The 286946-nt window shown below is 43.5% G+C and overlaps 1 protein-coding gene across 8 annotated transcripts; it reads right to left on the minus strand.

The window, feature by feature from the left end:
• Positions 1–22661: 22661 nt before the first annotated feature.
• On the minus strand, positions 22662–204104 carry r3hcc1l (R3H domain and coiled-coil containing 1-like). Of its 8 annotated transcripts, XM_068053114.1 has the most exons (10): positions 204057–204089; positions 124783–124847; positions 122416–122482; positions 112226–112389; positions 96782–98210; positions 81370–81545; positions 71741–71811; positions 60989–61084; positions 54183–54323; positions 22662–25785 (listed from the first exon to the last, which is right to left on the minus strand). In XM_068053114.1, exons 5-10 carry the CDS (start codon positions 98189–98191, stop codon positions 25733–25735), a joined length of 1947 nt encoding a protein of 648 aa, XP_067909215.1. In that variant the 5' UTR covers positions 98192–98210; positions 112226–112389; positions 122416–122482; positions 124783–124847; positions 204057–204089; the 3' UTR covers positions 22662–25732. The 8 variants fall into 8 exon arrangements, with proteins under 8 accessions (XP_067909215.1, XP_067909214.1, XP_067909216.1 ...); XM_068053113.1 differs by lacking the exon at positions 124783–124847 and having other exon boundaries at positions 204057–204102; XM_068053115.1 differs by lacking the exon at positions 112226–112389.
• Between the last annotated feature and the right edge of the window lie 82842 nt (positions 204105–286946).

A 286946-nucleotide genomic window follows, 5' to 3' on the forward strand; every position in this document is an offset into this window, starting at 1 on the left:
AGTGGATGTGGTTTATTTGGACTTTCAGAAGGCTTTCGACAAAGTCCCACATAAGAGATTAGCATGTAAAATTAAAGCACATGGGATTGGGGGTAGTGTATTGCGATGGATAGAAAATTGGTTGGCGGACAGGAAACAAAGAGTAGGGATAAATGGGTCTTATTCCAAATGGCAGGCAGTGACTAGTGGGGTACCGCAGGGATCGGTGCTAGGACCCCAGCTATTCACAATATACATTAATGATTTAGATGAGGGAACTAAATGTAATATCTCTAAATTTGCAGATGACACAAAACTGGGTGGGAGGGTGAGTTGTGAGGCGGATGCAGAGAGGCTACAGGGTGATTTGGACAAGTTGAGTGAGTGGGCAAATGCATGGCAGATGCAGTGTAATGTGGATAAATGTGAGGTTATCCACTTTGGTAGCAAAAACAGGAAGGCAGATTATTATCTGAACGGCTATAAACTGAGAGAGGGGAATATGCAGCGAGACCTGGGTGTTCTCGTACACCAGTCGCTGAAGGTAAGCATGCAGGTGCAACAGGCGGTAAAAAAGGCAAATGGTATGTTGGCCTTCATAGCGAAAGGATTCGAGTACAGGAGCAGGGATGTCTTGCTGCAATTATACAGGGCCTTGGTGAGGCCACACCTAGAATATTGTGTGCAGTTTTGGTCTCCTTATCGGAGGAAGGATGTTCTTGCCATAGAGGGAGTGCAGCGAAGGTTTACCAGACTGATTCCTGGGATGGCGGGACTGACGTATGAGGAGAGATTGAGTCGGTGAGGATTATATTCGCTGGAGTTCAGAAGAGTGAGGGGGGATCTCATAGAAACCTATAAAATTCTAACAGGACTAGACAGGGTAGATGCAGGAAGGATGTTCCCGATGGTGGGGGAGTCCAGAACCAGGGGTCATAGTCTAAGGATACGGGGTAAACCTTTCAGGACTGAGATGAGGAGAAATTTCTTTACCCTGAGTGGTGAGCCTGTGGAATTCACTACCACAGAAAGCAGTTGAGGCCAAAACATTGTATGTTTTCAAGAAGGAGTTAGATATAGCTCTTGGGGCGAAAGGGATCAAAGGATGGGGGGGAAAGTGGGAACAGGTTACTGAGTTGGATGATCAGCCATGATCATAATGAATGGCGGAGCAGGTTCGAAGGGCCGAATGGCCTACTCCTGCTCCTATTTTCTCTGTTTCTATGTTCTATGAAACACACATGAACAGCCTAGGTCGAATTTTAAGGTTCTGCCCTCCTGTTCTGGACTCCCCCACCAGAGGAAATAGTTTCTCTCCATCTGCTCTATTGAAAGCTTTAATCATTTGGTGGTCATCTTCATAAACACTTTGATTCAATCACCCCTTTATTCTTCTATACTCAGTTGATTTAAAATAGCTAATAGTTAAATGAGAACTTACAAATTTAACATATGAAATCTTTGTTCTCGTTAAAGTATTATCTCACAATTTCAGCCATTGTGAACCTTCAAAGAACAGTACAGCACAGGAACAGGCCATTCAGCCCTCCAATCCTGCGCCGATCTTGATGACTGCCGAAACTAACACCTTCTGCACTTCCGGGGCCCATATCCCTCTATTCCCTTCCTATTCATATATTTGTCAAGATGTCTCTTAAACGTCGCTATCGTATCTGCTTCCACCACCTCCCCTGGCAGCAAGTTCCAGGCACCCACCACCCTCTGTGTAAAAAACGTGCCTCGCACATCCCCTCTAAACTTTGCCCCTTGCACCTAAAACCTATGTCCCCGAGTAACTGACTCTTACACCCTGGGAAAAAGCTTCTGACTATCCACTCTGTCCATGACGCTCATAACTTTGTAAACCTCCGTCGTTCCAGTGAAAACAATCTGAGTTTTTCCAATCTCTCCTCATAGCTAATGCCCTCCAGACCAGGCAACATCCTGGTAAACCTCCTCTGTACCCTCTCCAAAGCCTCCACGTCCTTCTGGTAGTGTGGCGACCAGAATTGCATGCAATATTCTAAGTGTGGCCTAACTAAGGTTCTGTACAGCTGCAACATGACTTGCCAATTTTTATACTCTATGCCCCGATCGATGAAGGCAAGCATGCCGTATGCCTTCTTGACTACCTTATCCACCTGCGTTGCCACTTTCAGTGACCTGTGGACCTGTACGCCCAGATCTCTCTGCCTGTCAATACTCCTAAGGGTTCTGCCATTTACTGTATACCTCCCACCTGCATTATACCTTCCAAAATGCATTACCTCACATTTGTCCGGATTAAACTCCATCTGCCATTTCTCAGCCCAAGTCTCCAACCGATCTATATCCTGCTGTATCCTGATAATCCTCATCATTATCCGCAACTCCACCAACCTTTGTGTCGTCCGCAAACTTACTAATCAGACCAGCTACATTTTCCTCCAAATCATTTATATATACTGCAAACAGCAAAGGTCCCAGCACTGATCCCTGCGGAACACCACTAGTCACATCCCTCCATTCAGAAAAACACCCATCCACTGTTACCCTCTGTCTTCTGTGACTGAGCCAGTTCTGTATCCATCTTGCCAGCTCACCTCTGATCCCGTGTGACTTCACCTTTTGCACCAGTCTGCCATGCGGGACCTTGTCAAAGGCTTTACTAAAGTCCATATAGACAACATCCACCGCCCTTCCCTCATCAATCATCTTCGTCACTTCCTCAAAAAACTCAATCAAATTAGTAAGACACGACCTCCTCTCCACAAAACCATGCTGTCTCTCGCTAATAAGTTCGTTTGTTTCCAAATGCGAGTAAATCCTGTCCCGAGGAATCCTCTCTAATAGTTTCCCTACCACTGACGTAAGGCTCACCAGCCTATAATTTCCCGGATTATCCTTGCCACCCTTCTTAAACAAAGGAACAATATTGGCTATTCTCCAGTCCTCTGGGACCTCACCTGTAGCCAATGAGGGTGCAAAGATTTCTGTCAAGGCCCCAGCAATTTCTTCCCTTGCCTCCCTCAGTATTCTCGGGTAGATCCCATCAGGCCCTGGGGACTTATCTTCCTTAATGCTTTGCAAGACATCCAACACCTCCTCCTTTTTGATAATGAGATGACTGAGACTATCTGCACTCCCTTCCCTAGGCTCATCATCCACCAAGTCCTTCTCCTTGGTGAATACTGATGCAAAGTACTCATTTTATACCTCGCCCATTTCCTCTGGCTCCACGCATAGATTCCCATCTCTGTCCTTGAGTGGGCCAACCCTTTCCCTGGTTACCCTCTTGCTCTTTATATATGTATAAAAAGCCTTGGGATTTTCCTTAATCCTGTTTGCCAATGACTTTTCATGACCCCTTTTAGCCCTCCTAACTCCTTGCTTAAGTTCCTTCCTAACGTCTTTATATTCCTCAAGTGCTTCATCTGTTCCTAGCCTTCCAGCCCTTACAAATGCTTCCTTTTTCTTTTTGACTAGGCTCACAATATCCCGTGTTATCCAAGCTTCCCGAAACTTGCCAAACTTGTCTTTCTTCCTCACAGGAACATGCTGGTCCTGGATTCTAATCAGCTGACGTTTGAAAGACTCCCACATGTCAGATGTTGATTTACCCTCAAACAGCCGCCCCCAATCTAAATTCTTCAGTTCCTGCCTAATATTGTTATAATTAGCCTTCCCCCAATTTAGCACCTTCACCTGAGGACTACTCTTATCCTTATCCACAAGTACCTTAAAACTTATGGAATTATGGTCACTGCTCCCAAAATTCTCCCCCACTGAAACTTCGACCACCTGGCCGGGCTCATTTCCTAATACCAGGTCCAGAATGGCCCCATCCCTAGTTGGACTATCTACATACTGTTTCAAGAAGCCCTCCTGGATGCTCCTCACAAATTCTGCCCCATCCAAGCCCCTAGCACTAAGTGAGTCCCAGTCAATATTGGGGAAGTTAAAATCACCCACCACTACAACCCTGTTACCTTTACATCTTTCCAAAATCTGTCTACATATCTGCTCCTCTACCACCCGCTGGCTGTTGGGAGGCCTGTAGTAAACCCCCAACATCGTGACTGCATCCTTCCTATTCCTGAGCTCCACCCATATTGCCTTGCTGCATGACCCCTCTGAGGTGTCCTCCCCCAGTACAGCTGTGATATTCTCCTTAACCAGTAATGCAACTCCCCCACCCCTTTTACATCCCCCTCTATCCCGCCTGAAGCTTCTAAAGCCTGGAACATTTAGCTGCCAATCCTGCCCTTCCCTCAACCAAGTCTCTGTAATAGCAACAACATCATATTTCCAAGTACTAATCCAAGCTCTAAGTTCATCTGCCTTACCTGTTATACTTCTCGCATTGTAACAAATGCACTTCAGACCACCAGTCCCGCTGTGCTCAGCAACATCTCCCTGCCTGCTCTTCCTCTTAGTCCGACTGGCCTTATTTACTATGTCCTCCTCATTTACTTCACTAGCTGTCCTACTGCTCTGGTTCCCACCCCCCTGCCACACTAGTTTAAACCCTCCCGAGTGACGCGAGCAAACCTTGCAGCCAGGATATTAGTGCCCTTCCAGTTCAGATGCAACCCGTCCTTCTTGTACAGGTCCCATCTGTCCCTGAAGAGAGCCCAATGGTCCAGATATCTGAAACCCTCCCTTCTACACCAGCTGCTCAGCCATGTGTTTAGCTGCACTATCTTCCTATTTCTAGCCTCACTGGCACATGGCACAGGGAGTAATCCAGAGATTACTGCCCTAGAGGTCCTGTTTTTTTAATTTACTACCTAACTCCCTAAACTCCCTCTGCAGGACCTCATCACTCTTCCTGCAGGACCTCATCACTCTTCCTGCCTATGTCATTGGTACCGATGTGTACCACAACCTCTGGCTGTTCACCCTCCCCCTTCAGACTGCCCTCTGTCCGTTCAGAGACATCCTTGACCCTGGCACCAGGGAGGCAACATACCTTCCTGGAGTCTCTTTCATGTCCACAGAAGCGCCTATCTGTGCCCCTGACTATAGAGTCCCCTATAACTATTGCTCTTCTGCGCTTTGTCCCTCCCTGCTGACCAACAGTGCCAGCCATGGTGCCACTGCTCTGGCTGCTGCTGTTTTCCCCTGATAGGCCATCACCCCCAACAGTATCCAAAACGGTATACTTGTTAGAGAGGGGGATAGCCACAGGGGATTCCTGCACTGACTGCCTGCCCCTTCTAGCGGTCACCCATCTATCTGCCTGCAGTTTGGGTGTAACCACTTCTCAAACTCCTGTCTATGACGCTTTCCGCCACCTGCATGCTCCTAAGTGCATCCAGTTGCCGCTCCAACCGATCCATGCGGTCTGTGAGGAGCTGCAACTGGGTACACATCCTGCAGATGTAGTCGCCCGGAACGCTGGAAGCGTCACGGACTTCCCACATCTCACAGGTGAAGCACTTCACCCCTCTAACTGACATTTCTATCACTAATTCGTTAATTGATATAAAATAAATACTTATTAAATCGTTACTAAATTATGATACACTTCACTATGTGGTCCCTAGTGCTAGATTTCTACAATAAATATTAAATGCTGTCTCAATACAGTAATCTCCTCCCTCTGGAGGTTTATAATACTGTAATTCCAGCATTCTGTTGAAACATCTCAAAGCACTGTGCACAATAAACTACTCCAAAGTTCGGTATGTATTCCTTTCTCAGTGGCGACTGAAACAGGCTTACTCCACATTCTACCATATATACATTATCTATTATTGCATATACAAAAATGATGGATGGAATTTCTTGTGGGGATGCAATCATATTACATATGAAATTATGTTCATTCATGAACCCATTTTGCCGATGTTCGTTTAAATCCAAATTTCCCATCAATCTCATTCGCATACGTCGGTGTGTAAAAATGGGCGTCAATCAACAACTTGCATTTATATAGCGCCTAATAGTGACATGCCTAATGCATTTCACAGGAGTGTAACCAGACAAAATTTGACACAGAGCCACATAAAGCACAGGTCCTCAACAGCTGAAGGCAAGGCGACAACGGTGGAGCAAAGGAAATTAGAGAGGCAGAAGAGGCCAGCAGTGCACTCCCAGGCACCATCCCAGATTCTTTTACCCGGTGTGGAATTATATACTGGCAGTGAGGGAGTGCGACTAATCGGATAGCTAGGTCTGATGGGCTGAATGGCCTCCTTAAGTTTTTATCATTCTATAATTTTACGTAGCTCTGGGTGACTCACAGAGCGCGAGGGTGGGTGCTGGTCTTCCCAGCAGAAGCGAAGGAGAAGTCTTGTCAATGGTCTTGGAGACATGGAACACAGAAGTCGCGGGAACTTTCCTGAAAAGGATGTTTGAGGAACGGCATACCCACATGTAGGCTCCCAACATCTAGGGCAAGTGACAGGTGTAACTCCCGCCAAGACTCATTCACCCGTGCTCATTCACCTACATTGGTACCTGCTTAGGCAATTCTCACCTGGGTTTTCAAATCCCTCCATGGTCTCACCTCTCCCTATCTCTAAACTCCAGCCCCACAATTCTCTAAGATCTCTGCGCTCCTTCTATTTTGGCCTCTTGCACATCCCCAATTTTCTTCATTTGCCCCCATTGGCAGCCTTGCCATCAGCTGCATAGGCTCTCGGCTTCAGAATTCCCATCCTAAACATCTCCGTTCCTCTAGCTGTCCCCCCTCCTTTAAGAAGCTTCTTAAAACTTACCTCTTTGACCAAGATTTTTGGTGACCCATCCGAAATCACAGCTTAGTGTCAAATTTGGTCTGATAATGCTTCTGTGAAGTGCATTAGGTCATTTTACTATGTTAAAGGAGTTATAACAATGTTTCTCAAACTCAGGATCCGTAGAGACTTTCCAGCGGGTTCGCAAAATAGCTGAGCAGTACTCGAAAGAACAGTGACTGGCAGCGGGTTTGTTGCGAGCTGGCAGGCAGGAGTGGAGTGCCACATATGGAACACAGAGGGGACTGGCTGCGTCACCTCAGAAGGCAGCGTGCATGGAAGAGCGCTGACAATGGTAGGAAGATTGCCAGGTAGACTTGCAGTTACCAAGGCTGGTGGTGGGCAACAGGTGAGTTCCGCCTTGTGCAAGATGGGGAATTTAAAAAAAATGTAAATAATACATACTACTTCAATTCAAAAAAGGGTGTCAAATACAGGTCTGCCCAGGCACTAAGTATTATATAGTATAATTTAGTCGGGGAGGGGGCTGGGGTCCATGATTACTAATCCATTTCAGAATTGCAGAAGGGATCCTTTCACCAAATATTTTGACAACCACTGTGCTATGGAAATGCAAGTTGTTGTTGTGTAACTCAAGTCTACAGCTGGCCTTTTCAGTAGCATGGAGCCTTCACCTTTATTGCAGGCACCAATGGAGCAGCAGTTTCAGTGAAATCTGCAGGAGATCCCCAGCTAAGTAACAGCCAAGAACCAGTTGGTGTCTCCAGATACACTGACTGACGCGACAGGAGGCAATGGGGAGATGGATCAGAGCGTAGCATGAATAGCAGCTTCCAGGCTGTGGTGACCATTGCGTTTCAGGATCTGATTGCTTCCATTAGGCCAGCCATGTCATTGATCGTTCCTGGCACAGTTCCAGGGTCCTGGGGCGTCCACGTACCACATGGTACTCAGCATAGCGGCATTCTGCCTTCCTTCTCTGAGCACCAGCTCAGTAGAGTAAAGATGGTGGGACCAGTAATGCTCTTCTCAGCATCCAGTTCAGCTTTGTTTCCTGTACATTCAGTGTTCCTGATCACAACATTTAGATAGCTCCTTTAATGTAATAAAACATCACAAATTTGACACCAAGCCACAGAAGGAGATATTAGGACAGCTAACCAAAAGCTTGGTCAAAGTGGTGGGTTTCAAGGAACATCTTAAAGGAGGATAGCGAGATAGAGAGTTTTAGGGAGGGAATTCCAGAGTTTAGGACCTGGACAGTTAAAGGCATGGCCGCCAATGGTGGAGCGATGAAAATCGGGGATGGGTAAGAGGCCAGAATTGGAGGAGCATTTAATTTAAAAAATGTCCCAATCACCAAGTCGATACAAAAGCTAGTAAAGGAAATGGAAAATTGTTTACTGGTGCAATGAGGGTTGGTGCAACGAGGCAAATTGTTAGATCACAATCATTACTTTATGCATCTAACCAGGTTATAGCTGATTTTGGGAGTGTTTCAGGGGCATTTTCTGTCTGCACCCCCCAACCATAAGCCTCAGTAACCACGAACACATAATAAAATTCATCCATCAATGGTGTTTGATTCTCTAACTGTTAATAAAATGGGCAGAAAATTGTGGCATATTGGGGCCAAATTTTCAGTGTCCCTGGCCCCTGCTTACAAAAGCGTGAATTAGGCACATTGCCTATTAAGTGCCAGTAAGATGGAAGCAGATTCAATCATGACTTTCAAAAGGGAATTGGTTAAACACTTGAAGGGGGAAATTTCAGGGATATGGATGAAAAAAAAAAATCAGTTAAATTGGGACTAATTGGATAGCTTTTTCAAAAGCTAGCACAGTCATTGGGCATGTTCAGGACAGACATTGATAGCTATCTGGGTACTAATGACATCAAGGGATATGAGGATAGCAGGAAAAGTGGCATTGAGGTAGATGATCAGCCATGATCTGGTGGAATGGCGCAGCAGGCTTGATGGGCTGAATGGCCTACTCCTACTCCTATCCAGAGGACTGTGAAGCGTGTTCACAGACACAATGGGCCGAATGGTCATCTTCTGTGCTGTATTATGCTATGTAGAGTGTTCTTCTTCAAAGCAGGAACATTCATCCTTTCAAGCAGGAAATAAAAGGTATTCATTAAAAGTGGGAAAGCAGAGTACATATTTATGCATATATGACTTTTTTAACATTGGTTTTCAAATGAAAGAACATAGGAAGTGCAGCAAAAGTATTAAAAACAATCCTTTTATTTCCTTTTGCCTGTCTATTGCTTCAAGTGGTGTTGTTCAGGAAGCAGTTTTTGCACCAATAATAGACTTGGCACCTGATCTAATATAGATAGCAGCCAAGCCACATGCTCCGGAATGGGCATCGAGCACCTCCTATCGATGCACCAGCAGTGTTTATCACCACATGTTCTTGTGACTCAGGTTAAGTCAACCAGACCATTGAGTTTGCCTGTTTTTTCCCCATTTATTCCCGCCAGTAAAAAGGTGAATGCTTCATATATTTGAAATTCTACAGTCAAACCTGATTAAGCACAATGCTGGTTAAAAGTGGAATCGTCATCAGTTGAGGCAATGAGGGAGAACCGTGTGCCATGTTTGCCTTCCTTTATTTTGTTGCTATTACTTACACGGCCACTGCATCTCTGAAAGTACTGCTCTTATTTCCCTACAAACCCTCATGAAAGCTGTGCCTCTTGCACTTCAAGACAAGATACAAGAAAAAGCTAATCTCATGGATAATTCTTCTCACATCTTTAGTTTTCAGCATCCTTTTACCTCCCTCAGTCACAATCTACTTTGTCTATTTTATCAGCTTGGTCATTGCCCCTCTGAACACCTGTTCCTAGTCATTTCCAAAGTACACCATCCTGCATACTCTCCTTCACTGTGTCGAAATCAAAATTCATTGAACTGTCTCTAATGCTAAATCACTTATTCCCAGGACTTCATAACTTGGGAACTTTTTATTCCCTCGTCCTACAATCTAGTTGGTATTCCGCACAATGGGCCTTAGCTGTCATGCTGACTTCCTCAATGTAAACCATGAGTCAAATACCAGCCGTGAGTCAGTGGTAGCATTCTCACCTCTGAATCTGATGGTCATGGCTTCAAAACCCTCTCCAGAGATATGAGTACAAAATCAAGGCTGAGACACCAGCCTGGTGCTAAGGGAGTGCTGCACTGTTGGAAGTGCAAAGATTGTATTTTCAGCATATTAGAAAGGATACTGAATGTCAGAAGTCTCTGACAGGCCATTAACTGTGAGCTTGTGGGACAAATATTGGAGAATGAAAGAATAAAGCACAAAAAGAGCTTTAAAATAAGGTGAATAATTTCAGTGGTGGGGTCACGGTCCAAAGGGAGGTAGGAAGAAGTGTCTGTGAGTTGGCGTTGAGCTTCTGCAAGGTAGAGGGTCGGTACGCCAGACAACAACAGCACCACCCTTGTCTGCAGGTTTGATGCCCATATCGGGGTTAGACCTGAGAGAACGGAGTGCATTATATAAAAGTTTTTATTTAAAATAAGAAGTGTTTGTTCTAGTTATACTGTCCCTGAAAGGTGAACATTTTCTTCTATGACGATGTTCATGCTGCCTGAAGCTGACAAAATGTGAATTATTCAGTAATCTGTCTTGTTCATGAGTAATGGCCATTTTGAGAGGCTGATACACAAAGTGACTTTAGCTTTCTCCCGTTTCCATTTCCTACTCTCCCATGTACATTCCCTTTGGAGATTCTTGTCGTTCCACTTGATGGATTTTTACTGCCTGACCGAGTTGTTTTTACATCTTGTTTTTCTAAGAGCTTCTCACTGCCTGATTGAGATCATCTTTGGGCAACAGCCAGCAGTTTTTCACCTTCTTCCAGTTTTAGAAAAGAACTGGTTCTCAGGCGATTAAACCTGAAACTGCTTCTCTTTGTTAAGTGTCAGGATAAGTGACTCTTTAATCTAATATTCTCCTCTCAGTTTTGTTTAATCCCATAAAAGGGTTTGCTCACCTTCCAGTTTCCACAGTCTGAAAAAGGGTCTATGCCCAAAATTCTTTTTTGTATTCAGATGTTGAAGATTCTTGCGCATTTCCAGTATTTTCAGCTCTCTAATCTGCTGTTTTTAGACTTTGTTATAGAATTATAACTGACCTGTAATTGTTGCCAAATTCATGAAGCTAGAAACCTAGCATCTAATTCAGTCCCTTGTTTTTCCAAAAATATACTCTTTGTAAAAGTATTTATATAACAGTTCAAATTTGACATTATATAAAAGTGCAATACAGTTCAATTTCTTTCAATATAGTATGTGGCACACTGAGGTGCCTCACTATACTTACAAATTATATTTACAATATACCTTTCACATCAAACATACAACCTGAGGGGTTTTACACAGGTTCCAGAGCCCATCGGTGTACTATGGTGGAAGGGCCTTAGACAGTGATCTTTCCCCATTGAGCCTTTGCGGCAGCGGCCCCAAGCTTCAGTGCGTCCCTCAGCAGATAGTCCTTGAACCTGAATGCGCCAGTCTGCAGTCGGTTGTGAACAGCTCTTTACAATGGAAGACCAACAAGTTTTGGGCAGACAAAGAGCATCTTTCACTGAATCTTTAGATAAAGGCGGGGAACAACGTCACCTCATCCCAATGGCCACCTTTGTGTGTGGCTGCATCAAGCAGCGTGTAGACCCACGGTGCACAAACACCAAGTGTCACTACGTGCTGAGGTTCTATCTGTCCCTGGTGTTGCGAAGGATGGGTCTGGCCACGTTTCCGCGGAAAGATCCATTCAGTTGGACTGTGCCGTGCCACTTGTCCCTCATGGAAAGTTTTGTGCAGAAAAACACCTTTGACCACAAGTCTATCGGGCAGTGATCAGCACGAAACGTCCTCCAGGCCTTGCGGGAAAAGGAGATGGTGGGTACCGTCGGATGGTTCCCCGAGCAGACTGTCAAAGTCATTTGGCAGAATGCCTCATTTCCAGAACTTCCAAACAAGCACAAAGACAGCTTGGCTGGTGGTGAGACGAGCCCTCCCTATCAGATCCTTCATGCACACGAGTCTCAGTGCCACACATGCCACCTCGAGGTGGCTGTGGTGGGTAAGAGACGGTTGCCCACCTCCTTCTGAAATGCGTCTTTGCAAAAAGGTCTCAAAAGAGATGCCCAGTTTCTGTTTCACCTTGGCTATACGCTCCTCCCAGGTTTTGGTGCACGCCCGGCCCCTCTAAACCACATCTCCAGCACAAGGGTGATGGAAGCAGAGACAATGACTTCAAGAGGAAGTTAGATGTCCACTTAAGGGAAATGGTCTTGCAGGGCTATGGTGATCAAACGGGGGAGTGGGGCTGACTGGATAACTCCGTGGAGAATCAGCATGGACATGATGGGCTGAATGGCCTCCTTCTGTGCCATAAATGATTCAATGACCTTCAGGTCGACTGAGCAGATGGTGAAAAGGACAAAAGATCGGTCAGCCCAATCCCTAAAGAATACTGGCCTCGTTCTTGCTGCGATTTACTTTGGCTCCCGAACTGACAGCGGATCTGACCTGAAGACAGTGACATCATCCATGTACAGTGAGACCTGAATTCAGACCCTTGTTGCAGTGTGAAGTGATATAGCCCACTTTTTATAGCTGCAAATGACTTTGCCACATTGATTCCCCATGCACACACAGTATCCACATCATGTTGATTGTGGTCTTTGTTCTTTGTGGAATTGCAGCAACCCACGAAGAACAGATTGATTGCTCTGAGGTCATTCTTCACACAATATGCAATAAACAGACCTATGGCCAGCAATGTGTACCACAGTTATGCAATTCCATACAAACAGGAATGCGACAGTATTTTGCAATGACTAATTCAATTTAGTGGCTACTTTTACACAGCATCACCTAAATATTGAGAGATCCTTTAATTCCTTAAAAGGAATAAAGTAGTCCTCTACAAATGCATTCAGAGTTTAATCTTCTAGTGCTAGTCAGAAATATTATGAAACAGTAAAGCTATTCGTCTGCTTCTTAATTTAAACAGTTATTGACACAGCTGGACCAATAGCACAGTAAGGCCAGTGCTACAGTTGGGCCAATGGCATATTTTTACAATGGTACAGTAGGCAAAGTGTCAAGTGCTGGGTTATTATCCAATGGATTGAATTACAGCTTTATCATTTAATGTTTTTTTCCCCAGATACCAGAGTCAATTATGGCAAAAATACTGCCAGCACCCTCAGAATCCTGTTGTATAGGACTTTGGTTCGGCCACATTTGGAATACTGCGTACAGTTCTGGTCGCCACATTATCAAAAGGATGTGGATGCTTTGGAGAGGGTGCAGAGGAGGTTCACCAGGATGTTGCCTGGTATGGAGGGCGCTAGCTATGAAGAGAGGTTGAGCAGATTAGGATTATTTTCATTAGAAAGACGGAGGTTGAGGGGGGACCTGATTGAGGTGTACAAAATCATGAGAGGTATAGACAGGGTGGATAGCAAGAGGCTTTTTCCCAGAGTGGGGGTTTCAATTACTAGAGGACACGAGTTCAAAGTGAAAGGGGAAAAGTTTAGGGGGGATATGCGTGGAAAGTTCTTTACGCAGAGGGTGGTGGGCACCTGGAACGCATTGCCAGCGGAGGTGGTAGATGCGGGCACGATGGAGTCTTTTAAGATGTATCTAGACAGATACATGAATGGGCAGGAAGAAAAGAGATACAGAACCTTAGAAAATAGGCGACATGTTTAGAGAGAGGATCTGGATCGGCGCAGGCTTGGAGGGCCGAAGGGCCTGTTCCTGTGCTGTAATTATCTTTGTTCTTTGTTCTTAATCCCAAGTTATCCTACCATGTGATCATAGTCTGTATCAGTAAAGAGCAGAGAAAGTGATAGCAATGGAGACTTACACAGGTGAGGTGAGAGTGACTGCCCTTGACATCAAGGCAGCATTTGACCGAGTATTGCATCAAGCAGCCCGAGCAAAACTGGAGTCAATTGGAATCAGGGTGAAAACTCTCTGCTGGTTGGAGTTGTACCTAGCGCAAAGGAAGATGGTTGTGGTTGTTGGAGGTCAATCATCTCAGCTCCAGGACATCACTGCAGGAGTTCCTTAGGTTAGTGTCCTAGGCTCAATCATCTTCAGTTGCTTCATCAATGACCTTCCTTCAATCATAACATCAGAAGTGGGGATGCTCGCTGATGTTCAGTACCATTCGTGCCTCCTCAGAAACTGAAGTAGTCCGTGTAGGAATGCAGCAAGACCTGGACAATATCCAGGCTTGGGCTGATAAGTGGCAAATAACATTTGCACCATACAAGTGCCAGGCAATGACCATCTCCAACAAGAGAGAATCCAACCCCATCTGCCCTTGAAATTCAATGGCATTACCATCGCTGAATCCCCCACTATGAACATCCTAGGGGCTACCATTGACCAGAAACTGAACTGAAGTAGCCATGTAAGTACTGTGGCCACAAGAGCAGGTCAGAGGCTAGGAATCCTACGGCGAGTAACTCACCTCCTGACTCCCCAAAGCCTGTCCACCATCTACAAGGCACAAGTCAGGAGTGTGATGGAATACTCTCCACTTGCCTGGATGGGTGCAACTCCAACAACACTCAAGAAGCTTGACACCATCCAGGACAAAGCAGCCCGCTTGACTGGCACCCCATCCACAAACATTCATTCCCTCCACCACCGACGTAGTGGCAGCAGTGTGTACCATCTACAAGATGCACTGCAGCAACGCACCAAGGCTCCTTAGACAGCACCTTCCAAACCTGCAACCTCCACCTAGAAGGACAACGGCAGCAGATGCATGGGAACACCACCACCTGCAAGTTCCCCTCCAAGCTACACACCATCCTGACTTGGAACTATATCGCCGTTCCTTCACGGTCACTAGGTCAAAATCCTGGAACTCCCTTCCTAACAGCACTGTGGGTGTACCTACACCACATGGATTGAAGCGATTCAAGAAGGCAGCTCACCACCACCACCTTCTCAAGGGCAATGTGAGATGGGCAATAAATGCTGCCCTAGCCAGCGATGCCCACATGCCATAAGTGAATATATAAAAAAAAGACTCATGATTAAGAGTGCACAGTCTGATTTTAGTGCAGGCTGTCTGGAAATACATTAGCACTTGACTTTATAGACTGCCTTTCAAGACAGAAAACTGTAAAAAAAAACACTTCAGGTTTTGAATGATTTTTTGGTGTAAGTTACATATGCTGATGCTAAAAATTTAAGACACCAGAAGTCTCGTTTTATAATTGTAATCAGTTCCTTTTTGCAATAAATGCTGGCCTTAACCAGTGACACCCATATTCCAATAATTAATTTAAAAAAAAATTGGAATCTTGACAAATAAGTAGTTTAGAGAAAACACGTTTGATATTTCTAGGAAACAAAATGGTAAAGGATTTTCCTCATGGTGGTGTGGGAGGTTGAGGCGGGGGGGAATGGGGGCAGGAGCTGGAATGGACTTCCAGACTCACCCCGTGGTGGTCTGTTTTTCTGGGTCAGGATTACTAATGTATTCAGGACATTTCACTCAGTCACTGCTTGGAAGGGCCTGACCAAAAAGATCAGACTGTTGATGCCTTTCTAAATATAAACCAGCTTCAAACATTCCTCATGGAGGAGAGCGGTGCGGAAGCAGAAGAGCACCCGCAGCTAATGGAAATAGTTTAATTATTGGGATGTGGGCAGTGCTGGCAAGCCTGGCATTTATTGTCCATCCCTAGTTGCCCTTGAGAAGGTGGTGGTGAGCTGCCTTCTTGAACCGCTGCAGTCCTTGTGAAGATGCTCCCACAATGCTGTTAGGTAAGAAGTTCCAGGACTTTGCTCCAGCGACATTGAAGGAATGGCGGCAATATAGTCCCAAGTTGGGATGGTGTCTAAGACTGGGAAAGGAACTTGGGGGTGGTGACATTCCCATGCAGTGGCGTCCATTGTCCTTGTAGGTGGTGGAGGTTGTGAGTTTTGGGAGATAGACAAAGGTGAATTTGGAGAGCCCCTGTAATCATTTGCCACTTGTCTTTGGCTGAGGAGAAATTGGATGTCGGATCAAGCTATGCCCTCCTGTCAGCATTTAGTGGGGCAAGCAAAGAGCAGCCGAGTGCTCCATTCTCCAAAGGGAACACAATTCCAAGGCTTTTCTTTGGCTGTATAGAGCTTTAAGACCTCCTGAACTCATGAAAGGCACTATATGAATGCAAGTTCTTTCTTTCCTTTCTCAAAACATTGCCTGGACATAGATTGCTGGTCTGAAAACAAGCTAATTTCTCCTCTTCCTGTACATCACTTACTCTTTTCTAAATCTTACAATTGCGAATCTCAAACCCTGAAAATATCTTGTAGAATTTTATTAGTTTCTAAGATTCACAAATAGAAACAAAGCAAATCACAACATTACTATCGGGCCTTGCTCTATTTACTTTACTAAATATACCTTGGGGTTTACATGCTTGCATCTTAAAATTAGATCTGATTATACGCGATGAAAATAATACTGCTAGAAGACCAACAATAGCGCATCGGAGCACAAGATAGGTTTGGACTGAGTCGGCCCATTGACTTCATCCTCTCAGAATATCAACCCTTCCAATTGCAGTGTGTGGCTGTTTTCTAAATTAGTCCAGTGTCCTGTTCCAGATGTTGATCAACCATCACAGCCCAGGAATTACAAAGGAAAAAAAAAAACCCTCGCCGCTTGCCAGACAAACAATGGGGTAAATTTTCAACAATTGGTTAGCCACCTGATTGCCTGTTTTGGCAACAAAGAGGCTGGAGCCATTTTTAGGCCCAGGCCTCGCATAAATAGAATCAGCGAGCTACTCGGACTCAGACTGGCACAATATCTAGGGGCACAACAGTACCCGGCCAGCAGTAAGCTACACCAGAGGGCAGTGCTGTGATTTTAACAGGGGAGGCCAGAGGTGGCCGCGGTCTGGAATATCGTCGTAAAGCTTTGAGGAGCGCTAAAGTAATTTAAGGCTCACCCTTTTCAGAGCCTCTTCAGTTGCATTGCCAGTAAAACTGGAGAGTTTGTCTCCTAAAATGGCAATCGGTGTCCTTATTGTCATAGTTGACTTGATTTGCATATTCAAAGGGCGTGGTCACCTGAAACAGGTGGGGGCTTGGCCCATCCTGGGTGGGCCTCCCATCAAAATGGTGGCAGCTGGAGAATGACCGACCCCATTTTGAGGCCATCACCGCCCTGCCACCACCAATTTCGACAAGTTAAAATCAGCCACAATGAATGGGACCATTAAAACCAACTCAGAATCCCAAATACATCTCTCATTAGTAAGGAGTTAGAACGCACCTAACTTGCACTGCTGTTGAATCCAAAAAAAGAAAATTCCTGATATTGTCGCAAGGAAATCAGTAAATTCCCTGTTGAAAGTTACAATTGAATCTGCTTCCACTGCCCTATCAGGTAGTGCTTTCCAGATCTTAACAACTTGCTGTGTAATTTTTGTTACCCGTCATGTCGCTTCTGGCTCTTTTGCCAATTGCCTTAAAATCTGTTTCCTCTGGATACTGACCCATCTGCCACTGTTTCTCCTTATTTAATGCATTTTTAAGGGAATAAAAGTTGAAAAGTGCTTTGGCACTCACCATAAATCTGTTGTATTTTCTGGCACAGAGCTGGTGTCACACTGCCTGGTCTGAAGAGGTAGGTCAGATGCTTTTCCTCTTCCTCTATGGAAGTCGATGCTCTATTTATAACTTTCAGACTAATGGTTCCAAGGTCAAAGATATCAGCAACGGCAAAGAGGATCTGCTACCCATGAGAGAGATCTGGAATTTTAACCAGATGTTTGAATGTTCAAAATTCCTCCTCCAGAACCATTAAGTCCTTCCTGTCCCATTATGTTGAAAGTCTCTCTCAAATGTTAATTCATGGGTCATATGCATTGATGCGTGGAACATATCCCATCTATCAACACTGCAAGTTACTTCCACATTTTATTGCTACATATTCATTTTTCAATAACTGAAGCAGCTCCTGACTTCTGTCACCATCATCATCCACATTAGGGCGGCGCAGTGGTTAGCACCGCAGCCTCACAGCGCCAGCGACCTGGGTTCAATTCTGGGTACTGCCTGTGTGGAGTTTGCAAGTTCTCCCTGTGTCTGCGTGGGTTTTCTCCGGGTGCTCCGGTTTCCTCCCGCATGCCAAAAGACTTGCAGGTTGATAGGTAAATTGGCCATTATAAATTGCCCCTCGTATAGGTAGGTGGTAGGGAAATATATAGGGACAGGTGGGGATGTGGTAGGAATATGGGATTAGTGTAGGATTAGTATAAATGGGTGGTTGATGGTCGGCGTGACTCGGTGGGCCGAAGGGCCTGTTTCAGTGCTGTATCTCTAAACTAAACTAAACAAAACACATGCTGACTGCGTCTTCCTTTGATAGCTCACAGTGCCTTTTGGAAGTTAAGGGATCTGTGGCCGTGTGCTTATGTTTTCAGAGGTCTCCAAGTCAGTATTAAAATTTGCAGGAGCAGGCGTGTGGAATAGCTTACATATATATAGCACCTTTAACGTAGTGATGTGCCTTCGGTTGCTTTTACAGGAGGGTTATCAGACAAAACAAATTGACACTGAGCCACCAAGAGATTAAATCTGATGACAGGTAGATTTTATGGAACATCTTAAAAAGAAAGTGGAGAGATTTAGGGCGCAAAGCAGCTGAGAGGCTATTCCGTTGCACTGATTCTGCTTCTCACTGCTTGGACAGACGGACCAATTTTTAAAAATTCATTCATGGGATGTGGGCGTCGCTGGCCAGGCCAGCATTTATTGCCCTTGAGAAGGTGGTGGTGAACTGCTTTCTTGAACCGCTGCAGTCCATGTGGGGTAGGTACACCCACAGTGCTGGATTTTGACCCAGTGACAGTGAAGGAACAGTGATATGGTTCCAAGTCAGGATGGTGTGTGACTTGGACGGGAACCTGCAGGTGGTGATGTTCCCATACATTTGCTGCTCTTGTCCCTCAAGGTGGTAGAGGTCACGGGTTTGGAAGGTGCTGTCTAAACAGCCTTGGTGCGTTGCTGCAGTGCATCTTGTAGATGGTACACACTGGTGCCACTGTGCGTAGGTGGTGGAGGGAGCAAATGTTTGTGGATGGTGTGCTAATCAAGCGGGCTGCTTTGTCCTGGATGGTGTTGAGCTTCTTGGGAGTGTTGTTGGAGCTGTACCCATCCAGGCAAGTGGAGAGTATTACATCACACTCCTGATTTGTGCCTTGTAGATGGTGGACAGGCTTTGGGGAGTCAGGAGGTGAGTTACTTGCCACAGGATTCCTAGCCTCTGACCTGCTTTTGCAGCCACGGTATTTTATATGGCTACTCCAGTTCAGTTTCTGGTCAATGGTAGCCCCTAGGATGTTCATAGTGGGGGATTCAACAATGGTAATGCCATTGAATGTCAAGGGGAGATGGTTAGATTTTCTCTTGTTGGCGATGGTCCTTGCCTGGTACTTGTGAGGCGCAAATGTTACTTGCCACTTATCAGCCCAAGCCTGGATATTGTCCAAGTCTTGCTGCATTTCCACACGGACTGCTTCAGTATTTGAGTCGTCGCGAATGGTGCTGAACATTGTGCAATCATCAGTGAACCTCCCCACTTCTGACCTTCTGATTGAAGGAAGGTCATTGATGAAGCAACTGAAGATGGTTGGGCCTTGGACACGACCCTGAGGAACTCCTGCAGGACATACCTGGGCAATTTTCCACATTGCCGGGTAGATGCCAGTGTTGTAGCTATACGGGAACAGCTTGGCTAGGGGTGTGGCCAGTTCTGGAGCACAGGTCTTCAATACTGTTGCCGGAATATTGTCAGGACCCATAGCCTTTGCCGTATCTTGATATTACGTGGAGTGAATCGAATTGGCTGAAGTCTGACATCAGCAATGCTGGAGACTTCAGGAGGGGGCAGAGATGGATCATCAACTCAGCACTTCTGGCTGAAGATTGTTGCAAATGCTGCTGCCTTATCTTTCGCACTGATGTGCTGGGCCCCCCTATCATTGAGGATGGGGATATTTGTGGAGCCATCTCCTCCAGTTAGTTGTTTAATCGTCCACCAACATTCACGGCTGGATGTGGCAGGACTTCAGAGCTTAGATCTGATCCGTTGGTTATGGGATCGCTTAGCTCTGTGTATTGCATACTGCTTATGCAATCTGGCATGCAAGTAGTCCTGGGTTGTAGCTTCACCAGGCTGACACCTCATTTTGAGGTATGCCTGGTTCGGTTCCTGGCATGCCCTCCTGCACTCTTCATTGAACCAGGGTTGGTCTCCTGGCTTGATGGTAATGGTAGAGTGGGAGATATGCCGGGCCATGAGGTTACAGATTGTGGTGGAGTACAATTCTGCTGCCCACAGCACCTCATGGATGCCCAGTTTTGCATTGCTAGATCTGTTCGAAATCTATCCCATTTAGCATGGTGATAGTGCCACACAACACGATGGACAGTATCCTCAATGTGAGGGCGGGACTTTGTCTCCAAAAGGACTGTGCAGTGGTCACTCCTACCAATACAGCCATGGACAGAAGCATCTGCAAGAGGCAGATTGGTGAGGACAAGGTAAAGTATGTTTTTCCCTCGTGTTGGATCCCCCACCACCTGCCGCAGGCTCAGTCTAGCAGCTATGTCCTTTAGTACTCGGCCAGCTCGGTCAGTAGTGGTGCTATCGAGCCACTCTTGGTGATGGACATTGAAGTCCCCCACCCAGAGTACATTTTGTGCCCTTGCCACCCTCAGTGCTTCTTCCATGTGGTGTTCAACATGGAGGAGTACTGACTCATCAGCTGAGGCAGGGTGGTAGATGATAATCAGTAGGAGGTTACCTTGCCCACGTTTGACCTGATACCATGAGACATCATGGGGTCCGGAGTCAATGTTGAGGACTCCCAGGGCAACTCCCTCCCTACTGTATACCACTGTGCCGCCACCTCTGCTGGGTCTGTCCTGCCGGTGGGACAGGACATACCCTGGCATGGTGATGGCAGGGTCTGGGACATTGTCTGTAAGGTATGATTCCGTGAGTATGACTATGTCAGGCTGTTGCTTGACTAGTCTGTGGGACAGCTCTCCCAACTTTGGCACAAGCCCCCAGATGTTACTAAGGAGGACTTTGCAGGGTCGACAGGGCTGGGTTTGCTGTTGTCATTTCCGGTGCCTAGGTCGATGCCGGGTGGTCCATCCTGTTTCATTCCATCCTGTTTCATTTCTTTTTATAGGAATAGATACAACTGCGTGGCTTGCTAGGCCATTTCAGAAGGCATATAAGAGTTCACCACATTGCTGTGGGTCTGGAGTCACATGTAGGTCAGACCAGCTAAGGACAGCAGATTTCCTTCCTTAAAAGGACATTAGTGAACCAGATGGGTTTTTACAACAATCGACAATGGTTTCATGGCCATCATTAGACTAACTTTTAATTACTTCTTAATAAGTTTGCAGACCCTGAAAATGATCTTTTAGGTCGTCAACATTGCTGTATCTGGGGCCAAGCCATTTGCTGGGAATACAGCGTCTTGAGAATTCTGTATCCTGTATTTTTCTGCAATTGCTGGCTTCCTAGCAGGTTATTGCCGGTGCTGGACATTAATGATCACTTTCTGCACTGACAGCAGAGTGTTCCATGGACAGCTGGAATTATCTTTCCAGTCGTGGTGATGGGAGAGCCCAACAGTTTTGTTATTTGCTGGGGATGGAGGGTGGGGGCTCTTCAGGCAGGCAGGTGGAGGGACCACCAGGAGCATGTGAACATTGTCGGACAGATTGGATTGTGCTAACAATTAATGAGGAACTCTGCAATTATAAGGTAGCATCAAACAGAAGCTAAATCTTTTGTAACTAGATGGACTGTCAAAGAGCAGAATTCAATACGCTGAACAAGGTTTTTATGCCTCCAAACAGCACAAGGAGGGCAGGTTGATTCAGAGCAGATCACTCTTCTATTGCTCCTTCCATCGAGGGATGTTTTGTGGTTTGAGGGAAACAGGTTTAAAAAAGGGGCAATTTATTATTTTGCAAAGCTCAGTTTCCCTCACTGCACCCCAGCCCAACTCAGAGAAAGGTGAACACTAAACCAGCAACACATACTTTGTACCTCTTGGTCTCTGTGGAAGGGTAGAAGTAACAAGCATCCATAAAACTAAAGTGTAGACATGCATCAGCCGTTCAGTTTTGGGGTTGAATCCAGGTGGTGGCGGGGTGAAAGTTTCCTCCAACTGTGGGCTGCAAAGGTTTTTTGTAAAATGAACTTTGGCTGTCTCAATTTTCTGGTAGCCATGGACCCACAGACAGCACTGTCCTCCATCCTCACTAACTGGAAATCTCTCAGAGAAACTGCAGGAAGATTTTGAGACAATAAAAAGTGGTACTCGCTTAGTTGGGGTGCTCTGCTGAGCTGGGCTAAGCAACAGTGGTGAAAACATCGTTTGTGGGCCAGGGTTGATGATTCATAAACCTGTTCCTTATAAATGCATTTAGCAGACAGATAAAATCCTCCCCTATTGTTGGGCAAGAGCAGAGGTGGCTTTACTTTGCAGCTAACCATTTTGTAGCAGACCTGGATGTCCAGAACAAGGGGGCATAACCTTAAAATTAGAACTGCGCTGTTCAGGGAGTGATGTCAGGAAGCACTTCTTCACCTAAAGGGTAATTGAAATCTGGAACTCTATCCTCAAAAGTTGAGGCTGGGGAATTGAAAGTTTCAAAACTGAGATTGATGGGATTTTTTTTCGTTAAGCAAGGGTTACGGAACCAAGGTGGGTAGATGGAGTTAAGGTACAGATCAGCCGTGACCTAACTGAATAGAGGAATAGGTTTGAGTGCCTGAATGGCCGCCTCCTCTTCCTACCTTCCTTGATGCTGACACTGGGCCAATGAAATGGGAAATTGTCCGATTCTCCGCCACAAACATCCCTCAACAAAAGCAGAGGACGCAGCTGCCTGCAGAAATTCCTTGGCCTAAAACAGGACTATTTAATGAAAAGATCAAATAAAATGAAAAGACAAACACATTTGAAAAAGAGCACAAGATACAAAATAGTTGCCAAGGTAACTTAGAGTTGTACGATTAGCGCTGGCTTTGCTTCTGCTGCTCATTGTAAGTGAGGTCGATTTTGTAAAATTTTGTAAAAGCAGAGATCACTGCTGTAATTATTGCCTCATTTTTGCTTTACTTAAAAAGACAAACATTTACAAAGGTTTCTTTTAAAATTAAGAAAATTTACAAATCTCTGAAGTATTTGCACAAATCTCAGCTCCCTGTGACCATTATTCGAAAACCTGGTGTATGAGTTGCAGTTTCATTTATGCTTTTATAGGCTCTAGAGCCAAGTAAATTAATACATTACTTGTAAGTTTCATTTTATTTTGAAATGTCAATTCTGGGCAAATAGTTTAAATACAACAGGGACACATTAAAAATAAGTTAGCAAATGAAAGGAAATCAGATAGAACTTTAAATTAAACAAAGGATAATCGAATTGTAGAATGTGTTACCATGGAAGGTCACTGAAGCCAGATCGAGTAAATGGATTCAAGAGGAGCAATTAGATGTGCTTCCGAAGAGAGAGATAGTGAGAATGGAGGTAGATGGGAGTCAGAGCAATCAAAAATGGGTATGCTTGATTTCACTTGCACCCAGATGTAACTGAACAGCTCCGATTTTATAATCAGTAATTCAGAACTCATTTTACAAATAAGTGACTGAGCTTTTAAATTGAGCACCTGATGATTAAGTGAAGACTGTACATATACACAGCAACTCTCTTTGGGTCCTCACATTGCTGATTAACACAACTGGATTTGTCTGGAGCAACACACTGCGGCCTAGGCCATTTTTTTTTTAGGTTTCACTGTAAGACGTACAAAATCGCACAAGCAAAACGCTGATAAAACGCTACACAGCAATAACGATATGTGACTTATTCAGTCACTGTAAACTAGTGGCTTTGAGTGCGTACGACAAGTTCAAAGTATTACCATCTCAGGGGCTTCTGACCCCAGTTATGCAAGTTACTTCGGTGATTGCCTATAACATGACAAATAAACAGCACACTGCACCCCAGAGGAATCAAAAGGGAATAAGCTAGCTGCAGAGTTTGGGTGAAGTCAGCAAGAAGGATTTTGATTTCCTCTGAAAAAGTGCACTGGTTTGGGTAAAATCCCTTTATATGTTGTTAAAATTAATGGGTTAACAATTTGAGTTGTAAATTAAAGCCCCTAAATTGAAACTTAAGCAGCATGGACTAAAAGAAAGACTTGTATTTATAGAACATCTTTCATGACCACCAGATGTCCCAAAGTGTTTTATAGCCAATTAAGTATTTTTTGAAGCATGGTCACTATTGTAGGAAATGCAGCAGCTAATTTGTGCACAGCAAGCTCCCACAAACAGCAATGTGATAATGACCAGATAATTTTTTTGTGATTTTGATTGAGGGATAAATATTGGCTAGGACACTAGAGATAAATCCCCTGCCCCTCTTCGAAATAGTGCCACGGGGTCCTTTATGCCCACCTGAGAGGGCAGATGGGTCTCACGGTTTAACGTCTCATCTGAAAGATCATATCTCCAAAAGTGCAGCATTCCCTCGGTACCACATTGCAGCGTCAGCCTCAATTTTTGTGCTCAAGTTCTGGAGTGGGACTTGAACCCACAACTTTCTGACTTAGAGGCAAGAGGCCACTCACTGAGGCACTGTTGCCAGATTAAGTCAACCATATTCTGAAATCAAATGATGGCCTTGAAATCACCACTTCCCCCTTTGTATTCATTATTTTTATATTACTTTATATTGTTAAAGTTTGTAATTTGTTTTATTGGGGGGGGTGGTGAGGGGGAAGAAGAAAATGGCCAGGATCCCATATCGCACCAACTCCTTTGCTAGAAGTGTCTCAGTACTCATGGGACCAGCTGCTGTATAATGCTTTCATAAATGTTCAACACCTTTGCATGTCCACTGTTTTAACTTGGGTCATTTCTGAATTATTTGTGTTGGACCAAAAAATGGACTCCAATATTATTAAATTAATTCTCAAAAATAACCCAGCACTTTGCCTCTTTGGACGCTCCTGACCTTTTGTTGAAGTCAAACATTTACCCACAGGTGAAAGTGATATACATCAGAGATGGTTTCAAAGGTCTTGATTTCCTGACCAACTGCAATCAGACAAACTGGCTCTTGTGTTTATATATAAAAACTTAAACTACTGACTAAAGGCATATTAAAGGAGGTTGGCAGTGCGGATGTTTACAGGCAGTATATATAATAAATGTTAACTGACTGCCTCCCACAGAGATGGGATCATTCCATGTTGGGGATGGAGGGTAGATGAAGAGAAGAGAGAAAAACAAAACCATCCTAATTCTGGCATGCTCCCCTTGCTGCCCCAATAAAGTCATTCTGCTGAGACAAAGGTTGTATGCAGCAGTCACAATAGAAGACAAAGAAACAGGGAACACAGTGCAAAAGCTCCCAGGATTATCAGTGAGGAGGGCCAGTTGGTTCACATATCTACAAACAGCCTGCAATCCTCCCATCCAACTGGTCCTTAAATAATTCCAGCTGGCTGATTCAAAACAGCAGCCCACACTGACTAAATCTGTGCAGTGAAACACATGAGGAATTGGACAAAAGTTCCTGCTTAAAATACACAGGGAGTAACTGGGATCTCTTAGCTGGAATCCAACTGTTAAATGTCTACAGTGGTTGCTCAATAAATTAAAAAAGAAAGCCTTAAAAACAGTTTAAAAAGCATCTTCAAAACACAACAGTACAGTGACTTCACTAATAAATGCACACACCTTGCAGCTTTGCAAGTTCATTTTGTATGATATACTGTATGATTCTTCTCATGGTCTTCTCAGCCTCTCCCCTGTGCAGATAATGCTGTGTACATCTTAAAGCACACACTGCATTCAATCCTCCCCAGTGCTACAGACTGAGGCACTTTCACATTGAGGAGGTCAGAGTACAGAGAACACTTCGTTGATTTCTGCTGTCCACTTCAGTGTAAGTCTTCCTGATCTCTTGGGTTACCTTCCTTCCCAAGCATCCTCAACTTGTTGTGCTGCAAGCTGTTTCTGTTCTGCAAGTGAAAAGAAGAAATTGATTTACATCATTTCATATGGAATTATAAGCACAGGAGGTGGCCATTCAATCCACTGTGCCTGTGCTGGGTCTTTCAAAGAACGACCCAATTAGGCCCACTCTCTTGCTCTTTCACCATAGCCCTGCAAATGACTCCTTTTCAAGTATTTATCCAATTCCTTTTTGAAAGCTGCTAAGAGAGGAAAGTTGCCATTTGCTTCCACCCATCCTTTCAGGCAGAGCATACTAGATCATAACTGTGTCTTCTAGCTACTGACCCTATTGCCAGTGAAAACAGTTTCTCTTTATTTACTACATCAAACACGTCACGATTTTTAATACCTCTATTAAATCTCCCCTTTAACCTTCTCTGCTCGAAGAACAACCACCCTAGCTTCTCTAGTCTTGCCACATAATTGAAGTAGCTCATTCCTGGTATCATTCTGGCAAATCTCCTCTGAACCCTCTCCATGACCTTGACATCCTTCCTAAAGTGCAGTGTCCAGAATTGGACACAATATTTCAAATGAGACTTAACCAGTGATTTATAAAGGTTTACGGTTTATTATTTGTGCTTCATTATGAGACTTTTCCCTCCTCAGATCATATCTTTAGCAAAAGCGGTGAGACACAACTATTTAGCAGTCTTCCAATAATGTTAGCACCAGCCACTGGATGATGCGCAAGAGCATCTGTGAGGAGTTCCCCAGTGCATCTGTACATAATTACACCAGCTGGTGTGATGCTGAGACACACACAGCATCTTGAAGGTCCAAGGTTCCATCACTAGTCTGTGAGAAATTAGCCAGGGTGACAAAGTTAGAGAAGGTGGTGAGGGAAGTCAGTCAAGGTGTAGACACCTATTCACCACCCAGCGACTCCCTGTGTGGACATCAGCAGCTGTGGGCCGGATAGGAGTTCAGGTGTGAGAAGAGGGGAAGAACATTAGAATAGTAAAGAGAGATGTGGATTTGATCATCAATTTTCTCTCCTTGCATGTGGGGAACTGCCTCTTGCCACAACTTTGCATTGACAGTATCCAGGTTTGGGCTGATAAGTGACAAGTAACGTTCGTGCAACACAAGTGCCGGGTAATAACCATCTCCAACAAAAGAGAATCTAACCATCTCCCCTTGATATTCAATGGCATTACAATCACTGAATCCTCCACTAACATCCTGGGGGCTTACCATTGACCAGAAATATGGAGTAGCTATATAAATACTGTGGCTACAAGAGCAGGTCAGAGGCTAGGAATCCTGCAGCGATTAACGCATCTCCTGACTCCCCAAAGCCTGTCCACCATCTGCAAGGCACAAGTCAGGAGTGTGATGGAATACTCTCCACTTGCCTGGATGGGTGCAGCTCCAACAACAATCAAGAAGCTCGACACCATCCAGGACAAAGCAGCACGCTTGATTGACACCCCATCCACAAACATTCACTCCCTCCACCACTGATGCACAGTGGCAGCAGTGTGTACCATCTACAAGATGCACTGCAGCAAGGCTTCTTCGACAGCACCTTCCAAACCTGCGAACTCTACCACCTAAAAGGACAAGGGCAGCAATTGCATGGGAACACCAATACCTGCAAGTTCCCCTCCAAGCTACCGGACTTGGAACTATATTGCCGTTGCTTCACTGTTGCTGGATCAGATTCCTGGAATTCCCTTCCTAACGGCACTGTTGGTGTACCTACCCCACATGGACTGCAGCAGTTCAAGAAGGCAGCTCACCACCACCTTCTCAAGGGCAATTGGGGATGGGCAATAAACGCTGACCTTGTCAGCGACACCTAAATCTCATGAACAAATTTTAAAAATGCTGCGGACTGGCTATATTAGGAATCAAATGTGTAAACTATGTCCCAATTCTCTGTGGCGTACTAAACTGGTGAGCTATATATTTCAGAATCTATACATACTTTTTTTTTTTAAGAACTTAGTACTGATAATTTACATTTATATAGTACATTTAACAGTAAAACAGCCCAAGGCGCTTAACAAGGGCAATAATAAAAACATTTGAAGCAGAGTTAACGTTTCGGGTCACTGACCCGAAACGTTAACTCTGCTTCTCTTTCCACAGATGCTGCCAGACCTGCTGAGTGATTCCAGCGTTTCTAGTTTTTGTTTCAGATTTCCAGCATCCGCAGTATTTTGCTTTTATATAAAAACATTTGACTTTTTTTTTTTGACACTGAGCCTTTTAAGATGCTTCTGAAAACCTTTTTGATCAAATCATATGGAAACCAAATACTGTGTAGAACTACAGTAAATTCATCAATATGTACCAGCTACTCTTCTTTTATAAGACATTGAAAGCAGAAAATCTTTATTCCATCTAGCTTATGTTACAATGGACAAAATTCCAGGCAATTGCAGCAGAGTTTGAATTTCAACAGAGTGCAAAGTCTCAGGGTACTTCCTGGGCTGGGGGGGTGGGGGTGACAAGGAAAGAGATGAATTAAAGAGACACTAAGCAGGAGTTTGGGTGATCAAAGGTTGAAAAGGTAAGCTTTTGAAGTTGGGGACAGACGTAATGAGGGGGAGGAGTTTGGGAAGAGATATGAAGTCATCACCAAAGAGAGTAGAAATGGGTTCAATTGGATTTTGTTCTAGAGAGAAGGGTATGAGAGATATGGAAGGGTGGAAGTGGTTGATTTGTGAAAGCGAGATGGACGTCTTTCCTGTTGCTAAAAATTCTATTAGATCATGCACATGTAAGATAATATATTGTGAATTCAGTCTAAATTTTGGGGGAGGGGCTAGTCACAGCATTGTTCTGTAACCTCTGTATAGTCCTCCTTAGTTTGAAGTCAATTTATTGATTGGGGTTTCAGCATATATCGATACTTCTGATGAAAGGTCAGAGACCTAGAACATTAACTCTGTTTCTCTCTCCACAGATGCTGCCAGACCTGAGTATTTCCAGCACTTTGTTTTTATTCTAGATTTCCAGCATCCACAGTATTTTGCTTTTATATAAGAGCCATCCCCTGTTGGGTGCGAATTCAGTTATGAGGTTTCAGAAATACCATTCCCACCGCTGTACTGATTTCACAAACCTGATGGTTTTGAACTTTTTGTGATTCTGCATCTTCTTCGCCAGTCCAACCACATTCAACACCATGCAAAACTAGAGTAATACCCAGAAATGCTGAAGAATTAATAAAATGACCCCTCAGAATTGCTAATGCTTCAAGTGATAAATGTGCTGCTGCAAACTGTACAGACTAGGAGTAGAAGAAAAACAACCACTGCTGCTCAAGACTGGAAGGAGATATGGTCAGGTTTAAACAAACAAATTCTAAAGTCAAGCAACAGCCTGGCTTGGAACATTTTATAAAACCACCGAATTCTTTTTGAATGGTTACTCTGCCATAAATATCAAGTCTCTCTGATCAAGACCGTCAACAGCCACCACAAAACAGACTAAATGCAGGTGTTCAGTTCCCCCAGTGAACAAGTCAGTTTTGTGGATAGATGAATAATCTGAACAGAAGCCAACTGACTGGTTTCTGTCACAAGTGCAGTGATGTTCACTTAAAAGACCCTATGAGCTTACAAATCTACCAGCATGGATTAGAGTGCAGTCAGCTTGCCTGGAAGAGTGGTTGCCACACAGGTTAACTCAAGAGCCACATTTTTTCATGAGCAGGTTTTAAGCACCAACAGCAGCTTCAACAGATGAGCTTAAGCAGGGGTGGAGACAGACGATATTAAGGTGGTGTAATAAGGCCGTCTGGTGATGGAGTCTGAAAGTTCAGCTCAGGGTCAAATAGGATCCACAAAGAAAAAAATTACAACGGTGCCCAGAATGCTGGGGACCGCAATGACCTTCTACAGGTGTTAATTTGATATTCCTATTTATCCAACCCTAAACTCATTTGATTGCACCCTCTCATTTTTATATTGCCACATTAGTCTCTTCTTCTTACTTTAACAGCAAAACTTTCTTGGAAGAAAAGCTTGCATACATAAATGCAATATATAAATGCAAGCCTTTATTTTTCATTTTATAGCACCTTTCATGACCTCAGGATGTCCCAAAACACTTTACAATTAATTAAGTACTTCGGTAATGTAGTCACTATTGTAACGTAGGAAAGGTGACAGCCAATTTGCACACAAGATCCCACAAACATCAGCTGATCTATTTTATATATGTTGATCGAGGGATGAATGTTGGCCAGGACACCGAGCGAACAATCCTGCTGTTCTCTGAAATAGAGCCACAGGATCTCTTGTGCCCATCTAAGAGGGCAGACAGAGCCTCAGGATTAACATTTCACTTGAAAGTCAGCACCTGAGTAGTTCTCCCTCCCCAACTAGAAATCCACCCAGCTCCCCCTTTCATTGAGTTTAGGGCAATCTAGTCAAGCATATTAGTCAGGGTTAGGCATGTGACTCCAGGTTTGTTGAGTTGCAATCGAATGTTAATCAACACACAACTTAAATTTCCCCAAATCTTATACTTAGATACAGAGTAATAGCTCTTAAACGCAATCAGTTTGCAAATCTTTGGACCATTCATCTACTTAGTCTCAACACAGATCAAAAGCATACTTCATACACAGAACTGTAAGGTTTCTCAACTTAATTGCTTTCGGTTGGAAATTTGGCAATGGATTGAATACATTCAGCATGAACACTGAAAAGACAGAATATTGGAAGAACAGTGAATTAGTTATTTAATCAGAGCAAAGAATGCTTTGACTGAACTTTGAAAAAAATTGTTCATAAATTTTGATTAAACCAACTTAAACCAAAAAGTTGTGCCAAGCCCAAGCAGAATATTAGTAATTTCTCAATATTTTTGGTCCTTTGGGACATCTTTCTTCCATTACATGAGTTGAAATCTGAAGAAGGTGCAAGAACAGGAAGCATTTAAAAAAAGATTTAAGATTTAATCAACAGCAGTCAACAAGGATTCATAAGGTGGCAATCTTGACTGCACGATGTAATTGAACTCTTTGAAGAAGCAATGTCCCAATGGTGGGCTTTGGAAAGCCCCATGGACATCTAAAAGTTTCACACAAAGGACTACTTAGTTAAACATAAAGCTGTGGGCTTTAGGGTAAACCCCAAGAATAGTTAAGGAATTGACTGAAGGTTAGAAAACAATAGGTGTTTTGAGAGTTGTGTGAGCATTGGGTGAGGGGCTGGTGCTTCAGTTGGAAGTAATTATCTGCGGTGCCTGCTCCAGGGACCACTACTGGTCAACGTCAATCCAGTTGTTGAAATGTATTGCCAAATCAGTAGAGTAAAAGTCAAGGTTAAACTGCATCATGTTTAGGCCATATCACACTTCAAGTAGTATCCATATCTGGTCACTCAGATGCAAGTGTGACATTTAAGATAAAAGCAAAATACTGCAGATACTGGAAATCTGAAATAAAAACAAAGTGCTGGAAATAGTCAGCGGGTCTGGCAGCGTCTGTGGAGGGAGAAACAGCGTTAACGTTTCAGGTCAGTGATCGTTCATTAGAACTTCTGATGAAAGGTCACAGACCTGAAACGTTAACTCTGCCTCTCTCTCCACAGATGCTGCCGGACCTGCTGAGACATTTAAGCATTGGAGACAGTGCAAATATGAAGCTGAAACATTGTGTCAAAGGTTTCAGTTATGAGAACAGATAGGAGATGCTTGGGCTTTTCAGCCTTGAAAAGTGATCTTATTTTCTTGTATCCTAACGCACAAGAAGCTGGATATATAGACATTGGGTAGCACTATACAGGAGTGAGAATACTATATTTTGGAAGATGTGTGGAGGTCGAGTGCAAAGGGACCACTGACTTTTGCATCCATTTTAAGTGTAAGGATTCTCCACAATATGACTAAAAATAAGGCTCAAGATTGCTTAAAGAACAAGGAGAGCGGGCAGCGAGAGGGAGGGTGGACATGATGTGGGTGTGGCAGAGGATAACTGAACGAGGGCACGAAGATATAATTCAGTATCCATTTTAAAGCCATTCTGTCCTTAATTATATATTTTTCTGATTAATTCAAGGGATGTGGGCATCACTGGCAAAGCCAGCATTTAAGGCGCATCCCTAATTGCCCTCAACTGCCCTGTAAATGGCCAAGCCAGCCACTCAGTTAAGAGTCAACTGTTTTCCTGTGGGTCTGGTGTCCCATATAGGCCAGACTGGATAAGGACAGCAGATTTCCTTCCCTGAAAGGCATTACTGAACCAGAGGGGTTTTACGACAATCCAGTAATTCCATGGTTACCATTACTGATACTGGTTTTTTATTCCAGATTTATTTAATAACTGGATTTACATCCCCAGCTGCCATGGTAGGCTTTGAACTAATGTCTCCCAATCATTAGGCCAGGCCTCTGCATTACTAGTTCAGCAACATAACCAATATGCTACAGTTTCCTATTTCTAATATAAATTCCCACGTTCATATTTATAATGGCAACTGCCTATGTAAACGTCGTTACAATATAATTACACACTGTGCCACTGGTGGCGCTCTGCAGCGTTCAATTATAGCATGACAAGTCTACACAGTTTGCATTATAAATGTGGACCTTGGAAGTTATAACGGAAGCTGGTAGGAAGTTTTTTTTTTATATTCGTTCATGGGATGTGGGTGCGCTAGCTAGGCCAGCATTTATTGCCATCCTTAATTGCCCTTGAACTAAGTGGCCATTTCAGAGGGCAGTTAAAAGTCAACCACATTGCTGTGGGTCTGGAGTTACATGTAAGCCAAACCAGGTAAGGACAGCAGATTTCCATCCCTAAAGGACATTAGTGAACCAGATGAGTTTTTTTTTTACAACAATCGACAATGGTTTCATGGTCACCATTAGATTAGCTTTTTATAAATTCCAGATTTATTCATTGAATGCAAATTTCACCCTGTCCCCAGAGGACTAGCCAGGATCTTTGGATTACTAGTGACATTACCACTACGCCACTGCCTTCCCGAAGTGTGTGTGTGTGTGTGTGTGTGTGTGGGGGGGGGGGGGAAGAAGGGGGAGGTTAAATTTAAAAAATATATATTACAGACAGTATTGCCTTCATGTAAAAAAACAAGAAATATAACAAAAGCTAAACAGAAATAAAATTTTAACAGAAGAGAATCAGTCAAACATGGACTTGAAATGAACTCTCATTCCTAAAACCAAAAGTTTTTCACTGTGCAATATAAAGATTTATTTTACTTCAGGAAGAGGAAGTCAGATAAATACCTTTCTGATTCAGTTATACATAAATATAAAAAGTAAATTATCTTCAAAAGCTCCAAAGATTAATTTTGATTCAATTTTTTCAAAAAGTCTGTGCTATATTGCATAGACATTACCAGCACAGGTAAATCTTACAGCACAGCCTCATCTAGTGGCTGCAGCTGTAAATCAAGGTTGCAGTTTGCAGCAGATTTGCTCGAGAGAATGCGGTGGGGAAGTCGCATCTCACGCACAGAAGCGGAATCTGAATGAAGCTCTGCTGATCCCAGCAGAATAGGAGGTGTTCATCAAACTGGAGAGCGATAATGGGCATTTGCTTTTTTTTTTATTCGTTCATGGGATGTGGGCGTCGCTGGCTAGGACAGCATTTATTGCTCATCCCTAATTGCCCTTGAGAAGGTGGTGTTGTTGCTGTATATTATTCAGCAGAAACTTACATTTAAAGACAGGGTCAAATTCTCTTTTTGTATGCCAGCCATGGTTCAATGGTTGCAATCTCTCTGCAGATGCTGCCTGACTTGAGTATTTCCAGCATTTTCTGTTCATTTTTTGGGATTTCCAGCATCTGCAGTTTTTGTCTTTTGCCACACACACCTCCGAGTCAGAAGGTCGTGAGTTCAAGACCCAATCCATAAATTTGAGCACATAATCCAGGCTGAGATTCCAGAGCAGTACTAAGGCAGTACTATACTGTCAGGGATTCTATCTTTCAGAGCAGATATTAAGCAAGGCCCCATCTGCCCTCTCAGATGGATACAAAACATCCTATGGCAGTATTTAAAGAGCAGCAGGGTAATTCTTGTGTGTCCTGTTATCCCTCAACCAACAGCACTAAAACACATATTATCTGGTCATCATCACATTGCTGTTTGTGGGAGCTTGCTGTGTACAAACTGCCATGTTTCCGAAGTCACAACAGCGACTACACTCCCAAAGTACTTCATTAGCTGTGAAATGCTTTAGGATGCCCAGAGGTTGTGAAAGGAGCTATAGAAATGCAACTTCTTTCTGTCTTTAACATAATGTTTCTGTATTGATGACCTGCAATTGGTGGCAGGAAGGCAGTACTATTGCCACCAACACCTCATGACATAAAGGAGATGGACCTGGTGCCTCTGATGAGGTCTTGGGAGTTACCTACTCGCGACAAGTGGCAATCAGAGGCCGAAGTGAATGCCCGGCTCCTTCTACATGTCGCAAACTCCTCCCAAGTACACTTGCAAATTAAAATGTAGAACATGGTGCTTGGCGGTCACTGGCCCTGCTCGAGTTCTGCTCTCCTATATCTCAGCATCAATATCTGCTAAATTAAAATAAAAGCAAAATGCTGCAGATGCTGGAAATCTGAAATAAAAACAAGAAATGCTGGAACCACTCAGCAGGTCTGGCAGCATCTGTGGAAAGAGAAGCAGAGTTAACGTTTCGGGTCAGTGACCCTTCTTCGGAACTAGCAAATATTAGAAATGTCAAAGGTTATAAGCAAGTGAGGCGGGAGTGGGGCAAGCGATAACAAAGGAGAAGGTGTAGATTGGACAAGTCCACATAGCTGACCAAAAGGTCATGGAGCAAAGGCAAACAATATGTTAATGGTGTGTTGAAAGACAAAGCATTAGTACAGATAGGGTGTTAACAGACTGAAGATTGAATAGCAAGTAGAAACATGAAAAAAAAAACAGTGGGTAAGCAAACTAAACAAACTATGAAATGATATAAACAAAAAGAAGATTGTAAAAAATGTAAAAAATAAAAATAAAAAATGGGGGCCAGTCATGCTCTGAAATTATTAAACTCAATGTTCAGTCCAGCAGGCTGTAGTGTGCCCAATCGGTAAATGAGATGCTGTTCCTTGAACTTGCGTTGATGTTCACTGGAACACTGCAGCAAGCCTGAGCTCGAGAAACAGCATCTCATTTACCGATTAGGCACACTACAGCCGACCGGACTGAACATTGAGTTCAATAATTTCAGAGCATGACGGGCCCCCCATTTTACTTTTATTTTTAGTTATTTTTTCTTTTTATCTTTTTTATACTTTTTACAATTTAAAAAAAAAATTCATTTCATCTTAGTTTGTTCAGTTTGCTTACCCACTGTTTTTTTTCATGTTTGTACTTGCTGCTGTTCAATCTTCAGTCCGTTAACACCCTATCTGTACTAATGCTTTGTCTTTCAACACACCATCAACATATTGTTTGCCTTTGCTCAATGACCTTTTGGTCAGCTATGTGGCCGTGTCCAATCTACACCTTCTCCTTTGTTGTCTCTTGCCCCACCCCCATCTCACTTGCTTATAACCCTTTGACATTTCTAATATTTGCTAGTTCCGAAGAAGGGTCACTGACCCGAAACGTTAACTCTGCTTCTCTTTCCACAGATGCTGCCAGACCTGCTGAGTGGTTCCAGCATTTCTTGTTTTTATTTATGCTAAATTAAAGACTGTCAATACATTTGCAACTTCTTAAATGTACAAATTTTAAATACAGAAAATCCAATAAACTAACGAACAAACACTACTGCAGTACACATTTCAGATGCTGATTATTACAGAATCTTACAGTACAGGAGGAGGCCATTCAGTCCATTGTGCCTGTCCCAGCATTTGAAAATTTTTTCCAACAAGTGCCACTTCACTGCTCCTTCTCATTGCCCTGGAAATCTTGCCTTTTTAACTAAAAATCTAATTCCCTTTTCAAAGTTACTACTGAATCTGTTTCCACTACCCTCTCGGGCAGTGTATTTCATATAACAACGCACTGCATAAAAAAAATTCTCAGCTCCCTTCTGCTTCTTTTGCCAATTATCCTCTGGTTACTGACAGTCCTGCCAGTGCAATAGCTTCTCCTGATCAAATATCTACGTGAAGGCTGCAGGCAGCTAATCTATAGTGTAAAATCAAACATATTAGAGGAGTAGGATAAGAACCAAATCAATCCAGAAAGAAGCTGTGACTCCATATTGGAAACAAGACAGCCTAGAACTCTCAGAAGTCAAAAATGGGTATATTTTTGATCTATGTAAACCTGCCCAGTGGATTCATCCATGGCTGAGCAAAAAGCAAAGAGAGTTAATCGAGGTAACAAGGGGAACACCATACTGCAGGAAGGATGGTGCAGCTGGTATATCATAAACCTGTTACCAAAAATAAGCATTCTTTTATTAACTATATTGATTTGCTCTGTTGGATAGTGAACACCGATACCAAACCAATGGGGGTCTGGGATGGGGAGGAGGGAGTTGGCAGGGTAGTGTTTGTAAGGAGTTATTGAAATAGATTTCCAGCTAGCTGCCTGGGCAACATGGATCAGCTGCTGGTTAACAAAACTGCCCATTTTTCATCTCTTTCTTTTATGTATTTTTCGTTTTTTCACAACTTGCTTTGCTATGGAATTTACAAGCTTATATTTAATTTTTTTTTAAATTTGTTCATGGGATATGGGAATTGCTGGCTAAGCCAGCATTTATTGCCCATCCCTAATTGCTCTTGAACTAAGTGGCCTGCTAGGCCATTTCAGAGGGCATTTAAGAGTCAACCACATTGCTGGAGTCATATGTAGGCCAGACCAGGTAAGGACAGCAGACTTCCTTCCCTAAAGGACAATAATAGAGCTTTTGCTGCTATGAATGCCCTCAACTCCATAACTGTCCCTTTAAGTGTCATCTGTAGCTCAGTTGGCAATACTCTTGCTTGAGTCCCACTCCAGGACTTAAGCACAGAAAACAAGGCCGCCACTCCAGTACAGTGGGAGTGCTGCACTGTTGGTGGTGCCCTCTTTCAGATAAGACCTCTCAGGTGGGCATAAAAGATCTCATGACACTATCCAAACAGCAGCAGAGGAGGTATTCCTAGCGCCTGCCAATATTTATCTTAACACGTAGCGCTGAAATAAATGATCATACTACTGTTTGTGGGAGCTTGCTCTACGCAAATTGGCTGCCACGATTCTTACGTGACAGTACGACTATACTTCAAAAATACATCATTGACTGTAAAGTACTTCGAGATGTCAGGTGGGCAAACAAGGCAACGTATAAATGCAAGTATGTTTTTTTCTTTATCTTCCTCACCAGAGAGAGCGAGAGAAAGTGTGGGAATTATCGAGCAGAGACACAGGAGATGGCAATCCTCAGGCAGGAGTGAGTTAGCAGGCCTGTGTTAGGGCCTGCTATATAATAAATGTCTCAAAAGGAAGAGATGACTGCATAAGAGGAAAAAGTCCCATTCCCAGTGCGAAATACATATAATAACCTAGTATTCCCTCTCTTTAATCCCATCATTGACAGTATGCAAAATGAAGTCTACACAGCATTATTTCTAGGTTAAAAATAACCCACTGACATTCATACAGGCCATCAAACCTGCTCAATCGTGTTAGTTGCATTTCATCTGTTCAAGAAACTAATTTGCACTTATCACTAAGAGTCATGGTACTTAACTAAATGAACATTTGGCCCATCAAATGTGATGAATTTTTAGATCTCCTAACAGTTTTTACGTCACTTGGAGGGGTCCGAGTTAATTAAGGAGAGCCAGCAGAGATTTGTAAAAGGCAGATCGGGTTTGACTAATCCAATTGAATTACTTAATAAACTAACAGAAAGGGTGATGAAGGGAAAGCAATGGATGTTGTCTACATGAATTTTAAGAAAGTGTTTAACAAAGTATCACATAAAAGACTGGTTATCAAAACCGAGGCTCATGGAATACGAGGGTCAGTGTCAGTTTGGATTTTAAAAATTGGCTTAAAGACAGAGAACAGCGAGTTGTGGGAAATAAAAACAAAAGACGCTGGAAATACTCAGCAGGTCTGGCAGCATCTGTGGAGAGAGAAGCAGAGTTAACGTTTCAGGTCAGTGACCTTTCACTGGAACTGGCAACGGTTAGCAATGTAATAGGTTTTAAGCCGGGGGTGGGGCAAAAGATAACAAAAGGGAAGGTGTTGTTAGGACAGAGGGTCACAAAGAATAACTGACAAGGAGGTCATGGAGCAAAGGCAAAGGGTGTGTTAATGGTGTGCTAGAAGACAAAGCGTTAGGGCAGAGAGAGGGTGTTAAATGACAGATGAACAGCTCCAGCCAAAAGAACAAACTTGAAAAAAAAAGTGGGCAGGCACATGGCAAAAAAAAATGAATGATGAAACAAACTAAACTAAAAAATAAAACTAAAAATAAAAAATGGGGCCAGTCATGCTCTGAAATGATTGAACTCAATGTTCAGTCCGACAGGCTGTAGTGTGCCTAATTGATAAATGAGATGCTGTTCCTCGAGCTTGTGTTGATGTTCACTGGAACACTGCAGTAAGCCCAGGACAGCGATGTGGGCATGACAGCGGGGGGAGGTGTGTTGAAATGGCAAGTGACAGGAAGCTCGGGGTCATGTTTTCGGATTGAGCGAAGGTGTTCCGCAAAGCGGTCACCCAATCTGTGTTTGGTCTCTCCAATGTAGAGCAGACTGCATTGTGAGAAGTGAATACAGTATACTAAATTGAAAAAGGTACAAGTAAAGCACTGCTTCACATGAAAGGAGTGTTTGGGACATTGGATAGTGAGGAGAGAGGAGGCAAAAGGGCAGGTATTACACCGCCTGCAATTGCATGGGAAGGTGCCATGGGAAGGGGACGAGGTGTTGGAGTAATGGAGGAGTGGACCAGGGTGTTACGGAGGGAACGATCCCTTCGGAATGCTGACAGGGGAGGGGAAGATGCATTTGGTTGTGGCATCACGCTGGACATGGCGGAAATGGCAGAGGATGATCCTCTGGATGTGGAGGCTGGTAGGGTGGAAAGTGAGGACAAGGGGAACCATGTTGTGGTTCTGGAAGGGTGGGGAAGGGGTGAGGGTAGAAGTGCGGGAAATGGGCTGGACATGGTTGAAGGCCCTGTCAACTACAGTGGGGGGGGAATCCTCGGTTGAGGAAAAAGGAAGACATATCGGAAGCGATGTTGTGGAAGGTTGCATCATCAGAGCAGATGCGTTGGAGACGGAGAAACTGGGAGGATGGAATGGAGTCCTTACAGGAGGCAGGGTGTGAAGAAGTGCAGTCAAGGTAGCTGTGGGAGTCTGTGGGCTTATAATGAATATTAGTAGACAGCCTATCCCCAGAGATGGAGACAGAGAAGTCGAGGAAGGGAAGGGGAAGTGTCAGAGAGATGAGAGAAGGGTGGAAATTGGAAGCAAAATTGATAAAGTTTTCCAGTTCGGGGCGGGAGCAGAAAACGGCACTGATACAGTCATCAATGTACCGGAAAAAGAGTTGGGGGAGAGGGCCTGAGTAGGACTGGAATAAGGAATGTTTGACATATCCCACAAAAGGACAGGCATAACTAGGACCCATGCAGGTACCCACAGCAACACCTTTTACTTGAAGGAAGTGATTGGAGTTGAAGGAGAAGTTGTTCAATGTGAGAACGTTCAGTCAGGCGGAGGAGGGTGATGGTGGATGGGGATTGGTTGGGACTCTGTTCAAGGAAGAAGCGGAGAGCCCTCAAACCATCCTGGTGGGGGATGGAGGTGTAGAAAGATTGGACGTCCATAGTGAAGAGGCTGCGGTTAGGGCCAGGAAACTGGAAATTGCCAGAATGACGTAGGGTGTCAGAAGAGTCACGGATTTTGGTGGGAAGAGACTGGACCGGAGAGAAAAGATAGAGTCAAGATAGGAAGAAATAAGTTCAGTGGGGCAGGAACATGCTGAAATGATGGGTCTGCCTGGGCAGTCCTGTTTGTGGATCTTAGGAAGGAGGTAGTAGCGGCCCGTCCGGGGTTGCGGGACTATGAGGTTGGAAGCTGTAGAGGGAAGATCTCTGGAGGAGATGAGGTCAGTCACAGACCTGTGGACAGTAGCTTGATGTTCGGTGGTGGGGTCATGGTCCAGAGGGAGGTAGGAAGAAGTGTCTGAGAGTTGGCACTCAGCCTTTGCCAGGTAGAGGTCAGTACACCAGACAACAACAGCACCACCCTTGTCTGCAGGTTTGATCACAATGTTGGGGTTAGACCCGAGAGAACGGAGTGCAGCAAGTTTAGAGGGAGACAAATTAGAGTGAGTGAGGGGAGCGGAGAAATTGAAATGGCCGATGTCTCGCCGACAGTTTTCGATGAAAAGATCAAGAGCGGGTAAGAGGCCAGAGGGAGGGGTCCAGGTGGAGGGAGAATGCTGGAGGCAGGTGAATGGGTCTGCTGGTCAGGGGGAGAACTCCTGGTCAAAGAGTCCAGAGGCGAAGGAAGAAGAGCTCAACGTCATGCCGAGCACGAAATTCATTGAGGTCGGGGCGTAAGGGGATAAAACGGAATCCTTTGCAGAGTACAGAACGTTCTTTTTCCGGTACACTGATGACTGTATTGGTGCCATTTCCATCTCATTTACTAATTAGGCATGCTACAGCCTACCGGACTGAACATTGAGTTCAATAATTTCAGAGCATGACTGGCCCCCCTTTTTTATTTTTTGTTTTATTTTTCTTTTTTCTTATTTTACTTTAGTTGGTTTCATCATTCATTTTTTTTACCATGTGCCTGCCCATTGTTTTTTTTGATCATGTTTATATTTTTGGCTAAGGCTGTTCATTATTCTGTCATTTAACTCTGCACTAACGCTTTGTCTTTCACCACACCATAAACACACCCTTTGCCTTTGCTCCATGACCTTCTGGTCAGTTATTCTCTGTGACCCTCTGTCCTATCAACACCTTCCCTTTTGTTATCTTTTGCCCCACCCAGCTTTATTTGCTTAAAACCTTTTACATTTCTAACCTTTGCCAGTTTTGATAAAATGTCACTGACCTGAAACGTTAACTCTGCTTCTCTCTCCACAGATGCTGCCAGACCTGCTGAGTATTGCCAGCATTTTTGGTTTTTATTTCAGATTTTCAGCATCTGCAGTGTTTTCTTTTATTTTACAGTTGTGGGAAATAGTTGATTTTGAGACTGGAGTGTGGTAGACAATGGCGTTCCCCATGGTTCAGTGCTAGGGCCACTGCTTTTATATAAATTTGTGTTTTGGAATGAAGAGTAAAATTTCAAAATTTGCCAATGATACCAAACTTGGAGGTGTGGAAAAGAGTGAGGATGATACCAATCAACTGCAACAGGCCATAGTTAGGCTAGCAGAACGGGCAGACAAGCGGCAGATGGAATACAGAGGTAGACAAAGAAATACTGTTCCCATTAGCTTATGGTACAAAGACTATGAGACATAGATTATGGTTTTGCACAAGAGATGCGGGGCGAGATGTGAGGAAGAACTTAATGCAGCAAGTGGTAATGACCTGAAACACACTGCCTACGAGGGGGTGGAAACAGAAACGATCAATGATTTCAAAAGGGAACTGAATGGGCACTTGAGGGAAATATACTTACTAGAGGGGGAATGGGACTGACTGGAATCCTCTACAGAGAGCCGGCATGGACTCAATGGGCCGAATGGCTTCCTTCTGTTTGTTATAACTATGACCCCTTTTCTCTTCCCTTTATCTCAGCAACAACAGAAAATGCTGGAAATATGCAGCAAACCTGCCAGTATTCAAAGGGTGAAAAAAACAGATCAAAGCTTCAAGGGCGGCACAGTGGTGCAGTGGTTAGCACTGCAGCCTCACAGCTCCAGGGACCCGGGTTCGATTCCGGGTACTGCCTGTGTGGAGTTTGCAAGTTCTCCCTGTGTCTGCGTGGGCTTTCTCCGGGTGCTCCGGTTTCCTCCCACAAGCCAAAAGACTTGCAGGTTGATAGGTAAATTGGCCATTATAAATTGTCACCAGTATAGGTAGGTGGTAGGGAAATATAGGGACAGGTGGGGATGTTTGTTGGGAATATGGGATTAGTGTAGGATTAGTATAAATGGGTGGTTGATGTTCGGCACAGACTCGGTGGGCCGAAGGGCCTGTTTCAGTGCTGTATCCTCTAATCTAAGTATGGAATCTTCTTCAGATTTGATGATGTACCTTCATTTGAAGTATTACAAATTACAAAGTACTTATAACCCAGAAACAGCCCATTTGGCCCACCAGGTCCATTCCAGTGTTTATGGTCCCACCCCTCTTCATCTAACCCCATCACATCCTTCTATCCCTTTCTCCCTCTATCCAGCTTCCTCTTCAATGCATCTGTGCTGGTCACCTCAACTACATCTAGCCAGTTCCACATTCTAACTATTCTCTGGGTATACAAGGTTCTCTTGAATTTCCTATTGGATTTATTAGTGATTTTATATTTATGGCCCTTAGATCTGATCATCCATGTCTATCCTATCAAATCCTTTCATCAGATCACCCCATTTCTAAAGAAAAAAAAGCGCCAGCCTGTTTAATCTTACCTGATTGGTATAACTTCTCAGTTCTGGTTTCATTCTATTAAATTCTTTTTGCATCTTCTCCAGTGCCTCTATATCCTTTTCATAATATGACCAGAATCAAAGTTCCATACTAGTTTAAGATGATTTTCTGCTCTTCAATTCTATCTCTCTAGAAATGAACCCCAGTGCAGTGTTTGCTTTTTAAAATTCATTTATTAACCTGCGTTGCTACCTTTAGTGATCTGTGTGTCTGAATCCCCAGATCACACTGCTCCTCTACCTCATTTAGACACTTATTTTCCAAGGAGTATGTGGCCTCCTATTCTTCTGACCAAAATGTATTCCCTTGCACTGATCTATATTGAAATTCGTTTGCCAATCACATGCCCATTCTACAAGTTTGTTAATGTTTTCCTGTATTTTGTTGCAGTCTTCCTCTGTATTAACTACATGGTATTATTGGCAAATTTTGAAATTATACTTCTGAGCTCAGAATCCAAATTGTTTATGTAAATGAACAGTGGGTCAAGCACCAATCCTTGTGGAACACCACCTCCCACCACTTACCAATCTGAGTAACTTCCTTTAACCCCTACGCTCGGTTTTCTGTTTTGTAGCTCTACATTCTGCTACTTGTCTCCTGACTACATGTTCTGACCTTAGCATGAATCTACTATGCAGTATCCTATTGAAGGCTTTTTGGAAATCCAAATATATTCCAGCTACTGCATTATCTTTATTTACCTTTTCTGTTACTTCTTCAAAGAATTCAATAAAGTTGGTCAAGCATGATCTACTCTTTTGAAATCCATATTGACAATTCTTTATTATGTTTTCCATTTTTAGATGCTTTTCTGTTACATCTTTGATTATGGATTCCATTACCTTTCTTATCATGGATGTCAAGCTAATTGGTCTATAGTTCCCTGGGCTTCTTTTTCCTGTTATATGCAAAGGAATTATATTAGCTGTCCACCAATCCTTTGGCACTATTTCCTTTTCCAGTACATTTTTTGAATATGTAATAATTACCTTTGCCATCTCTTCCCATCTTCTTTTAATATGAGCAGATGCAATCATCTGGAAATTTTTCTTTTTTTTCCTTTTTTATCTGGACCAGGATTTTATTTTCTCCAAGTATGATTAGTTAATCAATTATGACTCCCCCTTTCTACCTTAAATGTCTTCATATCTTTTTTGATTTCTTCTAATGTCATTCCCACCATGTTAGTTTCTCTGGGAAATACCAAGGCAACATAAATATTTGATATTTCTGCTACTTTGCTGTCATTACCCATGATTTTATCGTGTGTATCCCTTAGTGGCTCTATTCCTATTCTGATTTTTCTGTCTGTAGAATGCTTTAATATTCCATTTATTCCTGGATAATTTAATTTTGTTATTTCTCTGCCTTCCTAATTATATCATTTTAGATAATTATCTAATTATTTAATTTTTGCACTCCCTTTCGTCACTCTCTCCTTTGCTGCTTTTGTACTTAGTATATGCTTTTTTCTTCAGTTTCAGTTTTGCCCTTATTTCCTTATTCGAGTGTGTCATTACTGGCTAGTTTCTACTTGCTTTTTAGTATGATATATTTCTCCTGGACTCTACTGATCACCGTTTTAAATGTTTCCCACTGCTGTTCTATTTCTTCATTTGTCAGTCAGTTTTTCCAGTTTCTTTTCCCTAGTCCTATTCTCATCCCCTTTAAAATCAACTTTGTTCTAATGTATTACTTCGTTTTGTCCCATGTCCTTTTCGACCTTTATTTAAATCTTATTATAAAGTGCACTTTTTTGGGTGCTTGTGACCTATGCATTTCCAAACTTTTCTCCCTTTGTATCAGATTTTTTTTCTTTTTACCGGAGCATCAACTCCCTTTTCCTTTCCTCCTAGTCAAATCAATAATCTGTCTTCTCTTTTGATTGTAACAGAGTAGGCACTGACAACACCTATTCACAGTCTAATCCAGAAGTTGCAAGTGTGAAGTAGTTACCCCTTCCTTAAAATACATATAGTCCTTGGCTTAAAATTACAGCCCCATCACTTTGCAAAACATCACTCCCATTTGCTAATTATCTGCCTAGTTCACTCTTCTTTATAGCGTTTCAGCGCTTTCCCCAAAATATTCTGTCCTTCAATACCTTTGCAAATTCAGACATTTTACTTAGAATAGTCTCCGAGATAGTTTATAAAAATTATGAGCAGGATCCCAGGACCTTCTCTTCATTTTAGGCAGTCCCTTGGGAACGAGAATGACTTTCTTCCACTCCAGGGTTGTGGGTCCTCAGGTGACTGAATAGTCCAATTCTGGATCCATATACATCAGCCACAGGTGGGGCAGGTGATGTTTGGTGAGGCGAGTGAATGGGATGCTTGAATTTCTGAACGCTCCTTCTGCTGCATGTCAACGTTGTTCGAACTTGCTGGCACCTTCATGGATGCTTCTGCTCCATTTTGGGCAGTCTCAGGCAAGAGATTCCCCCGAATCAGTGGAGATGTCACATTTTTTTCAGGGAGGCTTTAAGGACATCCTTGTAAGGTTTCCTCTGCCCTCCTGGTAGTCTCTTGCCGTGATGCAGCTCGGAGTAGAAAGCTTGTTTTGGGAGTCTTGTGTCAGGCTTGCAGAAGATGTGGCCCATCCAACGTAACTAACTAGTCATGACCAGTGTCTTGCTACTGGGGACGTTGGCCTGAGGGAGGATACAGATATTGGAGTGCCTGTCCTGTCACTGAATTTGCAGGATGTTGCGGAGGCACTGCTGGTGATGTCTCTCCAGGGCTTTGAGATGTCTGCTGTACAGCATCCATGTTTCTGACGCATACAGGAAGGCAGGTAACACTGCGGCCCTGCAGACCATGAGCTTGGTGCCAGGTTTGAGGTCTTTGTCGTCAAACACTCTCTTTTCCTCAGACGACCGAAGGCTGTGGTGGCACACTGGAGACGATGCGGAGTTTCATCTTCAATATCTGTCCTTGCTGAGAGGAGGCTCCCAAGGTATGAGAAGTGAACCACATTGTCCAGTGGTTGGCTGTGGATCTTAATAGTCGGGAGAGCAGTGTTGTGCTGTGGGAGCAGGCTGGTAGAGGACCTTCGTCTTCTGGATGTTTAGCTTAAGGCCCATTCTTTCATAAGCCTCTGTGAATACATCGGCAACGGTTTGAAGCTCGCCCTCTGATTGTGCACATATGCAAGCATTGCCAGCATACTGCAGCTCGATGACAGAGGTTGGAGTGGCTTTGGTTCTGGACTGGAGGTGACGTAGGTTAAATAGTTTGCCGCTCATCCTGCAGAGTAGATCTACTACCACATGGAGCTTCAAGGAGATGAGGTGGAGTATTGTGACGAGGAAGATGGAAAAGAACCTTGGTGCGATGACACAGCCTTGCTTGACCCTAGTTTGCACTTGGATTGGGTCAGAGGCAGATCTGTTAGCAAGGAATACAACTGGCATGTTGTCATGCAGCAGGCGGAGGATGGTGACGAATTTCTCCAGGTAGCCAAATTTGAGGAGGATGTTCCATAATCCCTCCTGGTTGATTGAGTCGACAGCCTTTGTGAGGTCGAAGAAGGCCATGTGTAAAGGTTGCTGCTGCTCCCTACATTTTCCTTGGAGTTGTCTTGCTGTGAAGCTCATTTCCCGGCGGAGCAGCAGGAGAAGGTAGCGACTCTTCGGTGGGTGAGTGAAGGCATCAGGAGCTGTGTTTTAAAAGTAAGTACTTACTGTTTTACTTACTGTTTTCCTTGTCTTTGAGTTTCTTTTGGCGCCGGAGGAACCGGAAGCTGGTCGGCAGCGAGGACTCCTGGGTAGGTATTTTCCTTAAAGGTGCGGAGCTGAGTAAACCCGAGCCACTACACATGTAGTGTCTCCCACCCATCCTCCTCCTCTAACCTAATAATAAGACCCTTTTTACCCTCCTCCTCTAACCAAAAAGGACTGAGCAGGTAAGCTATTTACTGTTTTTGTTAATATCTATAGTTGTACTTAACTAAGGGGTAATTGAATAAAAGAAATGGCAGCCAGTGTAGTGTATTGCTCCTCCTGCAGAATGTTCGAGGTGAGGGAAACCTCCGGTGGCCCTGCCGACTTCACCTGCTGGAAGTGCATCCGTCTCCAGCTCCTATCAGACCGTGTTAGGGAATTGGAGCTGGAGCTGGATGAACTGAGGATCATTCGGGAAGCTGAGGGGTTGATAGATAGAAGCTACACGGAGGTCGTTACTCCACAAATCAAAGGCAGCTGGGTAACAGTTAGAGGTGGGAAGAGGTCAGTGCAGGGATCTCCTGTGGTCGTTCCCCTCAACAACAAGTATACAGTTTTAGATACTGTTGGGGGGGACGGCCTATCGGGGGCAGGCTGCAGTGACCGGGCCTCTGGCACGGGGTCCTGCACTGTGGCTCAGAAGGGAAGGAGGGAGAATGGGAGAGCACTAGTCATCGGGGACTCGATGGTGAGGAGTACGGACAGGCGGTTCTGTGGGCGCAGGCGAGACGCACGGATGGTTTGTTGCCTCCCTGGTGCCAGGGTCCGTGATGTTTGTGATCGCGTCTTCAGGATCCTTAAAGGGGAGGGGGAGCAGCCAGAGGTCGTGGTGCACATTGGCACCAACGACGTAGGAAGGAAGGGTGGCACAGATGTTAGAAGTGAGTTTAGGGAGTTAGGCTGGAAGCTGAAAGCTCGGACGGACAGAGTTGTTATCTCTGGTTTGTTGCCGGCGCCACGTGATAGTGAGGCTAGGAATAGGGAGAGAGCACAGCTGAACACGTGGCTGCAGGAATGGTGTAGGAGGGAGGGCTTCCAGTTCTTGGATAATTGGACTGCATTCTGGGGAAGATGGGACCTGTTCAAACAGGACGGGCTGCATCTGAACCAGAGGGGCACCAATATCCTGGGAGGGAGGTTTGCTAGTACTGTTCGGGAGGGTTTAAACTAGTTTGGGAGGGGGATGGGAACCGGACTTGTAATCCAGGGACCAGTGGGTCCACTCAGAAAGACAAAGAGTGTAGTGAGGTATTGGGGAAGGTAGCACTGTCACAGAGGACAGATGGGCACGGAGAAGGGTTAAAGTGCGTATACTTCAACGCAAGAAGCATCAGGAATAAGGTGAGTGAATTGAAGGCGTGGATGGGCACTTGGGACTACGATGTTGTGGCCATCACTGAAACGTGGATAGGTGAGGGGGAGGAATGGTTTTTGGAGGTACCTGGTTATAGATGTTTTCATAAGATTAGGAATGGTGGTAAAAGAGGTGGGGGGGTGGCATTGTTAGTTAGAAATAGTGTAACAACTGCTGAAAGAATTTTCGAGGAGGATCTGCCGACTGAGGCACTGTGGGTTGAGGTCAGGAACAGGAAAGGAGCAGTCACCTTGATGGGAGTTTTCTATAGGCCCCCCAATAGCAGCAGGGAGGTGGAAGAGCAGATTGGGAAACAGATTTTGGAAAGGAGCAGAAGTCACAGGGTAGTAATTATGGGGGATTTCAACTTCCCAAATATTGATTGGCAACTCTTTAGATCGAATAGTTTGGATGGGGTAGTGTTTGTGCAGTATGTCCAGGAAGCTTTTCTGACTCAGTATGTAGACTGCCCGACCAGAGGGGAGGCAATATTGGATTTGGTACTAGGTAATGAACCAGGGCAAGTGATAGAGCTGTTGGTGGGCGAGCACTTTGGAGATAGTGATCACAATTCTGTAGCATTCACTGTGGTAATGGAGAGGGATAGGTATGTGCAACAGGGCAAGGTTTACAATTGGGGGAAGGGTAGATATGATGCTGTCAGGCAGGAACTGAGGAGCATAAGTTGGGAGCATATGCTGGCAGGGAAGGGCACGGTCGAAATGTGGAACTTTTTCAAGGAGCAGATAGTAGGGGCCATTGATAAGCATGTCCCTGTCAGACAGGGAAGGGATGGTCATGTGAGGGAACCGTGGTTGACAAGAGAGGTTGAGAGTCTTGTTAGGAAGAAGAAGGATGCGTATATAAAGTTGAGGAAAAAGGGCACAGGCATAGCTCTGGAGGGATACAAGATGGCCAGGAAGGATCTGAAGAAAGGGATTAGGAGAGCTAAGAGAGGGCATGAAAAATGCTTGGCGGGTAGGATAAAAGAAAACCCCAAGGCCTTTTACGCGTATGTCAGAAATATGAGGATGACTAGGGGGACCATAGGTCCGGTCAAGGACAATAGCGGGAGACTGTGTGTTGAGCCGGAAGAGATAAGTGAGGTTTTGAATGAGTACTTCTCTTCGGTATTTACGAATGAGAAGGGGTGTATTACTGAAGAGGACGGTGTGAAACAGACTGGTAAGCTCGAGGAAGTGCTCGTTAGGAGGGAAGATGTGTTGGGGTTTTTGAATAACTTGAAGATAGACAAGTCTCCCGGGCCTGACGGGGTATATCCAAGGATGTTATGGGAAGCAAGGGATGAAATTGCAGAGCCGCTGGCAATGATCTTTTCATCTTCTCTGCTGACGGGGGTGGTACCAGGTGATTGGAGGGTGGCAAATGTTGTGCCCCTGTTCAAGAAAGGGAATAGGAACAACCCTGGGAATTACAGGCCAGTTAGTCTTACTTCGGTGGTAGGCAAGTTGATGGAAAAGGTGCTGAGGGATAGGATTTCTGAGCATCTGGAAAGACACTGCTTGATTCGGGACAGTCAGCACGGTTTTGTGAGGGGTAGGTCTTGCCTCACAAGCCTGATTGAATTCTTTGAGCAGGTGACCAAGCAAGTGGATGAGGGTAAACCAGTGGATGTGGTGTACATGGATTTTAGTAAGGCATTTGATAAGGTCCCCCATGGTAGACTTATGGAGAAAGTCAGGAGGCATGGGATAGTGGGGAATGTGGCCAGTTGGATTAAGAATTGGCTAACTGATAGAAGGCAGAGAGTGGTCTTAGATGGTAAATACTCAGCCTGGAGCCCAGTTACCAGTGGCGTGCCGCAGGGATCAGTTCTGGGTCCTCTCCTCTTTGTGATTTTTATTAACGACTTGGATGAGGACGTCGAAGGGTGGGTCAGTAAATTTGCAGATGATACAAAGGTTGGTGGAGTTGTGGATACCGAGGAGGGCTATTGTCGTCTGCAAAGGGACTTGGATAGGTTGCAGTGCTGGGCTGAAAAGTGGCAGATGGAGTTTAACCCTGAAAAGTGTGAGGTCGTCCATTTTGGAAGGACAAACATGAATGCAAAATACTGGGTTAACGGTAGGGTTCTTGGGCATGTGGAGGAGCAGAGAGACCTTGGGGTCTATGTGCATAGATCATTGAAAGTTGCAACTCAAGTGGATAGGGCTGTGAAGAAGGCATATGGGGTGTTAGCGTTCATTAGCAGAGGGATTGAATTTAAGAGCCGTGAGGTGATGATGCAGCTGTACAGGACCTTGGTAAGGCCTCATTTGGAGTACTGTGTGCAGTTCTGGTCGCCTCATTTTAGGAAGGATGTGGAAGCCTTGGAGAGGGTGCAGAGGAGATTTACCAGGATGTTGCCTGGAATGGAGAATAAGTCTTACGAGGAAAGGCTGAACATTCTAGGCCTCTTCTCATTAGAAAGGAGAAGGATGAGGGGTGACATGATAGAGGTTTATAAGATGATCAGGGGAATAGATAGGGTAGACAGTCAGAAACTTTTTCCCCGGGTGGAGCAAAGCGTTACAAGGGGTCATAAATTTAAGGTGAAGGGTGGGAGATATAAGGGGGATGTCAGGGGAAGGTTCTTTACCCAGAGAGTGGTCGAGGCATGGAATGCCTTGCCCGGGGAAGTTGTTGAGTCAGAAACTTTAGGGACTTTCAAAAGGCTTTTGGATAGGTATATGGATAAAGGAGAATGATGGGGTATAGATTAAATTGTCCTTGACAGAGGACAAAGGATCGGCACAACATTGTGGGCCGAAGGGCCTGTTCTGTGCTGTATGTTCTATGTTCTATGTTCTATGTCCGTTGTGCCTCTTGATGGACGGAATCTGCACTGTGATTCCGGTAGGAGCTCTTTAGCCACGGGGAGGAGGCGGTTGAGAAGGACTCTTGTGATGACCTTTCCTGTGGCGGACAGCAAGGATACCCTTCTGTAGTTACCACAGTTGTCGCCTTTTTTGAAGATGGTCACAAATATGACGCCTTGGAGATCCCATCATGCTCTTCTTCCAGATGAGGGAGATGAGACCATCTGTGCGTGTCCAGAGTGACTCTCCACCGTATTTTAGTATTTCGGCGGGAATTCCGTCTGCGACGACGACCTTATTATTTTTTAGCTGTCAGATGGCCTTTTTGATCTCATGTCAGGCTGGGGTTGTGCGGAGGTCGTGGTGGGTAGCATGCAGTGGAATGTGTTCGAAGGCATTCATATCGAGGTCTGAGTCGCGATTGAGATCTTCGAAGTGCTTCTTCCAACGAGCGCTGACTGCTTCTCTGTCCTTGATCAGAGCCACTCCATTCTTTGCTCTGTGGGGTAGGTCCTTGGGTACTTGGGCTGTAAAATGGTCTTGACCGCGCTGAAAAATCCACGCATGCCATGGCTGGCAGCGAGTTGCTGTCATTTCTGCACTCTCAGCCCACCAATCCTGTAACAACACGTACCCAACTAGAACTATCACTAAAGACTATTGCTTATTTCTTGTTCTCCACTCAATTTGTTACTTCTTTCTCCTCCCATCCTCCAAATGAGCTTTCAGTCAGCTCACAATCCTCTTGGTAAGGATCTTATTGAATGCTTTTTGAAGGTCAAGGTATCCAATATCAAAATCCAGCATCACCACCACCATCTCTGACATGCCTCAATACATTTGGGCCCCTCTTAAATCCATGAGTGGCTTGGAATTATTGCCTTCGCTAACATTCAACACATTTAATAGACTCCAGTCTTTCCTTCTCCATCATATAGATTTACAAGGTAACAAGCACACAGTTCACAAGATCATCCCTTTAACCTTTCTTCAAAACTGGAATCAGTGACTATGCTGTCCCCATGCCTAATGAGCTATAAAAATTCCCTTCACAGTATCCCATGCCTCTATCCTCATTTATTTAAGTATTCTTGGACGCATTCCATCTGGTACTGTTCTATTTGGTTTCAATAAGGCATTTATTTTAAAAAACAAACCTGTTATTTCTAACCTCTAAACCAAAATGAATCCCCTACTCCACCTTTTACCAGAAGAATGCTACAGACATCTTCTACTAGAGAAAGACATTCTTGTAAAAAGGCGAGGACACAAATTTGAGCAGCAGTGCAGTTGAGAGAAACTTTATAAGTATTTGTTTTGCCCTTGGCAACTTGATGGAAAATTTCTGAGAGTTTGTATATAAAAGGATATAAATTAGCTCAAATGCATTTATATGCACATGGCATATAAATATGCGTCACCTTTTCTGAAAGCACATGTACATCATGCATTCAATATCAAGATCTAAATTTAAAATACCCCAGTCCAACAAAATGCATGTTAATAAATAACATGAAATTGATTTTTTTTCTAAAAAGATTTGATTTTTGTCTTCAGTTATCAGCATTGAAATTTTTAGCAAATATTGTTTGTAACTCTATGGAATAATGGATACTAGGATAGTGATTACATGCAGTAATCTCACAAGAGAGCTTAAGACAATATAATAAACCACAAAAGCAATCAAGTGGTTTATTACTGTTATATGAACTGTGAGATGAGATTACAGTCGAGAAGACACTCCCTAGTATGGAGAGTTGGATTATTTAGATAGGCAGTGCAATTGTTGGGATATTCTCCCGGTCCCTCCCCACCCCTGGGATCTCAGTGTGGACGTTAGTAGCTGGGAGACTCTCACATTGATGTGTGAACACCTCTACTGAAAGATTAAATCAGAATAGTCCAGCACAGATGGAGGCCATTCAGCTGATCAAGTCTGCACCTGCTCTTTCGAAGAACAATCTAGTTGGTCCCACTCCCCCACTTTTTCTCCTTCATCCAATTCCTTTTTGAAGACTCCTATTGAATCTGTTACCACCACATCAGGGAGTGCATTCCAAATTCTAACCACTTGTTGCGCAAAAAAGGTTGATCCTTGTATCGCCTCTGGTTCTTTTGCCAATCACCTTAAAAGTGGACCCTCTGGTTACTGACCCTTCAGCCAATTCACAACTGCAATGGTGATCACTACAAATTGAACACAATTGTATTTACACAGATCATCAATAAACAATGCAGCAAGGAGCACTAAGGTTGTTACAGGTTGCCAACATCAGGGAACTATGAGGAATAAGACTTCATTTAAACATTTGGAGGTTAAATTAATGAGAATTACTGGGTTTAGCTGTCAAGCCATACCAACCAGGTTTTGCTCAGTGTCAATCATTGAACTGTGTTGATTTCACTGATCTCAGCCAGGTCACCAGTGGGAGGTTACAACTCGTCTTAGCAGCTCTGTACTAGGAAGGTGGGACATAAATTCCAGGGACCAAGCCCATTGGGGCAAGTTGCACGTTTGTGGGCAGGGGAATGATGAACCTGTACAATTGAGGGAAACGCATCTGCTATGTTTCCTGTTGTTTGTGCTTTTAGAACACTGTAGGCTACCTGTTGGTCCCCAGCATCCAGTGTTCAAAGATTGGCAGAGGGGGCAAAGAGTCCAGAGTGTGGGTGTGCACCGGCCTCTTCAGTGAAGTGAACGTTACAACCAAAATTACCAGTCATCTCTTTCTCTTGTTGCAGCACCCACAACCTCCCTCCGTGATATTTTATATTCTGAACCCAAGTTGGGCTCCCCTCTATGTCGCCTCTCTCTACTTAGCTCGGGCTAGTCCTAAAAAGGGTCCACTTCCCTATCCCACTTCTGAGAAAGGGTCACTTACAACTACTTGCATTTACATAGTGCCATTAACGTTGTGGAAATGTCTCAAGGTGCTTCAGAGATGTATTATCAAACTAAATTTGACAGAGCCACAGGAGGAGATATTAGGACAGGTGTCCAAAAACTTGATTAAAGAGGTAGATTTTAAGGAGGGTCTTAAAAGTAGAGATAGGCCGAGAGATTTAGGGAGGGAGTTCCAGAGCTTTTGGCCTAGGCAGCTGAAGACACATACACCAATGGAGGGGCAAAGAATGTGGGAGATGCACAAGCAACAATCGTGTTTTTTCTTTTCGAATGCCTACCGACTGGCTGTATATCTCCCGTGCACTGGGTGCCCAAATGGCTATTCTTCATATGTAAGATGAGAGAGTGAGGATTGTCATAATGCAACCGCATGATCTAGGATGTATGTATTTTTGTTTATTATATATGGTTTTTTTTGCAGGCTCAAGGTTTTGCTCTTGGCACTCTGCTATCGTCCATTAATATCAGTTGTCTTACTTATGACATTATAATGCCACTTGAGCTTGGCATAGAAAGATTAATTAAAAAACAAGATATGGCATTTGGCAAAGTTTTTTTCCTAACAAATAAAATGTACAATCTTATTGTGCAGCAGTGATAGGCCTTACGCTAAATTATAACACTCCTATATATATTATACTGAGGGCATGAAATATCTGTCATAGCATTCACAGGGCAGTAAATTCACAGACAGCCATTTAACATAGTACACAAAGATTAATGAATTTAACAATACCAGCACTCGTATTGGTAATAACTTTTTCAGCATTTTGATCACTAGACGAGACAACAGCACTAGCTCACAGGAAGTATGGTTTGTGGAATTGAAGCTGACAAGACAATGGGTTATTTTACACAGCGAATAGAGAAATCATCAGCTTTATGTAACATGATTCAACACTAACTGATCTGATATCTAGTGGAATATCTACCTAGATCAATAGACCTCGCCTCTCTCTCGTACACACACATGCGCACTCCCCTCCTCACCACCACCCCACCCCAGAAGGTACAGAGGGCATCCTACAATGATGAAAACCCCCAATAGTCTTGAAATAGTCAACTTACCCCTAGCTTCCTTCAGCTTTTTGCGCTCAGCCTCTCGTTCCGCTTTGGTTTGATTGCTTCTTACGCCCAGTGCTCCAATGACCAGTCTTCTAGCGAGCATGGCACTTGTTTGAGGGCGTTCCTTTGCAGGTAGAAGAAATTCTAAACAAACAAAAAGAGGTGGAAAAAGAAAGATTTCTTTTTTCAACAAAAACATATGGTATATGTCATGCTGAGAATCAGATGAGCCAAATGAATTTTTCTCCCGACTGACAACACAAGCAGAATATTGATGGTGAACAAACAGTAACTTCATAGATAACAGCTCGTTTAATACTGATATACACATCAGTTATGACCACATTAAAACAATTACTTTCCTTTTCAATTATATGGTTTTTATAAATCACTTCATAAAAGCTCCAAGAGAATTACTTTGGAAAATGCAATCGTACAATCTCTTTGTAGCAGGACAATATTTTATTGTTTAGAGGTCACTAAATCGGTCATGTTAATAGGCTAGAACATATTTGAAAAAGCATAGGGCTTATCTTTGTCCATTTTTTCTGCTGTCTTTTTTTAAATCATGGTTTTGCTTACTTGATGCTATGTTGCATCACACAGTCTGCTCTTGCATGTCTCGCACAGTTCTGCTGAAGGTTGCAAAATAAAGATGCCCTCCCCTTTTAAATAACCACTCACCTTTCTGAGAGAAGTAAAACACACACATGCACATACAAATTTATTCTCACCTGCCCCGGATAATTACGTCTGCCATGTATTATTCAATTAACCAGGTACAAATTGCCAAATCATAAACAATCTTTGAATGCAAAATCGTGGAAACATTGCAACACTTCTCTTCTCAAAGACCAGCCACAAATAATACAGGATTGGAGCAATTATCTGTGAACCTACACTTTACAAAATAAAACTCAAATGGACCAGACTATGGCTGTGCACCTCTATGAGTGGGATGTGGCGTCGGAATTAAAATTTAATGTCACATTCAAACAGCAGTTCCAATAAGGCATTATAATCAGTTACTAATTGTCATTTTCTGCTGTAGTTTGCAATAGCGCAAATTTAATATCCATCTCCACACCTGTGCACTCTGGCTGCTTTATGCATTTATTATCTAAAGGATGTACTGCAGCACCTTAAAAGCTTACTCTGACAGCAAATCCCAGCTTTGTCACCTCAATCATCCGACAATTGCAAGATAGCACTTTTGCAGGAACACAAACTCACACGCCATCCTGGTGTGGGCATATATGGGCATCCCCTCATCCTTGCTGGGTCAAGATTCTGTTCTGCCCTACCTAAACTCACCGTGGGAGCACAAGGAACAGAACAAGGATAAACCAGGTAATTACAGGCCGGTGAGTCTAACATCAGTGGTAGGGAAATTATTGGAAAAAATTCTGAGACACAGGATTAAACTCCACTTGGAGAGGCAGGGATTAAAGAGGGATAGTCAGCATGGTTTTGTCAAGGGGAGATAGTGTCTAACGAATCTGATTGAATTTTTCAAGGAGGTGACTAGAGGTGTAGATGAGAGGAAAGCAGTTGATGTAGTCTACATGGACTTCAGTCAGACTTTTGATAAGGTCCCGCATGGGAGATTGGTTAAGAAAGTAAAGGCCCATGGGGTGCAGGGTAATTTGGCAAATTGGATTCAAAATTGGCTTACTGGCAGGAGGCAGAGGGTGATGGTCGAGGGTTGTTTCTGTGAGTGGAAGCCTGTGACCAGTGGTGTTTTGCAGGGATTGGTGCTGGGACCCTTACTGTTTTTAGTGTACATTAATGACTTAGATGTGAATATAGGAGGTATGATCAGTAAGTTCGCAGACGACACGAAAATTGGTGGTGTTGTAAATAGTGAGGAGGAAAGCCTTCGACTACAGGATGATATAGATGGGCTGGTAAGATGGATGGAGCAGTGGCAAATGGAGTTTAATCCTGAGAAGTGTGAGGTGATGCACTTTGGGAGGTCTAACAAGGCAATGGAATATAAAATGGATGGTAGGACCCTAGGAAGTACAGAGGGTCAGAGGGACCTTGGGGTGCTTGTCCATAGATCACTGAAGGCAGCAACACAGGCAGATAAGGTGGTTACGAAGGCATACGGGATACTTGCCTTTATTAGCCGAGGCATAGAATATAACAGCAGGGAGGTTATGATGGAGCTGTATAAAACGCTGGTTAGGCCACAGTTGGAGTACTGTGTGCAGTTCTGGTCGCCACACTATAGGAAGGATGTGACTGCAATGGAGAGGGTGCAGAGGAGATTCACCAGGATGTTGCCTGGGCTGGTGCATTTCAGTTATGAAGACAGACTAGATAGGCTAGGGTTGTTTTCCTTGGAGCGAGAAGGCTGAGGGGGGACCTGATTGAGGTATACAAAACTATGAGGGACATTGATAGAAAGAAACATATTCCCCTTAGCGGAGAGGTCAATAACTAGGGGGCATAGATTTAAGGTAAGGGGCAGGAAGTTCAGAGGGGAGTTGAGGAGGAATTTTTTCACCCAGTGGGTGGTTGGAGTCTGGAACACACTGCCTGAAGGCGTGGTAGGGGCAGGAACACTCACGACATTCAAGAAATATTTAGATGAGCACCTGAAATGCCATTACAGGGCTACGGGCCAAGTGCAGGGAAATGGGATTAGTTAGGACGGGTGCTTGATTGTTGGTGCAGGCGCGTTGGGCCAAAGGGCCTGTTTCTGTGCTGTAAAACTTTATGACTATGACTAACAGTTCAAAGCAGCCCACCACCACCTTCTCGGAACCTCTAAGGATTGGTTGTGCCAGCAGTTCCCACACCCTCAGAACAAATGGAAAAATAAAATTTGCAACTGCGAAATTTTAACCAGGCAGTAATGCGGATGTTACATTAAAGCCGAGGGTTCATGACAGCCATGAGCACTTTAACTACAAAATTCTATTTTTGTTAATGCCTCAAATGAATGTGAACTGCTGATTTGGGAGCAGCGGAATTGTGGAGAAATAATTCAACTCCTGACACTGAGCAACACGTAAGCTACCTGTCTTTCAGGATCAACTGTTGCCTTGCAGTTCCAGTATGCTGGAGAATCCCAACATATCGCTCAATGATAGGATTATTATAGCATGACCCACAAAATGAAATCATAGCAGCTATGATTTTAACTGTGTCTCGAAAAGTGCAGTTATCCTGATTATGAAACTATTCTTTCTAGCTGTTAACATATCAGGTTTTCTTAAGAAAGGAAAATCTCAAATGCTGCAAATCTGAAATAAATTCATCATGCATGAAATGCGCATCCGATCTAACGGCATTCAGAAAGGAAAAGATGAGGTTAACTTTGTGACTCTTTAGCAGTAATGTTAATCTATCTTTCTGGTGTTCCTGCTGTGAATGTTTAGTTTTGACTAATTTCAGGGCAATGAGAGGTGGGTCTATCAGTGAAAAACACTGCAGCTGCACAGAGACTTGCAGTCTCTGGGGCGTGGGGCTTGGGCTCCACAGAGCTTTCCTTATAATTAGATACAGGAATGATCAGATAAGGAAACAGGCAAGATATTTCCCCAATTATTTTATTTCCAGCTCATTGCTTCTGTCAGATCCAAATTCAAACAGTTAATCCAGCAAATTCTCTTATCTATTGATATGTCAGTTGTGGCTCACCACTTGCCTCTGAATCAGAAGGTAGTGGGTTCACGCCCCACTTCAGAGACTTTAGCATAAAAATCTACACTGACACTCTAGTGTAGTACTGAGGGAGTGCAGTACTGTTGGAGGTGCCGTATTTCAGATGAGACGTTAAATCGAGGCCCCCCTCTGCTTCTCAGGTGGACGCAGAAGGCTCCACGGCACTATTGTGAAGAGTATTAGGGGAGTTATCAATGTTATGGCCAATTTTTATCCCTTAACCAACATCACTAAAGAGAGATAATCCAATCATCATCACGTGCTCATGAGAGCTTGCTGTGTGCAAAATGGCTGCCCCGTTTCTGACATTACAACAGTGACTACATTTCAAAAGTACTTTGTTAGCAGTAAAGCACTTTGGGACATCCTGAGGTCATAAAGGGGCTACAGAAATGCAAGTTCTTTCTTTATTGGACACATTTTAATGCAATTTTACACTCAGTATTGTGATGGTAGAGAAGCAATAGAGGGATTTATGCACGATAGTCATTACAATGTTTCATATTCACTTGCAATACCAACTTTGCCAATTACTTAAGCACAAGACTGGTAGTATACCTTTTACTCTAATATACTGCATACTGTTCCTGCTCAGTTTTCATACGGATTGGCTTGTAAATTAGCAGTATGTTTTGCAATGGGCATTATGCAATGCTGTGACAAGAGCATGAGAGGCACCTCTTGAAAAGTGACAGAAATGTTATTACAAGAGATTATCTGCCAAAACGTATTCCGTTTCTGAACGCAAAGTTTTAGCACAGTTGTTCTGCATCACAAGGTGTCAATGCTTAGGCTGAATACAGTTTTTAGCACTTCTATCCCAAATCACTAGATGTCACTGTGCATAGCAACATCCGTCTCCATGGAGCAAAATACTGTAGATGCTTGAAATCTGAAATAAAAAACAGGAAATATTGGCTATTCCAATGCTCTCCTGGCTAGCCTCTCACCCTGCACTCTTTATAAAGCTCGAGCTCATCTAAAACTCTGCTGACCATATCCTAGCTCGCACTGTTCATGCATCATTCCTGTGCTCACTGACCTACAATGGCTCCTGGTCTGGCAACGCATCAATTTTAAAATTCTCAGTGTTGTTTTCAAATTCCTCCATGGCCTCACTCCTCTTTATGTCAGTAACCTCCTCCAACCCTACAACTCATATCTGCACTCCTCCTATTTTAGCCTCTTGCGCATACCCAATTTCGATTACTCCATGATTTGTGGCTGTACCTTCAGTTGCCTGGCTGTAAGCTCTGAAATTCCTTCCCCTAAACCTTTCTGCCGCTCTTTCATCCTTTAAGATGCTCCTTAAAATCTCTTTGACCAAGCTTTTGGTTGCCTGTCCTAATAACTCCTTATGTGGCTTGGTGCCAAAATGTGCTTGATAACACTCCTGTGAAGCACTTTGGAACGTTTTACTACATTAAAAGGTGCTATCTATATAAATTCAAGTTGAAACACTCAGCAGGTTCTAACAAAAGGTCATCGACTTGAAACATTATCCCCACCTCCCTCTCTCCATAGTTGCTGACCAACGTGTTGAGCGTTTCCAGCATTTTATGATTTTGTTTTGCTCTACGTGCGCACTGAGTGAACTGCCAGTTTCTAAAATATAGCACCCATTTGAGAAGATAACAGTCTTTTCCCCACCGGAATGTCAATGTATGCCATCATTAACATTGTTTTAATGAATAAACACAGACTAGACAGTCAGTCATCGAGGTTTGTTTAAACGTTCTGGACCCCTGTAAAGGGACTGTCGACTCTGGTAGCAGAAGGGAGCCGGACTAACGCGTACAATTCAAGGTTAACAACCTCAATAAGAATCATAGAAACTCCAGCACAGAAGGGGGCCATTCAGCCCATTGAACCTATTCTGACTCTTTGGTAGAGCTATCCAATTAATTTCGCTCCCTTGCTCTCGCGCCTCAGTCTAATTTTTTTTTCCTTTGTGATTATATTGATAATGTGAGATGGCAGGAGGCTTTTGTGGTGCATAAACATTGGCAGAGATCTATGTGGATGAATGGCCAACTTTTTTGTGCTACAAAATTCTATATAACTCCATCCCTTTTTATTTGTTTTTGTTCCTTTTTCTGAAGGCACTGACTCTGATGGCGTTCTATTCAGCGGTGTTCCTATACCTCAGCCTTACTGAGATGCCACAGCCTATTGTACAGGATATCAGAAAGATTGCAAAAAAAGTGAGCGAGAAGGCTAGGTATAGCAGGACCTAGTTATTCTGCATTTATAAAAACTAAAGGTTGCCAGAGGAAGGAAGGACTGGAGAAGGTAAGGAGTTCTGCAGTTTTAAGGTCCTGGGAATAAATGTGTTAAGACTTGGAGTCTTTATGATGAATCTTGATGTCAATACATAGGAACATAGAACAGGAAGAGCAGCTTTTAGGGCAGTGTAGCTGCAGTTTTGAAAAAGCATGGCAGGAATATTTCAAAAGACTACTGCAAATAGTAGCATTGATAAAATACAGAAAGAGAGTGAGTGAGTGAGTGATAGATAGATAGATAGATAGATAGGAGAGTAGCAGCTGGGGCAGAGAGCACAATCACCAATTAGTAAGAACAGGAACCCTAGGTGAGACTTTGTAACCTCTTGTCCCTAAGCCTGGTGTACTGAGGCCAATTTAGCCTCACAACTGAAAACCATTTGCCCTTGCTGGTATTCCTTTTTCTTTTGTTGTTTGGGTCATGGTGACCCAATGATGACATGCGACATAATTTCGTTAAAAATTGAAAACGTGTTTGTGGGAGGCCAGAAGAACCATCCTTGTCCTGTAACAGGGGTCCCAATATAAAATGTAAAATCAAGAGCCTAAGCAGCTGGTGTGTGGAGTGGGGGTGACCACAAATTTGGGTTCTTTAGTGACTGTCCAAAAAATGCAGACAAGCAGTAGAAACAGAATCGCCTATATGATAATTGCTGAACCTGACTTGTAACTACAGCCTGATCAGCTATGACTAACTCCCACTGCAGGGACCAAGCAGACCTGTACCAGGGGAATGCATGCTTCGCTTTACATGCTTTTTTGACAAATGTGGGTCAGATTATTAAATTGTCTCTTTAATCAGCAAACTGTGAAGGCCTTAATTGACTGCAATTATGGTCCTTTCCTCACCTGCACAGCTTCTAGCCTTAACCTTCGATGATCTAGATGCCTGTGACAAAGGTCGAGTCTTCAGCATGGGATGCTTGGTACTGATCGCGTCACGTGCTACAGAGATGCAAGAAAATAGCCATGATTAATTGCGTCTCAATGAGCAGCAGTAAATACAGCTAAGCAAAGCATTTCTATCCTAATTAACTTTATTGAGCATCCCGAGCAGAGTAGATTCACAAGGTCAACAAATGCATGGAGCAAAATATCAACAAAGGGTGATGCTCTATTTTCAGAACACTGTAGTCTGGGAGTAGCCCTCTGACCACAGCAAAGGAAACAGAGAGAGTGGGACCGAGTGGCATCAATTCCCAGGAAGAAGCCCTCTTTTCACCACTTGAAGCTGGGTTAAATGCAACCAAAAAGGGGAAAACTCTCTGCATGTTTTACCTGTTTAAAGAATAATTTTTGCATTAAAGGGAAAGCATTAGTAGAAATAAAGTGGAGAGGCAAGGCGAGAAAGAATTCCTCTGATAGAAAAGTGAATGAACTTGGTTGGGTGGAGGCGAGGGAGTTAAAGAGAGACACAGCTTGAAATGTGGAACATTGCTTAAAGATAGATAACTAGAGAGATTCTATACTTTGAGTTTACAAATCTTCGAACTCAATAGTAATTGACTAGACCTGAACGGATTTATGCTTTTTTTTAAACAAATGACTGTTTCAAGAGGAAATGCAGCTTGACAATTTTTTTCCAAGAGAGCCAAGTAAAATCAAAACCAGAGTTTATCATAGAGCAAAACAATATTACAACAGTCTGCTTCATATTGTTATCAGTGCATATATACATCAGATATTGAAGCTGTACCATTACTGCTCACATTAGCTCAGAGGATACGAAGTTCTATAAAACAATAGAAATTATTCCATACAATGCTAAATGAGATATTTTGTTGCCAAAATGAAGCACTCTCTCTCTCAAGACCACAAAGTCTAGTATTAAATATGGGCGAGTTCAAAGGCCAATTTAGAGACTGCAGAAATTCTGGTACGAGTATAGGAGTTTAGGTATGTCTGAAAGACTGTCTCAGGTGACTAGGTACGATGATCCTTCTGGGTACACAGCATGTATGCTTCAGTGCCACATGATCTTGTTTGCAATGTAAGCAGACATACCCAAAACCCAGCATGCTAGCATAAAACCTTTCCGATAAAAAAAAGCAAGTCACTATAAAAATTGATATCTTATTGTTTGAACAGTTGTGTTTAAATAAAGGATGTGGATGCCATTAGGGCAACTGGCTGGGAGGAGTCATTGAATCAGACACTGTGAAGAAGCTAAATTAACATTAGCAGATATGGCGATTAAACCTACAGTGCTATAGTTTCAGCTGTTGTCAATTTGTATTGTCTGACTAACTCCTCCCAGCTCCTTCTCCAATGTCACCCATACACACTGCTTTAAACATTGTAAAACAGAAATTTTACAGTTTACTAATTACAATCTCTTCAATTCAACATGAATGTAAAGTGGAATATGCTAATATAATGCATACACAGCCAGTATGTAGTAGTAATTGTACTGTTCTAGTAACCCAGAAGCCATGACTTCAGCTTGTGAATGGTACAATATAACAAGGAAAGCTGTCAGATTCTTGTAAAAACGTATTGGCTCATTAACACCATTCTAGGGAGGAAACCTGCCACCCCTCCCTGGTCTGGCTCACATACAATTTCATTCCCACACATAATGATACATTTTTAATAGCCTAGCAAACCCCTCAAAAAAAACCACAGCTACCCCTTCAAGAAGGCAGCCTGCCACCACCTTCTCACGGTAACCAGAGATCAGTATCACCCATATCTCGAACAAAATCTGCAGTCAGTTCATGCCAAACTTACTTTCCACCTTGGCAATAAATGATCTGATCTGTACAATGCAGTGCTGGGTTCCCTTCCCCTATCCGGTGAACAACACCGGCAACTTTCTTGATATTACCTTTTTTTCCTCACTTACTAATAGTATTTTAGATGAGATGAGTTTCAACCTTCACTAGATGTCAGGACATTTTCCTCGAGAGATGTTGATCACCTATACTCTCGAGCATTGTACACTGCAGATGCTGATCATCAAACCCTGCTGGCTGGGAGACAAATCCATTTGCTGAGTGTGCAAAGGCGTTTCATTATCCATATTTAATTCAGTCTTTAAAATGATTTACTACTGAAAAGTGCATCATGCACAGCAGTACCAGATATGGAGTTCTAATAAATCATGCTACAGCGCAGAACTGCTTCCACAATTCCTTATGGTTAGCTTCTGATCCCCAACTATAGCAAGGGACAGGTACTCCACCACCCTCACCCATTCACACCCCACAAAGGAGAAATGTCAAAGGGAACAAAAATAAGAGGGCCTGGTCCACTCAGAACTTCTTACAAATGTACCAAATTGACAGGCAGAAAAATACCAGCTGGTCCAACAAGCCTTTCCTACCTCTTAGTATGAAGGTTTTAGGGCTTCTCTGAGAGGGGCTCAGAACCCTGTCTGCAGCCAGCTCATGGACGGAGGTGTCCAGATTACAAAGAGGGAAAGAGCGTGAATAACCCAAGATAAAAGAACTGAGGGCAGAACTTCCATGGCAGCTTTCCAACCTTCCACTGCTGAATCCCCAGAGAAACTCAGTTTTCCTGGGATTTCCACCAATCCTCCACTGAAGTTACAGGGCATGGTTTAGAGAACACTTCACCCTCCATTAATTGTATACTAATTGTGTTTAATTGTATGCAGGTGGAGGGCATTAACTGGAGTTTCACTTGAGCACATAAGAGATATTGATTGAAACTGTAGTGTGGTTGAGTTAGGAAGTGTACGCTTGTAATGTTTAACTCTGTAAATAAATATTAGACTGAATAAAGACTGGCTCTGGTACTATCCTTCACCAACTAACTGTCCAGAGATTAACACTCCCAAGGAAATTCTACCTATGATCTTAGCTTTTAACACTAAAAATGGCTATGGTATCCCTAGGTTAGGTAGGGGAAAAAATGATCAGATTCTCATTCCAGATCACTATCTAGTCACACATTATGGTAAGTGCATATGTTGGGTTGGGCTCAGCTGTGACAACTTCATGGAAAAATAAGCTGCAGATGCACACTGCCAGGTTCGCAAATAGAGAATGCCTATTTTGATACAGAAGGCCTGCCAACACTTGTAGGACACAAACCTGGTTAGAGTTGTCTGCTTCAGGAGGAGGAATATAAACCATAAAATGCAGCTTGAGTACTCGTGTCACAGGAAGGATACATGATGTGTAAAATGTTTACTGTGACTAAAGGTACTGAGTATCACTTCAGGAATAAAGCTCTGGACATCTTCCTGTGATACACTAGCATATGACCCACATGTTTGGTTCCAGCACACAACGAGGTGGCTCATAGCAGCCAACTGAAAATGGAAGTCAAAGACCAAAAGATTATCATTACAAACTCAGGTTCTAGGTCTCTTTAGAGAAGCAAGCCAAGAATGTACTGCTAGTGGTATTAGCAGACATGCGTTTAACATATTTGTTTGATATATCTTTGTGCAGGCATTATCTCATTCATTTTTAATGGGCTAGTACTCCTGCTACCTTGGGAAGAAGGTCAAGGTCATGGAAAGGATGCAAAAGAGATTCCCAACAGTGAATTCAGGGATGAGAAAGTAGAGAAACATGGAGTCTTTTTTATTGTAATGAAAAGACAAAGAGTTGTTCCAAATTCATTTCATGGAGGACTTTTATAACCAATGGACAAAAGATACTTCTGTCCCACCAGTCTAGCCTGAACTTGCAACCCTGCCCTACCGGCAAAAAGTGCATCATCTTAGTGTCTTTCGTAATCTACGCGCTCAGCCTCCAAAACTTTTCTTAACTTTCTTTTACTGTTCATTCCAATGGAGCATCCCCCGACTACGAGAAACTCTGTAACCACTTGATCACACACACCACCTCTCGCCAGAAACAACCATTGTAAAAAATCCCTTGAACAGAGTGCAATTAAAGTCAGCCATGGCTCAGTTGGTAGCATACTCGCCTGAGTCAGAAAGTCATGGATTCAAGTCCCACTCCAGAGACCTGAGCACAAAATCTATGCTGGTGCAATATTGAGGGATGCAGCACTGTTGGAGGTGCCGCCTTTCAGGAAAGATGTTAAACCAAGACCCCATCTGCCCTCTCGGGTGTACATACAGGATCCCATGGCACTATTTCAAAGACCGGGTGAGTTCTCCCTGATGCCCTGGGCAATATTTATCCCTCAACTAACACCACTACAACAGAGTATCTGGTCATTACCGCATTGCTGTTTGTGGGAGCTAGTTGTGTGCAAATTGGCTACCACGTTTCCAACATTACAACAGAGACTATACTTCAAAAAGTACGTAATTGGTTGTAAAGCACTTTGGAAAGCTCTGAGGTTGTGAAAGACGCCATATAAATACAAATTTATACCACATCTGGGGACATCACTATTAATACCTTTATTTATGAAGAAACTGATTGGGTGTGTGGTGATTTTGGAAAAGGAAATACTTGTAATTATGTTGCTTAGCACTTCATCAAAACATCTCAAAACAATTCACAGAATGAATTACTATTCTCGACTTTTGACAAATCCAGCAGCCAATACTGCACCACTGACTGCCTGCAAACAACAATACCTATTTAATCTGTTTTACTAAAGAAGGAATGTTGGCTAGGTCACTGGATGAACCATGCGTTGTTTTTCAAATAGGATTTTTAACATCTGACTCAAATAGGTTGAAGCTCAATTGTGATGGACAGGGGAATTCATTATTTCAGATAATAAAGACTGCATTTCAATATCTTTTTCTGGAATGTTGGTAGTCACTTTAAAATGATTGTTGCGAGATAGTCTGACATGTTAGAGTATACAAGCATCACCGGGCACCATTCATGGCCTTTCATGCTCACTGGACCCAGGAGACTGCCACTGAGAGAGTCGAGTTTACGGAGACATAACACGCTTCTTGTACAAATACATTTTGTTTGCAAAGCTCACGAAAAGGGGATGTACCTAAAGTTGAAACCAGCTGCTTGGTTTGTTCTGCGAATAGGAACATAGGACTTAGGAGCAGGAGTAGGCCATTCAGCCCTTCGAGCCTGCTCCGTTATTCAATAAGATCATGGCTAATCTGGTTGTGGTCTCAAGTCCACTTTCCTGTCTGCCCCCCATAACCCTCGACTCCCTTATCTATCAAAAATCTATCTAACTTAGCCTTGAATAAATTCAATGACCCAGCCTCCACTGCTTTCACACTTGGGTCAATAATGGGATTTGTGCCTAGCATCTAATGTGTGCTCAAGCCAGGGGAAGACAGGAGTTGGACTGGCTGCCACAGATATTGGTGAGGACTGAATTTGATTTTGACTGATGCGGAGCAATTTGAAAGCAACTCTCACTGAGGCAAGGGGTGTCCCGCAGGTTTTACCTGCTGGGAGGAGTGAATGGACAGTTCCATGTTCAGATGAAAATATATTCTGCAGCCTGTGCTCAAGGTTTCCATACTGTTACGAACGAGACTGGAGGAGTGCACTGCCTTTTCTAGTTCCACTTCTCCACAGGTCACGACATATAATTTAAATGTTTACCCAGTTACCGATTCTGTCAATCATATACTCTACTCTTTATTTCAGAATAAAATACACCAAGTAGATTTCTTTAACAAAATTATCAGGTTTATTATGAAACACTTATCCAGTAACGAAGCAAAAGATTAACACAGATTGAAATATGAAAGTTCCCTTTAAATTCCACCCCCAGCCCCACGCGCACACAGAAAAAAACAGAAATTCTCTTTGCAGAGGTCTGTTACAAGAAAAAGACAAAAAAAAACTTTGGCCAAATACTTGCTAATTCTTGAAGGAAAAAAAAAAGATATGGAAGGACATCAGTTGTCTCTTTTGGTCTGGCGTCCGGGTAAATGTTGACGGGTCACTGGGATCTTTTCCAGAGCAGTTCTTTTGAGGCAGCGACAAGAATTAATCTGGTCAGTTTTTTCCAGGAGAAATGTGGCATCAAGGATTTCAACCAGCACAAACTTGAATCGCAGGGTTTTTCCAAAGACCCGAAGAAGAGCTGTCACACCGGACTTCTCAGGGTCTCAAAGGTGCAGGGAAGATGAGCTCTGGTGGTTTTAGTCCTTGGCAGGTTGATCTTCAACTGCTTTTCAAAACAGTTCACACCCCAACTGAACTGAAAACAATCCTAACTGCAAACAGAAAGTCAACCTCTTGACCTCCATAAACCTTGACATGTGGCTTCTCTGTAAACATCTCCCCTTAGTCCAAGGTTCCTGTTGTTTATTTATCTTAAGGCAGGCGACCTCCAGTCGAGGTTGTTTTTAGCACTCCAGGATTCTTCCAGTAAGTGTTTTCAGTCAAGTGTCCTTCCAATGACCCCAGTGAAAAAAACAAAGTCCAGCATTTCTTCATGCTTCTAAATGAATCCATTTCTACAATTTAAACGAGTCCTTAAAAACATATTTTAAAAAAAGCCTCTCATAACGATATTCCATAAATTAGAGAGCAATTGAAAGCTTCATAGGGCTGGATACAATCTCATGTATAAATTATATGGTGAACACTGATCCAGATTCAGTTTTATTAGGAGTGTTAACGAAGCATTGAGTCTTATTATTTTGTGAACCAGAAGTTGAAAGTTAAATCTGCTATTTTGATCTTTTGCTACTGTTTGCTTTTTACTTTTGATAAACCTGCTTTAGCTTTAGGCCTGGAGAATTCAAGAGGGCTCACGACTTTTCTAGTAAGGAAATTACAGCAACAGGAATATTCTGTTTGATCCTGGAAAATGTTGCAGCGCTAGATATTGTGCATACAAAGTAATACTTTGGATTATAGAGGCAAGTGTTCGCTTACAGGAGGGATTCTTGCTGTTGAGCCTGAACAATATCTGACAACCATAAATTGCAGCAAGCAGTTTAACTTCTCACCAATGAACTGAAGAGTGCACAATGATCATTGTAAGCAGGGCACAATCTCCACATCAATACAGGTCACATTTAAAATTAACATTTACAGCAAACTTAATATTTTAATTATTTAGCCAATGTGCTGTATAAGCAGAATAGATGAGGAGACATGGGATATGACTTTTTCTCATCTTACTAAAGGCACTGACCGTTATTCTCCCTCAGGTCATCCCACTTGTGAGCTTATATAAATCACATACTGTAGCTCCTCACCACAGCTTCTGCACTCTGAGTGCCTCAGACCCAAACGTTAACTTATGTCAGCACAAGTCTGGGAACATGTATTTTTCAACTCGCAGACTTGACATAATCATCCTATAATTACAAGCTCTTTAATTTGTTGCCCACTATATGGCAAGAGAATATCTCTCACTGATCAAAAGGAAGACAAGTGACTGCTGAAAATCTTAGGCAGTTGCAGGGGTGGGGTGGGGGGATATACTGCGCTGGAAGAGGTCAGTCAGTGTCTAACGGAGAGGTTACTGTTTTGTATGGGGTCTTTACATAGATTGTACAGCACAGAAACAAGCCACTGAGTCCAACTGGGTTAATTACTGATAATTATGCTCCACACAAGTTTCCTCCCATCCTATTCATCTCATCCATCAGCATATCTTTCTAATTCTTTCTCCCTCATATGTTTCGCTAACTTCTCCTAAAATGCATCTATACTACTCGCTTCGACTACTTCCTGTAATAGCGAGTTCCACATTCTCATCACGCTCTGGGTAAAGAAGTTACTCCTGAATTCTTCTTTGGATTTATTAGTAACTGTCTTATATCTATGGCCTCTAGTTTTGGACTTTCCAACAACTGGAAATATCTTTTCTACATCTATTTTATCAAACTCTTACATAATTTTTAAAGATCTCAATTAGGTCACCCTTCAGCGTTCTTTTTCTAGAGAAAATAGACCCAGTCCTTTCAGTTATAGAGTTTAGAATCCAGCCACATTGACAAATCTTTCTCTTTCATATGCTGACTGATCTACTGTACATTTCCACATTGACTGCTGTGGCTTTAATCCTACTGCCATGGTGGAAGTGATCTCAGACAGAAAGGTGGCTCAGTGCATCTCCACTTATTATTCAAGCCATCCTGTGGGGAAGGAGCAAAGGCATGTCAGTCTGAACACAAAGCCTTCAGTTTGCTCCTGTTGGTTAACCACACGAACACAGCATTGTCACAATTTAAGTCACTGAGGAGCCACCCGATTGAAATATGGTTTTTGAAGATCCCTGACAGCCATCTATTATCCTATATTCATAGTCATAATATTGCAAATTGGAGCAATGGTTCTCTGGAGGATGGGCAGGAGCCCGGGTGCCTTAGCCCTCATTGAGTTCTGAAGCCTGACTTTGTAGCCAGCACACGAACTGAGGTTTCTGCTCTCTCTATGTTGTATGAGTATTGCACAGAGCAGGCAGTCTCGATCCACTTCAGTTCAGCACAATATGATAAGGATGACTGGTGTGGAAATTGGTAAATTATGACTGGCACAGGTGAAGGGAACTTGAAGGTTGGGATTTCAGCACATGGGTGGGTGTGGGAGAGGAAACGCAGAAAGCTTTATTTTGTCAACAATGAGCTGTAGCTGATCCAACTGAGGTGTTTATGATTATTAAAGGAGTTGTTACTGCAGATAGAGCAAAACTATTTCCTCTGGTGGGGGGAGTACAAAACAAGGGGACATAACCTTAAAATTAGATCTAGGCCATTCGGGGTGATATCAGGAAGTACTTCTTCACACAAAGAGTAGTGGAAATCTAGAACTCTTGCCCAAAAAGCAGTTGAGGCTAGGGGTGTTAATTAAAAATGTAAAAATTTTGTTAGGCTAGGTTATTAAAGGGATTAAGAACCAAGATAGGTAAATAGAGCTAAGACCTAGAATTAGCCATGACCTAAGTGAATGGAGGAAGAGGTTCATGATCTAAATGATATACTTCTATTCATGTGTTCCTAGAAACACTTCTTACATAAGAATGGCCTGAAGGAGAAGTGTTCAAACAACCTCCGCATGCTCTCTATTTATTTCCCTTTCTGTCGCTATTCTAATCAAGGCTCAAGACTCCTGATTCCAGTTTCTAGAAGGGAAGGAATCCAAATCCTGGCTTTTAGGTTCATCTAAAGGACCCAACTATAATGCATAAGACCCATGAAAATGTGGATCAGTTGCTTAGGGGCTATATATACTAATAAGTGCTGCTGAATGAAGGAGTACTGTGCATCTACTGCTTATGTTACTCCATTAATGCAAATTCACCTTTGATAGAACAAAAAAGGGAAGTGTGTTCTATTTTTGAGCGCCACTCATTGTGACAAGTGCAAAACAATTCTCTGAAGGAAACATGATAAAATGAAGACTTGTTAGTTACTTTACACATGTTGCTTGCAAAAACAGAGCAAAAATAAATGACAAGAATCAAACATTTATTTAAACATCAGGCACAGGCACATTCTAGTTATCAGTAAACAGCTGCCTGTACCTAATCCAATGCTCAAATAATCTTCCGTGAAATTAGCAGTGCTTCCAAATTAAGATTAGACATTTATGGAGATTGAAATTTTTTTTTTCTATTTCCTGGTATTTGGACTGCATACAATTAACGTGCACACAAACTTACACATACAGATGTAATGCACCAAGAATGAGACAAACAAGTGAATGGTCTTAAAAAAAATTTTTTAAAAATGTAATCCAAAAAGGAAAACCATTAAGAGAATCTAGGAAAATATTTATAACTTCACTGTTCTTTTATGTGCGACCTTTGATTTAACCTTAGTTTCATGCTTTTCCTTCTGTCTTTCAAGAAATGATGCCTGACCCTCCTCTATTTCTTTTCATATCTTAAAGGCTCGGATGTTTTTCCCTGCAATTTCAAGCCTCTCCTTTTGCTCATTCCATATGGCCTCTGACAAACTCAGTGTCCTGGTCCCATTCTCCTTCCAGTGACTGGCAACGTACTGGAAGTTAGGATATGGCAAAGGTCCTGGTGTTTGCATGACACAAGCCTGCAAAGTCTCGCTCTTTCTATCTCTCCTTGGGCAGGAGAAGGGGGGTTGGGGAGAAAGAGTAGGAAACAGAGCTGATCAGAAGTAAGGGTCACGTGTTGATGCAAAGGAAATGGAAACAAAAAGATAATGAAGCTGCAGCTACATAAGGTCGGCAAAGCAACAGCAATAGGAGATCGTGGTAGCCATTTCTAAGTGGATCACCACCCAAAGTTCTTAAAATAAATGGGATTTGTCACTCTGCCGCTTTGAATTAGAGTTGGGGCTCTCCCATAGAACTGGAAGAACTAAACAAAATGTAATGGCCAACATGTCATTGACCTCATCTACAAGGGTCACCCTTTTAGGTCAGAGATGAGAATTTTTTTTCTGAGGGTTGTACGACTTTGGAACTCTGCCTCAGAAGGTGGTGGAGGCGGGACGATTGAATATTTTTAAGGCGAACGTAGATAGATTCTTGTTAGGCAAGGGAATCAAAGGTTATCGAGGGTAGAGTGTGGAATTCGAGACACAAATTGATTAGCCATGATCTTATTGAATGGTGGAGCAGGTTCGAGGGACCGGATGGCCTATTTCTGCTCCTAATTTGTATGTTTTATATTTGTAATATTTTTAAGATACCAACTTTGAAAGAGGATTGTTGGGTGCTGTAGAAAAAGTAACTTTTGGCTAAGTCTAAAATAATTCAATGCAGAGTCAAAACATACCTGCAATCGCACTTGAAAACAAGCCTAATGCATGCGTGTCATCCACCCATTTGATATCGAATCCTTTTTTCCTACCAAAAAAGCACTCAGTTAACAGAGTCCGATCATTTGCAAAAAATAATGCGACAGCTGTTAAAATAAAAAATGTTGAGATATACAAATCCATGAAAACAAAAAGCCCAAGCTCTCCAGTGGCGCAGTTAGCAACGGCAGCATGCAGTTGAACCATACGGATTAGGAAGTGCCTAGTTTTAGTCTCTGGTTATATTAAGTTACTTACTTCAAGTAATCTAGCAGTTAATTGGCCTCAATGGTCTGGGTTAGGGAAAAGGAAATCAGTCCGGAGTGTGTACAATCTGTACAGGTTCTGAATAATTGCCAACACCGACTCTCTAGCCTTATACGAGGAGAAACCAGTTAGAAAAGGTATCGAAAGGCCAATGGGGTCAGTGGAACTGTACCCCAGAAAGTGAGGGGAGGACAAGAAAAGAGAGGGAGGGAGAAAAATTGGAGACAAAAATAGTGAGCCAAATTGGAATTTAGATATAATTCTCCATACAGCAAGTTCCCTATGGGGAGACACACTGCGGGGAGGTTGGAAACTGCTCAGATGTATCTTCGGAGCAATACAGCAGAGCTTTGTGAACTGATCACCTACCTATCTGCCTCAACAGCAAATAATGTACTTCACAAGATGGAAAACAAACAAAAAAAGAGAGCGGGAAAGACACAATTAGGACAAAAGAAATCACAACTAATAAGCCTTGAAGATGTGAATAGAAGCAATTAGCAACAGATAGATACGATACTTCACAGGCACGGCAATACAGCTGAAATTGTCAAATCTGATTACTTCCTCCTAGCACAAATATAACAAAGTGATACACTGCGACAGCAATGAATCTGATTATTGAAGTAATGGCATAATTACAAGGCGTTTAGAAATTAATTTTGCACAACTGAATGCTGAACTTGTAACCCCCACCATAATGGCATGCAATTCTGTGCAATACACAATACAGCTTGATTAGAAAGTCAGACTTACATTTATATAGCACCTTATCAGCACTCAAAAGTACTTCACAATGAATTACTTTGCAGGTGGCAACTGTTGATGGAAGCAGCTGTTTTGTGCACAGCAATGTTTCACAAAACAGCAATGAAGCAACTATTTTTGGTTTAAACTGGCTGATGGACGCATGTTGGCCAGGATATCAAGAGAATTCCCTGCTCTTCTTTGAATGGCAAAGGGCTCTTTTAACATTGCCTGTACAAGGAATTGAGGTCTTGGATTCCACGCCTCATTCTGAGAACAGGACCTTGGACAGTGCAGGTTTCCCTTCGCACTGTACTGGAGTGTCAGCTTAAATTCAGTCAGAGCTGTGAACAGGGGCCACTTTACTGTGTTGCGAAAGTCCTTCCCTTTCAAAACAAATTTCTTTTGAGGACTTGCGTTAAAACTTAAAAGATTCCATGGATTTTGTTTCAAAACCAGATTCATCGGGGCGTGGGGGGGACACTTGACATGTTGTTTGAAAGCCACCTGTGCTGGAAGTCATGTGCTTTGGGCTCAGTAAACAACAGAACCCTTGGTGACTTGGGGAAAAATGGTTACAGAGAAGCCACATGTCAGGTTTTATGGAGGTCAGGAGGTTGACTCTCTGTTTGGGGTTTGGACATTGTTTTCAGTTTTAGTTGGGTGTGAACTGCTTGCAAACAGTTGGTGTTTTCCAGCCAAGGGAAAAAAAAAACACTCAGCTCACCACCTTCGCTACCTCTTTGAAGAAATCCTGCAAAGATCCAATGTGAGAGCGCTAAAATCCCTGATGCTGCATAGCTCCTGAGAAGTTGAAAAAAAATCCTGCCATTCAAGTGTGTGCTGGCAGAAAACCCTGATGCCACATTTCTCCTGGAAAGCCTACTAGAATAATTTTTGACAGCTTCAAACAGGCTGCTTCTGAACCAATCCCAGTGACTCGTCTTCATATATCCAGACGCCAGACCAAAAAAGGAACAACTGACATCCTTCTATATCTTTTTTTTCCATCAAGAATTAGCAAGTATTTGGCCAAAGTATTCTTTTTTTGTTGTTTTTGTAACAGACCTCTGCAGAGAGAATTTCTGTATTTTTTCCAGTGTGTCTGAATGTAATTAGGGATTTTAAAAAGGGAACTTTCATATTTCAATCTGTGTGTTAATGCTTTTCTTAATTACTGGCTATATCACTTTTTATAATAAACTGATAATTTTGTTGTTTATTAAAGAAACTTGGTTTCTGTATTTTATTCTGGGATATAAAAAAATAGGGTATATGATTGGCTGTATCGGTAACTGGGTAAACATTTAAATATATGCTGTGATCTGTGGAGAAGTGGAACTAGAAAAGACAGTGCACTCCTCCCACCTCGTTCGTAACAACTGCATTTACTGGGATCTAAATCCCAAATACCAAGACAACCTTTTTAAGCTCTACTGCATAACCAAGCTTGTGTGCAAAGTTTAACAATCTTTGTAGGTCACAAAAGGTGAGTAGTGATTACTGATAAGGGACCCAAGCGACCCATATACGTTCTTCTTGCATTGAAACTTATGCTCCCCTCTCCATAATTGCAGCTAACAAGTTCTTGCATGTTTTGAAAGCTTTTGCTTCTAGTACCCAACCAAGCATTCCATGTATTGATCATGATTTGTGCTTGCTGGCATTCGTACTGTTGCTTTTTACTAGTTTAGCTTCATATCCCCTTGTAAAACATTTGCGATTTAACTTGAAATACGAGCTCTAGATTAACACATATAGATTCCTATAATGCCTCTATTACCTTCCACCTTGAGTTTTTTTGCTAATTTTCTCTAACATAGGGAACAGCCTCATTAAGTTCACCCCACTGAATTAAAAGCCAATCAAACTTCTATGGAGTAAGGGAAAAGGGAATCAAGGAAGGGGAGGGCAGATGAGACGTGATCACCTTTAGCCTAGAACAAGAGTGCAAGTCATCAGCTACACCATGTACCCTCTGATGTTTGACAGACAAAAACCGAAATGGTACAACAATTGTGACCACAGTGTTCCTATCAAAGTAGTACATTGGCACTTTTACAAATATTTATAGTAATCACACTGGAACAAAACGAGTATTGAAATTATTGTACATCAGGAAAAAGCAGTAAAAAGGACATGAAGGGGATACATTTTGTTTCGTGTATAAAATTGAAGAAAAATTCTTCCACTAAACTGGGGAGCCTTCTGCTGACAGTTTAATGAAACAATTTCTTTAATTTTGTACACCTCTCTTTGCCCTGTGCATAGGCAATACAAAAGGTAATTTTAAGCCACAAGGGATTTGCTCCCATGTAAATATCCTGTAGTGCTATATGTTGGCAACAAAATACACCGTAGCTATTGTATCTCAATGCTAACTTTAAAATGTGAAGTTTTACTTAATTCCAAGAAACTGGATATTTTTAGCCTTGTACATAGAATAATTTAAAGGGTATTTAAGCTGTATGAAAATTCAGGGTATATTTTTGTGAGGGAGCAACAATTTAGTAGTTCAAGTAAGGTTTATCTGCCCTAACATGCCTAATATGGGGCACAGTAATGTAACAGTTATGATAATTGACTAGCAAACCAGACAGTGAGAGTTGAATTCAAGAAATTAGTACTTTGTGGATACATATCAGGAAAATAATCAAGAAAGTAGCCAGATTATTGTAAAAACTCAACTGGTTTACTATGCCCTTCAGGGTAGGGAACTTGTTACCTCTACCTGTTCTGACCTATACCTGACTCCAGTCCCATATTACATGGTTGATTCTTAATGCCTAATCCCAAGAAAAAAATATCCACTCTTGTATCAGTACCATATGGGCACTTCTTCACTGCTCATCCCTGTGACTTTGTTGAGGAGAAACTGCCAATTTAATGGCAACTTCGTGGTTTTTTTTGCACTTGCATTCAAGCGCACGGGGAACTCACTTGAGAGTTTAAACAGCTGGCAGATCTATTCCTCCTGGATCAATTGGCTGTACATTTGAGCCCCTATTCAGGTTTGAACTCAACCTAGGCTGACACTCCAATGTAGTACTGAGGGTGGGCTGCATTGTACTTTAAGGTGTTAAACCAAGGAACTGTCTCCCTGCTCCTCAGTTCAGGTGGACATTAAAGATCTCATGACAGTATTTGAAGAGGAGCGAAGAGTTATCACCCTGGCAATATTCCTCTAACCAATGCCACCTAAAAAGAGTAACTGCTCATTTAGAGATCTAACAAAAAACCACAGCTGAATGTTAATATTTATTTTGTTTTCAAATCCCTCCATGCCCTCTCTTCCTTCCTATCTCTAATCTCCTCCAGGCCTACACCCTCTAAGATATCAGTGCTCCTCTAATTCTGGCCTAGAGTATGCCTGATTTTAATTGCTCTACCATTGGTAGTCATGCCTTCAGTTTCAGTTGCCTGGGTCCTAAGCTCTAGAATTCTCACCCGAAACCTCTCTGCCTTGCTTTCTTTCTTTAAGACATTCATTAAAACCCACTTCTTTTGGTCATCAGCACTAATATCTCATTTTTTTCCTTTCACAGGATGTCCTAGATGGTGTTGAGCTTCTTGAGTGCTGTAGGAACTGCACTCATTCAGGCAAGCAGAGAATATTTCATCACACTCCTGACTTGTGCCTTGTAGATGGTGGACAGACTTTAGGGAGTCAGGAGGGGAGTTACTTGCTGCAGAATTCCCAGCCTTTGACCTGTACTTATAGCTACAGTATTTATATGGCTGGTCCAGTTAGGTTTTGGTCAAAGGTAACTTCCAGGATGTTGATGGTGGGGGTTTCAGCAATGGTAATGCCTTTGAATGTCAAGGGGAGATGGTTAGATTCTCAGCCCAAGCCTGGAAACTGTCCAGGTCTTGCTGCAATTCTACACGGACTGCTTCAGTATCTGAGGAGTCTCGAATGGTGCTGAACATTGCACAAATCAGCAGCGAACATCCCCACTTCTGACCTTATGATGGAGGTAAGGTCATTGATGAAGCAGCTGAATACGGTTGGGTCTAGGACACTACCCTAAGGAATTCCTGCAGCGATGTCCTAATGTGGCTCCATATTCTATTTTGTTTTATAATGCTCCTATGAAGCTTTTTGGAGGGACTTTGTTTATGTTAAAGGTGCTATATTAATACATGTTGCTGTTATTGTCCCAACAGATGTCCACTAAACTGCAGTCCTAGCATTTTCTGCCTTTGTTTCAACTGCCCACACATCTGTAACAAGCTCCTGGCCTAGAATGGTTGCTGCGTTTGTCCATGTAACATTTGCTGCATCCCAGTAATAATTCATCGTGTGGAGTGTTTTGAAAAGTTTTGATATGAAAAGGAAATCAATAAATGTAAACGCCCAAAAGAATACCACCTCTTGCAGGAGAGTTCATAGGTGAAAATCTGATGTGATTTTTTTTTTTACTCCTTAAAGTTGCTGATGCAAAACTCATTTTTTCACATGGATAGGTCTAAAAGTGGCAAGTTTCAAAGGGAACTTTCCAACAGATTCAAATAAATATATATCCATGTGTACACAATGTGCTCAGCAACCCATCAGCATCATCTCACAGGTTAGTTGATAGATCTACCAGTCAACGGAGTTCAGTTGGGAACACCCAGATATCAGAGGCTGCTGGCTTCTAAATTCCACCAAGTCCAATTCTGTCCACACCCCAGGTGCACATTTGCACAATTCCAGCTGGGGCTGCTGGAATGCCATCAAAAACAGGAGTGCCATTCAGGAGAAAGGTTAGGAAACATTTCTTCACGCAGAAGTGTGGAAATCTCTCCCTCATGATCTTTGAATAGCGCAACAGGCTCAAGGGGCTGCTGCTCCTAACACCCTTCCTGAACCAGTGGCCATTGAGACCAATGCTGGCTCCCCTACCACCACCCTCTCTGGGATCAGTTAGCTCCGAGCTATCAAAGTGCAAGAATATGAACTATGTTCTGATTCATTTATCCATGCATGCATGTCAATCAAGTGTATTTTGAAATCTTTTGAATATTTTATACACCATATTTTTATTCATTAGTATTTTATACACTCTAGTTATATATTTATATATATTGTTATAAATCCTAGTTGTTACATGTTATATTTAGTTGTATTAGTTTTGAGATTATGTAATGCATCCTCTTGTGTTATGGTTAAAAACATTATTTGCCCTTAATAATCTCCTTTCTAAATCAATATAAGAAGTGGAAACAATATGACTCCCCCAGAGTTCAGACTCTTGGAAATCACGTTCTCCAAGATGTGCAGTGATAAGACAGAATTCTTGGAAACCACATGACCCCAATTCCTGTAAAAGACATGGTCCCTTAACTCGAGAGAATAAAAGGACTGTGTAATGGATAGTGCTGCCCTAGGTATTGGTCACTTTAAAAAACCAATAAGAAAGTGATCACATGCACCTGAGACCATGGGGCGCATCATTCGGTTAGGGGTGTAAACCTCCAAGAAAGGATTAGAAGTCAATGCACAGTAGCCTTGGACACAGCTTTACTGGAGAAAGAAAAGAAAGAAGAGGCCAGAACTTGTGTCACTCTGTGTCCAAGCGCTGCAAGGAGTAAAGACAGTGTGACTTGTAAACGATCGCCTGGTTAAGCATAATTTTGTTACTTAATAAATCTTCTAATTTGTTGCACCGAAATTATTGTCTGCAATTGTTTAGTCTTGTTCAGAACCCCAAATAAGGTACAGAACGGCCCAGAACATTTACAAAAGATGGAAGCATTTTGGCCTGTAATAACGCAGCTGCTCGCAGGATAATTTACTGAGCCACTGGGGAAGCTTTTAACAAAAAAATAAAAAGACAAAGAAAATATTTATAGGACAAAAAATTAAATGAAAGAAGCTGCCAAGTTAGCGTAGACAAAGTATTCCTGACTCTCATTATTTTCACCAGTTAAAAAAAATGACGTCATCTCAACTGGTCGAGTGGGCTGAGGATAGTCTTATTTATGGCTTGTCAGAAATTCTAGAAATGAAGATTCCCAAGTAAATAAATCAGCAAAACTATGAACAATTTCCAAGTGATTTTTTTGCCACGTACATAAATTCAAATGGCTGAATGCACCATATATATGTTCTTAATGAAAAATGACCGAGGGAGAGAAATTTTCAAATTCAAAATGGTTTTTGAGCATGGACTTTCACTGCAAAAACCCCAAACTATTAAAGTGAACAGCCAACATTCAAGTTTACATATATAAAAACAATTGCAGACGATAATTATGGTGTAACAAATAAGATTTATTAACAAAATTATACTTAACCAGGCGATAGTCACACACAGTCTTTACTCCGTGCAGCGCTTGGACACAGAGTGACACAAGTTCTGGCCTCCTCTTACTTCTTTTTGTTCTCCAGTAAAGCAGTGTGCCAAGGATACTGTGCATTGACTTTACATATGTCCATCTTGCTCTTTTCTGTCTTCCTCTGTTTTGACTTTAATTTTACTCTTGCTCTTCCATTATATCAACTCTAAACTTAATTTTTTTTCCACCTTTTATTTCCAACTTGCTGCTACCACTGCAGAGAGGAAATCAACCTACATTGGCTGCAATAGAAGTTTCAAAAACTTGAATATTACCAATATCACGGATATGACTGCCAACCTATAATGCCTTTTCAATTGTCAACCAAGATAGTTGAACCTATTGCTGCTTGAAAGACACGAGTTAATTTTTTTTTAGGATAGGAGGGAGAAGAATCGAATCCAAGTTTCTCGTTACATCTTTTGTTGCCCTAATTATATGGAGTTGCTGCTTATTTGGCCAGGCAAGGGTTAGGACTCCAATATATTGGTCAGAAATACTTGTGTTGCTTTGGATGCATGTTAATGAGCCTAGCATTTCAGATTTTTCTCCTCACAGCAACAAGCCCAGTCAAACATGGAATAATAAATCATCTTCAGGAGATGAATGGTAGATTTATGAAGAGTCAATATCAGTTTTTTTAATGTAAAATACACTATACCTACTCTGCCAAACATTAAGTTCAAATATTAACAATGTTAGACATTTAATATCTGAACTCTACATTAATGTAGAATTGCAATGAGAAGACCATTCCTCCAAGATCAATTATCTAGACCTTCAAAAGAACCCACCTCCCAATCTAAACTGCATTCATTAAAACAAACTACCATACTGAGTTTCAAGTGTGCACTGATGAAAGGTTTTGCCTTCTGGTCCTGAAGGCTACAGTCTAAATGCAAATCAGATTCACAAAAAAATAGTTGGTGCAAATTACTAACTATACCATTCAATTATTTCAGATCGGATGTCTATGCTGCACCTTGAATGCACTCAATTAGACTAGTGAGTGACTGATGGGGTAAGAGCAAGAAAATCACATCTATTAGCCAAAAGTGAAATGCAAGGTGTTGATCCTTCAAATTGTCACACCAGGGAGATGAAAGTCAGGGTTTGAACTCTCAGCTCCCCACAAGACAGATCACAGTTGTGCCACAAGGGGCTCGGGGCGGAGGGGGCTAGATGCTGAATGATTATCGGGGGTTTTCAGAGAAGGCAGGGTCAAAATTGAGTGATGCCAGAGCACAAGGTACCTCTCAACATCTCAGCTCAGTACTGAGAAGGGCTCCACTGGGACTGAAGACTAAGGTTTCAGCAGATTTTTGACAGTAGTGAGAGAGATCATTGATGTTTAAGGAGCGAGAAATCAAGGTGGAGGAGAATGGTAGATGAAATTCTGCGACCATTAATGGATGTGAAGACGGCGAATATTGACCGGAATCAGAACAGAAGATATGTACTTGAATGAAGAGGTGGAGAAGACTGCAGAGGACTGCAAACATGACCGGCCTTTTTCTACAGTACAAGCAATGGCACCATTGCAATTCTATTGGAAAGGATTTTGTACTTTATTTTCCAATTACATTTTGATATAGATAATTATTATGCAGTCACAGATCGAAAAGACAATGTCAACTTGTTCACTCCTATTTAACTTATTACTCTTTCCCCACGCCCTTCCACCAACTCCCACTTCATTTTGTCCCTCATCTCTCCTGAAAATGTCAAGTTCTACTGGAGTATAGCATTATTGGCCCCAGCAGTCTTCCAGCACCTCACCTATGTAGCAATCCTTCTTATGTGAGCCGACACAGTGAGCATTTTCTAGAATGGCATCACAGCTGAGTCTAATACTGTCCTTGTCCAACACCATATGCAGGCTATCAAGAGTGATCAACTCTGCCTGCCTTTCCCATTCATACCCTGGGGACACCATGGCCAATTATAGTGTTCCAAGTGCTCCCCATGCTGAGATCAGCTGACTCCATCTATGTCATGAATTGAACTTAGGAACTTCTGGTCTGTATGTCTCAGCATCAGAGTGGGCAATTCTCTTCCGTAAACAGGCTACTGGAGGCTGTTGTCACAGTGCACTGCAACATGTTTAGTGATCGGCATGAAATGTGGAAGCACCCTGGTAAATATCATGTGGACACTATACAATGAAGGCATGAGTCAAGTAAATAATTGAGGGTTTTTTTGGGTTAACTCAGCAGTCATCCAAGGACTCCAAACCATTGCCACCCTATTAATAAGATTGGATACATACTGATAACTGGAGAAAGCCCGTAGCAAATCTTCAGTTTTAAATCCTGAAGGAAAATCATAGATCTCAACAATGTGGGAAAATTCAGAATCATCTATGTCCGGCTCTGCAGGCTGGTAGTTGTAGTAGTTGAAGCAAGGATCCTGAATATTTTTCTTCGGCTTGCTATTAGCGGTTAGCTGAAAGAGGAAAGGAATGAAAGTTCAAGGAGCAAGATAACAAAAGTTTGATTCAATACTCCATACATTTTTGATTCATTCCACACTTCCAAAATCCCAATTTCTAACCCTTACTAGTTTGCTTCTTTCTTCAGTTGGTCCAGACCTGAAGACTTCTCCAAGGATATAGCCTATCCTGTTATGAAAAATCAACACAAGAATTTTTTTTTTTTAGCTAGCCAGCCAAGCACCGTCAGTTCCCAACCACCCACAACACCACCTTTCATCCATCATGCCCCCCGCCAAAAAAGAGTTGCCAAGTTCAAAATGCCAGCTGAAGAGGCGATCTGAAATCTGACTCTCTGTTGGGAAACTAGCTTTGCCTTAAGAAACACAACCGTAAAAGATATACCACAAACAAAATAATAAATGCTATTGAAAAACAGCCTGTGGCAATTAAAGCCCGGATCTTGCAAGTCCATTTAGAGTAAAGCCTACTTGGCACTGCCTTCCCAGTTAGCCAGCTGCATCCAGACTTCATCAATAGAACTGTCACACATGTTAGAACAAAATTATATCACCAAGAGATTATTCACATAACAGCAAGCAACTGTAATTACAAAAGAAAATGCCCCAAATCAAGAGGGGGGCTGTTTATTTTAACTACTGTACTTCATATCCTTTGGAAAAAACAGACCATGGCATGTTACCATTTGTACTAATTGGATTTCTTTACTGTCCGTGTCACATTGAGGTGCTACATTATTCTCCTGTCAAAAAACAAATAGCACCAGTGTTTGTAGCGGCACAATAATGGATAGTCAAGAGCAGCGTGGCTGAGATTTAAATCGACAAGTTTCGAGGCTGTTGTAAACCACGGAGCCAAAAAGCACGAGTGGCTTTTAAAGATGCAAATTGAGTCTTAAAAATAAATTATAGCCTTTTCCTCACTTTCTATCATTTTTTATTATTATGGTCTCAATAAAAGGAAAACAGTCGAAAGCTAATTTGAGAACACTTCAGTAATAGGCAAGTATTTGATGTACTAAATGTATTAGAGATGTCCTATATGGCCACTTAGACAAAGAAGGCCTTCTAAAGGACATCCAAAACAGTCTGCAAAAGAAGGTTGTGTCTTCGGAATTTGATGGAATCTTTTGTTGAAGAAATCACCAGGTTAGAGGATGAAGGTAACCCAGTGGGCATCGTCTACCAGGAATTTCAAAAAGCTAACTATTCATGCACCCTTGAGGAACAGAATTGTAGCCAACATGAATGAAAAGACCTGGGTGTTGCACTGCACCATGTTCTAAAAGGTTCATGACCAAAGGTGTGAAACTACAGCTAAAGCAGTTCGGGTTCTAGGCTGTATTTACAGAATAATTCACAACAAAATAAAACATACCATTTTGCCCTTGTACAAGACCTTGGTTAGAAGACTGTACCCAGTTTTGGTGTCCCCCACATGGCAGGAGCTATTGAAGCTTTGGTGAGAATGCAGAAGAGGGTCACAAGATTAATGCCCAGTTTATAACACCTTAGTTACCCAGATAGGTTCAAAGGTTTATATACTTTTGCGATTATAGACACAGGGGCAATCTGATCGAGGTTTATAAATAATGAAAGGATTAGACTGTGTTTACGTGGACCAATTATTTCAATCAAATCTGTTAGGGAGTGCCAGGGTTCAGGCTTACAAGTTATGTAAGGGTAGAACTAGATGGTTCTCCTTTACACCAGAGAACAGTGGGCCTGTGGAGTTGGCTTCTGGCTTATGCAGTGAATGCTCATTCACTAAATTCCTTCGGGAGAGATCTGGACCTGTTTCCGGTTGGGGCATAGAGCATCTCATACAAGGTAGATATCCTGTAATACAAGTCATGGTAGTATGATATCCTGGACTAGCTTCAATCGCCCAAGGGGGCTCAGACAGAAATTTTAATTCATCACTCTGCTCCCATGCCATCATTTTTGTCATTGGCCTGCTGCAGTGTTGCAGTGAATCTCAACGCATGCTCAAGGAACTGCACCTCATCTTCCAATTAGGCACTCTACACCCTTCTGGACTCTCAACACGGAGTTCAACAATTTCAGAGCATAATTGCCTTTTTAAAAATATATATATTTTTAAATTATGGGCCTGTCTTAAACTGGTTTTTCAAGTTTTTGCTTTTGGACTGAGCTGTTCATTATTCTGCCATTAATTTGTCTTTTCATACTATTAGCACTCCCTTTGCCTTTGTTCCATGACATCTTTGTCATTTAATCTTTCCTGCCCTTTGCCCCATCACACATCTCCCCTTTGCTGTTCTTCCCCCCCCTCCCCCTTTTCACTTGCTCAAAACCTATTACATTTCAAACCTTTGCCAGTTCTGATGAAAGGTCACTGACCTGAAATGTTAACTCTGTTTTTCTCTTCACAGATACTGCCAGACCTGCTGAGTATTTCAAGCACTTTCTATTTTTATTTATGAGAAATTTTCCAGATTGATTTTCCCCCAATTAGCCTGGGCTTTTACATCGTTTTTCGGCTCTCCTAGGAGATTCCATGACTCTGGTTGGGTCGGGAGTATTTGTGTCGCGATGCATAATGCATCGCAATTATATGGAACAAAATTAGATGAACCAAAGGGTCTTTTCCTATCTATTATTTTCATATGTTTCATATGAGGGTTTCTCCAATGGCTCAGTTGGAGGTGATGCTGGCATAGATTTAATTGTAGACTGTATTAAGTCAGTTGCATAAGAACATAAGAAATAGGAGCAGGAGTAGGCCATTCGGCCCCTCAAGCCTGCCCCGCCATTCAATAAGATCATGGCTGATCTGCCCCAGACCTCAACTCCTCTTTCGTGCCAGCTCCTCATAGCCCTCAATTCCACGATATTTCAAAAATCTATCTAACTCCTCTTTAAATACTTTCAGTGATCTAGCCTCCACAACTCTCTGGGGTGGAGAATTCCAGACATTCACTACACTCTGAAAGAAGTAACTCCTTGGCATCTCAGTTTTAAATGAGTGTCCCTTTATTCTGTAATTATGTCCCCTAGTTCGAGATCCCCACACTAGTGGAAACATCTTCTCAACATCTACCCTGTCAAGCCCTTGCAGAATCTTGTACGTTTCAATAAGATTACCCCTCAGTCTTCTAAACTCTAATGAATAAAGGCCTAACCTGTTTAGCCGTTCTTGATAAGTCAACCCCTGCATCCCTGGAATCAGCCGAGTGAATCTCTTTTGAACTGCCTCCAATGCCAGTATATCCTTTCTTAAATACAGAGACCAAAACTGTACACAGTACTCCAGGTGCAGCCTCACCAACGCCCTATTGTACCAAGACTTCCCTATTTTTAAACTCCAACCTCCGAGCAATAAAGGCCAAAATTCCATTTGCCTTAATTACTTGCTGCACCTCCATGATAACTTTGTGTTTCATGCACAAGAGCACCCAGATCCCTCTGTGCTGCACTTTTCTGGAGTCTCTCGCCATTTAAATAATAGTCTGCCTTTTGATTCTTCCTACCAAAGTGCATGACCTCACACTTTCCTACATTAAGTTCCATCTGCCAAGTTTTTTCCCACTCACTCAACCTATCTATACCCCCTTGCAGATTCCTTAGGTCCTCATAACAACATGCCCTCCCACCTATCTTTGTATCGTCAGCAAATCTGGATATAAGACACTCTACCCCCTCCTCCAAGTCATTAATATAGATTAAATAATTGAGGCCCGAGGACTGATCTTTGTGGCCCTCCACCAGTTACGTCATTCCAACCTGAAAAAGACCCATTATTCCCAACTCTAGTCTTCTGTGAGTTAACCAATCCTCAATCCATGCTAATATATTACCCCCAATACCATGAGCTCCTTTTTTGTGCAATAATCTTTTATGTGGCACCTTATCAAATGCCTTCTGGAAATCCAAATATCTACCAGACCCCCTTTAACAACTCTGCTTGTTATATCCTCAAAAGAACTCTAGCAAATTTGTCAAACATGATTTCCCTTTCACAAAACGATGTTGACACTGTTTGATTGCGTTAAGCTTTTCTAAATGTCCTGCTATTTCTTCCAACGATTGATGTTAGTCTGTCTCCCTCCCTTCTTGAACAGGGGCGTCACATTAGCGGTTTTCCAATCCGCTGGGACCCTCCCAGAATCCAGTGAGTTCTGGAATATTTCGACCAATGCCTCCACTATCTCTGCAGCCACTTCCTTTAGAACCCTTGGATGCAGGCCATTAGGGCCTGGTGACTTGTCTGCCTTTTGTCCCATTAATTTATCAAATGCTTTGTCCCTCGTGATAGAGACTGTTATAAGATCTTTCCTCCCATTAGCTCCTTGCTTATCTGATATCTGTGGGATATTTATAGTGTCCTCCACCCGGAAGACGGATGCAAAATAATGGTTTAAATTATCTGTCATTTCCCTGTTCCCGTCATCAATTCTCCAGTCACATCCTCCAAGGGCCCCACACTCACTTTAGCTACTCTTTTTATATAACGTAGAAGCTCTTGCTGTTTGTTTTTATATTTCTTGCCAATTTACTTTCATAATCAATTTCCTCCCTTTTTATTATCTTTCCAGTCATCCGCTGCTGGTTCCTTCTCAATCCTCTGGCCTACCACTAGTTTTCGTCACTTTGTATGCCTTATTATTTGATTGGATACTCTACTTGACTTCCTTTGTTAACCATGGGTGGCTCATCCTTCTCTTCGAGTCCTTCTTTTTGACCTGGCTAAATTTTTGCTGCGTGATATGAAATATCTGCTTAAATGTCTGCCACTGCTCACCCACTGACCTTCCCCTTAGTCTATTTGCCCAGCCCGCTTCAGACAACTCTTTCTTCATACCTCCATAATTGCCCTTATTTAAGTTGAGGACACTGGTTTGGAGACCAGAGTTGCTCGCTCTCAAAGTGAATTTGAAATTCTACCATGTTGTGATCGCTACCCCCTAGAGGTACCTTAACTAAGATATCTCTTATTAATCCTACCTCATTACACATTACTAGATCTGTTCCCAGGTAGGTTCTGCAACGTATTGCTCCAAGTAACAATCCCTGATGCACTCTACAAATTTGTCTTCCATGTTATCTCTGCCAATCTGATTTGCCCAGTCAATACGCAGATTAAAATCACCCATGACAATTGTAGCACCCTTCTTAGACACCTCCGTTATTTCCCGATTTATACTTTGTCTTAGTGAGGCAACTCTTCGGGGGCCTATAGACGACTCCCACCCGTGACTTCTTCCCCTTACTATTCCTTATTTCCACCCAAACCAATTCCACATCACAATCTTTGCACCTATATCACTACTCGCCACCGCACTGATACCTTCATTTATTAACAAAGCTACCCCACCTCCTTTTTGCCTATTTTTCTGGATTGTTGAGTACCCTTGAATATTGAGTTCCCAGTCTTGGTCACCCTGCAACTCTGTAATAGCTATCAAGTCATATTCATTATTTTCTATTTGTGCCATCAACTCATCTATATTGTTACAAATATGCGTGCATTCAGAGAAAGAGCCTTAAGCTTTGACTTTTGACCATTATTAGTCATTCTGGTTCTAATTTCTGCTGCACTCTTCTGCTTATATTTTCTGCCCCTTCCTGTCATACTTTGATAACCGTTCGCCTCTTGACTACCCTGCACCTCTGCTCTCTCGTTTCTTTTTGCTTTTTTAAACTTGCCTTCAATTGAACCCTCCTCCCTACTAATTAGTTTCAAGTCCTATCCACAACCCTATATATTATATGATTCGCCAGGACACTGGTCCCAGCATGGTTGAAATGAAGCCCGTCCCAACGGAACAGCTCTCTCTTTCCCCAGTACTGATGTCAGTGCCCCGTGAATCAGAACCCATTTCTCCCACACCAATCTTTGAGCCACACGTTTACCTCTCTAATCTTATTTACACTATGCCAATTTGCACGTGGATCAGGTAGTAATCCGGAGATTACCACCTTTGAGGTTCTGCTTTTTAATTTAGCCCCGAGCTGCTCATAGTCCCTCAGCAGAACCTCCTTCCTAGTCCTACCTATGTTGTTGGTACCTAGATGGACCATGACATCTTGCCCAGAAGAGATGTCCTTAACCTTGGCACCAGGTAGGCAACACAGCCTTCGGGACGCCCTATCTTTGCTGCATAAACAGTATCTATTCCCCTATCTATGCTATCCCCTACTACAACTACATTTCTCTTTTCTCCCTCCCCACTTGAATGGCAGTCTCAACCATTTGTGGTCAGTTCGCTCATCCTCCCTGCAGTCTGTTCCCTCATCCACACTGGCAGCACGAACCTCGTACTTACTGGATAAGAGCACTGGCTGAGGCTTCTCCAAAGTTAAATTCTGGATCCCCATACCTGCCTCACTCACAGTCACACCCTTCTGCCCCTGACCATGATCTAAATTTGATGTAATTAATCTAACGGGGGGGGTGGAGGTGACAGCCAACACTTGCTGCAGATGTGGCCACCGTGGATCACACCAGCGTCCACCAGCTCCCACATACTACAGCTGCAACACATCGCCTGCCCAGCCATCTCAATTCTATTTAATTAATTAGGATGTTAAATATTTGGATGTTTGATTTAATTTAAAGTAAAAATGCCTGTTTAAACAAATCAGTTGTAATTAATACTTCTAGTCCTGTTGTGTGTTTATTGTCTAACACTTACTGTTACACTACCACGATTAAAAAAATTTTAATTACCCAGCTCCTAATTTGAATCAATATCAAAATCAGAGACCTGCTGGTCTCTCTCGCTCCCTCTCTACAGGGAGAAACAGAGAAGAAAACTTTTTTAGGGGGTTTTAGGAAAGGCAGAAACTGTGCTGAAACCGCATCAACTGAAGCTTGCAAGAGACAACATTGATGCCATTGCTACATAAGATGATCGGTTCCAGAGGCCAACGTTCTGTGAAAATGTCCAACAACTGCTGATCCTTAGCCAAAATGTATGAAGGCCTGAATAGCTATTCAGATGGCATGCTACTCTAATAACACTTGGGATCAAAGACTGGGCCTGAAACAGATCATTGAAACTTTATCAAATAAAACACTAAACAACGGCTTCTTTAAATTCTACATTACAACAGTGATCTCACTTTAAAAGTACTTAATTGGCTATGCAGTGCTTTGGGACATCCTACGGTCGTGAAAGGCTCTATTTTTTTTTTAGAAATACAGCACTGAAACAGGGCCTTCGGCCCACCGAGTCTGTGCTGACCAACAACCACCCATTTATACTAACCCTATAGTAATCCCATATTCCCCACCACCTACCTACACTAGGGGCAATTTACAGTGGCCAATTTACCTATCACCTGCAGGTCTTTGGCTGTGGGAGGAAACCTCTTTCTCCAATAGTTTCTTCAGAACTAGAATTCTGACTGTGTGAACTGCACCAAAGTTCCTTCCTAAATACCAAATTCTCTCATGGATGCAACTGCTCATCCATTATGACCATCCCTGTGCATATGTCCAGTAAAAAAAAAGGTTGTATTTACATAGTGCTTTCCATCATGACCAGACTTTTCAAAGCATTTACAGCCATTTAAGTACTTTTGAAGTGGAGTCACTGCTATAACATAATACCTAATCTTCAGATTGAAACACACCCCTCCGTGTGTCTTCAAGAAGCAAGGCATATCTGCTTCACAAAACGCCCTTGCAACCATGAGTTTGGTGAATACACAGAGAGATAGCACTTTCTGAATCACCAGAAAAAGAAATTGACATTGCCCAATCTGATCAACAACTTGCACTTCACTTCAGAAAGATGCAGCGGGTGGTAATGACCTGGAACCCGCTGCTCACAAGGGTGGTCAAAGCGGAGACCATCAACGACTTCAAGAGGAAGTTGGATGGTCACTTGAGGGCAATAGGGCTATGGGGATCGAGCAGGCAAGTGGGACTGGCTGGATAGCTCCGTGGAGAGTTGGCATGAACTCGATGGGCCGAATGGCCTCCTTCTGCACCGTAAATGACTCCATGACACAAACTTTTATCTTGTGCTTTGGCTTTGAATATGTACATCAGAATGCAAATTATAGCCAGAAAAAGCTTGAAAGGATCCTAATATGTATCTATCATATTGACACATGGCAGAACTAATTCCAGCTTAGAGCCATATGAATGAAAGTTGCTGATTGAGTGTGCTGCTAACATCACAGCAAAAATACACAATCCAATATTGTCACCAGTGTTCCCGCTAAGCTGCACAACTGCACAGGCCTTGTTCCGTGGTAAATAACGTGCATGCGCACCCTACCTCTCTCCTCTGGCTTGTAATGCATTCAAGAGCACTGTCTTAGGGTTGTCAATTCTGGATGTCCCCACTTCTCTCCAGCCATTGGTCGCCCAACACCTCCATCCTCATGGCACACTAACTCCCTACGCCAATTAGTACGCAAACAGACTTTTCCGAACACAATTGGATGCTTCTTGACCGTCAGCCCTTTTCCCCCCAACTCCTATATTTTATAACTAATAAACAAAGTGTGCAAAGAAAATTAAAAAACATACAATTATTTTCAATGCCTCTATGATTTTTCACCTGAGTTGCTCACAGCAGTGTCTTGGGATTGATCTTCAATTCCTGGAGAGTTGGAAACCCTAACTATTCACTATAACTATTAACTATATACACAGAAAAGGTACACTCTTGTATTTGAATTATGCAGTTACCTCTTAAGAGAACCAGAATGTTTTGCTTCAATAAAAGATCAGTGGTTAGCACCGCAGCCTCACAGCTCCAGCGACCCGGGTTCAAATCTGGGTACTGCCTGCGTGGAGTTTGCATGTTCTCCCTGTGTCTGCGTGGGTTTCCTCCCACATGCCAAAGACTTGCAGGGTGATAGGTAAATTGGCCATTATAAATTGCCCCTAGTATAGGTAGGTGGTAGGGAAATATAGGAACAGGTGGGGATGTGGTAGGAATATGGAATTAGGGTAGGATTAGTATAAGTGGGTGGTTGACGGTCAGCACAGACTCGGTGGGCCGAAGGGCCTGTTTCAGTGCTGTATCACTAAAAAAAAAAAATTACTCCATCCTATCATTCCTATTAGTTTAAAAAAGTCTGCATACTCAGTGCAGCTGGATGGGACTATAGAGGGGGTAACTAATTGGATTAGTTGAGCATTAACAGAATTATAGACTGAGCACTATCACTTTGCATTGTAAAGAACTTTAATAGGATCAGGGCAGAAGGATGATGTATGAAAATCCTAGTTTTAGAAATTATAAGAAAGCTTGAGCAAGCATAGGCTATTCAGCCTATAAGCCTCTGCTTTCCATAGATCATTTAATTCCCAGTGAGGACTTTCTGCAAAAATAGTTATCCTTAAAACAAACAGCAACAAAATCTACAGAATAGTCATCTATTCCCAAAAATGTTATTCAAGATTCCCCAGCCTCAGCAGTGGAATCATTGTGTCATAACAGCATAAGTAGAAGGAGCAGGAGTAGGCCATTCAGCCCTTTGAGGCTGCTCCACCATTCAATACAATCATGGCTGATCTTCTACTTCAACTCCACCTTCCCACACTAACCCCATAACCCAAAATCTAGCAATCTGTGTCTTGAACATACTCAATGACTAGGAATCCACAGTTCACTGGAGTAGAGATTTCCAAAGATTCACAACCCTTCAAGTGTCCGATATGTCAATTATCCCTTGAGTCATGCTGATAAGGCCTTGAGAAAGTTGGTGTGTTCTCTGGGGAATCTCTAAGGTGGCTAGATGTAAGAGTTCTGAAAGCCACCAGTCTAGGAATCAGTTACAATGACAAACGTTTCATTTCCAAAGGGCCTGCGAAATCAATGAAGTCAGAAAGGCATCAGGCACATCTGGATGCCTTGGGAGTTGTGCTTCATTTAAATGTGGTAACCTGACTGCAGTGGCCTGATGCACAAGGTCAAATGACAGACAAGCTGGGGTACACAGAATATGCCGCATATATCTGGGCAGCACCTTCTTTTGCAATGTAGACTGGGTTCTCAGGGTTTAGATTATGCTGGAACATGGATTTAGACTAAGCCCGGCCATATGAAATGAAAATCTCCTCTTGCTCTTGTTTGCAAAGGTTCTACATTCAATGAATTTGGGCAAAAACAAAGTGCTGGAAATACTCAGCAGGTCTGATGAAAGGTCAAGACCTGAAACATTAACTTTGCTTCTCTCCACACATGCTGCCAGACCTGCTGAGTATTTCCAGCACTTTTTGCTTTTGTTTCAGATTTCCAGCATCTGCAGTATTTTGCTTTTATTTTAATGAATTTGGGCAGTTTGATCCAAGTGGATATGGACCCCCATACATAAACTTGAGAGTGTGGTACAAAACGGCAAATTCCAAAAGGTAGCTTGTAATAGTGGTGTGCAAAATGGAAGCAAGAAAATTGATTTGTTCAGATGATGGTTTGGGGCAGTGGGGGGGGGGGGGGGGGAAACATCCCCAAAGTTGGAGTCAAAACACATCAGCAGCAATGATCAGCAGGATCGTTATTCCGTATCCAGCCTATTTTACTTTTGAACTGAGAAAGCTTGCTGCTCAAACTAAAGGCAAAACTGAGGGAAAGATAACTTAAAATGGGCATCCTTGCTACAATGCGCATAGATATCAAATTAGCTTGAGGAAAAAAATTCAGTGGGTTAATTTAAGGATTATTTTTTTTTATAAAAATGGATGGAACAGTGCATTGTGATTGGCCATCTCCTGGAGGTACATGAGCTCCATCTGCTGACATTCTACATGCTTCCCCCGAGTTCATTGCTCATCAAGGATATTGTTACGAACAGGTGAGAAAGAGGTCTAAGGGTCCCTTTCACCTGGTCTTCTTGAACAGGGTTTTTTTTTTTAAAAAACACTTTATTTTTAGCTCCCCCTTGGTGAATCCTTGTTCACCGCTTTCCAATTATAAGGCAAAGAAACAAGCACAAACCGACTTTCTTAGGTTTAAAGGAGAAAGGTGAAATTTATTTAAACTTAAATTCTTAATTCGGTTGACGCCTACGGATACACGATGCGCCCACGTTAGCATGCATAAGCTATACACACATGCAAATAGAGACAGAAAAGAGAAATAAAATTCAAGTGGAAAGGTTTGAGGCAATATCTGAAGAGTTGTTGTACGGTTCTTTGAGATCATTGTAGAGTCCTTCTGTAGGTGGATCCTTGCTTTTTGTTGGGGTCCAGTATTCTTTTTAAACTTTGTTCACTGCAGGGCACTTTTCTCTCTTGGGATTCATGTGTCTTCAGTTGTTTTTTGAGTTCCGTGAAAAAGAGATGGGAGCAGACAGGAGAGACTGTGGCGAGCCAGCCAGGAGAGGTCTTTTCAATCCAGGAGCAAAGAGCTTTCTGCCAGTTCAAACAGGAGTTCAAAACTGTACAATAGCCAGTTAGTCATGTGACTAACTGGTCTGACCACATCTGTTTGTGGATTGAATTGGAGCAGGGAATAGTTCCTTTGTCTACAAGCACTGTCTGTTATTATGCAAAAATGTCTTTCCAGCCAGGGGCCTGGCAACCCCTTGTAACAGGCCTTCTCTTCTTCCCAGCAACAATTTGAAATTCAAAGTGATTCTTGACAATGCAGCCGGCCGCTGACGTCATCCGATTGCGCCAACTTGCGCAAACGGGATCCTGCTCTCTGCGCGTTTGCTGCATTCTGCATTGCCAGCAGCAGTTGGTGCATGCACAGATGACATCATCGCGTAAATTGCCAGGACTGGTTCGCGCATGCACAGATGACATCGTTGCATAACTCAGGAGAGCCAGTGAAGAAGCGGGAAGAGAGCGGGGGAGGGGTGGGGAAGCGGGGAAAAAGCGCGGCCAAAGACCTTGGTGACGGTGGGTGCGCTCTCCTCCTCCACCCCCACTCTCCCGTGCCCTCTCTGGCAATTCCCCCCCCACCTGGTCTCTCTGGCAATTCCCAACCACCCCCACCCGATCTCTCTGGCCTTTCCTCCGCTGCTTGATCTCTCCAGCAATTCCCCCGCCGCCCGATCTCTCCGGCCATTGTGTGCTGCCATGTGTTTATGTTGCCTTTGTGTGATTATTTAAGCAGCGCCATCTTTAGTCCTGGCAACTGCCTGAATGTCACTGACTGTGATGTTTTAGTTGAACAGGCTGCATTTGCACATGTGCCAGTGCAGCGCCACCTAGTGATTGTGTTGCCAGCAAACGCAGCCATTGAAATTTCATGTCCATTGTGGCAAAATTAATATGACCCATTCTTGGCAGGTGGGGGCCTGCATGACAATATTCTGATCATTCTACTTGGTCATCCTTCTATGAAAAAAATAGTTCTTCTGATATCTCCCCATTTTAGATCACGTGTGAATTAATTTTCTGCTAGATGGCACTTAATATTCTGAGATTGGTGATGGTATGAAGGGCTAGAATTTATCAGTTTAACCCGTTTCACAGTGCATCGCAGCTATAAAGGAAATATTTAAAAACTTGGGTCCTTTTGCCTCAAAAGGAGGTTTCTGGAGGGATACAAGATAGTACATGGCATGGAAAAGGTAAATCGGTTCAAATTAAATTGCAATAGGACATGGAGCAACAGGTTCAAACAGGTTGAAGGTAAATGGAGAATTAATATTGGGAAGTTCCTCACAAAGAGTGATCAAAGCATGGAGCAGATTCATAAGAGCAGTGAAAGCAAAAAGCCTAAATTCATTTAAGTACCAATTAGAGGCTGAAATAGAGACACTTTAGGGTCACTATGAATTGGTGAACTAAGATGTACTAAATGACCTTCCTCATCTGCAATTATCTTGCGCTTCCTACTTATGGACTCTCTGAAGCCCTTTGTTTTGAGCACTGACCTGAGCAATTCCACACCAGGTTCGCAACTATTTCTCCCATCTTTCTCACCTTTCATTTATTCCTTCCTATTATGGAGTTCTAAAAATATCCTCTGCCTTTTCCTCGTCTTACTGAACTATTTGTTTGTCCTTTTTAAAAAATTCATTCATGGGATGTGGGCGTCACTGGCTATGCCAGCATTGATTGCCAATCCCTAATTGCCCTCGAGAAGGTGGTGGTGAGCTGCCTTCTTGAACCGCTGCAGTCCATGTGGGGTAGGTACACCCACATTGCTGTTAGGAAGGGAGTTCCAGGATTTTGATCCAGCGACAGTGAAGGAACAGCGATATAGTTCCAAGTCAGGATGGTGTGTGGCTTGGAGGGGAACTTGCAGGCAGTGGTGTTCCCACGCATTTGCTGCCTTTGTCCTTCTAGTTGGTAGAGGTCGCGGGTTTGTAAGGTGCTGTCGAAGGAGCCTTGGTGCGTTGTTGCAGTGCATCTTGTAGATGGTACACACTGCTGCCACTGTGCATTGGTGGTGGAGGGAGTGAATGTTTGTGGATGGTGTGCCAATTAAGCAGGTTGCTTTGTCCTGGATGGTGTCAAGCTTCTTGAGTGTTGTTGGAGCTGCACCCATCCAGGCAAGTGGAGTATTCCATCACACTCCTGACTTCTGCCTTGTAGATGGTGGACAGGCTCTGGGGAGTCAGGAGGTGGGTTACTCATTGCAGGAATCCTAGCCTGTGACCTGCTCTTGTAGTCATGGTATTTATATGGCTACTCCAGTTCAGTTTCTGGTCAATGGTAACCCCCAGGATGTTGATAGTGGAAAATTCAACAATCGTAATACCATTAAATGTCAAGGGGAGATGATTAGATTGTCTCTTGTTGGAGATGGTCATTGCCTGGCATTTGTGTGGCGCGAATGTTACTTACCACTTATCAGCCCAAGCCTGGGAATTGTCCAAGTTTTGCTGCATTTCTACACGGACTGCTTCAGTACCTGAGGAGTTGCGAATAGTGCTGAACATCGCTGCTGACTGCACAAACATCCCCACTTCTGATGTTATGATTGAAGGAAGGTCATTGATGAAGCAGCTGAAGATGGTTTGGCCTAGGACACTACCCTGAGGAACACCTGCAGTGATCTCTTGGAGCAGAGATGATTGACCTCCAACAACCACAACCATCTTCCTTTGTACTAGGTATGACTCCAACCAGTGGAGAGTTTACCAGATTCCCACCGACTTCAGTTTTCCCAGTACTCCTTGATGCCATACTCTGTCAAATGCTGCCTTGATGTCAAGAGCAGTCTCTACCTCACCTCGAGTTCAGCTCTTTTGTCTTGGATACCTTTTCACTGCCTCACTGAGATCATCTTTGCCTATGATCTAAATTTTTTTTTTTTATTCCCAGTTTCAAAGAAAAATTGTTCATAATTTGAAGCAGCCAATGCCAGCCTAGAGGGGGAACTGGACAACCTCCAGGTTTGGGCTGACAAATGGCCGATACTTTCCCATCTCACAGGCTTCACTTCAGATAATGACCATCTTGAACAAGAAACAGCCCAACCAACCTTCTCCTGCCCTTCAATGACACCATCACCTGATGGCTCACCCCATCAATATCCTGGAGGATAACTATGGCTAGAAGCTCAACTGGACCAGCCACATCAGCAGTTTGGCTACAACAGCAGGGCAGAGGTTGAGTACACTGCAAAGTGTGCTACTTCTGGACATCACAAAGCCACTCCACCTTCTCCAAGGCTAAACTCAGAAGCGTGATGGAATACTCACCACTCACCTGGGTATGTGGAATCGCAACAACACTCAAGACAAAGCAGTTTGCTCCTGCCACAGGATTCAATATTCACTTTCTCTTCCATGACTAAACAGTGTCTGCAGTATGTACTGTCTACTGGATGCTCAGAAACCCCCCAAGCTTACTTCCAACAGTACCTTCCAGCTCTATCACCTCCACTACCAAGAAAGGCAAGAGCAACGGGATCATGGGAACATGATTAACTTCTAGTGCCTCTGCATGTCACACATACACACATACTAATGTTCCTTCATAGTCAAAAGGCCATAACCTATTGTTCGCTAAAATTCCCTACCTACCACCATCGTGGACACAATCTCAGCACAGGATCTGCAACAGTTCACAGAAGCCCACCATTTCCCTTTCAGGGCAACCACACATGGACAATAAATGTGGTCTTGCCAACATTACCCACATCCCAACAACAAATATTTTTTAAAAATCATGTACATAATTTTGATGTAAGGCCATATAATACTAAGATTTCTAGAAGTGCAAATGGAAATATAATCAAAAATCCTTGTAAGAAATACAACTAGGAAATTATTTTACTAATCACCAGGCAATCATATTGCAGAAAAATCTTTTTTTTTTTAAAAAAAGTTTCCTTTACCTCTTCCAGGAGGTGAGGGTTCAAGCAATCGCCATCATCATTGAAAAGGGAATCCCAAGAGCCATCCTCAAGTTCTTCGGGAATTGATGTTTCAACACATTCAGATTCTTCTGCACCAGTGGTTAGTTGGCCCAAAGCCATGGAGACTTTGTTAACACTTTGCAAAACAGCACCAGTTTCAGCATCCATCTCTGTGCTGACTGGTTTACTGTCTGTCAGTTCTATTGTAATGTTGCTTTCATCTTTTAAGGGCCCACCCTCTTCTATTCCTTGCTGCACTTCTTGCATGGCTGAAAGGACAACAAAGTTGGAACTTGGGGAATCTGAACAAACTACATTTCCAGATAAACTGGTGGGTACAGTAACACTGTTCTCCTTTAGAGACGTACTCGTAGTTCCTTCTGAGAAAGTGTCATTATCTATGCTAGTTTCATGCTCTGTTGCATTGTTCACTTCAGCAAAGGTCTTGTAAGAACTGTTTACTTCAGCTGCTTCAGTGCATGTATATTGTGTACTGTTTCTTTCCATCTGCTGTGCCTCATTTACACCTTTAGAGCAGTCTAATACAGTATGGCTCACAACACCTGAACACTTACAGATGGCTAATTTAGATACTAGCTCATTTGGCTGAAGAAAACTGTCAGAATCATAACTCTCTTTCAACAGAGAGACAGCATCTGGAGGGAGATATTTGTTTACATCAGTGTAATGTTCTCTCACTATTGAATCTATGTTATAGGGTCTTCCATTATTTCTGTCTTGTGACTGTTCATTAGATGTATTTGGTGTAATCTGTTGTGCGCGGTCTTGGATTTCGACGCAACTGGATTTCATATCTTCTCCATTACTCTCAGCTATCGAACTGGTAACTTCAAGTAAATCATTTGCTACTACATCAATATTATTACATTTTTCTGACATTGCCTCTTCATGCATTAGTTCTCCACTATGCAATTTACTACTCTTTGATCCTTCCCTATATTTCCGCTGGGTCGCTTTCTTTTCTTTTAAGTGCTTTGATTCCAATCTGCTTCCTTCACCTGACGACCTCTCTTGTACAGAGTTCATGGTTTGCCTCCTTTTATCCAAATTCAATCTTCTTTCCAAATCTTTGTTGTTGTGCTCTCTTTTACTTTCTTGCTGTTGAGGCAAGTTGGTTTCTGCATGCATCGGCTCATGGCGCCCTCCCATGTCCTTGCAAGAAAATACCTTTAGAGCAGCACTTGGCTCACTCTTTTCCACTGCATCTACTGTGAGCACCTTCTGGGCTACTGGAGTAACTTCTCCCTCTTGTTTGGGGCCACAATTTAGCTGCTGTTCCATTCTCATATGCCGTCGAGCTCTGGGAACATACAGAGCTTTGTCTGGCCTCTTTGACCGTGGTTTGTTCTTGTCATGTTCCTGCTCCATAGAGTTTTTCTTTTCTTATCTGAAACACAATCAGATAACAGTCAAATGTTCAATCCACTTTACTGCTGTCCATTAACAATATACTGCAAGAGCTATCAAAAATAAGAGTTGCCAGTGCAAATGAATCAGTTTTGTCAAGTTGAAAAGAGGATGCAATCACTCCTCACGCAGCAGTTAAATACAGCAACCTTTGCCTGAATCAAAGTAGTTCCTTTCAGTAATGCAATTATTTTCCTCTAATATTTTCACGTTGGTCTCTCTCGAGGACCATCACATTCAATTGAACACCTTCAGCTCGAAAGGCAGGTGTTGTTAAAAAAAAAATGTTTTCAGAAATTCATGGGCAGTGCTGAACAAAATGATTAAAAGACAGAAAAAATAACTAAGTCTACCTTTCCCATTGTCAGGAAATCAGACAAACTACCACAAAGACACATCTTAGCATTGCCATTGGGAGTTCAGTAAAATGCAACATGAAATTCTCAAACAGCAATCACTTGAACCGAAAAAACAACTAGAAGGACTGAAAGTTCTGTTCTGCCAAACCCCGAAGGGGGTAGGCGGTGGCGTAGTGGTATTATCACTGGACTAGTAACCCAGAGACCCAGGGTATTTCTCTGGGACATGTGTTCGAATCCCACCACAGCAGAAGGTGGAATTTGAATTTAATCAATAAATCTGGAATTAAAAGCTAGTCTAATGATGGCCATGAAACCATTGTCGATTGTTGTAAAAACCCATCTGGTTCACTAATGGAAGGAAATCGGCTGTCCTTACCTGGTCTGGCCTACATGTGACTCCAGACCCACAGCAATGTGGTTGACTCTTGCATGCCCTCTGAAATGGCCTAGCAAGCCACTCAGTTGTATCTAACCGCTACAAAGTCTATAAAAAGAAATGAAACTGGACGGACCACCCGGCATCGACCTAGGCACCGGAAACGACAACGGCAAACCCAGCCCTGTCGACCCTGCAAAGTCCTCCTTAGTAACATCTGGGGGCTTGTGCCAAAGTTGGGAGAGCTGTCTCACAGACTAGTCAAGCAACAGCCTGACATAGTCATACTCACAGAATCATACCTTACAATGTCCCAGACACTGCCATCACCATCCCCGGGTATGTCCTGTCCCACCGGCAGGACAGACCCAACAGAGGTGGTGGCACAGTGGTATACAGTAGGGAGGGAGTTGCCCTGGGAGTCCTCAACATTGACTCTGGACCCCATGAAGTCTCATGGCATCAGGTCAAACATGGGCAAGGTAACCTCCTACTGATTACCACCTACTGCCCTCCCTCAGCTGATGAGTCAGTACTCCTCCATGTTGAACACCACTTGGAGGAAGCACTGAGGGTGGCAAGGGCACAAAATGTACTCTGGGTGGGTGACTTCAATGTCCATCACCAAGAGTGGCTCGACAGCACCACTACTGACCGAGCCCTAATGGACATAGCTGCGAGACTGGGTCTGTGGCAGGTGGTGGGGGAACCAACATGAGGGAGAAACATACTTGACCTCGTCCTCAACAATCTGCCTGCCGCAGATGCTTCTGCCCATGATAGTATTGGTAGGAGTGACCACCGCACAGTACTTGTGGAGACTAAGTCCCACCTTCACATTGAGGATACAGTACATCGTGCTGTGTGGCACTATCACCGTGCTAAATGGGATAGATTTCAAACAGATCTAGCAATGCAAAACTGGGCATCCATGAGGAGCTGTGGGCCATCAGCAGCAGCAGAATTGTACTCATCCACAATCTGTAACCTCATGGCCCGGCATATCCCCCACTCTACCATTACCGTCAAGCCAGCAGACCAACCCTGGTTCAATGAAAAGTGCAGGAGGGCATGCCAGGAGCAGCATCAGGCACACCTCAAAATGAGGTGTCAGCCTGGTGAAGCTACAATCCAGGACTACTTGCATGCCAAACTGCATAATCAGCATGCGATAGACAGAGCTAAGTGAACCCATAACCAAAGGATCAGATCTAAGCTCTGCAGTCCTGCCACATCCAGCCATGAACTGGAGGAGGTGGCTCCACAAATATCCCCATCCTCAATGATAGGGGGGAGCCCAGCACATCAGTGCGAAAGATAAGGCTGAAGCATTTGCAACAATCTTCAGCCAGAAGTGCCGAGTTGATGATCCATCTCGGCCTCCTCCTGAAGTCCCCAGCATCACAGATGCCAGACTTCAGCCAATTCGATTCACTCCGCGTGATATCAAGAAACAACTGAAGGCACTGGATACTGCAAAAGCTATGGGCCCTGACAATATTCCAGCAATAGTACTGAAGACCTGTGCACCAGAACTTGCCACGCCCCTAGCCAAGCTGTTCCAGTACAGCTACAACGCTGGCATCTACCCTGCAATGTGGAAAATTGCCCAGGTACGTCCTGTACACAAAAACCAGGACAAATCCAACCCGGCCAATTACCGCCCCATCAGTTTACTCTCAATCAGTAAAGTGATGGAAGGGATCATCAACAGTGCCATCAAGTGGCACTTGCTTAGCAATAACCTGCTCAGTGACGCTCAGTTTGGGTTCTGCCAGGGCCACTCAGTTCCTGACCTCATTACAGCCTTGGTTCAAACATGGACAAAAAGAGCTGAACTCAAGAGGTGAGGTGAGAGTGACTGCCCTTGACATCAAGGCAGCATTTGACCGAGTATGGCATCAAGGAGCCCTAGCAAAACTGAAGTCAATGGGGATCAGGGGGAAAACCCTCTGCTGGCTGGAGTCATACCTAGCACAAAGGAAGATGGTTGTGGTTGTTGGAGGTCAATCAGCTGAGCTCCAGGACCTCACTGCAGGAGTTCCTCAGGGTAGTGTCCGAGGCCCAACCATCTTCAGCTGCTTCATCAATGACCTTCCTTCAATCATAAGGTCAGAAGTGGATGTCCGTGGATGATTGCACAATGTTCAGCACCATTCGTGACTCCTCAAATACTGAAGCAGTCTGTGTAGAAATGCAGCAAGACCTGGACAATATCCAGGCTTGGGCTGATAAGTGGCAAGCAACATTCGCGCCACACAAGTGCCAGGCAATGACCATCTCCAACAAGAGGGAATCTAACCATCTCCTCTTGACATTCAACGGCATTACCATCGCTGAATTCCCCACCATCAACATCCTAGGGGCTACCATTGACCATAAACTGAACTAGAGTAGCCATAGAAATACCGTGGCTACAAGAGCAGGTCAGAGGCTAGGAATCCTGAGGCGAGTAACTCACCTCCTGACTCCCCAAAGCCTGTCCACCATCTACAAGGCACAAGTCAGGAGTGTGATGGAATACTCTCCACTTGCCTGGATGAGTGCAACTCCAACAACACTCAAGAAGCTCGACACCATCCAGGACAAAGCAGCCCGCTTGATTGGCACCCCAGCTACAAACATTCACTCCCTCCACCACCGACGCACAGTAGCAGCAGTATGCACCATCTACAAGATGCACTGCAGCAATGCACCAAGGTTCCTTAGACAGCACCTTCTAAACCCACGACCTCTACCAACTAGAAGGACAAAGGCAGCAAATACATGGGGACACCACCACCTGCAAGTTCCCCTCCAAGCCACACACCATCCTGACTTGGAACTATATCGCCGTTCCTTCACTGTCACTGGGTCAAAATCCTGGAACTTCCTTCCTTACAGCACTGTGGGTATACAAACCCCAAATGGACTGCAGCGGTTCAAGAAGGCAGCTCACCACCACCTCCTCAAGGGCAATAAATGCTGGCATAGCTAGTGACGCCCACATCCCATGAATGAATTAAAAAAAAAATTTCAGAGTGAAGTAATGATGGGGGCAGATGGTCGAATAGTTGATAGAGTCATTGAGTTTTACAGTACAGAAACAGGCCCTTCGTCCCAACAAGCCTGCGCCGACCATCAAGCACCTGCCCTAACAAATCCCATTTCCCCGCACTTGGCCCGTAGCCTTGTATGTTACGGCATTTCAGGTGCTCATCGAAATATTTCTTGAATGTCGTGAGTGTTCCTGCCTCTACCACCCCTTCAGGCAGTGTGTTCCAGATTCCAACCACACTCCGGGTGAAATAATTCCTCAACTCCCCTCCAAACCTAGCCCCTTACCTTAAATCTATGCCCCCTAGTTATTGACTTCTCCACTAAGGGAAAAAGTTTCTTCCTCTCTATCCTATCAATGCCCCTCATAATTTTGTATACCTCACTCAGGTTCCCCCTCAGCCTTCTCTGCTCCAAGGAAAACAACCCCAGCCTATCTAGTCTGTCTCCATAACTGAAATGCTCCAGCCCAGTCAACATCCTGGTGAATCTACCAGTCGCATCTTCCCCTCCCTTCCCCCGTCAGCATTCCGAAGGGATCGTTCCCTCCGTGACACCCTGGTCCACTCCTCCATTACCCCCACCACCTCGTCCCCGTCCCAGGGCACCTTCCCCTGCAATCGCAGGAGGTGTAATACCTGCCCATTTACCTCCTCTTTCCTCACTATCCCAGGCCCCAAACACTCCTTTCAGGTGAGGCAGCGATTTACTTGTACTTCTTTCAATGTAGTATACTGTATTCGCTGCTCACAGTGTGGTCTACTCTACATTGGGGAGACTAAGCGCAGACTGGGTGACCGCTTTGCGGAACACCTCCGCTCAGTCCGCAAGCAGGACCCTGAGCTTCCGGTTGCTTGCCATTTCAACACTCCCCCCTGCTCTCATGCTCACATCTCTGTCCTGGGATTGCTGCAGTGTTCCAGTGAACATCAACACAAGCTCGAGAAACAGCATCTCATCTACCGATTAGGCACACTACAGCCTGCCGGACTGAACATTGAGTTCAATAATTTCAGAGCATGACAGCCCCCCATTTTACTTTCATTTTTAGTTATTTTTTCTTCCTTTTTTTTTTACATTCTTTTTTACATTTTTTACAATTTTTTTTGCATTTATTTCATTTCATCTTAGTTTGTTCAGTTTGCTTACCCACTGTTTTTTTCAGGTTTGCACTTGCTGCTGTTCAATATTCAGTGTATTCACACCTAATCTGTACTAATGCTTTGTCTTTCAACACACCATTAACATATTGTTTGCCTTTGCTCCGTGACCTTTTGGTCAGCTATGTGGCCTGGTCCAATCTGCACCTTCTCCTTTGTTATCTCTTGCCCCAGCCCCACCTCACTTGTTTATAATCTGTGACTTTTCTAATATTTGTCAGTTCCGAAGAAGGGTCACTGACCCGAAACGTTAACTCTGCTTCTCTTTCCACATATGCTGCCAGACCTGCTGAGTGGTTCCAGCATTTCTTGTTTTTGTTTCAGATTTCCAGCATCCGCAGTATTTTGCTTTTATTATCCTGGTGAATCTCCTCTGCACCCTCTCCACTGCAATCACATCATTCCTATAGTGTGGGAGGAATTGTGATGAATTAAGAGCATCACACACAATTAGAAAGTGTGCTTGTTTAAGTGTGATTTTTTTTCCCCAATAGTAATCAATACCAATATGCTAAATAAACCTTGAGACAACAGGTCAATAGGGGTCATATAGTAATTGGGACTGTGAGGCTTGTGCAATGGAGAGGGCCCTTTTGAGGTAATTTTTTTGGCAGCATGGAGGGAACTTCATTCTTCAAACCTTTGCTTAATTCTTACCAGAACAAGATGTTTCTACTCGTGGGAAGTCCAAAACAAAGGGGGCATAAGATCATAAGAACTAGGAGCAGGAGTAGGCCGTCCGGCCCCTCGAGCCTGCTCCGCCATTCAATAAGATCATGGCTGATCTTTTCATGGACTCAGATCCACTTACCCGCGCTCTCACCGTATCCCTTAATTCCTTTGTTGTTCAAAAATATATCTACCTTAACTTTAAAAACGTTTACTGAAGTAGCGTCAACTACTTCACTGGGCAAGGAATTCCATAGATTAACAACCCTCTGGGTGAAGAAGTTCCTTCTCAATTCAGTCCTAAATCTGCTCCCTCTAATCTTGAGGCTATGCCCTCTTGTCCTAGCTTCACCTGCTGGTGGAAACATCCTCTCTACTTGTATCTTATCTATTCCTTTCATAATTTTATGTGTTTCTATAAGATCCCCCCTCATTCTTCTGAATTCCAATGAATATAATCCCAATCTACTCAGTCTCTCCTCATAAGCCAACCCCCACAACTCCGGAATCAACCTAGTGAACCTCCTCTGCACCCCCTCCAGTGCCCGTACATCCTTTCTCAAGTACGGAGACCAAAACTGCACACAGTACTCCAGGTGCGGCCTCACCAGTACCTTATACAGCTGCAACATAACACCTCTGCTTTTAAACTCAATCCCTTTAGCAATGAAGGACAACATTCCATTTGCCTTCCTAATTACTTGCTGTACCTGCAGACCAACCTTCTGCGATTCCCTCTGCATAGCAGCATGCTGCAACTTTTTACCATTCAAGTAATAATCCTTTTTACCGTTACTCCTACCGAAATGAATGACTTCACATTTATTAACATTGTATTCCATCTGCCAGACCTTTGCCCACTCACTCAATGTATCTATGTTCCTCTGCAAAGTTTCACAGTCATCTGCACTTTGCTCTGCCACTCATCTTCGTGTCATCTGCAAACTTTGACAACCTACACGTGGTTCCCAACTCCAAATCATCGATATAAATTGTAAATAATTGCGGTCCCAACACCGATCCCTGAGGCACACCACTAGTGACTGATTGCCAGCCAGAATAGCACTCATTTATCCCCACTCTCTGCTTCCTGTTAGTCAACCAATCCTCTATCCATGCTAATACTTTATCCCTAACGCCATGCATCCTTATCTTATGCAGCAGCCTCTTGTGCGGCACCTTGTCGAAGGCCTTCTGGAAATCTAGGTACACCACATCCACTGGGTCCCCATTGTCCACCTTGCTCGTAATGTCATCATAGAATTCCAAAAGATTTGTCAAGCATGACCTGCCCTTCATGAACCCATGCTGCGTCTGCCCAACGGGACAATTTCTATCGAGATGCTCTGCTATTTCTTCCTTGATAATAGACTCAAGCATCTTCCCCACTACAGAGGTTAAGCTAACCGGTCTATAATTCCCTATCTTTTGTCTACCTCCCTTTTTAAACAGTGGTGTCACATCTGCTGTTTTCCAATCTGCTGGGACTACCCCAGAGTCCAGCGAATTTGGAAAATTACCGCCAGTGCACCTGCTATTTCTCCCGCCATCTCTTTTAGTACCCTGGGATGCATTCCATCAGGGCCAGGAGACTTATCAATCCTGAGCTCCATTAGCTTGCCCAACACTACCTCTTCCGTAATAATGATTGTTTCCAGGTCCTCAACTACGTTCGTCTCTTTGTCAATTACTGGCATGTTATTAGTGTCCTCCACTATGAAGACCGATACAAAATACCTGCTCAATGCCTCGGCCATTTCATCATATCCCATAACTAAATTCCCCTTCTCATCTTCTACAAGACAGTTAACTAATAAATCTAAAGAAAAAACTCCTTTACCCAGAGTGTGGTTAGAATGTAGAATTCGCTACCACATGGAGTAGTTGAAGTGCATAGCATAGATTGCTTTAAGGGAAAGTTAGACAAGTACGAGGAAGAAAGGAATAGAAGGATATGCTGATAGGGTTAGATGAAGTAGGATGGGAGGAGACTCACGTGGAGCATAAACACCAGCATAGGCCAGTTGGGCCAAATGGCCTGTTTCTATGCCATAAATTCTACTCAAGATGTAAATGTGTGTTAGTACCCAAGATCATTGAAAACCAAAGTACACAATCCTTTTTACCATCTTCAAGTCCCTCCGGGCCTCACCTCTCCTACGCTTGCAATCTCCTTGAGCCTTATGTCCTTGTTCGCATCCTCTGTTCTTCCTTCACTCCATTCATCACACTTTGGAAATTCCTCCTTAAGCACTTTCAAAATCTTCCTTAAATCCCATCTTTTTGACAGTGCCTTCAGCACCTTGCCTAGTATTATACCTACTACTTAAGCTCAACCCCAATCTATAATGTGCCTTAGGGCGTTTTGCTACATTAAAAGTGCTCTAAAAATGGAAGATGACGCTGTTGAAGCTATCCAAACCCTGTTTCAACCTGGGACGCTTATGAATCAATTATGGGGAACAAAGGAGAGAACAGTGAGCAAGAAAGCAAAACAGCACTCCTGTTCCCCATCTTATCTCTAAATTTCTACTGGCTACAACTGCTTCAGAGATTTAAAACATCGGTTGCACTGTAAAAGCACATCTCTTCTCTGTCGAACTCTCAATCTGCTCTGAAACATGTGGCAGCTTTCTTAGAAGAAAACACTGTTTCAAGACTTCAAATAGAGTTAAGCACATTCCTCAAGACCTCAACAGTGGCCCAAAATTCATTCTGTATCATACTTCGTAGGAAAAAAAGGTGAGACTTTAAATTCTTTATAGAATTCAATATTTGAACATTGCTTTCATAGCTGGGAAAGTTTTTCTAGCATCTCTCCTGCACCGGACACAAAAATGTCTCTCATTCTTTCTAGTCTCACTACTTTTGATACCATGGCAGTGCTCCTTTGCTCCTCCTAAAATTCAAGTTCATTGTCATTCTTATCCTTCCCCCTCTAAATCCTCAGGCTACATTGAAATCAAAATTCAAAGCAACATTCAAAACAATTGTTTTTATTTTTATTTTTTATTTAGAGATACAGCACTGAAACAGGCCCTTCGGCACACCGAGTCTGTGCCGACCAACAACCACCCATTTATACCCTACAGTAATCCCATATTCCCCATCACCTCCCTACACTAGGGGCAATTTACAATGGTCAATTTACCCATCACCTGCAAGCTTTTGGATGTGGGAGGAAACCGGAGCACCCGGCGAAAACCCACGCAGACACAGGGAGAACTTGCAAACTACGCACAGGCAGTACCCAGAATCGAACCCGGGTCCCTGGAGCTGTGAGGCTGCGGTGCTAACCACTGCGCCACCAATTGCTTGCCAGGAATTCAGTAAAGTACAATGCTGGGGTGAAGTTTTCCACAATATGCAGTCAGTACGACTTTACCAGCACATTAATTTTTTTAAATTCAGTCATGGGATGTTGGCACCACTGACAAAGCCAGCATTTATTGCCAATCCCTATATGCCCTTGAGAAGATGGTGGTGAGCTGCCACCTTGAACCACTGAAGTCCATCTGGTGTAGGTACACCCACAGTGCTGTGAGGGAGGGAGTTGCATGATTTTGACCCAGCAACAGTGAAGGAACAGCGAAATATTTCCAAGTTAGGATAGGATGGTGCGTGAGTTGGGGGGGGGGGAAACTTTCATGTGGTGGTGTTTCTTGTTCTTCGAGGTGGTAGAGGTCACGGGTTTGGAAGGTGCTAGCAAATGAGCCATGGTGAGTTGCCGCAGTGCATCTTGTAGATGGTACACTAATGCCACAGTGTGCCAGTGGTGGAGAGAGTGATGTTTATGGTGGTGGATGGGGTGCCAATCAATTTGTCCTGGCCGGTGTCAAACTTCTTGTGTTGTTGGAGCCACACTCACCCAGGCAAGTGGGGAGTTTTCCATCTTAACTTGTGCCTTGTAGCTGGAGGACAGGCTTTGGTGAGTCAGAAGATGAGTTACTCGCCGCAGAATTCCCAGTCTCTGACCTGCTCTTGTAGCCACAGTATTTATATGGCTGATCTAGTTAGGTTTCTGGTCAATGGTGACCCCTCCCGCAGGATGTTGATGGTGGGGAATTCACCATGGTAATGCCATTGAAGGTCAAGGGGAGATGGTTAGTTCTCTTTTGCTGGAGATGGCCATTGCCTCGTACTTGTGTGGTGCGACTGTTACTTGCCACTTATCAGCCCGTCTAAATGCTGTCCAGGTCTAGCTGCATGCAGACATGGACGACTTCATTATCTAAGGAGTTGTGAACGTAACTTAACACTGTGCAATCATCAATGAACATCCCTATGATTCCCCACAAAAGTAAAGTATAATGGCACTATGACTTAGCCCTGGCTAGCCCAAAGCAGTTGGTTTCCAGCTTGATATGTCATCTTTCTTCTTTGGCCACCTTGTCTCGAGAGACAATGGGTATGCGCCTGGAGGTAGTCAGTGGTTTGTGAAGCAGTGCCTGGAGAGGCTATAAAGGCCAATTCTAGAGTGACAGACTATTCCACAGGTGCTGCAGATAAAATTGGTTGTCAGGGCTGTTACACAGTTGGCTCTCCCCTTGCGCTTCTGGTCTTTTTTCCTGCCAGCTAAGTCTCTTCGACTCGACACTTTTTAGCTCCATCTTTATGGCTATCCGCCAGCTCTGGCGATCACTGGCAACTGACTCCCACGACGTGATCAATGTCACAGGACCTCATGTCGCATTTGCAGACGTCTTTAAAGCAGATATGGATGGCCGGTAGGTCTGATACCAGTGACGAGCTTGCTGTACAATGCGTCCTTGGGATCCTGCCATCTTCCATGCGGCTCACATGGCTGAGCCATCTCAAGTGCCGCTGGCTCAGTAGGGTGTATATGCTGGGGATGTTGGCCGCCTCCAGGACTTCTGCGTTGGAGATACGGTCCTGCCACCTGATGCCAAGGATTCTCCGGAGGCAGCGAAGATGGAATGAATTGAGACGTCGCTCTTGGCTGACATACGTTGTCCAGGCCTCGCTGCCGTAGAGCAAGGTACTGAGGACACAGGCTGAATATACTTGGACTTTTGTTGTGTGTGTCAGTGCGCCATTTTCCCACACTCTCTTGGTCAGTCTGGACATAGCAGAGGAAGCCTTTCCCATGCACTTGTTTAATTCTGCATCGAGAGACAGGTTACTGGTGATAGTTAAGCCTAGGTAGGCGAACTCTTGAACCACTTCCAGAGCGTGGTCACCGATATTGATGGATGGAGAATTTCTGACGTCCTGTCCCATGATGTTCGTTTTCTTGAGGCTGATGGTTAGGCCAAATTCGTTGCGATCCTGTCGACGAGTCTCTGCAAACACTCTTCTGTGTGGGATGTTAATGCAGCATTGTCAGCAAAGAGGAGTTCCCTGATGAGGACCTTCCGTACTTTGGTCTTTGCTCTTAGACGGGCAAGGTTGAACAACCTGTCATCTGATCTTGTGTGGAGGAAAATTCCTTCTTCTGAAGACTTGAATGCATGTGAGAACAGCAGGTAGAAGATGATCCCAAACAGTGTAGGTGTGAGAACACAGCTCTGTTTCACACCACTCAGGATAGGAAAAGGATCTGATGAGGCGCTGCTATGCTGAATTGTGCCTTTCATATGGTCATGGAATGAGGTGATGATACTTAGTAGCTTTGGTGGAGAACAGATCTTTGCTAGTAGTCTGAAGAGACCACGTCTGCTGACGAGGTCAAAGGCTTTGGTGAAAGCAATGTAGAGGGGCATCTGTTGTTTGCGGCATTTCTCCAGTAGCTGGCGAAGGGAGAACAGCATGTCAATGGTGGATCTCTGCTCAAAAACCACACTGTGCCTCAGAGTAGATACGCTCAGCCAGCTTCTGCAGCCTGTTTAAAACGACTCGAGCGAAGACTTTCCCCACTATGCTGAGCAGGGAGATTCCACGGTGGTTGTTGCAGTCACCAGTCACCCTTGTTCTTTACAGGGTGATGATATTGGCATCGCGCATGTCCTGTGGCACTGCTCCCTCATCCCAGGACAGGCAAAGCAGTTCATGGTGTGCTGAAAGTATAGTAGGCTTGGCACTCTTGATTATTTCAGGGGTAATGCCATCCTCCCCAGGGGCTTTTCTGCTGGCTGGAGAATCAATGCATCACTGAGTTCCGATTTTGTTGGCTGTTCGTCCAGCTCATCCATGACTGGCAGAAACTAGGCTGCATTGAGGGCTGTATCAGTGACATTTTCCCTGGAGTAGAGTTCTAGGTAGTGCCCCACCCAGAAGTTCATTTTCTTGCATTAGTCAGTGATCGTGTTCCCTGATTTAGACTGGAGGGGGACGATCTTCCTGATGGTTGGCCCAAAAGCTCTCTTAATGCCATCATACATTCCTCTGATGTTTCCGGTGTCAGAGGCCAGCTGAATACGACTGCATAGGTGTTGCCAGTAGTCATTTGCGCAGCGCCTGGCTGTTCTTTGTGCAGCACTCCTGGCTACTTTAAGTGCTACGGATGTTAGCTCGCTGGGGGCTTTCTTGTAGTTCAACAGTGCAATGCGCTTAGCAGCTATGACAGGTTCCAGCTCTTCAAAGCGAGATTAAAACCAGTCTGCATTCTGCTTCACACGTTTGCCATAGGTGGTCATTGCTGAGTTATAGATGGCGTCTCTGATGTGGGCCAACTTGGTCTCTGCATCCCCTGTAGGAGTGTTTTAAAGGGCTTTTTCCAAGTGAATTTAGAAACTTATGTAGCAGCTTTGGATAAGAAATTCTGATATGTCATAGATGCAGGAAATAATCAGATCAACACATGGGTTAACTGTAGCAAGCCACTTCCTTTCCCCCACTGCTCGCACCATCGTCATGGTTCAAGTTCAATTGCACTTCTTTTGCTTTTTCATTTTTTTCAAAGTCAATCTCAACTGAATGGCATATGCTACATGTGCTTTTTACTTACTTAATTTCACATAGTTGGAAAGAGTTCTTGATTGCTCAAAAACAGCAAACAGTAATGTGGACCCAAATATTGGTTTTGAATGCGACCATGAAAGTACTTTGTTCAACCTGTGCACAGGTTTAGCTTAGTGAAAGATGTAATGGAGCGATGCAAATTCAATTCCTTAACTGGTTTTCACACACTTGCTTCTTAATTAACTTACCATTTATCTAAGTCATTGCTCTGATGGATCACTTAATTCAGGATCTGCATGACTTTCCTGACTCAAAATGTCAGTTAACATACTATCAGAAATACCTCTCTTCTCCCAGCACTTGCATGCTATAATTTTCTCCCAGTTTTCGACTGAGGGTTGTGGATTAAAACCCAATTCCAGGAGAGCAAAACAAATTAAAACTGACACTTCAGTATAAGTATTAAGGGAGTGCTACATTGTCAGAGGTGCCATCATTCCGATGAGACCTTAAATCAAGGACCTGACTGTTCAAGAGTATCAAAGATTCCTGCGGCAAGTAACTCACCTCCAGACTCCCCAAAGCCTGTCTACACAAGTCAAGAGTGTGATCGAATACTCTCCACTTGCCTGGAAGGGTGCAGCTCCAACAACACTCAAGAAGCTCGACACCAACCAGGACAAAGCAGCCCACTTGATTGGCACCCCTTCCACAAACATTCACTCCCTTCACCACCAACGTACAGTGGTAACAGTGTGTACCAGCTACAAGATGCATTGCAGCAATGCACCAAGGCTCCTTAAAGAGCACCTTCCAAACCCATGACCTCTACCACCTGGAAGGACAAGGGCAGCAGCTGTATGGGAACACCACCACCTGCAATTTTTCTCCATCCTGACTTGGAACTATATCGCTGTTCCTTCACTGTCGCTGGGTCAAAATCCTGGAACTTCCTTCCGAACAGCACTGTGGGTGTCCCTACCCCACATGGACTGCAGCAGTTCAAGAAGTCAGCTCACCACCACCGTCTCAAGGGCAATTAGGGATGGGCAATAAATTGGCCAAGCTAGCGACCCCACATGGACTGCAGCAGTTCAAGAAGTCAGCTCACCACCACCTTCTCAGGGGCAATTAGGGATGGGCAATAAATTGGCCAAGCCAGCGACGCCCACATCTCAGGAATGAATAAAAGGGGCTCCCCCTTTCGCCACTTCTCTAGTTTGACCGCAACAGGGTGTATCATTTTAACATGGTGATTTATTTTATCACTTCAGTGAGTACTTGCTGGTGTTCTCCTAATATAATTTGCAAATGAACCAGACAGGTTTTCTTGAGTTTAAACAAGAAAGATGCAAGTTTATTAACCTTAACACTCTAACCCGATTAAAGATTACTAACATATGCTACGCATCCACGCCCCACATTCACACAAGAGCCACACAAACACACACGTTAGAGGGGAAAAACAAAGTTGGGAGGTCGGACTAAAGACCGTAATAAATGGAATTTAAATACTAAAGTTTAGACCCACAGTCCTTAGTTGAAATTGTAGTCTTGAGGTCCTCGCTGGGCCATGAGCATGGTTCAGGCTTGGTTCTCAGGTTCCATAAGGTAGAAGAGGGGCTTTATCCATGTCCCCTAGCTGCTGGCAGTGCTGGGCTGTAGGCTTTCAGCTGAGGCTTCTCTGGGTCTTTGCTGGAGAGAGGGAGAGAGAAGATGTTCCTTCCCTGGATTTCAGTTATTTTATTTATTTATTTAGGAGATACAGCACTGAAACAGGCCCTTCGGCCCACCGAGTCTGTGCCGACCATCAAGCACCCATTTATACTAATCCTACACTAATTCCATATTCCTACCACATCCCCACCTGTCCCTATATTTCCCTACCACCTACCTATACTAGGGGCAATTTATAATGGACAATTTACCTATCAACCTGCAAGTCTTTGGCATGTGGAGTTACTGTCTGCCTTCTGAGGCACAATTCACAAACTCCCAGAGTTGCACAGTCATGTAATGTGTCCACCTCTGTGTTTGAATCAAAGTCTCCCAGGATGGTCTTTGAAATTCAACGCTTTCCTCAAACTGTTCAAACATAGTTGGTGGGGGAGAGGGGGGGGGGGGGGTTTGGCTCTTTCAAAGTCAATGGGTGTCGATGGCTTTTGACAACCAACATTGATAAAGCTATTTCAGATAAGCGAATCAGAAAGCATCCCATCGTTCTAGCTAGGCTAGGTAGTCACCTCTGTCTTCAGTCGGATTCTTTAGTTTCTAGTGCAAATTCATGTCCGTCTTGGCTGCTAGTAGTTCTGTTTTCTTTTAAAAGCTATTTGTTACACTGTCCAGTAAAAAGTCTCAGGCAAAGTTCCATACGATGAAATTAATATTTCCAGTTGGCATGTGGGGCTTCTATTACAACTCTCTCGAGTGCAATCACATCTTTCCCGTATAATGGCAACAACCAGAACTGTGTATAGTACTCCAGCTATGGTCCAACTAGTGTTTTATACAGTTCTAGCATAACTTTTCTGCGCTTATACTCTGGGCCTGGACCAATAAAGTCATGTATCCCATATACCTTCTTGACCACCTTATCTACCTGTCCTGCTACATTCAACGGTCTGTGGATATGGACTCCAAGGTTCCACTATTCCTCTACACTTCTCATTTATTACCATTTATTGGTTATTCCCTTACCTTGTTTGTCTTCCCCAAATACATGACATCTCACTTCTCCGGACTGAATTCTATTTGCCATTTTTCTGCCCACCTGACCAATCCCAGAGACGATCAATGACTTCAAGAGGAAGTTGGATGGCCACCTGAGAGAAATAAATAGACTTGAGGGGCTACAGGGATCGAGGGAGTGGGGCTGACTGCATAGCTCTGTGGAGCGCCGGCCTGGACTAGATGGGCCGAATGGCCTTCTGTGCTGTAAATGACTCTGTGACTATCTTTCTGAGTCTACAGCTTTCTTCCTCACTATCAACCACATGGCTAATTTTCACATCATTTGAAAACTTCTTAATCATGGCCCCTACATTAAGTCTAAATTATTGATATACATAGCAAACAGCAAGGGACCCAGTACTGAGTCTGTGGAATGCGACTGGAAACAGCCTTCCAGTCACAAAAACATCTGTTGACCATAACCCTTTGCTTCCTGCCACTGAGCCAATTCTGGATGCAACTTGCTACTTTCCCTTGGATCCTATGAGCTTTTACTTTTCTGACCAGTCTGCCATGTGGGACCTTGTCAAAAGTCTTGCTAAAATCCATATAGACCACATCAAAAGCACTACCCTCATCAATCCTCCTGGTTACCGCCTCAAAAAATTCATTGAAGCTAGTAAGGCACCACCTTCTCTTAACAAATCCATGCTGACTGTCCTTAATTAATCCATGCCTTTCTAAATGATTTATACGGTCTCAGAAATCTTTCCAATAATGTGCCCACCATCAAGGTTAGGCTGATTGGCTTGTAGTTACCTATCCCTTCCTCCCTTTTTAAACAATGTACAAAATTAGCAGTCCGCCAATCCTCCGGCACCACGCCTGTACTCAAAGAGAATCGGAAAATGATGGTCAGAGCTTCTGCTATTTCTTCTCTTGCTTCCCTTAACATCCTGGCATACAGTTCACCTGATCCTGGTGACTGATCCACTTAAGGATGCTAAACACCTTAATATTTCTTCCTTCACCGTGTTTATCTCATCCAATATTTCACATTCCTCCTGCTTAACCACAATGCCCCTTTCTTTTAAGAAAACAGGCGCAAAGTATTCATCAAGAACCAAGGCCACGTCTTCTGCCTCCACACACATTTTTTTGGTCCCGAATAAACTGTTCTTTTCTTAGTTATCCTTTTGCTCTTTAGTATTTATAAAACATCTTTAGATTTTCCTTGCCAATATTTTTTCACACCCTCTCTTTGCTTTCCTAATTTCCTTTTTGATTTTATTCCTGCACTTCCTATACTCCTCTTGGCTTTCAGCATCTGACATAAGCTTTCTTTGCCTTCTTACTCTGTAGGCTCTTAGATATCCAAGGGGTCTAGATTTGGGACGACACCAGGTAAAATTCCCCTACTCTTCTTCAAATAGTATCTCCGTATCTATTAGGTCCTGAAAAAGCAGATGAAGCCTTGGATTTAATGGTTTCACGTGTAAGAAAGCACCTCCGACAGTACAGCGCTCCCTCAGCACTGCACTGGGAGTGTCAGCCGAGAGTTTGTGCTCAAGTCTGAGTGGGACTTGAACCCACAACCTTCTGACTTAGAGATGAGAGTGCTTGACATATGAATGTTGAAAAGAATGATATACATCTCTCTCCATTAAATTTACTTGAACTTAATACTATTCTCTGTAAATAACACACACAGCAAGTGACAATTAGGTGCACAAGAACAATCCAAATACCATGCCCAAATTTCCTTTTGTCATCCTGTATGGGGAAGGCGAGTGGCAGGGAGGGCAAGAGAACAGCATCTTTGCTCTTCTAAAAATTCTCTCGCCTGGTCTTCTGAAGAGTCTCAGTTCTTCATGTGCGAGCTTAGGCAATAATTCGCAGGCTAATCAGGAAGCAGCACCACAATTGAGCCTGACCGCGTCTTCGTATGAAATCCAACAACTCACTTTCGTGTTAGCAGCGACTCGGGCAGAAACCGTGGCTGAAGTTCTCCTTCCTAACAGTGTGAACAGTGAATCAAATTTGTGTGGCTCAGTAACACAGCAGATTGTGCAATTAGTGCAAGAGTGTCTGAAGCTGAACTCCTCTCCACCTGCTCCCAACTCACTGTAAACGTGTCCCAAATATAATCATGACTGTGGACCCAATCTCTTACCATTTGTGATACAGTATTTGGGACTGTTAAGAAACCACACATCGTTTGAACATCTACGGTTGACAGGCAGATTTATATTCCCATTCCTAGACTGCATGTTTTAAATGAGGACCAAAGGTTCAGTGGTACACTGGCCGATGAGGTACCATGTTCACAGAACTGTTAAATCACACTTCCGAGGTCAAGTTTCCCTGCCTCCCCCCCCCCACCCCCTTTCCTTTTAGGATAGTTTGTTTTTTTTAAGTTTGCCTGTGCAATTTACAATAGTTAGTTTAGCACTGGCATATCTTCCTGCCGCTTCACACTGTTGCATGGAACAATGCATTTCCTTTTGTAAATGACTTAGCTGCTGTTCATCTTCCTGACCACCTGCTACATGGATTCCCTTGCTATCATTATAGATTGTGCAGATTGCTTCCTTTCACTACTCCTAAATTTACTGTGTTTCAAATGCTTTTCTTGTCACCACTATTTCTTTGCCATTTTCTTAGTACAAGTGAAATATATACCTGTCTCCACCTTAGCGTGTTGAATGGTTTTCACAGTTTGTGCTGTTGGGTGTAATAAGTGAGTAGAGTTAGCTCGGTGGTCAATAGATCATCAATAATCCATTAGACGGATGGTTTTGTGCTCATAGAACAAGGAATTAAAGATAGTAAACCTATCTCCTTCAATTCTAAATGAATCATCTACTGAAGCATTAATAACTTAATACAAATACAAAAACTTGCACTTGCATAGCTCCTTTAAAATAGTACAATGACCCAAGGCACTTCACAGGAGCCTCAAACGGAGATATTAGGACAGGTGCTATCAGCTTGGTCAGAGAGGTAGAGTTTTAAGATGTATCTTGAGGAGCAAGAGGTATAGAGGTTTAGGGAAGGAATTCCAGAGCTCAGGGCCAGGCAGCTGAAGATAAGACTGCCAGTGGGGAAGCAATTCTCCCCCCTCAGCTATTTGCTCCCTGCTTCACACTCCCCCAGCCTGACCTGTCGGCTGCTCGCTCCCCGCTTCACCCACTACCAACACCCCCAACCCTGATCTGTCAGCCGCACTCTCCCCTCTTCACCAAACCACCCCGACCTGTTGGCCACTCGCTCCCCGCCTTGCCACTTCACCCCCCTGCAATCGCCGTCTCTCTTTCCCGCAAGGAGGAAGTGGGGGGGGCGAAAAGAGAGCACGAGAGAGCGAAGATAGGCAAGGGAGGGGAGGGAGACTGCAAGCGGGAGCGGGGAGCAGAAGCAGGAGGGAGTGGGGGGCAGAGCAGAGGGGAGAAAGCGGCGAAGCAAGTGGGGGAGAAACGGCGAGGCAGGGAGCGAGCAGTGAGCAGACAGGCGCGGGAGGCAGCTGCAAAGAGGAGTGGGGTACTTTTGGGGGTGGGATGGAGGCGGCGGTTCGCAGCCACTGGGGATTTGAGTTTAATTTGATTTTGTGATAAATTGAGCAGTGCCATTTTTACTACTGGCAGCTGCCAAAAATGTTGCAGACAGTGACGTTTCAGTGCATGAGGCTGCATTTGCACATGTGCAAGTACTGCGCCACCTAGTGGGTTGCATGGTCAGCAAACGCAGCCAGGAAGAAATAGCTCTCACTAATGGACTGAAACTAATGAGGGAAATGCCTTTTCTCACCTATCAGAACAAGGCTTTTACCAACCATTTAGGACCAAATCATTTCAAATACTGCAACAAAATACCCGAGAGGTTTTCAAGATTATGAAAGAGTTTGCTAGGGTAGACAGAGAATATAGTTTCCACTTGCGGGAAAGACCAGAACTAGGCGTCATAAAAATAAGAGAGTCACTAATAAATGCATAGAGAATTCAGGAAAAACTGCTTCACCCAGAGTGGTGAGAATGTGGAATTCACTGCCATGTGGAGTATTTGAAGTAGATAGCATAGATGCATTTAAGGGGAAGCTAGGTAAACACATGAGGGAGAAAGAAATGGAAGCATATCAGGTTCATGAGGAAGTGCAGGAGCAGGCCCATGTGAAACAATCACCTGCATGGACCTGTTGGGCTGAATGGCCTGTTTGTGCTGTAAATACTTTGTAACTTGCAAAACAAAAAGTGCCATCTGCAGACAGAAAACTGTAAAAATAAGATTGTGGAGGGCAGTGGCAAGCAGATCAGGAGGCAGGGAAAAAGATTGATTGGACTTGTTCAGTTTCCTGTCCCTTCCTAACCAAGCATGCTGAGACCAGTTGCAGTTCTATAACCGTTGTTCTGGCTGATCTGTTAGCGTTGCCATGCAGACAGTAGAGCAGAGGAGACCAGGGAACTGTGGACAATGGAGTAGACAAGACTGGGGTAGTCCAGGAAATAGAGAGCAGCAGCTGAAGTGTGAGGAGCATCAACAAGCCAGAAGTCTAAGTGAGGAGCCAGCCAGCCAATTTTTGTGTATAGTTGTTGGAAATTTCTTTTGGAAAAAGATTGGTGTTGAATTTTTTATATCCGGGTGTCAATGGGAAACAGTGCAAAAGGTGTTGCCAACACTCAATCCTGTGATACATTTTGCTTAAATGCTCGGTGAGTCATATGAGAAATTTAAAATTCAGTGCATGTGAGACAAACTAAGAGGGGCACATGGATCTGCCTCTCTTCCCCAAAATGTTAGACATCACTTGACTGTGCATATCTCAGTAGAACAGGAATAAAATCAGCACCCACAGATTTACTAAGGCAGCATCAAGCATTAAAAAAAAACTATGAAAATCAGTTATTTATTGGTTACGAGGGTAATTTTTATAATTCATTCTCAGGATGTGGGTGTTGCTGGCTAGGCCAGCTTTTACTGTCCATCCCCAAAAGCCCTCAAGAAGTAGTGGTCAGCTGCCTTCTCAAAGCGTTGCAATGCTTGGTACAACTGAGTGGCTTGTTAGACCATTACAGAGGGTAATAAAGAGTCGACCACATTGCTGTGGTTCTGCAGTAACATAGGCCAGACTGGGCAAGAATGGCTGACTTCCTTCTTTAAAGGACATTAGTGAACCAGATTGGTTTTTACAATAATCCAGTAGTTTCATGGTTAACATTACTGTTCTTAGCTTTATATTCCAGATTTAACTGCCGTGGTGGAATTTGAACTCGTGTCTTCAGATCAATAGTCCAGGCCTCTGGATTACTAGACCACTAACATAACCGCTATGCTACCATAACCAAGTTAAACCTTTGGGATACAGGTAATCAAGGCTTTTCCCATATTTCTGAGTAATCTCACTCAGTGTATATCTGCGCATTATCTGCTCCTGTAATGTAGGACTGGGAAAGGAAAGCATGATACATGTCTACATCTTTATTACCTCTTTACCAATAGTAGTTCCATCATACCTGCAGTTTAAAACCTGTAGTTTAGTCTGCTGGTGCAGACTTTGGCCATCTGAAGTAATGAGTGTTTGAAGATCGCAACATCAAAACTGAAACCAAGCTCATGGTTTACCATGCAGTCATGATCCCTACCTTGCAGTACAGGGCTGAAGCATGGACAATGTATAGAAGGCACCTCAAAGCACAGGAGTCATCAACGCTGCCAGTGGAAGATCCTACATATTAAATGGGAGGACAAGTGCACTATCAGTGCCCTCTCACAAGCAGATATCACAAGGTTCAAGGCCATAATTATCCACCATCAGTTTCAGTGGGTTGGAGAGACAGTTCAGATGTCAGATACTAGGCTCCCAAAGCAGGTCATCTTCTCCCAGCTCAGTCAGGGCAGACGCACCAGAGGAGGACAGAAGCAGCGCTTCAAGAATGTGCTGAAAGCCAACATGAAGAATTGCAACATTGACATCAACTCCTGGGAGACCATCGCCCTGGACCAAACCAGATGGAGGCAGAGTCGGTGGGAAGGAACCCAGCATTTTGAGATCCAACAATGAAGAGGAAAAGCGAGAGTGGTGGAAAGAACAAGTCATGACCCAAACTAATAATACACGACCAGACATCCTACATGACAACAAATGCCCTACGTGCCAAAGTCCGTAGATCCTGAATCAGCCTCATTGGCCATATTTGGACTCACAGAAGGCAATCATCTTTGCCTGTGAGGGACAGCCAATAATAGCTTAAAACAGTTAAATCTGTAGCTGAAAGGAAACTGTATATTCTGAGTAACAAGCATTTGGCAGAAAACTTAAGGCAGTTAAAGCTTCACTACTGGTTTATGACTTCAGTAACATCTGACTGAATTACTACCATAGAACTCCATGCTGGCTATCAGTTGTCCTCAATTGCCCTCTATTCAGTAATGACTGTTCTAAAAGACAGGTTGAACTTTCCCCCTCTTCTTCAGCCTTCTTCTGGGTGACTAATAGCCCTATACTGACGAGTATTTCTGATTCCCCTACACGCATACTTCAAAAATTCTGGGTACTGCCCGTGTGGAGTTTGCAAGTTCTCCCTGTGTCTGCGTGGGTTTCCTCCGGGTGCTCTGGTTTCCTCCCACATGCCAAAGAATTGCAGGTTGATAGGTAAATTGGCCATTAGCAATTGCCCCTAGTATAGGTAGGTGGTAAGGGAATATAGGGACAGGTGGGGATGTGGTAGGAATATGGAATTAGTGTAGGATTAGTATAAATGGGTGGTTGATGGTCGGCACAGACTCGGTGGGCCGAAGGGCCTGTTTCAGTGCTGTATCTCTAAACTAAAACGAAACGAGACTAAAAAATAAGGGTTTATCAACCATTTTTTAAAAATTCAATATTTCATTTATTTCAATACTTAATTGCATAAATTTAGCTTGTCTTATTTTGAATATATCAATTAATCATTATCTAATTGAATGGCAGTGCAGGCTCAAGGAGCTGAATAACAAACTCCTGTTCCCATGTTCCTAATATTTGGGATTTAATATTTGCAACAAATGATACAACATTGAATTAATCCCTCGTTCAAATACATATCTGGCACTTGCACAAACATCAGAACTCTAATGAAAGTACTTGCCTGAAGCATGAACCTGTTTTTTTTACCTTTCAGACACAGATGCTGTTCTCCAATTTCAGATATCAGTTTTTGAGTTTGAATTTATTTGCTGTCATCAATATTTTGCTATGGAGAAGGAACATGGCAGCACAGCGCAGCACAGGAGAGGCCGAGCTGAGATTCACTGCTGCGAGGATTGGCACTTAGGGGCAAAATTCAAACAAGGAAAAGCGTGGGCTACTGGAGTAATGGCAGACCATTGGCATCAATTAAGCGCAGAGGGATTTTCAATAGCATGGTGGCAGGAGGGATGAGATTGTACTCATCTTTATGGTATGTCAACAATAGGATAATACATTGTTTTGTAGCTTCCTAATTTGGGAAAAGTTTTGATACAGTTTTTATTTCCACTGTACTTTTGAAAAAGAATCATGACCAATGTTGTGACTAGATGTTCAATAAAGCCAAACACTGGGCTTGTGAAATTTTTATACCATCCTCACTTGAGAAGTACCCAGGAGTGCAATTATACTTCAGTTGTGTCTGGAGATCACATTCTGAACTAACACTAGGGTGAAGTACTGGCAGTTACAGGTTTGGCACGTGCAGTGGCAGCAACTGAAGCAATTCGAGGTGATGAACTAAAAGCATCATAATAGAACTGCATTTCACTTTAACATGTACTGGCTTAACATTTTTCTATATTGGATATTGGTAGCAATGCTCTAAACAAACCTAGTGACAGTATTAGTGATAATACTTGCACTGTCTAAATTAACATTTCATTTTTCACACCATTACATTCAGCATGCAGTTCCCTGCTGCTATTCTGCCTGTCTTCACCCACATTTCTCCAATATAGAAACTATAACAGTATGCGCGATTCTTGTTCTTCAAACTCCATCATCATTCTGCCTGGGCAACTGTAGGCAACAAATTCTGCTACCATTTTGGCTAAAAGAGTAATAGGAAGATGATGGTGGATAGATGTGGTAGTGATGGAAAGATCTTTTTTGGCTATGCTGGGAGCCAGAAGGTAATTAACGGAATATATAGGGCCATTGAGGGATCGGACATCCATAAAGGCGGGGCTAAAGTGTGGCGAGTCGAAGAGACTTAGTAGTTGGCAGGAAAAAAGACAGAGGCGCAAGGGGAGAGCCAACTGTGTAACAGCCCAGACAACCAATTTTATCTGCAGCACCTGTGGAAGAGCCTGTCACTCTAGAATTGGCCTTTATAGCCACTCCAGGCGCTGCTCCACACACCACTGACCACCTCCAGGCGCTTACCCATTGTCTCTCGAGGTAAGGAGGCCAAAGAACATGAGGGATCGGGCAAGGCCGATTTGAGCAGAGTACCAAGATATGGCTGGCATTTTCAACAGCCACTTTTCATTACCCTTCACTTATCTTGTTACTGGTAACGGCATCAAGTTAATGTTGAAACTAAACATGAGAGAGTGTATGCATAAATAGTCTTTTCTCCAATTAGAGCTCCAAGCAGGTCACACTACTGGCCCTGTGAAAGTATTCAACCTTAAGGTGCTTAAAGAAATGGGATCTGTGTTATATGTGCAGTAGGCTCATATATTTAGTTGCTCATTGATGGTTTAAGATTGTCCTATTGGATTGGAGAGTCGCATGTAGTGCCTATATTTCAAAAAGGCAAAAGTCAGAATTAGAAATCAGTTATAGGCAATTCGCTAGAAGGGATTAGTGGTGTGTTGCATGATCATCTTGAAAGAGTAGGGAGCTATTAGGGAATTACAGCTTGGATCCAGTTGCACAAATTTGACTGAAGCTTTTGTGGAAGATATGAAGTTGGTAGATGATGGAAGCAGGGTTTCCAGATGTATCTCAACTTTCAAAAAGTCTTTTATAAAGTGATGCACAAAAGATTCAGTCTTGTGGAATCGGTTACATTCGTGTAGACAAAAGGCATGGTAGCAGCTCACCCTGGGGGATTATATGCCCTTGTTCTTGATTTTCCTCATCGGAGGAAATAGTTTCTGCATATCGACCCTACAAAATAAAAGCAAAATATTGCAGATGCTGGAAATCTGAAATAAAAACAAAGTGCTGGAAATACTCAACAGGCATCTGTGGAGAAAGAAACTCGAGTTAATGTTTCAGGTCGAGGACTTGGTTTCTCTCGACCCTATCAAATCATTTTAACATTTTGAACACCTCAATCAGATCTCCCTGAATCTTCTATACTCAAGGGAGTACAAGTCAAATTTATGCAACCTGTCCTCATAATTTAACCCTTTAAACTCTGATATCATTCCAGTGGATCTGTACTGTATCCCCTCCAAGGGCATAATATACTTCCGGAGGTGCAGTGCCCAAATCTGAATGCATTATTCCAGATGGGACTGACCAATGCTCTATAAAACTGTACCATGATCTCCTCTGCATTGTCTTCCCACCCCCTTGAGATAAAGGGGTACAGCTCCATTAGCCTTTTTGAACTGGTCTAATTCACTTCTAACGATTTGAATACTTCCAATACTCTTTGGACATGTACAGTTCCTCATTTCTGAGTAGTTAAAAAAAAAACAACAACTTTTTTTGGGTTCCAAGTTAATGGACCTCACACTTGTCCACACTGAACTCCATTTGCCAAAGTTTTGCCCACTTGTTTAATCTGTTTATGTCCCTTTGTTTTCTGCTTACTGCCCTGCTTAATTTACTGTCATCTGCAATCTAGGCTGTCGGAGGATCTATACATGATGGTGCAATAGGCCTGTGTCTGGCAGATGTCTTTTAATGTGGACAAGTGCAACATGATGCCTTTGGGCTAGGACAATTACAAGTACGCATATACCATGTAGAGTCACCCATTCAAGGGTGCAGAGTGGGAAAAGAACCTGGGAATTGTTACTCATGAATGACTGAAGGTTCAGGACCAGTGCTGCAAAGCTGCTGAGAAAAGCAAATGCAAGCCAGACCAAGGCCTTGTACATCTAGACTACTAGGTCCAGCTTTGATGACCTCCCATGGTAGGCGAGGTTGAGACTGTGGAAAAGATTCAGAGGAGGACCACCTAATTGATATGTAATTTAATTGTTAGGACAGGCCAAGGAAACTTGTTTTTTTTTACTTTGAAAAAGCGTAGTCTCTAAAGGGATATGACTGAGCTTGTATAAAATAATGGAGAGATTTGATTCTGCCCACATGGATGTCATTTAAACTAGACAGTCAGAGGAGGACTACAGGGTCAGTACAACTTACGAAAGCATTGAGTTAAGTAGATGGTAGGAAGAACTTTCTTTTTGCAGGAAGGCATGGACCTTTGGAATAAGTGGACCTCTGGAATAAGCTGCCAGCACATGTGGCGAGTGGGGATTCACTCCAAATGTTCAAAAGAGGGCTTGACAAATTCCTGCAAGTGAATGCGTCAAGTTATAACAGATTTGGGGGAGTGTGTGTGGGGTGGGGGGGGGTTTAAATGGAGAATGAAGCACCTTTCACAGTGATCGCCTGATGCTTGCTTGATTGCCTGGATAGCGGTGGGGGTGGGTGGGAGGTGGATTATTGAAGAGTGACCAATTTAGGAAGAAAACTCTAGTAAATTGAAAGGTTTTTTTTTCTCTTCCCCACCTCCCAAGGGATTGCATGACTGTGGGGGATGCAATGGGCTTTGCGGCATGTGTAAGTTACAATGTGTTGGGACGGCACAGCCTCGATTGTCCAGCTGGTCTTTCCCTGTCCTTTTACATAGGTATCCCATTTTTGTTCTGTCTTGTCTGCAATTAACTTTCTAATTTTAAGGGCTCGAGAACTTGTAAAATAACTTTTTCTACATTTTTGTATCATGAACTAGAGTGCCTCAGTGCATCACTATTTAAAAAAATTTTTTTTTTTTAAATAGCCTAATTTTTCGATACAAATCAGGGCATCATTCCCACAGTGGTAGCAAGGCTAATCAACCTAGGCAGCGACAGCTTCTGTTAAAAATCTATTGCAGCGACTGAGATACATACATTTTGAGAGGTAGCAGATTTTTAGATTTAATTAAATGTGACAGAAAGGACCTGGGGACTTGAAGATATGAACCAGTGACGGGACCTTTAATCAGATAATCGGTATTACTACCCTCTAGAGCTGCTGATACAGGCAGCATTGTGGTGCCCCAACATACTACCTCAGTGTGGTAGGAAATGAGTTTGCACTTGTAATTTAGGAAGAGAAAGGTTTGCCATATAAAAAGAAACAACTGGATTTCTGTTTTCAAGGAGAAACACAGAAATGCAGAACGCAATTCCCAAATCAGACGTTAAAAAACTGGCATCCACATCAAAGAAACTTAGTTGACTCACCAAAAATCAGCGGCCCTGATTATAGGTAATAAGCAGTCCACTGCATAGCATGGATGCTGGCTGTGCTATTGGAAGGGGAATGAAAGATGGAATAGATCAATAAACTGGCCAGATGGATTAAAGAAAGTGATCAATTGAGTTTGAGCTGTCCCAGGTGCTCTTGCACACATCCTAAAGTGCAACCAATGGAAGCCTGTCAACATGTTGCATGACCTCCATCAAGAAATGGGAGAAAGAATTATTTTTAAGATCAGGAGATGTTGAAACCGTGTTTTGTTTTTCTCAGCTGGTGGAATTTAAGTTGAATTAATAAATTCAATTTTTAATTAATAAAAAAAATCGTGAATTAAATGCTAGTCTTAGTAATGGTGCCATGAACTATCAATTGTCGTTAAAAACCCATCTAGTTCACTAATCACCTTTGGGAAGGAAATCTGCCATCCTTACCTGGTCTGGCCTACATGTGACTCCAGACCCTCAGCAAATGTGGTTGACTCTTAACTGTCCTCTGAAATGGCCTAGCAAGCAAGTTGTCAAGGGCAATTAGGGATGGGCAACAAATGGTGGCCTTGCCAGCAACATCCACATCCCATGCAAGTATAAACAAAAATTATCTTTCATTATTTTAAAGACCTGTACTATGCCTCCTCAGTGCTCTCTCCAGCAAAAGTAAATTTCACTTGAACCTTTCTTCATAACTAGTCTCCAAAGCCTAGAATCATCCTGATCACACTTTTTTAAAAAATCATTGACATTCAGAGGTGGTCATTTGGCCCATCACCACGTGCTTACTCTCCGAAAAACCTATACGATTCCCTGCCCTTTTACCAAAGCTTAAGTTTTTCTTTTTCAAATATTCATCCAATTGCCCTTTAAAAACTATACGGATTCTTTTGATCATCTTAAACTTATGCCTTCTAATTACTGACTCACTGACCAGTGAAAATAGCTTATTCCTCTTTACCTCAATGACCCTTTATATCAGACCTCCTCTTAACCAACTATGCTCTAGTGAAAAAAGCCCCAGTTTCTCTTGCCTATTTTCATAGCTGAAGTCTCTCATCCTTGGTATCACATTTATGAATCTATCCTCGCAATAGCCTTGGCATCGTTCTTAAAATAGGGCGTTCAAAGCTGGGCACATTATTCTAACTGGCCTAATCAATGATTTGTATAGGTTTAGCATTACCTCTTTGCTTTTGCATTCAATATCCTCTTCTGTAAAACTTATTTTTGGTCCTTGGTGTCAAATCCTGTTTGGCAAAGCTCCTCGGAAGCACCTTGGGACATTTTACTATGTTAAAGGTACTATATGAATGCAAGTTGCTTTTATAATTCCACTTTTGTTTTAATCATTCATGGGATGTGGATGTCACCAGCAAGGCCAACATTTATTTCCCATCCCTAATTGCCCTCGAGAACATGGTGGAGACCCACCTTCTTGAACCGCTGCAGTCCTTGTGCTGTAGGTGCACCCATAATGCTGTTAGGTAGACTTTATCATAGTGGTTAGATATAACTTGCTGGGCCATTTCAGAGGGCAGTTAAAGAGTTAACCTTTGCTGTGGATCTGAGGTCACATATAGACCAGATCAGGTAAGGACAGTAGATTTCCTTCTCTAAAGGACATTAGTGAACCAGATGGATTTTTATGACAATCTGGTAGTTTCACAGTCACTATTACCAATACCTGGTTTACTTAATTAACAGAATTTAAATTCCCCAGCTGTTATGGTGGGATTTGAACTAATGTCTCTGAATCATTAGTCCAAGTCTCTGGATTACTAGTCCAGCAACATAGCCACTATGCTGCCGTACCCAGTATATAGGCTCTCCACCCCCTTTCCAATATTCCCCCTCCCCAGCATTAAAGATTTGAATAGCTGAACCCCTAAACCTCTCTGCTGCTTTAATCCTTTTAAGTTTTGCTATTTAGTACATACATTCTCTCATTCTTCTTACCAAAATTTATCACCTCACATTCTTCTATAATCAAAACTTGTGGTCAGAGCCATCATCTTTCCAAATTTTCTTGGCATTCTACAGCTTGATGACCTTTCCAGACTTCCACCATTTTATTTTCAGTACTATTCCCTAATGCAACACAACATACTTCCTGTTACTCCTTAATCCTCCATGAAGATCACCTTTTTAACCCCTAATCAGTTTTATCCTTTGCTTGACTATTAACTTCTCTGGAATCAACCTAGCAAAAATTTACTGTTGTGGTTGAGAGCGCTTCTCGGGCTGCAATGCCAGCTTCATTTTATTTCTCTTTACCTATGGTTGCCACAGAGTTTCTCTCCCCACTTTCAGTCCCACTAACAAGTAGAAGATGGTTGGGTGTAACTCTACCATTAGCAATATTCACTTTCATTTGGAGAGCTAGGTGGCAGAGCAAGGCCAAGAGTGCAAGCCAGAATCAGGGGTGATTCATGAGACAACAGGAGGTGAATCACAAGGTAGTAATTAGCTTTTGCGAACCATGGGTTTTTGAAAGCCTATACAGAAGGTTGCAGGATGGAAAAGGAGGGAAGTACAAGGTTCAACAGTTTTGAGGTTCTGGGAAAGAAGTTATGAGTAGGAGTCAATGTGCCAAGTCTTAATTTCAATAGAGAGGATACCAAGAAGATGCAGGGAGGAGGAACTGGATAATGTGCTTGCAGCTTACTCGCATCAGCTGGCTCCCAATATCAATCCAGTGCAAAAGGAAACAGTTTAATTTTGTTTTTAAATTGTATGAAACTTGAATCCATCCTGCCCATCAGGGAGGACATACTGAAATTAATTGAACAGAAATTAATAATCTGGCCTGCAATCATGCACCAATTTCATCGCTCGTTGGCTTTGGGCGTAGATGTTGAATGGAGTAAAAGAATTTTCGATCAATAGGACTGGATTAAAAGGGAAAAAATAAATAAAATGGAAAAAAAAAAGGTAAGGCATTTTGTCCTTGCAGATGATAAATCATCAATAACATTGCCTCTGCTTTCTGAGGAGATTAATTACCTGCAACTGTGAAAACAAACAAGACCAGGGCAAGTCAATTATTCTGCTTCAGCGCTGCGGAACCAATGTGGTAAGGAATTCACAGAAATAAAGTATAACCACTGTGATCTTCTACAAACTCTTAAAAATACATTGATACCAACATCATGGAAAAGTTTAAAGCAGGATTTATGATCAAAAACAGCAAGACCCATTATAAACCCTTTTGAGCATATGGAATTCTATAGAGTGAAATATACCAAAACTCATTTGAACCAAAATGAGTGAGTTAATAGAGAGTATATTTTTATATACATCAGCACAATTTAAGGTTAGAGTTCCAGCCAGGTGGGGAAATCCATCAAAAAAAAAGAGATGTTTCTGTTGAATAGAACAGCCTTTTCCCATTCCTAAAAATTCTGATGTTCCTTTCATGTATCAATAATTGTGTTGGGCAGGGGGAGAAGAGGTGGGACAGAGGGATTTCTTCTGATCCCTTCTGCCTTCTTCACGATGATACAGTAAAAGGTTACACAATGGTAATATCTCAGGATGCTCAATAATCTTCAGACTGTTGTGGCAGATTTACAGTTATCTACTGCTGCACTTTTTCTCTGCTCCATTTTGTCAGGTGAAGATAAAAACTGCTCTTATTTACTCCTATCCTTTCTATCCCTGACCTGCTTTAGTACTATTAGCTGCTTGGTTTATCATACCAACATACGAATTAGGAGCAGGAGTAGGTCGCTCGACCCCTCGAGCCTGCTCCGCCATTCAGCAAGTTCATGGCTGAACTGATTATTCCACAGTTCCACCTACTCCTGATAACCTTCCACCCTCTTGCTTATCAAGAATCTATCTATCTCTGCCTTAAAAATATTCAAAGACTCTGCTTCTATTGCCTTTTGAGGAAGAGAATTCCAAAGACTCACGACCCACGAAAGAAAAAAATTCTCATAGCTGTCTTGATTGGCCGACCCCTTATTTTTAAACAGTTCGAGATTGTCCAAGGGGAAACATCATTTCCACATCCACTCTGTCAATACCAGTTCAGCACGCGATTGTCATATCGTTTTTGAGCAAAATTCTAAAATTCAAAAGGAGATCAGAGTGAAAGTAGTGACTAAACTATTTGGTCAACTATCTGCATTTTTAAAAAAATGTCATTTTACCACATCTACCAGCAGTTTATTACAGCAGAATTCAGTTATGCTTATTAATTTGGTCAACACATCAAAAGATGCGCACTTGACTCAGGGACACGGAGTGCAAAATCCTCAGCACCCTTTAAACCATCTTCATTCTGGTCCCATATTAGTTCAGACGCTGGGAGATTGGCATGGTAAACCATCTTCCAGTATTTACACTGTTAAATCTTGCTTCTTTATCCTGGCAGCAGAATAATTGGGCCTATGAACCCCCTAAGGAAGCCAGACACATCCGAGGATATGAGCAAACCTAAAATCTCCAAGATATGAAATTGATTGAGAAAGTAAGAATGATGGTGAGATTTCCAGTATGTCAATATACACAATGCATAAGAATACACCTCAGTAGAGAGCAGTTTCCAAGTTTTAACACCAAGAGGTTCCAAGAACATCAGACTATGCGAGCTCCAAAAGTGTCTTGAGTGTTGAACATTTTCTATAGCTTAGTCATGCTAGATTTAAATCATTTGATGAGTCATGGTAACTGCATAAGCACTGTAACTTATATATTTCCACTTATGGGACTTTGCAGTTGTTAATTTGCCAGTGGAATTCATGTCTTCTTGGGCAGTCTCTTGGGGACAAGGATGACTTTCTTCCACAGCAGGGTTGTGGGCCCTCACGTGACTGAATAGTCCATATACTCTGCCAGCCACAGGTGGGGCAGGTGATGTTTGGTGAGGCGAGTAAATGGGATGCTCGAATTTCCAAATGCTTCTTCCGCTGTTTGTACTTGGTCACTGCCTGAGCATGTCAATGTTGTTCGAACTGGCTGGCACCTTCGCGGATGCTTCTTCTCCATTTTGGGCGGACTCGGGCAAGAGATTCCCATGAATCAGATGAGAGGTCACATTTTTTCAGGGAGGCTTTAAGGATATCCTTGTAGCGTTTCCTCTTGTCGTGACGGAGCTCGGAGTAGAAAGCTTGTTTTGGGAGTCTTGTGTCAGGCAGGGGGACGATGTGGCCCGCCCAACGTAACTGACTAGCCATGATCAGTGCCTTGATACTGGGGATGTTGGCTGAGAGAGAACACGGATATTGGAGCGCCTGTCCTACCACTGAATTTGCAGGATCTTGCGGAGGCACCACTGGTGATATCTCTCCAAGGCTTCGAGATGTCTGCTGTACAGTGTCCATGTTTCTGACGCATACAGGAGGGCAGGTAACACTGCAGCCTTGTAGACCATGAGCTTGGTGCCAGGTCTGAGGTCCTTGTCGTCAAACACTCTTTTCCACAGACGACCGAAGGCTGCACTGGAGGCGATGCTGAGTTTCATCGTCGATGTCTGCCTTTGCTGAGAGGAGGCTCCCAAGGTATGAGAAGTGATTTACTTTATCCAGTAATTTGCCGTGGATCTTGATAGTCAGGGGGCAGTATTGCACTGCAGGAGCAGGCAGGTGGAGAACCTTTGTCTTCCGGATGTTTAGCTTAAGGCCCATTCTTTCATACGCCTCTGTGAATACATCGGCAAGGGTTTGAAGCTCGGCCTCAGAGTGTGCGCGTACGCAGGTGTTGTCAGCGTTCTTTTTCTTTTGGGCCTCCTTATCTCGAGAGACAATGGATACGCGCCTGGAGGTGGTCAGTGGTTTGTGAAGCAGCGCCTGGAGTGGCTATAAAGGCCAATTCTGGAGTGACAGGCTCTTCCACAGGTGCTGCAGAGAAATTTGTTTGTTGGGGCTGTTGCACAGTTGGCTCTCCCCTTGCGCCTCTGTCTTTTTTCCTGCCAACTACTAAGTCTCTTCGACTCGCCACAATTTAGCCCTGTCTTTATGGCTGCCCGCCAGCTCTGGCGAATGCTGGCAACTGACTCCCACGACTTGTGATCAATGTCACACGATTTCATGTCGCGTTTGCAGACGTCTTTATAACGGAGACATGGACGGCCGGTGGGTCTGATACCAGTGGCGAGCTCGCTGTACAATGTGTCTTTGGGGATCCTGCCATCTTCCATGCGGCTCACATGGCCAAGCCATCTCAAGCGCCGCTGACTCAGTAGTGTGTATAAGCTGGGGATGTTGGCCGCTTCAAGGACTTCTGTGTTGGAGATATAGTCCTGCCACCTGATGCCAAGTATTCTCCGAAGGCAGCGAAGATGGAATGAATTGAGACGTCGCTCTTGGCTGGCATACGTTGTCCAGGCCTCGCTGCCGTAGAGCAAGGTACTGAGGACACAGGCCTGATACACTCGGACTTTTGTGTTCCGTGTCAGTGCGCCATTTTCCCACACTCTCTTGGCCAGTCTGAACATAGCAGTGGAAGCCTTACCCATGCGCTTGTTGATTTCTGCATCTAGAGACAGGTTACTGGTGATAGTTGAGCCTAGGTAGCCTTGTCAGCGTACTGCAGCTCAATGACAGAGGTTGGAGTGGCCTTGGTTCTGGACTGGAGGTGACATAGGTTAAAAAATTTGCTGCTCATCCTGTACAGTAGATCAACTGCCGCGTGCAGCTTCAAGATGAAGGTGGTGTGTTGCGGCGAGGAAGATGGAAAAAAAAAAAAAGAGTGTTGGTGTGATAACACAGCCTTGCTTGACCTCAGTTTGCACTCAGATTGGGTCAGTAGCAGATCCATTGGCAAGGATTACAGCTGGCGGAGGATGGGTGACGAGTTTCTTGGTTTTTATTTATTTTTTATTCACTATTTAAAAAAGGGAAATAGAAAGAAAACAGGGAATTATAGACCAGCCAGCCGGACGTTGGTAGTGGGGAAAATTCTAGAGTCCATTATCAAAGATTATATAGCAGAGCACTTGGAGAACAGTGGTAGAATCGGTCAGAGTCAGGATTTACGAAAGGGAAATCATACTTGACAAATTTAATAAAATTCTTCGAGGATGTAACTAGTAGAGTTGATGAGGGGAGCCAGTGGATCAGGTTTATTTGGACTTTCGGAAGGCTTTTGACAAAGTCCCACATAAGAGATTAGCATGTAAAATTAAAGTGCATGGGATTGGGGGTAGTGTATTGTGATGGTGAGAAAATTGGTTGGCAGACAGGAAACAAAGAGTAGGAATAAACAGGTCTTTTTCAGAATGGCAGGCAGTGACTAGTGGGGTACTGCAGGGATTGGTGCTAGGACCCCAGCTATTCACAATATATATTAATGATTTGGATGAGGAAACTAAATGCAATATCTCCAAATTTGCAGATGACACAAAACTGGGTGGGAGGGTGAGTTGTGAGGAGGATGCAGAGAGGCTTCAGGATGATTTGGATTAATTGAGTGAGTAGGCAAATGCATGGCAGATGCAGTATAATGTGGATAAATGTGAGGGTATCCACTTTGGTAGCAAAAACAGGAAGGCAGATTATCTGAACGGCTATAAACTGAGAGAGGGGAATATGCAACGAGACCTGGGTGTTCTCGTACACCAGTCGCTGAAGGTAAGCATGCAGGTGCAAAAGGCAGTAAAAAAGGCAAATGGTATGTTGGCCTTCATAGCGAGAGGATTAGAGTACAGAAGCAGGGATGTCTTGCTGCAATTATACAGGGCCTTGGTGAGGCCACACCTGGAATATTGTGCGCAGTTTTGGTCTCCTTATCTGAGCAAGGATGTTCTTGTTATAGAGGGAGTGCAGCGAAGGTTTACCAGACTGATTCCTGGGATGGCGGGACTGACGTATGAGGAGAGATTGAGTCGGTGAGGATTATATTCGCTGGAGTTCAGAAGAGTGAGGGGAGATCTCATAAAAACCTACAAAATTCTAACAGGACTTGACAGGGTAGATGCAGGAAGGATGTTCCGATGGTGGAAGAGTCCAGAACCAGGGGTCATAGTCTAAGGATACGGGGTAAACCTTTCAGGACTGAGATCAGGAGAAACTTCTTCACCCAGAGAGTGGTGAACCTGTGGAATTTGCTACCACAGAAAGCAGTTGAGGCCAAAACATTGTATGTTTTCAAGAAAGAGTTAGATATATCTCTTGGGGCGAAAGGGATCAAAGGATATGGGGATAAAGTGGGAACAGGTTACTGAGTTGGATGATCAGCCATGATCATAATGAATGGCGGAATAGGCTCGAAGGGCCGAATGGCCTACTCTTGCTCCTTTTTCTATGTTTCTCCGGGCAGCCAAATTTGAGGAAGATGTTCCATTATCCCTCCCTGTTGACAGAGTCAAAGGCGGCCATGTATAAATGTATAAACTTTGATCAGTTTACTGTCCTTCCCCCACCACTGCTGTGATAGAGACTCTTCAATCTCCTGCTGAGCCTGTGACTGGCTACTGGTTATACTGGTTTTTCTGCTTCAGCCTATTCCCGACAGCTCCTCGAGGGGTCCTGGGGTGCCCTCGGAGCAGGTTTTCAGCTACCCCTTCAAGAACAACCTGACGCAGATCTGCACGGCCGGCATCCAGGCTCGCCAGCTGGACATGCTGGCCATGTGTGTGTATTAGTCCCTGTCCATGGTAGCTGAGCCTGGTCTCCAATCCCCTCGGCCATCCAGGCCATTGGACAAAGACCTTGCTTCGCATGGACAGTGTGGTAGTCGGTGTGCAATAGCCACCCCACGTTAAAAGAACCCACGCACAGGCATCTTGCACCCCTTCAAAATGAACTTCGGGACCTGGAATATCAGGACTCTGATAGACAACTCCAGCAGCAATAGACCTGAACTGCTATCATAGCCTGAGAACTCCACCGCTACAGCATTCATATCGCTGCCTTGAGCGAGACACAGCAGGCAGCAGAAGGCCAGATCAAGGTGACTATATCATCGTCCGAGTGAAGGGCCACAAGGATGCACGCATCATCCGTGCCATAACAGGAGCCAATGACTGCTGGACCAACCATTGCCTAATCTGAGCTACTATCTCCATAAACCCAGTCCAAAAACGGCAGCAGCAGCAGCAGAAGTGCTGCCGCAGGAAAGTCAATGTCGATGGCATCAAGGACTCTGTGAAGAAAGAACTCAGGCAGTGTCTTATAAGCAACTTGGCGACGCGCAACGAACAGGAACCACAGAATGTCCACAATGCCTGGTCTGCCCTCAAAACTACCACAATCTGCAGTTGCAAAGATACTCTTGGTTTCTCGACGAGGAAACATCAAGACTGGTTTGAAGAGAACCACCAGGAGATTCAGGTGCTACTAAATCGCAAGGCATTCCTGAATTGGAAGCATCAACAAAATTCAAGGAAAAAGAAAGCAGGTATACAGATAACTGAAGGGCGAGGTTCAACAAAAACCCGCTACCTGAAGAACAGCTGGTGGGGTTGAAAGAGCGCAGGAAATACAGCAACTCGTTGACAGCCACGACATGCATGAATTCTTCAGCGGAGTCAAGACCATTTACTGCCCAAGTACCCAAGGACCTACCCCACTGAGAGCAAAGAATGGAATGGTGCTGATCAAGGACAGAGAGGCAAATCAGCGCTCGTTGGAAGGAGCACTTCGAAGATCTCCTCAATCACGACTCAGTCCACAATGAGAGTTCCCTCGACCACATTCCACAGCATGCTACACGACCTCAGCACAACCCCAGCCCGACATGAGATTCAAAAGGCCATCCAACAGCTAAAAAATAATAAGGCTGCCAGTGTAGGCAGAATTCCTGCCGAAATTCTAAAATACGGCGGAGAGGCACTCTTGACACAAATACATGGACTCATCTCCCTCATCTGGAAGGAACAAAGCATGTGAGGGGATCGCCGAGATGCCATAATTGTGACCATCTTCAAAAAAGGCGACAAGACCAACTGGTAACTTTAGAGGAATATCCCTGCTGTCCACCACAGGGAGGGTCATCGCAAGAGTCCTTCTCAACCACCTCCTCCCCATGGCTGAAGAGCTCCTACCGGAATCACAATGTGGATTCCGTCCATCAAGAGGCACAGTGGATATGATCTTCACAGCAAAACAACTCCAAGAAAAATGTAGGGAGCAGCAGCAACCTTTATACATGGAATTCATATATTCCATAAGCAAAGGCAGTTTTATTCTCCTATGGCCAATAACCACCAGTTGTTTAGCTGTTCACCTTCCCATCCAAAGGAAGAGGGGATTTTTTGTGTGGGCTTACAGGACCAGAGAAAGCCGAGTCAACACGAGAAGAGTTTCGTGGAAATTTAAATCAATATAAATGTTACACAAATTTCTTAAGCTTGGAGCCAACTTTCAATTGATTTCCTGTAACATTTTAGATATTAGAGAAAAACAAGGTTACAATTCGTTTACAATTTATTCTGAAAGCTTCAACAAAAACGTCTTGCAATTCCATAAATCTTTCCAGGTCTGGAATCGTCCTGGGAAGAAAGTTTTAAACTTAGCTGAGCCAAATCAAATATCAAACAGTATCTAACTGAGTAAGAGGTTAATAAAGGTGGTCTTAATATCCACCTTTCCTGTGTTAAGATCCCTTGCAAATGTTGATGTCTACAATGGAGAGATGAGAAAACCTCAGAGTCTCATCAACATGAATATTCTGATCACAAGTTTTCCCACTGAATTGCTGGAGGGTCATAAGGTCAGAGTTTTCCTCATCTGGGATTGGGCGTACCACACACTCATTGTAATCAAGTATTGTATAGTTTTTCTGTATTAGTGTTTATTGACTAAGTAGCAAGTTACTTCTATTGCTGAATTCAAATAAGGATACTTCATTTTTGCAATACCACCACTATTTTCCTTGGAGTAGCTGATTCAGTTTTTCAGAATTAGGACAGGGGGTCCCTGGGAGCGTGTAAGCATTTGCGAGGGTTTCGGAAGCACCAATGGATCCCTGGGACACCAGTGTGTTACTATCTGGAGGGGGTCCTTGGGAATGTGTCAATATTTACCGGGGGGGGGGGGGGGGGGGTGGTGGGGAGCAGCGTAACCTGGAGTGTATAAAAATTTGCAGGGCTTCCCTTGGAATGTGTCAATATTAGCAGGGGGACCCCATGATTGTGTTAATATTTGCAGAACATTCTTGGTAACGTCAATATTTTGAGAGTTTCCCCTCACAGGCAAGTTTGACACCACTAATATATCGCTGGCTAAAATGAATGTACATTACAAGCATATGCATACCATTTCAACTGAAAACACAATAGAATATGCAATATGAAAGGAAAGAAATGACCAAAAAGACAGTTAAAAGTAAATTAAAGCGAAAGTGCAGATTTAGAAATAGTTTCAATTAATTTTCACATAGATACATTAAAGTGCAGTCAACTGTACAGGGAAATGAAAAGGATGAGGCAAGGTGGGGGGGAAATCAGTCAGAATTCTGATTCCTAATCACCAGCCTCTAATCCCTAGTGGAAAATGCATGTTTGTTTAGATGTCAAGTGGAGATAGGATAGACTCGACTCTTCTCCCTCCCATGGTCGAATATCTTCCAATTTATCCATGAAAAACATCATGAGGTACTGCAGCATCTCATCCATACCTATCCTTACCCGCACGCTTTTCAGGAAAGAGGAAAACAAAATCTAAAAGATATTTACCACAAACTTACTCTGGCAGGATTCAGTAGAAATTGGTACTTTTGATTTATTTAAAAGCCCAAGAAATGAAACTAGTATCAGTTAACCACAGACACAGCCTGACAGCCATATTTATATACCACAAAACAATAATGATTATTGATTAAATGAGCAATGGATTCACTTTATGTCGCTCACAACAAAACCTCATTTCATTTTTTTTCTGAAGCATTGTTTCTTGTCAAAGTACCGGAATTACATGGCTATAATTGGACAACAGTCAGAATCTGTAACACTAGGAGCAATGATCAGACTTGATGCATTGGCTGCCACAACCTTGCTCAAACCAGTTATTGATCCAAGTTTCATTACAGAGGTCAATAAAGGAGGGGAAATATTAAAAAAAAAAATTTCCCGTGCTGACAGTCTCAGATACCAGATTCCAGAAAAACTATTTCTCACTGACAAGCAACTGACAAAATATATTTCAGCTCTTCTCTAAGTAATACGTCACATCAGCAGTTTGGAAAGCTTTGTTCAAGTTTTTTTTGTGCATTATTGAAAGGAACAGCAAACTAGGGGAAAGTTGATCCAATCACGGAAATAAAAGCAAAAAAAAAAAAATCACCTTAAGAGCTCATCATTCCCAAAACTATGTTTAAAAAAGAAATAACCAATTAATTTTCCTCATTTGTTCAATTCAATTGTTTCATGACCTTCCCAGCATTATCACTAGTGCAATGGCATGCAATGTGTGCAATTGGACATTTGAGCCCATAGGTTTTAATGTTCACTGGGCTGTGCTCTTAATTCATCACCTGAAGTCTCTTCTGCCAAGAGTGAGAAACCTGAAATCTTTCACCGTTTTGCAGCTCAAAATGTTCTCTCCAGGCACAACAAAGTTTGAAAGTGGGGAGGTGATGGGGGGCAGGGGAGTTATGTCTGCATTGCTGGGCATTTGTGGCAGTTTAAAATTACAAGAAAATGTTTACATATAACCCACTAAGCTTTACTAAAACTGGAAGACAACAACATTGTGATGAATGGAGAGAACTACTGATACATAAATATACAATAGTCAATAATACATCCAACAGGAAATTCAGGAGAAACTTCTTCACACAGAGAGTGGTAAGAATGTTGAACTTACCTTCCGGGAGAGCAGCAGACAGGAGCGGACCTGCAGGAGGAACATGGCGCAGCGGCAGCTAAATAAAGCCAGAGGATCGCGGCCTACAGTACTTACCTTCCAGGAGAGCAACGGACCTGCGGGAGCAACACGGAGCAGTCAAATAATGCCCGAGGACCGTGGCCTACAGCACTTACCTTCCAGGACAGAATCACGTAATTTACAATGCAGAAGGAGGCCATTCAGCCCATCGTGTCGGCACCGGATCTCAAAGAGAAATGCACTCAGTTCCTTTCCCCGTCTTCTCCCCGTAACCCTGCACATTCTTCCTTTACAAATAACAGTCTAATTCTGTTTTGAATACTTCAAAACAGCAGCAGACAGGAGTCCAGGCGTGCCAGAGTTTGAAAACAAGTGAACAGTGACATCATACGAAAGCAGGTAGGCGATTGGCTGGGTGAGGCTTCAGATCCGCAAACAACGCGAGATGGGAGAGAGAGCGCAGCAAGGCACAGGGAGCTAGTCAAAGAGTATCTGGTGGGTATTTTCTTACATTATTTTCTTTTTACTCTAACATTTAAAGTCTATCTACTAAATGGAAGCTGAAATACTAGGTGGTTACCAGTTTGTTTATTTTATTTATAACCATTTTGTGTTTATTTAACTTCCAATTTTAGTGCAGTAAATAAATAATTTGAGGTATGGCAGGGTTGCTCACACCCTTTGAATGCACATCCTGTGCCATGTGGGGACTCCAGGGCTCTATCCATATCCTGGGCAACTACATGCGCAGAAAGTGCCACCAAATGCAAAAACACAAGCGCCGAATCTTGGAACTCGAGGAGCAGCTGGAGTCAGAGGTGCATTTACAAGGATGAGAGATACATGGATAGCACGTTTCAGGAGGTGGTCACCGTGCAGCTTGAGAGCGCAGGCAGACAGGGACTGGGTGGCTGCCAGACAGACAAGGAGGACAAGGCAGATAGTGCAGGAGACAGTGGAGGGCATCCCACTTTCTAACCAGTATTCAGTTCTGAGTACCGATGGGAGGGAGGGTTCCTCTGAGGAATGCAGCGACCAGAGCACCATGGGTGGCTCAGCTTTGTGGAGAGGGAAGAGAAAAGACAGGAGAGCAATAGTGATAGGAGATTCTATAGAGGAACAGACAGGCATTTCTGTGGCCGCAGATGTGATTCCAGGATGGTATGTTACCTCCCTGGTGCAAGGGTCGTGGATATCACCGAGCGGCTATAGAGCATTCTGGAGGGTAAGGGTGCACAGCCAGAGGTCGTGGTCCATATTGGTCCAAATGTTTGGGTAGTAAAAGGGATGAGGTCCTGTAGGCTGTTTAGGGAGTCAGGAAAGAGCAAGACCTCAAAGCTAGTAATCTCCAGATTACTCCCAAGAACACGTGCTAGTGAGTATAGAAATAGGAGAATACAGCAGATGAATGCGTGGCTGCAGAGATGGTGCAGGAAGGAGGGCTTCAGATTTCTGGGGCATTGGGACCGGGTCTGGGGAAGATGGTCCCTGTACAAGCCAGACGGTCTACAACTGAACAGGAATGGGACGAATATCCTTGCAGGAAGGTTTGCTGGTGCTGTTGGGGACGGTTTAAACTAGACTGGCAGGAGGATGGGAACCGGAGGGCAGTTTCAGATAGTACAAATTCAGGGCAGGGAACAGGAGGCAGAAAATTAGTGAGCGACTCTGAAAGACAGAAGAAGCAAAAGGTGAAAAAGTGTGCAGCACAGGAATTTGGCAGTGTTAAAAAGGTATTTATTTAAATGCAAGGAGTATAGCAAATAAAGCCGATGAGCTGAGGGCACAGATAGACACATGGCAGCATGATATCATCGCTGTAATGGAAACTTGGCTTCAAGAGGATCAAAACTGGCAGCTCAACATTCTGGATACAGAGTTTTCAGGTAGGATAGAGGGGAGGGGGATAAAAAAAATGGAGGGTTGTAGCATTATTGGTTAAAGAATCAATTGCAGCTGTGAGGAGGGATGATATGCCAAATGAATCATTAAATGAGACCATATGGGTGGAGCTCAGAAATAAAAAAAGAGCAGCCACACTACTAGGAGTGTACTATAGACCCCCAAATAGCGAGAGGGAGATAGAAGAACAAATATGTAGGTAAATTTCTGTGTGCAAAAACAATAGGGCAATAATAGTTGGGGATTTCAACTACCCGAATATCAACTGGGATACAGACAGGGTGAAGGGGACAGAGGGCACAAAATTCTTAAACTACATTCAATGGAACTATTTTAGCCAGCATGTAACAAGCCAGAGAGGGGGTGCAATTCTAGATTTAGTCTCAGGAAATGAAGCAGGGCAAGTGGAAGTAGCAGCAGTGGGTGACCATTTTGGAGATAGTGACCATAATACAGTTAGCTTTAGCATTATTATGGAAAAGGACAAGGATAGAACAGGAGCAAAAGTTCTAAATTGGGAGAAGGCAAATTTTACAAAGCTGAGAGGTGATCTGGCGAAAGTGGACTGGATACAGCGACTTGAAGGAAAATCAGTGGCAAACAAGTGGGAGGCATTCAAAAGCAAGATTCTACGGACACAGTTCAGACATAACCCCACAAAGAAAAAGGGTTGTATTGCCAAATCTAGAGCCCCCATTCATCTAGAAGCATTCAGGGTAAGACAAAGCAGAAAAAGAAAGCTTTTGACAGTCACAAAAACATTAATACTTCAGAATACCTAGAGGAGTATAGAAAGTGCAGGGGTGAAGCATAAAATGAAATTAGGAAAGCAAAGAGAGGACATGAAAAATATTGGCAGGTAAAATCAAGGAAAACCCAAAGATGTTTTATCAGTACATTAAGAGCAAGCGGATAACTAAGGCAAGGGTAGGGCCCATCAGAGATGTACAAGGTAGCATGCGTGGATGCAGAAGATATGGGTTAATGAGAACTCTGTCTCCCTCTTCACAAAGAAGAGGGATGATGCAGACATTGTAGTTAAAGAGGAAGAGTGTGAAATACTAGATACGATAAACATAATGAGAGAGGAAGTACGACAGAGTCTGACATCCTTGAAAGTGGAGAAATCACCAGGGCCGGATGGATTGCATCCTAGGCTATTAAAGGAAGCCAGAGAGGAAAGAGCAGATGCTCTGATGATCATCTTCAAATCCTCACTAGATACAGGCGAGGTACCAGAGGTTTGGAGGTCTGCAAATGTTGTACCACTGTTTAAAAAGGGTGCGAGGGATAGGCCAAATAATTGTAGACTGGTTGGTCTGATCTCGGTGGTGGGAAAATTATTAGAATCAATTGAGAGAGACAGGATAAACAGTCACTTAGAAAAGCACAGATTAATCAGGGATAGTTAGCATGGATTTGTTAAGGGAAGATCGTGTCTTACTAACTTAATTACATTTTTTTTTTTTGAGGACAAGGAGGATTGATGAGGATAGTGGAGTGGACGTTGCCCACATGGATTTTAGTAAGGCATTTGACAAGGTCCCACATAGCAGACTGGTTAGAAAAATAAATGCACATGGGATACAGGGGAAGGTGGAGAGGACCCAAAATTGGTTCAGTGACAGGAAATAAAGAGTAATGGTCGACGGATGTTTTTGCGAATGGAAGGCGGTTTCCAGTGGCGTTCCAAAGGGCTCAGTGTTGGGTCCCTTGCTGATATATAATAATGATTTGGACTTAAATATGGGAGGCATGATTGGGAAATTTGCAGATGACACTAAAATTGGTTGATAGTGAAGAGGGTTGCTGTAGGCTCCAGAATGATAGGATTTGGTTGGGCGGAAAAGTGGTAAATGGAATTAAATCTGGAGAAGTGAGAGGCAATACATTTGGGGAGGGCAAACAAAGCAAGGGAATAAAAAATAAACGGGAGGATATTGAGAGGGGTAGAGGAAGTGAGACACCTTGGAGTGCATGTCCACAGATCTCTGAAGGTGGCAGAACAGGTAGATAAAGTGAAGGCAGCACATGGAATGCTTTCCTTTACTGGCTGAGTTATAGAATACAAAAGCATGGATGTAATGTTGGAACTGTATAAAAAGCTGGTTAGGCCACAGCTGGAGTATTGCGTACAGTTCTGGTCACATCACAGGAAGGAAATAATTGCTCTGGAGAGAATACAGAGGAGATTTACAAAAATGTTGCCAGGCCTTGAAAACTGCAGCTGTAAGGAAAGATTGGATCGGCCAGGATTGTTTTCCTGAGAACAGAAGAGGCTGAGGGGTGATTTAATTGAGGTGCACAAAATTATGAGGGGCCGAGATAGAACAGACAGGAAGGACTTGTTTCCGCTAGCGGAGAGGTCAATTACCGGGGGCACAGATTGGTAGATGGGTTAGAAGAACATGAGGAATCTTTTTCACCCAGAGGGTAATGGATGTCTGGAATTCACTGCCTAGATTGGTGACACAAACAAAGAAACACAGAATAAGAGGAGTAGGCCATTCGGCCCTTCGAGCCTATTCCGCCATTCATTATGACCTTGGCTGATCATCCAACTCAGTAACCTGTTGCCGCTTTCGCTCCATATCCTTTGATCCCTTTGAACCCAAGAGCTATATCTAACTCCTTCTTGAAAACATACAATGTTTTGGCCTCAAATGCTTTCTGTGGTAGTGAATTCCACAGGTTCACCACTCTCTGGGTGAAGTAATTTCTCCTCATCTCAGTCCTGAATGGTTTACCCCGTATCCTTAGATTATGACCTCTAGTTCTGGACTCCTCCACAATCAGGAACATCCTTCCTGCATCTACCCTGTCAACTCCTGTTAGAATTTTATAGGTTTTTATGAGATCCCTCTCACTCTTCTGAACTCCAGCGAATATAATCCTAACCGACTCAATCTCTCCTCATACGTCAGTCTCGCCATCCCAGGAATCAGTCTGGTAAACCTTCGCTGCACTCCCTCTATAGCAAGAACATCCTTCCTCAGATAAGGAGACCAAAATTGCACACAATATTCCAGGTGTGGCCTGACCAAGGCCCTGTATAATTGCAGCAAGACATCCCTGCTTCTGTATTCAAATCCTCTTGCTATGAAGGCCAACATAGCATTTGCCTTTTTTACCACCTGTTGCACCTGCACGTTTACCTTCAGTGACTTGTGTACGTGAACACCCAGGTCTCGTTGCATATTCCCCTCTCTCAGTTTATAGCCATTCAGATAATAATCTGCCTTCCTGTTTTTGCTACCAAAGTGGATAACCTCACATTTATCCACATTATACTGCATCTGCCATGCAATTGCCCACTCACTCTTGTCCAAATCACCCTGAAGCCTCTCTGCAACCTCCTCACAACTCACCCTCCCACCCAGTTTTGTGTCATCCGCACATTTGGAGATATTACATTTAGTTCCCTCTTCTAAATCATTGATATATATTGTGAATAGCTGGGGTCCCAGCACCGATCCCTGCAGTACCTGACTAGTCACTGCCTGCCATTTGGAAAAAGGGCCATTTATCCCTACTCTTTGTTTCCTGTCTGCCAACTAATTTTCTATCCATCGCAATACACTACCCCCAATCCCATGCGCTTTAATTTTACATGCTAATCTCTTATGTGGGCCTTTGTCGAAAGCCTTCTGAAAGTCCAAATAAACCACATCCACTGGCTCCCTCTCATCAACTCTACTAGTTACATCCTCGAAGAATTCTAGTAGATTTGTCAAGCATGATTTCCCTTTCGTAAATCCATGCTGCCTCTGTCTGATTCTACCACTGTTCTCCAAGTGCTCTGCCACAAAATCTTTGATAATGAACTCTAGAATTTTCCCACTACTGATGTTAGGCTGACTGGTCTATAATTCCCTGCTTTCTCCCTACCTCCTTTTTTAAATAGTGGGGTTACATTAGCTACCCTCCAATCTGTAGGAACTGTTCCAGAGTCTATAGAATCTTGGAAGATGACCAATGCATCCACTATTTCTAGGGCCACTTCCTTAAATACTCTGGGATGCAGACCATCAGACGCTGGGGATTTATCGGCCTTCAATCCCATCAATTGTCCCAACACCATTTCTCTACGAATACTGATTTCCTTCAGTTCTTCTCGCTCACTAAATCCTGTGTTCCCCAACATTTCTGGTATAATATTTGTGTCTTCCTTTGTGAAGACAGAACCAAAGTATGCATTTAGCTGGTCAGCCATTTCTTTGTTCCCCATAATAAATTCCCCTGTTTCTGACTGTAAGGAACCCACATTTGTCTTCACTAATCTTTTCTCTTCACATACCTATAGAAACTTTTACAGTCAGTTTTTATGTTCCCGCAAGCTTGCTCTCGTACTCTATTTTCCCCTTCTTAATCAATCCCTTGGTCCAGCTTTGCTGAATTCTAAACTGCTCCCAATCCTCAGGTCTGTTGTTTTTTCTGGTGAATTTATATGCCTCTTCCTTGGATCTAATGCTATCTCTAATTTCCCTTGTAAGCCATGGTTTGGTTACCTTTCCCGTTTTACTTTTGCGCCAGACAGGATTAAACAATTGTTGCAATTCATCCATGCGCTCTTTAAATGTTTGCCATTGCCTTTCCACCGTCATCCCTTTAAGTAACATTTCCCAATCCATCATAGCCAACTCGCGCCTCATACCTTCGTAGTTTCCTTGATAAGATGCAGGACCCCAGTCTCAGAATCAACTACGTCATTCTCCATCTTGAAGAGGAATTCTATAATATTATGGTCGCTCATCCCCAAGGGGTCTCACACAACTAGATTGTCAATTATTCCTCTCTCATTACACAATACCCAGTCTAGGATGGCCTGTTTTCTTGCTGGTTCCTCAACATATTGGTCCAGAAAACCATCCTGTATGCACTGCAAGAATTCCTCCTCTATGGTATTGTGACTAATTTGATGGAGGCAGAAACCCTCAACTCAATTGAAAGATACCTAGACCTGCAACTGAGGTGTTGTAACCTGCAAGGCTATGACCAGGTGCTGGTAGGTGGGATTAGATTGGTTGGCTAGTTTTTTCAGCCAGCGCAGAAATGGCCTCTTTCTGTGCCATAGCTTTTCTATGGTTTCTGTGGTTCTAACTCGCTACCACAGGGAGTTGTTGTGATGAATAGTATAGATGCATTTAAAGGAAAGCTTGATAAATACATGAGGGAAAATGAAATTGAAGGATATGCTGGTAGGGTTATAGATGAAGAGGGTGGGAGGAGGCTTGTGTCGAGCATAAACATCAGCTTAGGCATGGTGGGCCAAATGGCCTGTTCCTGTGCGGAACAATCTATGTAAGGCAGCTCTCCCAAATTATGTTACCGTGTCCTAAGATACGGCATATGAAGAGGTCAAACACAGCAGTGATTCAAATATCTTCTGTACCATCAGGAGGTTCTCGGCTCAAATGCTTAATTCAGAATTTATTGGTGTAGATTACACTGGATTCAAACATGAACCAGGAATACATACATTATGCACACTCAATGGTGTCGTCAATTGCTTAGCTTCGAGACTCAGTGGGGCTTGAAATCAAAGCTGCAAAAGCACTAGACAGCAAGGCCAACAGCTGGCAAAAACCTAATCACCAATAAAAACTACTGGTCCACCAGGATAATAGAAACTGAAAATACAGTTACTATACCCAATAGCTGCATAGAACTGCTGAAGGCAATTTTAAAATAAAAAAGCCTCTAAAGAAAGTTTCCTGTGTGCAGGAGGAAATGAGTGCAAATTGTGATGAGATCATGCACTGGTTTATTGATGAATGCCCTGGTCCACAAAAGTGAATGAGGTCACTTAGTACTACACCAACTGCATACGAGCCAGCATAATTGCGACACAAAAGCTCCAAAAACATCAAATCTTGTAATACTGTGGCAGCTGGGATGAATGCTGATTACTGAGCAATGTTGTGCTATGGACAAGCATTTGAGATAAGCTCTGCACATTTCTGTTCAGCTCCTGTTCCCAAGGTGGTAACTCATGCTGGGGTACGACCACTCTCATCTAAGTGGCCATTCTTCATGTGTGAGCTCAGAGTGTGAATAGCAGTCGGCACATTCACTATAAGAGGCACCTGATTGGGGTTAGGGGGTGGCAGGATGTGTGTGTGGGAGGCGAGAAAGAGCGAAGGTGCGTCACAGCTAAGCTCGATACTTGACCTTGCCCTATTCCACACACTTACTTTCTAGTAGAAATCACTGATTCTGATCAGAACTGGAACCCTGGCTAATTTTTATCTATCTTTCGCCCAGGAATATTGAGTGCGATTATAGCCTCCACCTACTACGATCCTGGCTGAGATCAGCTAACTCAGCACAGGTTGGGCTGTGTACTCAGGACTTTCTATGGGTCAATGTATTTACCAACTGACCCATTGGAAAAACGCCACTGCACAATTTTTCAGATCTCTATTCCTCCACTTCTGGCCTCTTGCGCATCCCTGATTTCCATTGCTCCACCACTGGTGCCCACGCCTCCAGCTGCTTAGGCCCCAAGTTCTGGAATTCCCTCATTAAACCTCTCTGCTTCTTTCTCCCCTTTACAATGCTCCTTAAAATCTACCTCTTTGACCAAGCTTTTGGTCAACTATCCCAATATCTCCTTATGTGACTCGGTGTCAAATTTTCTCAATGCTACCCTGAAGCACTTTGGGATGCTGCATTACATTAAAGGCACTATACATATTGTAGCTCGACCAGCAACATTATTAAGACTGAAATAGGCTTTTGCCTTTTGCATTAAGCCTCCCCAGTCAGCATAATGTAAAGTAGACACAGGGTAATGTGCCATCTAAACAGCCCCAAATAATGTGTCATCACTATAGTCTCATTACAAGCGTCAGTTATTGCTCCAGCATGATATTTCAACTTCCTACACCTGACATCTTTATGACTATCTTGGAGCGAAATTGTCAATTTAATGTCAATTAACTGTGAATTATGGGCAGTATTGTGCTGTGGACTCATGCTTAGTAGGAAGTGAGTTGAGACTGCCCCAGACTCATTATCAGAAAGAGGAGACAGTCATCCCATCAGTCTGGGTCAGATTCAAACCAAAGTCCCCAAGGTGAAAGGACAGCAAGCTATAAACTCCAGTAATTGATTGAGAAAAGAGATGAACAACATTACTGGGAAACTGGACTTTTTTTTGCACTTTGCATCCACCACATGTAGCAACAGCATTAAGAATACAGAATTAATCCTCTATGTCCCAAGCAATATCTGAACTACAAAAGAACTAGTGCATATATCGATAAAGACATGCCATTAGGACAGCATGATAACGCTTTCACACAGAATATGCAATTCTTCTTGCTTGTACTACCTGACACCCCTCTCCAAATCAATGAGACCATTACATTATAGGAATATGATCCTCAATTATCTTCACCCTCATTTATTGGGTAGGGGGCACAATGAGCACTTCAAAATAAACCACCCTTGAATATTCTACACTCCCATCATCTACACCTAATTATCTCTGTTTTACTTCATCTTCCCTCCTATGCTTTCATATCTTGGTATTACCCTGCACTGTGGGCCTTGGCCCTTCACCAAGGTTTGTGAAAAATACATGGCTGCAAGTTGCCGCATACCAGCATTGTCACAGCAGTTACTGCCTCATTACAACTTGTGTGCAGATGGCAGGCCATCTTATCAGGCAACAAATGCACACATCATGCAGGATTCGCAATACAATAGGATATCTTTAAATTAATCTCAGTTTGAATTCCATTGTTGTATCTGAATCAGTCCATGTAGATCCTGAAGTGTTCATTATAGTCGGGATGACGTCCATTTAATTTAAACAAAAAATTGGGTCACCTTTGGCAGTGAAACTACACTGCATTTTGATTTTAAAAATTGAATAATTGCACAACTAGCAGATTTACACCATGATAGATTCCACATACATTGCAACACATATTTACATAATAAGTTACATTTACAGAGGCTTACCATACTGAAGCATCTCAAGTGCTTTATACAATGAATTTTTTTTAAAAAGTAGAGTGACTGTTTTGTAGACAATGGCCGTGGGTTTCAAAAAGGTAACTTGACAGCAGTGTTTACAATTCAAATTACTCCAGGAAGTAAGCCTGATTTGAGGAAAATAGATCCCTTTCTGCAGATTATGGCACTTCTTCGAAACCTGTCACACGACCGAAATTGCTCTCATTAAAATCACAAATGAAACGGAAGCCAAAGAAGATGCCCTGTTGTGAATTCTACACTTGAACTCGGGCAGCAGAGAACTGAAACTGATAGCCCCCACCCGTCTCTAGATTGAAATCTCAACTACCAGAGAAATGTACAAACAACCCAGGCCTACAACTGTAAAAGAGATATTGACTTCCGAGAAAATTCAACAGGTTTACCATGAAGCCCGAAAACCCCTCTCACTTCAAACCACTTACCCTTTTCCTCTCTACCTATCTGTGTGTGTGTGTGTGTGTGTGTATGTATGTATGTATGTGGACGCGCACAAGCGATTGTGTGTATGGGTGCGGTTGTGACCATTATGAGAATGAATATTGCTCAATAAATAATTAATCTTCTGTTTTAAACCTACAAGAAACCTGCTGTTTATTCGACAAAGAAAACAAAAAGGGTGAAAACCCTAGTCACAAAAACACTTGCTGGGGTCAGTTAGGAGTTGAACAGTGGGAACCACCCACACCCCTTACCACCTGGCTGTAATAACGTCCTATCATAGAATCATAGAAAGTTTATGGCATAGAAAGAGGCCACATGGCCCATTGTGTGCACGCCAGCCAAAAAACTTTCCACCCATTCTAATCACACCTTCCAGCACTTAGTCCATAGCCCAGCAGATTACGGCACTTGAGATGCATATCAAGACTTCTTTTGAATGAGTTGAGGGTTTCTGTTTCACCTGCCCTTTCAGGCAGTGAGTTGCAGACTCTCACCACCCTCTGGGTGAAAAACATTTTCCTATCTCCTCTCTAATCCTTCTACCAACCACTTTAAAAATCTATGCCCCCTAGTCACTGACCTCTCTGCTAAGGTAAATAGGTCCTTCACATCAACTCTATCAAAGCCCCTGACAATTTTGTACATCTCAATCAAATCTTCCCTCAGCCTTCTCTGTTCCAAGGAGAACAACCCCAACCTATCCAATCTTTCCAGTCCTGGCAACATCCTCGTAAATCTCCTCTGTACCCTCTCTAGTACACTTACATCCCTTCTGTAAAATGAGGTGACCAGAACTGCACACAGTACTCAAGTTGTGCCTTAATCAATGATTTATACAGTTCCAGCATAACCTCCCTGCTTTTATATTCTATACCTCAGCTAATAAAAAGGAAAGGTTTACAAAGTTATGAGTGGCATGGACAGAGTGGATAGTCAGAAGTTTTTTTCCCCAGGGTGGAAGAGTCAGTTACTAGGGACATAGGTTTAAGGTGCGAGGGGCAAAGTTTAGAGGGGATGTGCGAGGCAAGTTTTCTTTACACAGAGGGTGGTGAGTGCCTGGAACATGCTGCCGGGGGAGGTGGTGGAAGCAGGTATGATAGCGACGTTTAAGAGGCATCTTGACAAATACATGAATAGGATGGGAATAGAGGGATACGTACCCCGGAAGTGCAGAAGGTTTTAGTTTAGACAGGTATCATGGTCGGCACAGGCTTGGAGGGCCGAATGGCCTGTTCCTGTGCTGTACTGTTCTTTGTTCTTTATTCCATATGCCTTCTTAACCACCTTATCGACCTGCTACCTTCAGGGATCTGTGGACATTTCTTCCCAAGTCCCTTACTTCCTCTACACCTCAATATTTTCCCATTAATTGTGTATTCCTTTGCCTTGTTTGACCTCCCCAAATGCATCACCTCACACTTATCCAAATTAAATTCCATTTGTCGCTTTTCTACCCATCTGACCAGACCATCAATATCTTCCTGCAGTCTACAGCTATCCTCCTCACTAACTACCACACGGCCAATCTTTGAGTCCTCTGCAAACTTCTTGATCATGCCCCCCATGTTTACATCCAAATCATTAATACACACCATAAAAAGCAGGGGACCCAGTACTGAGCCCTGCGGAACGCCACTGGAAACAGCCCTCCAGTCGCAAAAAACACCTGTCAACAATTACCCTTTGTTTCTTGCCACTGAGCCAATTTTGTATCCACCTTGCTGCATTTCCCTGGATCCCATGGGATTTTTTTTTAAACCAGTCTGCCATGTGGGACCTTGTCAAAAGCCTTGCTAAAATCCATGTAGACCATATCAACCCTCATCTATCTTCCTCGTTCTCTGTGTTGGGCATACACTTTCCTTTTCTGCCTTATCTTACCCTGTAAAGCTCCTCGACATCCACGGAGCTCTCAATTTGGCCTTCCCACCCTTTTTCTTTGTGGGAATATGTTGACTCTGAACCCCTCGAATCTTCCCTTTGAATGCCTCCCACTGCTCGGACACTGATTTACCTCCAAGTAGTTGTTTCCAGTCCACTTTCACTAACTCACTCCTCAGTTTAGTAAAATTGTCCTTGCCCCAGTTGAGAACTCTAACTCCTGTTCTATCATTGTCCTTTTCCACAATTATGTTAAAACTGACTAAATTATGATCACTACCACCAAAATGCTCTCCCACTGCCACTCCTTCTACATGCCCATCTTCATTTCCTAAAATGACGTCTAAAACTGCACCCTCTCTTGTTGAACCTGCTACATACTGGCCAAAAAGGTTCTCCTGAATGCACCTCAAGAATTCTGCTCCCTCAATTTCCCTCACACCAGAACTATCCCAGTTAATATTTGGGGTAGTTAAAATCCCCTATTACTGCTCTATTGTTCTTGCACTCCTCATAGATTTGCCTACATATCTGCTCTTCTATCTCTCTCCGACTGTTTGGGGGTCTATAGTATACTCCCAGCAGTGTGTGATTGCCTCTTTTTTGTTCCTTAGCTCAATCCATATGGCTCCATTTGATGAAACTTTTAACATATCATCCCTTCTCACAACTCAGTTTCTTTGATCAAATTTGTCACTACCCCTCCTTTCTTATCCCCTTCCCTATCGCATCTGAAAACCCTGCAACTAGGAACGTTGAGCTGCCATCCCTGTCCCTCCTCAAGCCTCATTTCTGTAAAAGCTATATCATATTGCCACGTGTCTATCTGTGCCCTCAGCTCATCTGCTTTAGTTGCTATACTCCTTGCATTGAAACGGATACCCTTGAGCACTGCAAAACTCTATTTTCTAACCGGTGTTTCCTCTGTCTTCCAGATTCATCCATTAATTTTCTGCCTTCCATTTTCATTTCTGATATTGTCCAAACTGGGTCTACTCTCAGGTCCCCATCCCCCTGCCGAACTACTTTAAACCCTCCCCAACAGCTCTAGCAAATCGTCCTGCAAGGAACTCAGTCAGTCCTGGCTCTGTTCAGATACAACCAGTCCGGCCTGTACATGCCCCATCTCCCCCAGAGCCAGTCCCAATGTCCCAAGAATCTAAAGCCCTCCTTCTTGCACCATTTTTCCAGCCACAAATTCGTCTGCCTTATCCTTCTATCCCTGTATTCACTTGCGCGTGGCACTGGGAGCAATCTGGAGATTACTATTTTTGAGGTCCTGCTTCCTAATTTCTTACCGAGCTCCCTAAATTCTGACTGCAGGGCCACATCCCTCTTTCTGCCTATGTCGTTGTTTCTGATGTGGACTGCAACTACTAGCTGTTTATCCTCTCCCTTCAGGATGCTCTGCAGCTGCTAAATGACATCCTTGACCCTGGCACCAGGGAGGCAACGCACCATCCTGGATTTACGTCTGTGGTCGCAGAAATGCCTGTCTGTTCCCCCAACTATTGAATCAGATACCACTATGGCTCTTCCAGTCTTTCCTGTACCCTGCTGTGCAGCTGAGCCACCCATGGTGCCATGGATTTGGCTCTGGCTGCACTCCCCAGATGAACCATCACTCTCAACAGCATTCAGAACTGAATACCTGTTGGAGAGTGAGATACAATCAGGGGTCTCATGCATTACTTGCATGTTTCTTTTTGACTGCCTGGTGGTCACCCATTCCCTCTCTCCCTGCATAATCTTAAGCTGTGGGGTGACCACATCTATAAATGTGTTATCCACATAGCTCTCATCCTCATGAAGGCACCACAGTGTCACCAGCTGCCACTCAAGTTCTAAAATCCAGAGCTCAAGCTGCTTCAATTGACGACACATCCTGCACAAGTGGTTCTCCAGGATACGGGAAGCATCCTGGAGCTCCCACATAGCACAGGAGGTGCATTCATGAGGTTGAAGCAACCCTGCCATTCCTTTATTAGTTGATCCTTTGCTACTGCTAAAAAAAAGTTGCCAATACTAAAACACCTTAGAACTATTAATAAAACCTTACTAGTACTGATAAATCCTACTACTAATCAATACAGTTCACTAGTTAAAGTAAAGTAAACTCAAAAAAGATACTCACCAGCTACTCACTTGTTCCTTACAAATACTTTTTCACATTTTTAGTCTGCCAGCTGTTGAGACGCAGTCCCTGAGCTGTAATACTCACCAGCCAATCACCTTCCTGTTTCCATGTGATGTCACACCATTTTTCTCTTTCCGAATGCGGGCTCCAACTGGTTACTGGCGGCAGCGAGCCCCGCTGATTCACGCTGTTTATAGCCCTTCTGGTGTCAATGATTCGCGTTGCTCCAACTGAGCTCTCTTTCGTTCTCCTCACGGTTTATAGCCCCACCGATCTCGCTGATTCACATCACTCCAACTGAGTGGAGTCAAATTTACTTTTTCTTATAGTTCCCCTCCGTACCAAACTCCCTTCTTCACACTCTATGCCCTCCAGCAGCACTCTGCTGCTTTTCTGCACTGAGAGTCCCCTGAATTTATACTCTGAAAACAAAGCTGCGCGTGCTCTGCTAGAGTTCAGAAACCAGTTTAAGCTAGCTACCTAATTAACTAGCTACAGCTACTCTCAGACCTTGCATACCCATTTAAACCTAACTTACCTCTTAACTTAAAGAATTTCAATTAATTGCTAAATGTAAACAAAACAAAAACTAGATTTGAGAGATTAACTCTTAAAATCCACTCACTTACCAAACTCCCTTCTTCACACACTGTGTCCTCCAACAGCACTCAGATCCTATGTGACTGTGACAAAGGTAAACTATCCTCCTTGCCCTTCTTGAACTATCTGCAACCATTGACACGGTTGACCACACTATCTTCTTCCAACACCTCTCCACTGTCACCCAGCTGGGTGTGACTGCACTTGCCTGGCTCCATTCTTATCTAATCGTAGCCAAAGAATCATTAAAAATGGATTAATTTCCCTTGTGCACTATTACCTCTAGTACCCCCAAGGATCTATCCTTGGTCCCCTCATACTTAGAACATAGAACATTACAGCGCAGTACAGGCCCTTCGGCCCTCGATGTTGCGCCGACCTGTGAAACCATCTGACCTACACTATTCCATTTTCATCCATATGTCTATCCAATGACCACTTAAATGCCCTTAAAGTTGGCGAGTCTACTACTGTTGCAGGCAGGGCGTTCCACGCCCCTACTACTCTCTGAGTAAAGAAACTACCTCTGACATCTGTCCTATATCTATCACCCCTCAACTTAAAGCTATGTCCCCTCGTGTTTGCCATCACCATCCGCCCTATCTAACCCTCTGATTATCTTATATGTCTCTATTAAGTCACCTCCCCTCCTCTAACGAAAACAACCTCAAGTCCCTCAGCCTTTCCTCGTAAGACCTTCCCTCCATACCAGGCAACATCCTAGTAAATCGCCTCTGCACCCTTTCCAAAGCTTCCACATCCTTCCTATAATGCTGTGACCAGAACTGCACGCAATACTCCAGGTGCGGCCGCACCAGAGTTTTGTACAGCTGCAGCATGACCTCGTGGCTCCGAAACTCTATCCCCCTACTAATAAAAGCTAACACACCATATGCCTTAACAGCCCTATTAACCTGGGTGGCAACTTTCAGGGATTTATGTACCTGGACACCAAGATCTCTCTGCTCATCTACACTACCAAGAATCTTCCCATTAGCCCAGTACTCTGCATTCCTGTTACTCCTTCCAAAGTGAATCACCTCACACTTTTCCACATTAAACTCCATTTGCCATCTCTCAGCCCAGCTCTGCAGCCTATCTATGTCCCTCTGTAACCTACAACATCCTTCGGCACTATCCACAACTCCACCGACCTTAGTGTCATCCGCAAATTTACTAACCCACCCTTCTACACCCTCATTCAGGTCATTTATAAAAATGACCAACAGCAGTGGCCCCAAAATAGATCCTTGCGGTACACCACTAGTAACTAAACTCCAGGATGAACATTTGCCATCAACCACCACCCTCTGTCTTCTTTCAGCTAGCCAATTTCTGATCCAAAGCACTAAATCACCTTCAATCCCATACTTCCGTATTTTCTGCAATAGCCTACCGTAGGGAACCTTATCAAACGCCATACTGAAATCCATATACACCACATCCACGGCTTTACCCTCATCCACCTGTTTGGTCACCTTCTCATCTACTTGCTGCCTCTCAGCCAAGTCATCTGAAAACATCGCTAGTTTTCACAACTATGCTGATGACTCACCACCACCTCACTCAACTCCTCCACTGTCACTAAATTATCAGACTGCTTATCCGACATTCAGTACTGGATGAGCAGAAATTTCCTCTAATTAAATAGTGGCAAAACCAAACCCATCATCTTCAGTCCCCGCTATAACCTCTTGTTTCCTAGCTACCGATTCCATCCCTCTATCTGGCAACTGTCCAAGGCTGAACCAGACGGTTTGTAACCTTGGTGTCGCAATTGATTGAGATGGGCTACCAATTGCCAGCATTGTCTATTTTCACCACCACAACATCGCACAACTCCACCTCTGCCTTGGCTTATTCGCTCATTCATACCTTTATTACCACTAAACTGGACTACTCCAACACACTCCTGGCTGGCCTCACTACCCCCAAACCCCCTCCACCCCCGTAAACTTGAGATCATCCGAACTCTGCTCCCCCTGTCCTTACTCACATCAAGTCCCTCCCATCACCCCTGGGCTCGCTGGCCTATGCTAGCCCCCAGTCAAGCAATGTTTTGATTTTAAAATTCTCATCTTTGTTTTCAAATCTCTCCAGGGCCTCACCCCTCCCTATCTCTATAATCTCTTCCAGATCCACACTCAAGATATCTGTGCTCATTTAATTCTGGCCTCTTGTGCATCCCCAATTTTAATTGCTCCACCATTGGCGGCCGTCTCTTTAACTGCCTGGGCCCCAAGCTCTGGAATTCCCTCCCTAAACCTCTCCACCTCTCTATCCTGCTTTAAGACATGCCTTTTGACAAAGCTTTTGGCCATCTACCCTAATATTGCCTTATGTGGTACAATGTTAAATTTTGCTTTATATCATTCCTGTGCAGCACCTTGGAATGTTTTATTACGTTTAGATGATATGTAACTGCAAATTGTTGCTGTAACAAAAAGATTTGAATTTTGTGTTTATCTAGGTGAGGCATGTTATTGCTGGACAACACTTTTCTATTCAGGCAGTGTCAACATCAAGCATTCCCAAGTGAGGTATACAACAGCAAGTGCCATATAGGTTTCCCTCACTCTGCCCCAATCTCATTTCAGCACTAAGTTAAGAACACTCCCTACTACACGGTTTATTTTGTCGTTTCCTACGTGACCACTCAGATTAAGATTATCAATTTAAAATCTGCTTTGTGCGAGGCCCCATGCTCATCAGGAACTGGATATCATAGTCCCATTAAAAATTAGGCAAACTGTTCCAATATAGAAATTCAGATTTTTACTTTCCTGTACTTTGCTCAGTCCGAAAGCATGAGCCCGAGCTTCTGGTTGCTTGCCATTTCAACACTCCCCCTGCTCTCATGCTAACATTTCTGTCTTTGGCCTGCTCCAGTGTTCCAGTGAAAATCGCGCAAGCTCGAGGAGCAGCACCTGATCTTTCGATTAGGCACTCTACAGCCTTGCAGACTGAACATTGAGTTCAATAACTTGAGCATGACTGGCTTTTTTTTTTATATTTTATTTTTTAATCACATGCCTGCTTTTCATGTAGTCAGAGCTGCTCATTATTCTGCTATTAACACTCTCTCTGGACTAATGCTTTGTCTTTCACCTCAAACATTAGCACACTCTCTGCCTTTGTCCCAGGACAGCTTTGTTATTTAATCTCTCCTGCCCTCTGCTTTATCAAACACCTTCCTCCTTTGTTCTCTCCCCCACCCCCTCCCCTTCTCTTGCTTAAAACCCAATTCTTTTCTAACCTTTGCCAGTTCTGATGAAAGGTCACAGACCTGAAACATTAACTTTGCTTCTCTCTCCACTGGTGCTGCCAGACCTGAATATTTCCAGCACTTTGTTTTTATTTCAGATTTCCAGCATCTGCAGTATTTTGCTTTTATCCAATACAAATGTCTTCAGTTGTCCCTCCCTAAAACTCTCCACCTCCCTTACCTCCTTTCAGATGCTCCTTAAAATTCACCGTTTCAACAAAGCTGTTACTTACAATTCTAACATCTCCTCCTTTGGCTCAGGTGTCTTGGGAAGTTTTTCTACATTAAAGGTAGTATGCTGTTATACACTGGAACACTACAATTGGCTTCAGTAGTGAATCAGAGAATGGAAAGGGTCAGCACTCCCCTTCCTCACTCTTACCCAGTGTTAGGAGCGAGCTTGCACACTGACATACGATATGCAGAGAACCCAACCCTGGCTGTGATGGTCCCATTGAAGAACAGTCTGCCGACAATCCCCGACTATGCCTAAACATAAGGATAGCCACCTGGCCAAGGTACCAAAGGTAACCAATGGCTATGGAAGCATAACATAGCACGAGGGGAGAGCAGAAAATTGATTGAGAAGTGGTGGGGTGTGGAGGGGGGGGGGCTGAGTGTTGCTCTTTCTAATTTTGTTATAGGAATCTAAATCAATGGCTTATGCACAAGCCAAAAACTAATAAGACACCCATAAATGCAATAATTCAAGATGGTTTTGCTTTTGTTTGCGGCAAAAAAAAAGGATGGTCACATCAGCAATAGCAACCTGTATAGGTGAGCAGCTGAAACATCACAAGGAAGAGGTGTACAGTTACAGCAACACAATCTGCAAGTTCTGATATTAGAATATGCAGCTTTAAAAAGGATAGAATTTGCAGAATGTATTAACAAGAGGCAAAACCACATTGCATACAATATGAAAAATCTATACATTTTATTGGATTTCTTATGATGATGATGATGGGTAATTTAAGGATAATCATAAACATGATACTACCAGGGAAAATAGATTAATGATGTCTGTATTTACAATTAGGAAGGTGGGCCAAGTTTTATGGGAGTGATAATGTTATGTAATATTTTGTATTATCAGGAGGACCACAGCTTTCAAACTCTTCATAGGTTTTTACAGTAATGCACGATACTGTATTTGGGCACCTGGTTCAGCATACAGCACTTTGATAAGTTAGCCATTTGCTGTAACAAAAAGCATTTTAGTGGCAGAGATAAAATTGTTAGATAGCCTTGCAGTCGTTGACAGTGACTTTTTTTAAAATTCGTTCTTGAGATGAGTGTATCCTTGGCAAGGCCAGCATTTATTGCCCATCCGTAATTGCCCTTAAGGTGGTGGTGGTGAGTTGTCTTCTTGAACCGCTCCAATCCATGTGGTATAGGTACACCCACCGTGCTTTTTTGCTGTAATGGTTTGATACACCGAGTGGCTCACCAGGCCATTCAGAGGGCATTTAAAAGTCAACCACATTGCTATGGGTCTGGAGTCATGCGTCGGCCAGACCGGGGAAAGATGGCCGATTTCCTTCCCTAAAGGACGTTAGTGAACCAGATGGGTTTTTACAACAATCTGGTAGTTTCATTATGAGAAAATTTACTAATTAATTGAATTTAAATTCCCCCAGCTGCCATGGTGGGATTTTGAACTCATCTCTCCAAAGCATTTGTCCGGGCCATCTAGTCCAGTAACATTACCACTATGCTATTGTACAAGTTACAGACAAGTGCTCACAGCTACTCCTAACTCCTCTTTGATAGAAGATGTGGAAAGAGACACATTGCTAAATGTTTATTAGGGAATACATTACAACTTAATGCCAATAGATAGTCCTGGTGTAAAACTGAACAAAAATAGTATTATCCATGCTCCTATAGAAACAGCCAGAAAATTGAGATGGTGGGGCTGGGGGAGGTGTTCAACCACATTTGCTCATACCAAACCATCTTTTAGGCAAGCTGTTAAACCAACGTCTTCTCCTCTCTGATTAGCTGGGTGCTAATGATCCCATGGTACTATATGAAGGGCAAGGAATTCAGTACAAGAACACAGTAAAAACTGGTCAATCATCGCCTTACTCTCTATGGGATGTTTCTGCCACAGAATGGCCATGTGCTTGCCTACACAATAGCTACTACACTCCAAGAAATATTTCACCGAAGCACTGAGGGGTTTTAAAAATGCAAAAGAAAAGGCTGAAGCATTTTCATCCATCTTCAGCCAGAAGTGCTGAATGAATGATCCATCTCAGCCTCCTCCAAAGGTCTCCAACATCACAGATGCCAGTCTTTAGCCAATTTGATTCACTCCACATGATAAAGAAACTGCTGAAGGCACTGGATATTGCAAATGCTCTGGGCCCTGACAACATACCAGCAATAGTACTGAAGACTTGTGCTCCAGAACTAGCTGTGCCCCTAGCCAAACTGTTCCAGTACAGCTACAACACTGGCATCTACCCAGCAGTGTGGAAAATTGCCCAGGTAGGTCCTGTCCACAAAAAGCAGGACAAATCCAACCCGGCCAATTACCGCCCTATCAGTTTACTCTCAATCATCAGCAAAAGGATGGAAAGGGTCGTTGACAGTGCTATCAAGTGGCAATTGCTCAGCAATAACCTGATCACTGGCCCTGGCGGAGCCCAAACTTAGCGTCACTCAGTCCTGACCTCATTACAGCCTTGGTCCAAACATGGATAAAAGAATTCAACTCCAGAGGTAAAGTGAGTGTGACTGCCCTTGACATCAAGGCAGTGTTTGACCAAGTATGGCATCAAGGAGCCTTAGCAAATGTGGAGTCAATGGGAATGGGGGGGGGGGGGGGGGGGGGGGAACTCTGATGGTTGGAGTCACACCTAGCAGAAAGGCAGATGGTGGCTGTTGTTGGAGGTCAATTATCTCAGTCTCGGGAGTTCCTCAGGGTGGTCTCTTAGGCCCAAATATCTTCAGCTGCTTCATCAATGACCTTCCTTCCATAAGCTCAGAAGTGGGGATGTTCACCGATAGTTGCACAATGTCCAGCACCATTCGTGACTCCTCAGATACTGTAGCAGTCCATGCCCAGATGCAGCAAGACCTGGACAACATCCAGGTTTGGGCTGATATGTCAACTTAGATTCATGCCACACAAGTGCCAGGTAATAACCATCACAAATGAGAGAGAATCTAACCATCTTCCCTTGATGTTCAATGGCATTACCATCGCTGAATCACCCATTAACCTGGGGGGGGGTGGGGGGTTACCACTGACCAGAAATGAACAGGATTAGCCACAAAATTGCTACAAGAGCAGGTCAGAGGCTAGGAATTCTGCAGCGAGTAACTTACTTCCTGTCTCCCCAATGCCTGTCCACTGCCTACAAGGCACAAGTCAGGAGTGTGATGGAATACGCTCCACTTACCTGGATAGGTGCAGCTCCTACAACACAAGAAGCTAAACACCATCCAGGACAAAGCAGCCTACTTGACTGGCATCCCATCCACCACCTTCAACATTCATTCCCTTTACCACCGATGAACAGTGGCAGCAGTGTGTACCATCTACAAGATGCACTGCAGCAACTCACCAAGGCTCCTTCGACAGCATCTTCCAAACCAGTGATCTCTACCACCTAGAAGGACAAAGGCAGCAGATGTATGGGATCACCACCTGCAAGTTGCCCTCCAAGCCACACACCATCCTGCAGCGGAGCTGTATCACCATTCCTTCACTGTCGCAGGGTCAAATTCCTGGAACCCCCTACCTAACAGCACTGTTGGTGTTCCTACATCACAAGGACTCAGCAGTTCAAGAAGACAGCTCACAATCACCTTCTCAAGGGCAATTAGGGATGGGCAATAAATGCTGACCTAGCCAGCGATGCCCACATCCCTTGAACAAATTAAAAAAAAGATGCAAAATGCCAAATAGTAATATTTATTTTAAAAATAAAAATTTTGACAATAACCCTCAACAGAAATAAGGAAGTACACAACACAAGCAAAAGCCAATTAAGTGGACAAAGGAAAACAGAGAAGAATGGAAGACAAGGATCCAAGAGGTGTGCTGTAGAGAGGACAGGGGCCTTTTAGAACACTAGCTCCCCCTAGAGACCTATTATAAGTATCAGGTTTTTGCAAATCGAAAAATGTTAAATTGCTTCATGGTCTCTGCTGTCTTCTTCCTGCTTATGCCCTAGTACATCCTTTCATCCCACTTCACCATTTAGTGGAAGAGCCTTGAACCAGCATTTCGGGAACTCTCTATTTAACCCCTCTGCCATGCCACTTCTCTCCACACCATCCTCAAAACCTACCCGTTTAAATCAAACTCCAGTCACCTCCCTTAACTTCTCTCCCACTTGCTGACCTTTGATCACCTATTCAGGGTCTTGGGAGGTTTGTTACATGAAAGATACTATATCAGTTGGGAAGCTTTCCCAAATAGAAAGGACTACAGGCTACTGTATGGTGCAAATAGGTTTACATTGGTTAATAAGGACAGACACTGAACTGTCACAGATAGGATAAACATTTTGTTCAATGTGTTTGGAGAATAAGCTGCAGTTCTGACTGTTTAGCACTTTTCCAGCTCGCTTAAACTTTTATTAATAATCTAGCTCTCTAATTTACTCGATAGGATGAACAGAAGCTCAGTAAGGGCCCGCATTCAATATTGTATGGAGGCAACAGACAGCCAAAGGAAGACAGAAGAACAAAAAAACTTTATGACACAGCACTGCAAATACATGAACTTAAACAGCCATCCTGAAGCTTACTAATATACTTAGCAGTCATATAGCCATTTGGAAATGAGACATGTTGGTCCTCTAACATCCTAAATACATAATTTACAAAGTTTACTGTGGTTATCCTGGCTGGATCAGTGTTGACCACAGCAAAATATTAGTGGGTAAAAGTTGCGTTTCTGATTATTTTGGGTTCATTCAGAGAAAGGCGATGAATTGTAGTCTGTTCTCTGCAACCCTCAACTCCCAACTAGTACTGAACACTTTAGAGTTAACTGTTTCGGTAGAAAGACATTAACAGTAGATCACCGTTATTGTCAGGACCACTCGGAGGGGCGTATGAAACAGGTGAATGTTCATGCAGCAGAGAGAGAATGAGAAAAATAATTATACTCCATTTTAAATTCTTTATCCACATTTTTCAATTTCTCCTCAACATTCATCCTTTAAATGAAGACTAAACTGTTCAGTGATAAATCAATAAAATAATCAGTAGTGGCATTGATTAGACTAATAATCAAAACACACCACTCTGCTTTAAAGGTATTGGCAGTACTACAGTCAGTCTAATTTATGAGCACAATGCCTAACTTTTTACTGCTCCTTAATCTACTTTAAGGCAGCAGTGAAGCAGAGATTTAGTGTTCTCCCCTTTTGTCAACTTACCAGTGTGTGGCGAGCCCAGGAAGGTGGTGTGTATTTCCTGCTGCTTCCGACACACAAGCAAAGCCAAGTTTCAGATCCTTTGGTGATGCAGAGTTCACCTTTATATTGTTGGGTGCAGTCAATGAAGAGAATACTGTGAGCATTGATAAAAGTGCCTTTAAACAAATGGAAAGAGCCCCTGGAGAGTCAACGGAAATGTGTAGTGCAAAGTCAAGGTGCAATGCAGTAACATATGAAACATTCCTTCATGGACACCATCTGCAGATTATGCCCTCAAGTGTGGCTTACCCAGATATGGCAGGTCAGTGAATACACCACCTGCTGCACTACTAAAACATACAGACCCAGGATGATTTGGTCCTTGGCCTGCCTGATGTAACACATGTAATGCATGAAGACTGGTCACTTGAGGGAGACATCAAAATCTACTCATCTGTAAGCATGCCCAAGATGTGTCTTTGTCTTCAGAACACAGAAGGAAATTGAGGGGGGGAGAAAAACAAGGCTTAAACAAAAAAAAACAGTATTAGTACATCTGGCCAAGAACTGAGGCAACAGTCATGATGCTCATGCATATGAAAGTTGATGCTCATTATGTCTCCAGGCTGTCAGTACCATGGGAATGCTGGGGCTCAATAATGTAGATTATGTTCAGGACCACTTTTAAGATAACTGATCAAATCAAATTCTGTTTTTATTAAATTGATATCTGAGATGTTTGACCAATGTTCTAGGATCCCACACCAACACCACCTCATTATGTCCATTTATAATTAGGCCTAAAGGTTTATGGTGATTTATTCAATCAAATTCTGTTTTTACCACATGGGATCATTGGATTTTTACCATAATTTGGGGATTGTGTTCACGATTCAATCCATTTTTGTGTGAAAATTGTAAATCAGCGGATTTGGTTATGTTGGATTAACAATCTTAGATTTGCATTCAATTACATTCGGAGATTGAAAGAAAATTCTACTTGCATGTTTTTTCTGGAGTTATTCACTTGGGTCAGAAGATAAAATAAGAATCTATGTAGTGTACCAGTAAAATGCCCTTGGAATTGCCCAGTTAGTTGAAGAAAATAGATTTTTTTTGCAAGACACCATGTGATGGAGTTAGATTTCAGAAATTCGCTTCACATACCCACTTAATGTCCAGAGCCACAGCATGACAGTTGGGATCGCAAAATTGAACTGGATATGTTGACATATCAATTTACAATGCAAATATCTGCAGAAAAGTAACCAAAAATTATGAAAACAAGTAGTAGCATTGGCAGACCGAGGTTCATGCTGTACAGAAAATGTTTAATAAATGGATGGTCTGCTGGCAGAAAACAACTTGATGGGTCAAATGAAACATACGATCCGTACTAATAATTTCCACCTCAACCACTAATGGCGAAGAACATCTCAAACAGATTTTTAAAAAAATACAAGCTGGGAGGGGGGTGGATGAAAGGCAATCACGGCTGTCACATTTTATGACAAATTCAGTTACTCCTGGCAACACACCCACATGAAGAGAATGTTTGTTGTAAGCCAGCATCAAATTGAATGATCAAACAGCCTGACAACATCTATTATTACGCAATGAATGACCATTTGGTGAAGTATGATACCGGAGAAGCCATCCCCAGCATGTCAGTCCCTTCAGGAGTGCAGGGTACATATGGGTACAATTGTGTAATGGCTATCACTGGATTAATAATCCAGAGAACAAGAGTTCAAATCCCAACTGAGCAAATTGAGAATTTAAATTTAGTTTAAAATCTGGAGATAAAAAGCTGCTCCCAGCAAAACCAAAGTTGTTGGGTTGTAAAAACCCAAGGGGTTCATTAATGTCCTTTAGGAAAGGAAAGCTGTTATACTTAGCTGGTCTGGCCTATATCTGTAGTGGTTTACTCAGTTGTATCCAAGGCAACTAGGGATGAGCAATAAATGCCTTCTTTGCCAGCATTGCCCAATGAATAAAAAATGTTTATGGCATATATTAATATATTCAAAAGGATCTTTTAAGTCAGCTAGAATCTTATCTTGGGGTTCAGATCACTGTCATCTGAACCCCTTGATAAGATTACCAGTTGTAATCAATCCTAGCTATTTTTTATTTAAGGAAGGAGCTAATTCTACTGAATTTTCCAATGAGAAAAACAAATTTTAACAATGAGAATTTTGCAGCTTTTCATAGATTACACTACTTCTTTAACATTACAAATATGTTCCAAGTTTAACATGGTTTATGGCTCTTTACAGCTCTCCACTAGCCTATCTTCAACTGGCAAGAGCGCGGTCATAAAGGCTCCCTCTTTGGAATTGATGGGGCTCTTACAAATTGTAAGATGATAACTTGTAGGAAAGCAATGTAAGCAAATGCTAACAATCTTAGAAGCTATTCTGATCACGCAGTCAGAATTCTTTGAAACTTGAACATTTTATCTGTATTTATCTAAAAATTCACAGAATTTTATCCACGTAAGGGAGACATTATGACTGTTATCGGTTTCAGTTACAGCTACAGGCATACATTAGTGCTCTCTGGGGAGCCATACACAAAGCATGCTGTAGGTATTACAGCCTGTTTGACAGGGATCCATAACCGGATGTGCAATTCAGAGTCTGTGAAAGAGTTGTGTACATTGTGCACAGTGAAGTCAGTGCTTTTAATTAAACCTCCAGCTGAAAGCTAGGAGCTTCACTGCATTGATAAAAGTGATCCTTTTTGAAAAGGTTCACATTTCAATTATTGTTGATTTAGAATTTAGTTTAAATATCTATCTGGTGTCAGACACACGATCATCCCTGCCCAATCCATGGCTATGTGCTGTGTCTAGGCACGCCAATAGACAGAAACAAGAAAACCTGCCCCATGCACTCTACTCCCATCAACACAAAGTTGCTTTTCGTTCGTTCAAAATGATTCAAGTTATACATTAGTTTGAATTAGAAAACTTTAATAATTCAACAAAGGTGTTCAAATGGACAATTCGAATTAAGTTAAACAACTTTTAATCAAGACGAGTATATTGCATTTGTAGAGCGCTTGGAAAAAATTTGACTCATTGCACTTAACACAAAGAAAATCACCAAACATCAAGTAGGAAAAGGAAGAAATCGGACAGGCATGGTCAAAGAGTAGAGTTTCTAAGGAGGGTTATATATAGACTTTCTTTGATCTTGTTCAGTTCCAGCCATGTCAGTCAAAGAGCAAGTGAATAGCCCATGGGTAAATGTGTTTAGAGTCAGGTTCGGCACAACAACTAATACAAAGGTGAAACACTGCGCTGGAAATATGAAATATGAATAGAATGTGTGTAAATACTCCAGGTTGAGCAGCATCCATGGAGAGAAAAACAGAGTTAACATTTTAGGTCAATGAGAGGCAGGGAAAGGAGGGAGGGCAGCAAAGACCAAAGGGTTATGGTCTCTGATAGTGTTGAAGGTACAAGTGATTAAATGACAAAAAAGGATGAAGGTTTAAGGCGGCAAAGTGGTTAGCACTGCAGCCTCACAGCTCCAGCGACCCGGGTTCAATTCTGGGTACTGCCTGTGTGGAGTTTGCAAGTTCTCCCTGTGTCTGCGTGGGTTTTCTCCGGGTGCTCCGGTTTCCTCCCACAAGCCAAATGACTTGCAGGTTGGTAGGTAAATTGGCCATTATAAATTGCCCCTAGTATAGGTAGGTGGTAGGGAAATATAGGGACAGGTGGGGATGTGGTAGGAATATGGGATTAGTGTAGGATTAGTATATATGGGTGGTTGATGGTCGGCCGAAGGGCCTGTTTCAGTGCTGTATCTCTAAAAAAAAAGGCAAAAAGAGGTGGTAATGGGATGAGCAACAAAACAAAAAGGTGGGTCTAGTGGAGATGTAAATGGCAATAGCAGAATCATTACCAGACTGTATACAATATTTGCTGCTCACAATGGGGAACTAACTAACTTGGGAAAACCAAATGCAGCGTGGGCAATATGGGTGATTTGCTGAACACCCCCATTCAATCCTACAGTGACTGAGTTTCCGATTGCTTTCCCACTTTAATTCTTTAGCCCACTCTCACTGTGACCTCTTTGTCCTCGAATGTTCAAATGAAGCTTAACTAAAGCTCAAGAAACAGCACCTCATCTTCTGATTAGACACTTTATAGAATTCCAGACTCAACATTAAGTTCAACAATTTCAGATCATAACCATTGCTCCCATTTTTCCGGCCAGCAGTCGCTTGTAATAATTCTTGCTATTGCCATTCACAACTCCTTTAGACTCAGCTTTTGTTTCTTTACTTGTCCTATTACCAGCCAATCTCCCCACCCCTTTGCCTTGCATTATTGCTGCTTTTGGCATTTAATCATTCCTACCTTTCACCTATTACAAACCTTCCCTTTTGTTCTTTCCTCCCTTCACCCTCTTTCCCTGACTCTGTACTTACTTAAAACCTATTACATCTCTAACATTTTCTAGTTCTGATGAAAGGTCATCAACCTGAAATACTAACTCTGGTTCTCTCTCCACAATTGCTGCCTGAACTGCTAAGTGCTTCCAGCATTTTGTGTTTATATTTCAGAACAACAACTCTGGGGCAAGCCGAGCACTGATGAAAAATGGAGGAGCCTGCTAGAGACAAAGAAGGAGAAATAGCACACGAGGCCTGACACTAAGGCAGGAGAATAGGAATCTGACAGAGAAAGCAAACAGTAGGTAGGACTGTCTGAGAAGATATAACTTGGGATTGGATCAATTTTTTAAAAATGCAGGGTAATAATGAGATTGCTGTGTGCACATTGCTGCGATTGCAACAATAGAATAGTGATCACAATTCAAAGGTACTTGATTGGCTGTAAAGCACTTTGGGATATCCTGAGAACTCATTGGGAGCTTGTAAGATGATCTTTAGACCACCAACCGATTGCTCTTGTCGCTTTGGCGTAGTAATACTCCACCCTTTCAAATTTAATAGTGCTCAGGATTTGGGGAACTTTTACAATAGCTGTACGGCTGTAACACAGAAATTTATGATAACCAATTAGAAATAACACTACAGACATCATCGCAATTTCCTATGTTATGTAAGTGATAAAAACACAAAGTACTTCATTGGCTGTAAAGAGCTTTGGAATGTCCTGAGGTTGTGAAAAGGTGCTATATAAATGCAAGTTCATTCCTTCACAAACAGTAAAATTACTGAACCAATGTTCTGAATTAGAATTCAGAAAAACAAGACCTACCTTATGCCACACTCATTCATAAAAGCTCCTCAATAAATGGTTGCAAACATTTACATACCAACCAATTTTTTGTGGGCAGTCTATTCCAGTGCCCATGTACCCGTAGAGTCTGCTGATAATTCACTTTGCAGCAGTAAAGAAATTGAATGATCCAAAAATTTGAATTAAGCATAGTAAGTAGCAAGGTTGGAATTAAATGCTGAAATAAAATATTGAATTATCAGAATTTGAATGAAGTGACTTAGAACTCAAGAGTAGACTAGACTCTTCAGTTCAGCAGCCATTAGTTCCCATAGCTGGAGGCAATTGGACATGGAGTTAGAATCTCAAATCCTTGTGCTAAAAATGAGAGAGAGACTGAAAATATGCAGTTTTCAGTTCGTATCTGACTCCTGGAAGGTGCCACCTTTGTGCTTTATAATTGGATGGGAAGTTATCAGGCTCTGGACCCACAAGGATTCTGTATGGAGAAGATTTCTTTAAAAAAAATAACTACGATGCTTAATAGCGAGCTCAAGGTGTTGTCAGAGAGTAGCAGGACAACAGTGGCACCTCAAAACCTTACAGTCGAGGCATGGGTCTTGCATGCCTAACAATGGCAAAGTGTCGCCTGCTGGACAGGGAATTCCCCACAGGGCATGAAGGATCTCAGTAATTTGTTCAGTAATTCGTCAGCTGTTTATGCATACTTCCTCATTTACAGCAACACTTGGTTGAAGCCTGGTGCATAGCACAGACAGAAAGTACAAGTTTAGGTTGGTTCAATGCACAATTTGCTGCACATGTAAAATTAAAAATGCTTACAACACAATTTGACATTATATACCACACTCCTTTAGATCAAAAAATGATTCCCAAAATACCATTGTTTAATTATGGTTGTGGTTATGTGGTTTATTATGTGGTTATGGCTCTTCTGAAATTTTCTCCCTTGCCCTAACTTTCAAATACACTCTCTTCCCTCTACTTGTATGCCCTTTTGTGTTATATTATATTTATTTAGAGATACAACACTGAAACAGGCCCTTCAGCCCACCGAGTCTGTGCCGACCAACAGCCACCCATTTATACTAACCCTACAGTAATCCCATATTCCCTACCACCTACCTACACTAGGGGCAATTTACAATGGCCAATTTACCTATCACCTGCAAGTCTTTGTCTGTGGGAGGAAACCGGAGCACCCAGCGAAAACCCACGCGGTCACAGGGAGAACTTGCAAACTCCGCACAGGCAGCACCCAGAATTGAACCCGGGGCCCTGGAGCTGTGAGGCTGCAGTGCTAACCATTGCGCCGCCTGTTGCGATCAAGATTCAACATGCCATTTCCTACTCTTAACTTCTTTCTTCCCAGGATCTCAAAACTGTGCAATTATTTATCTCAGCATTAAATGCTGAAATAAAATATTGAATTATCAGAATTTGAATGAAGTGACTTTCAGCTTGAGAAGACAAGCCTCTTTTCAGTTCAGCGGCCATTAGTTCCCACTTAACATCTCCCCACCACCCCCCCACCCGCCCGCCCCCCATCTAGAGTCTACAGATTTTGAATGTGGGATTTTTATTGCACTCAGTTCAGTCCAATGTGAAACACCCCTCAAAGTTGGTTTCACATCTCAGGGGTTTAGTGCACTTTTGATAGTGTTGAATGCAAAAGTGACTATAAATGCAGCCTAAAATCCGAGCACAGAATAACTTGATTTATCTCATCTTTTCTATTTGTTACCTTGCTCGCATGCTCCACTGTGAGCCTTGACCTGGGTTTCTCAATAACAAATGCACGCAGAATTAAAAAAAGTAGCAGAGTCAATAATTACTACATACATATATAAAAAAGTAATTCTTCTGAAATTTGATATTAGTTAACGAGAAAATTAAACTCCATTTAGCTTTCTGTTGCACACCAGCTGTATGTTACCAAAGGACTGCTGCTACCTGAAAATGTGGGATACAACAACTTAAAAGGGAGGATTCAATATGTTGCAAAACCTTCCAGCCAGGAGGATTTGCATTATTGGGTTTGCAGTTTATAGGAAGAGGATCATAAAAATCCTATCACATTAAGGTCCTGACTGATTATATAATTAAAACCATTCAGCTCTAAAAAGTGCAGAGATTTTGTATTCCTATTTCACTTTCTTTCAAAGTTGATGTCAGTGTTGGAAGATTTGTTACTGTATCACCGGACATCAGCCCAGAAACGCCAGTCCAGCTTTCTGCAAGTACACGCAAAAACTGCAGCGAGTCTGCCAATAATACAATCCCCCTAAAGGGGCAGGGGGTATCACGGTGTTCAGTATGTCCTGATTATTTAACTAATGGTGTCTAACAATTATGTACAAACAAGGCTGACCCTGCCAGCAACTTCTTTGATGTCATGTCATTTCTCCAAAGATGGTCCTAACTTTAGGAGATTGGTTCAATAACTATGATGAGTTTTGAAAAATACTCAAAAACAATCCACTGAGGACGGAGCTCATTCCACCAATGAATAATATGCTGACTTGTTTCAGAAACGACTATTTGCAAAAACAGTGTGCTGATTGCAAGCTGAGTGTGGAGATTCGAGTTTGGTGAGTGGAGATTTTAAGTGTTATCTTTACAAAAGTCAGGTCTGCAGTTAGCATTTAACTGGGATTTACCCTCTAGTTTAAAGTAGGGTTAAGAAAGTAAAGTAAGTTTCTTACAGTCTTAGGCAGGGATCAACAAGCTCTACTGTACAGTAGCTGATTAGTTAAGTAGCTGACCAGTCTAATCTGGTTGCTGCAGTTTCAGCTTTAAAAAGGTATAAATACAGAGGTCTGGGTGCAGCCTGCAAAGGGTGTGCAGATTGCAAGCTGAATATGGAGATTAGAGTTTGATGAGTAGCACATTTGGTGAAGGGTGGTGGGGGGGAAAGAGAGAGGAGGTGCTCCATTTCCTTTGGTTTCTTCCACTTTTTTTTTTTAAACCCTTCAGTATTTGGTTCTTGCTTCAGTGTAGTGGAAGGAGCTGTTTGCTGAGTACTTGGTAAGCTATTCTACTTATAAATAGAATGTAAAGTTAAAGTCTGGCAGGGGAGCTCTGTCGAGTGGAATGTACAGCCTGTAGCACGTGGGAAGTCATGGACGCACCATGTGTCCGAGACAGATACATCTGCAGGAAGTGTCACCGGCTGCAGAAGCTTGAGCTCCGGGTTTTGGAACTCAATCGGCGGCTGGATTCACTGTTGTGCATCCGCGAGGCGGAGGATTATGTGGATAGCACATTTAGGGAGGTGGTCACTCCACAGATTAGGAGCATGCAGACAGATAGGTTGCCTGGCAGTCACCCATTCCCTAAGAGAATGGGGCAGGTGGGGCAGTAGTCCCCTGCTATGATCTCACTTGCTAATCTGTTTCCCATTTTGGACACTGGTGAGGGTGATGGTTCCTCAGAGGACTGCAGTCAGAGCAAAGTTTGTGGCACCACATTTGGCTCAGCTGCACAGGAGGGGAGAAAGAAAAGTGGAAGAGCAGTTGTGATAAGAGATTCACTAGTTAGGGGAACAGATAGGCGTTTCTGTGGCAGTAAACGAGACTCCAGGATGGTGTGTTGCCTCCCCGGTGCCTTGGTCAAGGATGTCACAGAGCGGCTGCAGGACATTCTTCGGGGGACAGGGAGCAGCCAGAGGTCATGGTCCACATTGGTACCAATGACATAGGTATGAGGTCCTGAAAGCAAATTTTAGGGAGCTAGGAAGATTAAAAAGCAGGACCTCAAAAGCAGTAATCTCAGGATTACTCCCAGTCCCACATGCAAGAGAGCAAAGGAATAGGAGAATTCAGCAATTGAACACGTGGCCGGAGAACTAGTGTAGAAGGGAGGGCATCAGATTTCTAAGACATTGGGACCTGTTCTGGGGCAGGTCAGACCTGTAAAAGATGGACAGGTTGCATCTTAGCAGGACTGGGACGAATATCCTCGCAGGCAGATTCGCTAGTGCTGTTGGGGAGGGTTTAAACTAAATTGTCAGGAGGATGGGAACCTGAAAGGGAGCTCAGATTGGAGGGAAGCAAAACCAGTAACTTGTCAGAGGTGTGGGAACCAGGAGCAAGTATTAGAGAGAAATACCCAGCTGTGCAGAATTCTGGGGGATATAGATAGCACGAGAGTAGGGAATAGTATTAGGTGGGGTCAGAGTAAGGGAGAAAGTAATAAAGTCTGAATCAAGGTTAATGTGCATGTATGTGAATGCAGAGAGTGTGGTTAATAAGACTGATGAGGTGCAGATTGCTCAAAGAAGTGCAGGACTGGGTGTTAAATATTCCTGGATACAAGGTGTTCAGGAAAGATAGGAAAGGGAAAAAAGGGGGAGGGATGGCGATATGGTTTAAGGAGAGCGTTGTAGTGCTGGAGGAAAAGGATGTACCAGAGGCAGAGAGAATCAATTTGGCTAGGGCTAAGGAACAAAAAAGGTGTAGTTACATTGCTCTGTGTTGTCTATAGGCCACCAGCTACTTGGAAGGGCATGGAGAAACAAATTTGCAAGGAAATTACAGACAGGTGAAAAAAATTATAGGGTAATTATAATGGGGGACTTTAATTATCCAAGCATAGACTGAGATAGTAATAGTGTAAAGGGCAGTGAGGGGCAAGAGTTCCTAGAGTGCATTCAGGAAAATTTTCTACAACAGTGCATTGCTAGTACAATGAGAAAGGAGGCACTGCTAGACCTGGTTCTTGGGCCAAGTGGATCAAGTATCAGTAGGAGAGCATTTTGGGGATAGTGATCAATGCATCATAATGTTTAGGCTGACTATGGAAAGGACAAAGAACAATCCAGAGTAAAAATAATTAACTGGGGGGGGAGGAGGGGGGGGGGGGGGGGGGGAAAGGCCAAATTCAACGGGGTAAGAATGGAGCTGGGGTGAATAAATTGGAGTCAAAAGCTGGCAGGAAAACTGGTAGGTGAACAATGGACTTCCTTCATGAAGAGATAGTTCAGGCACAGTTGAAATATGTTCCCTCAAAGGGGAAAGGTGGGGCAAACAAATCCAGAGCTCCCTGAATGACATAAGAGGTAGCAATTAAGATAAAGAAGAAAAAAATGTGCTTATGACAGATGCCAGATAGAAAATACTATTGAGAACCAGGCTAAATATAGAAGGTCCAGAGGGGAAGTGAAAAAGAAAATAAGAGAAGCAAAGAGAGAACACAAAAAGAGACTGGCAGCTAACATTGAAGGAAATCCCAAAGTTTTCTATAGACATATAAATAGTAAAAGGAAGAGTGGAGCCGATTATGCACCAGAAAGGGGATTTACACATGGAGACAGAGGGCATAGCCGAGGTATTAAATGAATACTTTGCATCTGTCTTTACCAAGGAAGATGCAATCCTGGGAATGTTGAAGGGGTGGTAAGTCAGACACTAGAGGGGTTTAAAATTGATAAAGAGGAAGTATTAGATAGGCTATCTGTACTTAAAGTGGATAAAGCACCAGGACCGGATGAGATGCATCCAAGGATACTGATGGAAGTGAGAGTGGAAATTGCAGAGGCACTGGCCATAATTTTTCAGTCTTCCTTCGACCCGGGGGTGGTGCCAGAGGACTGGAGGATTGCAAACGTCACACCCTTCTTCAAAAAAGGATGTAAAAATAAGCTCAGCATTTACAGGCCAGTCAGTTTAATTTCGGTGGTGGAAAAACTTCTAGAAAAAATAATTCAGGACAAAATCAACAGTCACATGGACAAATGCAAGTTAATTAAGGAAAGCCAGCATGGATTTAAGGGAAAATCATGTTTAATTAACTTGCTGGATTTCTTTGAGGAGGTAACAGAAAGGGTTTATCAGGGTAATGCTGTTGGTGTGGTGTACATGGACTTTCAAAAGCATTTGATATAGTGCCACACAACAACCTTGTGGACAAAGTTATAGCTTGTGGAAGAAAAGGGACGATAGCAACATGGATACAAAATTGGCTGAGTGACAGGAAACAAAGAATAATGGTTAATGGATGTTTTCTGAGCTGGAGGAAGGTTTGTAGTGGAGTTCCCCAGGGATCAGTGTTGGGACCCTTGCTTTTCCTGATACATATTAATCACCTAGACCTTGGTGTACAAGGCACAATTTCAAAGTTTGCGGATGATACAAAACTTGGAAGCATTGTGAACTGTGAGGAGGATAGTGTAGAAGTTCAAAAGGGACATAGACAAGTTGGTGGAATGGGCGGACAAGTGGCAGATGACGGTCATTGCAGAGAAGTGAGTTGTGATTCATTTTGGTAGGAAGAACATGGAGAGATGATATAGAATAAAGGATGCAAGAGCAAAGTGACCTGGGTGTATATGTGCATAAGTCATTGAAGGTGGAAGGACAGGTTGAGAGAGGGGTCAATAAAGCATAGAGTGCCCTGGGCTTTATTAATAGGGAACAAGAGCAAGGAAGTTATGTTGAACTTGTATAAGACACTAGTTCGGCCTCAGCTGCAGTATTGCGTCCAGTTCTGGGCATCACACTTGAGGAAAGATGTGAGGGCATTGGAGAGAGTTCAGAAAAGATTCACGAGAATGGTTCCAGGATTGAAGAAATTCTGTTATGAAGATAGATTGGAGAAGTTAGAAATGTTTTCCTTGGAGAAGAGAAGGCTGAGAGGTGATTTGATAGAGGTATTCAAAATCATGAGGAGTCTGGACAGAGTAGATAGAGAGAAACTGTTCTCACTCGTGAAAGGATCAAGAATGAGAGGGCACAGATTTAATGCATTTGGTAAGAGAAGCAAGTGACATGATGAAAAACTTTTTCACACAGCGAGTGTTTAACGTCTGGAATGCGCTGCCTGAGAACGTGGTGGAGGCAGCTTCAATTGAAGCATTCAAAAGGGAATTAGACAGTTATATGAAAAGGAAGAATGTGCAGGATAATAGGGAGCAGGCAGGGGAATGGAAATAAGGGAATTGCTCTTTCGGAAAGCTAGTGCGGACATGATGGGCAGAATGCCCTCCTTCGGCATTAACGATTCTGTGATTCTGCATGAGAAAATCAAGGTTTGTAGAATGAGCTGTACAGGCCTGTGAAAGATCAGGAAGAGACCATTAAATCTACAGTGCAGTAAAATCATTATCAAAAGCACCAAACTGATAGGAAAGGAACTGGACTAATTACAGGTCAGTAATAGGAAGACCTTCCTGCATTGATGCAAATCCTGAGCCCAAAATAAAGTAAGATTCTCTTCTTTGAATGGAAGCATCTCCCACACACCCATTAGAAGAGTTGTGCTTAAGTTCCCCATCACTCAGTTTAAAGTTGCTCAAGTGTAAACTGATATTTGCCCCAACTAAATGGCATATCTAGTCTTAAGTCCCCATCCAAACAACCTGGAAGGTTTCTATAAGATAGAATTTCATTTTTCCCCACAGCTGAACTCCCAGTAAAGCCCAAAGTGCAGTGGCCAAGTGCCCCAAGGGCACTAAACGTCCAAAGTCCAGGTTATTAACAATCATGAGATAAGCACTGCCTCGGCCCAAAGCTGCAGGTCTGGCTTAGCTTCCACCACACCAGCTGTTAAGAAAAAAAAAATCTAACTGGTGCAACACCAGGGTGCAGTCTGAACACCAGTCATAGAAATAATATGACATGGAGAAGCATGAGGAAACAAAATGCAAAATGTCCAATAATATAAAAGCAAAATACTGCAGATGCAGGAAATCTGAAACACAAAGAAATAATGCTGGAAATACTCAGGTCTGGCAGCATCTGTGGAGAGAGAAGCAGAGTTAACGTTTCAGGTCAGTGACCCTTCATCAGACCCTTAACTCTGCTTCTCTCTCCACAGATGCTGCCAGACCTGCTGAGTATTTCCAACATTTCTTGTTTGTGTTGCAAAATGTCCAATGGTGTACCCAAGGAAGCATTACATAGGTCCAGTGATGGACATTAGGAGCAATGGGTTAGCAAACTGCCCCTCAATCCCGATGGTCACAGGCGGTAGCTAAAAACAACACCCACAAGCCGACATTAAATTCACAACCACATTTAAAGAGGGCTGCGAAGGAAGCGAGATGGCTGATGTAGGAAAAATAGACCTGTCACATGCCTTTATGAAGTTAGAATCCAGCATACTGTCGGTCAGAGATTTACTCTTCATCTGGTAGAAGGATGCGCTAAGTGGAAAGGGGTTCCACTCCTAGTGGTGACATAGTTTACCTTGATTAGCAGAAAAGCTCACAGTATAGAAAACTGTCTCTACGCAAGGTTATCAACTGCATGGTTTAACCTGTGCTTTGTGGAAAATGGAGAAAGAATATATCGGAATCAGGTTCTATCCCTGGTTTGTGTAGAGTCATCTCATCTGGACTGAATTAACTAGCCTCAGTGCCCTCAACTAACGGAAGGGACAATCACGCAGGATTCCTGCTCCTGATCATCATCTATGAAGCCTGCTTAAATACTTACGCGCAGACATCAGTTGAGGACAACTTGCAACGCAGCGATGAAGTCTCCCATTATCAAACTAATTACTAATACTCTCTGGCAAGGCTTGCACAAGAACAATGTCAACATGAACAAAGCAGCCTGCTTGATTGGCACACCATCCACAAACATTCACCCCCTCCACCACCGGTGCACAGTGGCAGCAGTGTGTACCATCTACCACCTCGAAGGACAAGGGCAGCAGATGTATGGGAACATCACCACCTGCAAGTTCCCATCCAAGTCACACACCATCCTAACTTGGAACTACATCGCCGTTCCTTCACTGTCGCTGGGTCAAAATCCTGGAACTCCCTTCCTACAACACTGTGGGTGTACCTACCTCACGTGGACTGCAGCAGTTCAAGAAGGCAGCTCACCACCACCTTCTCAAGGGCAATTAGGGATGGGAAATAAATGCTGACATAACCAGTGACGCCCACATCCCACGAATGAATAAAAAAAGTTAAGGTACCAGATGCTGATGAGTACTTGTAGAACTGCATCCCAGTAAGGACACAACGCATTCAGGAATGGTGGGAAAAAATGGCAAATAAAATAGGGATTTGGTCCTGTCCAGATCATGTTTTATTCAAGGTCTACTCCTGTAAAAATAAGGTCACCATATTCCAACTTTTGCATAATGCTTCACGTACATCAGTTTCTTGACAAATTTCGTTTAATGTTGCAATACAATTTTTATGGGCTCATAAATAATTCTGACAGCCATGTACTGCAGTCCTGCTGCAGTTACCTTTCTCCAGCAAGTTTGCAGGTAATGTGAAAAAGATGAATGAATGATAACATTTGAGAGAGTATGGATAGAAATACACCTGACCCTTGCATTTGCAACAACTATCTTTAAAGTTTTGGCAAGAATTAGGGGATAAAAATACACAAATCTTTGAATGCGATTTACAGCCTTTTAGTACTGTGCCAGTAAAATAATTTCCCACAAGTTACTGGTTTCCTAGCAATAGGGAATAATTTTAGTCTCAAATGTTTCCTTAAATTACTACTAATCTATAGTTCTATCGATAAAAATGAATTAACCTTGCACCTAGAAAGTAAAGCAGCAGATGATCAAGGCAAAACACTTTCAACCTCCACTTACTGCATTGCTGGGACATGGCCTCTGTCCTTGAATGACTGAATTTCTAACACATCCTGGAACAAACACTGCAGCTTCCCATTAAACAGAGACTTTTGCTCAAAGGACCTATTACCGTAAAGTCTGAAGATGACCGCTGGAGCAATCTTGAGGGCTGACACTAGGCATATTTAGTATAATGATAACAATACACCATAAGGGGGGGAAAAAAACACACCTAGGCACATGGACTTCAACAGTTACCTTTATATTGTTGTATTAGTGCCGCCGACTCCCGACGCACTGCCCTTGTATAACTCAGAAACATAGCAAACTTGCCAGATTTACCAACTAAATCTTGCTGGTGGTCAGTTTTGGCAAATCTGCCAAGGCTGCTTTAATGTGGTCACTGGCTGCACGAGACACCTGCACATCAGCAGCAGATGCCAGTAGCTATTGCACTACCTGCTTACAGTTTATTGCCTCCAGCCACTACCAGTGGCAAGCCCAAACAATTACACCAAAGCTTCACCCTTGTGATTGGAACTCAAAAGGTTCTCTTCAAGCACAAACCAAATTTGGAAAGACAAAAACTAGAATTGTGCCGCTAGGCATTTGTGGCTCCCCACCCCCATAACTCAACAGGATATTGTATGAAAATTTCACATACAGACCATTCCTGAAGTCCTGACAATACTGGCACGTTAGTTGGTAATGGTCAGACATTAAACGCACAGCAGCCAATCTATAAAATCTGCAGCCATGCACAATACAAACGACAAAAAGTTAGTGGTGTCGGTGACATCTACTGGGACAGGTCCAGCAAGACAGATTGATTGCAGAAATGGCTCTTATGTAGATTTAACATGGAATTCCCTCTCCCCATATTTCTGCAGAGATTTTACAATAGCTAGCAGTTGGCTTTCCTAGAGTAATGGTGCCTTTTACTGGCCATGTTAACTTCAGGTTCTTTTTGGAAAACCCCTAGAGTTAGTAGAATTCAGAACTCAAAGTTAAAATGGCAAAAAATAAATGCAGTTTGCTCTCTGCTCAGAAGCACTAGTTTCCAAAATACCCTCTTTGCAAAACTATAAAAGGTGCTTTTTGTTTGTACTTCCCAACTTGGGAACCGTTCTTCACAAACCGGGCAGAAGCACAGTTAATGAATCCAGCAACAGTTCACAAAACACAAGAAATGTCTGTGCTGCCTTCAGACCAAGTCTGCTGGACAAGGGTGTAAAAAGATATGGAGCCACAGCAAGTGGATGGAGTTATGTTACAGACCAGCCATGATCTAACTGAACGACTGAACAGGCTCAAGGAGCTAAATGGCCTATCCATGTTCTTATGCTCCTACGTCGTCCCAATAGACAGATGAACCATTGTATGGCGTTGGCTGCAGGTATATATTGTCTCTTTAATCCAGCTGCTGGCCAAACATGCAACAGAATTTACACCCTGCAATAATCGAACACCATTCACCTACCACATACTGTGCAATTCTTGGAGCTGAACTCAGATTTTTTCTAAATTTTAAAACCAGGTTTTCTCCAGAAACTGAGTGAGTTTATTGACTTGCCATAAGATAAAGGTGAAAATCTCAATGAAAAACATTAAAATAAAATTCCTGCAAATCCACTGCAATTTCCAAATGATCAGAAGGCATTACATTTACCAATGCATTAAAACAATGCTGGAAGCAGCCTAGTGCAGTAATACTGTCCTGCTACTAGTAATACTAGTCCAGTAATAGTGCATTCGTATTGTGCACAAAAAATTGTGCGTTCATCAGTGCCAAAGTTTGCCGGAGTTATAAATGGGACTGGAAGCACATATATACCTTCAGCATTTCAATATGTACCACGGGTTAAAAAACATTTGGCTGAAACATGAGTGTTAAATGGTAACTTCAGCAAAATCTTCCTTAAAAAGCCATTCTAAAAAGTCTTAAGTGAGATCTCATGATTTGATATGGGGAAATCTGGCTTAGAGAAGGTACTAAGTTGGATGCTGTGTCAGAGTTGAATATAGTTATTAGCCCCAAGCTATTTTGCTTCAAGTACTTGTTAAAAGAATGCTCTAAAAATAAGGCCCTGCAGTGCTCAACTTGCCCCTATATCAAAGGTCAAGAATTCAAGCTGCGCCCTACGCTGACACTCCAGTTCAGTATGGAGGGGGTGCTGCATTGATGAAGATGCTATCCTGAGGCTGAAACCACAAGGCCAGCTCCTTAGTGGCTCAGGGTGGGGAACAACAAAAGCTTACATTTATATAGCGCCTTTAATGCTGCCAGCACAGAACTGCCACATTTCTGTGCACAAATTACTTCACTTCAAAAGTAATTCATCTTGAAATGAATATTTCAATATTAGATGCTACATAAATGACTCCTTTACCCTCTCAGTATCTAAATATATATAGGGCTTTATCTCATTAAATAAAAATTAAAATTTGGGTGTTGGTGAACAATCATAATTGCAACCCTATTGCTAAAAAGCTAAATAAAGCACAGCAATCTAATCTCAAAATAGCATGAGATAAATACAATTTAATGAATCTAATCATTTGCAATGTCTAAAGCTTGTTTAAGAAGAACTTTTGATTTAAGGCCCACAGGACAGAGATGAGACAAATATTCTAGATTGTGCGCAAAGTGAAAACATCTAATCTGTGTTATCTGGACAGAAGTTCAGATATCCTGAATTTACTGAAGAGCAAATTTCAATGTCAATGCCCAGAAACCTCGCAGCCAGTTGGCTAGGTGCCCTTCTCGAGAAAGCTGAAGTGAAGAGCAAAGCTCGTGGTGTAGGATATTATCAGGGCTGAAAATAGTAAGAAAAGGCAAGATAAATCAACAAGTAGTTAGGAGACATCAGGCTTGGGTTTTTACAGCTACAAGTTGCAGTAAGAGTGAGGAGAGTAGGAGCTGTGTAGTGTTAATGTATTTTTTTTTATTGATTCATGGGATGTGGGCGTCGCTAGCTAGGCCAGCATTTATTGCCCATCCCTGATTGCCCTCGAGAAGGTGGTGGTGAGCAGCCTTCTTGAACCGATGCAGTCCATGTGAGGTAGGTACACCCACAGTGCTGTTAGGAAGGGAGTTCCAGGATTTTGACCCAGCGACAGTGAAGAAACGGCGATATAGTTCCAAGTCAGGATGGTGTGCGACTTGGAGGGGAACTTGCAGGTGGTGGTGTTCCCATGCATTTGCTGCCCTTGTCCTTCTAGTTGGTAGAGGTCATGGGTTTGGAAGGTGCAGTGTGAGGAGCCTTGGTGCTTTGCTGCAATGCATCTTGTAGATGGTACACACTGCTGCCACTGTGCGTCAGTGGTGGAGGGAGCAAATGTTTGTGGACGGGGTGCTAATCAAGCGGGCTGCTTTGTCCTGGATGGTGTCGAGCTTCTCGAGTGTTGTTGGAGCTGCACCCATAATGTTGTGGCAATGGTGCTTTATTTAAACAAAGTAAGGATCTAGGGAGGAGAATGAGAATTTCGGAGAGCATATTGAGAACTTAGGAAGAACAAAGGTCACCCTAGCCCTGACCATGGCATCGTAAGATAACAAAAAACAAAAGTTTGCAATGGAAAAGAGGTAGGATGCTGGAGTTGAGCAAATTATTGCCTCCCAGCCAATGTTCTCCAGGGGAGAGAGATCCTAAATGAAACCTTCTTCCAGTGATGATTGGTGTGGTAAGACCAAGAAAATGGAACAGAAAAATTCCTTAAAAAAGGGGCTCCAACCAACATTACATTTTGATACAACACATCATTCCTGTCACCTTTCATAAGCAATGGACCACAGGGCCAATACTTGGGCCACCAATATTCTTTATATATAAAAATGTATAACTGTGGTAATTATAATTATCTTTGGAACAGAGATAGTTAAGAGGTGGCCTAATAGAGGTTTTCACAATAACAGGTTTTGAAGGAGAAAAACAATTCACCTGGCAAGTGGATCAATAACCATAGATTGGAAATCACTGGCAAAAGATCTAGAGGGGAGATGAGGGGAAATTCTCTCAGTTGTTGGGATTTGGAACATTACCTGAAAAGGTGGAGGCTGAATCCATAAATAATCTTAAAAGGAAGTTGGACAGGTACTTGAGGATGAGGAACTTACAAGGTTAGACAAAAAGCCAGAGGCGGGGGAAGGCGGCATGGTGGAACTAAGCACATCTGCTCCTTCGAAGAGCCAGCACAGGCACGATGGGTCAAGTGGCCTCCTTCTGTGCTGTACATTTCTATGTTCTAATTTCTGTACTGATAATCTTAATGAAATTATACAGTGGCTTTCACATCCTCAGACATTCCAAAGCGCTGTAAACCACTTTTTTTTTTAAATACACGTACTGTTATATAGGCAAACTTTACAGCCAATATGTGCACATCGGAATCCCATAAACAACAGTTAAGTGAATGACCAGTTAATTGTTTTGGTGGTGTTGGTTGAGGTTGAATACTGACAAACATCAGGAGAACCCTGTACCTCATCAAAAGAAAAAAAAAACTGTATTTTCCATTCACTTGAACAAACAGATAGGGCCCTCAGTTTAACATCTCATCCAGATGATGATAGAGAGCTTAAACTCAAGAAACACAGAAACCCTTTATTTTTCTTAAAAGGGTATATTTTCCTGACTCTGCCAAGTACCAGAAAGCAAAAACTAATGTGCATTCAGCCAGATAAGATCCTGAATCTGGAAAGCACGTAACTATTGGGACAGATTTTGTTGCCAAAAAAACAGCAAGGCTAATGGCACTTGCTGTTATTTATGCATAATTGCTACATAAATATCAGGCAAGTCGCTGATGAGATTTTAAAGCCCATATCCAAAAGCTACTGTCCAAGTTGTGCCGCTCCGTTGTTAGCTTCGAGAAGACAGCGTCTCACTATCTGTCTCACCATTGAGTGGCATTGAATATCATGAAGTTGCTGTATTTGTGCAGTAGATACAAACTAAACCGGCCGCAGATATTTAGGGCTAGTAATTACAAGGGAAAATATCTTAACGACATGCTAAGTGTTAGTGACTGTCAATCAACTTTTCTGGCAACGAAAATTAACTATAAGTGTCGAGTCACATTCCTTCAGGTTGAATTATTGTAGATTTTAAAAATCAAATTCATAATTTTAAAATGTCTTACTTTTACTCCATCTTTTTATCTCTCTTAATCTAATTTTTCTTCCCCTCTTTGTTTCTCTGACTGTACCTGATTTGGCATCGAATTGACTGCCTTTAATTCACCCTTCTTCTCAGTCGTTTTGCTGTTTATGTCCCAATCTTTAAAAATCTCATTGGTGAAGTAGATACACAGGTGATTTCCCTATTCACTCAAGTCCCAGGTGCCGTATGTCGCTTGCTGCACTGTTCTCAGCTCAAATTTTCAGCAAATTAGTGGGCAAAATTCTTTTGAAATAAAGGGTGCAGGGACAATTCTAACTAATGGCAGATGCTGTCAGATATCCTTCTACAGCAAAATCTGATCCATTATTTTTCAGAACTGAATTCAAAGAGACAGATGTGGCTATTTCAAAATGAATTATTCATGGTTTACATGGCAGGCCAGGTCAAGAAAATTTGACATTCCTTGACTGGCATCCTGCTTGAGAAAGGAGTGGGTGGAGGAGAAAGTGGAGAAAAGGTTTTACTCAACGAATACTGCTACTGTCAGGGAGGAAGAATCAGAATCCAGACGTCATTTTCATTGCAAAAGACATTTTTGCAACACGAGCTTTCAACATAAATTACGTCACTGTCTCACGTGTTCGGGAAACCTTCCTTTCTCCACCTTTGCAAACACCATTCCACAACTAATGCTGACATGAACAAGACTCGCACAGAATATGCCATTACTAAAGGCTGTGCTTCATTATAGGTACTGGCCGAAGAGCAGCTTTTAAACTAGGTTTGTCACCACACTGGTCTTGCGCTCCACGGGACATCAAACGCCTCAGATCACTTGCCTTGTGTTCAGTGTCATTGCGAAGCGAGGCAGACCTGGTTGCAAGAAAATGGCAAAACACAACTGCACTGTAATGAAAACCTAACAGAACAGGATCTGTTCAACACCCTTAAAGAATTTTCAGTTAAACGAGTTATTACTTCAGCAGAAAAGGTTAATTAAGGTGTTAGTAAAAAGCAACAAGAAGGAAATTAATCTAACAGCAGCAATTTTCTTCTGTACAATTCCAAAATAATTGGGAATTTTTCAAAAAATAAGTTTAGCATCCAGTTACATTTTTAGGGGTCAAAATGTCAGCAATGTAATAAATAAGTGAAAAGACCAATTCAAGATAAATCTAATAACTGAACGAATATGCCTGAGGGTTACAAGTGATATCTCACAAAGATTCCAGGCCATCAAATATTTAAAGTATATATTTTAATACGTAAAGTTAATTTACCCTCAGTTCTACCTCCAACAAAGGTTTTATAAATCTTAAACAAACTGTTGCAGTAGAAGACCTGTTACAATGTTTCTACCTGATTAGGGTTTCAGCAGAATGAAGCAGAGACACAGAACTGCAACATTTTGGAGGTGAAAGTCAATGTTTCTCTCCACACCACTCAGTTGCCTCCAGGCCATTGATGCTATATTTCTGCATCCACACCACTGCTCAGTCGGAGACCATGAAGAAAGACTTGCATTAATATAGCACCTTTCACAACCTCAGGCCATTCCAAAGCACTTTACAGCAAATGTATTTTTGCTATGCAATCATTATTGTAATTAAGAAACTCACCTCCCATAAACAGCAATGTGATAATGACCAGATAATCTGTTTTTAGTGATGTTGATTGAGAGAGAAATATTGGGCAGACACTAGGAATAACTCCCTTGCCCTTATAAGATATTGAATCTGGGATTGTCTTGTATACAACAACTTGTAATTATACAGTGTCTTTAACATAGCACTTTGGAATGCTTTACTAAGAAAATTTGACACAAAACCACATAAGGAGATATTAGGACAGATGGCCAAAAGTTTGGCCAAAGAGACAGGTTTTAATGAGTGTCTTAAAGCAGGGGAGAGACATAAGGAATGAGGGGGGTTTAGGTAAGGAATTCCACACCTTAAGGCCCAGGCAGCTGAAAGTGGAGCGATTAAAACTGAGGATATGCAAAAGGCCAGAATTAGAGGAGCACAGAGATCTCAAAGGGTTGTGGGATGAAGGAAGATACAGAGATAGTGGTGGAGAGACCAAGGAGGGATTTGAAAGCAAGGCTATCTCTGCCATTTCACATGATACATTCACTCATTGAAGCATCAAGCAAGCAAGCCTAAATTCTACTCTTTGCCCAGATGCTTAGAAACATTCCAGACTCACTTTCACTTCAATTTATCCCTCATTCATCTGAAGAGGGATGCTTCATCACTAGTCCACATCTGCAAACAAATGACTATGATCAACTGACCACAGCCATAAAGCTGCTTGCTGTATTTGTACTGCTCTGTGCTAGGATTTCCAACTCTGGACATTTTTCTTCCAAATTATGCAGGGCAAATTTTTACAGCAACAATGGGATCCAAATACATTGCGCTTCAGCTTACCTGGATCATCAATCAATAGTGCAAAAGCCTGTCAAGAACCTTTTATTAAAGGCCCTATAAAGAGACTCCATCTCACCCCAAATGATAAATGAGCTCTGCAGTTAATAGCATCTCATTTAGCCACAAGCTGCACCCAATATTAGCCATACCTGGCCAGATACAAAATTAATCTTCTGATTACTGCAGCCTCAGAAACAAGTCTGGATTGAAAAGACTGCAGCAGCTAATTAAGCTTTATTTCCCCCATGAAAAACTACCGGTGTGCGGTAAAGACTGAGTCTTCAGGGTACACTGGAAACATTCTCCAATGTTTTTGACAGTATTCAGCATATCAGCACCAATATACTACTGTTAACACAAGGCGCTTTAAGGTTGCGTGATACATTTAATTGATCACCTTAAAATTGCTTCCACCACTGGTAGCAACAGTGACAAGCATGTAATTATTGGTAATTCATTCCAGTGTTATAAAGATCAATATTCTCTCCCAAATGCAGGTTTGGGAGAACAAGATCCAGCATTATGTCTGTTTTTACACAGTTCCAATGAACACTGATGCGACCAGGTGAGGAAGGGTTCTCAGGATCCCCTCTTGCCCCTTCTCTGATTTGGCCGTAACAGGGTTTATCTTTTAAAACACAGTGCTTTTAACTTACCACTTCAGTGAGCCCTTGCTCACTGCACTCTAATTGCAATTGCAAACGAACCAGACAGGTTCTCTGGAGTTTAAACAAGAAAGATGCAAGTTTATTAGCATCACTCTAACCCGGTTAAAATTACTAAAATATGTGACATATCCACGTTCACAGACATACGAGAGGGACACACACAAATAGATACAGAGGGGAAGAAAGAGTTAGGGGGTTGAAGTAGAGTTTGTAATAAATGGAATATAGATAAGAGTCTTAATGTCCTTGGTATAATGCCCTCAATTGAAGTTAAGGTCTTGGAGTCCTTGCTGGAGCCACGTGCACTATTCCAGGCTTGCTTCTCTGGTACCAGAAGGCCGACGAGAGGCTTTATCTGTAGTCTTGAAGTGTAGAAGCTGCCACCGTAGGTTTCCTGGGACTTTGCTGGAGAGAGAGACAGAGAGTGATGTCTTCCTCTTGAGATTCAGAATTGCAGTCTGTTTCCTTTCTGTTAGGCACAATTCAAAAGTCCCAGTTTTACCAGCAGGTAGGTCATGTGACCTCTGTTTGAAACAGCAACTTCTTGGAAGGTTGTTGGATTTCAAAGTCTTTCAGACATACTCGGTGAGGGGTGGAGTCTGACTCCTACAAAGTCAAAGGGTGTTGATCACCACTATTGCCAAGACCAATCTTGCTAATTGAATCAAGGAGCACTCCCATTGTCTCTCTATTCAACAGTCTCTCAACTAGTCCTTGTCTTCTCAGAATGCAAATATGCAACCATGTTTTCAGCTGTTCAGTTCTACTTTTTAAAAAAAGTTTCAAGCAGTGTCCCAAATGGCGAAAATAATATGTTTCCATTTGGCAGGTATGATTTCGGTCACAACATCTATAATTACTAAAATACTGCAGATGCTGAAAATCAAATAAAAACAAAAATGTTGGTAATACTCAAAACGAAAGTCATCGACCTGAAACGTCAACTCTGTTTCTCTCTCTACAAATGCTGTCAGACCTGGAGTATTTCCAGCATTTTCCACCTATAATCAGCCTACGTGTGGCACTCAGCCATCATATCACACCTTTCAAAAGTGTGACACCTACAATGTCCCAGAACAGATGCCACATGGTTTAACTTGCATCAGCACACCTGCAGTTAATGCTAACCAGCCCCAACATGGCGTCATTTCTGACCTTCACAATCCAACCCACCCAAGTTATTCTAAACACATGGCCTCCACCCCCAACCCCACCATGTCTTTCCCCACCCACGGCTCTATCAGCTGTTTTTGATTCTTCTGCTTGTACCTGCCAACTGTATATTTAAAAACACTAATAGTATGTACATATCCAGATTGGGTTTGAACCAATCAGAAAACATTGCCACTGTGCACTTATTGCATTACCTTTCACAAGCTTCCACCACATCCTCTGACTCACCAGGAATATACCACGCGAGGTCCACAAGTAGTGTGTAAATTTCATTCCACCACATTTTACTCAAGTGCTAACAACATTGCCTGAGGAATTCTATAAAGGTGATGGGTACCCATCTCATCCAGACAATACCCACTGGTATAAAAATAAAACCAATTCAGGACATCGGTTTCTACAAGAGGGTGAAAATTTTGTGGCAGTTCAGAAGTGATTCCATGCGTGCTTACACCATCTCCATTATCTGTATGATTCTGTGTTATGGTTATAGGTTCACAGAATCCAGTTTTCCCTAAAGATACGATCCATTCAGACCATCCAGAGAACACAAGATGCAACTAAAACCTCATTACCAGTTGGAACTCAACTTTAGCTCATACTGAGCAGCTATGTTGTGTTCAAATAACCGGGTTGACATCCAGACAAAAATCTCCATTTGTCTCAATTCCAACCAGGCCTGGTTGGATTTCGCATTCAAGCCATCCAAAAGATTGCTTTCAGTTGGGAGGACTTAGCAGGACAGATCTCCATGAGGCTGCTTTAAAATTGAGACTTTCTCTTCAGATGTTTCAGAATGTCAAATTTGATATTACCTATTAAGAGGCTCTGAGCTCAAGACTCTGGAGTTGAAGTATTTCAATGCTTTGAGGCACTTCTATCACAATTCAGATTTCACATATGCAAATTCCTTCCACATACAATGCAGAAGAAAGGCAGCCTGCCCTCTAATTAACCTGAGGATATGCTAAGATCAATCAGCTTCTAATCAGCCAAAAGAAGGAAGAGCAATTATACTGTGTGGTCTTAAATCAGTTTACACATAGCTACGCTTCAGCAGAAGAATAATACAGTGTGTAACTTGGTAAAATGCTTTTTCCTGATCATGCTTTGTATTCTCTGACCTACAGTGAGCAGCGTCAGAGGCGATCAATTAGTATTTAACGTTTTAAACAGCAACAGTTTAAGACTTGGAGGGCCATATATAATGAGTAGTTTTATTTATTATCTAGTTCCTTTGTGATTCAACTTTATGATCTCATCCTCTATATATCAATTAACCATTCTCTAGCAACTTTGCTACATCTTCAAATAATCACAAGTTTGATAGACATAATTACCTTTCATAAACAAATGTTAGCTCACCATTGTTTTTACTCTTTGGATAGGCTGGGGTTGTTCTCCTTGGAGTAGAGAAGGCTGAGGAGAGACCTGATTGAAATGTACAAAATTTTGAGGGGCCTGGATAGAGTGGAGATGAAGGGTTTATTCACCTTAGCAGAGAGGTCAGTGACTAGGGGGCATAGATTTAAAGTAATTGGTAGAAAAATTAGAGGGGAGATGAGGAAAAACCTTTTCACCCAGAGGGTGGTGGGGGTCTGGAACTCACTGCCTGAAAGGGCAATTGAGGCAGAAACCTTCAACTCATTCAAAAAGAGTCTGTATATGCGCCTCAAGTGACGTAAACTGCAGGACTACGGACCAAATGCTGGAAGGTGGAATTAGAATGGGTGGATCGTTTTTCGGCCGACGCAGACAAACTTTCTATGATTCTATAAGTATCTTTGAATTGATAAAAAAGATCAGTATTTTCTGTCTCTATACAAAACAAACCATTACAATTCTAGCCTCCAAGCTTCTGACCTTTACTCAAATATTAGGTGTTTCTAAATGATGTGGTTCCACTCCATGCCTAATGAACTGTGAATAATTTCTGCGATTAATTCAAACTTTACTAGTACTCAGGTGCTCTATTTATATTATTGTGCTGCAACTGAACACAAGAACATAAGAAATAGGAGGAGTAGGCCATTCAGCCCTTCAGGCCCGCTCTGCCATTCAATGCGATCATGGTGATCTTCTACTTCAACACCATTTTCCTGCACTATCCCCGTAACCCTTGAAGTTTTTAATATGTAGCAATCTATTGATTTCAGTCTTGAACATACTCAACGAATGAACCTCCACAGCCCTCTGAGTGAAGAAACTCCTCCTCACCTCAGTCCTAAATGGCCTGTCCCTTATTCTGAGACTGTGTCCCCTGGCTCTAGACTCCCCACGAAGGGAAAGCATCCTTTTGAAAGCAGCCACAAGCATATTACAACTGCAGCCTTTTACACAGTTAACCATACCATCATCCTCCATTATTCAGCCGAGCAGAATTACCCACGCCTGCTTCCATTCTTACCTAACAACATAATTATTTAACAACTTAATATCCAGTTGTAGCCAGGGAATCTCCTAAAATAACTTCTCTTCCCACCCCCACACCCTTACCTCTCAAGTCCCTCAAGGATCTATCCTTGTCTACCTCGTATTCCTCAACTACATTATCTAAAGACATACTGCCAGGCTCCACATCTATGCTGATGACACCCAACTGGGCCTCAGGGCCACATCTCGATCCCTCCACTACCTCTGTATTGTCAGACAGTTTGCTCAACATCCAGTCCTCTATTAAACACAAAAGGAAGGCTGAAGCCATTGTCTTCAGCCCCTGCATAAATTCTGTTCTCTCACCAATTCATCATTCTCCCTGCTGTCACAGGTTGAACCGATTATTCACAATCTCAGCATCCTATTTGAACTACAGCCAATCTCCTGACCCCATATCCTCTCCATTTGTCTGTCTCCATCCCTGCCTCCGCTTAACTTACCCTTGTTCATGCAGTTGTTACTCCAGTCTTAGCTATTCCAATATTTTTGGCCAGCCTCTTATTTAGTTAGGAAGTTGAGTATAACGAGCAGGTATAATGCACCACAGCCACAGAGAACATAGTTTGTTTTTTTTTCCATCACCTTCTGGGTGATTTTCCCTTGACTTGGTGGTACACCTTTTTCTTGAGTTTCCTTTTTTTTCTCCTGTGAATTTTTTTACCCAGCCTCCTGGGACTGCAGGTCTTCTTGTTGGGTTCTCCCAGCACCAACTCCAGCTGCCTGTGGTTGGTGGTGAGGCCAATGTCTAGTCTGGTCTGTGGCTGCAGTGTCCCTGGCACCTGTCCCATCGACCTTGCTGACAATCTTTTCCCGCGCACCCTCCCCTCCCTCCCTCCACCCCAGACCCCTGCAGCCCTCTCCTACCCCCCCGCAAGAGTACAGTTTGCGACCTTGATTAAGGCTGTTTCAGTGCTGTAAGAGGCAAAGGGACCTTACTGGAGAATTTCAAAAGACAGTACGAGAAATCTGGCATGGGTTTGAAAGACGACCACATGGCCAAGGGCTTTAGAAAGGGAGGTTGGAGATGGGATAATAGTTTTCAAAGACCAGAGGGTTCAAGGGCATTTTTTTGAGGTCCTGATGGTAGTTTTGAAATGGAGGGAATAGTGTATGAGGAAAAGAAACCAGTTACAATGGAGAAGTTGGGCTGCTCTCCTTAGAGCAGAAAAGGCAAAGAGGATATTTGATAGAGGTGTCTAAAATCATGAAGGATTTAAATGGAGTAAATAAAGACAACTGTTTTCAGTAGCTGAAGGGTCAATAACCAAACGGCAAGATTGGCAAAAGAACCGGAGGCGACATAGAGAAAGTGTTTTTATGCAATGAGTGGTTAGGATTTGGAATGCACTGCTGGGTAGGGTGGTGGGTACAGATTCAATTGCAGCTTTCAACAGGAAATTGGATAAGTACTTCAAGGAGAAGAAAATTGCAGGGATATGGTGAAAAAGCAGGACTAACTGCTGTTTGAAAGGGCTGCGCAGACTTGATGGGTTGAATGGTCTCCTTCTGTGCTGTACTAAATCTATGATTCTACGAATGTCAGGTAGCTTGAAGGTCAACAAGAAACTTACCTTCTGGGAGAGCAGTGGAGAGGAGCGGACCTGCGGGAAGAACGCTGAACGAGAAGTGGATAAATAGAGCCCAAGGATCACAACCTACAGCACTTACCTTCTGGAAGAGCAGCGGAGAGGAGTCCAGGCGCACTGGAGTTTGAAAACAAAGTGAGCAGTGACGTCACAGGAAGTTGCAAGGTGATTGGTTGGTGAGTAACTGCTATTAGGGCATAACTCTAAATAGCTGGGTTGGTACACTACTGTTAAGCTATTTACACACACATCCTAATAAGGAACAAGTGAGTAACTTTTTTTTTCAGTAATGCTTATTTTAACTAGTGAACTGTATTGATTTTAGCAGGATTTATCAGTACTTGTGAAGTTTTATCAATAATTCTAAGCTGTTGTAGTATTGGTAAGTTTTTTTTTTAAAAGCAGTAGCAAAGGGTCAACAAACAAATAAAGGAATGGCAGGGTTGCTTCAACCTCGAAAGTGCACCTCCTGTGCTATGTGGGAACTCCAGGATACTTCCCGTATCCTGGAGAACCATTTGTGCAGGAAGTGTCATCAATTGAAGCAGCTTCAGCTCCGGGTTTAGGAACTTGAGCAGCAGCTAGCGACACTGCAGTGTATACAGGAGGATGAGAGCTACGTGGAAAGCACGTTTATAGATGTGGTCACCCCACAGCTTAAGAGTATGCAGGAAGAGGGGGAATGGGTGACAACCAGACAGTCAAAAAGAATCAGGCAGGTACTGCAGGGGACTTAAATGCATATCACTCTCCAACAGGTATTCAGTTCTGAAAAATGAGGAAAATGATGCTTCACTTGGGGAGTGCAGCCAGAGCCAAATCCATGGCACCACAGGTGGCTCAGCTGCACGGGGGGTACAGAGAAGACCGGAAGAGCCACAGTGATGTGATTCAGTAGACAGGAGAACAGACAGGTGTTTCTGTGGCCGTAGACTGGAATCCAGGATGGTGCGTGGCCTCCCTGGTGCCAGGGTCAAGGATGTCATTTAGTGGCTGCAGAGCATCCTGAAAAGGTGGGGGATGGCAAACAGCCAGCAGTTGTGGTCCATATCAGAACCAACGACATAGGTAGAAACAGGGATTATGGTCTTACAGTCAGAATTAAGGGAGCTTGGTAAGAAATTAGCAAGCAGAACCTCAAAAGTAGTAATCTCTGGATTACTCCCAATGCCATGCACAAGTGAGTATAGAAATAGAAGGATAAGACTGATGGTTGCGTGGCTGGAAAGATGGTGCAGGAGGGAGAGCTTCAGATTCCTGGGACATTGGAACTGGCTCTGGGGGAGATGGGACCTGTACAGGCCAGACAGGTTGCACCTGAACAGAGCCAGGACTGAGTTCCTTGTGGGACATTTTGCTAGTGCTGTTGGGGAGGGTTTAAACTAGTTTGGCAGGGAGATGGAGACCAGAGGGTAGACTCAGCAGGGACAAAATCAGAAATTAAAATGGAAGACGGAAAATTAATGGACGAGTCTGGAAGACAGAAGAAACGAAGGCTAGAAAATAAAAAAAGTTTCACAGTGCTCAAGGGTATCTATTTCAATGCAAGGAGTATAGCAAATAAAGCAGATGAGCTGAGGGCACAGATAGCCATGATATCATACTGCCACATGAATATTACAGAAACATGGCTAAAGGAGGGACAGGAATGGCAGCTCAACGTTCCTGGTTACATGGTTTTCAGACGCGATAGAGAGGGCGATAAGAAAGGATGGGGGTGTGGCAATTTTGGTCAAGGAAACTATTACAACTGTGAGGGGGTATAATATGTTGGAAGGTTCATCAAATGAGGCCATATGGATTGAGCTAAGGAACAAAAAAGGGGCAATCACACTGTGAGTGTACTATAGACCCCCAAACAGTCAGATAAGATAGAACAGCAGATATGTAGGAAAATTTGAGAAATGCAAGAACAATAGGACAGTAATAGTAGGGATTTCAATTGCCCCAGTATTAACTGGGATAGTTTTAGTGTGAAAGGAATTGAGGGAGCAGAATTCTTGAGGTGCATTCAGAACTTTTTTGCCCAGTATGCAGCAAGTCCAACAAGAGAGGGCGCAGTTTTAGGCTTAGTTTTAGGAAATGAAGATGGGCAGGTGGAAGGAGTAGCAGTGGGAGAGCATTTTGGTGGTAGTGATCATAATTCAGTCAGTTTTAACATAATTATGGAAAAGGACAGAGATAGAACAGGAGTTAGAGTTCTCAACTGGGGCAAGGACAATTTTACTAAACTGAGGAGTGAGTTAGCGAAAGTGGACTGGAAACACCTACTTGAAGGTAAATCAGTGTCAGAACAGTGGGAGACATACAAAGGGGAGATTCAAGGGCGTTCAGGGTAAACATGCTCCCAAGAAAAAGGGTGAGGCGGCCAACTCTAGAGCTGCGGTTAGATTCACTGTGGAGCATCCGCGATGCTGAGGACGTCATGGATAGTACGTTTAGCGAGGTGGTCACACCGCAGGTAATGGCTGCACAGGCAGAAAAGGGATGGGTGACCACCAGGCGGAGTAGAAGGCACAGGCAGGTTGTGCAGGAGTCCCTGTGGCCATCCCCCTCTCAAACAGATATACTGCTTTGGATACTGTTGTGGGGGGTGGGGGGGTGGTCTCCCAGGGGAAAGCAGCAAAAGCCAAGTTCATGGCACCACAGATGGCTCTGCTGCACAGCAGGGCAGGAAAAGGGGTAGGAGCGCTATAGTGATAGGGGATTCTATCGTAAGGGGTACATGTAGGCGTTTCTGTGGCTGCAAACGTGACTCCAGGATGGTATGTTGCCTCCCTGGTGCTTGGGTCAAGGATGTCACGGAGCAGATGCAGGACATTCTGAAGAGGGAGGGTGAGCAGTCAGAGGTCGTGGTACACATTGGTACCAATGACATAGGTAGAAAGAGGGATGAGGTCCTGTAACAACAATTTAGGGAGCTAGGTAGCAGATTAAAAAGCAGGACCTCAAAGGTTGTAATCTCTGGATTACTCCCGGTGCCACGTGCTAGTGAGTATAGGAATAGGAGGATAGAGCAGATGAATGCGTGGCTGAGGAGATGGTGCAGGAGGGAGGGCTTTAGTTTCCTGGAGTACTGGGTCTGTTTCTGGCAAAGGTAGGACCTGTACAAGTTGGATGGTTTGCACCTGAACCAGAATGGGACCAACATCTTTGCTGCAAGGTTTGCTAGTGCTGTGGGGGGCGGGGGGTTGGTGGTTAAACTAATTTGGCAGGGGAATGGGATACAGAGTGGCGGTACAATAGGGGGTGATGCACAGTCAAATATAGAAGAGAAACTGAGTCATTCTGGAAGGCAGAGCAAATATAGACCTGTTAAAGCACAAGTGAAAAATGCAAGGCTGGTTTGAATTTATTTTACTGCAAGGAGTCTTACTAGTAAGACAGATGAATTAAGGGCATTGATTAGCACATGGGATGATGATATTATTACTATCACACAGACATGGTTGAGGGAGGGGCAAGACTGGCAACTCAATATTCCAGGGTATAGAATCTGTAGGCGTGACAGGGTAGGGAATAAAAGAGGTGGCATTACACTGTTGATCATGGAGTCAATTACTGAAGTAAGGAGGGATGATATCTAAGAAAGTTCCTCAAATGAGGCCATATGGGTAGAACTTAAAAACATAAAGGGGGCAATCACTTGGCTGAGCGTGTACTACAGGCCTCCAAACGGTCAGGGAGAGACAGAGGAGCAGATATGTCGGCAAATCTCAGAAGAGGTTTAAAAATAATAGGACAATAATAGCATGGGATTTCAACTTACCTAATATCAACTGGGATAGTCTTAGTGCAAAAGGCTTCAAGGGGGCGGAATTCTTAAAATGCATACAGGAGAGCTTTTTGAGCCAGTACGTAGAAAGTACAAGAGAAGTGGCAGTACCAGACCCAATCCTAGGGAATCAAACTGGACGAGTGGTAGAAGTATCAGTGGGGGAGCATTTTGGGGATAGTGACCATAACTCTAAGATTTAAGGTAGTTATGGAAAAGGACAAAGACGGGCCAGAAATAAAGGTACTGAATTGGGGGAAGACTAATTTCAATCTGATAAAACAGGATCTGGCCAAAGTGGACTGGGAGCAGCTACTTGTAGGAAAGTCTACATCAGATCAGTGGGAGTCAAAGAGGAAATAGTGAGGGTTCAGAACCAACATGTATCCGTTAAGGTGATGGGTAGGACCAACAAGTCCAGGGAACCCTGGATGTCAAGGGATATAGAGTATTGGATCAGGAAAAAAAAGAGGCTTATGGCAGATTCAGAGCGCTGAAAACAGCAGAGGCACTAGAGGAGTATAGAAAGTGTGGGGGGTACTTAAAGTAATTAGGAGAGCAAAGAGGGGACATGAAAAAACACTGGCGGGCAAGATAAAGAAAAATCCTAAGGTGTTTTATAAATATATTAAAGGGCAAGAGGATAACCAGGGAAAGAGTAGGGCCCATTAGGGACCAAAGTGGCAATGTGTGTGTGGAGCTGGAGGACATAGGTGAGGTTTTAAATGATTACTTTTCACCTGTGTTCACTATAGAGAAGGACGATGTAGGTGTAGAGATCAGGGAGGAGACTGCGAAATACTTGAACATATTAGCATTTTATTAACATATAACCACCTCCAGGCTCTTACCCATTGTCTCTTGAGACAAAAAGGCCGAAGACAGAGACAGAGAGATTAGCATTGAAAGGGAGGAAGTATTAGATGTTTTAGCAAGCTTAAAAGTGGATAAATCCCCAGGCCCAGATGAGATGTATCCCATGCTGTTATGTGAGGCAAGGGAAGAGATAGCAGGGCCTCGGACACAAATTTTCAGATCCTCTCTGGCCACAGGACAGGTGCCAATGGACTGAGAATGTGGTAGCATTATTCAAGAAGGGTAACAGGGATAGACCAGGTAATTACAGGCCGGTGAGTCTAACATCAGTGATTGGGAAACTACTGGAAAAAATTCTGAGGGACAGGATTAATCTCCACTTGGAGAGGCAGGGATTAATCAGGGATAGTCAGCACAGCTTTGTCAGGGGGAGATCGTGTCTAACTAACGATTGAATTTTTCGAGGAGGTGACTAGATGTGTAGATGAGGGTAAAGCAGTTGACGTAGTCTACATGGACTTCAGTAAGGCTTTTGATAAGGTCCCACATGGGAGATTGGTTAAGAAGGTAAGAACCCATGGGATCCAGGGCAATTTGGCAAATTGGATCCAAAATTGGCTTAGCGGCAGGAAACAGAGGGTAATGGTCGAGGGTTGTTTTGCGAGTGGAAGCCTGTGACCAGTGGTGTACCACAGGGATTGGTGCTGGGACCCTTGCTGTTTGTAGTGTACATTAATGATTTAGACGTGAATATAGGAGGTATGATAAGTACGTTCACAGATGACACGAAAATTGGTGGTGTCGTAAATAGTGAGGAGGAAATCCTTAGATTACAGGATGACATAGATGGGCTAGTAAGATGGGTGGAGCAGTGGCAAATGGAATTTAATCCCGATAAGTGTGAGGTGATGCATTTTGGGAGGACTAACAAGACAAGGGAATATACAATGGATGGTAGGGCCGTAGGAAGTACAGAAGATCAGAGGGACCTTGGTGTACTTGTCCATAGATCACTGAAGGCAGCAGCACAGGTAGATAAGGTGGTTAGGAAGGCATATAGGATACTTGCCTTGATTAGCCAAGACATAGAATATAAGAGCAGGGAGGTTATGATGGAGCTGTATAAAACACTAGTTAAGCCACAGCTGGAGTACTGTGTACAGTTCTGGGCACCACACTATAGGAAGGATGTGATTGCCCTGGACATAGTGCAAAAGGAGATTCACCAGGATGTTGCCTGGGCTACAGCATTTGAGCAATGAAGAGAGACTGAAAAAGCTAGGGTTGTTTTCCTTAGAGCAGAGAAGGCTGAGGGGGGACATGATTGAGGTATTCAAAATTATGAGGGGCATTGATAGGTTAGATAGGAAAAGACTTTTTCCCTTATTGGAGAGGTCAATAACCAGGGGGCTTAGATTTAAGGAAAGGGGAAAGAGGTTTAGAGGAAAAAAATTTTCACCCGGAGGGTGGTTGGAATCTGGAAAGCACTGCCTGAAGGTGTGGTAGAGGCAGGAACCCTCACAACATTTAAGAAGTATTTAGATGAGTACTTGAAACATCATAGCATACAAGGCTACGGGCCAAGTGATGGAAAAAGGGATTGGAATACTTAGGTGGTTGATGGCTGGCACAGACACGATGGTTCGAAGGGCTTGTTTCTGTGCTGTATAACTCTATGACTGATGGATGTCAAGGAGCCTACAGGGTAAGATAAGGCAGAAAAGGAAAGCTTTTGTCCGACACAGAGAACTCAATACTACTGAAAGCTGAGTGTATACAAAGTGGAGGGGTGAAATCAAAAAGGAGATTAAGAAAGCAAAGAGAGGGCCTGAAAGAATATTGGCAAGCAAAAGGTGAACCCAAAGATGTTTTATCAATACATCAAGAGTAAGAGGATAACTAGGAAGAGAGGAGGTCCCATAAAAGACCAAAAAGGTAACCTATGTGTAGGAGTGGAAGATATTGGTACTGTTCTTAATGAATACTTTGTGTCTGTCTTCACAAAAGATGGGGACGATAGAGATATTGTAGTTAAGGAGGAAGAGTGTGAAGTATTGGATGTGATAAACATAGGGAGAGAGGAAGTATTGATGGGATTAGCATCCTTGAAAGTTGATAAATCACCAGGGCCAGATGAAATGTATCCTCGGCTGGTAAAAAAAAAGAGAGAAAGAAAATAGCAGAGGGTCTGACCATCATTTTCCAATCCTCACTGGATACAGGAGTGGTGCTGGAGGATTGGAGAATTGCTACCATTGTACCTCTGTTTAAAAAGGGAGCGAAGGACAGACTTAATAATTACAGGCCGGTCAGTCTAACTTCAGTAGTGGGCAAATTGGAATCTATTCTGAGAGATAAACTGTCACTTAGAAAGGCACAGGTTAACCAAGGATAGTCAGCATGGATTTGTTAAGGGAAGATCTTGTTTGACCAACATGAACGAATTTTCTAATGAAGTAACAAGGAAGATAGATGAGGGTAGTGCAGTTGATGTGGTCTACATGGATTTTAGCAAGGCTTTTGACAAGGTCCCACATGGCAGACTGGGTAAAAAATAAAATCCCATGGAACCCAAGGAAATGCAGCAAGGTGGATACAAAATTGGCTCAGTGGCAGGAGACAAAAGGTAATTGGTGACGGGTGTTTTAGCGACTGGAGGGCTGTTTCCAGTGGTGTTCCGCAGGGCTCAGTACTGGGTCCCCTGCTTTTTGTGGTGTATCTTAACAATTTAGACGTAAATGTGGGGGGCATGATCAAGAAGTTTGTGAGCGACACAAAGATTGGCCATGTGGTAGATAGCGAGGAGGATAGCTGTAGGAAGATACTGATGGTCTGGTCAGATTGGCAGAAAAGTTTCAAATGGAATTCAACCTGGAGAAGTGTGAGGTGGTGCATTTGGGGAGATCAAACAAGGCAAAGGAATACACGATTAATGAGAAAATACTGAGAGGTGTAGAAGAAGTAAGAGACCTTGGAGTGAATGTCCACAGATCCCCGAAGGTAGCAGGACAGATCGTTAAGGTGGTTAGGAAGGCATATGGAATCCTTTCCTTTATTAGCCAGGAGGTTATGCTGGAACTGTATAACTCATTGGTCAGGCCACAACTTGAGTACTGTGTGCAGTTCTGGTCACCTCATTACAAAAAGGATGTAATTGCACTCGAGAGGGTAGAGGAGATTTACGAGGATGTTGCCAGGACTGGAAAAATGCAGCTATGAGGAAAGATTGGATAGGCTGGGATTGTTCTCCTTGGAACAGAGAAGGCCGAGGGGAGATCTGATTGAAATGTAAAAAATTTTGAGGGGCCTGGATAGAGGAGGTGAAGGGTCTATTCACCTTAGCAGAGCGGTCAGTGATGAGGGAGCATAGATTTAAAGTGAGTGGTAGAAAAATTAGAGGGCAGATGAGGAAAACCTTTTTCACCCAGAGGGTGGTGAGGGTCTGGAACTCACTACCTGAAAGAGTAGTTGAGGTAGAGACCCTCAACTCATTCAAAAGGAGTCTGGATATGCACCTCAAGTGCCATAAGCTGCAGGGCTACGGACCAAATGCTAGAAGGTGGGATTAGAATGGGTGGATCGTTTTTTGGCCATCACAGGCACAATGGGCCAAGTGGCTTGTTTCTGTGTCTTAAATTTTTTATGATTCTATGATTCTAAGAAATGTTAGGTAGTCAGCAGTTTAGTGGGAATGAGGCCAATACAGCAGGAGGCGAGTTTCAGATGAGAAGAGCTCAAAGAGCAAAAACTTGAGAGACACTATGGCACTTTCAATAGGTTTACTAGACTCAAAACAACTCAAAAGTTTGCATGCAAAGATTTGCTTTTCACCAAGAAGCGAGGAATATAGTAAGTGAGGTGGCAAAACAATCTGAAAGTTAAAGGCCTGATCTCAACAGGTTTTAACTGAATGTGAACACCATCTGTATTCCATCATTTCCAGAAGAAAAGAGCAGGAGTAGGAGTAGGTCAAAATGCCCCCTTGGGCCTGCTCCGCTATTCCATAAAATCATGGCTGATCTTTCCCACCTGATCCCATATCCCTTGATTCCCTTAAAGTCCAAAATCTATCGATCTCAGCCTTGAATATACTCAACAACTGCACATCCACAGTCCTCTGGGATACAGAATTTCAAAGAATCGCAACTCTATTAACGAAGAAATTTCTCATTTCAGTGCTAAACAACCAAGTCCGTATCCTGAGACTATGACCCCTAGTTCTAGACTCTCCAGCCAGGGTATACAACTTCTCAGCATCTACCCCATCAAGCCCCCTCAGAATCTTATGTTTCAATGATATTATTAAAATCCGTTTATTAAAGTTGTCTGCTGGCATGTCAGAGTGAGGGACCTGCACAGGTGAATAAGCTGTGATAATGAATCCCTACGAAGTGCCAAAGGCTCAAAAGAAAAATGCACATGATAAGAGGTTAAAATATAGGCAAACATGAACTACATGTTACTTTTTCCCTGCAGTCCCCTTCCCACTCAAAAAAAAATGTCTCCCTCCATTCCATAAGATTCTGACTCAACCTATGTTGGTACCTCAATTGAACCATTCCACATGTGTGAACAGTGAATGCTTCAAAGCTGTGCAATTGTGGACCATCAAGGCTGAGCCTAGTCCTGTCCTCACTTGAACAATTTCAAACAGGACTCACTGGATAGTAATCAGAACTCAGAAACCTTGCTGCTTTTTCCAGTTACATGTTAGGACACCGAGGCCAATTGCCTAATACCAACCAGATTCGGAGCAGCTAACAGCACAGTTAGAGAAGGTAGTTGGGGTCTTTCTGGTTTCCATCACTCAATTCAACACTGAACAGCGCATTCACCATCTGAGCTTTCAAGCAGGTAAAACTACATGTTCCGATAGATGAATCTGTCATATTCAGGAATCAGACGGTCAGCAACTAGACAAATACTGGTCTATAATGTATTGAATCAACATAACTAATTTCTGCCATACATATAGCATCAACTAGGAATGGGGCCGCGAGATAACAATCACCTCAAGCTCAACAGAGGAAAACAACCAATCCTTCAAGACTCACACTACACAAATCTTTAAGATCCCAAACCAACCACTTGAAGCTATCACCAAATTTGACCTTGAAACAACACATTATATGTGAGATCTCTCGAATGTGCTGTTTTCTCTTGCACCATGTAACAAAACTGCACAGTAACTACATAGAAATAATGTTTTATTTTTCTGAAATTTCATATAAAAATATGCTCCAATGCTGCCCAGGTAACAGCAGCAAATCTGCCACAGGCTGGATATTTCTGCATTAGAGACTGGCCCACTACAACTGGACCATGAAAAATTCCTTAATGGACGTGGCACTTTCTAGGGCTACAGGAGTATAATATATTTCAGACATTATGAATATATGATTTTTCTCAGATTGCAAGGTCTGAGCTTCATTAAGCTATTGATTTGGAAGGGTCTGGTCCAAGCATACCTGTAAATGGGAAAGCACTGTGCAGCACTGGGACAACCTTTAGATTAGTCACTTTCAAAACAACCTCAAATGAGAGTTTTATATTTAATGTCTGCAACCTGAAATTTACAAGCAGCTGCAACTGCCTTATTGACCATGGGAGTTTAGAAGAATCTGTGATTATCTGGATTTGCCCAGTACCTTTCAGCTGCCCCTCAAAATATCCCTTCATTTCACCATCTTACCACATCTCTCTCAAACTTTTACCATATCCTCCAACTCAGCATGACCACTGTCATGGGACATCAATTAGTATGAAATGTATGAGGTTGAAATAATGTAACAATTCAGTTGCATCAAAAAGTCTTACACCAATTCTGTAACCTTCCAATTTCTTCTAACCTCATGAAAAGAAGGAATTTGCATTCACACATAAATCAGCAAGAATGGCATTCCATTTAGTGTGCTGAATTACTGTATTCAAATCCATGAGAAAAGATGGGTCATTACACATACTCTGCACTTTTCCAAACGATATGCACTGTGCAGTAGTCAATTCACAGCAACTCACCTTTCTGTTGCATAATTTCTAAATATAGCTCAGTGATATTCCAACTATATTCTTTTCTCTGTTTTGGTAGATGTGGTGAAAATTTCAGCTCGAGGTGAATCAACATGAAGATCATGTCTCAGGATTAAACACTATTATTTCCATGACTGTGTATGCCTGGTGTGTGTTTTACTCCTATTTTGTTTGCAAAAAAATGAAACTAGTGATATAAATTCCAGCAGTTTGAGTATTTGAAATCAATGGCCATAACTGGAACATGGAACAACTTTTCAAGCACTCCCTTCTTCCCAAACGCAGAGGTTTGTGAAACAAAAAATAATGAAGCTGGTTCCCCAAACAAACTCCTGACTACTCAAAGCCTTTCCACTAACTAGAGTCAGGAGTGTGATGGAATACTTGCACTCAGCTGCACAAGTGCAGCTCCAACATTCAAGAAGCTCGACACCATCCAAGACAAAACAGCCCACTTGATCGGCACCCCATCCACCACCGCTCAGTGGTTGCAGTGTGTACGAACTACAAGATGCACTGCAGCAACTTGCCAAGGCTTCCTTGACAGCACCTCATAAACCAACGATCTCTACTGTCTAGAAAGACCAGGGCAGCAGGAACACAGGAACACCACTACCTGCAAGTCACACACCACTCTGTCCTGGAAATATATTGCTATTCCTTCATTGTCGCAGGGTCAAAATTCTGGAACTCCCTCAAACAGCGTTGCGGGTGTACCTACACTAAAGGCCTGCTACCTGACGGGACACGACGACATGTGTCGGGTTCGGGTCGGATTGCACTTCCGCATTCGGCATTCGGGCTCGGGTCAGGTCGGACACGCTCAATCACAGATAAGTGGCTCCACTGTTAATGTAATTTTTTGACTAGAAAGGTGTTTTTTTTAAAAACAGTTATTTTAAGCTTGGGCAGATCAATAACAAAGGGAAAAACGTAACGTAACTGATGGTCCGGTCGGGCGCGGGGAAAAAATGGAAGGGCTGGGTAGGACTCGGGTTGGATGGGGTCCTGTCGGGCTCGAGTCAGGTTTTTGTTTGCAGACCCGAGCAGGCCTTTAATCTACACCACACAGACTGCCACAGTTCAAAGCAGTGGTTCACCACCACCTTCTCAAGGGCAATTCTGGATGGCCAACAAATGCTGGCCTTGCCAGAGATGCTCACATCCCATGAATGAATTAAAAAAAACAAACATAACAAATCCAGGATTTGTATGGTTGATGATGGAAACAATTACATACATAGGATTATATAGGATATATGACACAGAAAGAGGCCATTTGGCCCAACCAATTCATGCTGGCGTTTATGCTCCATTCGAGCCTCCTCCCATCTTTCCTCATCTAAAATATACGTGCACATATTGCAGAATAAACTAAGGGTGCATCTGTACTACAAATCTAACATACATGCAGAATGATTTCTGCTTAATTGCTTGCGTAGCACAATTCTTACCCTAATTTGATTCCAACCGATCCTGCAGTTGAAGTTTAAATGCCCCCGACTATAAGCCAGTTACATTTGCTACATGAATGCATCCTGAGATAGGCAAGTTACAGTTGTGTATAAATGCATTCTGAAGTAGGTAAGCTACACTGCAGTGTAAATGTAATCTACAGTTAGCTAGTTATAATGCAGTGCAAATTCATCCCATGATAAACTATTTGCCCTTTTAAGAATTGAGTAATTAGCCTCGGAATGGCCTCCTTCTGTGCTGTAAATTTCTGATTCTATGAGGCCGGATCATTTACCTCAACAGACCTTCAGCAACAAATCGTGTCACACCAGTCATTAAGAGACCAGATCCTTCCACTTTAATACAAAAAAAATCCCAGAGGTGAGAAAAGTTGCCCATTATTCAGTGCTGAAAAACTTTACTTGAAGTCACTGGCTTGTTTCAAAAAATAACTGCAAACATCTTGAAGAACAGGTGTTAGAAAGGTCAGAATCAAGTAATGTGACGGACACAATTCGCCATTGCTTTATATATTGATCAAGAGAACGAGGGAAAAAAGCTTCATCACAAAAACATTACACTTTAACCACTTATTTTGATGCAGTATATGAGAGAGAGATCAGGACCACAATCTCGTTCTTGTTACTATGCTTAGAACACATTCTTTTTTCTTTTTTTCTTTTGGGCCTCCTTATCTCGAGAGACAATGGATACGCGCCTGGAGGTGGTCAGTGGTTTGTGAAGCAGCGCCTGGAGTGGCTATAAAGGCCAATTTTGGAGTGACAGGCTCTTCCACAGGTGCTGCAGAGAAATTTGTTTGTTGGGGCTGTTGCACAGTTGGCTCTCCCCTTGCGCCTCTGTCTTTTTTCCTGCCAACTACTAAGTCTCTTCGACTCGCCACAATTTAGCCCTGTCTTTATGGCTGCCCGCATTGAACACATTGGCACCCCACTTAATACTAATAAGCTTTAAAGTCTGCCAGTACACTCATTGTACGATATTCTTAACATAAATCGCTCAAATTGTTCTCACCGGTACTTCACTGTAATAAATTGCTCTCTTCAGACACAACTCAAGTGTGCAAAGATAAAATCTATCATACTGCTGGGAGTATTTTCACAATCTCACACACACATTACACTTAACTGAAAGCCAAATGACAACAATTAAGGTTAAAAAGTACAAAATCCTGTAAAGGCTCTATATGAAAAAAAGAAACCGCTGGAAATACAGCAGGTCCATTTGAAACTGTAGGGAAAAGGTGGATTTTTTTCCCCAGATAGAGCTCCTTAGTCAAGTTCTGATGTAGTCTCTGTATAAAACATCAACATTTCTTTGCAGATGCTGACAGGGCTACATTCAGTATTTTTGATTTCAATGACAAACATGACACTCTCATAAAAAACAAGTTTCCCCAATTCTTATATTGCAAACCTAGTTGATCTTTAATCTGACACCAAAAAGGGGCAATTCCCCTGAGCTGTCTTATCACCATCCACCAGCAACCCAGGCTGCACTACGCTGACCAATCCCAGGGACTGATCATGCCAATCATACAGGATACACACTGTAGGGTTTCCATTTTCAATCTGCAAAGAGCAACTACTTCCCACTTAAAGAGTTCTAGAATGTTTAGGTGTGGGTTGCCAAGATTTAGAATCCCTAATTGTGGTCAAAGGTACTGCTGGTCCAAGCCTGTCCCAGATATTCTTCCATCCTCAAACAAAAGTCCCATGCACTCCTTCTCTCCCAAAGAAGTTGCCCTAGTACATCCCATGCAATACTCTGACCCCCATCCAGACTGCCCATTGGCTGCCTCAGACTCTGAAATCCCCATCCCCAAGGAAGCCCCAGACAACAAACACCACCTGGCCAGGGTGCTTCAAGCACTGCCCTCACCCTATCCTCAAGGTGCTCGAGTACTGCCCCCACCCCTGACCCTCAGGTGTTCCAAGTACTGCCCCTCACCCCCTGGCCCCTACATACTGCCCCTCACCCCTGGAACACACATACTCCAAGTACTGCCCCTCATCCCGGCCCACAGGTACTCCAAGTACTGCCCCTCATCCCGGCCCACAGGTACTCCAAATACTGACCCTCACCCCTGGCCCCCAGGTACTCCAAGTACTGCCCCTCATCCCGGCCCACAGGTACTCCAAGTACTGCCCCTCATCCCGGCCCACAGGTACTCCAAATACTGACCCTCACCCCTGGCCCCCAGGTACTCCAAGTACTGCCCCTCATCCCGGCCCACAGGTACTCCAAGTACTGCCCCTCATCCCGGCCCACAGGTACTCCAAATACTGACCCTCACCCCTGGCCCCCAGGTACTCCAAGTACTGCCCCTCATCCCGGCCCACAGGTACTCCAAGTACTGCCCCTCATCCCGGCCCACAGGTACTCCAAGTACTGCCCCTCATCCCGGCCCACAGGTACTCCAAATACTGACCCTCACCCCTGGCCCCCAGGTACTCCAAGTACTGCCCCTCACTCTTCCCCCGTCCCCAGGATGCTGATGTCTCCCCACCCCCACCCAGGGCCGGGCTTTTCACACCGCCACACAGTGACAAATAACAAGGCAGGGAGGAGGCCTTTACCCCACCGGCTTTCCCATTACCTTCACCCTCAGGCTCCGTCCGGCCTCCGTTTCCAGGCAGCAGCTCGAGCAGAATGACAAGCCAACGTCAACACGCCGCCACTCATAACCGCCTCCTCTGTGACGTCAGCGCGTCCTGCGTGTCGGTGCCATGGCATTCTGGGAGTTGTAGTTCAGCTCTGCTTCTCTAACACTTAGGACTCAAGTGGAGCAAACACATAGCATGGCACTATTTTTTATTTATTTAGAGATACAGCACTGAAACAGGCCCTTCGGCCCACCGAGTCTGTGCTGACCAACAACCACCCATATATACTAACCCTACAGTGATCCCATATTCCCTACCACCTACCTACACTAGGGGCAATTTACAATGGCCAATTTACCTATCACCTGCAAGTCTTTGGCTGTGGGAGGAAACCGGAGCACCCGGCGAAAACCCACGCAGTCACAGGGAGAACTTGCAAACTCTGCACAGGCAGTACCCAGAATTGAACCAGGGTCACTGGAGCTGTGAGGCTGCGGTGCTAACGACTGCGCCACTGTGCCATTTGAAGAAGAGTAGGTGGCGTTCACCTCAGTGTCGTGGCCAATATTTATCCCTCAACTGACATCACTAACACATTATCTGGTCTTTATCGCATTTATGTTTGTGGGAGTTTTCTGTGCACAAATTGGCTGCTGCATTTCCTACATTAATTTCTACAGCGTCATTCATGACCTGTGGACGTCCCAAAGCCCTTTACAGCCAATGAATTACTTTCGAAGTGTAGAAACTGTTGTACTACACAGAACATGGCCAATTTACACACAGCAAGCTGCCACAGACAGCAATGTGATAAGGACCAGATCATGTTTCACTGATGAAGGGTCACTGACCTGAAATGTTAACTCTGCTTCTCTCTCCACAGATGCTGCCAGACCTGTTGAATATTTCCAGCATTTCTTGCTTTAATTTCAGATTTCTAGCATCTGCAGTATATTGCTTTTATTTTAATGTTTCACTGATGTTGGTTGAGGGATAAAAATTGGCCCCAGGACACCGGTGAGGACATAGGAACATATAACATAGAATAGTGCCATGGGATCTTTTACATCTATCCAAGAGGGCACAGGAGTTTGGTTTAACATTTCATCCGAATGATGTTACCCTTGTTGTAACAGTGACTAACTACACTTCAAAAGTACTTTATTGACTGTAAAGTGCTTTGGCACATCCAGTGGTGGTGAAAGGTGCTATATAAATGCAAGTCTTTCATTCTTTCATCTCTGACAGTGCTGTACTAGAGTATCAGCCTAGGTTATATGTGTAACTCATGGTAAATGTAAACTAAAATATTGAATAATAGTGAATTGGTGATTCGACCTACAACCTACTGATCAGAGACAATTATCTGATGAGCATCTCTCATGGCAAGAATGAGTGTGGAGACTCGAGCTCCCATTTATTAAACTTATTTATTTGACAATACATTTTATTGAATAAAAATGAATGCGAAATTTTCTTTTGAAATGTACAATTGACCTAAGTATGCATTAGAGAGTGTATAGCAGATGATTTTTTGGATAATGAACAAAAAAATCCATGCATATTCCCCCCACCCCACATGTATGAACAAGTCAATCTCCATGCCATTGGAGATGGAGCTACAAGATCTTGAGGGAATGTGGGATTAAAGGCGAGTATAATTCCACCAACACGCATAATTTAGTCCCTCCTTTAAAGGCATAGGGGGAATTTTAACCTATTCCTGCCAGGAATAGGAAACTGACGGGATTGGGTGCAATGTTGGTTTCACACCTTGCCCAATTTCACTCTCCATTGAAATCAAGTAATAGTGGGCAGGATGTAAAATCAGCATTCCACCTGATCCCATGCTAGGGTAAAATTGCCCCATACATTCTGTCATTATTATATAACATATCTATTTAATATTTTAAATTATATTTACAAAACCAATTCATACCTATGTATTACCTTTAAAGTAGAAAAATGCCCCGAAGTGCTTCCTAGTGAATGAAGTGCCACATAAAAGGCTTGTTGGCAAAGTTAGAGCCCTTGGAATAAAAGGGACAGTAGCTGCATGCATAAGAAGTTGACTGAGTGACAGGAAACAGAGAGGAGCGGTGAACAGCTGTTTTTTGGTCTGGATGGAGGTATACATTGGGGTTCCCCAGGGTCAGTGTTAGGAACCCTGCTTTTCCTGATACATATTAATGACCTAGACTTGGGTGTACAGAGTACAATTTCAAAATTTGCAGATGACACAACATTTGGAAGTATTGTGAACTATGAGGGGGATACTGATAGACTTCAAGAGGACATAGACAAGCTGGTGGAATGGGCAGACAAATGACAGATGAAATTTAATGCAGAGAAGCATTAAATGCAGAGATTCATTTTGGTAGGAAGAATGAAGAGAGGAAATATAAAATAAAGGATACAATTCTAAAGGGGGAGCAGAGGGACCTGGGGGTATATGTGCACAAATTATTGAAGGTAGCAAGGCAGGTTGAGAAAGTGGTGAATAAAACATATGGGATCCTGGGCTTTATAAGTATGGGCATAGAGTACAAAAACAAGGAAGTTATAATGAACACTAGAGTATTACGTTCGGCTCTGGCCACCACACATTAGAGAATGTGCAGAAAAGTTTCACAAGAAGGGTTCTAGGGATGAGGAACTTCAGTTACGTAGATAGATTGGAGAAGCTGGGGCTGTTCTCCTTGGAGGAGAAGGTTGAGAGGAGATTTGATAGAAGTGTTCAAAATCATGAGGGGTCTAGACAGAGTAAATAGGGAGAAACTGTTCCCATTGGTCGAAGAATCCAGAACCAAAGAACACCAATTTAAGGTGATTGGCAAAAGAAGCAACAGCGACAGGAAGAAAAACATTTTCCGTCGTGAGTGTTTAGGATCTGGAATGCACTGCCGGAAATCACATCTGCCAAAATGAGACATATTAATTTCATCATATGGAACATTATTATTTAAACATTTATTGGACATTGAAATAACTTGTTTAAAAAGACCACAGAACAGTGGCTGAAAACATGGCTGCACATTTGCATTCTGAAGAACAGTTGCATGAAGAGACAATGAGAGCACTCCCTGATCCAATTAGCCAAATGGGTTTTGTCAATAGTGATCTTTGACCTCGTCAGCAGAAGTGGTCTCTTCAGACTACTAGAAAAGATTGGATGCCCACCAAAGCTACTAAGTATCATCACCTCATTCCATGACCATATGAAAGGCACAATTCAGCATAGCGGCACCTCATCAGACCCCTTTCCAATCCTGAGTGGCATGAAACAGGGCTGTGTTCTCACACCTACACGGTTTGGGATTTTCTTCTCCCTGCTGCTCTCACATGCATTCAAGTTCTCAGGAGAAGGAATTTTCCTCCACACAATATCAGGTGGCAGGTTGTTCAACCTTGTCCCGTCTAAAAGCGAAAACCAAAGTACGGAAAGTCCTCATCAGCGAATTCCTCTTTGCTGACGATGCTGCATTAACATCTCACACTGAAGAGTGTCTGCAGAGACTCATCGACAGGTTTGCGGCTGCCTGAAATGAATTTGGCCTAACCATCAGCCTCAAGAAAACAAACATCATGGGACAGGACGTCAGAAATGCCCCATCTATCAATATCGGCGACCACACTCTGGAAGTGGTTCAAGAGTTCACCTACCTAGGCTCAACTATCACCAGTAACCTGTCTCTCGATGCAGAATTAAACAAGCGCATGGGAAAGGCTTCCACTGCTATGTCCAGACTGGCCAAGAGAGTGTGGGAAAATGGCGCACTGACACGGAACACAAAAGTCCAAGTGTATCAAGCCTGTGTGCTCAGTACCTTGCTCTACGGCAGCGAGGCCTGGACAACGTACATCAGCCAAGAGCGACGTCTCAATTCATTCCATCTTTGCTGCCTCCGGAAAATCCTTGGCATCAGGTGGCACGACCGTATCTCCAATGCAGAAGTCCTGGAGGCAGCCAACATCCCCAGCATATACACCCTACTAAGCCAGCAGCGCTTGAGATGGCTTGGCCATGTGAGCCGCTTGGAAGATGGCAGGATCCCCAAGGACAAATTGTACAGCGAGCCCGTCACTGGTACCAGACCCACCGGCCGTCCATGGCTCCGCTTTAAAGACGTCTGCAAACGCGACATGAAGTCCTGTGACATTGATCACAAGTCGTGGCAGTCAGTTGCCAGCGATCGCCAGAGCTGGCGAGCAACCATAAAGGCGGGGCTAAGGTGTGGCGAGTCGAAGAGACTTAGCAGTTGGCAGGAAAAAAGACAGAAGCGCAAGGAGAAAGCCAACTGTGTAACAGCCCCGAAAACCAATTTTATCTGCAGCACCTGTGGAAGAGTCTGTCACTCTAGAATTGGCCTTTATAGCCACTCCAGGCGCTGCTGCACAAACCACTGACCACCTCCAGGCACTTACCCATTGTCTCCCGAGACAAGGAGGCCAAAGAAAGAAAGAAAGAAGATGATTAAGAGACATTGAGGGTCATTGAATGTGTAAGAGCCAGCATTCCACCCCCACCCCCACTGAGAGTGTCTGATCAGCTGTGAGGAATCCACAAACCTCGCAGGCAAGGCTGTCCCAAGAAAAAAGCTAGTCACATGACTAACCTGCTGGCCAACCTGGAGTTAATTGAATTGTGCTCACAGAACAGGTTTTGGAAGAGACTGCAATTGAACTTCAAGAAGCGAGCACACCCTCTCTCTGTCTCTCTCTCTCTCATGCAAAGTTCCAGGGACCAACAGAATTCTCAAGACAGAAGACTCCTGCAGCCTTCTGGTACCAGCTAAACAAGTTTAAAAGTGTGCACTGAGCCCCAGTGAGAACTGCAAGACTTAACTTCAATCAAAGACTTTACATCCAACCCAGAACCAGTAACTGAATTCCATCTATTGCTTAAAAGCTTTCCCCTTAATTCTTTCTCTTCCTCTGTCTCTATTGGTGTGTGTGTTTATCGCGTATGCATGCTACCATGATCGCATCCTGTATTTTTTGTCGTTTTAACGGAATTCGAGTTTTAAGGTTAATAAACTTACACCTTTCTTGTTTAAATCTGAGAAAACCTGTCTGGTTGATTTCTTTGCAATTACAATTAGAGAGCAGTGAGCAAAGACTCACTGAGAGGAAGCTAAAAACACGGTGCTTTTTAAAAATTAAACCCTGGTAAGGCCAAACCAGGAAAAGGCTGAGAGGGGAGCCCTAGACCCCTGCCTCACCTGGTCGTAAGAGACACTAGATTTCTCCAATGTCATCAAACAAAAATTATAAAACTGAAGTGCCCCCTGATAAATAATAAAGAAAATCGGCAAAAACCGAGCAAAGAAAACTTGTAAACTTAAATAACAATATTATTTGCATTATTCACCACACACTGCAGTCCCCACAATGCCCAAAAACCGCAGAGCCTTGGGAATACTGACGCACCACCATGGACTCCATTTCCAGGGCTACCTGTACCTGGACAAGACCACAGAAGAGAATGAGGCAGCCAGAGTGACTCATGCAGGAAAGACTGAACAGGTTGGGGCTCTCTCCTCTCGAAAAGAAAAGACCGAGGTGTGCCCTGATAAAGGTCTTTACGATAATGAAGGGGTTCAATAGGGTAGATGTAGAGAAAATGCTTTCACTTGTGTGGAAGTCCAAAACTAAAGGTCATAAATATAAAATAGTCACTGAAAAATCCAACAGGGAATTCAGGGGAAACATCTTTATCCAGAGAGTGGTTAGAATGTGGAACTCGCTACCACATGGAGTAGTTGAGATGCATTTAAGTGGAAACTCGATGAACGCATGATGGAGAAAGGAATAGCAGGAAATGCTGATAGAGTTTGATGAAATAGGATGGGAGGAGGCTGGTGTGGAGCATAAACACTAGCATAGGGTAGTTGGGCCGAATGGCCTGTTTCTGGACTGTACGTTCGACTAAAGTCGATGTAACATTTCAGTAATGGGCTCCCTAAAGAAAAGTTCATATGTCACACCAGCAAGTCAAGGGTGTCGGAAATTCAGCTAACATCTTCCTGCCTGTCTCTGATTTCATCGATCCTGAAGGAGCTATACACTAATCTCACTCTGGCCCATTCACTTACAGCACAGCAATATCTGATGGCCATACCTATATTGTTATCCTCAGCAACTCGACAACATTCAAAGTGGCAGCCTTATCTGTCACCCCAAACGTTATCACCTCCAAGCGTAGAAGCTGTTACTGGAAATCCCTACTCTGATGGCACAGGCAGACCCCCGCAGCGCATCCCAAGCATGTCACCATGATTTGATGAATGATGTGGTGCAGGAAAAAAAAAAGAACATTGTGAATTACAAAACTATAGATGAAGCAACACCAATGTTTTTCAGTGAAATGTTAAAACATCCTAAGGTGCTTCACAGGATCAAACCTAGTTCACTGCCATCTCATCATGTTACCAAGAATAAAATAGCATTAAAATGGAGCAAACACATTATAAAACCTTTCAACTTTGATGGTTGCTTTTAAATTTCAGACCTATGTGATAAAATGGAAATTACATGAAGTTGTACATTTTTAATTTTTTTTAATCTAAATTTCTCAGGTTGAATCGGGCTGCTTAAAACCTCGATGTCCTATTTAACTCTGAGCTGAGCTGCAGAACCCATATATGCTCTTTCATCATACAGACTGTCTATTTCTACCTCTGTCATTTCACCCGCCTTCATTCCAACCTCAGTACGTCTGCTGCTAAAATCCTCATTCCTGCCTTTGTCATCCCCAGACCAGACTATTGCAGTGCTCTGCTGGACAGCCTACCATCCTTTATCCTTCCTAAACTTTAGCTCAAACAAAACTCTGTTGCTGGTATGTTATCGTGCACCAAACCCTGGTCACCCATTACCCCTGCCCTACATTTAAAATTCTCATCCTATTTTTTTTTAATTCCTACATTGTCCTTCCCCTGCCTATCATTATAATTTCCTCCATCACTACAACTCCTTCCCAACTCTCCATTTCTCTGAGTTAGCCTGCTGTGCATCCCACATTCCCCTAATCCAGGGCTCTCTGTACACAGGAAGCCTCCCCTGCAACAATGGAGATCTGGAGTGGAGAGGGTTGCATGGCGGAGTTCAGTCAAATGACTTTTTAAGTCACTTTGTGGGCTCCCTGTCTGCCTGTTAGCGATTGCAAGTGGATGAGTCCATGCTCCATATTTTTAGTGAGTGTCAGAAGTTGCAGCTCCTGTTTCATTTTAAGGGGCTGATCCTCAACCCCTGACTCCACAATGTGGAATTAGGTCGATTCACAGAGGCTTCAATTTTCCTTTATTATGGAGCAGATCTTCCTTTTCATCTCCTGTTTCAAAGAAGAACAGGCTGTCAACTGTTTTTTTTCAGACACAAGACTACCGACCGTCCACTGCTGCAGCCAGGCATCCTCCAGAAACTCCTCCATTTTTGGAGCATTGCTCTAGTTTTTCTTCTCGTAATGGACTGTCACATTTACCAGACCCAGGAGCAGACACACAAGGAGGTCGTCTGACTTGCCCCATTCTCATATTCTCCATCTTTGGCCTCTTTGTGTGGAAATGGGGGAATGGGGCAAGTCAGACGACCTCCTCGTGTGTCTGCTCCTGGGTCTGGCATATGTAGCAGTCTGTAATAGTTTTAATTTGTTAGGGGAAGAAGTCAAATTGGCAAAATTGATATTCATGTCAGTAAGAGTTCAAATAGCAGGTAAACAAATTAGTGTGTTTAAATTACGAAGGAGCATTGGATTGAACTTTTTTAGCGAAGGATAAAGGATCTGTGGTTACTGAGGAAAGATATTGAAGCAGGCAGTATAACAGGTTCAAGAGACAATTGGATGCATTTGCAGAGAGATCAGGAATTAAGGAAGATGGCAAGATAGCAGTTGAGCAGGATTGTTTAGGGGCCAAAGACAGGTTTGTTGGGAATGATGGCATTTTCTTGCCCTGAAAACATTTTAGGTAATTATTTCCCTCTTCTATTTAGATTTTTTTTACCATAGTGTTTGGAAATATTCACATTTGATTGAGTAGAGTTAGTAGTCAGCCATGTCTCAGTGGGTAGCATTGGAAAGTTTTGTGTTCATGTCCGACTTGCACACATAAAACCTAAACTGACACTCGAATGCTAGTACCTGCACTGTTAAAGATGCTGCCATTTGGATAAGATGTTAAACCAAAGCTCTGATTGCCCTTTCAGATGGATGTAAAAGATGCCATGACACTATTTTGAGACCTTGGTGTCCTGGCCATTATTTATCCCTCAGTCATCATCACCAAAAACAGATTATCTGGTATTATCACATTGCTATTTGTGAGATCTTACTGTGCACAAATTGGCTGCTTCCTTTCCTACATTACAACAGTCACCACACTTCCAAAAGTACCTCATTGATTATAAAGCTGTTTGTGATGACCTGAGGCCATGAAAGGTGCTATAGGAATGCAAGTTTTTTCTGTTTGTCAGATTAATAGAGGGGAATAACAAGATGCGACAAAATTGTGAATAAATCTCTCCTTTGTTGCATCAGCATTAATCGTGAATTCTCTGATGCTATTTTAGAGTGGCTGGTGAGTTTTAAAACATTCAAGGGAAAATTAAGGCAAGTTTTTGGTAAGTCTGTGTTTAAATGGTAATAACAAACTGCTGTTTGTGCTGCACTCAGGAAATGGAAATCGCAAGCTAGTTAAAGGATTCAATTATCTTATGGATTCAGAGAATTTAACAGCACAAATGGAGTCCATTCAGCACTAACTCTCTGAAAGACTGAGTCTCATTTCCCTTGTTCTTTCCACGTACCCATTGATTTTTGTCTTTTACAGTATTTATATACCTCCCTTCTAGAAGCTATTATTCATTCCGCTACTGCAACCATTGTTTTTGGTAGGGCATTCCATGTCCGAACAACACTCCATTTAAAAAACATGGAGTGACCTTCACATTGATACATCCATTGCTATTTTCGAGGTACAATGTTGGCAATTATCTATTTCACTTAAATCTGTTTATGACAATAGATACAGCAGTTTATGTCTCTGGGAAGGGTTTGCCTCTTATTTCCACCATTATTTATTGCAGCCCATTTATGAAATTGTTCAATATTTTGTGGTATATACATTCCATGTTACCTGCTGGAGGTGCTGTCTCTCAGATGCATTACCAAGAATGCCACATTCCAACAATCCTCTGTGTAAAAGTATGTTCAGGCCTCTCTTCATAATTTCATAGCTATTTGTCCCTGGTAACATCTTAATCTATCTACATTGCACCTTCTCTATTGCTTTTATATCCTAAGGAACATAGGAACAGGAGAAGGTCATTTAGCACCTCAAACCTGTTCCACCATTCATGTTTTGTCTTCAGCTTCTCCTCTTTTCCCCTTTTATTCTTATGGAGAACTAAGCTATACTATGGCCACTGCTTCCCAAATGTTCCCCTATTTTCAAGTTATTTCATCCTGTGACCTAGCTCCATATACCCACACTTGCCCATATCCCTGAATACTTTAATTCCTGTCTACAATGGGTGTCCAAAATTGTATGCAATGCTGCAATTGACACCTTACTGAGGTTTTGCACAGATTCAACATTACGACATTGATTTTATATTCTATGTCTTTAGATATGAAACCATAGATTCTGTTTGTCTTTTTATTCTCTTAACTACTTATGCTGCCACCTTTACAGCCCTGCAATGTATCGGATTACACTCTCCAGTTTAAATATTTTCCATCGGTGATCTACAGTTCCATTTGCCCTGTTTCATTCCATTTAATCTATTCACTGTTCCTTTTAGTATTCACTATAACTTATTTCTGACCAGCCAAGTAGTCTTGTCTTCAGCTTCTCCTCTTTCTCCCTTTTATTCTTACAGAGCACTAAGCTATACTGTGACTATTGCTTCCCAAATGTTCCCCTATTTTCAAGTTACCTCATCCTGTATCTCAATTCCCAGAAACAAGTCAAATAATGCTTCCTTTCTCATTAGAAATTGAGTGAGAAAATAGTCTTGAGCACACTGCAGAAAAAGCCTCTCCTTTCTCACCACAAACATTATCCTATCACAGTTAATTTATGGATATCTAAAATATCCTACCTTTCTAAATCTATCATTAATACACAATATACTGTACACGTATCCACTGGAGACCTCCAATAAAGTTAATCCAGAAATATTTAATGTAGACATCATCTAAGCTCAAATCTTCATTTGTTATAGATACATCAACTATTGTCATAAGCACAAATTCAATGATAACTAACATGTGGAATAAAGTCTTGTGTTTTTCATCCATAATTGGCAATTTGCTAGCAAAATCACATTCTCAAAAATATCATGTCAAGCTGTAAAATGCTGCCAATGTAATTGGCAGGTTATTGGTCATTGACTGTTCTGCTACACATCACTCCCTTCAAGTTCGATGGAGGTTTCAGCTACATTTCTCACCAAATTAAACCATATAACTCCTGTCACCTATTCTTTTTTCTTTTGTTGAAGTGCCGTTGTGTTCAGTACAAGTTGTTCCCATTGCTCTTCCCAATAATGACAGTATTTAATTATGGAGATTTAGATGTAAAGTGAGGACTCCTCCTTTCTTACTGCCTCGTTCTTCAGTGTCCAGATGAACCTCTTAAAGTGCTGCTATTTTCACGAAAAAGTATTTGTGAGAACCCCTTGTGTATTGCTGGGTAAATGTGCCACATGGAACTGTACCGTGTAAACTAATGCTGAACACAACCTGTTCTCTGGTCTTTGCTAGGGTGTTGCCAACCCTCCAGGATTGCCCTGGAGACTCCAGGAATTAAAGATTAATCTCATGGATACTGCTGCAAGCAACCCAGGAGAAACATTGCAGGGGCCTTTCTTAAAAAAAGGTGTGTTTTCTTCCATTTTCTTTGAAAACTTTTGCTTATTCTCGATCCTCTCCTATTTCTCATCTGCATACTGCCCCTCAGCAACATCATCTGAAACACAGCATCAGTTTCCGTATGTACGCTGATGTAAAGTACGGCAACCTGACCCGAACCCGACTAGACCCGATGACGTGTGTCGGGTTCAGGTCGGGTCGGGTCTCTCTTCCGGGTCCAGCATTCAGGCTCGGGTCGGGTCGGGCTGGACGTGGACAGTGCTGCCTTGCTCTTCAGGACATCAAGGCGGGAAACGTGCAGTCTGGACTCTGCACTCTGCAGTAAAGGCTAGCTACCACACCCATGTGTCGGGTTCGGGTCAGGTCGGGCATTTAAAAAAATTAAAGGACTCAGGCCCGGGTTGGGTTCGGGTTGGCTGTTGTCGGGTTGGGCCCGGATGGAGTTTAACTTTTATACCCAAGAAGGCTTTATGCTGATGACACTCAGCTCTACTTCACCACTAACTTTGTCAACCCCTCTACTGTCTCTAAATTGTCAAACTGTTCTTCCAACATCCAGTATTGGATGAGCATAAATTTCCTCTAATTAAATGTTGGGAAAACCAAACCTTTGGTCTTCGGCCCGCACCACAAACTCCGTTTCCTCATTGCTGACTCCATCTCTGGCAACTCTCTGAGGCTGACCCAGACTGTTCACAACCTTGCCACTGTATTTGCCTCCAAGATGAGTATCCGCACGAACACTAAAACCGCCTATTTTCACCTCAGTAACATCAGCTAACTCCATCCCCACCTCAGCTCCTCTGTTGCAGAAACCCTCATCCATGCCTTTGTTACCTCTAGACTTGATTATTCCAATGCACTCCTGGCTGGCCTCCCACAATCTACTTTCCGTAAACGTGAGGTCATCCAAAATTCTGCTGCCGGTATCCCAACTCACCCCAAGTCCAATTCACCCTCACTCTTGTGCTCGCTGACCTACATTGGACTCAATTTTAAAATTCTCAGCCTTGTTTTAAAATTCCTCCATGGCCTTGCCCCTCCTTATCTCTGCTTTATCCTCAAGCTCTGCAACCCTTCGAGATCTCTGCGCTCCCCAATCCTGGCCTTTGCAGAATTCCAAATTTTAATCACTCCACCATTGGTGGCTGTGCCGTCAACTGTCTAGGCCCTAAGTTTTGGAATACCCTCCCTAAACCTCTCCACCTCTCTACCTCGCTTTCCGCCTTTAAGACACTCCTACCATACCTACCTCTTTGACCAAGCTCTTCATCTGCACTAATATCGTCTCTGTGGCTCAGTGTCAAATTTTATTCGATAACGCCCCTTTTATACACCTTGGGATGTTTTACTATGCAAAAAATGCAAGTTGTTGTTGGAATAATATCGGAGATGGGGAGAAAGGCTGACTGGGTGGAGTGGTTGGATACAAATTGTCATGTGATGAAACCTCCAGGAATACGTCAAACCTGAGTTGGGCAACCTTCGCCTTTGCCAACCTCATCTGAGGCAATGGTGGTGTTTTTTTTTAAATGAAAATGGTGTCCTTTAAGGACATCTAACTGTGCAAGATGGTGGGGCTATGGCTTTACATTGATCCTGAACATTGTTTTGGATGGATTCATCCCTCGAGAAAGAAGTCAGGTCTGTCTGCAAATCTTTCATTGTGAAATGAGATTGCCTGACATCTGAATTCACTGTCCCTCATCTCCCAGTGATATTCTTGTAGCCTGCCCTGATGCGAATTTTTGCTGTTTAGAAAAATAGCTGAGCTTAGCAGAAAGTTTGTCTCTGGGAATTGAGTGTGTGCCAGCCCCCAAATGACACCCTTCATAATGCCAATAAGACCATTAGGGTTTCAGGATGAAAAATCGCAATGCTTGTTTTCCAAATTCTCAGTTACAAATAAATATCACTGAGACTATTTTTCCATTTATTCACCAAGCAGATGGGCCTCTAGTACCATCTCCAAACTGACTGTCAGCTGCCTCAATGCTGTTGATCTCGTCAAGCTTTTAATCACTCTGCTGATATCTCTACCTTTGACTGGCCATTGATTTTTTTTGTCTCTGTATGCTTCGGTGAAGAGACTTGGGAAATGTTTCCACATTAAAGGTTCTATGTAAATGTAAGTTATTGTTGTTCAGATCAACAGTGGTAAATAGCCTTGAACAGATGGTTTCCCCTCCATTCCCCCTCTCCACATGCCCCTTTAAGAAAATGCCAGGCACTAGAGAAAGACTCAAAAAATAAGATTTTTGAGAGTCATGCCTTGAATGCTCCTTTATTTTTTAGTTATTATGAAGACAAATGTTTTTCTCTGTAAACTGTTCAATTTATTTGAAGGGGGTAATGGGAGGTTGCTTTGTACGATTGAAGCTTGGAGTAAAATATTTACTCTAGGCCAAGCTATGATTAATAGATTTAGCTAGTCATTGTTATGCAAATACATCTGTTGTGTTGAAGCAGGTTGGTGCCGAGGCTGTAGAACTGTAGTAATGAGCAGTGGGCCAGATGTAATATGACAGCTGCCAATGGGGCTACATTGTATTGAGCTCAATGCCTATCGGGACAATTGTGTCAGAGCTACTAGGACTTATTCCAAGCAACTTCCAGCAAATCCAGGCGATTCACACAACATTGACTCCTGCAAGTGACGGGAAGCCAAGGGGGAAAAATAAAAGGTGTGATATTCTTATTTCTTACGGACACAACAAGAGTGCTTCCATTTGTGGGGAAGAGCAAAACCAGAGGCCATCAATATAAGATAGTCATCGAGAAATCCAATAAGAAATTCGGAAGAACTGTCTTTACCCAGAGAGTGGTGAGAATGTGGAACTCGCTACCACAGGGAGTGGTTGAGCATTTAAGGGGAAGCTAGATTAGCATATGAGGGAGAACGAAATAGAGGGTTATGCAGACAGAGTTATATAAGGAAGGTTGGGAGGAGGCTTAAGAATAGCATAAACACTGGCAGGAACTGATTGGGCTCAATGGCCTGTTTCTGTGCTCGTTATCCTCGCAATTTTATGTAATTCCAGCATCAAGAAATTTCATGTAAGAAAATCAAGACGGCAACAAAATTTATCTGGGAACAAATCTGATTTGTGAAATAATTAAGCCCCTCTACTGAATTACTTCACCGTAGGCAGACCAGCCAGTTGGGTTGATATAACTGGACTCAGTGCCCATTGTGTTAGGGAATGGGGAGTGGGAAATAACCCAGATCATGATCCAGTGGAAAGAGTCTGCATGAAGTTTAGGTGAGGACAAGATTGACTTGGTTCTAATGCCCTTCCCACACTCTGTACTGGTGGAAACTGCTGCCTGTGAAACCTAGCCATGGAACATCAAGAATCATACTGCCCTGAAGGAGGCCATTCAGCCCATCATGTTCTTTGAAACAGGTATCCAATTAATCCCAATTATTTATTTATTTTTTTATTCATTCATGGGATGTGGGCGTCACTAGCTATGCCAGCATTTATTGCCCATCCCTAATTGCCCTTGAGGAGGTGGTGATGAGCTGCCTTCTTGAACCGCTGCTGTCCATGTGGGGTAGGTACACCCACAGTGCTGTTAGGAAGGGAGTTCCAGCATTTTTACCCAGCGACAGTGAAGGAACGGCGATATAGTTCCAAGTCAGGATGGTGTGTGGCTTGGAAGGGAACTTGCAGGTGGTGATGTTCCCATACATCTGCTGCTCTTGTCCCTCAAGGTGGTAGAGGTCGCGGGTTTGGAAGGTGCTGTCTAAGGAGCCTTGGTGAGTTGCTGCAGTGCATGTTGTAGATGGTACACACTGCTGCCACTGTACGTCGGTGCTGGAGGGAGTGAATGTTTGTTGATGGGGTGCCAATCAAGTGGGCTGCTTTGTCCTGGATGGTGTCGAGCTTCTTGAGTGTTGTTGGAGCTGCACCCATCCAGGCAAGTGGAGAGTATTCCATCACACTCCTGACTTGTGCCTTGTAGATGGTGGACAGGCTTTGGGGAATCAGGAGGTGAGTTACTCACCGTAGGATTCCTAACCTCTGACCTGCTCTTGTAGCCATGGTATTTATATGGCTCCTCCAGTTCAGTTTCTGGTCAATGGTAGCCCCTAGGATGTTGATAGTGGGGGATTCAGCGATGGTAATGCCATTGAATGTCAAGGGGAGATGGTAAGATTCTCTCTTTTTGGAGATGGTCATTGCCTGGCACTTGTGTGGCGCAAATGTTACTTGCCACTTATCAGCCCAAGCCTGGATATTGTCCAAGTCTTGCTGCATTTCTACCACAGACTGCTTCAGTATCTGAGGAGTCACGAATGGTGCTGAACATTGTGCAATCATCAACGAATATCCCCACTTATGACCTTATGATTGAAGGAAGGTCATTGATGAAGCAGGCTTAGGACACTACCCTGAGGAACTCCTGCAGTGATGTCCTGGAACTGAGATGATTGACCTCCAACAACCACAACCATCTTCCTTTGTGCTAGGTATGACTCCAGCCAGCGGTGGGCTTTCCCCCTGATTAAAATTGACCTCAGTTTTGCTAGGGCCCCTTGATGCCATACTCAGTCAAATGCTGTCTTGATGTCAAGGGCAGTCACTCTCACCTTACCTCTTGAGTTCAGCTCTTTTGTCCATGTTTGAACGAAGGCTGTAATGAGGTCAGGAGCTGAGTGGCCCTGGCAGAACACAAAATGAGCATCACTGAGCAGGTTATTGCTAAGCAAGTGCCGCTTGAAAGTACTGTTGATGACACCTTCCATCACTTTACTGATGATTGAGAGTAGGCTGATGGGGCGGTAATTGGCCGGGTTGGATTTGTCCTGCTTTTTGTGTACAGGACATACCTGGGCAATTTTCCACATTGCAGGGCAGGCAGCCATAAAGGCGGGGCTAAAGTGTGGCGAGTCGAAGAGACTTAGCAGTTGGCAGGAAAAAAGACAGAAGCGCAAGGGGAGAGCCAACTGTGTAACAGCCCCGACAAACAAATTTTTCTGCAGCACCTGTGGAAAAGCCTGTCACTCTAGAATTGGCCTTTATAGCCACTCCAGGCGCTGCTCCACACACCACTGACCACCTCCAGGCGCTTACCCATTGTCTCTCGAGATAAGGAGGCCAAAGAAGAGGGTAGATGCCAGTGTTGTAGCTGTACTGGAATAGCTTGGGTAGGGGCGCAGCAAGTTCTGGAGCACAGGTCCTCAGTACTATTGTCGGAATATTGTCAGGGCCCATAGCCTTTGCAGTATCCAGTGCCTTCAGTTGTTTCTTGATATCTTGCGGAGTGAATCTAATTGGCTGAAGTCTGGCATCTGTGATGCTGGGGACCTCTGGAGGAGGCCGAGATGGATCATCAACTCGGCACTTCTGGCTGAAGATTGTTGCAAATGCTTCAGCCTTATTTTTCGCACTGATGTTGTGGGTTCCCCCATCATTGTGGATGGGGATATTTGTGGAGCCACCTCCTCCAGTTAGTTGTTTAATTGTCCACCACCATTCACGGCTGGATGTGGCAGGACTGCAGAGCTTAGATCTGATCCGTTGGTTAAAGGATCGCTTAGCTCTATCGCATGCTGCTTACGCAGTTTTGCACGCAGATTGCCCTGTGTTGTAGCTTCACCAGGTTGACACCTCATTTTGAGGTATGCCTGGTGCTGCTCCTGGCATGCCCTCCTGCACTCTTCATTGAACCAGGGTTGGTCTCCTGGCTTGATGGTAATGGTAGAGTGGGGGGGATATGCTGGGCCATAAGGTTACAGATTGTGGTTGAGTACAATTCTGTTGCTGCTGATGGCCCACAGCACCTCATGGATGCCCAGTTTTGCATTGCTAGATCTGTTCGAAATCTATCCCATTTAGCACGGTGGTAGTGCCACACAACACGAAGGAGGGTATCCTCAACGTGAAGGTGGGACCTCGTCTCCACAAGGACTGTGCGGTGGTCACTCCTACCAATACAGTCATGGGCAGATGCATCTGCGGTAGGCATATTGGTGAGGACGAGGTCAAGTATGTTTTCCCCTCTAGTTGGTTCCCTCACCACCTGCCGCATACCCAGTCTAGCAGATATGTCCTTTAGGACTCGGCCAGCTCGCTCAGTAGTGGGGTTACTGAGCCACTCTTGGTGATGGACATTGAGGTCCCCCACCCAGAGTATATTCTGTCCCCTTGCCACCCTCAATGCTTCCTCCAAGTGCTGTTCAACATGGAGGAGTACTGACTCATCAGCTGAGGGAGGGCGGTAGGTGGTAATCAGCAGGAGGTTTCCTTGCCCATGTTTGGCCTGATGCCATGAGACTTCATGGGGTCCAGAGCCGATGTTGAGGACTCCCAGGGCAACTCCCTTCCTACTGTATACCACTGTGCCACCACCTCTGGTGGGCCTGTCCTGCCGGTGGGACAGGACATACCCAGGGATGGTGATGGCAGTGTCTGGGACATTGTCTGTCAGGTATGATTCCGTGAGTATGACTACGTCAGGCTGTTGCTTGACTAGTCTGTGGGACAACTCTCCCAACTTTGGCACAAGCCCCCAGATGTTAGTAAGGAGGACTTTGCAGGGTCAACAGGGCTGGGTTTGTCGTTGTCGTTTCAGGTGCCTAGGTCGATGCCGGGTGGTCTGTCCAGTTTCATTCCTTTTTATTGACTTCGTAGCAGTTAGATACAACTGAGTGGCTTGCTAGGCCATTTCAGAGGGCATGTAAAAGTCAACCATATTGCTGTGTGTCTGGAGTCACATGTAGGCCAGACCAGGTAAGGACAGCAGATTTCCTTCCCGAAAGGACATTAGTGAACCAGATGGGTTTTCACAACAATTGACAATGGTTTCATGGCCATCATTAGACTAGCTTTTTTTAAAATTCCAGATTTATTAATCGAATTCAAATTCCACCTTCTGCTAACTCCTGAAAGGTCTGACTCTAAATTTTAGACTATGCTTCCAAGTCCTAGACTCCCCAGCCAGCAGAAATAGCTTTTCTCTATCTACCCTATCTGTTTGTCTTAATATCTTGAAAACTTTCATAAAATCATCCCTTAACATTCTAACTTCCAGGGAAAACTTCCAGTTGAGCTTTTTGTGGGATATCTGTTGCAGTTATCCAACAGGGCAAGTCACTGTTGATCAATTTTGCCTGTGGGATAAATACAATGGAATACAAGAAATGACTGGCCATTATTCTGGTAATCTAATTACTGCGCATAACTGCTTGAGAAATGACGAGTGCAAGTTTTGTCATCACTCTGATTGAGTGCACAGCGAATGTGTATAGTTTTGGTCTCCGCACTTAAGGAAGGAGATACTTGCCTTAAAGTCAGTGCAATGGCGTTTCATGAGATTGACTCCTGGGATGAGAAGGTTGTCCTATGAGGAGAAATTGAGTAGAATGGGCCTACATTCTCTGGAATTAAAAGAATGAGAGGTGATCTCATTGAATTATATAATCCACATAGAGGGCTTGACAGGGTAGATGCTGAGAGGCTCTTTCCCCTGGCTAAAGAGTCTTGACCTAGGTGCATAGTCTTAAGATAAGGGGTTGACCATTTAGGATTAAGATGAGGAGAAATTTCTTCACTCAGAGGCTTGTAAATCATTGGAATTCTGTACCCCAGAGAGCTGTAGATGCTCAGTCATGGAGTATATTCAAGACTGAGAGCAATAGATTTTGGGACTGTAAAGGAATCAAATGATGTGGTGATAGGGCACTTTTTTTATTCTTCCATGGGATGTGGGTGTCGCTGGCAAGGCCATCCCTAATTGCCCTTGAGAAAGTGGTGGTGAGCTGCCTTCTTGAATCCAAGCAGTCCATGTCGTGTCAGTACTGTTATGTATTTGCCGGTTTGCTAGCTATTTTACATATCTGATTTATCTCAGAGCAATGCAGCGATGACTTTAGTTCTAAGTCAACAACAGATTTATTTACAGTACTTTAAAATATCTCAGAGCTTACAAGATTTCTACACATTGTCTTAACCAGAACTCAGGTCTGTTTATCCAGAACCTTCTGTCTACAATTTCAGTTCCTTAACTCTTTAGCTCCAACCATAGACTTGAGCAATTAAGCACAACGAACATTGATCAATTAAGAGACTAACACAATCAATTAAATCATTGAATACAGGTACACGCACAGTACTGTTAGGGAGGGAGTTCCAGGATTTTGACCCAGCGAGTGTGAAAGTAGAGTTGAAGTTGAAGATCAGCCATGATCTTATTCAATGACAAAACAAGTTTCATGGGTTGTATGGCCGACTCCGGTTTCTATTTCTCATATTGTCATCTTCTTATTAAGCAGCTTGTTAGGATCCCAAAAAAACTTGGAGGTCATTTTAATTGTGGACGATTTGGGTGATATTGGCTCAGCTGCTTATCCGCAGTAAGTCAATGGAAATGAAAATCGAAAGAGATGTATAAGGGGTGGCTGATCTGATAGCGCCTGTCTCACACTCTCACCCAAAGTCAAAATGACCCTGCTCAGTTGAGAAATTGAGGCACATGGGACACACCTGACCCCCTTGATGCAGTGCAGAGAAGGATAACAAGGCTGACCCCTTGGATCAGGGGAACTGGGTTATGTCAAAAGGTTAGAAAAACTTGGACAATTTCGTCACAAAAGCTGATGAATGCAAAGGGATCTTATGAAGGAGATGAGCAAATTGATTCGAGGATGCTATTTCAAGTCAAACCATTGGTTATAAGACAAGGGAATGATAGAAAATGATAAAAGACAGCACTAAAGTCAGAAACCCTTCTTCACATAAAGATTGTCAACTTGGAATGGTCCTACAGGTAAACCGATGAAGGCAAAAGCCTTGAAATAGTTCATTCGGCAATCAGATGCTGTGATGGAAAATTTAGTCTTCCATGAGGCCCTTTTCTTTATAATCTTTCTGAGGTCCTGAATGTGTCAGAATCCTCTTCAGCATTGGCAAGACTGAAGTAATCCTGTTCAGATACTGCTAAAAAAATTTGCATTTCAAGTGCCAATTTCATCTCTACGCTGAGTGCTCCATTAGATTGTACCTGAAGGTACACAACCTGGGTGCCCTGTTTGACCCTGAAATGATGCAACCTTCCACAACAGCGCTTTTGACATGTCCTCCTTTTTCCTCAACCAAGGATCCCCCCCACTCTGTGGTTGACAGGGCCCTCGACCATGTCCGACCCATTACCCACACTTCTGCCCTCATCCCTTCCCCTCCTTCCCAGAACCGCAATAGAGTTCCCCTTGTCCTCACTTTCCACCTCACCAGCCTCCACATCCAAAGGCTTGTCCTCCGCATTTCCGCCACCTCCAGCTTGATGCCACTACCAAACACATTATCCCTTCCCCTCCCCTGTCAGAATTCTGAAGGGATCAATCCCTCTGCAACACCCTGGTCCACTCCTCCATTATCCCCGACACTCCGTCCCCATCCCACGGCACCTCCCCATGCAATTGCAGGACGTATACTATCGTCTATTTTACCTCCTCTTTCCTCACCATCCAAGGCCCCAAACACTCCTCCCAGGTGAAGCAGAAATTTACTTGTACTTCTTTCAATGTAGTATACTGTATTCGCTGCTCACACTGCGGTCGCCTCTACACTGGGGAGACCAAACACAGATTGGGTGACCGCTTCGCGGAACACCTCCACTCAGTCCGCAAGCATGACCCTGAACTTCTGGTTGCTTTCCATTTCAACACCGCTCCCCTCTGCTCTCATGCCCACATTTCTGCCTCTGGCCTACTCCAGTATTCCAGTGAACATCATTGCAAACTCAAGGAACAGCACCTCATTTTCCGATTAGGCATTCTACAGCCTTCTGGACTAAACATTGTGTTCAATGTTTTCAGGACACGACTATCCCTTTTATTTATTTATTTTATTTTGTTTTTATCATTTTTTTTTACCATGGGCTGAATTTTACAGCACCCCAGCAGGTCGGATGGTGGGGTAGGTGCGACGTAAAATTGAGCGGGAGGCTCTGGGAGGCCTACCTGCCCCACATCCGCCTCCAGTCACGTTTACAGCATCGGGCGAGGGGGGAAACAGCCCGCCCGCCCGAGGCCAATCAAGGCCCTTAAGAGGCCACTTAACAGCCACTTAAGGGCCCTCCCCTGCCTCCATGAGTATTTTATCCATGGGCAGGTAGGCATACTGGGGACAATAGGGTGTGCTGCCCAGCGATAGCTGCCGTCCTTTCCACGCCCCGGGGGGAGGCATGGCAGTCAGGCACAGGGTGCCCGATTGAGGGCTGCCCCCGCCTCTCAACCCACCCCCAGGACCCAAGACGCTCCCCTCCCCCCAAAGGACCACTCCAGCCTTACCAGGGCAGGACCAATCCCCCTGGTGAGGCAAACCCAACTTACCTTCCCTCCTGGCTCCATGGCGTCGACTGGGCTGCAGTCCCAGCAGTGGCCACCGCTCCTGGTGGCGCTGCTGGGACTAAGCTGTAGCCGGACGTCTAACAGCTAAGCATCTGCAGAGGATGAAGGGAAAAATAGCCAGTCTTGCACAAGGACAAGGACTGTGAAACAACTGCAATTGCAGTTCAACGAACCCAGCCTGATGAACAGGCAGTGTGTGATAAGATGCGCTCCGAATGAGGCTGTGAATGGTGCGAAGTTTGCTAGACAAGGATGGATAAGGAGGACAAGGCCAGCAGATGTATTTTGTTTTGCTTTGCAACTAACACTGACTCCAAGTCATGGGTGTACGTGATTAAGAACATTCTCGAGGCTGGGAACAACTGGATAAAAAGGGGATGCTAGGAGCCTCCAAAGGAAGAAGACCTGCAGGACCATCATGGAAAGGGAACCCTGAGTCCACTTCAGTGAAGAGAACCCATCAGACGGAGACTGACCACCTCGCCTCGCAACAGGTAATATTTAAGTCCAAGCCTTGTGATTTATTGAACAAGTAACAAGTAGTTTAACAAGTGAAATAACAGCAGATAAGTGATCTAAGTATCAATAAAAGTGTTTATACGAAGTATCTCGTGCAGGTGTCTTTTGTCCACCACATCAGTTGACACCCTAGTTTGAGGGTCAACATTCTGGCGTCCCTGAGTGGGCACGATTAAGTGATTGTCTTAAAGTCACATTGTGTCTGACCCATAGACGTGCCAGACAAACAGCAGAATGATGGATGCCTGTCCAGTTTGGAAGGAGGTGCTCCGGGAGTACCTAAAGCATAAATGGCCCAAGTGGGTCGAATATGCTGACAAGGTTTTTGAGAGTCTGGGACCCATTGGATAGAAACACCAGGAGAGAGAGAGAGCAGTGCAGGAGAAATAAGGCGGAGTCTGACTTAAATGAAAAATGTTACAATTTGCAGGTCAGCCCTTAAAGCGCTGCACCAGTCCCACTTACAAGGCCAGCGTAAAGGAGCCGACCATAGTAAGTGTCAGCGAGAAGTAGATAGATTAAAAAATCAACTTGCCGCCAACCAAGGGATGATATTTAGTGAAATTTCAAGTGAGTAAAAACAAGTTACTGCGTCTTTTGATTCGAATATGTGAATATTGGAAGCTTCCACGAATGAAATGAATGTCCATGAGATGTGCAGCTTGTGTTCTGTACAACTGACAGTCGTTAACTCTTTGTTGTCTGGCCTTAATGTTGAAAGCATGAGTCTGTTACTTGTTCTATTTTCACACGTGTATATTTTGTGGAAACCTTGAGTCATGTTTTGGTTGTGAACTAGTTAAACCTGTGTGTTCCTTAGCATCAGGACAGGGAGTTTAACATAGATTTTGGTATTTTGAATTCATAACCCATTACAGGAATCAATTTTCTAAGTTGTTTGGAATTGAATGAATGTAAAAAGTGGTTGTTGAGTGTATTCATTTCAATTTAACATTGTGCACCCAGGAATGGGATATAGAATTGAATTATATTTTAAATTGAAGTTTTTATTTTTATTTTAAAAGTTGGTTTTGCAACTGTGAAAAGACAATGAACAATTTTCTAAGAGATAAGCTTCAGCCTTGAAGATCTGAAGATGTTTGGCAGAAATCTAATTTGAAGTTTAAAACACTGCTTTAATTGGATTTCCAGTTTAAAATCTATTCTTGTTCTTTTTTGGAGTTTAAATTAAAGAGTTGTTTTACTGACTGTTTTAGGCAGCAAATGTCAGGAATTGGATATTGGTTTAAGAAAGAGAGGGATAAACAAAGGAGATATGGGAAAGATTCCGCCTGTTTAAAGTTTGTTCAAGAAGCTGGTATTAAATCTTTTGTTATAATAATGTTAAATAACTTTTTCTTTAGTTTTTGGTTTTATTTCAGTCATTTGAAAAGGCGCCTGAAGAAAGCATAAGAAAAATGATTTAATTTACCTATCTTTGAAAAAAGCACGTGCTACTCTGTTCTGTGTGTAGTTAATAAGTGTTTTAAGTTAATAAGTCTGAGTAAAGTTTCTACTATTAAGGTTAATTGACCTGTTAAGTTGAGAAAACTGGAAATTTCATTTGTGGCCAAAATGAACTTTCCAGTTTATTATGTCAAGTTTAGAGGGAGTCTTTAATTCCGGACATAAGACCCGTTCATATAACATTGGCAGTTTTGATTTTTAAATATTTATTGCAGTGAATTGGAATTTGGAATCATCTTTGTTGTATAAAATAAAATCCTTGGATTAGAAACCTCTCACAAAAGATGCCAAAAGTTTGGAAACAATTGGAGTTTAATGTAAAATGCTGTCTTTCCTGATGGAGATGTTTCCTTCGAAGCTGATAATGTTACTAATTATTTTGTTGTTTTCAAACCCTAAGGATACCAAAAGAATTGAAAAAAAAAGTTTAAAATGGAGTGTAATTCTTTTCGATCAGGAAAAAAGGTTACGTAAATTGACGCAGCTGAGAAGGTTTTGCTCCATCCCCTTGGAGACAAGAAAAAAATTAACCCTGCTGCAGCTATTGTTTTTCCATTTAATCCATCACACAACTTTTGCATTGCTGAGAGTAAACTATATATATTGGACATTATTAAATCTTAAATTTTGAAATTGACAGATATAATTGGACAAATTAACCCATTGGGCTCAGGAGCAGAGCCACAATGGATTCTTTGTGTTTTTTTTTAAGCAAGTAACTATAGGTTCCAGGGCTACATGAGATCTGATGCCACAGCAAGAGATCCAGCAGTGTTAAGAATTTAAGAACTTAACTGCAGACAACAAATGTCACAGCATCTTTATCAATGAGATGATGTGCTTGAGCAGGAGAGATAGTTGCAAGCACTTCTGTCTTTAATGTAAAAAATACAGTACCACCAAGTCTGGGCATCAGAAAGAGGAACCGTCAACAAACATTTTTCCTCTCAAGGGACCTTTAGTGTCAAACTCATGGTGGAGGGGTGGGGGGTGTACAAAGGAAGGAGCCAGCAATCAAACCAGCAATCAAAACTTTTGTTGACGGTTCCTCTAAAATTGTATTTGATAATATACAGCATGAGTTGGTACCGGTAATATTGAATATTTCAGATATCCAGCTACCTGACTGGTGCCCTGAGAAGACCTGAGAGTTGTACAAGGTATTACTGCAACAATTGCTGAGACAAGAATTTGGTGATGAGGGAATAATAAAGGGAGAAGGACGTAAACATAGTTTAGTGAATGACACAGCTACTGTCTTTAATACAAGAACTTCAATTGTCAATGCTATAGATTTGTAAAGTGTGGACCAGAAGGTTAGAACTCTCAGCCAGCTAGTAAAGGATCTTTTGAAAAAGGAACAAAAGGGACATAATTGGCGCCCGAACAGGGACTCGGTTGTAGTGCTATTTCAAGTTATTTTGAATAGTCTCACCGAGTTCAAACTAATTTTAAAAAACAAGTTACGAATTTGACGGATCGGATTGGTGAACGGTTGAGTAATGATTCTTGATACTGTGCACATTAGTGAGAGCTTGTACTTGATGATTTAGTGTATGAATTTAGGATCCTGATGAGAAGCTTATTTTGAGCTCGCAGGATCTGAACTAGACACCGAAATACAAAAGGGGAAGTTAACGATTCGGGGAGTCCTCTAGTGTAGGTTAGTTAAGGATTCGGGGAATCCTCACGGGCCAGGGGTCCGTTTTGGAATTGAGGGGGTACTTAGAGGATAAGTGGCCCTCATGGATTGAATTTGCAGTTAAACAGTACACGGGTCAGAGATCCGTAGGAGTGCAGCATTGGGAGGATGCTCGTACTCACCAGGCTAAGAGAGCCCCCAAACTTCTACTTGTCATATGTTTGTATTCCGGCGTCTGGCACCTGGCAGTTTGACATAATGGGAAAAGGGGTCAATCTTCCCATCCTGAGTTAAATTAGGCACAACAGAATTGGCGTAGTCAGCAGGATTAATGTCACAGAAGAAATTAAACAGAGTTTAGGAAAGTATTTTGAAAATTCCAAAATAACATTAGATTTTTACCTGAGGACTTGCAATGGATCAAGAAACAGTTAGTTAAAACCCACCAGACATTTATCAAAGTCATTCAGAAAGCCGAGGGAACCGGGTGGAAGATTGAAATGATTAGAGTTTCCTACTGGTGGGATGATATTTTGAATTGAGATACCGACATACAGATACATCGATGGATAAGAATTGTTTTGCACATTGTGATTATTGGTATGATTGTGATTTTGATGTATCAAATGGACTTGACTATCTGTTGTCGCGAGGTGGGGTATGATCAGGGCTCCTTTATGATTCAATTCACTAACGCTTAATGGATCAAAGGGGGGGGACTGTAGCCAGATGGCTAACAGCTAAAGATCTGCAGAGCATGAAGGGAAAAATAGCCAGCTTTACACAAGGACAAGGACTGTGAAATAGCTGCAGTTGCAGTTTAACAAACCCAGCCTGCTGAACAGCCTTTGATAAGATGCGCTCCAAATGAGACTGTGAGCGGTTGTGAAGTTTGCTATACAAGGATGGATAAGGAGGACAAGGCCAGCAGATGTATTTTGTTTTGCTTTGCAACTAACACTGACTCCAAGTCATGGGTGTATGTGATTAAGAACATTCTCGAGGCTGGGAACAACTGGATAAAAAGGGGATGCTCGGAGCCTCCAAAGGAAGAAGACCTGCAGGACCATCATGGAAAGGGAACCCTGAGTCCACTTCAGTGAAGAGAACCCATCAGAGGGAGACTGACCACCTCGCCTCGCAACAGGTAATATTTAAGTCCAAGTCCAAGTGAGTCTTGTGATTTATTGTAACAAGTAGTTTAACAAGTGAAATAACAGCAGATAAGTGATCTAAGTATCAATAAAAGCGTTTATACGAAGTATCTCGTGCAGGTGTCTTTTGTCTGCTAAGTCAGTTGACACCCTAGTTAGAGGGTCAACAAAGAGCTGCCTGCCCGCTGATTGGCTAGCAGCTCGTGACGTGGGACCTCCTCCCTCAAGCAGGTGGAAGTCCCACCTCAGGACAATTAAAGCCCGGGGACCCGTAACATGCGGGACGGATTCCCAGGCTAGGGGGAAGCGAGATTGCCACTGACTTTCACATCGGTGGCAAATTCCCGTCTGCCCAAGGTAAAATCCAGCCCCAAGTGTCTGCCTTAAACTTGGTTTTTAATGCTTGTGCTTATGGGCAGAGCTGTTCATTATTCTGTCATTAACACTCTCTCTGCACTAAAATTAAAACAGAAAGTGCTGGAAATACTCGGCAGGTCTGGCAGCATCTGTGGAGAGAGAAACAGAGTTAGCATTTCAGACCTGAAGCGATAACTCTGCTTCTCTCTCCACAGATGCTGCCAGACCTGCTGAGTATTTTCAGCACTTTCTGTTTTTATTTTAGATTTCCAGCATCCGCAGTATTTTGCTTTTACTCTCTCTGCATTAACGTGTTGTCTTTCACCACACCATTAGCACACTGTTTTTGCCTTTGCCCCATGACCTCCTTGTCAGTTAATTTCTCCGGCCCTCTGCCCTATTACACACCTTCCCTTATGTTCTCTTCCCCCCACACCCATTTCACTTGCTTAAAACCTATTACGTTTCTAACCTTTGCCAGTTCTGATGAAAGGTCACAGACCTGAAACGTTCACGCTGTTTCTCTCTCCACAGATGCTGCCAGACCTGCTGAGTATTTCCATCACTTTCTGTTTTTATTTATTATAAATTCTTCTTCTGGCCTATTTCCAAGATTGATTCCTGCTACCTCCAGAACCCTGCTTGCATATGCCCCTAACTCACTCCCATCACCACTAAAAGCCTCATTCACACTTTGTCAAGACTTATTTCTCCAATAATCTCCTACCTCCACCCTACACAAACTCCAACTCATGCAATATTCTGGGGCTTATACCCAGTCAATCACAAAGCCATACACACAATTCAGTCCTGTTCTCAACCTAGCTTCACTGTCTCTCTGTCCTCTAGTGTACTGACTTCAAATCCTTATTTACATCTTCAAATCCCTCTTTGTTGCTGTTCTGCTCCTGCAACTTCAGTTTACCTTTTATCCCCCTTGCTCTACCTGCCATCTAAATGAGTTGGAGGTTTTCTGCTCTAAGTGCAACTGCATGGTTTGAGCACATAATCTTAGTTGACTAAGGGAGTGCTGCATTGCCAGAAATCCCGTGTTTTGGTGTCGACTGCTCAAGTGTAAAAGGTCCTGAGGGACTTTTCGAAGAAGAGTAGAGGGTCCCCAGTATCCTGGCCAACATTCAACCCTTAAGCAACATCATCAAACAATGTGATTAACTCATCATTTATGTAATTGCTATCTTGCTGTACTCAAATTAGCTGCCACATTTGCTTGCATATCAATAGTGATTGCATTTAAAAGTAACTAATTGACTGTAAAGTGCTTTGGGAGGTGCTGAGGTGCTATATAAATGTAAGCTTTTTCTTTATGTATGGGTATGGTGTCAAAATCAACTCCAAGGCAAGCAGTGCCAATCCCAGATACCTAACTCAGCATTAATCACTCCCAAAGGACCATGAAGAAATTGTTTTCTTTTTCATTAAGACACTTCTGATGTGACGTAATTATTCCAAGGAGCAGTAACCACCCATAACTTGACAATTAGTGTTTCTTAGCGCATGGGAAAGCTATGTCCAGACTGGCCAAGAGGGTGTGGGAAAATGGCGCACTGACATGAAACACAAAAATCAGAGTGTATCAAGCCTGTGTCCTCAGTACCTTGCTCTATGGCAGCGAGGCCTGGACAATGTATGTCAGCCAAGAGCGACGTCTCAACACATTCCATCTTCGCTGCCTCCAGAGAATCCTTGGCATCAGGTGGCAGGACCGTATCTCCAATGCAGAAGTCCTCGAGGCAGCCAACATCCCCAGCATGTACACCCTACTCAGCCAGCGGCGCTTGAGATGGCTTGACCATGTGAGCCGCTTGGAAGATGGCAGGATCCCCAAGAATACATTGTACAGCGAGCTCATCACTGGCATCAGACCCATCGGCCGTCCATGTCTCCGCTTTAAAGACGTCTGCAAACGTGACATGAAGTCCTGTGACATTGATCACAAGTCGTGGCAGTCAGTTGCCAGTGATCGCCAGAGCTGGCGGACAGCCATAAAGGCGGGGCTAAAGTATGGCGAGTCAAAGAGACTTACCTGTTGGCAGGAAAAAAGACAGAAGCGCAAGGAGAGAGCCAACTGTGTAACAGCCCAGACAACCAATTTTATCTGCAGCACCTGTGGAAGAGCCTGTCACTCTAGAATTGGCCTTTATAGCCACTCCAGGCGCTGCTCCACAAACCACTGACCACCTCTTGGGCCTTACCCATTGTCTCTCGAGACAAGGAGGCCAAAGAAAGAAAGAAAGAAGAAAGAAAGTGTGTCTTCATTGGCAAACCTCTTGCAATATTGTTTATTGCAAGGGAATGGAATATAAAAGTAGAAATGTTTTGTTACAGTTATACAGGGCATTGGTGAGACCTTATCTAGAGTATTGTGTACGGTTTTGGTCTCCTTATTTAAGAAAGGATATAATTGCATTGGAAGCAGTTCATTGAAGGTTCACTCAACTGATCCCTGGGATGAGAGGGTTTTCTTATGAGGAAAGGTTGGACAGGTTGGTTCTGTATACATTGGAGCGTAGAAGAATGAGAGGTGATCTTATTGAAACATAAGATCCTGAGGGGACTTGACAGGGTGGATGTTGAGAGGATGTTTTCCCTTGTGGGAGAGGCTAAAACTAGGGGGCACGGATTAAAAATAAGGGGTCGCCCATTTAGGACAGAGATGAGAATTTTTTTCTCTCAGAGGGTCGTGAGTCTGTGGAAGTCTCTTCCCTGGGAGAGAGGAGGAGGCAGGGTCATTGGATGTTTTTAAGGCAGAAGTAGACAGATTCTTGGCAAAACAAGGGTGTCAAAGGTTATTGGGTAGGCAGGAAAGTGGAGTTGAGTCCACTAACAGATCAGCCATGATTTATACAATGACAGAGCAGGCTTGAGGGGCGGAATAGCCTGCCCCTGCTCCTTGTTCATATGTTTGCATGTATGTTCATATTGCCATACCAGGTCTTCTTATTCTATACTATTTCAGTCATTGTTGGTCGTGTCAAACACTCAGGACTTAGTAGGAGAAATGATTTCTGTAAAACAACAAAGTTCTCCTCTAGCTTCCTCCTGGTCTAGATCTAGAATAAATTGTCCTCTTCAATAGATTTAGCAATTGTCAAGTAATCAGACCATCCAGCCTAATGTATTCCAAATCCTGGTTCGGATCTGTTTTGCTTCTGATATTTAGGCATGTAAAAGAAAGAAAGCATGTTTCACAGCCTCAGACCATCCCGAACTGCCTCACAGCCAATGAAGTACATTTAGAGAGTTGCAATGTTAGTGAAACATGGCAGCCAATTTGTGCACAGCAAAATCCCACGAACAGCAATACAAAAGCAAAATACTGCAGATTCTGGAAATCTGAAATACAAACAGAAAGTGCTGGAAATACTCAGCTGATCTGGCAGCAACTGTGGAGAGGGAAACAGAGTTAATGTTTCCGGTCAATGAGCATGGGATTAGGTTGGCTATGGTACACTGGAGGTCAAATGGCTCAAAACGAAATTTTCATCTGAACTGAGATGATTGTGAGATCCAGGCCTTCAAGCCTTGACCTATCCGGTGTACCGTCCACTTTGGGATGCTCCCAGGTACCATTCCCTACAAAGCCTATTAAAATCGGGCCCAAATTGGCAGTACGGTTGAGTGCAGAAGGCACAGTACATCAGAGAAAGTAAGGTAAATAATTAAACAGTGCAGCCCAGCAGATGAACAAGAGCCGCAAAGGAGCCTGAAGCTGCTGTTATATAACACTAATACCCAAGATAGTGGCGCCAGCTCCAGACAATCAGCCTGCACCAACCCATAGAAGCTGGGGCTCTTTTCTTTAGAGAGGAGACTGAAGGGTGACCTAATAGAGGTCTTGAAAATTATGAAAGGTTTTGATTGGCTAGAGAGGTCGGAGGCGGGGGGGGTGGGGGGGGACCATAGAATTGCAATGGGTGGCGGGAGCAGAGGTGGATGTGGAGGGCCCGTCGCTGCTCCGTCGCCAAGCGATTTTCTCGGCGGGGGGGAATAGGCTGACGACGACCGTCCTGCCCAGAGACCAATTGAGGCCCTTAAGAGGCCTAGTAACAACCACCTAAGGGCCTATTCCCCGCCCCCCACCCCACGCCCGCCGCTGGGATTTAACAAGCGGAGTGGGGGGGCCTCCACCAGGCGGGGAGGTCACCTCGGAGAACAAGACACCCTCCCTGCGGGCTTGGGGAAGGGACCCTCCTCCAACCAGGAAACAATGCCCCCTCCTCCTGGACTTGACAATGACTTCCCCCCGCCTCACCCCGCCTTGCCGGGGCCTTCCAGCCTGGCGCCGGTGACCCTCTCTCACGTACCTGAGGTCCGGGGTTCCAGTGCTGGGTCTGGGTCCGAGGCCTCTGCAGTACCAGCAGTGACCACTGCTGGCAGTGTTTGGCTGCCAGCTCTTGGGGGCAGGATTCCCATATTTACAGGGACGGGGATCCCAGCGCTGGTAACTTTGCCTCAGGAACAACGGAGGATCGCGCTAGTGGGGTGGGGGAGGGGCACGAAAATGCTGAGGCAGGCCCCCCGCCTTTTTGGCCGGTGCTGGGAGTCCCGCCTCCTCCACAACATCCAGCCAAATGTTTTCACTTGTGGGGGAGTCGAAAACTAGAGGCCATAAAGATGTCAGTCACTATTAAATACAATAAGGAATTCAGAAGAAACTTCTTTATTAAGACGGTAGTTAGAATGTGGAACATGCTATCACAAGGAATAGTTGAGGAGAACCCCCAATTTTCATCACTCCACCATTGGCGGCAGTGTCTTCAGCTGCCCAGGCCATAATCTCTGCAATTCCCTCCCTGAACTTCTCCGCCACTCTCATCCTTTAAGACGCTCCTTAAAAACTACATCTTTGTCAAACATTTTGGTCAGTAGTCCTGATATCTCCTTAGGTGGCTCGGTGTCAAATATTGTGTCAGGCAAACCCACCCCCCGCCACCCCCCCCCCAACTGCCAAGACTGAGGTACACATTATTTCACCACATGAACAAAAACTTAAAATTGCATAGTACCAGCCAATGTTGAAACAATGGGGACCCAGTAGTTGGTTCCTCAATACACAGAAGTGGTCAGACCAGTTTTAGTCACATGAGTAGCTGGCTGGAGTTTTTGAATTTGAACTTTCAACAAATGATTTGAACTCAGAATGCCGTGTGCTCATGGATTGAGAACGTTTCCTCTCCTGTCTGCCTGCCTCCATTTCTTTCCCACGGAACTGAATCTTGTGAAGACATGTAAACTCAAAGAGAGAACAGTCTCCTACGTGAGCAAGGTTTAAGATGATTACGGGGCCCCAACGAAACGCAAGGCCATATCTTCAATCAAGGACTACAGCGAGTTCGAGAAACAGTAACAAGATATTGCCTCAAACTGTTCTACTTATCTTTTCTTCTTCCCTTTTCTGTCCCTATTTGCATGTGTGTATCACGTATGCATGCTAGTGTGGACGTGTCATATATCCATGGGCGGGAACCAGATTAGAGTTTAAGTTTTAAGTTTGAGTAAAATTTCATCTTTCTTCTTTAAACCTGAGAAAGCCTGTGTGAATTGGTTTCTTTGTCTTTTAATTGGGAAACTATGAACAAGGATTCACAAAAAAGGGAGCTCAAAACAGTGTGTTTAAAATTAAACCCTGTTACAATAAGACCAGGTAAAGATGGTGACAGACCCCTCGACACCTTTCGCACCTGGTTGTAACAATTGTTTGAGACTGCTCCTGTAAAGAGCCTTCGGGAGTGTTCACTATGTTAAGTGCTCTTAAAGCAAGTTGTTGTTGAATAGCATAGATGTGTTTAAGGGGAGTCTAGATAAGTACATTAAGGAGAAAGGGATAGAAGGATCCTTCTTCTTTGGCCTCCTTGTCTCGGGAGACAATGGGTAAGCGCCTGGAGGTGGTCAGTGGTTTGTGGAGCAGCGCCTGGAGTGGCTATAAAGGCCAATTCTAGAGTGACAGGCTCTTCCACAGGTGCTGCAGATAAAATTGGTTGTCGGGGCTGTTACACAATTGGCTCTCCCCTTGCGCTTCTGTCTTTTTTCCTGCCAACTGCTAAGTCTCCTCGACTCGCCACACTTTAGCCCTGCCTTTATGGTTGCCCGCCAGCTCTGGCGATCACTGGCAACTGACTGCCACGACTTGTGATCAATGTCACAGGACTTCATGTCGTGTTTGCAGACGTCTTTAAAGCGGAGACATGGACGGCCGATGGGTCTGATACCAGTGATGAGCTCGCTGTACAATGTATTCTTGGGGATCCTGCCATCTTCCAAGCGGCTCACATGGCCAAGCCATCTCAAGCGCTGCTGGCTTAGTAGGGTGTATATGCTGGGGATGTTGGCCGCCTCCAGGACTTCTGCATTGGAGATACGGTCGTGCCACCTGATGCCAAGGATTCTCCGGAGGCAGCGAAGATGGAATGAATTGAGACGTCGCTCTTGGCTGACATACGTTGTCCAGGCCTCGCTGCCGTAGAGCAAGGTACTGAGGACACAGGCTTGATACACTCGGACTTTTGTGTTCTGTGTCAGTGCGCCATTTTCCCACACCCTCTTGGCCAGTCTGGACATAGCAGTGGAAGCCTTTCCCATGCGCTTGTTGATTTCTGTATCGATAGACAGGTTACTGGTTGTAGTTGAGCCTAGGTAGGTGAACTCTTGAACCACTTCCAGAGTGTGGTCGCCGATATTGATGGATGGAGCATTTCTGACATCCTGTCCCATGATGTTTGTTTTCTTGAGGCTGATGGTTCGGCCAATTTTGTTGCAGGTAGCTACAAACCTGTCGATGAGATTCTGCAGACACTCTTCAGTGTGAGATGTTAATGCAGCATCGTCAGCAAAGAGAGGTTCCCTTATGAGGACTTTCCGTACTTTGGTCTTCGCTCTTAGACGGGCAAGGTTGAACAACCTGCCACCTGATCTTGCATGGAGGAAAATTCGTTCTTCTGAAGACTTGAACACATGTGAGAGCAGCAGGGAGAAGAAAATCCCAAACAGTATAGGTGTGAGAACACAGCCCTGTTTCACGCCACTCAGGATGGGAAAGGGGTCTGATGAGGCACTGCTATGCTGAATTGTGCTTTTCATATTGTTATGGAATGAGGTGAAATAAAAACAGAAAATGCTGGAAATACTCAGCAGGTCAGGCAGCATCCGTAGAGAGAGAAATAGAGTTAATGGAGGAATTTTATGGAGGTGACGGTGGTCTCGTCCGCTGGTTGACAAGCTGGCAAGAGATCCGTGCTGCCTCCTCCGGGAAGGCATGCTGGAATTACATGCCAATCAGGCAGTTGAGAGGTCACTGGTGGGCCTTTCACAGGATCAGGACCCCAGAGGTGGAAATCCCACCCGCCGAGAGCTGCCAGCCAATCAGAGGCTGGCAGCTCTTTTGCTCAGCAGTGCCACCAGGAGGCGGTGGTTGCTGTGAGAAAGACACCCACCCAAGGCCCAGGTCAGCACTAGATCCCAGACTCAGGTGAGTGATGGCAGGAGGGATTTTGCCAGGTGGGGCTCACAGGGGAGGGATTGGTGTAGGGGCATTGGCAGTAAGGGAAAGGGCTCTCCTTGGGTACCCCCCTTCCTGATGCCAGGTCTCTTGATCAGGCATTGAGTGCCTTTGAATGAGGACCCCCAGAAGCCAGTGAGCAACCCACACAAGTTTGTATGTTGAGCTCGCCATGTGGCAACAGGCCCACCTGCCACTGGGTTAATACCACCATTGGCAACTTCTTCACACCCTACCTCCTGTAAGGACTCCATTCCATTCTCCCAGTTTCTCCGTCTCCGACGCATCTGCTCTGATGATGCTACCTTCCATAACGGTGCTTCTGATATGACCTCCTTTTTCCTCAACTGAGGATTTCCCCCCACTATGGTTGACAGGGCCCTCAACCGTGTCCGACCCATTCCCCGCACCTCTACCCTCACCCCTTCCCCTCCCTCCCAGAACCGTGACAGGGTTCCCCTTGTCCTCACTTTTCATCCCACCAGCCTCCATATCCAAAGGATCATCCTCCGCCATTTTCGCCACCTCCAGCGTGATGCCACTACCAGTCGCATCTTCCCCTCCCTTCCCCTGTCAGCATTCCGAAGGGATCGTTCCCTCCGCGACACCCTGGTCCACTCCTCCATTACCCCCACCACCTCGTCCCCGTCCCAGGGCACCTTCCCTTGCAATCGCAGGAGGTGTAATACCTGCCCATTTACCTCCTCTCTCCTCACTATCTCAGGCCCCAAACACTCCTTTCAGGTGAAGCAGCGATTTACTTGTACTTCTTTCAATGTAGTATACTGTATTCGCTGCTCACAGTGTGGTCTCCTCTACATTGGGGAGACCAAGCGCAGACTGGGTGACCGCTTTGCGGAACATCTCCGCTCAGTCCGCAAGCAGGACCCTGAGCTTCCGGTTGCTTGCCATTTCAACACTCCCCCCTGCTCTCATGCTCACATCTCTGTCCTGGGATTGCTGCAGTGTTCCAGTGAACATCAACGCAAGCTCAAGGAACAGCATCTCATCTACCGATTAGGCACACTACAGCCTGCCGGACTGAACATTGAGTTCAATAATTTCAGAGCATGACAGCCCCCCACTTTACTTTCATTTATAGTCATTTTTAGTTATTTTTTCTTCCTTTTTTTTACATTCCTTTTTACATTTTTTACAATCTTTTTTTGCATTTATTTCATTTCATCTTAGTTTGTTCAGTTTGCTTACCCACTGTTTTTTTTCAGGTTGTTTTTCTTCAGGTTTGCACTTGCTGCTGTTCAATATTCAGTATATTCACACCTAATCTGTACTAATGCTTTGTCTTTCAACACACCATTAACATATTGTTTGCCTTTGCTCCGTGACCTTTTGGTCCTTGTGGCCTGGTCCAATCTGCACCTTCTCCTTTGTTATCTCTTGCCCAACCCCCACCTCACTTGTTTATAATCTGTGACTTTTCTAATATTTGTCAGTTCCGAAGAAGGGTCGCTGACCCGAAACGTTAACTCTGCTTCTCTTTCCACAGATGCTGCCAGACCTGCTGAGTGATTCCAGCATTTCTTGTTTTTGTTCCACCATTGGCAACCATGTCTTCAGCTGCCTAGGCCCTAATCTCTGGAATTCCCTCCCTAAACTTCTCCACGGCAGCAAGAGGCTCTTAATTGGGAATTAATTGTCCCTTCATGGCCTCATTTGGCAGCGGGGCAGGAAGGCCGTCCAAGGGCCTTCCCACCACAGACTTAATCATTGAGTGTCAGCCTAGATTTTGTGCTCAAGTTCCTGGAGTTGGAGTATGAACCCACAACCTTCTGACTCAGAGCCAAGAGTGCTACCCACTGAACCACGGCTGACACATTGTGGGAAGGTTAAAGAAAGAGAAACAGATGGTGTTGACCACATGTAGCAGAAGTGATAAAGAGCAGCACAGAACTGGTTAATTACATGGGATGAAGTCTTTATTTAAGGATAATATTGGGTGGGATGTTTTGCTATCCTAGTATTACTGCATGACAGTATAATTGAAGTGTACTCTGCAGTGGTTAAAGAGATTACCAGGATTCATTACAGCAATTAAGGGGATTTCACCACAACCTAATGAAGCAATTGCTGAGTTCCGTTATTAATCCATTCAAGATCATGTGTAACATTAATACACTCAGATATTGTGAGAGGGAATATCTCACCGTGACTGAAGCACATCGGAAGGTTAAATTGGTTCAGAGATAACAGTAGTTAAGGGTAAGGATCTTTGAGGGAAAAGTAATTAATTAGTTGCATTAATTGGCACAAAGCTAGTAACACACTGCTGGGATGATTGAATTTACAACTAAAACGACTTTACTGCATCATCTAACTGTTAGTATGTCGTTGTTAAGAAAGGAGAACTGAGTGTGCAGTGTGCTAGACACTGACCTTTCACCTCTGGCATCTGGGTTGAAATGAAGCCCAGACTGATGGGCTCATGCCCTCTGTATCTTGGCTATGTGAAATGAGCTTAGACAGTGAAGCTCCATCTGACTATAGTCAAGTGTAGTCCTAATTGGTTCTAAAGTTAGCATATTCAGTCAGAGAGGCGCGGGTGGGAAATTGAAAGATGTCACTTTGGCACAGTACAGGCAATAAAGACATGCATTTATATAACGCATTTTACAACCACTGGATGTCCCAAAGTGCTTGACAGCCAATTATGTACTTTTGAAGTGTAGTATTTATTGTAAATGTAGGAAACATGGCAGCCAAATTCTGTATAGCAAGGTCCAACAAGCAGCAATTTCTTAATAATCAGATAGTCTGTTTTTAGTGATGTTGGTTGAGAGAGAAATATTGGCCGAACCCTAGGGAGAACTCCCCTGCCCTTAGGACTTTTTATGTCCAACTAAGAGGACAGACAGGTCGACAAGGCCTCAGTTTAGTGTTTCATCCCAAAGGTGGCACTTACAACTGTGCAGAACTAGTAATACGAAGGGAAACAGTAGGTAGATGATCAGCCATGATCTAGAGTGGCGGAGCAGGCTTGAAGGGCTGAATGGCCTACTCCTGCTCCTATGTTCCTATGTACATGGAATGTCAGCCTTTATTGCAAGGGGGATGAAATATAAAAGTAGGGAAGTCTTGTTACAGCTCTACAGGGCATCGGTGAGACCGCACCTAAGAGTACTGTATACCATTTGGTCACTTACTTAAGCAGGGATATAGTTGCTTTAGAGGAAGTTCAGAGAAGGTTCACTAGGCTGATTCCTAGGATGAGGGGTATGTTTAATAATGAAAGGTTGAGCAGATTGGCCCTATATGCGTTGGAGTTTAGAAGAATGAGAGGTAATGTTATTGAAATATAAAAGATTCTGAGTGAAGCTTGATAGCGCAGATGCTGAGAGGATGTTTTCCCTCATGAGGGAATCCAGAACTGGGGGTATAGTTTCATAATGGGCAAATTATTGGAATCTATTCTGTGAGACAGGATAAACTGTCACTTAGAAAGGCACAGGTTAATCAAGGATAGTCAGCATGGATTTGTTAAGGGAAGATCTCGTTTGACCAACTTGATCAACTTTTTTGAAGAAGTAACAGGGAAGATAGATGAGGGTAGCGCAGTTGATGTAGTCTACATGGATTTTTGCAAGGCTTTTGACAAGGTTCCACATGGCAGACTGGTTTAAAAACTAAAATCCCATGGGATCCAGGGAAATGCAACAAGGTGGATACAATATTGGCTCAGTGGCAGGAAACAAAGGGTAATTGTTGACGGCTGTTTTTGTGACTGGAGGGCTGTTTCCAGAGGCGCTCCACAGGGCTCAGTACTGGGTCCCCTGCATTTTGTGGTATATATTAATGATTTGGACGTAAATATAGGGGGCATGATTAAAAAGTTTGCAGACAACACAAAGATTGGCTGTGTGGTAGATAGCGAGGAGGATAGCTGGAGGCTGCAGGAAGATATTGATGGTCTGGTCAGATTGGCAGAAAAGTGGCAAATGGAATTCAACTTGGAGAAGTGTAAAGTGATGTATTTGAGGAGGTCAAACAAGGCAAAGGAATACACGATTAATGGGAAAATACTGAGAAGTGTCGAGGAAGTGAGGGACCTTGGAGTGAATGTCCACAGATCTCTGAACGTAGCAGAACATGTTGATAAGGTGGTTAAGAAGGCATATGGAATCCTTTCCTTTATTAATTGAGGTACAGAATATAAGAGCAGGGAGGTTACGCTGGAACTGTATAACTCATTGGTTAGGCCACAACTAGAGTACTGTGTGCAGTTCTGGTCACCTCATTACAGAAAAGATGTAATTGCACTCGAGAGGGTACAGAGGAGATTTATGCCAGGACCGGAAAAATGCAGCTATGAGGAAAGATTGGATAGGCTGGGATTGTTCTCCTTGGAACAGAGAAGGCCGAGGGGAGATCTGATTGAAATGTACAAATTTTGAGGGGCTTGTATAGAGTGGAGGTGAAGGGTTTATTCACCTTAGCAGAGAGGTCAGTGACGAGGGGGCATAGATTTAAAGTGTTTGGTAGAAAAATTAGAGGTGAGATGAAGAAAAACCTCTTCACCCTGAGGGTGGTGAGGGTCTGGAACTCACTGCTTGAAAGGGTAGTTGAGGAAGAGACCCTCAACTCATTCAAAAGGTGTCTGGATATGCACCTCAAGTGCCGTAATCTACAGGGCTACGGACCATATGCTGGAAGGTGGGATTAGAATGTATGGATCGTTTTTCGGCCGGCACAGACACAATGGGCCAAGTGGTCTTTTTCTGTGCCTTAAACTTTCTATGATTTTATGAGGAGGAACTTCTTCTCTCAGTGGGTCGTTAACCTTTGGAATTCTCTTCATCAGAGAGCAGTGGAAGCTCGGTCATTGAATATATTTGAGGTTGAGTTAGACAAATTTTTGATCTACAGGGGAGTCAAGGGTTATGGGCAGCAAGCAGGAAAGTGAAGTTAAGGCCACAATCCAATCGGCCATGATCTTACTGAATGGCAGAGCAGGCTCGAGGGGCCGAATGGCCTACTCCTCCTCCTATTTCTTATGTTCTTACAATCTTGAGATCTCAGTACTGCATGTTTTAATTCAAATAGCCAGGTGATGAAGGATAGAACTGGAGCCCAATCTTTGCACACTTTATTAGCTTTTATTTACAGAGATATACATTGTAAACATGCACCTCCAAACCCAACAACCACAGTTTCAGTCTGCTGCTGTATATCGGAGCACAAGTGAATCCCTAGTTAATGCTCAGCACCTGAATACAATTAAACACTCAATTAGTATACAATTAATACTGTAGTATATTGTTCATTTATTGTTGATTTAATATGTAGTGTATTGTTTATTTGAGGCCTGCAGTGGGAGTGTCAGCCTAGACTACTCACTCAAGTTCCTTGAGTGGGACTTGAACCCACAACTTTGTGACTTGGGGCAAAGATTGCTAAGCCACATCAAACCTGGGGGCTAGTGCTGTTTGGCGTTGGCTTTTAATAGGTGGGTGAGTTTGGTAAAGGTGACTCTGCCTCTAATTTTCCTTCCCTGTGACTAGGTGCTCTTGTTGAGTTTATGCCTCCCTTTAAAGCCTGGCTACCTGACCCGAACCCAACTAGACCCGACTACGTGTGTCGGGTTCGGGTCGGATCAGGTTGAAATTCCAAGTCCAGCATTTGGGCTCGGGTCGGGTTGTCTGGACACTGCTTCCGGGAAGTCACGGGATCAGGCTTACCCATGCTTCCCCAGCAGTGGGGCTCAGGAAAATGGCTTGAACCATCAAAACTACGTCCAACCCTGGCCCAGCTTACTCATGGTCACACATGCCGTCAACGGTTTGATAATAAATATAGGTTTGGGCTCCCGAATGTCTCAGAGCAGCTGAGTCCTGCTAATCAGGAAGGTCCCAATGTTAATATTTATCCTTTGCTGAGTTAGCTCAGCTCATTTGGGATGGTAGGGATGGTAGGGCAGTCTTACAATAGGCTTCAGTGCCAGTGAGTTAGGGAAAGGAGGTCCATTCCAGATTGCTAGCCAATAACTCCAAGTGGACACGCACTTGCACACATGCCAATTGAAGGAAAAAACGATGCCCTCCACAGTCAGATAGTCTGCTGAAATGGAGTGCAGAGTCTCACATGATTAATGGTCACTTGGAAAGAGGTACTGCTAAAAGATTGCTGTCATGCATTCATAATCTCCGAGGGAGATGGGGAGAAACTTGATGTTTGGGCTATCAGGCAAGAAAATAACTAAAATAAACATGAAAGGATTACACAAGACCGAGGATGCAGAGAAAGCAGCAACTTACATTTATACAGCACCTTTAACATAATAAAACGTCCAAGCCACTTCATAGGAACGCTACCAAATGAAATTTGACACTGGACCATATAAGGAGCTATTAGGACCGGTGACCAAAAGCTTGGTCAGAGAATCTTCAAGGAGGAGAGAGAGGTAGAGAGGTGGAGAGGTTTAGGGAGGGAATTCCAGGGCTTAGGGCCTAGTAAGCTGAAGACACAGCTGCCATTGGTGGAGCGATCGAAATCAGGGATGTGCGAGAGACCAGAATTGGAAGATCGCAGATATCTTGAAGGGTTCTTGGGCTAGAGGATGTTACAGAGATAGAGAGCGGGAGGCCACGGAGGATTTAAAATCGAGGGTTTGCAGGTCTGGAGCCAAAGTAGCTCAGCGAGCACATGTAAAGAGCTAGTACAGCAACAAGGTTGAAAAGAAGAGAAAAGGCCGGTATCATTTGGTAGTGATCAGGAGTGAGAAACCTGGGGCTCTGAGGCTAACTGAAGCACCCCAGTTCTAGTTGTGGTCAGTTAACTCAGCACTGACTCGGAATCAAAATTTGGAATCCTCTGCGCCTGCAATGTTTCATCCACTCACTCAGAAAACTTGCTGAGACCTTGGAGAAGCCACTTTAGCCTCTGTGGTAAGTATGTGTAAGACTGACTCTTCCTTTTGCTGTGGGAGACTGAGCCCCATCCCAGACATTGCACCCGTAGAAATGTCTTCAAAGTTCAGCAAGTTCGTTTGACGTTAGTTTGGAAAAACTATTAATCTAGTGTTTTTAGCAAGGGGCAGCTCTGCCTGAACTCATTTACTGCTGAAACTCTCGTCCATGCTTTTGTATGCTTTAGAGTCGACTGTTGCATTCTCCTGCTGGCCGGGTTCCCACATTCTACCCTCTGTAAACTTAAGCTTATCCAAAACTCTTCTGCCCTTATGCTAAATCGCACCAAATCCTGTTCACCCATCACACCTGCACTTGTTGATCTACATTGGCTTCCAGTCCAGCAACGTCTCGATTTTGAAATTCTCATCCTTGTTTTCAAATCCCTCCATGTCGTCACCCCTCCCTCTCTCTGTAACCTACTCCAAGATCGCTGTGCTCCAATTCTGGCCTTTTGCCCATCCCCAGTTTTAATCACACTACCATTGGTGGCTCTACCTTCAGCTGCCTGGGCTCTGAACTCTGGAATTCCCTCTCTAAATCTTTTCTGCCCCTCTACCTCGCTCTCCTCCTTTAAGAGGCTGCTTAAAACCTATCTCTATGAACATGCATCTGTTAGCCTGTCCTAATGTCTGTGATGCATTGCCTAAAAGGGTGATGGAGGAAGATTCAACTAAGGCTTTCAAAAGAGAATTAGCTAAGTACATGAAGGGAAAAAAAATTACAGGACTACGGGGAATGGGCGAAGGAGTGGGACAAGCTGAATTGCTCTTGCAGAGAGCTGGCATGGGCTCAACAGGCTGAATGACTCCCTTCTAGGTTGCAACACTTCTTTGATTCTGTGGCTCTTGGAGTTGGTATCACATTGTTTCTGATTTATGCGACCGTGAAGCACCTTGGGACATTTTACTGTGTTAAATGTGCTATATAAATGCAAGCTATTGTTGCTGTTTGGATGATTGTCCAGTTCTAGGAAGTAATTTGGCTTTAGGAATTGGCTGGAAATTATCAACAGGTTTCTTCTTTGATATAAAGAAAGTAATTGTGATGTGGATATAGCGACCAACATGTTTTAACCTCGCCGTATTCACACACAGATGGCGCACGCGCTCACTGCACTAAATTGACAAAGTCACCACCCTCTGGGATGATGGGTCTTCCAATACTGCAGTGAGCATTGTACGTTTAGGGTTGTTTCATTAATTTTTTAGACACCCCCTTAGGGAAAGCACTGTATCAAAAATTGTAATTAAGCTTATCTGTCTGAAATGAAAATTAGAACGGTCCAAACTCATTTGCATGCAGAAATGAGTTTAGTCGCAATTACATTTCCTCAATGAATTAAAAAAAAGTAAGTATGCTATTTACATTAACACCCAATCACACAAAAATATGACAGAACTCACATTTAGGAATAACAGATTCCGGAGCTTCAAGCAGAAATTAATAAAATGGAGGTAGTAAAATCAGTGGTTGCATTCTACATACTGACGATAAAGCAGAAAGCCTTAGTTTTAGTGGAAGTGTAGAAAGTAAAGTTTCATAATCTAAATTTAATTTAAAGTTCATAATAAAGTTAAACAATTCCTCCAGGTATCATCATTCTGGTTTGAGGTGAGAAGTTTCAGTTTTTAAATTTGTAATGCAAAATTGATGTAGTTCTTTAAAATTTGTTTTTTTTTTTGGATGTGGGCATCGCTGGTAAGGTTGGCATTTATTGCCCGGCCCTAGTTGCCTTAAGAAGATGGGTCTTCCTCTTGAAGCAGTCCTTGTGGTGATGGTGCTCCCTGCAAAAGGGTTTGGCACGAAATTCCAGGATATTGACCCAATGCCAACAAAGAATTAACTTGGAAGTGATGGTGTTCCCACAACATTTCTGCACTTGTCCATCTCGGTGCTAGAGGTCACAGGGGAGAGGGAGGCACTGTCAAAGTAACAATAGTCAGCGGACGCCAAAGTAGTCTGTTGTTTATTTATAGCTTTGAGATGTGTTAAAGCGCTATTTAAATGGAACTGTTTCTGGTTAGTATCAATGATATCAACATGGAGATTAGGCATAAGAGCATAAGGAATAGGAGCAACAGTAGATCATATAGCCCCGTGAGACTGGTCTGCCATTCAGTAAGATCGTGGCTGATCTTCTAGCTCAATTTCACTTACCTGCCCGATCCCCATATCCTTTGATTCTCTTTGTGTTCAAAAATCTATTAATCTCAATCTTGAATATACTCAATGTCACAGCATCCACAACTCTTTGGGGTAGAGAATTCCAAAGATTCACAGCTGTCTGAGTGAAGAAATCTCTCCTCATCTCAGTCCTAAATGGCCGACCTCTTATTTTGAGAGTGTGACCTGTAGTTCTAGGGGAAACAGCCTCTCAGCATCTACCCTGTCAAGCCCGCTAAGAATTTTATAAGTTTCAATGAAATCACCTGTCACTCGCCTAAACTCCATAGAATATGGACCCATTCTGTTGAATTACATTAACCTGGAAATGCATCAGCAATACGATAATTTCAGTTGTGCATATTCTCTTACGTGGATATCACCCCCTCAGGAATTCCTGCTGGCATCATTAGTGCACTCAACTTAAGTACAATATTCCAAGAATTGGGATATTAAAAGGTAATTTTAATTAGAAAGCATACTGAGGGAAAAGCTCTGTCTAAAGGCTGAGGAAAGCTAACCAAACAGAACACTTTCAAACACCACAATACAAGCTACCTAAAGCTTTTGTGGGCAAACCCACTGCCCAGGGTCTATTAAGCTACAGAAACCAGAATGCCCCTAGCGCGGTTGATCTTAGCTGGGCAGGAGTTGAGCTGTTACACTTGGCCTCAGTGTCAGGGTTTGTGCTCCTGACCTCCATCGAGTAAGTCCTGTCAGAAACGGTCCATATTAGGACTGGATCAGACTGGGCTACAGTATCAATTGCAAGCACAGAGCCTGTTATAGAGTCATAATAGCATAAAAGGAGGTCATTCGGACCATTGAGTCCATGCCGACTCTGCATAGAGCAATCCAGTCAGTCCCATTCTCCCGCTCGATCCCTGTAACCCTGCAAGTTTATTTCCCTCAAGTGCCCATCCAATTTCCTTTTGAAGTCATTCATTGTCTCTGCTTCCACCACCCTCGTAGGCAGCGAGTTCCAGGTCATTACCACTCACTGTGTAGAAAAGTTCTTCCTCACCTCCCTCCTGTTGATATTTACACTTTAGGTTCACACATGAAGAGTGGGCATTTGGGAGGAAGAGAGAAAGGCTTGCATTTATATAGCGCCTATCATGGCCTCAGGATTCCCCAAAGCGCTTTTGCAGCCAATGAGATGCTTTAGTGACGTGCAGTCACTGTTGTAATGCAGGAAAGTTGACAGCCAATTTACGCACAGCAAGCTCCCACAAACAGCAATGTGGTATTGACCAGATAATCTGTTTATAGGTGTTGGTTGGAGGATAAATATTGGCCAAGTAAACCTGAAAGAACAGACGGGGCCTTAGCTTAACGTCTCATCCAAAATAAAATGGCACCTCCATCAGTGCAGCACTCCTTGAATATCACACTGGGATTTTCAGCCTAGATGTTGTTCGTGGGTCCCTGAATTCCAGCTACAGCCTGTTGACTTAATAGGCAAGTGTCCTACCCACGGAGCCAAATCAGGCAGTGGGCACAGCAATGCTCCCCAACAAAATACAGTGACATGCAGAGAAGAGGGGAAAACAATTGAGAGGGGAGGACAGGGCTTAAATTAGTTCTGAATATTTTTAACATCGTTTATGAGTTTTTTTTCTCTGTTAACTTTAAAAAAAAATATATTTTCATTAAAAGAGAGCAATGAGGACGTCATGGAAGGAACTTGCTGGAAGGAGCTTCAGAGGCTGACAGTGAGATGAAACTGAATTAACTTTCACAGTCAGAGCACTGCAATTGTTGATGCACCCTGGGGGTTAATGACTGTATCTCTGCGGATGTTAATTCATTCTCTCATGTGTTTCATAGATATATATATATATATATATATATATATAAAGTATTAGAGCAGAATTGCTTTAGCTTGTTTTGAGCTAACTGATCTCAGCTGTGCAGAAATGGGAGGTTCTTCACATGACCTATAGTGCCCCTGACCTGCAAGGGAGAAAGAAAAAGCCCATTGTTTAGCTGGTGATCAGTTGTGATGCCGCTGTGGCCAAATAGTCCACCAATCCTCGCGAGCTAGACATTCACACCTACTTCTTTCACCACGCTTTTGTTCATCTGACCTAATATCTTACGTGACTTGGTGCCATATGTTGTCTCATAATGCCCCTGTGAAGCACCTTGGGACATTTCAGTATGCTAAAGGTGCTATATAAAAATAAGTTTTTGTTGTCAAATGGTCAATTGTTGGAGTTGCCAGAGGAGGAGGAGAGAGGGTGAGGGGGTGAGAGGGGAATGGGGTAAGGGGCCTCCTGAAACAATTTCCTGAACCAGGTCAGCCCTGAGGAGAGAGAGAGGAGAACTTTGAGGACATGAATCAACACTGAGGTGGCTCAGAAACTGGTGAGGTACAGCTACAGTGTCAGCGGGTGTCTGTTCCCAGCCAGTGCAAGGAGGGACTGTGCCTGAGCAGAAAACAAAAACTCCCTGCTGAGGGCACGGTGCCTCTTCCAGATAAGTACTGGGTTAATTTATTATACAAGCAACAATTTCATGACCCATCACATTTACACACATTAATTCATTAAGTAAAGCAATTAGAGATTTTGACTAACAAGTCTTTTCGCCTGCACATAATGTGAGGCAGCAAGGCTTGATTCGGCAGGAGATGAGTGTGAGAATGGGTGGGTACCTTGCTCAGTGCAGTAGTGCAAGGCTGCAAGCAATATAAAAATAACACAGCTATCTGATTGTGGCACCAAGAGAGGTGAGGTAGAACCGGCTGCATAAACAGTGACAGGGGAAGAGGAGAGGGTCTAGGGTTAAACTGGGGGAGAAAAAAAAACCTTGATAAGGTGTTTGTTTGTTTCAAAGTGTCTCTCTGCTCTGATGTCAGCCCCTGTTATGTGTTGAGCCACTGTTTCAAGACATTGACCTGCAGCAAGCAGCTCTCCATTGACAGTACCAGTGCTGTGTTGCAGCCCGTCAATCACTCTCTGCCTGCCACTAGTGAGCTTCATGCGTGAATATTTACACAATTCCCAGCATGGGTGGCGCATTAGGAGATTTTTTTCCCCCAACGTTACAACAGTAACTACATTTCAGAAGTACTTCATTGGCTGTAAAGCGCTTTGGGACATCCTGAGGCTGTGAAAGGTGCTATACTAATGTAATTTTTTTCTTTCTTCCATATTATTAAGCAAGCTGCGCAGCCACTTCATAAAATCTCCGAAGAACAATTGAAGTTTTCAAGACTGAGCTCGATAGATTTTTGGTTCGGTAAAGATATCAAGAGGAGCTGGAGCAGAGGCGGAAAAATGGAGTTGAGGTTCAGATCAGCCATGATCGAGATGAACGGTGGAGCAGGCCAGAAGGGCTGAATGGCCTCCTCCTGTTCCTGTGCTAATGGTCAGACATGTGAGGTATCAGAGTATGGTCAGGTATCAAGTTGAACTATACCACACTGTGAAGCAGCCCATTCAGGAAGGGAAGGGGAATGATACCTGGGTTAAAAAGGTTAGATTACGAGGAGAGGTTACCTAGACTAGGCTGGTATTCTCTCAGGATTAGGAGATTAAGGATATGATTTAATTGAGGTGTTTAAGATATTTAAAGGCTCTGACAGGGTAGATAAAGAGAAACTATTTCCGCTGGTGGGGGGAGTCCAGAACAAGGGGGCAGAACCTTAAAATTACAGCCAGGCTGTTCAGGAGTGATGTCAGGAAGCACTTCCTCACACAATGGGTAGTGGAAATCTGGAACTCTCTCCCCCAAAAAAGCTGTTGCGGCTGAGGGGGGTGGGGGCGGTGGGGGTGGGGGGGGGGGGCGTTTGGGGGGGGGGTTCAATTGAAAATTTCAAAACTGAGATTGGTAGATTTTTGTTGAGTAAGGGGATTAAGAGATATGGAGCCAAGGTAGGTAGATGGACTTAAGGTACAGATCAACCAATTGAATGGCATGATAGGCTTGAGGGGCTGAATGGCCTACTCCCATTGCCATGCAAAAGCAGTCACACAATGTCATTGCTGATGTGTGATGAGCTATGTGGGGCTTGCAAGTGCCTTTTGTTTGTGATGTGCCTTAATGCGGCAGGGAAGAGTGCAAAACGTCACATCAAAGCTTGTGACTTTGTCATTATGGCTTCAGCACTTTGTGGCCAACACTCATTCGTCGTTCTCTGCCCGGCCTCCCAAATATAATTTCAATGCAAGCTCACTGTGTAAAAAAACTGGAACGATGCACAGCTGGCTCTTCAATAATTAAATGCTTTCAGAAAGATGTATGGCACAATTTAAGGGTTGTGAAATTATACTTCATCACGTAGTTGCAGTGCAATTAATAAGTCTGATTGCTCCAGTTTTCTGTGTCTTTCACCCCTGCAGCAATGGCAAGGTGTTAATTGAGACTCGGGAGTTTGAAGCTAAAGCATTCACCATCAGTGGTGAGGAGGTTCCTTATGGATAATGGGCTAAAGCAGATCAGGGAGAGAGCAAGACGAGTGAAAGGTTAAAACACAGCGATGCTCCTTCATTTTTTGCCCCTGTAAATTCTTTTTCCTTTCATTGTCGCATTTGAGGTGAAAGGTCAATTATACTGAATGATATCCAGGCTTGAGGTACAGCTGGGTCTTGGGTGAGGAAGAGGGGTTGGTGGAGAACAGGTTTAGTGTGTAACTATCTGTTGACTCTTAGGGGCTTATTTAGAATCATAGAGCACAGTAGGAGGTGATTCAGTCCATCGTGTCTCTTCGAAAGAGTTATCCAATTAGTCTCGCTCCTCTGTTCCTTGCCCATAGCCCTTCAAATGTTTCCTTTTTCAAATACATCCATATAAAATTCCCTTTAGAAATTTATTGGAAAGAATCCCAGCTGCAATAAAGGTGTGCTCCAGTCCTGCACCCAAATATCCCCATGCCCTTCATCCAAATTGTAGGCAATGCCATTATGATGTGCCAATCAAGAAGGTTGACTGTGTTTATAGCTAAAATTGTCTCAATTATTTAGTCAAGTCAGGAAAGGTGCCTGCTAACTGGATGGACAAAATGTCCTCTGATGTCAGTGGTCTAATTGTCTCATTTGGAGTATTAGAGATAAATGGGAAAGTTAATTTTCAAAGTGAAATGATCAGTAATGATATAATTGGACAGCAACCTTTTAAAGAGCTTGTCATTGGTGTACATGTGTAATAATAAACCTAGCTTCTATTGGTCTTCATCTGTTCCACCATCAGTATTACAGCCTTCAGACATCATCCCATTGCACTCTGCAACTTACATCCTAAATGTTTTCGCTTTACTAATGCTCTTCCCACCTTTGATAGCCTCATCAAAAACTCTTTCTTTGATCATGCATTTGAATATTTTCCGTGTCTTCTAACTTCTGTTTGGTGTCCAAGACCCTTTTGAAGTGTCTTGAGGTGTTTGACTTTGTTGAAGGTCCTATATAAGCACATAGTGTTGTAACTGTCACTGGAATGAACTGATGGCGAGGTCCACAGGACTGCTGTAATGTCTCTTCAAACTATCTATAAAGTCCAGATCAGGAGACGACTCTGCATTGAAGGGGTGCCAAAGAAATGGAGAATAGTAAGAAGGGGGAAATAAGGACAAATGTGGAAGGCTTCTTTTCCCTTCTTTATGAGGGAGGAATGCATATCGACCCCACCATAGCCCTGGTCTATCCAGTGTATGAGGAAAGGACTGACATTTACCCCTAGCCTTGCAGGGAAGCAAATACAAGCTGTGTTCTGGTGCATCCTTTCTTAAATTTATTCACAGGATGTATGCTTTGTAACAAGGCCAGTATTTGTTGTCCATTCTTAATTGCCCTTGAGAAGGTCGTAGTGAGCCACTGTCTTGAACAACAACAACTTATATTTCTATAGTGCCTTTGACGTAATAAAATGTCCCAAGGTGCTTGACAGGAGCATTATAAAACAAAGTATGACACTGAACCACAAAAGGAGGTGCTAGGTCAGATGACCAAAAGTTTGGTTGAAGAGGTAGCTTTTAAGGGGTGTTTTAAAGGACGAAAGTGCAGTGGAGAGGCGGAGAGGTTTAGGGAGGGAATTCCAGAACTTGGGGCCCAGGCAACTGAAGGCATGGCCTTCAGTGATGCACAAGAGGCTAGAATTAGATGAGTGCAGATATCTTGGAGGGTTGTGGGGCTGGAGGAGACTACAGAGATGGGGAGGAGCGAGGCCATGGAGGGATTTGAAAACAAGGATGAGAAGTTTAAAATAAAGACGTTGCTTGACTAGGAGCCAATGTAGGTCAGCGAACATAGGGGTGATAGGTGAACAGGGTGCGAGTTAAGACGTGGGCAGCACAGTTTTGGATGACCTCAAATTTACATAGAGTAGAATGTGGGAGACCAGCCAGCAGTCAAGTCTAGAGGTAATGAAGTCATGAATAAGGGTTTCAGAGGCAGAGAAGCTCAGACAGGGGCGAAGTTGGGTGATGTTTTAATTTGTTTGTGGGATGTGGGCATTGCTGGCTAGGCCAGCATTTATTGTCCTTGAGAAGGTGGTGGTGAGCTGCCTTCTTGAACAGTGGCAGTCCTTGGGGTCTAAGTACACCCACAATGCTGTTAGGAAGGGATGAAATGATTTATGACTTTAACCCCTTATAGGGACTAAACCAAATCAGGAGTATATCCCTATGAATCTCCTTTGATCAAGTTCAAACCAGACAAGTTCTTAGACACTTATTTGGGTCCAAAGAATTGTACTATCTTTCCCTCAAAGAAGGAAAACCAATAGAGAATTTTACCATCTTTCGGATAGCCTATTTTTAATATTTATGACCAAGTCATAAATATCCCAGATATTATAAGGGTCTGGGAAACTCTCTTCATTATGTATCTCTCCACTTAAAGAGACACAGAGAGGGGGTTCTTGTAGTTGTATACAGAATACTACATGAGATGATCTATTAACTTTTATATATTTATTAAAGAATTTTAAATGCAATAAACTTCTTAAGTGGATAAGTTTAGTTTAGAGATACAGCACTGAAACAGGCCCTTCAGCCCACTGAGTCTGTGCCGACCATCAACCACCCATATTATACTAATCCTACACTAATTCCATATTCCTACCACATCCCCACCTGTCCCTATATTTCCCTACCACCTACCTATACTAGGGGCAATTTATACTGGCCAATTAACCTATCAACCAACAAGTCTTTGGCATGTGGGAGGAAACCAGAGCACCCGGAGGAAACCCACGCAGACACAGGGAGAACTTGCAAACTCCACACAGGCAGTACCCAGAATTGAACCCGGGTCGCTGGAGCTATGAGGCTGCGGTGCTAACCACTGCGCCACTGTGCCGCCCCACAATATCAAATATTACTGAGAGATGTAACACATATTCTTATTTCTAACGTAGAACCCAAAAGTTTAACCTTGCTAATGTTACAGGAAAATTATCTTAGAATATCCATCAAAATGTAAAGTAAACTTTTACCTTCAATCCCCCAAGTAAGGCATGGCGTGAGAAGTATTGTTTGAGGAACTCAACACCTCTAAGTGTTTGCTTCAGAACCTTTCGTGTTTATACTATTTCTAAGGTGTCATATGACCTCTTAGCATATAGGTGCTACCTCTCTGTATGTGTTTTTCGTGCTTTCAAAATCCATATTTGGTAGTATCATTATGTAACTCTCCACTTAATGTTTTACTGTAAACCCCCTGTTTTTTGAAGTTGTGAGCTTTTATCTGATCAAAGTGTTTCTAACAGTGTTTACTTGACCTCTTGTTCCTGTAAGTCAATTTTCATTTATTGTTTTATTATCTATAATTACCTTTCTAATGGAACCTTAAAGCAACCCCCGGAGACGATTTGTCTGCATCAACAACTCCATAAACTAATTAAGTTTATTGCTACCTCTTACTGAGGTCACACAGAATATTTCAATGTTTGCATTTATCTTCCAATTCCCTGGCAACAGAAATTCTATTCTAACAGGAACCTTGGAATATTTAACTCTACCTTCTTAAAGAGGAATTTCAGTGAATTCTGAAAACTGACCATTTATTCAATCTTTAATTCTAAAAGATATAATATATTAACCATAACTAAATGCTATCATACCTATATTCCATCACAGGGAGTTCTAGGATTTTGACCCAGTGACAGTGAAGGAACGCCAATATAGTTCCAAGTCAGGATGGTGTGTGGCTTGGAGGGGAACTTGCAGGTGGTGGTGTTCCCATGCATCTGCATCCCTTGTCCTTCTAAGTGGTAGAGGTCATGGGTTTGGAAGGTGCTGTCTATGGAGCCTTCATGAGTTGCTGCAGTGCATCTTGGATGGTACACACTGCTGCCATTGTGCGTCGGTGGTGGAGGGAATGAATGTTGAAGATGGTGGGTAGGGTGCCAATCAAGCGGGCTGCTTTGTCCTGGATGGTGTTTAGCTTCTTGAGTGTTGTTGGAGCTGCACCCATCCAGGCAAGTGGAGAGCATTCCATCACACTCCTGACTTGTACCTTATAGATGGTGGACAGGCTTTGGGGAGTCAGGAGGTGAGTTACTTGCCGTAGAATTCCCAGCCTCTGACCTGTTCTTGTAGCCACAATATTTATGTGGCTGGTCCAGTTCAGCTTCTGGTCAATGGTAACCTCCAGGATGTTGATACTGGGGAATTCAGTGACGGTAATGCCATTGAACATCAAGGGGAGATGGTTAAATTCTCTCTTGTTTGAGATGGTCATTGCCTGGTACTTGTGTGGCGTGAATGTTACTTGCCACTTATCAGTCTAAGCCTAGATGTTGTCCAGGTCTTGTGCATATGGACACAGGCTGCTTCAGTATCTGAAGAGTCGTGAATGGTGCTTAACACTGTGAAATCATCAGTAAACATCTCCACTTCTGATCTTATGATTGAAGGAAGGTCATTGATGAAGTAGCTGAGGATGGTTGGGCCTAGGACACTACCCTGAGGAACTCCTGCAGTGATGTCCTGGGACTGAGATGATTGCCCTCCAACAGTCACAGCCATTTTCCTTTGTGCTAATTATGACTCCAACCAGTGGAGAATTTTTCCCCTGATTCCCATTGACTCCAGTTTTGCTAGCGCTCCTTGATACCATACTCCATGTCAAGGGCAGTCACTCTCACCTCACCTCTGGAGTTCAGCTCTTTTGTCTATGTTTGGATCAAGGCTGTAATGAGGTCAGGAGCTGAGTGGCCCTAGTGGAACCCAAAGTAAGTGTCAGTGAGCAGGTTATTGCTGAGCAAGTGCTGCTTGATAGCACTGTTGACGACTCCTTCCATCACTTTGCTGATGATCGAAAGTTGACTGATAGGGCGGTAATTTGCCAGGTTAGATTTGTCCTGCTTTTTGTGCATAGGACGTACCTGGGCAATTTTTCACATTGCCGGATAGATGCCAGTGTTGTAGCTGTACTGGAACACTGGAAGTGTACAATAGGCTCTCAAAAGCACACAGTACAGTCAGCAAACTCTACAAACGTGTGTGGAGCAACCACAGCCTCAGAACACAGACCAAACTCAAAGTGTACAAAGTCGTAGTCCTCACCACCCTTCTGTACGGCGCAGAGTCATGGGTACCACCATCATGGACGCCTTCTAAAGCGCTTCCATCATTGCTGCCTCCGCAGCATCCTCAAGATCCGCTGGCAGGACCGCATCTCAAACATTGAAGTCCTGGAAACAGCCAACATCACCAGCATCGAGGCCATCCTTCTGCAAAGCCAACTGCATTGGGTGGGTCACGTTGCCCGGATGGACGACAGTTGCCTGCCCAAGATCGTGTTGTACAGAGAGCTGACCACAGGTAAAAGGAACAGAGGGGCCCCATGCGAATGTTTCAAGGACTCCCTGAAGAAGTCCCTCTCTGTGTGCCACATCAACCATCACCAGTGGGAAGCGCAGGCCATCGATCGTGATGCCTGGAGATGCTACATCAGGAGGGCTACAGACACCTCTGAGACTGAGCAAAGAACCAGCATAAAAGAGAAAAGGAGGAGAAGAATAGATCCATTTGCCCCCAGCAGCGACTACACCTTCACTTGTACCCCCTGTGGGAGAATCTGCCGGTCACGGATAGGCCTGACTAGCCACCAGCGGGCCTGCAACCGATGACTACAACCTTCCCAAAATCTTTGTCCATGAAGAAATGCCAGGAGAGAGAGAGAGAGCTGTACTGGAGCAACTTGGCTAGGGGCGCAGCTAGTTCTGGAGCACAGGTCTTCAGTACTATTGCTGGAATGTGGTCGGGGCCCATAGCCTTTGCAGTATCCAGTGCCTTCAGCCGTTTCTTGATATCACGTGGAATGAATTGAATTGGCTGAAGTCTGGCACCTGTGATGCTGGGGACTTCAGAAGGAGGCTGAGATGGGTCCTCTGGCTGAAGAGTGTTGCAAATGCTTCAGTCTTGTCTTTTGCACTGAGGTGCCGGGCTCCCCATCACTGAGGAGGGGGATATTTGTGGAGACTCCTCCTCCGGTGAGTTGTTTAATTGTCCCCCACCATTCACGACTGGATGTGAAAGGACTGCAGAGCTTAGATCTGATCCCTTGGTTATGGGATCACTTAGCTCTGTCTATCACATGCTGCTTACGCTGTTTTGCATGCAAGGAGTCCTGGGCTGTAGCTTCACCAGGCTGACACCTCATTTTTAGGTATGCCTGGTGCTGCTCCTGGCATATAATGCTGATGTTGTGAAATGTACCACATAAATGCGAGTCTTCCTTTAAAAATTCTTGCTCTGGTGAAAAGTAGGGACTGTCCATCCATGTCCAGGGAAGGTGGCGTATAAATGATGGGCTTTATATGAGCTGGATACTCAGATATCTGGCTTGTGGATCATGTCAATCAGATCTACCTTTGGCCACTGCTTTTATCGTGTAGGAACTCCCCTGAAACATGATCTTTTTGCAAAAATTCAAACTGAGTCTATTGTGCATTTCATCTCAGAATCGACGCACAAATTTCCAGTCACCCCTCAGCTCTCCTTTTGGGGCAACTTGGCACATTGATCATGCCAAGCCAAATGCCAGCTTTAGTTTCTCAAGGCCAAGGTCCGTGGTGCAGGCCACAAGTTTATAGAACTGAAATCAGTTTTGACTTTAGCCTTTATACATAACTAAGCTGTAGGAGGTTATGAATCTATCCAGCCGAAGCTAAAGGAAGAAATATGTTATGTAAAGTTAATCCCATGGTTTTCAATCTGTCTCTCTCCGTCACAATTTATATTTCAATCTCCCTGTACTTTATCCTTACTCATTGTCCTGCACACTGCTTCTCCCTTCTGGTTCCTTATTCTGTTTAAAGTACCATCTCCGACTCCAACTCCATTCCTAGAACTTCAAAACTCTTGGCCTCCTTATCAATCCCAGTCTTTCCCTTTCCTAGGAGGCCATTTGGCCCATCGTGTCTGTGCCGGCTACAGCCTTTTAAAATCAAAGCGTAATGCCAGCTGATTACCACTTGTAGATCTATAAACTTGTGGCCTGCACCATGGACCTTGGCTCTTCACAGATAGGCCTTGAGAAACAGTCAGGGTCTCCAGTCCTGCTTGCTACACAGTGACCTATACAAGCTCATCACCTACATGACATAGTTTCTATACTCTACCTTTGCCCCACCATGAAACATTAGGAGGAACACCACTAGTTTCAGCTTGGAAGGACATTGGTGTATTGGGCTGTGCTTCAGGACTCTGCTGTAGCGATCATTGTCTATGCTTTGTTTTCATTCTTTTCTGCCACTGGTTCTTGTTGCTTTAATGGTGTTATTGTCAATGACAGTCATTCCCTTTGTTACCACTTTTGTGCTGTCAGGAAAACCTAAAGGATAGCATAATATAAATAACAATGTCATAGAACTGCTTGCTCATCCTTCGTGTGAATAGGGGTAAAATCTGGATCTGGAGTGTGCTGGGATGGAGTCAACATTTCGACCGCATCTGCAGATTCCTTTTTGCATTAATAACAACAACAATAACGTATTCATATAACAACTTTAATGTAATAAAACAACCCAAGCTGCTTCACTGGAGCACAATAAAGCGAAATCCGACACCAAACCACATAGGCGATATTGGGACAGGTGACCAAAAGCTTGGTCAAAGAGGTAGGTTTTAAGGAGAGTCTTAAATGAGGAGAGAGAGGTAGAGAGGCGGAGAGGTTTAGGGATGGGATTCCAGAGATTGGGGCCTAGGCAGCTGAAAGCACATACAAACGTATGAATTAGGAGCAGGAGTAGGCCATTCGGCCCCTTCAAGCCTGCTCCACCATTTGATAAGATCATAGCTGATCTGGTTATGGTCTCAGCTCCACTTTCGAGCCTATCCCGGATACCCTTTCACTCCCTTGTTAGTCAAGAACTTATCTACCTCTACCTTAAAAATATTCAATGACCCTATATGAACATAGCATGGCCACCAATGGTGGTGCGATTAAAATCGGGCTGCACAAGAGGCCAGAATTAGAGGACAATAGGTAGAGGACGCTTTGTTTATCTCACTTTATTATAGTGAAAGGTATATATCCACACTTGTTTGGAAATCCAGACCTCAACTCACTTGAGCTGGCTTCACGCATATTGGCTCCAGACATTTGTGTGTATTACCTGGGCTTAATGTAATGCCTGGAGGAGTGCAGAGAATATAATTGGGGAGATAGATGGCATGCAAATAACAACAACAACAATTTGTATCTTTATAGTGCCTCTAAAGTAGTAAAATGTCCCTAGGCATTTCCCAGGGGAGTTACTGAGCCACATGAGGAGATATTAGATGACCAAAAGCTTAGCCAAAGAGGAGCATCTTAAAGGAGGAGAGAAGTAGAGAGATGGAAAGGTTTAGGGAGGAAATTCCAGAACTCAGGAGTTAGACAACTGACGGCACAGCAGCCAATGGTGAGGGCGAAGCAAGTTGGGGATGCACAAGAAACCCAGAATTGGAGAAACACACATTTCTGGGAGAGTTGTAGGGCTGGAGGAGGTGACAGTGATAGGGGCGTTGTTGGGGGAGGGGGGGGAGAGGACATGGAGGGATTTGAAAACGGGGATGAGGATTTTAAAATTTGTGGAGTTTGTAGACCATGCATCAAAGTAGGTCATCAAGCACACTCCCATTTTCCTTTCAGTGACATGAATCAAATTTAATTTGGGTGAATGTTCATTCCCACCCCACCCCCCCACACCCCCCCACACCCCCCACAACACTTTGCCAGATTTTCTCCTCAGTGCTCAGCCCAAGTGTTATTTTATGCCCAATGAAAATCTACCTCATTAACTGTGAGAGTAGATATTTGATAGGCAGTGCCTCTTCAACCCCCACCATTTGCACTCAGCGGGCTTCCCCACGTCTGACAGAGAGCAGAATTTCACCCCATGAAGTTTTGTGTGCCTAGTCAATTCCCAGCAGATTGCAGAGGTGAAAGATCAGTGTTTCAGTCATAGCCCTGACCTCCGAACCCAACATAGTGAACAATATGGAAAGTTTTGTGATCTGGTTTGCCGTCTGCTGACATTGGATATTTGGATTTTACAGAACTGTTTTCGATGCTTAAGTGGTAGCTATTTACAATTCAATAGAAAAGTGAACTATAAAGGATCATTGAATATTAGCGGTGTATAAAATAAACCATCCATGCGTGGTCAAAAGTTTGTAATGGATTAATTATCCTGTGCAAGAAATTCGATTGTAAAAAAAAACCCCAGTGGCCTGGAGTTTCTGCTTCCGTGAAAGTAAGATGCATCTCTTTTTTTTGTTCATTCATGAGTTTTGGCGTTGCTGGCTATGTCAGCATTTATTGCCCATCCCTAATTGCCCTTGAGAAGGTGGTGGTGAGCTGCCTTCTTGAACCATTGCAGTCCATGTGGGGTAGGGACACCCACAGTGCTGTTAGGAAGGGAGTTCCAGGAATTTGACCCAGCGACAGTGAAGGAACGACAATAGAGTTCCAAGTCAGCATGGTGCGTAGCTTGGAGGGGAGCTTGCAGGTGGTGGTGTTTCCATGCCCTTATCCTTCTAGGTGGTAGAGGTCATGGAAGGTGCTGTCTAAGGAGCCTTGGTGAGTTGCTATAGTGCATCTTGTAGATGGTACACACTCCTGCCACTGTGCATTGGTGGTGAAGGGAGTGAATGTTGAAGGTAGTGAATGGGATGCCAATCAAGCGGGCTGCTTTGTCCTGGATGGTGTCGAGCTTCTTGAGTGTTGTTGGAGCTGCACCCATCCAGGCAAGTGGAGAGTATTCCATCACACTCCTGACTTGCGCCTTGTAGATGGTGGACAGGCTTTGGGGAGTCAGGAGGTGAGTTACTCACCACAGGATTCCTAGCCTCTGACCTGCTCTTGTAGCCACAGTATTTATATGGATCCTCCATTTCAGTTTCTGGTCAATGGTAGCCCCTAGGATGTTGATAGTGGGGGATTCAGCGATGGTATTACCATTGAATGTAAATTTATTTTATTTTTATTTATTTAGAGATACAGCACTGAAACAGGCCCTTCGGCCCACCGGGTCTGTGCCGACCATCAACCACCCATTTATACTAATCCTACACTAATCCCATATCTCTACCACATCCCCACCTGTCCCTATATTCCCCTACCACCTACCTACACTACAGGCAATTTTATAATGGCCAATTTACCTATCAACCAGCAAGTCTTTGGAGGTGGGAGGAAACCGGAGCACCCGGTAAAAACCCACGCAGACACAGGGAGAACTTGCAAACTCCGCACAGGCAGTACCCAGAATTGAACCCGGGTCGCTGGAGCTGTGAGGCTAACCACTGCGCCACTGTGCCAATGATTGGATTCTCCCTTGTTGGAGATGGTCATTGCCTGTCATTTGTGTGGTGCAAATGTTACTTGCCACTGATCAGCCCAAGCCTGAATGTTGTCCAGGTCTTGCTGAATGCGGGCACGGACTGCTTCAGTATTTGAAGAGTCGCGAATGGTGCTGAATAATGTGCATCCATGAGTAAACATCCCCACTTCTGACCTTATGATTGAAGGAAGGTCATTGATGAAGTAGCTGAAGATGGTTGGGCCTAGGACACTACCCTGAGGAACCCCTGCAGTGATGTCCTGGAACTGAGATGATTGACCTCCAACAACCACAACCACCTCCCTTTTTTTTTTCCTTTTTTAGAGATACAGCACTGAAACAGGCCCTTCGGCCCACCGAGTCTGTGCCGACCATCAACCACCCATTTATACTAATCCTACACTAATCCCATATTCCTACCACATCCCCACCTGTCCCTATATTCCCCTACCACACACCTATACTAGGGGCAATTTATAATGGTCAATTTACCTACCAACCTGCAAGTCTTTTGGCTTGTGGGAGGAAACCGGAGCACCCGGAGAAAACCCACGCAGACACAGGGAGAACTTGCAAACTCCACACAGGCAGTACCCAGAATTGAACCCAGGTCGCTGGAGCTGTGAGGCTGCGGTGCTAACCACTGCGCCACCGTGCCGCCCCTTTGTGCTAAGTATGACTCCAACCAGTGAAGAGTTTTCCCTCTGGTTCCCATTGACTCCAGTTTTGCTCGAGCTCCTTGATGCCATACTCGGTCAAATGCTGCCTTGATGTCTAGGGCAGTCACTCTCACATCACCTCTGGAGTTCAGCTGTTTCGTCCATGTTTGGACCAAGACTGTATTGAGGTCAGATGCTGAGTGACTCTGGAGGAACCCAAACTGAGCATCACTGAGCAGGTTATTGCTAAGTAAGTGCCATTTGAAAGCACTGTTGATCACACCTTCCATCACTTTACTGATGATCGAGAGTAGACTGATGGGGCAGTAATTGACCGGGTTTTCGAAAAACACCAATAGCGAGAAATACTTTGGAGGATGTGCTACTTCTCTTATTTGAATATTTTTTCAATAACCTACCAAATATAGGTAGATTTACTGAATGATGGGAATTCCTAGGGAGCAGGAAAACATCGGTTGGTGGCAGTAGGGGTGGGGGGTGTTACCCTGCAGGAGCTTGGGATGCAATGGAGCACATTCTTGATCAATTTCCACCCTTGTCCCCTACTGTTCTTTGTTGGATATGGCTTGGCCAATTTAGCCCTATTCAACAAGTGGTTAGGATCTGGAATTTACTGCCTGAGATTGTGGTGAAGGCAGATCCAATTGTGGCCTTCAAAAGAGAATTGGAAAATTATCTGAAGTGAAAACGTTTGAAGGGCTGCAGGAAAAGACGGGGGAGTGGGACACGGTGAGATTTTCTTGCAGAGCACCAGCATGGACACAATGGGCCGAATAGCCTTCTCTGTGCATTCTATGATTTCTACAATTCGATTTCAGTCTGAGTTTTGTTCCCACTGTCTCATTTCAGCGACTTGAATGCATCATCTAAACTGGCACTCCAGTGCAGTCCTGAAGGAGTGCCGCACTGTTGGAGGTGCAGTCTTTCAGATGATATGTTAAATGAGGACCGGCCCGCCCTCTCAGGTGGACATTGAAGTCTGCACGGCACTATTTCGAAGAAGAGCAGGGGAGTTCGCTCTGCTGCCCTGACCAATATTTACCCCTCAACCAACATCACTAAAGCAAATTATCTGGGCATTATCTCATTCCTGTTTGTGGGATTTTGCTCTGCACAATTTGGTGGTGAAGTTTCCTACATTACAACAGTGACTACACTTCAAAAGTGCTTCAGTGGTTTAAAAGGCCTTGGGATGACCTGAGGTCGTGAAAGGTGCTATAGAAATGCAAGTTTCATTCTGCTGCCTCAACTGAATTAGAGGACTTCAGAAACAGCACCTGGTTTTCCTGATCCACTTCGGATGGGATTTAACATCTTAAAGAAGGCTTTGGATTAAGAGGGATGACAAGGTTGGAACTAGGTGGAGCATGTGGTTAGCACGTTGCTCATTTACCGTGGGGAGTAGAATTGGATTCCAGCCCAGAATGATAGGTTGAAAGCATCCTGTTGATAACAGATGTAAGGATACTAAGGGAAATAATTAGGTACTAATTGATATTTAATTGGCAATCTCAATCAAAGAGATCCAGAGAGACCAGAGGTATGTGGGAGTAGCAACTACCATTCTGGGATAGGATATGGTGTTCTTCTAACAACACAGGAGATGTTGAGACACATCACTGGAACAGAATGGACAGATTTTCACCCTGAATCCAACACATGAAGTACTGGAATTAAGTGTCTGCAGTCTGATGGAAGAGAGAGAGTTCCAGACGCGCGAGAATGGGAGGGAGACGACTGCAGCATTGAGAGAGGGAGACGGATAACAACAATAAGAATAAGGCAGATGGTGACAATGGGAGACTGAGACAGACAGCAACAATAAAGGAGAAAATGAGAGGGAAACAGCAACAAGCTGTGAGAAAGGGAGATAGACAAGAAGTGGGAATGTGTGTGTGAGAGAGAGAACAATTGCAGGAATATGTGGCGAGTGTAGAAGAGTGGGGCTAATTGGGAACTCTTTCAAAGAATTGACACAAGCATGATGGGCTAACTGGCCTCCTTCTGTGCTGTATGAGTCGATGAGGAGCAGAATTAGCATCCACTGTCCATCACTGCCACAGTTCTCAGTGATCCAACAGGGTTTCACCTGAACCGTCACTCCCTCCAGCAATCTTGCTGTCCTTATAATCACCTCCTCACAACTGCCAGTCGCCCGTCATTTTAATTCACCACCTTGGTCCCTTCTGACCTTTCTGTCCTTGGCCTGCTACAATGTTCCAATGAAGCTCAATGCAAGCTTAAGGAACAGCACCTCATCTTTCGACTGGGCACTTTATAGTCTTCTGGACTCAACATTGAGTTCAATACTTCTAGATCATAACCTTTGCCCCCATTTTGTTCCATGTTTCTTTGCTTGTTTGGTCTGTTGTCTAATTTCTCTCATTTCCTTTACTTTGCGTTCGGATAGCTGCTATCCTGCCATTTACAGCTCCTCTAGACACCATTTTTTGTTTTTTAACTTGTCCCATTACCACTCCCTTTGACCTTGCACAATGAAACCTTTTGTAATTTAATCTCTCCTACCTCCCCATCACAGACCTTCCCTTTTGTTCTTTGTCACCCCTCCCCCCTTTCACTTGCTGAAAACCTATTACATTTTTAACTTTGCCCGGTTCTGATGAAGGGTCACTGACCTGAAACGTTAACTCTGCTTCTCTCTCCACAGATGCTGCCCGACCTGCTGAGTATTTCCTGCATTTTCTGTTTTTCTTCACAACTGCCTTTTGCAATACAGCCTCATGGGTAGTTCCTCACTTGATTAAAAATATTAATGCAAACACCAAATCCAGCCAAAAAAAAAAAGTTAAGCAGGAAAAAACACTCGGAACACAAAAGATTCCTGTTCATTTGACTCTTTTATTCCACTGCACACCAAGTATGTGAAGAAAGAGAAGAAGAAACCTAAGAGAAAACCCCAGCAATGTAATGTTACCTGGAGGGCAAGCCTTCATTCATCAAGACATGGGAGACAGTCGAGTCTGCTACACCCCTATAAATTGTGGGTTGGGAGCCTAGCTAATTGATTCCCTGCTCCCTGTGTAGGGCAGAGTTGTGTGGGATGTACAAATCGATCCACAACTCAATGCAGACTCTCCCATTTCACGCAGCCAGGAGTGGGGGGGGGGGGGTGTGGGGGGTGGGGGGTGGGGGGGGTGGCAGGGTTGGGGGGCGGCGGTGGGGATAGGGAATACCAAGTTGAGGTGGGAGGTTACAGTACGACTACCCTGTTACACACTTGCCTGCTTATGATTTGCTGTCCCAGCAAATGTACATGTCAAACACTTAGTGTTTACTAAACAATTGCATTATCAACAAGATCGATTGTGCTATGGTAGCTAGCACAAAGGAAGAGGGTTGTGATTGTTGGAGGTCAATCATCTCAGCCACAGAACACCATAGGAGTTCCTCAGGGTAGTGTCCTAGGCCCAACCATCTTCAACTGCTTCATCAATGACCTTCCCTCCATCATAAGGTCAGAAGTGGGGATGTTCGCTGATGATTGCACAATGTTCAGCACCATTCGCGACTCCTCAGATAATGAAGCAGTCCGTGCCCGCATTCAGCAAGACCTGGACAACATTCAGGCTTGGGCTGATCAGTGGCAAGTAACATATGCACCACACAACTGGGAGAGTTCAGCTCTCCATCTGGTCTCTGTTGCTCCAAGCTTGGCGGATATCTGTAAGTCACTGAGCGGGTTGTTATCTGTAAACACTTTGAACTCTGCATCAATCAGAATGTCTCTGAACTTTTGAGAAATAGTCCAACTCAAAGCTTGCGGTTTGAGTTTCGTACTGGAATAATTCTGCAAATTCCGCTTGTTTGGCTTGTGACTCAGACTTGTGTAGGTGATAACCACCTTTTTCGGCCTTTGAATCTGTGACAGCACAGCTCCTCGGCCAAGAAAACTGGTATCACTTTCCAGTATGAAAGGGAGGTGGAAATCGGGGTAACTAAGGACAGGAGGTGAGATGAGCTTCTGCTTGAGAGTGCAAGAGGAGTCTTCACATGCTTAACTCCAGCCCCCTGCAATGCTCTGCAAAGTATCATACCGAGAACTCCTTTTCCCACCATCTCCTTTAACACTTTCTGGTTTCCTTAGTCGGTTGTGGAGAGGAGCAGCCAGCTGTGCATAGCTTCCTATAATAGTCAGATAGACCAAATAATTCTCGTTCTGGGGTAGGCCAGGTCTACTCTCATACAGTGCAGATCTTCTCGTCATCTGGAATTGTGCCTTCATTGGTGATAATGTGTCCAAAGTACTGTAATGTTGTCTGGAAAAGTTGGCACGTCTCAGGGTTGACTTTCAAGTTGAGATTTGACAAGTGAGATAAGACAGTGTCCAGTCTCCCAAAAGCCTCTCAAGCATCAAACCAAAGATGAGTATGTCTTCCAGATATACAAGGAGGGACTGGAAATTGAGGTCGCCAAAGGCCTTATCCATTACATGCATGAATGCATTACAAAGCTCAAATGCTGTCTTGTTTATTCGTAAAGTCATCTGGTTCCCGTTTGGAGTGCCGTCTTCGCGATGTCTTCCTCAGCGATGGCTATCTTTTTAAAGCCGTAGGCCAAATCAAGATTGGAGAAGTATTTTGCACCTTTGATGACTTGCAATGACTCCTCAATCCTGGGCAGAGGGTAAGCATCCTTGTGTGTCTTAATGTTAAGTGCCTTGTAGTTGACACAAATCCTTAGAACATAGAACATAGAACATAGAACAGCACAGTACAGGCCCTTCGGCCCACGATGTTGTGCCGAAACTTTAACCTACTCTAAGATCAAACTAACTACCTACCCTTCATTCTACTATCATCCTTGTACCTATCCAAGAGTCGCTTAAATGCCCCTAATGTATCTGCTTCTACTACCACCGCTGGCAGCGCATTCCACGCACCCACCACTCTCTGTGTAAAGAACCTACCTCTGACATCTCCCCGAAACCTTCCTCCAATCACCTTAAAATTATGCCCCCTGGTGATAGCCCTTTCCGTCCTGGGAAAAAGTCTCTGGCTATCCACTCTATGCCTCTCATCATCTTGTACCCCTCTATCAAGTCACCTCTCATCCCTCTTCGCTCCAATGAGAAAAGCCCTAGCTCCCTCAATCTTTCTTCGTAGGACATGCCCTCCAGTCCAGGCAGCATCCTGGTAAATCTCCTCTGCACCCTCTCTAAAGCTTCCACATCCTTCCTATAATGAGGCGACCAGAACTGAACACAATATTCCAAGTGTGGTCGAACCAGGGCCTTATAGAGCTGCAGCATAACCTCGCGGCTCTTAAACTCAATCCCCCTGTTAATGAAAGCCAACACACCATACGCCTTCTTAACAACCCTATCAACTTGGGTGGCAACTTTGAGCGATCTATGGACATGGACCCCAAGATCCCTCTGTTCCTCCACACGACCAAGAATCCTGTCTTTAAGCCTGTATTCTGCATTCAAATTCGACCTTCCAAAATGAATCACTTCACACTTTTCCAGGTTGAACGCCATCTGCCACTTCTCAGCCCAGCTCTGCATCCTGTCAATGTCCCGCTGCAACCTACAACAGCCTTCCACACTATCCACAACTCCAGCAACCTTCGTGTCATCGGCAAACTTGCTAACCCAGCCTTCCACTTCCTCATCCAAGTCATTTATAAAAATCACAAAGAGCAGAGGTCCCAGAACAGATCCTTGTGGAACACCACTGGTCACCGAGCTCCATGCTGAATACTTTCCATCTACTACCACCCTCTGACTTCTATGGGCCAGCCAATTTTGTATCCAGACAGCCAACTTTCCCTGAATCCCATGCCTCCTTACTTTCTGAATGAGCCTACCATGGGGAACCTTATCAAACGCCTTGCTAAAATCCATATACACCACATCCACTGCTCTTCCTTCATCAATGTGTTTTGTCACATCTTCAAAGAATTCAATAAGGCTTGTGAGGCATGACCTGCCCCTTACAAAGCCATGCTGACTGTCTCTAATCAAACTATGCTTTTCCAAATAATCATAAATCCTGTCTCTCAGAATCCTCTCCAATAATTTGCCCACTACCGACGTAAGACTGACTGGTCTATAATACCCAGGGTTATCCCTATTCCCTTTCTTGAACAAGGGAACAACATTTGCCACCCATCTTGAACAAGGGAACAACATTAGCTTCCCATCTTTCTTCCTCACGAGGACTATGGGCGAGGCGTATGGACTTGATGACTCTCTGATGATAATAAAAGCAAAATATTGCAGATGCTGGGTTCCAATGAAAGGTCACTGACCTCTCTGTTTCTCCAGTATTTCTCTACGGGCTTTCCCAATCAAATGCTCCCTCAACAATGTTGCCTGCTCATTCTTATTGAGGCTCCTGGATGCCATGACCATCTGTGCATCCTCCATCCATTCTTCAGCCAAAGGATCACTTGACTTTTCCAGTCTCTCTCCAAATATTTCCAGTTTCCTTCCAGTTCGTAGATAGAACGTGCGAGGAGGGCTACTCCTTCCTTCTTCTACTGAGTTAGGTGGGGACACATTGGGAGCCCCTCCTTGTCTCAGATTAGACGCTCATCTTCATCCTTCGAAGCCTATGCCTCCGCTAGAGTTGAAGCTGCTTTGGTGTCCTTCATCGACAAAGCCAGTTTCAGTTCCTCAACCATACACTCCATCTCTGACAAGTGTTTTCCATCTCTTCTGACATGATTAAAGACACTGAAAGCTACACAAGCTATTCGCAAAAGGGAGTTCTAGCAAGTTGAATGTCAAGGACAAATGTAATACCATTCAATCAATTGCACTGCATGGGACCAACATATACAGTGAGTATTATGCTAATAAAATAGTACTATTTATTCTGTAATGAATAACCATAACATCCTACACCAGTACATGCTTAGCTATGATGATATCATCAGCGATGACCACCGGGTAGAAACGACTGCTTTGGATCTTGTCAGCCATAGAAGCTTTCCGGGGTTTGGTGCTCGCATGTGGAATCCTGCTGGCTATGCCGAAATATTAGGAAGGAAAATGCATGTGGAACACATGAAGATTCCTATCCATTTGACTCTTTTATTCCACGGGACACCAAGTATGTGAAGAAAGAGAGGGAAAAAAAAGCTAAAAAGAAAACCCCGGCAATATAATGTTGCCTGGAGAGCAAACCTTCGCTCATTAAGACATGGGAGACAGTTGCGTCTGCTCCACACTTATAAATTGTGGGTTGTGAGGCCAGCTAATTGACTCCCTGCTCCCTGTGTAGGGCAGAGTTGAGGGATGTACAAATGTATCCACAACTCAATGCAGACTCTCCCATTTCACTTGCAGTTGGGGTGGGGAGGGGGAATGGGGAGGGGGGAGGTTATAGTACAACTGCCTTCTTACAAAAAGCTGACTGCAAAAATTCACTTCATAATTGATCAACAGTCAACTTGCGGAATTAAGAATCACGCTTGTGAAAAGTCCTTAGTTTTCCACATGTTTAACTATCCAAGTGCTTCTTCAGAGGTTACAGCTTGAGAGATGCGAGGCCGATGAGGAGGCTTCAGATGGCGGGTGACGTCCGGTTGCTCTGGGCCTCGAGCGTCCAGCTCTAGACTGCAGTATCCCACCGCGGGCTGGATTCTAGGCTGCGCCACCTTCACGTGTGGCACCGATCAGGCCCCGGCACAATGGGTGGCAGGGCAGCAGGTGCCTGCTCCCATGGATCCAAGGCCACTCTGCTGGGTCTGCGCCTCAGCCCTCATCGTGCTCTGTGCAGGAGGGATGTGATGCACTGGAAGACCCTGTCAATGCTGGGTCCCAGAGCCAAGAAAGCAGCAGTTTGAGCTTGCATGGCAGCAATATGGGCTGTCAACAGAGGCTTCATCTTTGTGGGCCCCTCTGCAATAGTTCTCTTACTGAATGTCAGCCGTGGCTCAATTGATAGCATCCTTGCCTCTGAGTTGTAAGGTTCTGCATTTAAGTTCCTAGGCCTTGAGTGCAAGAACCAAGACTGCCACTCCAGTTGGAGGTGCTGTCTTTTAGTTGAAATGTTAAATTGAGGCCCCGTCTACTTGCTCGGATGATGTAAAAGATCTCATGGCACTATTTTTGAAGAAGAGCAGGGGAGTTCTCCCCGGTGTCCTGGCTAATATTTATCACACAATCAACATCACTAAAACAGATTAGCTGGGCTGAGAGATGGCAAATGGAGTTTAATGCGGAAAAGTGCGAGGTGATTCACTTTGGAAGGAGTAACAGGAATGCAGAGTACTGGGCTAATGGGAAGATTCTTGGTAGTGTAGATGAGCAGAGAGATCTTGGTGTCCAGGTACATAAATCCCTGAAAGTTGCCACCCAGGTTAATAGGGCTGTTAAGAAGGCATATGGTGTGTTAGCTTTTATTAGTAGGGGGATCGAGTTTCGGAGCCACGAGGTCATGCTGCAGCTGTACAAAACTCTGGTGCGGCCGCACCTGGGGTATTGCGTGCAGTTCTGGTCACCTCATTATAGGAAGGATGTGGAAGCTTTGGAAAGGGTGCAGAGGAGATTTACTTGGATGTTGCCTGGTATGGAGGGAAGGTCTTACGAGGAAAGGCTGAGGGACTTGAGGTTGTTTTCGTTGGAGAGAAGGAGGAGGAGAGGTGACTTAATAGAGACATATAAGATAATCAGAGGGTTAGATAGGGTGGATAGTGAGAGTCTTTTTCCTCGGATGGTGATGGCAAACACGAGGGGACATAGCTTTAAGTTGAGGGGTGATAGATATAGGACAGATGTCAGAGGTAGTTTCTTTACTCAGAGAGTAGTAGGGGCGTGGAACGCCCTGCCTGCAACAGTAGTAGACTCGCCAACTTTAAGGGCATTTAAGTGGTCATTGGATAGACATATGGATGAAAATGGAATAGTGCAGGTCAGATGGTTTCACAGGTCGGCGCAACATCGAGGGCCGAAGGGCCTGTACTGCGCTGTAATGTTCTATGTTCTATGTTCTATTATCGCATTCCTGTTTGTGGGAGTTTACTGTGTGCATACTGGCTGCTGCTTTTCCTGCATTACACCAGTGACTTCAAAAAGGTACTTCATTGGCTGTGAAGCACATCGGGTGGTTATGAAAGGTGCTATATAAATGCAAAATCTTTCCTTTTTTGAATGATTGACAGTGCAAACAAGTTGGAAATGCACTCCTCCATACTTTGGGCCATTACCCACAAGCTCACCGTCAGGAATGCCAGTGGACCTAGAATTTCCTGGTGAATGTCCATCAGCTTTCTTCCTGACCCTCAAAGTAAACATCTGGGTCCTCTGCAGCAGGGCTGGATGAAATCTCGTCTATAATATCGTTCTCTCCGCAACACCCTGGTCCACTCCTCCATTATCCCCAACACCTCGTCCCCTTCCCACTGCACCTTCCCATGCAATCGCAGGAGGTGTAATACCTGCCTATTTACCTCTTCTCTCCTCACTATCCAAGGCCCCAAACACTCCTTTCAGGTGAAGCACTGATTTACTTGTACTTCTTTCAATTTAGTATACTGTATTTGCTGCTCACAATGCGGTCTCCTCTACACTGGGGAGACCAAACGCAGATTGTGTGACCGCTTTGTGGAACACGTCTGTTCAGTCCGAAAGCATGACCCCGAACTTCCAGTTGCTTGCCATTTCAACACACCCCCCCTGCTCTCATGCCCACATATCTGTCCTGGGCTTGCTGCAGTGTTCCAGTGAACATCAACACAAGCTCGAGGAACAGCATCTCATTTACTGATTAGGCATGCTACAGCCTGCCGAACTGAACGTTGAGTTCAATAACCTCAGAGCATAACGGGCCCCCCATTTTACTTTTAGTTACTTTTTTCTTTTTTATTTGTTTATTTTATTTTATTTTGTCTCATCATTCCTTTTTTTTTACCATGTGCCTACCCACTGCTTTTTTTTCATGTTTGTGCTTTGGGCCAGGGCTGTTCTATTTTTCTGTCAATTAACTCCCTCTCTGCACTAACGCTTTGTCTTTCAGCGCACCATTAACATACCGTTTGCATTGCTCCATGACCTTCTGGTCAGTTATTCTCTGAAACCCTGTCCTATCAACACCTTCTCTTTGGTTACCTCTTGCCCCATTCCCACTTTATTTGCTTAAAACCTATTACATTTCTAATATTTGCCAGCTCTGATGAAGGGTCACTGACCTGAAATGTTAACTCTGCTTCTCTCTCCACAAATGCTGCCAGACCTGCTGAGTATTTCCAGCATTTCTTGTTTTTATTTCAGATTTCCAGCATCTGCAGTATTTTGCTTGAATAGTAATGATAATGAAATCTCGTCTGTAGCTCCCCAATCTGATGACCTTGATGCTGTTTCATTCCACCCCCCTTCCCCAGCTCCTGCACACTTGTAACTGCTGATTCAATGCGTGAAGACCTACTCCCCTAGCCTTCCCTCTAAAGTACCAGTTGTATCAGTCTCGCATTTGATGCCCCCTTACCATTACTCATCTGTTTTCAAGGCCATAAAGTTGGACAGATAAAACAGGCAAAAGACAAAAGAGCAAAAGATTAGGTTGATAGGTGAATTAACACGTAGGAGAGCATGAGAGAGAAGAGTGAATGGAGGTGGGAGGAGGAGAGAATTAAAAGAGTCAGCACTGATAATTATCAGCAGTAATGAATAATTAAACCATGTAATTTCTCTGATGAGTGAGAGAAAACCAGAATAGAACAGAGTGCTTAATACAATGATAAATGGAAGTATTACAGGAACAAGCTCATGGGAATAAAGCAGAATAAGGGACAAAAAATACTCTTGCAAGGAAAATCAGAGAATAACAGCAGGAGAAAGGGAGGATTGTCTGGTTAACTGATTGAATATTGGCAATGTGATAATGTAACTAAGTCTCCGCAATGGACAGAGCATGTGTTGTGTGTTTTTTCTAAATCACAGTTAATGAAAGTTGAGAAGGTATAATCGAAAGCCTCTTCATATTTCACTGGTGAGTCTGAACTCATGACTAATGATTCACAATGTTACGATGGTCCAACCGAAACATTGGGCTGGATTTTCAATCCGGGCTCAGGAACCCAACGACAGCATCATTTCCGGGTCCTGAACCTGCACCCCGTCAGTGTCAGTGCACGACACAACTTTTCAAGGGAAAGGCTCTAATTGGCCCCGGAGTCAAACTCGGCGCCCAATTAGTGGCATCGGGCATGGGCTGGAGGTGGGAACACATGGCGGAGGGCGATTTTAAAACGCTAATGCCCGCCATGTCTGGGCTTGCTGTCGCCTTTGAAAATGGAGCAGCAGGGTGAGCAGACGGTCAGCGGCGGCCTTGATGGTTGCTGGCAGGGGATTGCCATGGGTACTGCGAGGCCTCAGGTCTTTGTGGACAAGAGCACAAATGTAAGAGACCAGTCTCCTATGGCATTGGCGCTCTGCCATTTGCAGGTAGCTGACTCTTGGGCAGTACACCTGGTATGTTAGTGTCTAATAAATTATGTTAATGGATGTTAAATACCTAGTAGTTGAAGGTAATAGTGAACAGGTGTTGGGTGTTGATTACTTAATTGTACTCAAATGTGTATATAAAGAAGAGCCAGCCAGTACTTGCTGGGTGTTGTTAGGAGAGGAGAATTACGCTCTGTGGCAAGCAATAAATAGTCTCCACCAAAGCATCCTAGTCTCAGTTTCTTCTTCTTGGAAGTTTCTTTAACACAATGTTGTGGGTAGCACCTTCTTCCCCTTGAGGCCCCTTACTCTGCTTCTGTTCCCTACTCCTGACCAGGAGGATGCATCTGCAGATGCTCTTCCTCACTACTGCCTCTAAAGTCAGAGAAGCCTGCTCCCATCTCAACAGCTTCACCTGCTGCTCATCGGTTTACCAAGGCATCATCAACCCACCTCTGATGCTCAAGTGATGCCAGCAGCCTCACGTCGCTCTTGAGTCCAAACACTCACTCCTCACAAAGGCATTAGCAACTGAATTTAAATCTCCTGTTTTATACAACTTTTGCACGCTGCAGTCACGAGCAGTCATTTCTCCCCGCAGTGTTCCCGACAGCTATGCCCTAATACCTCCCGGACCCTCTGTTTCCCCATGCTTCTTAATCGAAAATTCCAAACCGTTTCTCCCCAGACTCCTAACAAACTCTACAATGAGCTCAACAAGCAATTAATTGGAGGTGTGCAGGTTGTCGGCTCCTCACTCCTGCCCTACCTTTGAAAATCTCATTGTGTCGCTGTGAACCATTGATGCCTTCCGAATGCATGATTTTCTAGGCCTACCCACACCCGAACCTGCCCCCATGGGCGATTGAAAATTCAGCCTATTCTGTCACACCTGCCCAATACACCGGGTATTTACAACAACATAAGAGTGACCCATTTTAATTAATCAACAACGACTTGCGTTTATATAGCACCTTTAATGTAGTAAAATCTGCCAAGACATTTCATGGGAGCATTGCCAAACAAAATTTGACCCCTAGCTATGTAAGGAGATATTTGGACTGATGACCAAATGCTTGGTCAAAGAGGTAGGTTTAAAGAAGTATCTTAAAGGAGGAGGGAGAGGTAGAGAGGCTTAGAGGGAGAAATCCAGAGCTTAGGGTCTTGGCAGCTGAAGGCATGGCCGCCAATGATGGAGCAAAGAAAACCAGTTCTGGGTGCTGTTATAGAGGTTATTGGCCAATTTTCGCCTTCACAAATCAGTTCCATTCTAATCTTAAGACCCACTGGAATTTCAAGTGCTTTTTTTTATTCATTCACAGGATATGGACATTGCTGGCAAGGCCAGTATTTATTGCCCATCCCTAATTGTCCTGGAGAAGGTGGTGGTGAACCGCCTTATTGAATACAACTGAGTGGCTTGCTAGGCTATTTCAGAAGGCAGTTAAGAGTCAACCACATTGCTGTGGGTCTGGAGTCACATATAGGCCAGACCCGGTAAGGATGGCAGATTTCCTTCCCAAAAGGACATTAGTGAACCAGATGGATTTTTACAAGAATCTAATAGTTTTATGGTTACGATTACTGACATTATTTGAGAATTTGAAATTTTCAGCTGCTGTGTTGAGATTTGATCACCTCTCTTCCTATCATTAGCCCTGACCTGCTGGATTACTAGCCTAGTAACATAACCTCTATGCTATTATACCACAGTTAAATATAACCTTATTTGCAAAATGATTCACAACTCCGCACTCAAACTCCTCTGGGCTGAGGGACGACATCACTGAGAAAGGGCTGAAAATTGTGTGTAACTTGAATTCGTTTGGAAAGATCCAGTTAAAAGGGAGAATCACAAGGAAGGGGGCGGAATTTAGAAAGCCTCAGGAGGGTTTTGCAAAAAAAGTCAAACCAGAGAAGGTGAACCTTCTCCAAGGCTGTAGTGACATGGGGTTAAGAAATGGTGGGCCAGGGTGAAGGGAAAGGGACTAATAAATGCAGCCATGGATCTTCAGATAAGTGACAGAGACTTCGCCTCCTCTCTGACAGCAGCTGAAGTCAGTAAAGCTGTAATCCAATTGCCCATGATGGCACTTTGGATTCAACTATGGTGACTTCCTCCATGACCACCTTGTTTGTTCCTATCTCCACTTATTCTGAGTCCAGGTCAGTGCCAAAGGCAAAGTGAATATATTTCAGGTCATCCTCCCTGACTGTAGCTCAGTTGCTGTTCTTTCTTATCTTACCCAGGAATACAAGACTGGAGTAGACCATTCATCCCCTTGAAACTCTATTATTCTCTCTCCAGCTGCTGCCTTATTGCTGAGCTATTCTGTTTTTATTCTGCTTGTCTGGTTCACCCTTTAAGTTTGCGCCACTAACACTCCCACCTCAGATGTAAGCTTGGTTGTTGATTGTGACTGGTCTTTGAAACAAAGAGGGTTTCTGTATTTATCTTTTTTTTATTCATTCACAAGATGTGAGCATCACTGGCAAGGCCAGCATTTATTGCCCATCCCTAATTGGCCTTGAGAAGGTGGTGGTGAGCTGCCTTCTTGAACCGCTGCTGTCCTTTGGGTGTAGGTACACCCACAGTGCTGTTAGGAAGGGAGTTCCAGGACTTTGACCCAGCGACAGTGAAATGTCAAAAAAATCTGCTGTGCCAAAGGAGGATTTTTAATTAATATAAAAGCAAAATGCTGCAGATGATTTCTAGAAATCTGAAATAAAAACATAAAGTGTGGGAAATACTCAGCAGGTCAAGGAGCATCTTTGGAGAAAGAAGCAGAGTTATCGTTTCAGGTCTGTGACCCTTCATCAAAACTGGGGATTGAGGATTTTTATTTTATTGAGGATTTTTAATTCATCGATTGGAAACCTATATTAAACTTTTAATGAAACAGAAAGAGCTGGAATTCCACAGTTAACTGTAAAAAAAAACTGGCAGCCAAGATGGCCACTGCAATTTACATCTGAAACACCTTGCACATTCCAATGCCTCAAAGAGGAGACACATGTCTGATGAACCTGTACCCAAAGCAATGGCTTGCTCTATTGAGAGAACCACAGGAGATTTCTTTCATTAGCAGGACATTCAAAGCCATCCTGGGACATTAAACTTGAAAGAGTCTACCCTTCCACGTAAACGTTAACATCCAGAGGCCTGAGGGACTTAAATTCCTAAACTTGAATCTCATTGGAAAGTCCCAGACAATGCACTGAGGCAGTCATGTGACCATCTGTCCATCTCTGTGAAAGCTGGGAGTTTCCCTTGGACAAAGCAGACAAGCCAGTTACTCATTTGGGCAGAATCCAGAAGGGCTGGCTCTATCTGTCTCTATGTCTCCCTCTGTCTGTCTCTCTCCAGAGGCCTATTGGGGCATGTGTAGCCTAGCTGCTGGTTGCTGGATCCAAGACAAAGACACTAGGAGACGAAAGCAACCTACTATTCTGCCTCCAAGAAAACCTTGAGCCAGGTGGGTCAGCCACAAAGTACATTTCTATCAGCCAAATACCTCAAGAACACAACTTTAGCTGGAAGTCAATGGAACCACCCAACCCCACAGACTGTGTATTAACGTTTATTTGTTCTGGACTTTAATCCAACCACAAATGTGAATGTGCAGTGTCATTTCATTATTTTTATTTCGATAGGGGTTATATTATTAAGTATAATAAACTCAACTCTTTCTTGTTTAAACTCAAGAAAATCTGTCCGATTGGTTCTTTTATGATCACAACAAAGGTGAAAAGGTAAAACACTCACTGAAGTGGTAAGCACATCCACTGTTTAAAAAGGACTAAACCCTGTTGCAATCAAATAAGAGGAAGGACAAGAGGGGAGCCTGGGACCCAACCCCAATCGCCACCCCTTCACCTGGCTGTAACAGAAATGTGGGGATCAAGCCAGGATCGTAACCCAATGACAAGCGAGAAATTGGAAGTGGGAAATCATATTGACCCCTCTGCGCCTGATCGTAACAGAAGGGATAGAGATATCTGTTCCAAGTTAGGATGGTGTGTGACCTGGAGGGGAACTTACAGGTGGTAGTGTTCCCATGCATCTGCTGCCTTTGTCCTTCTAGATGGTAGAGGTTGTGGGTTTGGAAGATGCTATTGAAGGAGTGTTGGCAAGTTGCTGCAGTACATCTTGTAGATAGTATACACGGCAGCCACTGCGCGTTAGTGGTGGAAGGAGTGAATGTTGAAGGTGGCGGATGGTGTTGAGTTTCTTGAGTGTTATTGGAGCTGCAGCCATCCAGGTAAGGAAAGCAAATTCCAAAACACTCCTGGCTTGTGCCTTGTAGATGGTGGACAGGCTTTGGGGAGTCAGGAGGTGAGTTACTCGCTGCAGAATTCCCAACCTCTGGCCTGCTCTTGTAGCTGCGGTATTTATATAGCTGTTACAGTTCAGCTTCTGGTCAATGGTAACCCCCAGAATGTTGATAGTGGGGGTTCCAGTGATCGTAATGCCATTGAACATCAAGGGGGGATGGTTATATTCTCTCTTGTTGAGGATGGTCATTGCCTGGCACTTATGTAGTGCGAATGTTACTTGCCACTTATCAGCACAAGCCTGCATGTTTTCCAGGATCTATTCAGTTGTGGCCAGAGAATCACCAGAAATGGGTTCTCTTCCCACTCCTGCACCGTTACCTCCACACTTCCCAAGGATCTATCCTTGTCGCTCTTCGATTACTCATCTATATGCTGCCTCTCAGCGATATCATTAAATAACAAGACAGCATTCCAAATGTATGCCAGTGATACCCAGCTCCATCTCATCATCACCTCTCTTGACCCTTCCACTATCTCTAATTTGTCTCACTCATGCAGTATTGGATTAACAGAAATTTCCTGCAACTAAATATTGGGAAAACTGAAGCTATTGCCTTTGGTTTCCTCCACAAACTCCGTTCCTTAGCCACTGACTCCATTCCTCTCCCTGGCAACTGTCTGAGGTTGAACAAGACCATTCGCAACCTTAGTGCCATATTTGACCCAGAGATGAGTTTCTGACCACATATCTGCTTCATTGTCAAGACTGCCTACCTCCACCTCCATAACATCGCCCCTGCCTCAGCTCATCTGCTGCTAGAACCCATACATGCCTTTCCTACCTCTAGGCTTGACTATGCCAAAACTCTCCTGGCTGTCCTCCCATCTTCCACCCAAGGATACTTGAAATTCCTGTATCCTAACTTGCACCAGGTTTCATTCACCCATCACCCCTGTGCTCGCTGACCTACATTGGCTCCTAGTCTGGCAATCCCTCAATATGAAAATTGTCATTCTTGTTTTCAAATCACTACATGGCCTCACCCTTCCCTATCTCTGGAGCCTCTTGCAGCCTTACAAGTCTCTGAGATCTCTGCCCTCTCGCTCCAACATTGGCAGTTGCGCCTCCAGCAGCCGAGGTCCTAAGCTCTGGAATTTCCTCCCTAAACCTTTCTGTTTCACGACCTCTCCTTCCTTCTTTAAGATAATCCTTAAAATCTACCTCTTTGGCCAAGCTTTTGGTCACCTGCCCTTATATCATCTTATGTGGCTCAATGGCAAATTTTGTTTGATAATGCTCCTGTGAAGCAGCTAATGATATTTTTGCTAGATTAAATGCGCTTTATAAATGCAAGTTTTTTTAAAGTTGCATTTCCTAGAAAAATAGGCTGAATGTTAAGATATTTCCATTGCTGTCGGCTCAAGGAAACCATTGAACTTTCAATGATAAATTAGGGCTTCGGAGAGCATCTCTGTTGCTCTTGCCAATTTCCAGTATCAAAACTGTGACCGTCTGTGTTGTTCAAGTGAGGATATAACCAATTGAAGTGTTGTTGTTGAAACCAAAAGGGTTGTACACTTTGGCAGGACATATTGAGAGACTGGTTAGTAAAGCATATGGGATCTTAGGCTTCATAAACAGAGGCATAGAGTACAAAAGCAGGGAAGTTATGCTGAATGTTTATAAAGCTCTGGTTAGGCCCCAACTAGATTATTGCATCCAGTTCTGGTCACCACACTTCAGGAAGGATGTGAGGGCCCTTGAGAGGGTGCAGAGGAGATTTACCAGAATGGTTCCAGGAATGGGGGATTTAAGTTACAAGGTTAGGTTGGAAAAACTGGGGCTGTTCTCCTTAGAACAAAGGAGATTGTGGGGAGATTTGGTAGAGGTGTATAAGGTTATGACAGGCTTAGATAAGTTAGTGTTACGACCGACCGCTCTAGTCAAAGCCCCCATTCAAAATATACGATTCTGATTGTGGTGGGAGAAACGCACTGTTAATTCAATCCCGTCGCTCCACAGATCACCTAACATAGCATTTTAAACTTTCCAAATTAAAGAAAATCCATGCCAAATTGTACCATCTATTAACCCCTGAATGAGGCTAACCAAACCAGGTGTCTTTAAATCAACAAATTAACTGTCTAATTAGAAGAACTAAATTCTTAAACACTATGAAGATATAAACAACATTTAAAATAGAAAAAAAGTAGAGTCCTTGCAAATTTACAGTCCAATGTTGCTTGATGTCCTCACAGCTGTCTGATGGGAAAAAAAGGTTCTTCCACAGTAGAACAGTCCGTAGCCTAATTCCAGCAGTAAGTGATGCTTTCCTTCTTCCGTGAATTTCAACAATGAACAACTTGCAAACACTTTTTAAATGAATCAATTTGGCTTCAGAATTTTTTGAGGGATAAAAGATTGTCACAGTCTAACTTCCCTTCCTACAGTTTAAATTATCAGAGATCTCTGTTTTGGCTTGACTTTTTTTTAGAATTTTGAGAGATAATAATAATTAAACAGACTAATTTCTCTTCCGTCAGATTAAATAACTGAGAGCTCTTTTTTCAGGTGCTAACACCAGCTGTCCGTCTGTGTTCTCTGTTAGAACAGACTGTCTTCAACTAAAAAGCCAGTTCAAAATTGAATTGTAATGTTGTATATGCTGTCATGAGTCCCTGAATGGCTGTGGCCAGGTAACCAGGATGCATTCTCTGAAGCTAGTTGGTTCCCTCTCCATATGGTTGTATCCAAAGGCAACCAAAATGCACTTTCTCTAACTCCAGAGGCTTGCTGGTTCTTAAAGCAGTACAGCTCCTTTTCCAGCCTTAAAGATACACCACATATTCTCCGTAGAAAAAAAAACTACAGGACCATGACACCTCCACCTCTAGCGGAAAGAAATGCCATTCCTGAAATGCATTTCATTACAATGGGTAATAAAAAACAAATTGAAAACATTTTCTACGCATTATTGACATACACTTTTCTAAAATGTTAACACTACAGCAACAAGTTCCACCAGAACATTTCAGCTTTAAATTTTCAAAAGGTTGTTTCAATTAACCCGTTTCAAATTTACAAGCATAGTCTTCCAAGTGTTTTGTGTTTTCCTTCCAAATGTCCCTATTGTCCATCAGCTCAGCCAGGTGATCTGCACAGCTAGTAGCACTGACTACTATTCTCTTTACTATTCTCTGAGAAGTTTCTCGAGTACCCCTTAACCTATGTGGCATCATTTAACACTGGAAAACCCTGTCCGGTGTAACAGAAGCTGATTTTATTCTTACCCTGGGGTGTCAAAGGAATTTGACAGGTTTCCTCCAACACATTTGTCTCTTTAAGACACTGTGTCCATACAGTCTTTTAAATAAGAATTTGGGTAGGAGTCTGCCTTCTTTACCACAATGACTTTTCTAGAGTCTATGCAAATTTGAGCTGACCCACCAGGTTTAGACATCAAGACAATTGGCGAATTCCAGCTGTCCTGACTAGGTTCATCTAAGCTGCCCTTCAGCATGCATTGTACCTCTGCTTCCACTTGGGCCTGTCTGTCTGGACCTAAGCGGAAAAAATGTTGTTGTAAAGGGATGGTTCCCCCTATACCCACTACAAACTTTTTGAAATGTTGTGGAAACCCTGGTTAGGACCTCACACTGTTTTGCCTCTAAGTGTAAAAGCCTATGGTTTAATTTTCCTAGACATTCTGTATTCGCTAATTGGATAATTGGAGGTTCAATCTAAGAATTTCCTAGGCCTACTTCTGCCTCATCCTCACTATCCTTTTCCTTCTCAACAGTCCTGATTACCTGACATACTTGTACTAGCTTATCCTCCTCCCTGCGGTAATATTGTTTGAGCATATTAATGTGACGCAACTGGTTCTTCTTCCGCCGATCAGGGGTGTCAATCAAATAATCTACCTTACCCACTCTTTTGATCACTCTATATGGGCCACTGAACCGTGCTTTCACTGGTTCTCCCTGTGATGGTAACAACACTAATACTTCATCCCCTGGTTTTATGGTAGGTTGTGGTTTTCCCACCATTTGACAGATGTCTCACATCCTTTGTAAGACCTGGCCGGTAATTAATGTTTGCTTATGCGTGATTTGGTCTTCCGAATTCCCCTATGTCCTGCAAAAGGAATATCGTGTGTTAACCTTAATAATCCTTGTCGATATTTAGGTGGTCTTCGTCGGCAGGCCTCAAAATCCCATGCCATATAATAGCCTTCCGGAACTCCTTTTGCCTCACAGGAGCAACCCAAACACTCTTGCTGGGGAAAGATATGAGGTTTCCATGAGAGGGCGCCTTAAACGCTAAAGTTTTAGTTAATGGAATTGGCGGAGCGTATATACCCGTATCTTTGTATAAAGTACACCTTTTGACAGAGCCATCTGTGCTATTTGGTATATCTCTGGATCAGCTTGCTGTGCTGCAATGATAGACGATCTGTTAAACATCTCATTTGGATTATCTAAATCCCCAAATAAGGTTTCAGATGCCTGGCTATCTATTTCTGGTGCCCCTTTTACCTCTGACAATGGATCCTGTTTAGCCATTGCTCGGGTAACTACACATGCAGGAGATTTTCCCAGAATTTGTTCCTGTAATTGCTCCATTTCCTTAATTTCATTTGGTTCCTCTGTAACTATAGGAGAAACTGATATTTTTGATCCAGTCAAATCGTTTCCGAGGAGTAGATCAATTCCTTTTATGGACAACACCTACAGTTACTACGCCAGATATTAAGTCACTCTCTAGGTGTACTTTATACAATGGTACGGGTATACACACCCCACCAATTCCATTAACTAAAACTTTAGCGTTCAAGGTGCTCTCTGGTGGAAACCTCATATCTTTCCCCAGCAAGAGTATTTGGGTTGCTCCTGTATCCCTGAGAATAATGATAGGTTTTCCTGCCTCACTTATAGGATATGGAGTTACTCTCCCCTTTGACAAAAAATCATTCTAACTCTCAGGTATTTTATTCTTAACCTCTGCACTCCTCTTAGTTTTAGTATCTGGTTTCACATTCACAGCTTTCGTTAAAGCTATAGCCTGGTCTGCTACACTCTCAGTCAGTCTTTTCCTCTGCATTTGCTTTGTGTACCCCAACAAGTCCTATGGGTTTACCTCGCAATTTCCAGCACTCTGAACGAAGATGACCCGTTTTGTGGCAATGATAACACTTTGGCTTGCGAACCTCACTTTTACCCTCAGCACCTTCCTTTCTGATCTGAGGAGATGATCCTCGGGCATTCCCAGCTGTTCATTCTTGTCCCCGGCTACTTGCCTTCCTTTCACTCTCCCACTTTCTATCCTTCTTGGGTTTATGGGGGTGACGGACAAAATAGGTTAACTTATTCACAAGCTCAAAATCATCAGCAATCTCTGCTGCTTGCCTAGCTTTCAAAACTTTCAGTTTATCTATATGAGTTCTCACTACTGAAGGAATGGAGTTTTTAAACTCTTCTAAGAGAATCAATTCTCGAAGGTTCTCATATGTGGTTTCTATCTTTAATGCTCGTATCCAATGGTCAAAATTAATTTGCTTCACCCTCTCAAATTCTAAATATGTCTGCCCAGCCAATCTCTGTAAGTTCCTAAACTTCTGACGGTAAGCTTCAGGGACTAACTCATACGCAGCGAGAATAGCCTTTTTTGCCATCTCATAATCTGCAGAAGCCTCTTCAGAAAACATGGCATAAGCTTCATGAGCTCTGTCTACCAGCCTGCCTGGCATGAGCAATGTCCAGCTTTCTTTCGGCCATTTCATCTGTTTGGCTCTTTATTCAAAAGATATGAAAAATGCCTCTACATCCCTTTCCTCGAACTTAGGAAGAGCCTGTATAAATTTAAACAACTTCTCGCTGGGTCCTGATCTAAATTCAGATTCTTCGTGACCTGAATTTTCCCTGGATTCAAGACCACTTTTTGTCTTAGTTCCATCTCTTTTAACTTAAATTCCCTCTCTTCTCTTTCACTTTCTCTCCGAAATGCTCTCTCTATCTCCCTTTTCTCTTTTTCCAATTCAAATTTTCTTACTTCTTTTTCTCGCCGAAGCTCCAGTTTTTTCATTTCTAACTGAATCCTACCCAATTCCACTGCATCACTCTTGGACCTACTACCTTCTTGTCTCTTGTATTCCCTTTCTTGTTCCTGGTATTGCCCTTCATTTGTATCATCATCATCATCATCATCTTCTTCTACTAATTCCAGATGTTTGGCTATTATGTCAATTATCTCTGCTTTTTTGGTACCTAATTTCAACTCCAACCCCAATTTCACTGCCAATTGTTTAAATTTGTTCTTGGTTAAAGTTATCAAGTCACTCAGGGAAACATTCTGCTTTTCCAAAAACTCTGCTACAACCGCGAATGCCATAACAATGGTATAGATTGTACCTTATTATACAAGAGACCTGGTTCTTTTAATTTTTTTGTAATTGGTGTTAGATTTAGATGCCAACATCGAGTTTTCAATTGATATGATCCCAGACTTGACAGTGATTAATATGATGCCAAATGCAAGACCCCAATTTAAATATGTATCTCAGAAATGAGTAATTAATATGATTCCAAATGTGAGCGCTCCAGATTAGTCTGATTCTGATCCCAGACGCGAGCCACCGAGTTAAATATGATTCAACTGCGAGCGAGCCCCCAATTAAGATATGATTCAAATCCAGAAACCCAATTAATATAAAAGCAAAATACTGCGGATGCTGGAAATCTGAAACAAAAACAAGAAATGCTGGATTCACTCAGCAGGTCTGGCAGCATCTGTGGAAAGAGAAGCAGAGTTAACGTTTCGGGTCAGTGACCCTTCTTCGGAACCCAATTAATATGTTATTCAAATCTCGAGCGAGCCCCAAATTAATATGTTATTCAAATCCCGGATGAGCCCCCAATTAATAGGTGATTCAAATCCCAGATAAGAAACCCAATTAATATGTTATGACGGACCGCTCCAGTCAAAGCCCCCAATCGAAATATACGATTCTGATTGTGGTGGGAGAAACGCACTGATAATTCAATCCCATCCATCCACAGATCGCCTAACATAGCATTTTAAACTTTCCTAATTAAAGAAAGACCAAGCCAAATTGTACCATCTATTAACCTCCGAATGAGGCTAACCAAACCAGGTGTCTTTAAATCAACAAACTAACTGTCTAATTAGGCCTAATGGCCTACATCCCAGAGTCTTAAAGGAATTGGCAGCGGAGCTAGTGAATCCATTGGTTATAATATTCCAAAATTCCCTGGATGTGGGAAAAGTTCCAGTGGATTCGAAAAATGCTAATATGCGCCCTTATTCAAAAAGGGAGGGAGGCAGAAAGTAGGAAACTATAGACCAGTTAGTTGAACAGGACATTTAAAAAGTCAAAACGCAATCCATCAGAGTCAGCATGGTTTTATGAAGGGTAAATTGTGTTTGACGAATTTCCTAGAGTTCTTCGAAGATGTAACAAATAAAGTGGATAATGGGGATCCTGTAGATGCAGTATATCTGGACTTTCAGAAGGCATTTGATAAGGTGCCGCACAAAAGGTTAATACACAAGGTAAGATCACATTGGGTTAGGGGCAATTTAGTAGCTTGGACAGAGGATTGGCTAACCAACAGAAAACAGAGATTCGGGATAAATTGGTCCTTTTCTGATTGACAAGATGTAACTAGTGGGGTGCCACAGGGTTCGGTCCTCGGGCCCCAACGATTTACAATCTATATTAATGGCTTGGATGCAGGGATAGAAGGTACTATAGCCAAATTTGCAGATGCACTAAAATAGGGGGGATAGCAATAAAGAAATAAGAAATTTATAAATGGATATGGATAGGTTAGGTGAATGGGCTAAAATTTGGCAGATGGAGTTTAGCGTGGATAAGTGTGAGGTTATCCATTTTGGTCGGAAGAATAGAAAGGCAAATTATTTTCTAAATGGAGAGAAACTTCAGAGTGCTTCGGTGCAGAGGGATCTGGGTGTCCTTGTGCATGAATTGCAGAAAACTAGTATGCAGGTGCAGCAGGTAATAAGGAAGGCAAATGAAATTTTGGCATTTATTGCTAAAGGAGTAGGGTATAAAAGTAGGGAAGTGTTGCTGCAACAGTACAAGGCATTAGTGAGACCACACCTGGAGTATTGTGTACAGTTTTGGTCCCCTTACTGGAGGAGGGATGCAGTTCAGAGGAGGTTCACTAGATTGATTCCAGAGATGAGGGGTTTGTGTTATGAAGAGAGATTGAGAAGTTTAGGCCTTTACTCTCTAGAGTTTAGAAAAATGAGAGGAGATCTAATTGAGGTATATAAGATGATTAAGGGATTGACAAAGTAGACTTAGAGATGATGTTTCCTCAGGTGGGGCAATCTAGGTCATAGTTTTAGGATAAGGGGTAGCAGATTTAAAACAGAGATGAGGAAAGATTACTTCTCTCAAAGGGTCGTGAGTCTGTGGAATTCACTACCCCAGAGTGTGGTGGATGCTGGGACATTGAGTAAATTTAAGGAGGAGATGGACAGATTTTTAATTAGTAATGGGTTGAAGGGTTATGGAGAAGGGGCAGGAAAGTGGAGTTGAGGCCGAGATTATATCAACCATGATCGTATTGAATGGCGGAGCAGGCTCGAGGGGCTGAATTGCCTACTCCTGCTTCTAGTTCTTATGTTTTTATTATAAGAATTAAATTCTTGAACACTATGAAGATATAAACAACATTTAAAATAGAAAAAATTTAGAGTCCTTGCAAATTTAC

Source organism: Heterodontus francisci, chromosome 20, assembly GCF_036365525.1.
Source record: "Heterodontus francisci isolate sHetFra1 chromosome 20, sHetFra1.hap1, whole genome shotgun sequence".
Lineage (NCBI taxonomy): Eukaryota > Metazoa > Chordata > Chondrichthyes > Heterodontiformes > Heterodontidae > Heterodontus > Heterodontus francisci.

Coding starts and splice junctions, on each gene's coding strand:
- r3hcc1l (XM_068053112.1), bottom strand. CDS start 98,191: ATGGAGCAGGAACATGACAAGAACAAACCACGGTCAAAGAGGCCAGAC. Junction 81,546..96,781: donor ACCCTCACCTCCTGGAAGAG/GTAAAGGAAACT, acceptor TTCCTCTTTCAG/CTAACCGCTAATAGCAAGCC. Junction 61,085..71,740: donor GTTTTCAAGTGCGATTGCAG/GTATGTTTTGAC, acceptor GCATCTCTGTAG/CACGTGACGCGATCAGTACC.